This window comes from Stegodyphus dumicola, chromosome 10 (assembly GCF_044657685.1).
Source record: "Stegodyphus dumicola isolate Sdum_Otavi_A_Nest chromosome 10, ASM4465768v1".
In the NCBI taxonomy this organism is placed as follows: domain Eukaryota; kingdom Metazoa; phylum Arthropoda; class Arachnida; order Araneae; family Eresidae; genus Stegodyphus; species Stegodyphus dumicola.
In genome coordinates, this window is record NC_140777.1 from 113,801,126 (window position 1) to 114,078,347 (window position 277,222).

The 277,222-nt window shown below is 33.1% G+C and overlaps 1 protein-coding gene across 5 annotated transcripts; it reads right to left on the reverse strand.

The window, feature by feature from the left end:
- Positions 1 to 10,644: 10,644 nt before the first annotated feature.
- On the reverse strand, positions 10,645 to 220,596 carry LOC118185875 (membralin-like). 5 transcript variants are annotated; one of them, XM_085825395.1, is made up of 11 exons: positions 220,320 to 220,596; positions 121,108 to 121,371; positions 105,111 to 105,555; positions 90,900 to 91,010; positions 88,991 to 89,113; positions 81,373 to 81,473; positions 73,647 to 73,704; positions 72,443 to 72,526; positions 70,042 to 70,174; positions 15,172 to 15,271; positions 10,645 to 13,779 (listed from the first exon to the last, which is right to left on the reverse strand). In XM_085825395.1, the coding sequence occupies exons 2-11, from the start codon at positions 121,321 to 121,323 to the stop codon at positions 13,423 to 13,425; spliced, it is 1,728 nt and encodes a 575-aa protein (XP_085681521.1). In that variant the 5' UTR covers positions 121,324 to 121,371; positions 220,320 to 220,596; the 3' UTR covers positions 10,645 to 13,422. The 5 variants fall into 5 exon arrangements, with proteins under 5 accessions (XP_085681521.1, XP_035211687.1, XP_035211686.1 ...); XM_035355796.2 differs by lacking the exon at positions 220,320 to 220,596 and adding an exon at positions 148,882 to 149,019; XM_035355795.2 differs by lacking the exon at positions 220,320 to 220,596 and adding an exon at positions 148,566 to 148,826.
- Between the last annotated feature and the right edge of the window lie 56,626 nt (positions 220,597 to 277,222).

Consider the following 277,222-nt stretch of genomic DNA (forward strand, 5'->3'; position numbering starts at 1 on the left):
GCAAAAATCAGATTTGAAATTATCGCTATGGTAAAGGCTTTGTTCCGTAGGTTGTGGTGGCAAAAGTATATATATGTCACGTGTTATAATAAACAGGAATATAGTGGCAACTTACCCCAGGACAGGATCCAGGTCAATAGTCCGCCGTGACGAGAGAGTGACAAGCACGTGAAAACAGATTGAATTATTGCTTAATTGAATACTACCAATTTTGAAGAGATATTCTTTTTTTCGAGTCCGTTGTGTCACATGGCGATATGAGGCCTCCTCACTCAGAAAAGAAAAAGATCAATGCTTCCACAGAGCCCTTCGAAGGCGTGGTATACTGCAGCTCAATCACATCTTTAACGTTTTTATCAATCTGCCCATGCGAAAAATGTTATGTCAGAACATTTAATGCAATAAACGATCATTGAGGATTGATGGATGTAGAAATAAATAATGTTATTTATATACAGTTTAATTTTTCAAAAACATTGCCAGCAATATGTACAATGGCCTTTTCGAAAGTTATAAGTGGAAGTTCCATTGCATATAAGAACGATTACATTCGGTTAAAAACCACTTTAACAATTGTTATGTAACATCTGTCATTATTTATGAAAAATGAATTATTAGTAATTACTTATTTACAAGTTCACAATTTCATATTTAGTCACATATGATTAATAATGTTGTGATAGCTAAGCAATTTTTTTACTTTTTATTGCATTTAGCTAAAGCAGTATAATAAAAATAATTTTTTAATAAAGTTATTTTATTTTATAATTTTTAGTCCTTTATGAGACAGTAATAAAAAAAAAAAAAAAAAAAAAAAAAAAAACCACTCACTCTGAACGCAGAAAAATTATTTCCTTCAACTAACATAGTGTTACCGAATATCCAGCTGAGGTAACACAGCTTACCCGTAAAGCGGGGTTAGGGTTGAAAGAAAGTGTCACAGAAAGGCAGGGTTGCCATATTTGGTGCTAAATTGTCCATTTGGATAAAAAATTTGAGATACGGAGCAAGAACATTCTAGATGGCATTCTTGGCGGTTTTCCCGAGAATATTCTCGAAGGTAGCTTCAAGCTATATATACCCTCCTGTACGAGGAGTAGCAGTATTTTGATTTCAATAATGTAGTGTCTTGAGTTCAGAGAGTAGCTTGAGAGCGATTGACCAAGCCGGGAGCTGTACTTTAGTGCTTTGCGGTGAAGTTGTCTTAACTGTTGTAGCCTAAAAGCTGTGTTGCTGATGGTTTCAGCGTGTTTCGACAACTCTGTAAACGTATCTTTGGCACTCTTCTGTGTAATACTGACGAATAAAGTGTGTTTTGATTCTTCATCAAGTGTTGCCATCAGTTACTCTAAGTCCACGAACCCGTAGAACGCAACAATAGCAAGAAAGTAGGGTTTTATTTATGTTATAAAACGTAGCTTATTAATGCAAAGTATCCATGTTGAAACTAATAAACTCTATTTTCACTGCGTTCAGCATTAATAATTATTATTTGTAATATGTACTAATTTCCCAGCTTAACCTATTTTTTTTTCGCCATCCATTTAGGTGAAAAACGACAAATCAATGTACCATCGTATGCTATTTTTATATTATCAATTTTACTGTTCATCAAAATTTTCTTAAAATCCCAATATAATTCTTGCATTCGAATCCAACGATTTTATTTTTAATTAATAAAAAATTGCTTTTTTTAAACTTTCAAAACGAATAACCAAATATATTCCTATTTTTAATGCATTTAGCAAAAATTACGTAATTTGATAGTTTTTCTGACATTTTTCATTCTTTTTGTTGTTTTTTAGACCTTAACAGGAGAAATGCACTCTACAGCAGAAAAATCCATATACCTAGAAAAAGCCGTGGACCATGATGACATTGGTCAAGGACATCAATCAGAAAAACGTAAGAACAATTCGACGACCATTTATAGCAACAAGAACTATCCCAAAACACTACAAATTAATGTGACACAAATTTGCTTCAGTAGTCTATTCATGCGAAAATTTGGTCTGGCATGGATGCATGCAAACGTGTAATGCTGCCCTAACTGATATCTTGGCGCATTTGCTGTAACAGCGCAGCCCATTTGGCGAAACAGCGTCAGACACATTTCGCGATGGCTGGAGCCAGAGGCCTACCATGTCCTAAATGCATTTAATGAAGAAAACGTCGAGTTATCAGGACAGCCATGGGAAAAATGTTGCTGTGAAAGTCTGTAGCGAAGTATACTGCGTATATGTGAATATTTTTGTTTTGAAAAATGACTCCTGAAGACATGCTCCTTCCTTACTAGGAAGTGTTAATATAACAGGTGGACAGAGGTCGACATAATGTTGGCCAGTCAGAGTAGCGCGCAGGGATGACTAGAGATGACCGAGTATCATAACGCAGTAACATCCCACATGGCACGTCAGGCGAGATGGAAGTGTGCCTCTCCACAATGACATAAGGTGAGAAGCCTTGGGCTGCCCGTTTCCAGACATAGATGACTTACATATCAGAACGGAAGGAATATGGTACGGAAATTTTTACTGTATTGAAATATATTAATGTATGTATAAAAATATGTTACATTTACAAAGTTTTATTGAGCTATCTATCAGCTGCAAACATTTTATTTTGTTCCTCTGTTTACCGTAAGAAAAACTTCTACTCCTAATTAAGAGGTAATAGAGAAATATTTTAAATGACAGTTAAAATTTTTATACAATATTTCAGAATAATCTCATTATATTAAGAAAAGCCAGATTTCCTCGCATACTTTTCTCCTTTTTTTACGTTCATTGTTTTTAAGTTCATCGTCTGAATAAAAATGAATTATTATATTAACGTTACAATATGTAATAAGATAATTTTACTTTTAATTCCCTGTAACCTGAATTTCGTCCGTTCATAGTGAGCTCTGCCATCCTGAGGCCTCAAATTGTCCATAATTGATTAGAGAAGGTGACTGGGCAGCTGACCCAACGAAACAGCAGACTGAATATCAGTTCGCATTTGCTTCGATGTGATAAGTCGGTTCTTGTATTAGAATGGCATAAAGTCCAACAGTTAAAAAGAAAAAGTTCGACGTGAACTTCGCAGGCAGTTTGCGAGGAGTTGTCAATATGATGAAAACAATCACCGCGTAAATGAGTCCATTTTATACTTTAGAGGAGCTCGTTCTGTGAGCACAAGAGGAAGGGAAAAATGACTCGAATATTTTTTTAATTTTCAGAACCTGATGCTAAAACGCTGCTCGAGGAAATGTCTTATGTTTTATTCCTGCTTCAGTATTTATAATTTATTCTATGATGAAGAACATCTTAATAAGTATAATTTGGGGATATATATTTTATTTGGTTAAGAATATACTAAGATTGTGAAAGGTATTGTTTACAAACCAAAAATTTAGAAGGAACTGAATTTTCTATTCCACGCAATTAATAGATATATGCATTATCAGGTTCTTCTCAAAAAATGGTTTGCAGAGCTGCAGATAGCTCTTCAATGATGAAACTATTTTTACCAGTTATCGGTTATTCATAGCTATTACACGTAATGATGTATATTGATTTTCAGTATTTATTTTAAGACGCTATATCGTGTTTTTTAGTTTATTTTTGCTACTGCTATTCTTAAATTCGGGTATTTTTTCGTTGCGCAGATTGCGTTCGTGGAAAGAATTGCGGTAAAGCATCTTACATAAGTTTATAAATAAATATTCCTTTTTACCACATTGCAAGTTATATATATAGGTAAGGCAAATAATAAAATTTTTGGTCCAAAACTTCGATAGTGAGATTTGAATGAAGAAGCACGAATTAGCGCCCCCACAACACGTTTTGTTCATTTCTACAATGATGTCTATCTATCCGTGTGTGCGTGACGGTTTTCATCCACGATAACTCTTATATAAAATTTCATAAAACTTACAATTTCCGTTTTTAAGCTTTATACGTTCCTATAAAGAAATGATTAAAATTTGGATGAAATTGGACAACCGAAAGTGGTACTTCACTTGAAACTCATAACAGTCTTTAATGGACAAAATGAAGTGGTAGTTTATTTGAAGCACACAATAGTTTTTAATGAAAAACTGTATTAAAATATAATCAAAACCTTTTTAATTTTAGTACTTAAAACGTTTATATCAATGTAAACAATATATTAGATTTTGGATAAAACGTATACATCAGTAGTGATACTTTACTTGAAGCTCTGAATACACTTTCGTAAAAATTATATTATGAGAAAGTCATATTTTATATCTAAACTAGGTCTGTAGTATAGAGATTGGTAACAATACGCGTGTGACTGAAAATAACTATTATATTTATAAGCATTAAATGCATGATTGGGATTATGCTAAATGCAACGAGAATAAGCTCATTATGTAGACAAGATATCGTTATAAAGTAATTAAATATATTAGCTTCAATCCTCAATTTTGTGTTCGTTTCATTTTTGTGTCGAATCACATTTCAAATAAAAGGACATTATCACGAAATGTCATCGCTATGCATTATATTTTAAAGAAATTATGTAGCGAATATAAAAAGAAATGCGTGGCAGCACTTAACAGTTAATCGGGAAATCTAAAAATACGTTGCTTTTAAAATATCGGAAGCTTTTAATTAGAAAGAATATCGTTAAATTCCTTAGACCAAAAAGACTTGAAAAACTTATGACACAATATACAAGATGATAAAGCTAACTACTCTACAAAATTAGTTCTGCTTGTGAAGAATTATTCACCAAACACAAAATTCAATAAGTCCGTTAACGCAGAATTTGCTGATGGTGGGTCCATAAAAGCCGGAGCACCGCAAGGATCCTTCCTGGGCCCCTACCATTCAGTATCTCTTAATGACTAACCAAGTGTTTCAAACAGCATCTTTGCACTATACGATACTGATGACACAGCAAACATGGGTGATTCCACCCAAACGCAGGACACAGGGACCGTGCTCAAGCGCAACAAGCAATGAAATAGTGCAATCAGCAGCAATTGTTATCAATGAAAATTTCTTGGGTGCCTTGCTAAATACTTTCTGATGGTCTTCCGAAGAAATAGGATTCAGAATGGTTCAGGTGACATTTCAAGGATAGCTACTCTCATACTACATAATTACACAGGAAAATACCTAAAATAATATTAAATGAGAAATTTATTTTTAAATGTCACTTCGAGTTCTGGCGTGTTATAGCTTGCAAAGCTGTCATAAATGCTTATATGTTTAAATAGGAAGACACTGAAACCTCAAAACCATGAACAAAACAATTCTATATTTATCTGTGATAAAGCCATAATGATGTACACAGCCCAATCTGGGCAGCAGTTGAACAATAACAAAAAGTTTAAAGTTATGCAAACTGTGTATATAAGGATTTCAATGAATTCCAGGTACTGAAATTTCATTCGATCCTGCTCGTACAGTGGTTTTAAACCAGAAGGGAATTTCATAGTTTTAGGAAGGGATGCAATTAGCCTACTTTTAGCTCTTAAAAATTTAATTTTAGTTTATATAGATAAAAAAAATTTTTTTTTTTTTTTCAAATTTTGGTATTGATCAAAATTGTCTATACTTTTTGTTGCTTTATTATAAAACATGTTTAAAAACAATCTAAATTTAAATAAAAGCGTATATATATATAATCTTAAATAGCTAAGTAATTTAAAACCTATAAAAAGCTGTTAAAATACTTGAAGATAACATATTCTTTTTCCAGAAACACGTTGTTAAAAGAAAATACTTAAGCAAGATACAGTTTATGAACTAAAAAAAAAGTTTGCAACAGGATAACTGGAAAAAGTACTTTTGATTACTATATTATTTTCTTGAAATATGTTGTTTTTTTCTTCTGACACCAGTTGTTACGCTATTTTCTTCCTTCACGTTCGTGTGGATTTGGAGTGAATAACGATGACACTTGGTGAAGTGTCGAAACACACTTTATTTAGCCAATATTAATCAGGACAGCTCCAAAGTCACTTTTTACAATTGTCGAAGATCTACTATAAACAAGCTGAAACTCAGCGACACAGCCTTCACCTCCCGACTCTGCTCGGTTGTTCTCGGAACTCCACGTACTCTCGAGAATCTCCATGCTACAATTCTCGGTCACTCGACGACACACAGAGCACAGCTCCCGAGTCTTCGGTTCAGTCGTTCCCGGAGCTCAACACACTCTCTCGACGATACACTAACCGCCATGCACTACGAGACTCTTTCGGTGCACTCAACGACCCACTCGGCACTCGCTGTCAACTCGATCGTCTTCGCACGAACTAGATGAGACACACTATCTCGCACACCAGACGAGGCACACTCACACTGACTGCGGACCAGCAGGGTTTATATAGCTTTCGACTTGTGTTCGAAAACATTCTGGGCTAAACCGGTAAGAATTCGTTCCAGAAGGTTCTCCAACGTCCATGTATATCGCCAATTGTGTCGCCAAATGGGCGATTCCTCGCCAAATGTGGCAACCCTGCCTTCCCTTGCCGTTTTATGGCATCCCTAAAACTGCTTTGCAGGGAAGCCATCTTACCGCGCCTGTACATTCCGTAACAATATTATATATATATACATATATATATATATATATATCGAGTTTTGGACAGTGCAGAATGAGCAGTAATCTTCTGCCAATGGTGAAAGAAGTGCATTAACGTGTTTCAATTTTCAAATGATGTGATTTTCATATGATTTTACTTAGGCCCTGAATCTCAGCAATGTAAAAGATATATATGCCAAATTTCAAGAAGATTGGATAATATTTGGGGATTGTATACATAATCACTCTTACCTAAAACTAGTCACCCTTTCCCATACCATCTTGGGGTGCTCTAGACAAGGGGGACGCGGTGCTATACCAATTAACTAACTGCTTTTGTAGAGGGGTGGTGCTCGCGTCCTCAGTCACTTTCCATTTACCTAAAACTAGTGAAATTTCAGTATTTCAGTGCTTGGAACTAATGGGTTTCTCGTGTATTTCTTTTATCGTTTGCAGGTAATTGAACTTAAAATGCGAACTAAAAGAGGATTTTGGGTGCAACAAAAGGTTCCTAGTGGTGAGTTCTTAGGAGCTCGTCTCCCGTCAAAGGAACAAGCACTTTTAAATTTTATTTGCCATCACAAGGAAATGAAAGTAACACTTTCGAATGCTACTAAATGTACCATTACTGAACTACAGAAAGTATGGAGAAAAGCAAATTGGTAGCGCTGTAGACAGTGCGTCAGTCTCATAATGCCTGTTAAGACGGAGGAGAATATTCATGCTGGTATACAGAATCTGTACAAAGAATACCAAAATTGGAGTAAAGAGAAATCGAGAAAATACGAATAAAGCAAATGTGAACGGCTGATTGGAATGGTGATCTCGTCGAGTCATTTGTCATTTCCGGGAAAATGTGATGGACAGGACTAATGTATCACAAGGAGATAAGGAATTTCTTAGGTCTCAAAGAGAAGATCGTATGAGCTCGCAGTTAGTAGAGTAGACAAGGTTTTCGCCTCAAAAATAAAAACCAGGTGTACAAAAGATGACAAAAATGATTCATATATAAGGTATTCTCCCGCCTTCTTAGCATGCCTTCGTTGGTGTAGTGGTCAGCACATTCGGCGCGTATTCGAGAGGTCCGTGGTTGGAGTCCTGGCGATGGCATTGCTCATTTTTCATGTCTCCTGCTTTCAAAAAACACCCAATGTCTCTGCAAATATAACTATTACAAACTATGGCTGAAATCAATAAGACCGTTACACTGTAAGACTCATCTTCATCAACTAGTGACAACAAGTACGAATTTTCACCGCCAGCAAAGAAAAAAATTACATTCAAGTATTAGATTAAACCTCTTGATCAGACACTCACGTTTACTTTGGATCGAGAAGAACTCTCTATTCGACAAGCAAGTACTTCATTTATAGAAACTGCAAAGAGACTTGGCCACGTTGTTTAAAAAAATTCCGTATTTTCAGCTACCGTTACCGAGCTCAGGCGATCAATAGAAGTAAAATGGGAAAGTAAATCTTTCTGCAAGAATCACTTTTTGAAAATCCTCCTTATTTGACCTTGGATTCGGATAGAAAACTGTTGTCCTCAGAAGTGTGAAAACTTTGGAAGACAGACTTGCAGTTCTAGTTACCGGCAAAGATTTAATTTTTGCATTTGAAGTACCTGTTGCCCTTAAAAGCGCTGGTGAGCAGATGGCTAAAGTAGTTCTTCGGGAAATGGACCGATTTGGGTTACATGACAATATCATCAGTATAACTTTTGATTACTACAGCATATAATACACGACAGATCCATGGGGTATAGGGTCTCGGACGAACATTCTTGTGGTTGGCTTGCTGTCATCACACCCTTGAACTAATATTGAAAGGAGTGTTGTGGCATACAATCAAAATTGCTGGGAGGAGAGAGAAAATAACTTACGTATATGCTCCTTTTAAAGGGCAACTGGGAATTAGGGGACCCAGTCGCCAAACCATGATGGTGAAGAATTATTATCCACCACATCTTAGTACATTAGATTATGTTTTGAAGCTGGTGAGACTGAAAAATGTGCAAAATGTGCAGTGTCATTGCCGGGACTCGAACCTGGACCTCTCGAATACGCACCGAGTGTGCGAATCGTTACACCAACGAAGGGATGCTGGAAGGTGAGAAAAAATACTTTATACAACTAGAGAATATGGTAAATTATATCCAATGTCCTAAAAGCGAAATTTCATCCAAGAAAAGGCTGTAAAGGGTTATTACAACTCTCACATTTAATGAACTCTGCTGGCTAACTCCCTCCAGATGATAAGAATACAGCCAATTTTCTGGTGTTCGTTTTATCACGAAACCAGCAGATTGATCTTCTCATGTGAAGAAAAAGGAAAAGAACATTATCAATGATTGTCGCAGTACCGATCTTGGGTCCTCCCAATTCCTCTCAAGAATTACTCTCAGCTGTGGCCTTCTTGGATCTGATTAAGTCTCCTGGCTCTGATGAAGTACATGGCCAAATGTTTGAAAACTTGGGCTTAATTGGCAAGCAGACTTTAACCATTCTTGGACTTGTAAACTAATGGAAAAAATTATTTTTGCAAGACTTCATTACTTTTTTTATCTCAGTCATCTGTTACCACCTGAACAAAGAGTTTTAGAAAACAAACAGTTTTAAAAAGGGTATAGTATCCCAGATCAAATCCTGTGTTTTTGCCAAAAAATCAGACATGCCCAAAACCTAAACCAACTCGAGATACCGTGGCAGCCCAGCTGCACTTATCTAAGGCCTTTGATACTGTCTGGAACGACAAACTTATTGTTAAAATACACGACACTTTCAACATTAGGGGTTCTGCCTTAGTTTGGATAGTTGACTTTCTGCACCACAGATCCATTAGAGTTAAGTTTAACAAGACCTACTCGGATCCTTTTAGACTGGAACAGGGCATTCTTCAGGGATATGTCTTAAGCCCTACTCTATTATCCATGTTTTTGGCCGGTATAGAGAAAAGAAAACCAAAATTTGTTCATATTGCAATCTTTGCTGACGCTATTTCTTTGGAATTCAGGCACAGATGTGAGTAACAATGAAAGGATCTTTTACACCACTTTGGTTGCACTCCCTGAGTTTGCAACTGAACACAAATTGACTTTCAATCCAGCTAAATCAATACTCACCATTTTTACTACTAATAAACACCTATATAAGTACAAACCAAAGTTGTATTGCAAAGCTCAACCCTTCACATATGAAAAACATCCCAAATACCTAGGAGTCATCCTTGATCCTGAATTCAACATCAACAGACGTATAAACTATTTGGTTTCGAAGGCCCATAAGCGCCTAAACATCCTCAAATATATAGCTAGAAGAGATTGGGGAGCTGATGCAAACACTATTAGAACCACATATATTGCACTAATTAGACCTATTCTAGAATATGGCAACCCAATTTATGCCTGTGCGTCTGAAACCAATCTTCAGAAATTAGAACATATACAACTGAGTGCCGCTCAAATTATTCTCGGACTCGGAAATAGCTGCCCTTCTGGTGTAGCTTTGTTCGAGACCAACTTACGGCCACTGTATATTAGAATAAGAGCCAATTTAGTAAAGTATTTCAATAAAATATACAGCTACGGCCCCCAACATCGTACTTTGTTGTATTTTCACACTTGGCACAACAATCAAAGACTCAAGAAATATAGCCCTTTTCGGCAGATACTCAGAACCGACAGGTTGTACCTCTATCTGTAAGATCTTTTATTCCAGCTGAGAAGGGTTAAATTACTTTTTTATTTCAGCTCAAAATACATTTACGGATGGCCCCTCTCAGGCATACGAGAAGCCTCCAATTGGGCTTTAACGCAAAATAGAGAATATAAAATTAATCTAATGCTAAATAAAATTAGCCAGCCGAAGCTGCATAGAATCACACTCGCAGAGTTGGCCCTTAATTAAGGATAACCGGCGTAGCCTAAGCAGCATGTATCAAGAACAGCCGTAGAATGGCGAGCTTAAACTAACAGCAACTACGTTGCTGCTCTCAGCATACAAATGTCATTGTAGATTGGGTAACATTCATTGTGAGAAGCACCACTTTATGTAGTAACTTCAGCTTTTTGATTTTGTTTATTGAAAATAAAGGAGTCTTAATATCATATATTATTTCTTTTATTGAAAGCCATAATTTATATCAAATGAATAACAGCAATCACAACTATGTGGACCATTTTTCATTCCACAAAAAAACACATTTACAAACATACACATATCTCGAAAATCACATTCGATACTTTCCAGATAAAATATTTAATAAATAAGATATAAACTTTGCACATAACTTGTCAATCTAAAAAAAAAAAAAAAGGAACCTTACACTCAACACCCTGAGTAACATTATTCCTACAAACACAATTTAAAAGCCATGAAATATATTACAACTATTAGAAATTTTCACTACCTAAAACAATCAAAATTCTCCAAGTATGCCTAGAAATAACATATATATTGTTTTAATATAACATGAGATTATGAAATTTGCATTTACATCACAATTAACACTTGAACAGATGAAGATAACACAAAACCCAAGTCATCAGTGCACATATTTAACTAGCAAACCAGCACTGAATATAACAGAATACCACTGAACAGTGCAACAATCATATACTTCATACGATCATATAGTATTCATGGGCCCTTAAAAAACCGGTAATATTTTAATACACTTATCCAAATATTATAAGACGATCAAAAGCACTGGAATTATTTTCCGTAAGAGATGCAAAATCTTTTATCTTCCTTTTACAGGTTTTTTTGGTGAACTGCTATTTTTATCATATGATATTTAATACTAATTGATAAATTAATGCATGCTTTTGATTCCTGTAAACATGAAAGTGAATGGCATAGAAACTCGCATTACTTCTTTGAGCAAAATTTAACTACAATTATTCAGTTTTAATAATATCTTAACAATTTAGCAGTATCCACATGGATATGATCTACATTATCATATTAACAAAAATAGGTAAAATAATGGAAACACATTGAAAACAAGAGGTACACTGCGGAAAAAAAAGAAAAGGGGGCGCAGTTCTGTATCTCCCGTTCTACTGGGCCGATTGACGAAATTCAACTCGCGTTTTTCATGTTTCGAAAGCTCGTCTTAGAATACATATTAAATTTATATATAACGTTCTTATATAGTTATTTAGACACAAAAATCGGACTTTTTCTGAAATGACATGCCACATTTTTTCCATATTTCGATTCTATGACTCAAATTATACAAAGCTACCAAGTTTTGTAAAAATCACACAAATAGTTTTTAAAAAATAGCTCTCAAAATTTTAGTTCCTCAATGTTAATTGAATTTGATATATATTTAACAATCTCTCTCTCTCTGTCTTTTTTTTTTTTTTAATAAACTTACTTGATTCCTTCTTCCAGAATTCAAAATTTAGGCTTAATCCAAATATAATTAGCACATTTTTTTTATTCATTTTTAAAATTTGTATTATTAAATATTTTTATACGGTCTTCGAAAAAATGTTTGTATTATAACCTACAAAATTTTTAACATCTTAAAGTAGATGTATTTCTAGGCACACCTGCAAAAAATTAGTTTTTTATTCAAAATTTTCTAAGATATACATGAATTTACATATTGGAGCGTTTTTGATATTTGGCACCTTTTTTTTGATTGATAATAACGTGAAATGTGGCTTACACACTTTGTTAAAATTATTTGAAAGTATGAACAATGACTTTTTTTTGGGGGGGGGCTCATCTACAATGGGGAAAAAAAAAAAAAAAAAAAAAAAAAGGGGAAAAAAAAAAAAAAAAAGTTGCTATAAATTAAGAAGTTCGCCAAGTAAATTATTCTTCGCAAAAACTGGGGGGGGGGGGGAGAATACGCCAGGCTAAATTTTTGAATTTCTCTGTAAATTTCGCACCAAATTTTACAAAATTAAACTTTAGGCATAATATGAATTGTAGAATCGAAATATGGAAAAGAAATTAGCATGTCACTTCAGAAAAAATCCGATTTTGCGTCAAAATACCTATGCTAGAATGATGCTATATATAAATCTAATACATATCCTAAGTCGCGCTTTTGAGACATGACAAACGCAATTTGAATTTCGTCAATTAGCCCAGCAGAACGGGAGATATAGAACTGTCCCAACCCCCCTATTTTGCAGAGTACGTATAAATACGAATAAACTTGTATGGTGTAATCAGTGTTGTCTTAACCACTCCTCATAGAAAAACTGCTCTAATTCCTTGAGAGATGCTGAAGAATGAAAACTGTTTTTCTAAGTACAAAGAGGCTCAAAGAATTAATAAGGTTTTGAAGTACATTGTAGAAGAATGATAAAAATTTTTAAAAAATGATAATGTATAGCATTTAACACACATTTTTTACATTTTACTTTAAAATCATCAGAAACAAAACTGATTCTTTTATACATAGTGTTTCCAGTACTTTGTACAACATATTTTTGAATTTATTAATTATACTATGGATTATATTACATTACTTACTATATAATATAGCAAAAGCATTTCAGAAAACCATAAATAAAATAATAATAATCAATAAATTAATCAATGTTTCTTTTTTTTTTAATTAAAAATTGTTTATCCTTTAATGTGCCTAAAACAGCAATTTTTTCTAGCAGATTCCAACTTGCATTTCATTAATAATAGTTATAAATTGGTGATATTTCTCTAGACAAGAAAAGTAAACACTTTTGCTACATGCAAAAAGAGTATTGCACAAAAATCTCATAAACCTTGAGCATGAGACATAAAAGCATTTAAATGAAAAATCCTCTGCCAGAGATTACAATGCTTAATGTATTTACTTCAACAGAGATTTCGAAATAAATTAATTCAGCACAACAAGAGATTCCCACACTGATATTTTAGGAAACAATGTTGCACTCAGTGCTCTGCAAACTATTTTTAGTTTGCTTAGAAGTCACTTTTTCTGTTGTTACAGCTGAAACGGGTGACAAAGAAGGAGAGTTTTCATCATGAGTATTTCCATTTAGTGCTGCTTCAGATGAATCAGGACTATCCTGATTATTTTGGGATGTGGGACTACCCCTTCCTTGATTTGGAGCATTGGATATTCCATCTCCTTGTGGCACGACAGCTTCTGATATTGTTGGATTATTTTCAACATCAGGAAAAGATTCTGGTCCATGGTGCATTGAAGGCTCATTAGCTTCAAGAACTGCTGGCAGTTCATATCGGTGAAAGAAGTACAGCATGGAATGCTAAAATAATATTTTTTAATTCAAAAACACATTGAAATTACAGTATAAAAAATAACAATGAAACTTATATATGAAAAAACAAAATTTCAACAATTCTTGGTTACAGATAAAAATTTCATAGATTCTAATATCATCAAACAAAATTTAATAGTAACATTTTTATGTAAAATCTATCACTGATAGAATCAAGATAATTACTAGTTCTGCTGAAATTAAGTTTTAAATATGTGAATAAAAGTAAAATGCGTCTAAATTAAATTCTTACTACAATACAAGCATGTTACAGCAATAACAACAAAAATTATCAGAAAGAGTTGTTTTTACCACTTTGCAATAAATATTTTTTAATATGCATAGATGCTGATGTTATAAAATTCTTTAACTATCTTGAAAACTTAAAAAAAAAAAAAAAAAAAAAAAAAAAAAAAAAAAAATTATCCAGAATTTTGCTGCTTATTAAATTTTTAACCAAATTTTCAGTACAGAAGTTTGGAAAAACTCATTATTAACATAATTAGCTCAATCAGCTAATTAGCTATCAATGAATTTTTATTTATTATTAAATTCTATCTTTTATAAAAATAAATTACTTTTACACCATTAGCTTTCTTTTTTTAATAAGTAACTTAAAAAACTGAATTTATTATCCTTCTTTTCTATTCCCTAGTATCCAGGCACTGTCTTTTGTATTAACACCATCTATTACTCAGTCTCAAAGCTTTCGGTCAACACCTTATTAGCCTTGGGTATGTTTTAAAGTAATATGAAACTGTTTCAAATGAAAACCCAAATAGTTATGAAGAAAGTACAATAAATAATATTTTTTATACATCATATCTGTCATCTGGCATCTTGGTCACGTCTTACAACAATCAAGATAATTCGAGATTTATTTCTGTCTCATGTGTTTAGCATACCAAACAAAAGAACTCCTTACATTGAAAACAAAAACTAAAAAGTATAAATTTAGAAGAAAATGAATAAAAACAAAAAGGGTAACCATGGCACCACTAAAGCATTATTTTTAAATTTGAACATGTGATAAAATGGTGAGGAAATGAAATGGTTAGAAATACCAATTTTAGTCCCACCATCTGTAAAATAAAATGGCTAACTAAAAGAGGTTGATTGCATAATACTTGATCGCCCAGAAAAGGATAGCTGTACAAATACTTTTATCCATTCATGCAACAAGAAAACATTAACCTCACAGAAGTTTTTCCTTTAGATTTAATTACCTCATTACTAGCATTACCAACACACTCCCCGGTTTATAGGTATTTATTAATCTATGCACTATACATATATAAAATATGTATATATATAAAATATGTAAATATGCACTATACATATATAAAACTTATTGCACAAGCAATTAAATAATTGTCTTACTTGTATGAAAAGCCAAGATGTAGCAAGTGCAAGACTACTATACTGTCCATTGAAACGATAGTGGTAGGCATAAAAGGCAAAATGATACAAATAGAAGAATCTGAAAGAAACAAGTAATTCAAATTAATCTCTTCACAATGATAACAAATAAGATGCAAATAATATTCACTGATAGAACTGCTTAACACAGCTTGCTTGTTTAAGCATTTATTATTAATGTCTAATAAAACAAAAAAAAAAAAATTCAAGGCAAATTATCTTCAAATATTAATATTTACATATAAAACAATTTGAAAATAAAAATGATGATTGTAATATACAATGAAAATTAAAAATTATTTATACCATAATCTGATAATATAAATTTTTATGGATTACAAAGAATTTAATTAGCATGCTTCTGCATAAGTTTATTTTATACAATATACAACACTATTATCAACTGTATAAACTAATCAGGAAATTAAAAAATTTCACTCTTCTAAACTTTGCAGATTTGCATAACTAGTCGCCTAAAATAGCTATAATAAAAAGAGAAAAATAGATAATGATGTGATTTTTAAGAAAAAATATATAATGATGATTTTAACCAATCCAACTAGTGTATCCAGCTAGTAATTAATAATATGACAAAGATGAAGAATCGTGATTATTGATCTTAATTCACTTTGTTTTTAAATCAATTGCACAAAAATTAAATTTTAAAGAAAAATTTAATAGCTTACACTTTGCCGAATAGCAACATACGTGGATGAAAGATAAAAATATGTTATTTCTGGCAGTGGCAACAGATTTCTTTTAAACCGCTGAGTAAGGTGATAAAAATTGAAAAATGTCACTTGGTCAAGTAGCAAGTAGTAACATACTTCTTTTAAATCTCAGCATTGCTAACGAAAAGTTAGCACAAAACATAGATATATATGTGTGTATATATATATATATATATATTTTAAATTTTGAAATTCGAGATTTGAGAGGCACATGTTTGGGCGAAGGACAATTGAGCGTTCAGATTTTTGTCGTTTTAGGTGTTGCCGTTTTTTCCTCAACGCAACAGAACATACATACACACACACAAATTCATCATTATTTAATAAAATGAGTAATTCAAGGTGAATTCTGTATATTTTAAGACAAAAATCCTCAGTGCTTATTACAGGTAAAGGTTGAAGCAAGGTTGGCATGTGTGCATCCAACTAAGCGTATTAGATACTGCCAGGCCTTACTGGCTGCTAAGTTGCCACCTGGATGACGTTTTGAGGAAAAACATACCAGGGTGTGGTGAAAAAGTCTCCTACTCCTCTTCCTTATCACTAACCTCTCCAGACAATTTCAATTCCCCATGTACTCTGAGCACAGACATTATAAATTTCCAAACATCGATGCCTTTTCCGGAATTCAAACCTGGGCCCTTCGGTACGGTAGTGAGTGTCGCTAGCCACTATCCCATATGGAGGGTCAATGTTTTATTACAGAAATTTAACACAGATAATGAAAAAGATAAATGTCAGAAAAATAGAAAAGTCAGCAAAAACGTAAGTCAGATATCCCAGTTACAGGCCAGAAACTTCTGACTGGTTCCCACAGAAAAATGTGACCTACTGCTGTTGTAATGAATGGCAAGTCCTCTGCTTGGTTACTCTGTTCAATTTTCACTTTCAGATAAGCCAAACGTAAGATTTAGCCATTATAAATCTTACACTTTGAGCTGCTGCTTGATCATATTACTATCAAACAGCAGTTCAAAAGATATGATTCCTATTTAATTCCATCAAAGGCAGATGAAGCATATATTTCGTAGGAACTAGTTTTGTGGACTGTTAGTGACAGATTCTTTAGTCCGTTGTTTATTTATCTATTTTTGATGCTATCCTGCACCGTCCATTTCCAATCTCAAGTTTTGAACATAATTACTTTTACTGCAGATGGGTTAATAAATCACGGATCAATAAGTACTGAATTAGATTCATTTTATTCAATATGATACTTAAAATCTTCTTATCTCAATATCTTCAACCTATGCCTATTCATTAGTTATAAATTACTTCAGTTTGGTCCTTGCTTCGTTCTTTATTAATTATCATCTGTCATTTTGCATAATACATGCTCTAAATGAATATTTTTCAGAATGAAGTCCAGTATACTTATAATTGGTTTGATTATTACTTCATCTCTTTAAATAATACAATCCACCAATGGATGACTAGATTTAAAGTTGAAATGGATTATGTGCTCAGTTTCCAGAAGCAGGACAAACTGGATGCAAGTTTTTATGAATGATAGTTCATCCCAGGTTCCATTTTCATCCATAAGATTAGTTATCAGAGGTTTAAATACATTTTCTTCAATTTGTCCTAACCTCTCTTCCAGAAAAAAAAAAAAAAAAAAAAATTCTTTTAAAATGCAAAAGTTCCTGTCAAAATAAATAAACCACTCATATCAAGAACAAAGTTCAAAATTAAGAATCAGCGTAAATTTTTTAAAAAAATTTTTCAGCACTAGTTTGGATAATTTTTGAACTACCTTCTTCAACTAAGTGCAAATGAACCAAATAAAGGGTGAAGAAAGATAAGGATAAAGATAAGAAAAGTTGGACAGAAGTTAAGTTACCCGCGCCATCTATTTATAAAACATGAAAAACTAAAACAAAATTTCTTCATATTTCTTTATGTTCAGGCTGAACATAAAGATGGATTGCAATTGGTGTCATTAACTAACCCAGAAATGTTTTTTGGGATGTGAAACGCTTCTAAAAAAATGGAGAACGTTTCCTGAATACAATAAAATTCCTATTTCCATGCTTAAGGACATTCAGGATATGAATTCCTGGGGTAGTTACAGGATTCCTTGCCAATGTGGTTTAATTTATATTGGTCAAACAAAAAGAGCCTTAAAATTTCGTGTTAAAGAACATGAGGCATATGTTAGGAAAAAGGAAACACAGGAATCCTCTGTTGCTCAGCATTGCTGGAATGAAAATCACACTTTCCATATTTCTGCAGCCAAAATTATTCAGAAAACAGCCTCCATTGGTGAATTAAGTTTTTTAGAAGCGTTTCACATCCCCCCCCGAAAAAAAAAATTCTGTTCTAGTTAATGGACCCAATTGCAATCCATCTTTACCTTCAGCCTTTAAAGAAATTTTGTTTTAGTTTTTCTTGTTTCATCAATAGATGGCGCTGGTAGTTTAACTTCTGTCCAACTTTTCTGAGCTGAAGAAGGTAGTTCAAAAACTATCGAAACAAGTACTAGAACTTCTAATAAAAGTGAAAAAAGCCTTTAATAAAATACAAGCAAGTACATACCTGTATCGCTCCCTATTTTCCTACCACTTAAAAGTATTCTGAAAGAAGCTAAACACCATTACTTTATTAAACGGCGCAAAATTTTAAAATGGGCATTACCTGACTTGCGTATAGCAGTAATGGCGACGATTTATTTCTGCCCCATGGGATAAACAAAATTAATGAATGAAAGCAAAAAACTGTTCCCTGAATAGGATAAAACTGACAATAAAGTTTGATGTTAAGTAACAGAAACAATTCAATCAATTTTGTTGAATACTTCGTCTTTATTTTGAACCATAATAACAATAACGCTTATTATAATCATAATTAACAATATCATACACGTTGATTCGGGAGAAGAAGAATTATCGGAAGTCGAAAGTTTAGGAATTACTAATTGCGCGTCGGACAGGAGTGAACGTGATAAACAAATTATTAAGCAGTTTGAAGTTAATTTGCAGTAAGTAGATGGAAGGTATAAAGCGCATTTGCTGTGGAAAAGATGTCCTGAGATTTTGGAAAATAATTCTGGTCTAGCGAAAAGGCAGTTCAAAAGGGTGCACCAAGAGTTAAAAAAATTATATAACTTTATGATAGGAAAGTTATGGAGGTAATTAAATATCAAATCAAAATAAAGAGTTTTTATTCAAGAATTTTAAATAAAGAAAATAGTTATTTGATGCCATTTCGAGCAATGGTCCACAAAGTTAAAAAAAGTTCGAATGGTACTTAATTGCAGCGGTTGCGAAAGAAGAAAGCTATAGTTAAGCGATTGCTTAGAAAAAGATCCAAACCTACATCCGAATATTTTGGATATCATGCTTGCTTTTCGAAAATTTAAAATCGAACTATTCGGCGACTTTTAAACAGCGTTTTTGATGACTGGGATAGCAAAGAACGACAAGCAGTATTTAAAAAATTTTCTGGTATCCTGGGGAAGACAGGGAGGATTTTAAAATCACGTAAATGGAACAGAGTATTATTTGGATGCAAGTGTTCACCGTTTTTATAGAGCGCAATGATCAAATATCATTGAAAGAAATAGTCAGAAATGAGTAGAGATTGTGTGGAGATTTTAAACAGCTTATTGTATTGCAGACGATTTGTGTTATGCAGTGGAAAGTGTTGAGTCGGCTTATCAGAAGCGGTTTCTATTTTGGGAAACGCAATGTTTAATTTAAAAAAGCTAACACTAATTCTAAAGAGTTGCGTGATTTGTGCCTTCAGAATGAAATGTGTGAAGAAAGCAAGGTCGAAAAGGATAGTAAGTTGAGAAGAAAGAAAGATAAGTGTTGAGAAGCTAAGGTATTTGATACAGTCGGACTTATTTCTGTATTTGCGGTGCGAATTAAGAGACTTATGTAGGAAATATGGGAGAGAAGTTTGGACTGGGATTCAGAGTTGCCAGCAGAATTAAAGTACAAACTGATAAAATGGTGCACGAATTTAAGGAACTGAATGTGTTGAAAACAGAGAGGTACTGCTTTGCGGAAGTTCTAAGTAAAGATCATTCAGTTGATGTTCATATTTTCTGTGAGGTGTTAGTGGTGGCATATTTTAGATATGAGAATGAGAGAAGAGAAGTACATACGTCGTTTATAATGTCGAAAAATATGATTGCACCGTTAAAGAAGCAGTCACTTCCTAGGTTAGAATTAATGCGGGTGCAAGGTTGTGGACGTATTTGTCGAGGGTGCTGGAAGGCTTAGTTGATAAAATAGTTCTTCAGACAGATTCAGAAATATGTCTATGCTGGATTAAAGGGTCAGCGCATGAGTGGAAGCAGTTTGTGTCGAATAGAGTTGCAGAAATACAGAAGTGTACTTCGCCTGATATGTGGAAATATTGCTCAGTGTCTGAAAACCATGCAGATAAGTTAACTCGTGCTGAAACAGCTTATATATTGCTGAAGAATAATACTGGATGGTATGGTCCATCGTGGTTGAAAGGCTCTAAACATCTTTGGTCTAAGCAAAAGCTTAAAGCACAAATTGAAAATCAAAATTTAGAAGGTTTTGAGCACTTATGTTCATGTGACTGTTCCAAAAGTAGAAACTGCGTTTAATAGTGTTAAGTCCAGCAGTCTGGGGAAAATATTGAGAGTCACACCTTGGCTTATCTCTTCGACGTTTCCTATTTAGAAAAGAAAGCTGCAAAGTGATCTAATGAAATAGTGCAAAACCATTTCGCAGCTTTTGTGAAATACTCGTATTCAAGGGGTTCAAAAGGATTATCTGAGATCCAACACTGACAAATTTTATACTGTCTAAAGGTGACACTTGGATGTTCCTTCCTGAGAATTCTCTATTGTGTGGATGATTGGGGGAACGACTGATGAAAAGTATCAAACACCTCTGAAAAAAATATTAAGAAGAGCCTTAATGACATACGAGGAATTAACCACAATACTTAGTGAAACAGAAGGTGTTTTAAAGACCATGGAGTGTAATGAGCTGGGTGAACTTTGCCTTCTCACACCATCGCATTTCTTACTTCCAGGACGTAAGGATATCAGTTTTCCTTTACATTTTACAGAAGTGTTGAGCAAAGCTTCCGATTGAGAGACTTTAACAAGACGGAAACTAACAGTGGAGGCTTCTCGAGAAATTGCGGTCTTAAATGGAAAGAGGAATATTTACGGCAATTGACAAACGCTCATCACTTTTTAAATGCTACTTCTCAGCGTAACCTTGAAAGAGGAGACGTTGTTCTTGTAAAGGAATCAACAAAAAGCAAACTAGTTTGGGGAACGGATATCGCTGAATATGTGCTAACGGGCAGAGATGAATATATGACAGCCTGCATTGGTTAGTACACCAAAGCGCAATTTAGAAGATCTATTCAACTTTTATATTCTTTTGAAATCTGAACTGTAATGCATATTCAATTGAACTATATTCATTTATTGCATTTCTTTATTTAGTGATATCAAACTTTTATGTTTTTCATTGTTAATAATGAGAGTAAGTTTACTGCTTCATTTCATTACTAATTGTCATTTGTATCTGTTTATAAAATTTAATGAATTTCTGTTTTACTTATTAATTTTTCTTACAGCAAATTATTTACTTATTTAATTTTTGTTTTACTTACTTTTACTTTTTTATGCTTATTATATTACTACTATATTAAAAATTAGTGCTACTATTTGTTTAACCTAGTTAGATATAGTGATTTCTTACATTCTAATTGTTACTGTGATCGTTGTTATGTAAATGTAAATTTGTGCACTTTTTAATAACAGTACAGGTGAGGGCAGCTGTGGAAAAAATTCGTAAAGGGCGCTGTGCCCGCCCCTTATATAATTAATAAAAGGTTTCAGTTCTTTGAGAGAGAGAGTGAAGAGGTATGGCCACTGAGAGGTGCAGTAAGGGAGAGAGTTAAACGAGATATAATGTAATACTAAATTTTCTAAATATTTATACATAGACTTGATTCATTAAAGAATAGAGAGAAATCATATGTAGTGCTTATATTTTAATTCATATGTTTTAATACAATAAACAATACTTCAAACGCTGGATTTCTGTAGAGAGATTACGACGCAAAAATACATGAACTACTATATATATCTTTGGCGTTAAGCGTTAACATATAATTTAACATTTCGATTAACAAAATGTTAACACTTTAAAAATGGAATTTTTTTATACAAGTTTCAAAGTAACATAAATCTTTAACTTTTCTATACGATATAACAAAAACATACAATTAATGAAATCGACATTTCAACTGAGAAAAATTCTAGTGGTCTGATTCCCGAAACATATGAAGGAAGACGGACAGCGAAAAAGTCCTCGAAAAAAGTTCCTTAAAACTTTTAAGGAAGCCTAATCTTTTTCACTGTGGGTGGATGTCGGAGGATAGTTCTTCTATCATCGTTCATGATTTAAGAGGATTATTGACCACTCTCAGAGGTTCTAATCGATCTGAAGACTTAAAAAGAAATAAAGGACAGAGGATTAGGGAATGGAAGCACACATCACCTAAATACCTGAGAGGTACCGAGCCACGTGTGCAATTGCTGTTCAGAAAACAGTATACAAGGCATGGCCATTTAATTTTGTAGCAGCAATTTCACTTTATTCTCTGTGATAACTTACCGAATAAAACTTTTAACAATACATGCTTCAGAACAGAAATGCATTACAAAGCATAAGAAGGTTGCAACTAGTGTTACAGAGTCAGTACAGGCTCTTTAAGAATTAATAACTAGTTTAGTTAATCATTTTATACCAAAATTAGTGCAATATTTTGATGCACTACATTTTAATACCTTACGACATAACTGCTCATTTTGAACAAATATATGCAGTTTCATTTAAGGTATGATACTTATTAGCTGTGATGATTTAATTACCTAATATAACTTATTATTATTTTTAAAAAATGCGCTATCTGAAGGAGGATAAAAGTATGAAATATTCAGGACAGTAATTAAACTTTCGTTTTTTTTTTCACTTGATATCGTAATTACATTTAATGATGCAAATACTCGTATTATTACAATAATGGATTTGTAACTGGCCTGTGACAAAAACGTTTGCCTTAACAGCGAAACATTGCTATTTAAAAACACATTTTGCTATTATAAGGGGATAAAAATATACTGTTTTTAAATATCGCGAATAATACGGCATTTTTAACAGAGTAAACAAAGTTCTAAATTATGTAGAATGCACATTAGTTTCACAGGATGGATTTTGCTGTAGGCTAATGTTATACAAGGTAACGAAAAAAAATTCTTTTCGTTTCTGATATGGCATTGGACGAGTGAACCCCGATATAAAAATAGTCGCCAAAGAGTCAAGACACTGACCAAGAGTATAAAAGTGCGTTCCATCGGTACTGCAAACATAACTCACACAGCGACTGATTGAAATGGATGCGTCAAAGGCGCTCGTTCGGAGATGTTCGAAGTTTTCTTCCATTCCCTAATCCTTGTAAGATTTTAAAATGGGCCTATCAGCAGCAGAATCAAGTCGCCGATTTGCCAGGCTTTTGGGGATGATGCAGTTAACGAACGAACCGCTAGGCAATAGTTTCGGAAGTTCAGCTCAGGGGATATGTCTCTTAGTGATGCACCACACAGCGGTCGACCACAAGCGCTGGACGATGAAGACCTGAGAGCAGCCATAGAGAGTGACAGTAGCCAAACATGTGGTGAGCTTGCTGCACACTTCCAGGTATCTGATTACACGACCAGTCTCCATTTGCACCCCATAGGAAAGGCATATCAGCTGAGCAAGTGGATACAACACTCACTGACCGATGCAAACAAGCAACAGCGTGTCACTGCTTGTTCGTCATTGCTTACTCAGCACCGCAATGTATCCATATCTTATCAAGTATTCACCAGCGATGAAATGTGGGTCCAGTATGACACACCCAGGCGTTCCAGACATTGGTTGTCACCACGGGGCCCAGTGCCTCACACTGCGAGACCTTATCTCCACCCACATAAGATCATGCTCTGTATCTGGTGAGCTAATCGCAAAGTGGTGCACTACGAGCTCCTGCCAGTGGACCTAACTATCACGGCAGGCCTGTACTCGAAGCAGTTGGAACGTGTGCATCAGGCTCTGATGCATAAAGAGGCAGCATTGGTCAACCGTAAGGGTGTACTCTTCCTCCATGACAATGCGACCCCGCATGTGGCTCGGAAGGCCAGGGACACCATCCAACGACTGTGCTAGGAGACACTACCTCATCCACCATACTCCCCAGACCTCGCGTCAACATACTACCACATTTTCCATTCTCTGGGCAATCATCTTTGTGTGAAATCCTTCAACAACCGGCCAGACCTTGAAAAGGCCCTGTTTTACGTCCAAGACTCAAAACAGGTTTTACCGCGATGGCATCACACAGCTAGCCACTCGTTGGCAAAAGGCACTGAATGCCGATGGTGATTACTTTGAGGATTAGCGGTGATTATTATTTGTTTTATGACTTTTTCTTTCTGACTGCCCAAAATGGCGGTTACCTTGCATAAATGCTACATACTTTAATTGCGAAATTATCATTGGCACCAATTAAACAAACAAAAATAAAACTTGGGTTTATTAAACTATTATTTTTATTATATACTTAAATGCCACATCCTGACTATAATTATAGTGAAATTTTAAAGCTTGTAAGGTATTTATTTATTTTATATAACCAGCTATTTCATGTTGAGTATCTTTACTGTCATTCTCCCTTTACGTTTTCCTGCCAGAATGCCAATCTTAGTTCGCGCGTATTCAAATGAGGTAGAAAGAGATGGTATCTAAACTGAGGTTTTACACTGTTAAGATAGAGAGTGTTCTGCCAGTTGAAGGCCACGTTACTGGTTGAAATTTAACGATAGCAGTTTGTCTTCGGTGTTGCGTTATTCTTGCCGATAGTGCCTGTCTTGTCGGTTAGGTTTGAGAAACTTGCGCATTAATCCTTTCTATGTAGCCTTTGGCTAACTTACGGCTTAGTTTAATTTGAAGTTATATCTTTTGAGTTATGCCATAAATGCTAACTGGTTTTATAAGCGCAAGAAGTATCTTCTTTAACTATGAGTTCTTAAATAAAAGGATCGTTTACACCTTTCTTACGTTCTCTGTTAACAAGACATATCTGTAATTCGCTATAGTCTTCCAGAGTCTCGACTTAGGTATGCTTCCTAAGAAGGTGAGATGCTATAAGCTTACAAAGCATAATTCTAAAATCAACTCAACAAAGCATACTGCAAGTACTATAATCCATTGAATAATAAAGTCAAAAAATCTGATGTGTACACCACATGACTTCCTTGTACGGAATATTAAATTATACGCATTTTTTCTTGCATTTCATTTAAACTTATTGGATTGAATTAAATCTACTTCGCCGACAGCGCATAAATCACAATAGAATAAATGCATTCTTTAAAATTCACTCTAGTATTTGTTTACCATAGCGACACTCTGGCGCTAGATTCACTTAACAGTATTAATAATTATATGACAGTTAACTTATATAATAATTACATAACGGAAACTAAGTTAACTGTTATATAATCCAATAATTATATAACAGTTAACTTATATATTTCGTTCATATTATAACTCATAATGCACAATTTATATCATTTAAAGAATAGAATTATCTAATCGTTGTCACATGTTCTATTCAAATACTATAATAAAGCTAGAATGATGTATAAAAGAAATTAAGCAAACAAAACAAAAAAGGAAACAGTTTTTCACAGACGATTGAGTATTTCTCATGTAATTAATTCAGTTCTCACTTCGCGAGAAAGCAAAAATACATAAAAACTCAAAATATCTATATTAAAAATTACGAAGTAAATCTTAAACACTTATTTCCTCGAAAAAATTCCAGAAAGAATTAAGCATGATTTAAATGGCAATAATAAATGAATGCGTTATCTTTGTTTTTGCGAAGCTAAGTTTCTCTAGATTGGCAACAAATCCCCTAGTCTCCTGTTTCAAATGTAAACATCAATGGCCGCCATTAAAAAAAGGCTTAGCGGCACTTAGACAACTTTAAAATTGTTGATAATTCTAAAAATATTGCATACAGATTTACTAAAGGCATAAAATCCTTAACCGGAAGATAAAAACAACATAATACAATCATTTTTAAATCAAACAAATGTACAATTTACAAACATATAAGAGTAAAGAAACTGAGATCACTGAGCCGGGTAACAGAGTGGATATATATATATAAATATATTTATATACGTCTGTTGCCGCCGATTGCAACTAAAATACGAGGTGCACATCTACATGTTATAGCAGTCCTATATACAAAATTTCAACGTCTTGAGGCTATTTGAGTTATGCGAGATACGTACGTACGCACGAAAAATTCTGTTCAGAATTAATTTTAAAGCAGTTTTATAATTTTTTTTGAAGGAAAAGAGTATTTTATTCTGTCCTTACGTACAGATATCACGCAAAAACATCGTTAAATTGCATTCGATAGCGGTCAAAATGGATATTTTCATTGAAATATGCTGCCTGAAACTTTTCGCGATTACAATACTTCCTTTTTACTTCGTACAAGGAAGTAAAAATGGGAAAATCTATAATAATAAAGTACAAATACATAGGAAATCCCAATATTTATTCCTCTGTTCAAAATTTACTAGGTAAATCTTTATGCAGTGATGTTCGGATATACAGGAAACAATACATTTACGCACTGAATTCGTATTTGTCACACGAAATTTTCCTGTAACTTTAGAATGAGGATAGAAGATTATAACTGAACACATCATGCAATATGATTTAAAAACATATGAAATGAAATTTAAAAAGAGGTATATAAAAGCTTGCTAACAAATATTTAAGTCAATAAAAAGGGCCATTCTTCGAAGAGGATCCAAAAAACAGTTAAAAAGAAATATTTATCTGCAAATGTCCAGAACCATCAAAGTTTCAAGAGCTGCAACTCTAGCAGCATTCCATAAACGACGGATTCGGTAAATTATCGAATTTATAAAATTTAAAAATGAGTATTTGAAATAAATAAATAAAAAAAAGATAATATCAGTACTGAGAAAACGTGAGATCCTTCGGATTTTTTGCGCTCTAGCTAAGGAACACCGCCACAAACCCATAAACTGCATTTAAAAATGCCAAGCAGTGAATACTGGCCGCAATGGGCGGAGAATACCCGCGGCAACAAGCAGACGAAAACTAAAACAGAGGAGGTAATCAGGCTTTGTTCAGCAAGATACTAAGAAATTATTCCCCTCTCTTGAGAATTGTATTTTCGCAGCATTAGAAGCGCAACAATTAAAACCACGAGGAGAACTCTTACAAGAATTCGAAGTAGGACCACCGCGGACAGCGATGCACGAAGAAACACGTCTAGGCATAGAGTCAAAAAGAGTGCGGATGGTGTCTTGAGGGATGGCTCTCCATTCCCTTTCAACCATTTGCCACAGTTCGTCTTCTGAACGAGGCAGGGCCAGAGTCTGCAAGCGGCGTCCAATCACATCCCACACCTGTTCGATTGGTGACAGGTTAGGAGAGTACAGGTGGTGGCCAGGGAAGCATCTGTATACCTTGCAGAGCATGTTGGCAGATGCGAGCACTGTGTGGTCGGGCGTTATCCTGCTGAAAAATTGCAATAGGCAGGCCCTGCAGGTAGGGGATTGCCACCGGCCGCAGTACATTATCCAAGTACCGTTGGGACGTCATAGTGCCCTGAATACGAACTACAGGTGACCTGGAATCGTGGCAATAGAGCCCCAAACCATTATGCCACGTTGTTGCGCGGTGGGGCGTTCCACAGTTACTGCCGGATTGATTAAATCTGTCTCCACGTCGACGCTGGATAAACAGAAACGTGACTCATCTGAGAACACGACGTTTCACCATTCTGTCAACCACATCGCTCCAGTCCGGCACCATTCTAAACGTTGGCGTCTATGCTGTGGCGTCATTGGCAGTTTCCTTAACGGACGCTGTGAGTGCAGGCCACGTTCAACCAATCGACGGGAAATGGTTCTGGTCGGCACGGGAACATCCAGGGTATCCTGCACATGCTGCAGAATCGCGGTACAAGTGACTTGCGGGACCGCCACAGCTTGTCGTCGGATGCGTCAATCCACGCGTGCTGACGTCACTCTAGCTGCACCTGCACCCTTCCTTCTTCTCACATTTCCTTGTTTCAACCATGCTCGCCATAGCCGATGCACCGTGCTCGTATCCATGTGGATATCAGCTGCAATTTGACGTAAGGACCAACCTGCCCTTCTCAGTCTAATCACCATACACCTCGTAAAATCGTCTATCTGCTGGAAGTGCCTTCGTTGATGGCGGCATGGCACACGTATCCTCCGGGACAAAAATCAACTTTTTTCGATAGTTCATCTGGCAGAAATAAGGACACGAATACTGCCCATTCTGCACGTTCCTTCCCTTATATCTTACTTCACGTGCGTCGGAGAGCTGCGCATTTCACATCAGTTGCATAACTCAGTTACGTGCGTCTACTCTAAAATTTGCATAAATTTCTGACTACTCCTTCTTGGTCTTGCATTTTCAATGTCGAGCAGTGTATTAAACATTAACCATTCGTTAATACCGCACCTTACAAATTTTACTTAGACGTGATGGCATTAAACAAATTTAACAATGAAACCACACAGATAAAACATATCCCACAAGACCTCTTAGAAAGATGATAAAATCAATCGTCATTTAACCACAATAAGAATAAAACTGATCTATTTTTAGCGCGCATTTCATAAACTTTAATTGCCTCTAAAAATGTCCATTTTAAAAGATGGAATAAAAATAGCATGCAGTAATTATACAAAAGACAGTGACCAATGACTTGGGGGAAAAACAGAGAATACCCAACAGTTCTAGAGATATGAATGTTCAGGTACTGTTCAAAAAGTCTCATTTAATCCCCAACAGTAGACTATTTGCATTCAAGTCATTTTTAATTAAAATTTCAGATAAGCATTTGGGGTAAAAACAACCAACATTTTCTTTCCTACAGCTATTACGTTCGACGAATAGCAGTACAACATAAACACAACAACAAATTTGTTTTGTCATCAACCTAAAATCTCATTTTATTTCAAAACAAAGATTTTTTTACCAAACAAGTACTCAAAAATGTCTTTTGAACTGGAACAATACAATTTCTTCGTCTGTTACGAAACGGAAGTAAAAAAGGAGATCCGCAGAGGGCAAGAATTACTACGGAAATACTCTAGCTGCCTACGAAACGAGGGACAGGTTTTATCCGTAAACGATCAAAAGTAAAACTTCTTTCTAACCTCTATCTTTTCAGGGCTTTGGAGCAGACACGTATAACGAGAAAGTAAAACAAAACAACCGATAAAACCCACGGCACAGGATATCCGTAAAACAGACAAAGAAAATCCCCTTGAAACGAGGGAATTGGAGAGAGGAGGGCCACTAAAGCAACAGCCAGTATGTTTCTACGGTTAAGACGTGCGCTGCTGAACCAGACGTTGACGTCGCTCTTTCCATTTTCATTTCTTTTATTTTTACCCATTTCATATTCCTTCTGTCTATCTGTCTATTTATCTCTCTCTCTCTCTATATATATATATTGTATTCTTATATACATATAAGAATACAAAGTAAAACGCAATTCAAAATCTAATCCAGTTGCGAGCTAAAAATAGCAACAAGTGGCGGTAATACTGCAAAATAAATTAAAATTAATAATGCGTTTAAAATTCATCCCATATTCAAATCGGATTAAACATATGAGAAACCAGAAGCACACAGAACCAACTAACAAAAACACAAAGTTTAAAAACTTAAAATAATCTCAAAAACAAACTATTTGTGTCTACAAATCAGTCCAATCTTTACAGGCCGAAGCAAGCAGTGTAAAATTATAGCATCAAAAACAAAATTTGTCTCTGTTAAATTTGTTTTTGATACTATAATATTGTAATTCTTTAAAATTTTAATTTTTTTTTTTTTTTTTTTTTTTTTGTTTTTGAAGCTATATTTTTTAAATTTTTTACTATCATTTTCAATGAATCGGATGGCATCTCATTCACTCGAAGAGAACATGAAAATGTAACATTCATAAACAGGCAAAAAAGCAACCTTAATTTGTGGCAGATGTTTTTAGAGGAATTCTCTCGCTCTCTTTTTCAGAAACGGGGCGCGGAGGGATTCCCTGCAGAATTTTTTTTTTCCACTGATGAAGAGAACCTGAGTCTGATCATGCTCAAAATCGATATTCAAAATCTAAGCCAAACTAAGGGTGCTTTTTGCCTATTTTAAAATGGTTCAATAAAATTGAAAACAAGCTGTTTAGCTTGTCCATATATTCCCACATTTGAAGACCTTTTTTAATACTTCGCAATTTTATCATCTAGTTTGATCTTATTTGGCAACTTTACTTCAGTTTAAAAACATTATTCGATAATATACAGAGATCATATTAAGCGGCATGTACTGCACTAATTAAAAAACACGTTACAAATTTATTCTATGAAGTTATAAGTAATTTAAAATACTCTCAGATTTTAAATAAAATATATTGGAAATTGTTGAAACATAATATTTATTTACTGATTAATTTGGTTTAATAATCAGTAGTCTGTACGTAAAAAATACCGACAAGTTCTTGAAACATTATATTATTTAGATTTTGGTAAATCTATGGCGGAACATTCTCATTGCAGCGAATGGCAACATCCATATTTCCTGCGCAATTTTCATAAGCGCTCATCATAGCGCGAGGGTCAAAAACTTTTAAGGATTTTTGCATATACTACTGTTTACATATCATGTAAATATGTTTATTTTCATTACTTTTGTATTAATTACATCTTCTATCTGTAAATTTTATCAATCAATTTGTTTCTATTTGCATAACATATATCTTCCACAGCCCCTATGCTTTAACTTCCACATCAATAGTTCATTTTCTCTGAACAGCTCTACAGAAATTTGACGTCTCCCATTTTCTTTGCACATTCTAAGCTACTCATCAGTTCGAACAAGCCCCATGCCATCGCCGTTTAACGGCACAGAATTTTAGCGCTTATTCTCCATACACCGCCACGTGCCTAGGAGCAAATCGAAAGACATGCTATAGGGCACAGTAACTAAAGGCTTTTGCACCACTAGGATTCACGATCGCCAACAGATTCACTTCTCACCTACTTGTAGTTGATGTTAGACGTCGGCTACTGATTGTATTCATTTTAAATATTTAGCCTTTTGAAAGATGCATTTTTACCTTTTGTACGTTAAATAAAATTGGTTTTGAAATCTTTGTGAAATTGTATCCTTTTTGATCTTCTGACGGGTCTGAAGCATAATGACGTTAAACCATCACCATAAATCTAATAATCATTGATAGAATCAATCAATCAACAGAACAGTTGGTGGGATCAGTCAGTGAACAAAGTAGAATGCAAAGAGCCAATTAAATGGCTTAAAAGCATAATTACAATTAACGAAACGAATTTGTAAAAAAAAAATGATAAAATTACGGTTACTTTCTGGTGCAGTCCAATGACTGGTAACATTTAGAATTGCACAGCAGTTGACTTTGTGAAAAGCCCAACTATTTGCCACACATTTTAGTTTGCAGACAGATTTTCTTAACCCTGTTCAGCAGAGACTGGTTTATTATGCAGAGCAAGAGCCAATCGAAAAGAGAGGGAAAAACTTTTGACCTTTAACGGAATATGCTAACGTGCACATTACCTAAGTAAAATGAAGAAAATTCTTATTTTGTACGTGATTTCACATTTTAAAGGACCAAATTAGATAATTTGTAGATTAACTAGGCAATGTGAACATTAAGATGAAAAGTTAGATAGATCAATGTGAAAGTTAGATCGGATAATAATTTAATGAAGCGGGCATTTTCTGCGAAACTGATGGGGTAGGGGTACTCCACTTGCTTCACCAAGAGTTTCATTTCCTGGCATTTCCGTTCAAAGAATGTCGATGACACCGTAATGTCGCATTTCAGCTTTTCTCACTTCAGGTAGCACCCTTAAAACTGAATTGAGTGCCTACCAGATTAATTTTACTGACACCACATGTAATCTGTTCCGCTTCTTAATCATTGAATAATTGCTAACTAGCTAATTCTCTCACTATGAACAGAAATTCAAACATTAAAATCTCACATTTTAAAAATTTCGAAATAAACTGCGACTGAAACAAGGGAAAGGGAAAAAAAAAAAGATTTTTAAGGTAGACAGAGAGCACTTACTTCAACCAGAAAAGAGGGCCATATTCTCAATTTAAATACTATATAGTAAATTTGTTTGGCAAATGTCGTAAAAAATCCACATCTGTGTATATGGCTCAGTAATCTACCTCCACGATGAAACGCCAATTTTTAAAAAAAATCTATAAAATAATTAATCTATTTTTCATTAAAAATTTTTAGTAGTATCACTTACGATTTTCTTGAATTCGAATAATTATACTTTTAATTTAGATTTAACGATCAGTGTTCAAATGTTCATATTTTTCCCTTTGGCAGTGGTTTCAAACTTAAATTGCATACGGACCGAATGAACGATCTGAAAGTACAAGACGGGCCAAATTCCCACAGACACATACATAGAAAAGGGGATTTTTTTTTAAACAAAACCTTTTAACTGAGTTTTTAGGTTCGCGTCGGCAAAAAATTTTGATAGTTACGCTTCGTAATTCAAACGTATCGACAGCTAAATATTAAATTTTCGCACAGTCATTTACCTCAAATAATTCTAATGTGCTAAATAAACCGTTAAATAACTTATTTTAATGTTAAACTAAAAATAAACAAATTATAAAAGCTTTCTTAAGTAAAATAAATCTTGAGAATAATGACAATCTGTTCTCTTTCGTTCGACAGAAATTTTGCATACAGAAAAAATACATATATTTGTATGTAAATTATTATAAACTTTTTTATTTCTTACCAGCCGCTACGTGGATAGCCTTCGTCTGTCTTTTAAATGTACCAAAAAATTTACTAAAGGGAACACTAAACATTAAATTTTAAAATTGCACACAATTTTATTCTGCAGAACAACTTTATCCAAAAAAACTTTTCAATAAAAATGTATTACATATAAAAAATTAAATAAGCAATATCCCTTAATACAAATATTAATTATCCTAATAAATAAATTAACCAACTTCCCGTTGCCTTCTCTCAACAAACGTCCAGTATCCAAGAGAAATACTAAATTTAAAAACTGCACAGAATGATCGCCTTCATTTTTCCGAGTGGCAACAGTGCTGATATAATGAGAGAAAATTACCGATTTGATGCGATTTCATCAAAAAGCATAAATTAAAAAAAAAAAAAAAACCTCATTCGAATTTCTAAAAAAACGCTTTGAGGTGCTCTGGCTCTTGTCTAGATGCCAAATTTCGTAGCCTTGGGTCTACGCGCAAGCACGAACGAAAGACACACAAACACAGAGAGACAGATTCTTCCTTTTATACATGTAGATTACAACTTTCAGGCATCACCACACAGCGTTTTGATTTTGCTAAAGCTTGTAACGTTTAACAAATATCACTAGATACAATCTTCATTACGAATTGTGAATGCTCATCGGTTAATCTGATTTTTTTTTCATATATTAATTTTCAACCGCGGAAAAACAAGACTGTACACATATAAATAAATATACTTCCCAATAAAGCAATTATTCATATTGCAAAAATTTGTAACCGAGGTACTTTTTTTGATAAATATGAAAAAAAAAATCTTGAAATATTTTAATAAAATTTATATCACAGTGTAAATTAATTAGTTCCATTCATTGATATTCAGGGGTCATGGTTCCATTTGGGCTTGTGTATGACACTTTTACGATTTACATTTCGGCTTTTACAATCTGCTTCTAACCCCTCTCCGCCCCCTCCAAAATAAAATGCATATTTATTGGGTTACACTGCACTTTGGATTGCACAAATCTGCAGCAAAGGATCAAACAAGAAAACACAGAATTTTTAACACTTTCCATTCAGACACTGAGAGTAAACACTCAAATGTACAAAAAGTTTGCAACTGTAGAACACTGAGATCACGTGCGGATACTAGTATAGTATAACGAGCGATCTAGCGTTGAAAACAATTCGGTATACACAGCAATTGCAGAAATGGTCTAGCTTTTATCTTCGCAGAAGAGGAAAACAAAACAAATGACACGGAAGGAACTCGCCGATTAATTGCAAGGTGACGGGAGGAAGGGGTATCCAACTCAGTTGACCATAGGAAGCAGGACATCCACTCAACTTGATTGGGGTCAGCCATTGATTTTGCTACTAGCGGTAGAAGGTCGAAGTAGCGGTTAGAAGGCCCACTGGGTATTGGCAGTATTTGCCACTTTTGAATATCGCTGTGTTGTTTCCCGATTTCTTATGTTTAGGACTACGAGAAGAAAAGCTGTGAAACCATTAGGGTTTAACCAAATAAAGAAATCATAACGAATATTATAAGAAACTGCGTGATGAAAAATAAAATCACGTTCCCTGACAGTAGTATATATGCAATGATTATACTTAATACTTTCTTTCAACTTACATAAATAAAAAATGATAACCATACTGAAAGTAAAGTTTACATTTTAATGAAGTTGTGATTTATCACAATTCGTGAAACCTAGCAAAGATTTTAAATAAATTTAACTGAACAAACATACGTAGTTTCCTAACCCAAAATTTGCATTTTTGAATAATTATCTTCAAATTGTGACACAGTGCATCGGTATCCAGAAACCTAATTTTCACAAACTTAAATACATACACGTACACATACAGATCTAATAGACACAGAGTCATTATGCTGAATTACTCAATGATACAAAATGTAAAAAGAATTTCTGCAGCAGCGAAAGCAGCCTTTGTGATGGTATTTCAAATAGGATCAGGCTTTTCATTTATATTATAAGATCAAAACGTACTTCTGCTTAGATAAAACCAACGCAAAAATACAGAGTAGAGACATAAGGATATTTCAGTTATTAGGAAAGATGAAAAATGAGCAATGCCCTCGCCGGGACTCGAATCACGGACCTCTCGAATACGCGTCGAGTGTGCTGACCACTACACCACGAAGGCATGCTAAGAAGGCAGGAGAAATATCTTATATATTCCTCCTTTTAAAGGGCGACTGGGAATTAGAGGACCCAATCGCCAAATCCTGGTGGTAGAGAATCATCATCCATCGCCTTTTAGTTCGGGCGCCACTGTATAGTCATTGGATTATTTCGAAGCAGAAGACATGAAAAATGAGCAATGCCCTTCCCGGGAATCGAACCACGGACCTCTCGAACAAGTGTCGAGCGTGCTGACGATTACACCACGAAGCAATGCAAAGTAGGTGGGAGAAATACCTTATAACAGAATCAAGGGAATAGTTTTAAAAAAGTGAAACATTTTGAGAAAATTATGACAATATGGACAGAACAGCTACTTTAATATTTTTCTTGTTCATAAAACAAAAGCAAACCACTGTAACTGTGACCATAGGAAAATCAGTTAACAAGGGCAATTAATGTCTATTAACATTATTAATACATTACTACCATTAATAATACTTTACACTGGTAGTTAGAATCCGACATTAATTGCGGCAGCCATAAAGTTTTTACGATAATTCTGAAAGAAACGAATCCCGAGCTGATGCAGCCGTGGTTAGAGTGAGTTCTTGTCCACGGTATGTTCGATCCACAGCCCTGTATTTCTCTCTCCTTGTTGCATAAATTCTCTGGTTGACTGTTGAGTATCTATTTCATCGAGATAATAATCTCGTCATTCTCTCCTGGAAATAATAGCTGTGCAGAGGATTCTTCAGGGGCTAAAAGGAAGAAAAAAAGTCACTGGGCGTAAGGTAGAGTGAATAAAGCAGTATTGCATCCACGAGACTTCCCGTAATATTCATTACTTTCTGCATTGCATTAGGCGGAGCCCTGCATGCAGTAAATAAGTATGTTTGGAAACTCTGCAGCGCCTTGTCAATTAACAGAATTGTTCGACAAGCTCTCTGCACCCCCACGAAGACAACAGGTTTGCTAGTATGCTTCTGTGCATTGGCTTTCTCGGAAAGTCAAAAATGGGATTATTTTCGCTGCAGATTCTGAATGTGGTGTTTGGGTCGTATGGATAAAGCCTAGCATTTGTCCATCGTAACAACGTAAGCTAAAATGATTTCCTCAACACGACAAAAGTCATAAAGCTCAGAGCTACATCCCTACGAAACTGATTCTGAATGTCTGAAAAGTCATGACATAAGCCAAACGGCGACCTTTGATATAGGGAGAGCGTTATATAAAATGTTGCAAACATGATACTGGCTTCTGAACGATCTACTCGAAAATGATTCGAGATCATTCAGCGCCACTCTCAAGTAGATCGTACAAAACATCATCTTAAATTAGTGCAAAGTCTTAATGCGCGATGGCGTTCAGTTCATTCATTGTGCGTTTTTTGTCACTGATGAAGAAATACGCACTAGTTATTGTCTAGTAAGTTTTCTGGCCAAACTGTCTTTCCAAGCTATCTGTGGGAACGCTGCCGTCCTATGGTGATTTTCTCATATAATGGGGCGCTGATCCCATGCAAGGTCATCATTTCGGCATGGATTTTTTTAGCATTCTTTCGCTTCAGACTAAATATCGAATCTCCAGGCACCCATCAATGTTTTCTATGACATCGGCCATCTTGACTTGAAAACGTTAACTGGATACATTTCTACACATTTCAAGAATGTGCTCGCTGCTGTGCGGTTAATAAAAAGTACTAGTAATGTAATGTAATGTACGGGTGTGCTGCAACCCTCCTAGCCGATAATAATCGACCTCATGGTTGACACAGCATACCCAACAAAGATTTAAAAAAAAAACTATTAAAAATATCAAATCAAAATTCCCAATATTGTTGTATTGCCATTTATAAAGTTCATCAAATCCTTTGGAAATCTAAACTCATTCCTGCGGCAATAGAATTCCTTTATATTGCCACGATTTTCCCTAACATGACGCAATAATATGCAGTCTTGGACGAAATGTCGTGCACTGCCTTCAGCACTATAAAAACTGCAAAGACTATTATTTGTCAAATTAAATCTTTTCAGATAATCTGGGAAGCGCCTGTACCCAGTAATTATTTGATTGTAATAAAAATCGCATATCATTCTCATATTTTTAGAAATTTCAAAGTTCAACAAATAATCTTTCTTTTTTTTTTTCGAAATGTTCCATTTCTCTTTCTAGCAATTATAATAGAAATCCTTGATTTTACCAATAACAATTCTTTTTGATGCCTGAATATCGAATTGCCCATAGCAGCCTCTTTGGCCAGCATATCGTCCCTCTCGTTGGCTATAACACCAAAATGGGTTTCTTCCAGCTCATTTTCACTTCATGTATTTTCTCAACTTTTACAAGGAGATCTTTTTTAGACCAAAATATTAGTGTTTACAGCATCTGCTATTGCTTCCAAACCAATTAGTGAGTTTGTATATATATAAACACATGTTTTTACAGTCAGGTTTCATCAATCCATTTAACAGCAAATGTGATAGCAGCAAATTCGGCTTGAAAAACCGAACTGTAAGGTTCAAGTCTCATTTTGTTATAGTCTATTTCGATAAAAAAGTACTAGCATCTAGGCGCCTCATAAGTACTCACACCCCATTTTTTCCAAGAACAGACTGGAGGAAATGGAGTATAAGGTCCATGACATTATTAACCGAACTAAGCTTTTACTACGTTTCCTGAAAAATACACCGAGAGCTATTGCAATGTGACCACACTCCATTTATAACAATGGGCGCGCGCAGGAACAAAACCACTGCGCGTGCGCGGCTGATGTTGGAGTATATGAAGCGGCTATGCATTGTCTTTGCAAACATAGCACGATTAGCCACATAATGGAAAAGCAGCTGATTTATCAGACTCCGATAAAGGTCAAATCGTTATGGCCCTGCGACTGGGAACATGAATATCAGAAACGGCGCGTTTAGCAGGCTGTTCACGCGCAGTTGCTGTGAGCACATATCGAAAGGGGTGTATGGACGGTGAAGCGACAAGTCCCCAACCAGCAGTCTGTCGTTGACGACGCACTCATTCCAGAGGAGAGCGGAGATTGCTACGTATTGTTCGCCGTGACCAAAGAGCTACACCAGTTTTTTTAATCACCACCAGCTACAACAGTGGCGACCCAGACAGTGTTTCTCAACACACTGTGCAGCGTACATTGCTGCGTATGGGCCTGCGCGGCTGGAGGCCGAAGAATGTCCCTGCACTGACGGCACGTCATCGCCAGCTGCAGTTGAAATAGGCCAAGAAACATAGGAATTGGACATTTGAAGAATGGAAGACAGTTGCATGGTCCGACGAATTACATTTTCTGGTCCATCACATCGACAAGCGTGAGCTAACACGCCGATTTCCAATCGAAACATTGGCTTTCGAAAGCACAGTTGGACGGAGACAAGCCCGTGGCGAGGAAATTATGGTGTGAGCAATGTTTTCAAGGCGCACATCAGGATCTATAATCCCCACAGAACAATCCTTGATATCTGTGCGTTACGTGAACATCGTTGCAGACCAGTTTCACCCATTCATGATAACAGTATTTCCGCTGGGGGATGGTGTTTACAAACAGGATAATGCACCATGTCATAAGAGTCAAATCGTCCCGGAGTGGTTCAAGGAACTCTAGTCGCTTTGATGTTTTATCGCTTTCAACAAATATGCCAAATTTCAAACCGGGCCAGTTTATAAATTCACGTATATCTTCAGAAATTTGGAATAAAAAACTGTAATTTTTTCCAGGTATGCTTAGAAATACGTCTACTTTAAGATGACGGTAAAATTTTTATAGATTATAATTCAAAAATTTTTCGAAAAATTTATAAAAATTATTTAAAAATACAAATTTTAAAAATAAATCATAAAAAATGGGTGAATTTTATTTGGAATGAACCTAAATTTCGAAATGTTACAGGAAGAATAAAATAAGTTTAATAAAAAAACAGAGATTAATAAATATCTACCAAATTTAATTAACACTGAGGAGCTAAAATTTTGAGAGCTAATTTTTTTAAAAATTACTTGTGCGATTTTTACAAAACTTGATCGCTTGACGTAATTTGAGTCGTAGAATTGAAATATGGAAAACAATTAGATGTTATTTCTGAAAAAGTCCAATTTTGTGTCAAAATACTTATATTAGAACGATGCTACATATAAATCTAATACATATCCTAAGTCGCGCTTTCGAAACATGAAAAATGGTCAACCGGCCCAATAGAACGGAAGATATAGAACTGTCCCTTTTTTCTCCCCCCCCTCGCAGCGTACCTTACATTGTCTTAGGGGGACAGAGGAAGAGAGGACTCAACCACCAAATCCTGGTGGTGATGAAACTGTACAGTATTAGGATAGTTGAAGCTTTGACATGAAGCACTATTCAATTTATTATGGTGGCTAGCGGTCTTTCAAGCTCTATGAAATTCTAATTGTCCCTCTCTGACTTTTCATTGCTAATGTTCTTAAAAATCGAAGGAGCATCATTAAACGTGCTAATTCCATTCTTAAGCGTTCACAATCGAGAGACTGTCCTTAAACATCAGACCTTAGTGCAGTAAGATAATAAAATGAAAATTATCAAAAATGGAAGCTTACAATTTCGGATTTAACAATCGTATTACACACACATTATATAGAAGATTAATTGAAAAGCTAAAATATGGACATTACCTACGACAGAATGCAAGAAATTATTCTTTGTTCAAAGTCTATTTTCTTTACAAATAACATGAGCTTGCACATTTTCCAATGTTGCAATTCATATATATTTGCAGGTATTTTACCATTACACAAAGGAAAAGAAGTTGATGGGAAGAAATCCATCCATTTTATTTCAAATAAACCGTTATATGGGAGTGGTTATATGGGTTAATGGGAGGAGACATGGTGTTCTTCCAGATAACTGGCTAGACATGTGTCATGATAGCTGGGGTAAATAAACAGCCTTCACAGGACTACAGCCTCCGATTACTCCGGAGTAGGTTCGGGCTTGGTACTGTCGTGTCTGTTCCCTCAGCTGTTGTGGAGCTAATTGATGTATTTGATAAGCCTGAGTCCCTGTGGGTTGGACCGCCACAGCGCTAGTGACGGGGACTGACAAAGTGGATGAGCACCCATTCATAATTTAATCGACGTCGACGGAGTGGTGTCCAGAGGCTTAAGCGTTGATTACTCTAATCTTAGGCTTTGTATAAAGCCGGCTAGGGCTGTGGGAATCCCGCCCGCCCGCCCGCACGCCTATAAGCATTCTGTACCGCACCACGGGCATAGGGAAGAATCCATCCCCGTCATTGGATACGGATTTCGATGACATCATTTTCTCTACGCCTTTACTTTGGTTGGGGTCGAAAATACACCTTCATACCGTTTATTTACATTTTGATAGCAGTACCAAAAAGATTATTATCGTTGATGACGTGCGTTGAATTTCTATGCGGATTACTCTTATTACGGCACTGTATAGTATGATGAATTTAATATAAAAAATATAGTGCTTTTTCTTTTTCATAAAGAAGAAAATCAGTATCGCTAACTCCGTCAATGTGTATTAATATTATGTGCAGAGGCTTTTAATAAATGTATTCTTAATTTAAATGCCTTCATATTAAAGGTTTTGTGATTATTAATTATATGTTATTTCCATGTTAATGTCCATGTCTTTCACACTTCTAATATTCCGTTGCCTTAATGAAAGAAAACAACGCATTCAGTATATTCGCTGAATACACGTATATAAAAAACTTTCTTCTCTGATAAACACTATTTTTATTAATGATTCATGTTCATTCAACATAGATTCTTTGCAAATGCAATCTCCGAAAACAAGAGACAAGTCAGTTTTCACAAATAGCAAAAACGTTGGGAGCTAACATAATAAACAGTATATTCACGATATTTGTAGTCAGTCTGAAAAAATAAAATTTATTTTTGAAGTTAGACTACTATAGATTTGGAACACAGAAATAGAGATAACTATTCATAAATTGAATATTTCCCATAAATCTGTGCTTTATGAATACTGCCCGTTTTTTAATGTATAATATATTTGTACCTTTGCATAAAAATAGTGTTTATCAGAGAAGAAAGTTTTTTTTATATACGTGTATTCAGCGAATATACTGAATGCGCTTTTTTCTTTCATTAAGGCAACGGAATATTAGAAGTGTGAAAGACATGGACATTAACATGGAAATAACATATACAGTTGCAAAGGAAATATTTTATGCAATGTGAAAAGAACAGAATGCGACAAAATTTCAATCATAATATACTTACTAGCACATATACCTTTATATTTGAGTCGAGATCGTCGTGTAATCTAATGTGCTTTGCAATAAATTTATGAACTCAGTTATTTATATAATCTAAGCATTTGATATTGCTTCTGATATTAACAGCATCTTTGAAGGAATTTATAATTTTATTATTCCATAAACAAGATGTCATCCGCATGTCAATTTTTACGTCTGGCATTATTATTCAAAGAGTACAAATGATAATGTATAACTCATGCGCGTCATTTAACGAACTAAAACTGTAAGAATTCCGCCTAAACGTCATTACACCAAGAAAAAAATGATGTCATCAGAAAGTATGTTCAATCACAAGTACGGATTTTTCCCTATGCGCGTGGCGCGGTACAGAATGCTTATATGCCGCCCGGACGAGGTCTCTAGACCTCGGATACGAACAAACCCCGAGAGGCGCCTTAAATGAGGACCCAGCACAGGAATTGAAGGTTCTAGCGCCACGGCGATATGAAATGCAACTGACCTGCATTCACAGCACGAAATTCATAAGTTTATGCTTTTTGGGAGACCATCTGTGGTAGACACACATGGAAAATTGTGTGATGGAACTACCTTGTGAAAAATCAATATACAGGATATGTTCTGCTATTTCAAGCGTAGTGAATGGGATATCACCAAGCACTACGGAGCTGATCACAAAAGTACAGATGGAGCTGAACACAAAAGTACACACGGAGCTGGGGAAAAAAAAAAAAAAAGGAATGGAAGCCATAAAAGAAACTTTTTACAAATACTTAAGTGGCCAAGTCAAGGCCTATGGAGTCCTTGACAGCTGATATTACTTACAATCTCAAGAAGTCTATACTTGTCAGATATTGTAATTAAAATACTGCATATGCGGAAGAAAAATGCAAAATGGGTCTTACACTGACTTAGTCTAGAGCAACTAGAAGCATATGTGCATCACCGCATAGAAAATCTGTGAGTCTTAGAAGCAAGTAAGAAGCATTTTGGAACTACAGTGATCACTGACGAGACGCAGAACAGCTTTATAACGACTACCAGGAGGAAAAAAAAAAAAAATTAACTGAAATACTTATGTCTTGATATCAAATGAGTAACTACCGGTAGTGTCACGCCCTTATAGCTCTAAGCCAGGGGTTCTCAACTTTTTGACTAACCATCTAAACAAAAATTGACACCTTTAGTACCACTATTAAGTACTACTACCACCACTACTCTTGAACAAAGCTCAAATCGCATAAATTTACGAGTGTTAGAGAAAAAACTCAATCAGGATGTTGAGGTTTTAATTTTTGAATTTAATAGTTAAAAATACTTTGCTTCTTTGCGTACCACCTATTTTTCTCTTGCGTACCACCGGTTGAGAACCCCTGCTCTAAACCCAGGCTCATGCTTATACTCGCCGTATACTGCAGTGGCATCTGTTATTACGAAGTTCTGGAAACAAATCTTTTATCCAAAAAAGATATTTTCAATTTTTCAAGAAACTCAAGCATTCGTCTGTAACGCTATTAAGTAGCATCGCATCTTGAATAAAAATGCATTACGGTTGCTTGATGACAGCACCAGACCTTATCAACATACGGTTTAAGGAATTCGATGGACGACACCAAAACTAAACTGGATTCATTCTGTTTCGGTCGAATTTAAGCCCATGTGGTTATGAATATTTCCGTCAATTAAAATGGCATATCATACCCCGATGCAGATACGTTTGTTGTGGCAATGAATAAGGAAATTCATAATGAGAACAAAAATCAATGGTAGTTAGTTGTATGAAAAATTGCTGTACCGCTGGAAATCTTGCAGTGATACTCATACACAAATGTAATAGCAAATATATTCCCATCCCTAAAGAACTTCCTTTCCTCTTCTACTAAATACTTCACCAGTTTGATGAGAAAGTTGTGGCAGGTCTATCTACTTACCCTTTCTTCTGGCCGTAGTTTTTATATATGCAGCATATCTTCAGTGTTTAAGTGTCACTCAAATGCAAAGTGAAACAAAATTAGCTGTGCATTTTAATATACCAATATAGCAATGATCATCAGTTTTGCATACAGCCGTTTTACAGTTAACGCCCTAGTATGTTATATGCAATCCAATAAACAAAGATTACAACCGCCCAGGAGGGATCTGGTCAGTTATTGCAGACTCCCATACTGAAAGGCCTGGATTCGAATCCCGAAGAAGGCATGGATGTTACAAATGTCTGTACGGCATGGGGCACACAAATTACATGACGAGCCGAAAATGCTTTTGAGCGGTCTGGTGGTAAGGAAATAAGGGTAGAAGACCTTCAGACTCGCCTCCGAGGCGATTTCTCTCAAAACTGAGGCGGAGTTGGGTGAGGTTGTACTGTCACCAGGGGCGTTGCTAGAGGGGGGGCATCTGTCCCCGGGCGCAGAATCCAAGGGGCGCCAAACTGATGTTACAGCATTTTAGAATTAAATGTTTTCCATCCTTGGCACGCAGTAGGGTGCGCGAAATCTTCAGTTGTCCCTGAGCGCTGAAAACCCTAGCTACGACTCTGACTGTCACTTATAAGGTACTGAAGACACAAGCTAATGACAGATGCAATCATGAGCTCCTTGCAGTCAGGTAAGTGAAATGAACAAAACGATGATTATACAAGTCTGCTTAAATGACAAAGTCCAAGATTTAAAACATAAAATGATTGTATAATTACATTAATACACTGGAAGGAACAGGAGAATCCATAATATAGCCTGGCTTGTCAATTTCCTGCATTCCAATTTATAATAAACACTCGAATTTCTAATGGAATGTTTGAGAGCAGGAATAGAGAGAATTGACAATATATACATATATAATAACAACAGGCCAAATATCAATATATCTAAGAACTGTTTGTGAAATGATATTGACCATTTTATATTATAAGCGAGGAGGGGGGAGGAAATATTAATTCAAACAATCAGTTACAAATGAAATTTAAATTTACGTGTAAATAAATTAATTTAAATTTACAAATGAAATTTAAATTGAAACAAGAATTTAAATTTACGTGTCTGCCAACAGGCTACTAAGCTCAAGCAGTTATTTTTTAAGTATTATTAGGCATTTGCGCCCTCCTTTCGGCATGCCTTCGTGCTGTAACTGGATAGCATGCCGGACTGGTAATCGGGAGGTCTGGAGTTCGAACCTCGGAGAATGAATTGTAGATTTCTTCAATTTTTTGACCCCGAAAGAAATTATGACTGTGCAGTGACGCCCGAACCACTAAAAGGTGATGGACGCGTCCCCTCATCCTCAACCGCCCTTTAAAAGGGGAGTATATAAGGTGTTTTATCTCACCTTTCTCAGGCTTTCGTGATTTAAATGGATAGCACGTCTGTCGCGTAATCGATTCCGGACCTCCCGATTACGCGAGGTCCAGAATTGGAATCCAAACTATCGCAATGAACGTTTCCTGCTTCAAAACACCCTAAAGACTCTAAATCATTTTCGAAGAACTATTTTTGGAAAGGTAGAATCTTCACATAACTGCACGAAAATATTTGACACATTTATTACGAGATTCGCGTATTTCATATTTTCTTCTATCAGTTAGCAAGTTACCAATAATTAAATAACAGCCATCGATTTTTCAAAGATTTTAGGTTCTGAGAACTTAACTTTGTTTTCAATATTATAATATAAAACTACATGTATTTTATATTACAGACTAGAAAAATTGAGCTGTAATCCACTTTATTTGAATTTAGATTTATTATGGTTACAGTAACTGCTTATTAATTAAAAAATATAAATATTTTTTTTTAAACAAATATCAGAGCTGCCTGGAAAAATAACTCCTAACTGCAAACACTAAAGATGCAAAAGAATCAAATAAGTCCCATTTTTTTACTGACATTTTAGTATATAATATAAGATTAGATGACTAGTTAAGTTTAAAATTAGTCGCTAAATAATCGTCTAACTGTTAGATTTGTATTTATCCTACTATTTTAATAACATCAGGAGTTCCTTTTTATACAAAAACAATGTATTGCATTATTACTAAGAGTTAATGAGCGGAGAGAAATTCTTCCTTTTTTCTATGTAACATACGGTACTATCGAAACAGAAATACATTGCTATCAAAATCGAAATTTTATAGAAAATTTTTTTAAATGTTAATCTGAAAGCTAGATAGAATTAAAAATGAAAAAAACTGCTGAAAGCACTCAGAAAATTAGTTCTCGAGTTTAAAACTTAATATATGCTCTTTGGTCATGCCTATGACAACCATCAAAATGAGTGATTTTTTTTTAATGAAAATTTTAAGATCATATGAAATAAGCAATAAGCATTGAGTAAATCTCGTGTTTTCATTGGCGCAAATACACCTTTTCTTGGTGAGATTCATAAAAACATACTATCTCGTTTAAGAACAGAAATTAGCAGAAATAGAGTTAATAGGTTGGCAAGAAGAGACTAAATTAGCTCCCGAGTTTACACTTAAGATATGCCATTCTGCCATCATGGCCATCATCAGAACGAATGGCCGATTTGGAGATTTTAAGTTCATACGAATTTAGCACTGAGTAAATCTTATGTTTCATTAGCAAAAATGTACCTTTTTGAGGTGAGCTTTATAAAAACACTATCTGGCTATATCACCAGTATTCAACAGATGTAAAAACAACTAAGAATCTAACTTAGCCCCGGCCTCCTATTGCAAATGAGCCCTTCTAACCACTGCGCTAAAAAACTGTCATCTATCTTCCTTAATTTTGTTTAAAAAGTGTTTATGTGAAACAGACTAAAAGAAGGTAACAGCCATAAAGAGCAAGAATGTTTGGGAAGAAGGTAGATGTTTAATTTTTCCAGCACTTTAAATCTGACTTTATAAACTCTATCATAAAATCATATCGTTTACTGACAAATTTATCCTCTCAATGACTTCTTTGCCGTATACTTTTATTTCAAACTATTTTGGCCATTTTAACAGTCAGGTAAATTCTTTGTTGCAACAAAGAGCTTTAAAAATACCTACACGAAACAAATAGATTAAAGAAAATTCTCTTATCTTGTGTAGCCTAGAAACAACCTCAAAAGAAAGCTATTACTGTTAAATTAATTTTTGTTACCTGAACAACTCAATTACGTATAATTCGTGTTCCATATATATCTTTTTCTTCTTTGGTCATGAGACATTGCACTTTCCTTCTGTAGAGAGAAAGAGTCTTTTCATTTCCCCCCCCCCAACATACTGCCGTCATCCTTACAAGGCCTGCATTCTTAAAAAAGGCGCCTTTCACTAAAATTAACTGATCTACTTTACTCTCGTACTCTCGTACACTTACAGAGTATCTATATAATTTTTTCTATTCTAAACTTAATCATCTTCAGACATTTTATCATTGAGATAGCTAAAATCGCAATTAAATATCGTAAGTCAGAATATGAAGTTAACTATTAAGACACAAATTCATTTTCATTTACAATTTGATAGTATGCTTAACCAATGTCATACACCACTTACTAGTATCACATATCACTTCGATAGTATGCTTAACCACTACTAACTATATTACAAAATTGAAAACAAAGCATATGTTTAAAGCTTTAAAATGGAGTTAAATACAGAAAACTAAAGAAGTGGTACAAAAAACAAAAAGAAACTTTAAATAGTAGTATCCTAAATATATTCTAATTATTGGTAAACTCTGAATGAAAATAAAAGTTGATTGTTTAAAAATAATTTTAAAACACATAATTTTTTCTAAATAAGTTCATAATTTTTTTTTGCAAATATAAAAAATTAAATAGAAAATCTTCGAAATAGATAAGTTTTTCTTATGTGACGGAAAATGTGAGTTTATTCATTAAAATAACGCTTCCCAAATGCTATTCCATGCAATCCTTTGGTTCAATAGGGTAGCCAGATTAATTTATAATATATGTATTTAATGTCTGTAGGACTGCATGTAAGTAAGTAATAAGTCTTTAATACATGTCTGTTTGTTGTAGACACATCACAGACAATAGTACATGAAATTTTCTAGCAAGCATAACCTTTCAGGATCAGCAAGTAACACTTTCATACATTCAGTTAGAAACAATCATTAGCTTATGATTCTTCATGTAATATTTTTATATTGTTCATTCCTGCTCTGACATTTCCTTGGAATAATGCTCATGTATTTTTAGTTTTTCGGGAGACTTTTTACTGAGATTTTTGCAAAACAAATTTCATCCTTACACAAACACTTAAAGGGAAACTATGTACAGTCTACGCCCATTATTAACATTGACCATTTGGTGTTAATGTCAATTCTAAAGTAAGGACATAGAGATATATCAAAGGGTGAAATTGAAAAATATACAGGGAAAATGGTAATGAAAGATGAAGAAGTTATAAAAGATACAGAACATATTTGTGAGTCTGATATAACCAAAACAGAAGTTCAGATACCATATGAAAGTAAGCAAGCAAGAGTTAGAGATGCCCTGATACCAAAAATTTTTAATGATGTTATGAATGGACTGTTTGATAGAGGTAATAATTTTGATAGTATACAATTAAAAATTTATTTAATTACTTCCCCCCCCCCAATGGGGGAATTGCCTCAGCCAACTTTGGCTTCGCCACAACTAAGACCTTCTGGTCACTTTATTATGGAGGCACCTCTAAATAGGGGGCTACCTTTGCCTCCTATGAAGGGACAGACAGTTACACCCATGCCTTCTCTGAGATTTGAATCCGGATCCTTTGGTATCACAATCGGCTCCTCTAACCACTATACCATCTGGGCGGCTCCAAATTTATTTCAAGTGCTGATTTCTATTGCAGAATATTTATGTTGTGTAGTCATTAAAATTAATAAACTGCTAAAATGCTAACATAGTATTTTATACAAACCACTAAAACCTGACACTGACAAGAGCCCTAGACAGCAAGAACATTAAAGGGCTGTAAAAATACATCAATACAGTATCACTTCAGAAATGAACTAATGAACAGAAGAATAATAACATTCTTTTACTTTTATTCATTCTTATGACATTTAAAATACACCCTACACCCGAGTTAATGAGAGTAAATTTAGTTACAGTAGTAAAATTTGTTTATCTTAAAGTTTTATGTTTTTGCAACTGTTACAAGAGTTAAGAATTTTCAGCCTACCAGAATAGTAACTTACTGATTCACAATAATTTTTTTAAAGATTTCAAGTGCAAGATAATAAAGCTTTTGCTCGATAACTATATTACCATTAAAGCAATTTTTTAAATCCTAGACACAGGTTACTAATTAACACAATTTATAACTTCAGAGGTTTACTGTAACTTTATTAATTTACTTTATTATATTTTCTAAATTGTGGGAACCTAATTGCCTTTCCTAAGGAGATACACTCATAGGAACAATACGATAAAGAAAAACCAAGCTAAAAAATTTTTGGAAGTTACTTATTTTTTAAATTCTTTGAATCAATGCAAGTGAAAAATAACTTACCATTCAGTAAGGTAAAGGGTTTTGCTTCACATGGAAACTGGCCTAAATTGCTTTCTAAATGCTAAGTTGGTCAACAGAAATTCCAGTAAAGCATTTAACAGCTAGCCATTGGAGGTCAGCTTCTCCATGCACTTTTAGTTTTGGATCATCACTATCAGAGTTGGATAGTGATGGGAGGAAGCAAATTTGCGTGAAACAGCATAAGAATCCCATATGGTCAGTAACATGTATATTTGTTGATGGCATCCTAAGGAATGGTGCAGGAGGTCATTATCTAGTAACAGCATGCAATGCTAGCCTAAGTTTCAGTAAAGGCCAAGATCTCATTGTCACTGATGGCATGGCATTTCGACGGCAGAGGAAGGAGTGCAGTTAAGAGGCGCCAGGGATAGGAGACAAAATGCTGGGAATGCACCTCCTTGTAATACCTATGTCATACGTACTACATTCCTTCCGACTCAGTCACAAGGGTTGAGATTTTTCCACTTGCATACCAAAACAAACCCACATAAAAAATTCAGATTTTCCCCTGAAAAGAATCCATCCCCTTCTCTTATAACTTCAAATTAAGATCCTTTACCTGTGTAAATATTTTCCCTGCAGAAATGGCAGCTCCTGAACACAAGTACACTGTTTCTGCAACAAACCAACTTAAAAAAGTGATGACAAAAACTGGAAAATAAATTAAGAAACAATTTTAAATTATTCCAGCACTATGATGCAGTGTTAAGAGTACAGTTAAACAAAGGGATTATTGAAGAACGTCACTTCTAGGTACCGATTAATTCGAGTTACTACCTTCCTCATAAGAAGTTCTAAAAGAAGAAAATTCCACCACTAAGTTACACATTGTGCATGATGAATTCTCTAAGGGTGAAAATGAAGTATCTCTTAATGATTGCCTAGATGTAGGAATAATCTTTTACAAGATTTGCTTAAGATAATAGTAAATTTCTACAGATTTAAAGCTGGGTTTGTAGTAGATATCAAGAAAGTGTTTCAGCAAACTTAAAATTATTTAGATTTGCAAGAGTTCCATTTGGGGTCTCATATAGCCCATTTTTCCTCTCTGCAATGATTAGATTGCATTTAAAGAAATATACTGAAAGTAAAAGTGATGCTTGCCAAATGCTACAAAATCTTTATGTTGATGATTTAATTTACAGAGCAGACACTGCAAAGAAGGCTTTATCCTTGTCTTTGGACGCGCACGAAATAATCACAGAAGCCAGCATGAAGTTACGAAAATTTGCCACAAATTCTGAAGAGCTGAAGGACATACGGACAGAGAAAAAAATCAGCTGTCAGCCGGCCTCTAACTTCAACGATATGCCACTGAAGGTTTTAGGACTTGTATGGAGAAACGGACGATATCCTGAAGACTGCTTTATCCAATGTTTTAAAAGTGATCGAGCACTTTGATGAAAAACAAACTACAAAATGCACCGAGTTAAGTACACATGGCAAGATTTTCGACCCCCTTGGGGTGACTATACCTTTCACTATCAGAATGAAACTTTTATTACAGTCAGTCTGGGAGAGAGGAATTGGTTGCGATGAACCTTTACATAATGATCTGCAGTCACAGTAGAAGGAATGATGTATCGAAATCAGCCATCGGCCAATTTGGCCATTAAGAGAAGCTACTGCGAAGATTTTCTATAGTGCAAGTGCACATATTTTCCGATGTTAGTTTAAAAGCATATGGAGCAGTAGCATACTTAAAATCATGATCCAGAGCAGGCTGGAATACAAGTTTCCTGCTAGTTAAATCTCGACTGGCACGAATTAAGTAAATTACACTTCCACGACTCGAGCTTCTGCAAACTCTAATAGCAGCCAGATTAAACAAATATATATTGTCCATATTTACTTTCTTAAACCTAGTGACATATTTCTTTGGACTGATTTGCAAATATGTTTGTGCTGGATCAAGGGCCGTGCTCGAGACTCGAAACAATACGTCTCCAATCGTGTTGCAGAAATCCAACAGAAGTCGTGACCTCAAAATTAGAATTTTTGTCCATGGAAAGAAAACCCAGTTTATAAAATTATGGGAGGGGTAAAGCACATTCTCTTGTGTTGGATAAGCTTTGGTGAAATGGACCTAGTTGGCTTCAGGAGTCTCAAAACCCGAAGTTCCAAACAAACATTAAATGTCAGGACTATGCAGACATTAAAAATGAAAGGCGGTTTAATATTACATAGATGTCATTTGAAGTTCAAACAGAACATGAACCACTATTTAATTTGAATAATTATAGCATGCATAGGGTTATCCGAATAACAGCATGGATAACGAGGTTTGTTCATAATATCAAACCGAAATCTGAGAAGATAAAAGGATTCATGGCAGAACAGGAATTAACTGAGGCTGAAACATTCTGGGTAAAATATGTTCAAGAAACAAAGTTCAAAACAGAATTAATGTAATTATCTTGAGAAAAGGCAGTGAATAGATGTTCTTGATGATTGGCCTTGACTAAATTTGGATGAAAATGGACTTGTACGTTTAGGCGGATGGCTTCAGAATTCATGTTTTACTACTAGTCAAAAACTCCCATGGCTAATTCCTGGAAAGCACCGCTTTACAGAATTGTTAATTACACAAGAACATCAAAATGTGTTACATTCTAGTGTTTCTGACAGGCTCGTACAAATTAGAGATCGTTATTAGATACTGAGAGGCTGCCAAAGTTCAAAAAGGATTCGAACAATTGTTATAAATGCAAAAGGTTCAAGGCACCCACGAAACTCATATAACAGCTACACTACCTCTCGACAGAGTTAAAGAAGCGTGTGCTTTTGAGGTTATTGGAGTGGATTTTGCTGGGCCATTGTATGAGAAAGGTCTAAATGAAAAATGAATCCATTGCCATTTTCTCATGTGCAATAACTCGCACTTTTCATTTAGAAATGGTTTCAGGCTTAACAAGTGAAAAATATCTTCTTGCTTTTCGATGTTTCATAGCAAGACACGAATTATATAAGGTCACATACAGTGACAATGCAAAAACTTTTAAATAAGCAGAATAAGATCTCTGAAGATTATGGACGTCAGTTACTGATGATCAGGTGATAAATAATTATGGGAAAAGGGGGATCAAGTTTAAATATATGGTAAAAAAAAGGCTTCTAGGTGGAGAGGGTTTGGGGAGAGGATGGTACACATAATAAAAGTTTGTTTGAGGAAAATTCTAGGAAAGGCTTTATTATCTGAAACTGTAATAATGGAAATTGAAGCTATCATTAATTCTCGGTCAATTACTTATGTATATAATGATCCTTTTGAACAATCTCCTCTAACTCCTCCTCATTTCTTAGTAGGTAAAAGACTGACTAGCTAGATCTACTAACAATGTTACCTGCAGCAGAAATGCTATCCTGAAAAGGTATCTATATTCTCAAGGCTTGCTGAATAACTTCTGGCACAGATGGTGCAAGGAATGTTTCTCCAGTTGAAGATACATATTGACTTAAGTGCATGAGTTCCAGATGAGTGATGTCATTTTAATACAAGATGACCAGTTACCTCGCCATACTGGCAGCTTGGAAAGATTCTGGATATTCAGAAAGGAAGAGATAAAAAGGTGCGCAGTTGCACGTTGAAGACCTTTAAGTAGTATGTTAAGGAAGCTAGTGCAATTACTTTATTATTTAGAACTTTAGAGGTTTGTAAAGATATCTTAATTTAATTTGACATGATTTAATCTTTATTTCTGATGAACTTCTTCATCCTGGGAGAGTTTGTCGCAGAAATTATGCTAATACAATGCTGTCTTGCCACAGCGAGTGATGATACAGACTTTAAAATGGGTCATGATTTTGTACAAAGTGCTTCTTCTTCTGTGTTTGCTTCTGCGGAGAAACCTCTATGATGCCAGTAACTGGTAATCCTGTTGCATTTAATTTCTATCGCCAAGTGGACAATGCTTGTGTATAAAGAGAGCTGCTCATCCTGAATACAGAAAGCTTTTATCTCTTACCCAAGTGTCATTATTTGGAGTCAGACAAACAGATAATTTTCAATACATGGCACGCAAATGACTGGGTGCCTCACAGGCAGACCTCCTTCATGAAGGCTTCTACACACAGTTGATGCTGACACCAACCTTCCAGTGGCAGCAGTGAGGGAGGATCTAAATTAAGTCGGAGTTGAAGTATATTCCTTCTTGTGCATAACAACAAACATCAGTCATCAGGACTCATCATAGTGTTGCCTGTCCTTGGCTGAACATCCTGGATGCTGAATCTGTGGTTTAAAATTGTTGCTAAAGTCTATGCTTATCACTATTTTTGTGATTTTTCCTTAACTTTTGGATACCAGTATATTTTCCTCTTTCAAAATGGCCTGCACATTGCTTCAGCATTAAAACAGCATAAAAACGTGTCCAAAAATTGATTCTACAAAATTAGAGAGATTACCAAACAAAAATTTAATAATTTTTCAATTAACTGACACTTGAAATTTCAATTTCACAAAAAGGTTAAAATTTTTATAAATTATAAATGCAAATTATAGTATTCTATAATTATTCTAATATTCTAATGAAAAACCCTATATTTAAAATAGGAATATGTATGAATCTATAATTATTCTAATAAAATGGCCTTGTTGCTGACAGCTTATACCCGCACATTACATTTTAAAAATATTATTTATATTAAGTTTAAAGAAACAAATTTACTCATAAGATTTAAAATTTGAAATATACTAATTAATTACCTGAGCAAATTAGATCTTAAATAACTGAATTAACCCCACAGAAATTTTAAATAAGATTTAATTAGTATACAACAGTATGGAGGAAAGCTCAAGGTTTCACAATGGAACCAGATACCACTGGTTTGTAGTTGTCCCTATTGATTTTACCAACTTTATTTTGTATGACAGTAAAGATCTTGTTTTTTAATAACGAAAATGATGATATGCCTTGAAATATAATTTTTTTCATTCATGGAACATTCAAATGCAACTACACGCAGTTACTGGCAAATGGAGATAGTTACTGGCAAATGGAGATAGATAACTGACAAATATTTATCTAGCTTGGAAATTCCTGAAAATGCCAAACAACAGGCTCAGTAATTAAATACTTTCGTGGATTCATAATTATGGGTCCCACTTATTTCCAGCTGTATAGAAACAGAAATAACAACTTACCCATGAAATTCTATCGAGGAAGTTACTAGCGAAGAAAAGGCTTCATGATGCAGATTTGAAAAACTCAATGGGCAAATATAAAATGGTGGTTACGAGCATACACTTATACCCAATATAAAAGCTTTATAATAAAACATTTCAAGCACTAAAAGGAAAAGTTGGGTCAAATTCCAAATACTGCCACAAAATGCTTACTTTTCAGTATAACCATCAAAGCATGTAACTGCCATATTAAATAAGCTCTTTGGCAATGCATACAAGATGTTTGTATAATAAATGTGTTCGAGGAAAATCAAGAAATTAGTCTAATAAATGTCAGGATATGAAAAACATTAAAACATACCATGTTTACTCATGTAATAGTCGTGCTTTTTTTTTTTTTTTTTTTTTGTGCCAATTTTTCATTGTGAAAGTCTAGGTGCGACTGCTATGTGGGGAAATCTACTACACATATGATATTTGCGGCGGTAGGAATCTTTTATTAAAAACCAATTCATTAGTTTAGAACAAAAAAAAAAAATTTAAAAGGTTGTGTGCTCTTTCGTTTTAAGGAGAAATTTTGCTTATTTCAAATGTTTCAAAACTAGAGACAGAAAATACAATTATTCCATAACAACACTGTCTAAATATAAAACATACCAATTAATTTAATCCCTTCATTCTACTGTAAATGAATAGGATGAGAGGACTATTATCTAATAACATTAACATTTCAACAAGTCGTTGGAACCTACCTTCCTTTTTTAATAGCTTCTTAAGTTCCTTGAAAATTTCTCAGTAACTTTGGTACCTTTACTGTCATAATTTAACATATCATAACTTACCATACTTAACTGTCATAATTTAATGTTATTTATTAGAAAATACCCTGTCCACAGTTCTCCACTTATTGCAATTGCAACAAAATTATTCTTAAACATATAGATTGGCAATATTTGGAAGGTACTTTTAATGAATATATACGGTGTTTCATCTGAAATATCCATACTGTACTTTGTAAAAACAGTCTAAGTCATTTTTAATGCTTTTTCATTTGAATGTAAGATGACTGGGATGAAGACATTTTTGCACAGTAATATCCGATATCCAGTCAATGCTGTGTCTCAAAGTTTTATAATATTCAATATATGATGAGAAACTTTGTATATTTTGCTGGTACAACTTACCATTTCAATCACCATTTCAGATTTCAAAATTAAGAAAATAATTTAACATGAATTTTCTATTACAACTTTTTAAGTATAAAAAAAAAACATTCAAAATATTCATTCACATTTGTCAAAAAAGATGATTTAATGCATGTTTCATGTACGGTCTTCACAGCTGCTTACAAAGATGATTTATTTGTATATATTTTGTCTTCTTCATTATTAAGATGACTGAATTAGTTTTATATGCTCACAATAGCAGTCAAAGTGATAATTGCTATGGTTCTCAAGTACAGATGTCTCTAAATATAAAACTTTTCCCTTTAAATATTCATTTCTCTATAAAATTTCTCTTTTTCTAATTTTACTTGTTGCACACTTAAGATAGTGTTAAGAAAAGTAGCATCTTTTTGCAATAAAATTAAAATGCACTAGATTTAAAGATATAAGCTTTACCAGCAATCTATTTGACTGCTATTTTACCGTTTTACATTTCAAATCATATTATCGACAGCTGTAAAAAAATATTGGTAATTTGTTCTGATGATGCTAACTACTAGATTAATAGTAAAATTATACAGGATCCATCAGAAAAATCACACTTCAAGAGATGGTATCTGTGTTTTGCTTCTTTTTATTACAATATAGTATAAATTTCATTATAATAATATGGCCCTTATTCAACACGTCTGGCAACTAATGGCCACTGCTCTGAGACTTCAAGGACTTTGAGTAATTGTAAAAGTGTAGAAAGGTTGTATTAAACCCAAATTAACCTACAATATGTTTTTTTTTAAATTATTATTATGGAAAAGCACTCAAGAGGTATTTGCCTAAGGCAATTGGTGCCTTTGTGTAGGAATTTCTATGAGACGTTAGCTCATATACATGTCATGCAGGCAGAAAAACGAAAATGCCCATTTTACCAGGATTCAACCTTGGATGGAACTACCAGCATACAGCAACTTTAACCCTAAGCCAATGATGGGCCCTATGATATTAACTTATAATTATATGTTATATTATTCTATACTTAAATTCAGTACTAACACACAATAAAGAGTTTTCTTTTACTGAAGTATATATACATTTTTGATAGACCCTGTATTTTATATAATATGATTCAGAAACAAGACTAGGTAGCAGTATGCCACAGTATAATGCCAAATGCTCTGTGGAGGACTTTTTATGGTTCATATCCATGAAATGCTCATACAACCAATCATGAAAATGCTCATACAGCCAGCCCATTCACTGGAACTTGAACCCTGGACTGAATGACCAGTGTTCAGCGGCTGCTGGTGGGTAACACCCTCTGTATAAGCGAGATTTTTCTATATTTCTGAAGAGTTTTATACAAAAGAATTAAAGAATATTTCAGTAATGTTAAAAAATACATATTTTAAATAATGAAAATTTACTTCAAAAATTCACTTTGCAGAAAAATATGCACACATAATGCTAATGCTTTTATATAGTAAACCCATTTAAACACTAATACTTACATTTAAACAATTATTTTTGATACTGGTATATCAAGTAAATTTTTTCTCCCCTCCCCCCATTTTCTTTTGGTAATGGACTTATTTTCTATGTTGTTATTATTATTATTATTATTATTATTATTATTTTCCTGTGAAAAGAAGCGTTTTTAAATTTTTATAACTTTTTCAATAGACAATTGAATAAACCTAGAAAATGCTATTCCCATAATCATGTTATCCATTTCTTAACTGATGTTCCTTTAATCAGCAAACAATAAATAAAGCGAATAACTGCTGTAAATGAGACATGGCCATCTTCAAACCAATTTCCGATCAGCATTCTAACATTCTGCTTTAATTTTTTGCATTGTGTTTGCAAAAAATTCTGTTGTTTTAGAAGTTCAATTTCATAGAATGTGAATTTTTGCAATCACAGCTGTTGGGCAAAATGACATATTTCTTCTAAAATGCAATGCTTTCTTTCTTATCAACCAGTAAACTCTACAGTTCTGTTACAATTTGTTAACAGAAAAAAGTATATTCAATGCAAAAAGAATCACCAATTATAAAAATCACAGTTGAATTTCAAAAGTGCAAATTCATGTATATATAAAAAGATGTGAGCTAACCACATACCCAACTTCCCACATAAATATATTTTGGTGATAATTATTTTCCAATATACTGCATTGGCTCATGAATACTTTTTTGTGACTTTTCAGTGGAAGTGCCAATATAATCAGAAAACACCCTAAATACCATAATTTTACTTAGCAATTCATTCATATATTCCAATACTTTCGGTAAATGATTAATATAATTTATTTTATATTTACTTTAACACATTTAATTTTTAATTCATGTTTTTTCTCTTTACAACTTTTAAAAGAAGTTTTTTTTTTTTTTATTTTCTGTTCATTAATATCACATCCTTTTGCTTCCATCAGGAATAAATATCTTTGTAAGGTTTTGCAATACTTAATTCACAGTTATTGTTTGACAACCTGTTCATATACTCACATTAATTCATGCAAAATGTGACCTTCCATTTTCATTCTTCTGTTTTATTTATAATATTTAAATCATGTTTTATTTCAGATTTTAGACTATAGTGAGAGACTAATAGTGCGAGACATTTCCTTGACTTCAGTTTGTCAAGCAGAAACTTTTGCTACTTTTACACTGACATTAAATTAAATAAAGAAAATAAAATCACATAAAATTCAATCAAGAACATTTTTTTTTTAATTTGTTCTAGGTAAAAGTGATTAAAAAGTAAGTTAAAAAGTCCTGATAAAACAACTTTTGTAAAAAGAAATATGTTAGTAAATTTTACTTATGATTCAATTTAAAAAGTGAATATAAAGTAGTTTATCTGCTTTTAGAGTAAAATGTTAATAAATTAATACTAAATTATTAAATTAACTTCAACAACAAAAATAAAATCAACTTTTAACAATAAACTTTAACAACTTCAACAATCAATTTTTGAGAATTTCAACAATCAATATTAAAGAATCATGCATACAGCAGAATTCCAATACATCTCAAACCTAAATGTAATATCTCAACAGACCAAAAACAAAACAATATGGCGCTATTCTTTTAAGTGTGAAATCTGGTATAGACATAACTGATTCTTGGTGACTGTTGACTCTGGCTTCATTGGTAACTTGAAATAACAGTAACTCAGTTGAAACTAATTTTAACCAAAATAGGTGGGTATCATTTGACACAACACACTTCTAATGAAATGCAAATACTAGTTTAGTATTCATGCTAGTTTTGTAGAAGTCTGATTATTTAGGTTTAAGAAAACGTTGAAAGGCATTTTTGACAGCAGTGTCATTGTTAAACCATTTTTCCATCAAAAAATGACTTAAATATTTTTTAAAGTTACAGTCTGTTGGCAAGACGCCTAGTGAGTTGAGTAAATGAGGAAGAGCCTCATAGTGTAAAGTGCATAACTTTTAACTGTGGTTTTCACAGATGTTGTATGTTGTCAAAATCAGTCAACTATAATAAAAGCCAGACTATCCAGCATTCAACTAACTGAAAAGCTCAAGTAACCAGAATATTTCCATTTTTTTAAACATAAAATTAAGCAAATAAGAGATTTGTAACTTCATTATAAAGCACAAACATGACTACAATTTGAAACAAACAAAAATTGTAGCTAATCGGTGTTATTTAGCACCAACAATAGATATGCGTGATTTGTCTTTATGTAACCCCAATTAACTCTTAGTAAATCAATACAATTTTTGCTTTTAAAAAAAAAAAAAGCAGTATAAATTAACTGCTGTTTTTCTCAACTGCAGTTTTTGAAAAAGTTTCAAATTTGGGACCTGTCTTCAATAAAACAGCATGCAGTGGTTTCAAACTCTAAATGCATGTAGGCCACACACATAACATGAAATCAACCAACAGGACAGAACTTTTTTTCTGCGAAATAAAGATTGATTTTTACAAACATTACCAAAAAAACAAAATTAACTTAGTTTTAAACTTACTAAAAATATATCAGAACATACATAAACAATACGAAGATAATAATGCAAAAAATTATATTTAATTTCTATCTGAAATCTTTTTTGCTCTAGAATGAACTTTGGTACCTGCAGGATAGTTAATTTTTAGTTGTACTTTGCAATTCAAACTTATTGACTGCTGTATATATTAATATTTCTGATTCATATTTATCTCAGATAATTCTAAATCCTTTAATTAAACATTACATAATGTGGTATGCGTAAGTGCAACACAGCCACCAGAGGGCCTCATGAGCCAGCAGAGAGAGCGAAGTGAAAGATGAGTATGACGTATAGACAGACAGTCCTCTATCCCACATGAAGGTGGTAAAATGTCTCCACGGGAAGGTGGTAAGACGTAGGTCTACACATGAAGGTTTTAAATAATGAACTGTATGTTTCCACGAGGAGGTGGTAAATTGAACTGCATAATACGACAGCAAGTGCGAGTAGGCACTAAGCTCCTATGTTATAAAATTGGTAAAAGCTATCCAGAATCCTGTTTGTATTCAACAGCATTGTGACTCAATTTAATGTACCTTTTCTCTGTTATTTTCATTAAATGTTCTGTGGTGTGGAAAACGTTGGACTTGTTAATTCTTCTAGACTAACATCTTCAATTCCAATACCACAGAAAATCTGAGAGCCTGTCCGGGATACTTGGATACTTCAGAGAAGGTACTGTGAAAACTTTGCTTTATTTCTTTCTTGAAGATAGTGATACTTTTGTTTCATTTTTAAAATGAGCTTCTTAAATAATTTAAAGAAAAGTGATTTAACCCTTTCAGGGACGCAATGTTATAATTTTTTAAAAGTTTTGAAAAAGTAAGCATAATGACATGCAATGGTCCTATAGACAACATAAATGAGTGTAAAAAATTTTTTTTCGTCCCCCTTTATGGAAAGGAGACTGGTTTCGCCTTGAAACCAGCGCCCATCTAGAGCACTTAAGACTAAGCATTTGCTTATTTATCTTTACTTTAAAGTAACCCACATTGCAGATTATACTAGTAAATTACTGAACAACTAATGAAGTAAGTAATATTTCCATAAACACACATTTTTAATTATAAATAAAAAATTTAAAACAGGAAGAGACAAAAAGTAACTAATAATGCACTAAATTACTTACATAAAAATATGAAATATTTTTAAAAATTATGTTAAAAACTAAGACAATTATATGTGGAAATAAAATAAATTTAGATGTATACAAATATTTTACTATGAACTAGAAGAATGAGAAAAGCGACGGCTAAGAGAAGCAGAATAAAAACGCAACTGTGAGTGTTCTTCAGTGTGCTCTGTGTCTCTGTAAAAAATAAGAAATGTTTTCCCTCTCTCAAAATCTCCATAAATCCTCATCTTTGAAGCCACTCAAATGAAGATATGGTGCAACTGCTTACAGCAGTGATCTGAAAGCAATAAACACAGCTGTAAAAAATCTCGCGACTGCGTCATCTGATCATTTCTTCGATGTCTCAGAGGGGCGGTGGTTTCATACTGAAACCGCGCTGAAAACATTCAAAATTAAAAGGGTTCCATTACTTTTTTTTGTGAACTAAGGACATTTCATTAATCATTGATGCCTGCTTATAAAATATATTGTGAAAAAATTAAAAATTGTTGTGTTTTTTGTCCTTAAAATAGCCCAAAGAGAACAGTGACAAAAACACAGTATTTTTGAACGATTCGTATATATTAATGGATGCCCAAAAAGGTTTAGTGCTGCCATCTGTTATCAGCTTTAAGAAGTGATTTAATTTTAGCAGCGGTTTTGAGAAAATGAAACCAAATTTTCTAAATTAAAAAAAATGTTGAAAATGTGGTTTCAAGGCAAAACCATCGCCCCTGAAAGGGTTAAAAGTAATTGCGGAACAAATTAGACAGAATGTTCCAGAAAATGCTAAAAATGCTGACTTTAGAAAAATTATCAAAAATTCTGGTGTCTTCAAAACGAACATTGAATTTCATGACGTGGTCAAAAGAGGATCGGACGCCTACAAGTAATGAACACTATCTGTTAGAGATTGAATGCCTTAAATTAGCTCAAATTGAGAAGCAGACTGAGCTAGAAAATTTCAAATCACAATCATTATCAGGTGATAGAAGAAGCATGCAGACTAGTGTTGAAGATATCATTAAAAGCATCAAAACACTAACTATAGCTGTACCCCAGAAACCGGAAGCTCTGCATTTGTTTTTTCAGTCACTTGAGAAAGCTTTTACTACTAAAAGCATACCAGTGGAGTTAAAATCAGAAGTGTTGATTAATTTATTAGGTGATAAATGTAATAATGTTTTAACGTACGTTTCTGAACAAGAGATCGCAGATAATGATAAATTAAAATCATTAATATTGAAAGAATTTCAGCCGACACCCCGTGAATGTTTGAACAATTTTAAAAATGCACAGAGACATTCGTCTGAATCGCATGTTCAATTCGCGGCTCGACTCAGTGCAACTTTAAATTATTATTGTAAGTTAAGAGAGGTAGATGTCTTTAAGAAATTGTGTAATCTTATTGTATCTGATAAGTTGTATGAAACTCCGGATTCTAAAACAAAGGAAAATATTAGTGTTCGGGAAGGCCAGAGTTGGTTCCAACCAAAATGTTGGGGAGAGAATGTGATTTATTTTATTCATCCAGGGGTAAATCTTTAGCTGATACCAGTAACACGTGAATCGACGCCTAAAAAAAAAAATAAAAAATAAAAAGCTTAATTTTTCCAAAAACAATCTTAGCTCAGAGCAATTTCAAGGATTCAGAGAAGCTTGTAAATCAAAAAAGTAGTAAAACAGAACATATTTGCTATGTATGCGGGAGTAACGAAGAATTGTCATGACGTGATGACCATGCATGCGCAGTTTTAGCCCGACTGCCTGCAGCGTCTCTCTCTCATATGACTTACTAGAGAAGAGTAGCGAAGTAACGAAGGTAACCTGCTGTATGCCAGTGTGATGTTAAATGTGGTTCTATTTTTGTGTTAATCATTTGTTCTTGTTTTGTTCGTGTGTTAATAAAGTTTTTGTGCCGTTAAAATGGCTGGTTTATGCAATGCCCACATTTAGTTAGTGCATGTTCAGGAAACACATATAGAGAACTTGCCCAAGAAGCAGAATATGACAGTGGTGTCAGAAAAGGAGAATATGCCATTCTTCAAAGTTCACAAGTAAACGCGTGAGTCTTCAGAAAGGTAAGAAGTACTTTGTTCAATTTATTTTGTGGTACAGTGAAAGTCAAGGTTACAAAATGGCTGAAGAGCTAACGAAATCTAAGAAAGAACGGAAAGTCATTTGTTCACCCATTACTAAAGTAACAAGTTCCATTGAATCATTAATTGCAGTCGGTAACTTCGAAGACCTAGAAAAATTAATGGAAAATTTAAAAGTAAAAGCTATTTCTTTGAGAGCATTAGATGAAAAAATTAAAACTTTGACTGATGTTAATGACATTGAAACAGAAAGTGTCTTGGAATACGAAGAAAAGACTGCGAAATGGTGTTATAGAGGCACAAAATTATTGAAAGAAAAAGAAATAGCAATAATTCCCTAGTTTCTAATGCTTCTTCTAATTATAGTAACAATTTATCTATTTCTAGTGTCGATAGAAGTTCTGATTATAATGCTAAATTGCCAAAGATTATGATTGATAAATTTTATGGAAATGCTAAAGTGTGGCAAACATTTTCCAATTCTTTTGACACGACAATAAATCAAAATGAAGAACTATCTAAAGTAGATAAGTTTAATTACTTGCTTAGCCTGTTAGACAGTGCAGCTTTAAAAGCGATAGAAGATTTTTCTTTATCGCCAGAAAATTACAGCAAAGCTTTTAAAATTCTTAAAGACAGATATGGACGAAAAGATCTCCTTATTAATTCTTACATGCATAAACTCTTAAATTTATGACCTGTCCGAAGTTCTAATGATATTAATTCTTTGAGGGAATTATATGACACCTGCAACGTACAAGTAAGGTCACTAAATTCGATAGGGGTCAAAAGTGAATCGTATGGAAATTTACTATACCCTTTGTTAATGAAATGTATACCTCAGAATATAACGCTTGATTTTGCTTGTCAAAACACAGATGAGGAAACTTTTAATGTCGACGACCTCATGAAATTTCTAAAGTGAGAAATTGAAAGTCGCGAACGAACTTCATTAAATGTATTTTATTCTAAGAGTTACGCTAATTCTCTCGAAAAGCATTCACAACCCAATGAAAAGCGAAACAACTTCCACACTCAGAATTCATTCATTGTCAACAAGCTTGGCACCAGCTATTCCCCTAATGTAAACAAAATTGCAGCTGTTTGAACGTTTCATTTTGTGTTTTGTGAAAGCGGAAATTATGTTTCAGAAAAATGCGTTATGTCCCCGGAAGAAAGAAAAAAAAGAGTTTAAAAGCTTCTAATTGGTGCTTTCTTTGTTTCAAAAGGAATTGTAGAACAAAAAATTGTCCTTCTCAATTAAAATGTTCAAAATGTACTTCTAAGTATCATAATATATTGTTGCAGGAAGATAAGGAAAAGGTTGCTAAGGAAGAAATTAAGAATAATTCTAATGCCGTAACAGCAAAGATTTCTTCTAAATATTTTACTGCGAATCAAGAAGTTAAGGAATTAATGGGTGACTTGCCAACTGAACAATTAACCGTTGTCAAGGCTGACATTGTACCAGAAAAATACTGTACGCCACATGGAAGTGTTATCCTCTCGTCAGCTTTCGCACAATCTTTAAAAGTTCCTCTCATTAACCTACCTTTAGTAATGTATTCAGAAGATGATAAATTTGTGTCACCTATTTTTATAACATGTGCAATGGTGGATAAGTTATATAATGATTTACTCTTGTCGTTAAGTGCTTTTAATGAGTTAAGGGGAGATGCTAAACGAAAGTTTAATTTTGAATGCAAAAATGTAAACATTACTAATGATAGTTTTGTTGAAGTGCCTTTCCATGACACTCAAAATTTTGATGAAATACTTAACTATGATAGGGAAAACCTAAATAATGAAAAATGTAATGAAACTGTTAATAAAATAATAGATTGTTGTGCTCTTGTATATGAAGATACAGGTAAGGTTGATTCCAAAGGTAGCACGAGACACGGTCAATGTGTTTCGGATTCAAAACTGTTTCGAGTTAAACAAATGAATGATCCATCTTTAAAAACATGCTGGCAAAATGCTAAGAACGGAAGTAATAACTTTATTGTTATTGACAACTTTTTGTATCATAAAGATAAAATTTTAGGAGAGAGAGTTCACCAGTTAGTCGTTCCTAAAGAAAGAAGAAAATAAATTTTGGACTTAGCTCATTCTAGCTTATGGGGAAGTCACCTGCGAACCAAGAAGACAGTCGAACGTTTGAGATATTCCTTCTATTAGCCTGAAATCAAGAAAGATGTAAATGAATATTTCAATACTTGTACTTCTTGTCAACTTCAAGCGAAAAAGCGTCCTTTTGATGAAGTTCCGATTACGCCAGTAACATGTCCTAAAGAACCATTCCAGGTAATTAATGTGGATATCCTTGGACCTGTAGAGCCAAGCTGTAGAGATTATAAGTATGTTCTATGTGCTGTTGATCAATGTACAAGATGGCTCGAGGCGGTGCCATTGAAGAATTTGAATGGCAAAGCAATATGCGATGCGTTGTTGCAAATCTTTTCATGCACAGGAATCCCTCAGATTGTTGCTTCAGATCAAGGAACTAATTTTACTGCTTTGTTGACTCGAGTTTTTTAAAAGGATCGGATCATCTCCAAGGTTTTCGACTCCTTATCATCCAAGTTCAAATGGCCTTGTAGAAAGATTTAATGCTGTTTTAAAGAGAATAATACATCATACATACCATTAGGGAACATTCCAAAGAATGGGAGAAGCATCTACCATACTTACTTTGGGCTTATCGAGAAGTTCCTAATGCTATGTTGGACTTATCAAGAAGTTCCTAATGCTATAATAGTCCTTTCCAGATGCTTTATGGAAGATGTCATAATGGCCCTTAGTCTATCTTGAAAACGTCATGGACTGTTGAAACTCCTGTTCCTCATGGACAGTTAAGCTCAGTTACCAATTATCTGAATGATTTGAAGATGAAATTGGAAAAAGCTGCTGAGTACGCAACTTACATATGTTGGAAAGCAACAAGCTTATGCATTTTACCATAACCGAAAGACTTGTCGTAAAGAATTCAAGGAAGGTGACAGCGTTATAATTTTAATCCCTGATAGTCAAAACAAAGTTTATGCCAGATGAATGAGACCTGCTACAATCATCAAAAAGCATACTGATTATAGTTACATAGTACAAATGCCTGACAATTCCTCGAAGCACGTTCATGCAAACAAGATACGAGAGTTGAATACCAATGTAAATAATGTCGGTGTGATATATGATACATATATTGTCTTTGGCGAAGTTGAAAACATTCCAAGAATTGTGCCACGGAAAGCAAAAAAACACTATTCTAATGAGGAATGTGATTTTACGCACCTTGAACAGCATAAGAGGAAAGAACTTCTTAAAATTTATTTTTTAAATTTTAAGAAGACATAAGAACCTAAGATCTATTATTCCGAAAATCGCCAATGTTGCAGAACATAACATGAAACTTAAGCCTGGAAGTATGCCAAAAAAGCAGAAATCGTTTCGGATACCTAAGTTCTAAAAAATGAAGTTGATTGACAAATAGATAAGTTATTACAGCTAAAGCTAACAGCTGAATCAGAAAGTAAATATGTGCATCCAGTAGTTTATGTGTCAACAAAATGGAATGGTAACATTATGTGTAGACTAAAAGCCTATGCTGAGTTTACTGATGACGTGATTTTGATATGATTATATTTTCCAGTGAGTGAAGAATGACTGACGTTATGAACTATGAACTATAAGACATTTAGTGTGAAATTTTTTTTTATTTAAATGCTAAGCTTTGGGTTTTTCTTTTCCTAATGTTATGTAATATGTTTAAAGATTTAGCCAGGATTTGCTAAGTATTATGTTTAATTTTAAATGATTGATTTGTATTGTCTTGTTTTTATGATTATGTGAAAGATTTAAGTTCGAAAATTTCATGAATGTAATTTTGTTTTGTTTCAAAAAATGTTTATATGTGGATTCGACAGGTCATTGAAGGACACAATAAAATCTTTTAGAGGGGAGGTGTCATGACGTGATAACCACGCATGCGTAGTTTTAGCCTAACGGCCTGCACAGCCTCTCTCTCTCTCTCTCATATGACTCACTAGAGAAGAGTAGCGAAGTAACGAAGGTAACCCACTGTATGCCAGCGTGATGATAAACGTGGTTCTATTTTTATGTTAATCGTTTGTTCTTATTTTGTTCGTGTGTTAATAACGTTTTTGTGCCGTTAAAATGGCTGGTTTATGTAATGCCCACATTTAGTGCACGTTAAGGAAACACATATCCAGCCCAAGAAACATAATATGACGGAAATTATTTCATTTTGCGAGAAATTGCCCCAAACATCTAGAAAAGGAGGAACATTTGTCTCTAAAAAAGGTAGCTGGGTTAAAGATTAAAGATTGGATCGAATAATGCAGCTAGAAATCAGTTAGAATTTATTGAACTGTTGATTGATGGTAAGAAAATAAAATGTTTAATAGATTCTGGACGTGAATCGATAGTTGTAAAGTAATCTCTTTTTCCAAATAAAATATCATGTGGATGTATAGAACTCAAAAGTTTGTTGGTTAAAGCTGAAACGGCTAAGTTTATTTTTTCTTTATGTGAAAGCGAAAAACAAAAAGAGATAGAAGCAGCAATGGTCTCTGACCTAATAACAGAATGTGTTATGCTGCCTTCATGTCTAGCTAACATCTGGTCTGATGGAGTGATGATTACGCAATATGAAAATGATTCCATCTCTTCGGAAAGGAATTTTTTGTCTTTTATTTCTGCAGCCATTGAGGGAGACAGCGAAAGAGATTTATTGAAAGAGATTTATCGCACATTAAGGATAAAGAATTACACAATACTGTTTCAACTCTTATTAATGAGTATAAACCCTTAGAAAAGCTGCGCAGTACAGACTTAAAAATGAAAATAATATTAAAGGATGAAATTCCAGTTTCTCAGCGTTCGAGGAGAATTCCTTTTGCTGACCAAAAAATTGTTGATGATCAAATAGATGAATGGTTAAAGGATGGGATTATAAAGCCATCATGTTCAGAATATGCTTTGCCAATTGTTTTGTGTAGAAAAAAATAGGCAAGACACAAATTTGTGTTGACTTCAGGCAATTCAATAAAAAAATAGTTAAGGATTCTTTACCCATGGCACAAGTAGAAGAGGTTTTAGATCGTTTGGATGAAGCACTAAATATTTGGCATTTATTACACATGCAGGTTTGTACGAATTTCTAAAAGCACCTTTTGGTTTGTGCACGTCCCCTAGTGTGTTCCAAAGATTTAGTTATAATGTGTTTAGAGATTTAATTCGGGATGATACTGTTTTTACTTACATGGACGATTTTATTATTCCAGCACGAAACAAGAAAGAAGGTTTAGAAAAGTTAAAACGCATTTTAGAAGTAGCCAAAGAATACGGTTTGGAGATCAATTTTAAGAATGCCAGTTTTTAAAAAGAAAAATAGAATTTCTCGGGTATGTTATTAAGGATGGTACAATTCACCCCTCTACTGAAAAAAACCAGGGCTGTTCAAAATTTCCCGGAACCCAAAAACCTTAAGCATATTCAGTTTCTTGGGTCTTAACTGGGTATTTTAGGAAATTTATTGCCAACTATTCAAAAATAGTGAAACCACTAAGTGATCTTCTTCGTAACAGAGCAGAATTTAAATTTGGACCTGAGCAAAATGATGCATTTAATAAATTGAAAGAACTTTTATTGACAAGTCCGGTTCTTCATATTTTTAAACAAGGAGCATCATTAGAATTGCATACAGATGCAAGCAGTCATGATTTCGGCACTGTATTGCTACAAAAGTCAGATGATGGACAGTTACACTCCATTTACTTCATGAGTGAAAAAACTAGCCTCCAACAAGAGAAGCTATCCAGTTATGAGCTTGATCTTTATGCTATAGTAGAAGCTCTAAAGAAATTCAGGAATTACCTTTTAGGATTTTAGGTCAGAATAGAATAATTACGGATTGTGACGCTTTCCATATGTTTAAGAAGGATTTAACTCCTAAAGTGGCGAGATAGGTGTTACTTCTAGAAGAATTTGACTATGAAATTGTTCACAAATCTGGGCAGCAAATGAAGCATGTGGATTCATTAAGTGAAATGCCGTCATGATGGTTACTTGTTCTCAGGGAGAAGTTAACTTGTTTTCAGGGAGAAGTTACGGCAAAAATTGCAGCTGCGCAAAGAAGTGATGAGCGTCTCCAGTTGCTAAAATCCTTAGTCGAGCAAGGACTAAAGAAAGATTTTCTAGTGAAGAATGATATACTATACAAGTTTGACAATGGTCGTGAGCTACTTGTGGTACCCAAAGCATTAGAGCTAGAAATCATACGTAGTATCCATAACAAGGGACACTTGTGACACTTGTCAGCCACAAATTTGTGATATTCATTTGCACCACCTCTGTTCATTTGCACCCACTGCGAAATGTAACTGGAATGCCAGTGGAGCTGTTCTTTCAAACTTCTGCTGGAATGACAAGTGCAAGTTTGGCACTTGTCACAACAAGATCTACAACAAGTTTCATGATCAACAGACTTTTATCAACAAATATGATGTTTTACTTAAGTATTTATGTTTGGAATCCCCTTTCTTCCTTCAAAATCTCGCATAATTTATATGTAGGGTTTAATATTCAAATTGGTAACACATAAAATGACTCATTTTACAATTTTAGACTGAAATTTTTTTCTTCTATTCTTTCATGGCTTTTCTACCATGAACTGCAATTTTTATAGGCTCAATTATTCAGAATTTTTGCATATCCAGAATCTGGTATTTCCCGAGTTTTCCAGATAGCTGTGTTTCTACTGTATATCGTGTTGACCAATCCACGATGCTAAAAATGTAATTTTTGATGCAAACTATAATAACTGGGAACAATATTTGTTTACATTAATTAGTTATTAGTCTTACCAATTTTAAAAAGGATACTAGCAATGCATTATAGATCAGTCACCAATGTCTCAGCACTGGTAGAGGCTTCATCAAAAACTAGACCTTGAAGAGACTGATAACGATTAGAGTATAAAATTTATTTTTTGTTGCATGTTTCTTTCTGAACCAAAAAAAAATATATATATATATATTTCTGTTCTAGGAAGACACAGAAGTGCAAACTTGCAGAAGAGACAACTTTTTTAATGAATTCACTTATCGACTATCTCAATTTTTCAATTGCTTGCAACAGATGGAAAATTGGCAATACTGTAAACCTTATTTTTCTGCCATGTATCTTACAATATGATGAAAGATTAGCCTTAAGCCACTGATGGCAAAAAATTTAGTTTGAATGATTTAATTTTTTTCTTTAAAATTGTAATACACATTGTGGTACTCAAAATTTTCTACTGAAGACAAATGTACAAGGTTCCAACCACAAAAGCTCTTTATAAATACTGAAAGTGCAGTGATATTATAATGCAGTGAACTAAAGGTTAATTATTCATATAAATTTCAAATTAAACTTGGAAGAAAAAAACACCAATGCAAAATTTAAAATTAGATAAAAAAAGCAACCTTAGTTTGGCATAGATTTTAAATAAAACTCTTTTAATTTTGAAGATAATCTCACAAAGCCTCTTCCTTTTCTCTGTCAGTCCTCACATTTTTACATGAATCTAAGCTCCTGAAGAAAGAGGACTTTATGTCTGATTGCCTTCAAAATCTACAGAATTGTATTATAAATCTATATCAAACTAAGGCTGTTTTTTTAGGGGGGCCTATGTTTAAATTTCAAATGCTAATTCTGCATATAAAAAATATAGTTTCTACCTGAGCCAATGCCTTTTAGTAAGAGGAGTATGACAACATATAGTATCATATTGATCTGCAATCCATACTATGAGAATTATATAAAAAGCAGTTGTTGAATCATTGAAGAACTCGGACATTATAGCTTCCATTCCTAAAAAATAAATTCAAAAGCAATATCATTAGCCAATGAAATATTTATCAATAAAGTATGCTAGAATTTAAAACTGGAAAAAAAATGCAATTAGAACATATTATTAAATGCAAAACATCTGTAAGTTAATACTTTTGAAGATTGAATGCAACAGTTTTTTTCAGCTATACAGAGATCTAACATAAGGATTAACAGTGAAAACCACATTTTGAGAAAAATTTATTGCTATTATCATTAGTAAGAACAGTAATGCTAAAGACATATAAGCTAGATTGTTTGCAAAGCATATCACAGAACTTTACAGATTATGCATAATCATTTCTTTTACTATCCAATACAACATATTCAATTTCTTATGATCCACATCAAATATTGTAACAGCATGAGGTTTCACTTTCTTGTGACATAATTTTACTATTATGTCACAACATAGACAAAGAAAATTATGCATTGATCACAATTATAATTGTCACATTATCACTTTCCTTTTTTTCCCTGTGGGAATGGAAGAATGTAGAAATGTAAGGACTGTTATAAGAAATATGGCCATTCCATTAAAGCTAGGTAGCTAGATAGCAGAAAATTTCATACAAAACCAGTTCATGAAACTGTCACAGCCTCACCTCAGAGCAGAAACAATTCAGACACTAAAATCAATTTTTTAGAGTTGAAGAAAAGTACATTATTACTTGTTTTCCTATTTTGCATGGAATGAAACACATCAAAATTCCTCAGTAATTGACATGAGGTAATGAAATCATGAACATAAATGAGATATTTTACACATATTTCTATGTTTATTTCTTTCTTAAAAGGGTAACTACTGTTTATAGTGTAGAAGTTAAAATATGAAAAATAAACATTATGTCATTATCACTGCACAACACTTATTTTCTCCATCTCATTAGCTAACTATAGATCAAGTCTGCCATTACTTGTATGCCTCTCAAGAAGCAAAACACAACAACTGGAAATAAAGGAAAAAAAGCAATTAAAGGACTCTATCATCTGCTGCAAATGTCATTACCATCGTTATGACACAAGGCATGAGAGTTACAATTACTCTGAAGTACCTATTCTAAAGTAAAAAATTATACTTATATCAACATATTATTTAAAATGTCTGTGCATATTATTAGCATTACATTAAAAACATAATCATATATTCCTGACTGAATTGAAAATGATTAAAAAGTATATTGTAAAGAAATTGAGATATTAAAAAAGTAGCTGAAGACCCACAGGCTCTACATATATTATAACATAATTTGCTTGTTATATACATAGTTCACATATTCAGCATCAGTGGCTGACATTTCCATTTAGTGACTTAAAATGAATAAAAATAATAGCTTTTAGTCCCTTTCTCAAATCCTAATTTGTTTCTTAATTTGATGCAAACTGCAATAAATTTTAAAATATTACTCTAGAATCAGCAGATATTGCCCTAAACAGAGATGTTTCACTGACACTTGGTTCTTTTATGCACTCTTTTCATACAGCTAATGGACTCCAATATAGTCTACACAAGTTCTTTGCTCATCTAACTTTTCATCCAAAAGTGAAATTAAAAGAATAAAAAAATTATGATAGAAATATAAAACATGACCAACAAAAAAACTAATGTCCATACACATTCCTTATAAAAATTCTGAGGCCTTTTCCTTTTCAATTGCTAATTAACAACCAAAAAATATGCTAATATTGAACATCCAACATCTTAATGACAATCAGCAATTATCAACACTTTGGTCAGCATACATTAACACAACAGTCAGCACTGTACTATGTGCATTTTTAATGCACAGAAGTTATGGAGAGTACTGGTGCAACAATTTACAACTAGAGTTTTAATAATATAATCAGTAGTAGTGGCCCATACATTACTAAAATTTCTAATAAATTACCACAGCACAAAGAGCAATGGATTAAACCTGGAAGGCAAACAGTAATAATACATTCATCTAAATTGATTTTAATTAATGCAATACTGAGAAATAGTTATTGCAATATTGAGAAATAGTTATGTTGAAATAATACACTGAAATCATAACTAAATATGGAAATAAAGTGTTTTCTTTTTATTAGCAACATACAAGTAAAATCTACTACTGCTTTTTTAAATACTTTGCATCATTACATGAGCATCAGGTATCAAGATTAATATAAGATGACAAAATGCTTTATGTGTTGTTATCTACAGAAACATAAATATCATGGTATGTAATGCATATAAATCAATACTACCTCGTATCAACTTTTACTTACCAACTAATGCTAAAACAACAGTTAGCAAAGGAGCAGCTGGAAAACTAACACTTGTATTAAATTCAAATACATGCAGCAGTTCAACTATGTAAGACAAAATTCAAAAATTAAAATTTATGAGAAGGTGCCTTTAAACATAAATCTAAAACAAGAGACAAATACACAATAACAGATTACTTAAATTTTTATAATACCAAAAAATAAAAAAATAACTTTAGAAATAAATAAACATATTATGTTTTATTTTAATTTAAAAAATCAATTTCATGTTTGTTTAGCAAATGTAAATAAAAAGATGCACATATATGAGGAAAATATTAAAATTTCACTATGCTGCTACTTTTAAATTAATACCAGATCCATAAAATAAGAAAAAATATTTCCAATAATGTTATGTTACACAAAATGTTATTCAAACAGGTAATGGCATATAAAAAAAAACTCACACAAATAAATAAATAAATAAAATCTAAAGTTTTCAGATTTTAAATTAAGTCCAAAGAGGCTCTTTTTAACATTTTCAGTCTTACCTTTACTTAATAAATATCTCTTCTTTGCACTTAAACCATAAAATTCAGTTCAAGAGCAATATCACCAAATAATTTTAAAATGAGCGTATCTTTAGAATTTCCGATACACTGTCTCACGCGCTGGAGATTAAAATGTTTTTTTCTGTACAACGTTGCCATTGCTTGCTTTGAAATCCTTGCGTTTGTTAATGAAAAATTCATTAAAGTTTTAAAAAATATTAAATCAATAGTAAAACAAATTCTAAATTTCAAATTTGGGCTTCCAGATGCCCATATTCGGGTGGAAACATTCAATACTCAAAATTTGATGGCTCTAGGTACCGCTGTTTTATCACAATAACATACATACATTTATGTAGATTCTTCAATATTTCATTTCATTAAATATAATACAGGGTGATAATATTTGCTGGCAACAATTTGAAAAGTGAAACAATGCTTGTAGTGAATCAATGCAAAATGCCAAAACGAAATTAATAATCCTTCTGGGCAAATTTTGGACTAATAATAATAATTACTCAAATAAATTCTGGTAACTAATATTTTAAACAAATTTAAAAAACCTTAAACCAAGTTATTTGTCTGATAAAAAAGTTTTGCATTTAAAAATGAATCCAAAAGATATAAAAATAATATAAAGAACACACATAATGAAATTAAAAAGAGAAACTTACTTATGAACATGAAAATCTGGTGATGCGAGTACCTTAACAACATTGAAATGGATAAAGTCTAAAAAAATTAATAATTTTTAATTAAAATGTATTAAAAATATTAACAAAAATTTTATAAAAAATGTATTAAAAATATACAACAAATACATCTCACAGTATGTTTAAAAAATTACTTTTGTAATTTACTGTAATATTTTCACACACCAGATGAGAAATTTCTTAATTAAACACAGTTATAAACTTATAGAAAACATTTAAACTTTAAATGTCACATAAAACGTTCAAATAATTATTAATATTTTACTGCCCTCTTAATTTACAAATTCAGAATCAAAAGGTATTATTACCTTATTATAGTAGCACATTTTTCATGAAATTAATTTTATTTATTTATTTGGAGGTGATACAATACAAAATTACCTAAAATAGTCATTTTTTTAAACTTATTTTTGTCTTTCTTCAAATGTATCAACTAGGCAAAAATGTTTTAACACACTATTTACCTTATAAGACTATGGTAGTATAAATAATTTATAAGATGTTAATTTTATTCATATAAAATTGCATATTAGCTTATCAGATACTACATACTACTTTTACAAAATATAAAAGTTCTTATGTGTGTGGTAAATTTTAAAGCATGGTATGAAAATCGTAATGTTGCAATCCTCTTAATAATAAAGTTTTCCTAGAAAAGTCTTTTGTTTGCTTTTGGGGGAAAGAGATGCATATACTTTTTTATTTTCTTTTAGGATATTCTATATTCTCTGAAGGTGGGATAGTTTCCAAAAAGGGGTTAAATGACACTGCTTCATGAGAAAGAAGATCTCATTTTCCAAAAATGTCAAATGATATTTTCCTTTACTACTTCTGGCTACTAGGTAATTAGAAAGATACTAATAGACAGTATCTACACTACACATAGTTTAGTTGTGATTTTCAATCAATTTGGCTTTGTTTTCATTTGCTTTCTTCAGGTGCTAAATCCCCACTTGACTGATCAAATTAAATCTGTTCGAAAACTCAAATAAACATCACATAATTTTAGTAATTAATTGCTCAGCATAATAATTATGTCTTTCTTTTTTTATTATAACAGTATCATCAATGTCATTACAACTTGAGAGAGCATTAATAGTGTAACTAAAGTTCCCTCTCCAGTACATACACGATTATATATAACCAGGACTGGCTTTGCATAATATGTAAATTTTGAACTGCTGCTAGGATAAATATTCTTTACAGAATGCAAAATTTTCATCAACAATGAAATTTTTCTCGGGAATATACTTTGATGTAGTAGATCATTTTAATCTATATAAATAGGGAAAATTTCACAAAGTTTCAAATTTAGATGATACTAGCAGAAGTACCAAATGCTAGTTGGTATCCGACTACGTTCTAATCGTGAATTTTGAAGAAATTTTTCAAAAAAAAAATTTATTGCTTTAACTTAAAGCTTATATTTTTAGCTTCCAAAACTATTTTTGTTTTGTCTTTCCGGTAATTAGAAGTAGAGTTATGGCTGTTTAAATGGCCAGAAGTTGATATTTAAGGGACACAGACTGCTCTAAACAAGAATATTTCATTTGAATACTGTTGGCAATATTCAAAAGATGATTTTGAAATATATGTATTATTATTATGTGCTTGGAAGCAAGATTACTTTCGAAATTTCAGTATCAAATTTGGCAACATTTCTGTTTGTCTTTACTTCTGATTTGACTACACTCTGATTTAGCGTGCTTGCTGTTATTCAGTATTATTTTTTATCTCATTCTGCTTTGTTATTTTAACATTGTGATAAAAATATTTTCACTTTATTATTGTCAACGTTGTAATAGATCTGTGTGAAACTTTTCGTTCTAAAAAACAGCGATTTGCTGGAAACAGATATACTGTGAAAGCTTCTGCCGTGAATCGAAACTAGGAAACAATAAAACATTTTCTGAAAATTATAATGAAGCTAATAATGCTGCTGGTTATGAAGCTGGTATTAGAATATTCGATGTTGAAATTCTAAAATTTGTATTTTCTGCATTATCCTGTCCAATGTGTTTCGAAACTCAGAACAATAAGAGTTTTAATAACGTATCATACCAAAACAAGTGTTTGTTGAGTTGACAACATTGTGTCTTAGTTCGTATATAGGAGTAATACAGTTTAATACAGTCAAAAGTCGTTAATTCGGACACCCATAATACGGAATGATCTATAATCCAGACCTCAAAGCTACAAACTTTCTGCGCATGCGTCAGCGCGCAAGACATTTACGGCTGCGAATATGCATGTGCACATGCGCAAAATACGTTTACGAATGGCCGTTTAAAGCTAAAATTATCTAATTCAGTTAATGTTGCAGATTGCGTTGTTCCTTAATCTTCGAATTGGATTCGGCTTATTATTTTTTGCAGACTGTTAGAGCAATTTTATAAAAAAGTAAGCTTGAACTTTCGATTATGTCAAATAGAATTTCTGATATATATTTACTAATATGTAAAGGATCTACAAAGCGAAAGTATGTTTCGAAGTCCATTAAACAAAAAGTGGAATTGCTGCAAAAGATGGATAAAGGCATATCCTTTGTTTATCTAACCATTCCGAAATCTGTTTATCAATTTCACGCTGCTCTGAGGGGTGGGAACGATGCGGCACGCAATGAATTGGAAGTTGATCTGTCAGCACTACCCTTATCTTCAGGGCAGATGTTTTTATTTTATTTGGCTTATAATTCCTTACTAAATGTAGTATTTCATCTCGATGTACTTCATCTTTTGCATGATTTAAATCAAATTCCTAGTCATTATAATTCCCTTCCGATAGCGAAGAAAGTGACACAGAGGTTGAAAACGAAAAAATTTCGATTGACAAATTAGTCGGTATTCTCAACACAGCAATTATAGGACTTGAACAGCGGAACTTTGTAACTGAACAAGAAATTATGTCTATTTATAGAATTAAAGAGAAAGTATTATCACATAAAAAACAAAGCAACCTAAACAACTTACATTGAAAGAAATGTTTAATAAAGTAAACAAATAAATATTAAGCTTTTTTTTTTTGTAAATTTTGATAAACTTTAGATTATAATTGTTCTTTATTTCATAAATTACGGTTTCATATTTTTAATTTTATAATTTCTGCATGCCATCTTACCCGATTTAAACTGATGATCTATAATCCGGAAAAATCGATAATCCGGAATCGCCGAAGTCACGACGAGTCCGGATTAACGACTTTTGACTGTAATGGATTTTTGGGTATATTAAAAATATTGGCAAAACTTAATATGAAACATGGACAATATACTGTCAAGGGATATAACTGTATTGATAAAACTCGGATTGTCGATTCAAACTGGCACTCTTTACATTCCGTAAAATTCACAAGAAAAAAAAATTAAGAGCTTCTTTAAAGAAAAAATCTTCTAAAATATAGTAAACAGAAGGTATAATATACAAAACAGGGCAGTTTTAGCAATGTAATATATCAATTTCTAATGTATTTTCTAAAGATAAAACTTTAAATTTGTTTTTTTAAAAACTTCTTTTTGTCAACATTTCTAATACGAAAAACACCGTAACTTAAAATATTACTACAGCAATTTTATGATACTTCCCACAAATATTCTATAGAATATTGGGAATTAAATGGGCTAAAAGTTTAGGTTTATATACATATTTAAGATTTTTGCAGACAATTTTGTAAATGAAGAGAGAAAAATTTCTCGAAAAATAGCTAGTGTATGTACTCAAACAGGTACATTTAATAGACATTTTGCTTTATGACTTAGATTTTAGTCTATTTTATTCCTTATGCTTTAATAAATATAAGTGAAAAAAATAAAGGTAAAATATTGATAAATAATTTTGAGGGAACTAATCTCGTGATACTGAAATTTGAATACATTTTTTATCCAAAATGTGAGAAAAAAGTAAAAATTTGAATAATATGCTTATAAACTGTTTCTATCATTTTAAGTAGCATTCTGCTAATTAACACCAAAAATTAATTTATTTGTACACTTTTTCAAAATTAGGGTATCGAACGTAGTCGGATACCTTGTTAGATTGACAGTAATGCATCTAACAACAGAGAGAACGATACCGCTGTAATCCTTCTCTATTTAGATTTTATTAGAATTCTGAAATTATATGTTTAAAATATCTATCACATTTATTAGTATTTTATTAGAATTTTGAAAGCATTCAGAAAAATGTGGCTTGGAACTAATGTGATTAACTTAGGTTTCAAGGAAATACAATTCACTGATTAAAAAAAGCTGATGTGGACACCACATGACTTCAATATACAGCCTATTAAATTATAGACATTTTTTGTTGTACTTCATTTAAGTTTATTTCCCTGAATTTCCATGATATATTTCTTACTCAATCAATTCAGTTCTCCCTTCATGATAAGGCAAAAGTAAATAAAAACTAAAAATATATTCATTATAAACTGTAAAATGCAGAAAAACCTAAAAATACTACAGTTAAAAAGAGTAAAAAAAAAAAAAAAGTTCTTGCAAGTAAAATCAAACAATTCAGCCAACTGACAGGAAGACAAAATTCTCAGTGCAAAACACTGAAAGTTAACTTTTAATCCCACTGGGCAAAAAGACACTGAAGTTGAAGCATCGGTGACTCAATTCACTGCTCTACTAAAAGAGTTTCTAATGTAAAGAAATGGCCTCACTAGGAAATTATTAGCCAACATACCTGCCACATACATATCCTGCAAAACTTATCTGAAATATTTGAATGAGCTGCATATTGCCAGCCCCAACTAACAACACTGCAGCAGTTCTGATCAACCCTTTTTAAGGAAGTGGCATTTAATTGATAACAGAACAGAATGAAGAACTCATATTTTAAATGGAAATTGCAAGAATTATTTATCAGTTTGACTTTATTATACATACACTTAAAAAAAAAAAAAAATAAATAAAGACTATCTGTATTTTGCATATTTTTGTAATGTTTGGTTTTTTCAATTAGGATTTAAAATTCAGAATCTTTTGCCCATATATGATTCTGTTTTACTTTGAAATAGCTCTATCTAATTTGTAGTAAAATCCTGAAAGTCTTTTATTAATTTAGAGAAAAAAATTTTGAAGCACTTTCAGAACATGGAAACATTATTCGATTTTATAAATGTAACTGACTCATTAAAGTGTTCAGGTCTAGTCTTTCCACTAAAGATATACAGATTTGAGGCCTTTTCAGTTTTTAACTAGAATTTCTACCAATTTTAGATTAAAGCTTACTTTCAAAAATCTTTATAACACCTTGCCTTCATTTCTGCTTCAAAATTCCTTTTTTTAGGGGGGGGGAATGTTTATTAATTTATTTTAATTTTCATTATACTTTTTTATGTATTTTAATGATTGCAAAATTTTCCTTGGTGTTAGAGAGTAGTAGATTTATTTATGTACTTCCATTTATATATGCACATACAAACACAAACAACTCCATATATACTACAGCGAGTTGTGGGTTCTTTAAATATTCACTCTAGATAAGCAATAAATAAATGATAATTTACAAGGTTTGTACACACTTTTGCACATGGAAATTAAATACTTTTAAAGAATTTTAAGAACCATCAATGGAAACATTAAGGACCCATTAAGCAAATAAGAACTCAATAAACTAAAGCAATTATCTACACCTGAACTTGCATAGTTAGATACTTTCAGTCATAATAATCATAATAGCCTTTAGTTATAACATGATTACAGTTCTTTTCTTACTTCTAAAAAATGTCCATTAAAAAAGCTCTAAAAACATTTTATAGCAGTTATAATTTATGATAATACTTCTAAAATTATATTAGTATAACTATACATTAAAAGCTACAAAAAATGTATGTTTTGTAGCAAAAATAAACAACAAAATGGTTATGTGTATTTTTTAAACTTGAAAATTTTCCGGACCTTTTAGCTAATTTACATTGATTTCCTTCTCTTAAGCATCTTTTCTGTTTCAATAAACAAATCAATCTTTCCACTAGTCTCCATATCACCTCCTAATTTATTAATATTTCAACAATGTATCTTTGAAGAATAATTTTCTCTCTCTTTAGGAAACCAATTTCTTTTTCAATGAACTTCCTCTTCATTTGAGAATTTTCAGATTTAATTAAAGATTTTTCTTACTTTAAAGAACTGCTTGTACTTAAATTTTAAAGAAGAAACTGCTAACCTTATTTCTTTAATAATATGAGTATTGAAAATAAATATGAAATGATATAAGATCAGAATCGGTGCAGTAGCCAGAGCAGCAGAATTTTTAGAATTTAATGAAGCATCCAGCAACAAAATTTAGGGCAAAATTTTTAGAGTTTAGGGCAGGCACTGATATATGTATGATGCACTGAGACATATATAATGAACCTTTTAATAAATTGTTGGTTTCATTTTCTTTGCTTTCTTTAATTCTTTTGATGTTTGTGTTTAGGAAAAAGATAAGAAAATAAAGGGAAGATAAACATATTAAGATTTCTGGGATCAAAAGGGGAAAATTTTTCATCATTATTCCAAAAGATGAGTAATTCATCACAAATGTCCTATAAAACACATCTATTACATGTTAATAACCATGAACACACTTTTCACTTCATCACATTTTTCTGGAAATTGCAGATCTATAAATCTTGCCTGTAAAAAGCACAAAGACTAATAAGCAGTATATTCAGACTCTTCAAAAACTTTTGCTGACATGAGTAATATATCGTACACTATTAATGAGATTTTTGTATTGTGCTTTTAGCTGTTAGTCAACTTTCAGGAAACCAACTAAAGCCAATCAATTGAAGTATGATTCTGAAAGGAAGAAAGGATTATTTCATGTTTTATCTTCAATGAAACATTCTGAAGGAGCATAGCCCTTATGTGCTTAAGTGCCTATAAAGAATAAAATAATGCATATCTGAACTTTTCCAAAGACAATTCAAGAAATGGATTTAGTGACATCACAAATTTGAAATTCACTACTTGTAAAAAGGCCATGTTGAATAATACTTTTATACAAAGAACCACTCCAATAGCAAATACAGTTTGGATGATTTGTAGTAATTAATAATAAAAAATAAAAAATAAAAACTTGGACTGTCTTTCACATTATTTTTTACACAAACTTCACTGTACAGCTCTGCAACTTGTAAACCAGAAAATATATTTTTTAAAGTTTTGAGAAAGTTTCATTACATCTTTCTCTGTTCATCACAAGTAATGCTGGTTTTTGTAATTTAATATATAATTATGCACACCAGAGTGTAAGATACCTATTGTCAATCAATGAACAAGCTGATTGTATGGGATTTGCAGTTTCTACATTTTACAACAAATATGAATATGAATTAACACTAAAAAATTCTTTTATAAAAATTTTCCTCTTCAGGTCAACAACTTTGCTATGTTACCTACTGCACATGTATCCTCTAAATCTACCACATGTATCCTCTAAATTCATAGCTTCTTTAAATGGTTATTCATTTATATCATTTTGTAATTTTTTTATTTTGTGTTCCATTAGTAGAAAAGTCAATATTTAAAAATAACTTAATGTAAAGAATTTGATATTCAAAACAACAAGGAAAATATTCAAATACACAAATCATATAACATTTAGTTAATCTCATCTATTGCATAACAGTAAACTAATATTACACATGATTTAATAATTGCAACATATTACATGAATAAGTACTAAAAGGAACTTACGAAGACCATCATTATAAAAGCTGCTGAAAAATATGCTGTCCAAGTGGTACTCTTATCCACAAAACGATACTGATCCCCCGTGATAACATTCCTGACAAAACCTGTACAAATACATTGCTTTCAGTTCATACATACACACAGAAGACAAAAAATAAATAATTACTTTTACCTTCCAATACACAGAACTGAAAATTAACCATTTGTAATGAAATGTAATGAAATTTTATATGTAATGAAGGAATAATGTCATTGATTTCCTCATTATGTCATTGTCATAATCTTCTTTATAAAAATTTTCCTCTTCAGGTCAACAACTTTGCTATGTTACCTACTGCACATGTATCCTCTAAATTCATAGCTTCTTTAAATGGTTATTCATTTATATCATTTTGTAATTTTTTTATTTTGTGTTCCATTAGTTCCAAGTCCATAAATAAAGGATAATTCAGAATCACGTGAAAATCGAACTCTAAAGTAAAAATTTCACCAGTAAAATTTACACATCCTCAAGTATAATATGCAAATTACAGGAAGCCATCAGATGATGGCGTAGTACATCACACTGAGGAGAGTGCAAGAGATGTAAAGAATGGTAGCAAAGAAATAAAATTGTTCAAAGCATTCTGCAAGCCACTCTGTGTCACAATCAAATAGTTATGACACAGAGGACACATGCGGATGATTTTTTACGCTGTAGAATTAACAGCCACCTGGAATGTGGGCATCCAAGAAACTTGGAATAGCCCCCAAAGTGTTATCTCTAGACTTTGGCAACGATTCCAAAATAATTGAAATATCAGTAGACATTACAGTACAGATGACCCCTGAGTTAAAAGTGCGAATGATGATCAGTATTTGACAGTAACTGCCAAAAGACGCAGACGGGGCACAGCATCAGACTTGTCTCGTCAGTTATCTTCAGTCACAGGCACAACAGTTTCAAGACAAACTATGTACAGGCATTTGAGACAGATTGGTCTATATGCCAGCAGGCCTGTCAGATGTGTTCCACTCATGGCAACTCACTGTCACCAGTATTTAGTCTGGTGTAGAGAACATGCAATGTGGATATCATCACAGTGGGCTTGTGTGATGTTTTCTGACAAGTCCATGTTTAGCTTGCAGTCTCATTCACGTCAGACTTTCATATGGAGAACTCAAGGTACCCGCTACCACCAAGACAACATCATTGAATGACACCGTTACAGTGGTGCAGGATTGCTCGTTTGGGGTTGAATTATACTGGGCTTCAGAACAGATCTACATATTCAGATCGGAGCCATGACAGGCCAAATTTATTGGGACATCATTCTGGAAAAATATGTACATTTGTTTAGGGGTGCCATGAACTCAGAATATGTGTTAATGGATGACAATGCCACTGTGCAAACATTGTAAAAGAATGCCTTCAATCTAAGGATATCACCTGTATGGAATGGACAGTTGTGAAGCACTGGCAGCCTCTATGAAGAACAAGGATGCCATCGCCATTGAAATGCAAGAAAAAAAAAAGATTATGATTATTGTACTGTAATTCAAAATGGATCATGTGCTGAATAGTTGAAGTATTAAGCAAAAATCTTTAGAACAGCTTTGTAAGTTACATGAACGATATAGTTGTAATGGATGACTCTGAATAAAACTGTTTAAAAACAATAGTTTATCTGATGTTTGATGCCAAATAATAATAGAAAAGAACCTTCAGTCATCAGTCACAACACCAGCACTCTTACCTGACTTGATTCTGATAAAGCATGTGGTGAACAGCTTGGACAACGAATTGCAGTCAATTGTCAAGCACCTCCTACGTATGTGCCCGAACTTCGGAGAGCATTGCTTTTTGAGTGGTGTAATATTCCCCAAGATCAGATCGATAATTCGATACTCAGCATGACTAGGCATTATATGGACTGTATTTCATCATCTGGGAGACATGCAATATATTAACCGTCATACCAACCATGTAATATTCAGTTTTTGTAAGGGAGATATTTTTTGTAATTGCTCCGGGAGCAAAAATCGTAGTTTTTATGAATGGCAACATACATACACCATCTTTGTTGTTCTTTATCTTTTGTCAAATAAATGGGATTTATGAGTAAGTCACATTTGTTTCATTTCTGAACTTCATTTTCCAGAGCTGGCATTATCCTTAATTTATGCCCATAAGTGTATAGATAACTATTTTAAGATATATTCTCTATTAAAAGCCATTACTTCATAACAATCGTTTTCATGAAAAGCCTCTTAAAAACACATAAGAAAATATAAATAACAATGGCTGCTTATTTTTTCCACAAAAATAACCTTTGTTCAGAATCAAAAGTAGCAACACATATTTCCAAACATTATTTCCACTCCTAATAATAAACTTAACATAAAAGGCATTAAAACAACACTCCATACATATATAGAGGGAGGCTTCCATGAGGTTTTCACATTGCATGGTGATGCCATTTTAAAAGAACTACAGATTCACCTAAATTTGTTTTGTAATACATGATCCAGGTTACTGAACTATTTATAATGTTATTCAGTGTAAACATATTAATATTTAATCAGATTAAGACACAATAACACGCAGACCAAATACTACTTCAGAAGTCAAACAACAAAAATCAGTGTTTTCAAATTTTCACAGGACTAGTTTCGATAGTTTTACCGAACCATCATCCTCAGCAGCAAAAGCGCAAATGAACGAGATAAGATAAAATAATTAGATAAGATAAGAAAGTCTGGACAGGAGATATGCTAGCAGCGCCATCTGTTGATGAAACCAAAACTAAAACATAATTTCTTTAAATGCCGAAGGCAAAGCTCGATCAGAATTAGGATCGTTAACTAGAGCAGAAAGATTTTTTGAATGTTAAATGCCCCCAGAAAATCAAGTTCTGCATTGGAAGATGTTTTTTGAATAATTTTGGCAGCAGAAAAATTGAAAGTGTGAATTTTGGACCAATAATGTTGGGCAACACAAGACTTCTGTGTTTCCTTTTTTCTAACATATGAATCATGTTCCTTGACGCGAAAATTTAAGGCTCTCTTAGTTTGGCCAATGTAAAATAAACCACACTGGCAAGGAATCCTATAAATACACCAGGAATTCATATCCGGAATGGGGTCCTTGAGTATGAAACTCGGAATTTTATTGATGGGAGAATAAACGAACCGAAAGTTAAATTTTTGCAAAATACGTGCAACTTTATAGCTAATTGATGGAAACAAGGGAATGATAACAGAATTTTTATAATCTCCTAATGCAAGAGTGTGCCTTTTAGTGTATTGAGGTGAGAATTTTTTAACTGCTTGATTAATAATGTTGGGTGAAAAGCCCCTGTCAATAGCTATTGCTTTTAAATAATTTAGTTCTTCATCAAGGGATAGTTTGGAGGAGCAAACTTGAAGAGCACGAAAAACATAGGAATAAAATGAAGCTGATGAAATGAACTTTAGTCGGATGACATGATTTAAAGTGTGGTAGAAGGCAAACCGATCAAGGTTTACGGTAAACCATAGTACTGAAGTTGGATGTGCTACGTGTGACCAGAATGTCGAGAAACGGAAGAGAATCGCAAGTTTCAAGTTCAAAAGTGAACTGAATAGCAGGATCAATAGAATTCATTGTTGAAAGAACTTTATTTAGATTATCTTTATTACCTTCAAACAGGGTAAAAGTATCATCTACGTAGCGGAGCCATACCGGGAAGTTTAAGTTTCAAACAATTTTGATTCATAATAATGCATGTAGATATCAGCCAGGATGGGACTGAGGGGGCTTCCCATGGCTAAGCACTCAGTTTGCTTGTTATATTTATTTTGGAAAACAAAATGTGTTTGTTTCAAACAGAGTTGAGTGAGAGAAATTTGCTCATCAATTTCAATGCAAGAGAAATGAAATTCACGAAGTAACCATGAGTAAATTTTTAGGAGAAATGTTTTTAACCTTTTTCACAAACTCTACTGAATTTTTTATGGTGTAAATGTTATTGTCTACTAGAGTTCAAAATCTAGAAACTAAATATTTAGGATACGAGATAGTACCTAAATTTGATACACAATAGGGTGGAAGGGAATACCACTTTTATGAGTTTTGGGAAGAGCATCTAATCTGGCACAATTCGCAGCAGATGGAATAAGCGAATGTTTTAAGTTGCTTGAAATGATTTCTGAAGACCTTGATCGCAGTTTTTATTTTTGATAGGTCCGAAGGCGAAGGATTTTAGGGATCGGATTATATTGTCCTTCATTTAAGAGTTTAGTGACACCATCGATATAAGTGTTCTTATCCATGACGACTATCTGACCACCTTTCTCAGCCTTTGAAATGATAATATCTGGATTAGAATGAATCTTTGCCTTCGGCCTTTAAAGAAATTATGTTTTAGTTCTGGTTTCATCAACAGATGGCGCCACTAGCTTCTCTCCGGTCCAGACTTTCTTATCTTATCTAATCATTTTATCCTATCACGTTCATCTGCACTTTTGCAGCTGAGGATGATGGTTCAGTAAAACCATCGAAACTAGTCCTGTGAAAATGCTGACTTTTGTTGTTTGACTTCTGAATTAGTATTTGTTCGGCATGTTATTGTGTCTTAACTATAGATGCCCCAAACAAGCATTTTTTTTTTTTTTCTTTTTTTTCTTTTTTCCATGTGGTTTTTGTCATCTCGCGTTTGTATGTGTTGAGTCGAAAACGGCTTTTTTTTTTTTTTGCTTCCTTTTTTTGCATGTGGTGCGGCCGCCATTTTGTGATTGCATGAATTTCGTCAGGTACTTTTTTGCAATTTTTAAGTTCTGTTTGTGTTTTGCGTATTTGGATATTGTGCTTTGTCTGATTTCCCGCATTTTGGTTGCAAACGCTTTGTTTTCTGTTCATTTCAGAGTGGGATTTTTCTGCTGTTTTGTGCGTGCTTTATTATTGATATATTTATTATTATAATTTAGTTTGATTTTCTGCACTATTTATCATGCCATCATCTGTTAATCGTTTCACTAAATTACGCCTAAAACGGCAAAAATTCCTGAATCATCTTGACTTTTTACTTAAGTGTAAATGTAAAAAATTGATCCCCAATTTCATTCAAATCAAATCTAATCAAAAACCTTCCAGTAGTGTTTTAAGAATTCTGTTAAACTGCAAGCTAGCCTTACTTCTGTCCATGATAAGGGATATACGTCAACGATTGTCCAAAATTGAACATGAGTTCTATAAGCTTCATCTGGAACTCGCTAATTCATATCCAAAATTCACTGGCCTTGAACAAAAGTCTTGGTCTAGAACAGAGAATGTAGTTACCCCTTGTAGTTAAATTCAAAAAACTTCTTTTACAGTCTTTCAGTTCAAGTAGTTCAAAAAATTCTCCCATTGTAAACATTAAGCCAATAGTTAATATTTCGAATGTTAGTTTATCAGAAGAACAAAAGAGAATTCTAAAATATAATTTTAACTTCTCACAAACCTGTAAACCCTCGATTCCAAAGATTTTGGCTCCTATCGAAAAAGCTTTCAAGTTCAGTAAAGTTTCAGATTCACAGAAAGAAATGATTAGGCACCTTATCGCTCATAATGTGAAATTCAATAAAAAACCTTTGAAACCAAATCTAACTGCGAGAGAAAGAGTTAAAATGCGCAAAATTCATTCTAACCCAGATACTATCATTTCAAACGCAGAGAAAGGTGGTCACATAGTCGTCAGGGATAAGAACTCTTACATCAATGGTGTTACTAAAATCTTAAATGAAGGACCATATAATCCAATCCCTAAAGATCCTTCACCTTCGGACCTATCAAAAATAAAAACTACGATCAAATCATCACAAATCATTTCAAGCAACTTAAAACATTCGCTTATCCCATCTGTGCCAGATTATATGCTCTTCCCAAAACTCATAAAAGTGGTATTCCGATCCACCCTATTGTATCAAATTTAGGTATTGCCTCATATGCATTAGCTAAATATTTAGTTTCTAGATTTTCAACTTTATTAGACAATAACATTTACACCATAAAAAATTCAATACAGTTTGTAAAAAAGGTTAAAAACATTTCTCCTAGAAATTTGCTCATAGTTTCTTTTGATGTAAAATCATTATTCACCAATGTTTGGGTAGAGGGTGCATTAAGATGTCTAGAAACCAGACTTCGCGAATTTCATTTCTCTTGCATTGATGATCTAATTTCTCTCAACTCTGTTTCAAACAAACACATTTTGTTTTCCAAAATAAATTACAAGCAAACTGAGGGATTAGCCATGGGAAGCCCCCTTAGTCTCATCCTGATTGATATCTACATGCATTATTATGAATCAAAATTGTTTGAAACTTTAAACTTCCCGGTATGGTTGCACTTCGTAGACGATACTTTTACCCTGTTTGAAGGTAATAAAGATGATCTAAATAAAGTTCTTTCAACAATGAATTCTATCGATCCTGCTATTCAGTTCACTTTTGAACTTGAGATTTGCAATTCTCTTCCGTTTCTTGACATTCTGGTCACACGTAGCACATCCAACTTCAGTACTACGGTTTACCGTAAACCTTCATGGGTTTGCCTTCCACCACACTTTAAATCATGTCATCCGACTAAACAAATGTCAGCTTCATGTTATTCCTATGTTTCCCGAAAAACTCCAGAAATTGAATATTATGATCCTAGAGACAAATAATATATGAATTTAAAAAAATCTACTCTTGCCCATTGTTCTGTGGGTGGTGGTCGCACTGTGAAACCACCGCACGTCTAGGACTTTGAAACTGACTGATGTAGCAGGAAAAAAATACTTACATTTTTCCACACGCGTTTCCAATAAATGACGAAATTTACGGATTTTAAAAAAATGTATGTAAGAATTACATTATATATAATTTTTTTACATTATTTTACAAAGTAAATTGTCAGAAAAAATTAAAAAATAAACACTTATGTAATTTTTCTATAGCAGTGAAAATATAAGTACCTACATAATAAGGACGTTTGGATAAATGAATTAAAAAACTCAATAAAATAAGGATATAAAAGAACTCAGTGTTTTTTTGTTTTTTTTTTTAATTTCAAAGAACAATTTTTTTGTGACACTGTTCAAAGCATGTTTTGTCTCTTTGGTACATGCATAGACCCACATTGCACGTTTGGCACATACATTTTGTTCTATGAGGTTTCTTCCTTATGCTACAAAATGTACACTGCCTGGATTTAAATTTCACTGGTATATGTCCAGCATTATTTAGTTTCTTTTCATCTGGAACATGAAATTTGTGGTTTTTTATGTTAACCGGGGGGTGCTTGGTCTTATAATATATAAAATAAGATTAATTGCACAAAATATAGGCTAAATTGAGTTCAGCAGAATTTAAAAACCTGAAGTAATAAGAAAGATCGTAATGATTCTTATAAATTTTTCTAATTAATTTTAATGAACTGTATCAAATGCACAAAGCATTTGATAAGTATGGCTAAACATTTAACAATTTCAAAAGTATTTTTCCTGTCTAATTTATATGCTTAAATTCTATCCCACACGCTGATTTTTTTTACATTTTCGTCAAATATGTTTAAATGACAATACTTACAAAATGAAGTCTATACTTTATGGATAATCAAATTTACACCAATACATACCTTTGCAATCATCTTTATCAACTAAATATCGTAAACTGCTCATCAGGACATCACCATACCCAACAACATATTTCAATAAGAACTGACTAAACTGATTACCAAAACACTGATCTTTCAAAGGATCTGAAAGAGTATTTTAAAACATTAATCTATATAAAATAGAACATACACAATAAATATTAATTCCAATAATTATTTCATTTTATTTATAATGAAAAACTTGTTCAGTTTTATAAAATACAATTTCCTGTTTGACTACACATGTAAATACTTACTTTTATAACAACTAATAAATTTTAATTGCAAACTTAACCAACTCTCTCAATTTCTGAAAAATGTTTTTCTTTGCAATGCCTTTTAAAACTAATTCTCACAGTTTGATTAAAAAGTTGCAACAAGGATATATGGCTCAGTCATTTGGGGGAAAAAAATGTCAATTTAATGTCAACAGGCAAGTCACACGTAAAGTGAGTTAGAATGTTGCAAAGGACAAAAATATCATTTAACCTTTTGCAAATGCAGCAAATTGACAAAAGGAGACATTTACCATATGTCTCCATGCAGAGCATTTGTATTTAATAACAATTATTATTTTTCATTCATTGCATTTGATTTACAGTATTTTTTCCCTTCCAGATTTTTGGAATATTTCACCTTCTTTACTTTTTTTATTATTATTATTATCGGATCCTTTTTTGTTCTTTCATTCTTAAAGAGAAGTAATAGCATACCTTTAATAAGAAGTATAATAATATTAAAAAAAGCCGCTATATTTTAGCAAAAGCTTCCTCTTCTTTCTGAAGAGCTGTCATTTTATTATTAGTTCAAATGGGCAATTTACCCTGAAGGACTATTAATTTCGTTTTGGCATTTTGTGTTGAAAACTTTAAAAGGCTGTATCACTTTTCAAATCGTTGCCACCATATATTATCGCCTTGTCTTATATTTAAAGAAATTAAATAATGAAGAATCTGTATAAATGTATGTATGTTTTTCGCATTATGATAAAACAACGGTACCTAGAGCCATCCAAATTTGAATAATATATTCTTCCATAGAATATGGGCATGTGGAAGCCTTATTTGAATTTGAAATTTGTTTTATTATTGATTTCAGATTTTATAATACTTCAACAAATTTTTGATTAAAAAAACTAAATGATTTCAAAGCGAGCAAACAGCAAGCACTGTTAAAAAAAAAAAAAATCTTTGTTAAAAAACAAGTTTCATGGAAAGTGGAAATTTCATTAACAAGGGGGGGGGCTGGATTCATAAAATGTCCCAATTTGGGCAGTAAGGCAAGACTAAAAAGAGGAAGTATAACATATATGTATAATTACACTGTTTTATTAAAATCTAACATGACATGCTTCACAATTCTTATTTCACTTAAAATAACTATTAGAAGATCACTACATAGCTCAGAAAATCAATTTGATCATGTTGCAATAATAAAACTATTTTCATTCTAGAAATCATCAAAACTTGTTTTAAATGATTTAATACCTATAGTTCAAATGTATAAATTCATAATTAATATTTCCCTCTGTTAAAAAAAATGTGTACATAAATTTTTACTTGACACAAAATTCTAAAAGTCATTCTTACATAAAATTTGATTTTAAAAAAAAATTCAATACAAAGAAGGAAGAAAAGTAAAACAAAAGTGCTTTTTGAAAGAATTTACAGTGTTACATTTGAAGGCAATTATCAGATCATTCTTATTTATGGAATTACTGAATATCATAAATAAAATGAATGAATTTACTGAATATCATAAATGAAATACAATTTGAAAAAAAAAAAAAAAAAAAAAAAAAAAAAAGAGAGAGAGAGAAAGTAATGATTTTCAAAAATCAACTAATATAAACTTAATATAGTAAGTATAAAAAACTGAAATTTATACTTACCAAGGGTAACAGTATGTATTTTAACACTGGTATTTTGCCGTGCAGCTGGTGATAACCTCAAAAATCCATATTCTAAAGAATATTCAATGACATATTCTTCTTGAGTCCAGACTGCAAATGAATACGAAAAAAATATAACAAATTACTGAAACATATACATATAATATAAAAATGAATACAACAAATCTCTATGTATAGAATTTCAATTTCATTTTACTAACTGTTAATATAATTAGTATTATGGTATATTTAAATTCATGCAGCTGTAAAAGAATTCCAGAAGCAAATACGAAAAGGTCCAATGTCTCCATGTGCCCTATGTAAGATGATAAAGAAATTTGAAATAACTGGGAAACTTGGCTTTCTTCCAGGTAGAGGACAAAAGCAAATCCAGTCTTCTACTTTAAAAAATGTGGCTATCATAGTCACTGAAGCCAGGAATCAGTCGTCACATGGTAGTGTGATTGTGCCAGTTGTTTCCAGTGTATTGGATATACCGTATTCCACTGTACAAAAAAACTTACTGAGGATCTGAATTTTTATTTCTACAAAATCAAGCCTGTGCAACTATTGCAGAATGAGGACTCATAAATTCATAAAACTTTGCACCTCCATTCCTTGCTCTAATGGTGGTTGACTCATTTGGCCATGAAGCATTCCGTGGACTGATGGAGCTCACTTTTGCCTCAATGGGTAAGTTAACACCCATAACTGTTTAATTTCAATTTAGCAGAAAACCCTCACACTCTCTAGAAACAACCCTTCTAGCCTTTGTTGTTTTATGGCTACCTTTACCCACTGGACCACACTTTTGAAGAGATAACTGCAAATGAAATCCAAACCTATTCCATAACAGGACAACGGTATCATGATATGCTGAGGGATTTTGTAATCTCATAATTTCAACAATGTAGATGCATTCAGGACATCATTTTTATGCATGGTGATGCACCTCCTCACATTGATCATTGTGTAAAGCAATAGCTACGATAACATTTCACAAATGCATGATCAGCCAGCATTTTCCAACAGCATAGCCTTCTTGTTTGCCAGATACAGTCAAAAGTCGTTAATTCGGACACCCATAATCCGAACCTCAAAGCTAAAAACTTTCTGCGCATGCGCCGCGTTGACACATGCGCATAGGCGTTTACGCGTGCGCGTAAGACCTTTTACGTCTGCGCATATGCGTGTGCGCAAGTGCAGAATACGTTTTCGTGTGCGTGTTTTATGTATAACGGACGGAATAAGCTAAAATTATCTAATTATCTATTTCATTAATGTTGATGATTGTGTTGTTCTTAATTTTCGAATTGGATCTGGCTAATTATTTTTTGCAGACTGTAAGAGCAATACTATAAAAGTAAACTTGAACTTTCGATTATAACAAATAGAATTTTCGATGCTGGAGCTCCCAAACGATCTATAAAACGAAAGTATATTTCGATGTCCATCAAACAAAAAGTGGAATTGCTGCAAAAAATGGATAAAGACATGAAGAAGGTGACAGAGAGGTTAGTGAAAACGAAAAAATTTCGATTAACAAGTTAGTCGTTATTCTTGGCACAGCAATTACGGGACTTGAACAGCGGAACTTCGCAACTGAACAAGAAATTATGTCTGTTTATAGAATTAAAGAAAATGTATTATCACATAAAACGAAGCAAATTAAACAACTTACATTGAAAGAAATGTTTAATAAAGTAAACAAATAAATATTAAGCTTTTTTTTTTTTGTAAATTTTGATACCCTTTAGATCATAATTGTTCTTTATTTCATAAATTACGGTTTCATATTTTTAATTTTATAATTTCTGCATGCCATCTTACGAGATTTAAACTGATGATCTATAATCCGGAAAAATCGATAATCCGGAATCGCCGAAGTCCCGACGAGTCCGGATTAACGACTTTTGGTTGTGGGGTTTCCTAACAGAAGATATCTACATTCCAAGGCCAGCAGTGTGCCAGATCTGAAGGGCAGCATTCGACGGCATGTTCTTGATTTTCCAGCAGACTCACTCTGGTCAGCTGTGGAAAATATTGTTCTGTGATTACAGCACACTGTTGAACACAAACGGGAACATATTGAGCAGTTACAGTGCTACTTTTTTATACGAGGCACGTCCAGAAAGTAAGTTCCGTTTCAATTTATCTCCGCTGCAGCTCTGCGATCGCAGTTCCACACATGCGCAGTAGAAGCTCTGTATCAAGGAGAAGAAACGCGCACCATTTGGAGATCACCATCAGTCACATACGTTTTGTTGTGCTTGTTTACAATGTCGGTGTTGATTGAAAATCCCGCCGCTTGTGAAATCAGATCTGTGATTCGTTTTCTGAATGCGAGAAAAGTGAAACCTAGTGAAATTTATCAGGAAATTTGTAATGTTTACGGACCAAAAGCGATGAGTGATTCAATGGTGAGAAGATGTGTCCGAAAGTTCAATGACGGACATAGTGATGTGCACGACGAAGAACGAAGTGGGCGTCCATCTTTGGTTACAGAAGAACTGGTTCACGCGATTGATGACAAGATCCATGAAAACCGAAGGTTTACAATTAGTGCTCTCACTATGGAATTTCCCCAAATTTCACGATCACTAATGCATGAAATTGTTACCGAAAAACTTAAATTTCGTAAACTTTGCTCACGTTGGGTAACAAAGATTCTTACTGAGCAACACAAAACAAAACGGATGGGTAGTGCACTTCAGTTTTTGACCCGTTATGCTGAAAGCGGCGAAGAATTTCTGACACAGATAGTCACAGGAGATGAAACTTGGGTTTCTTACGACACCCCTGAAAGTAAGCGGCAATCAATGGAATGGAGGCACACTTTATCCCCAGCAAAGGTTAAGCCAAGCAAATCTTGACACCCCAAAAAATGATGTGCACAGTGCTCTGTCTGGGACTGGAAAGGCATCTTACTCATTGATTTCTTACCGCGTGGTCAAACAATCAGAGCAGATGCTTATTGCGAGACACTTCGGAAATTGCGCGCGCAATACAGAATAAGCGCCGAGGATTGCTGTCAAAAGGTGTTGTTTTTCTTCACGACAACGCACGACCACACACTGCAAATGTGACGAAAAACCTCCTACAGGGATTTGGCTGGGATGTGTTTGACCATCCTCCGTACAGCCCTGACCTCGCTCCTAGCGACTTTCATCTGTTCTTACATCTTAAGTCTTTCCTTGGCGGTCAACATTTGAACAATGACGACGAGCTGAAAGAAACTGTTTCCAACTGGTTGAAGACACAGGCGGCAAATTTCTATGAAGAAGGTATACAAAAACTTGTGCCACGCTATGACAAATGCCTGCAATATTTCGGCAGTTATGTGGAAAAGTAGTTTAAGAGTTGTTGAATTTTGTGCAATAAATAACTTTTCTGTAGCTGTACACAATTTACTTTTATTACCAAATGGAACTTACTTTCTGGACGTACATTGTATTATTTTTATTCATGAAGTATATCAAATGTTTTATGCATATTAAACCACCATCTTATTGGTGGATTTCTGTACTAAAAATTTTCTTATATCACTAATATCAAGCACATCATTTGAATTATCTGTAGTCCAAATTTTATCTCATTTGGGCTAACAGATTGCATTCTAGAGACCTTGAAGTAGGGAACTTATGTGTTGCTAACCCTGTATATGACAGACAAGCTTTTTAATTTTTATAATATCATGCACCAATTTTTGTTCTATATAGTGCATCTTATACTATTAATTTACCTTTATTTATTTAATTTTTAGATCAAATAAGTAAAATACAGAGCATTTTAATCTCAAAATGTAGTCACTAAAATAAGTAAACAAACAGAAAAACATAATGAGCATAAATCCTTTCTTTACATCAGAACTTAATATGATATAAGTGGATGCTATCCAAATATGCAAGCACAAGCTATTATTTAAACAAATTTAATAATACATTTCATATACTAAAACTTAATTCAGTTTTTCACAATTAAGCTTTTAAAGACTTTTTATTTTTATTTTTTTTATTTTATTTATTTATTTTTTTAAATAAAGTTGAACATGCTTCAAAATGTTAAAAAAAAAACTTTTATAATGGAATATAATTTTTACTCAAAGTATAACAAAGTAAACTCCTGATTAACCTAGGAAGAATTAATCAGATTTAACTGGGCATTGCCTTAAAAAATTATGTTTGCTTATTATGAAATGACAGTAATATTACTATTAAAAACCATCAAAATAAAGTAAGGAAAAATAAAAGCAAGGACAAAATGTGTGGAATAATGGATGATGCCACAGTTATCTGTATTCAGAAATCGCTTTTATTCAGAAAAGTTTATAATTTAACTTTATACGATCTACATTATAGAAACATTGTTAAACTACATGTCAAAAAATTGCTGAATTTTAAAAATTTATTGTGTTATTTATTGTATTTTTTTATTTATTACCTTTCCTTTAATCTAACATTTCCCACTGACTGCTCTGAAAATACAAAAGTAATAGAAACAAAAATGACCTTTTTTCTGTCTGAAATGCATTTTTGTTTTGAATGGTGATTTAATTTACATAATCAAATTAATTTATTCTCTAAATTAAATTGCTTAAAACATATAAAAATTGTTAATAATATTTTTAACATGGATTATGTAACTGATGTAAGATTAAATTTGATTTGGGGAAAGAATAACTGCGCACATTGTTACAGGCGTGTACAGTTAACCCAAAATCAAATTTAACATTTTTTGTTTACTGTGCATTAATCTTAAAGTCTACTGTATAATAATATTTCAATTCACAGCATAACTGTAAAAAGCCATTTCATGCCATAATTATTTCAAACTCAAACTGCCTGCAAGCAGTGGCATAACTAGAACTCTAGAGCCCCCATGCAAAAAAAAAAAATTCTCGGCCCCCTAATAAATTTACAGTACTAACCCCCCCCCAAAAAAACAAGGTTTTCAGGAGCCAACATTTTGATAATGATTTTTATAAGATTAGGATTAATAGTTAAAAATCTGATATGGACACACATCACTTCCTTGTATCACCTATTAAATTATACACACTTTTTGGTGCATTTCATTTAAAGTTATTTCCTCGAATAATTTAACTTAATTATTCGATCCCTTAAGACAAGTTGAAAATGACATCAAAAATTTCAAATTTTGAATTAAATATCCCAGTCAGTCAAACTTCTAATTTATTTTTTCATGACGAGTACAAAGCTTTCCCAAGATAACTATAGGAACCGGGAGACTGAATGAAAAGTTAAATTTCATTATCTGCCTAAAATTATGTTGTTGTTTTTTATAATTTGTCATAGCCAAAATATTTTTCGTCATTTAAAACACTTCTGTAATGGGCAGATATGACTAAAAAAATCCTTTTTGAATCCATTTTTGAAAAAAAGATTATTTTGTCTGTACATACAGACGTAATGCTCCCTCCCCCCACAAATGGATTCGGTTTGGTTTATGCGAATTACAGCAAAGCCTCGAGGGCCACCTTCCTAGGAAAAGGGATGCCTTCGTTGAGGTCTTTCTAAGGGAAACTGGTTCGTATACACGTTACACATGGGGAAACTACGAAGGCCCATGCAGCTAGGCCGTTCGCGGGATTCGAACCTTGGACTGAACTACCAGTGCTTAGCGACTTTACTGCTCGGCTGCTGGTGGGTCCCAGATGGATTCGAGAACCATTCCCCAGATGGATCAAAATTGATAATTCCAATGAAATATGATAAGTTTTTTGTGATTACAATTACTTTGTACACGATATTCATACAAAGAAATAAAAAAGAGAATTTTTGATTTCATCCAAAAGCTTTGTTTTCAAACAAATACTACTTAAACAATCAATTAACTGATTTTATGTAGCAGAATTCAAATATTTAACAGTGATTGAGAGTATTTTTATAATGTTGTAAGGTATTTCTCCCGCCTTCTTGGCATGCTTTTGTGATGCAGTGGTCAGCACATTCGGCGCGCATCGAGAGGCCCGTGTTTTGAGTACCGACGAGGGCATTGCTAATTTTTCATTTCTCCTGCTTTCAAACAAAAAAAAAAAAAAAAAAAAACTCTAATGTCTGTAAAGTGGCGCCCAAACTAAAATGGTGGTGAATGATGATTCTCCATCGCCAGGACATGGTGATTGGGTCCTCTAACCTCCAGTCGCCCCTTAAAAGGGGGGTATGTAAGGTATTTCTCCCGCCTTCTTGGCATGCCTACGTGGTGTAGTGATCAGCACGCTCGGAGCATATTCGAGGGGTCCGTGGTTTGAGTCCCTGCGAGGGGTTTTCTCATTTGTCATCTCTCGTGCTTTCAAAAAACACTTAGTGTCTTTACAATGTCATATTCTTCCAACAATTTCACACCAGGTAAAAAATTAGCTAAGTATGTAACCATAGTTACTTTTTACTAAAGTTATCTGGATTTAATCTCTCTTAAACTAACTGAAATTGATTTCATCTTTTACAGATTTTTTCCATATGTGAGCAATACAGTCATTTGCTTCCCAATTTTTCTTTTCAATACAGCTTGCGATATGATGAGAACTTCTCTCGCGCTTTTTTTTTTTTTTTTCTTATGGGTAACATTTGCCAGTACTATATTCCTGTCGACCACATCTGTCTTTATTTGAAATTAACCAGCATGCTTCGTAATAGTCTTTGTTAAGTTCAAGTGAATAACAAACCAAAATTTGTCTCTAAAACAGAGTTATTAATCACTCTATAATGGACAGAAGAAAATGATCTGCTGTCTTTATTTTGGGAAAAATCGATATCTTTTGGCCTACAAAAGCCAAATTTAAAATAAATGCTATATATATATATTTTGGCATGAAATCACTATATATATATATATATATATATATATATAGGGGACTCTTGAATGTCCTGCTGAACTACATATGTTAAAATCTAAAAGACGATGGATTCTTATATATATATACAACATTCTTTGGATACCCTTATTTACGCCACTGCCTGCAAGCCAAATTCACAATCTGAAAATGAGTGTCATGCAAGACCCCACTTTTTTTTAACAAAATAAAAAAATATTTAAAATAAATTTTAAATTTCCTTCCTAAATATCTCTGAAAACCTATATAAACACTAATACTATTGCAAATGAAAAAAAATTCAAATTTACAATTATTTTCTCTCTGAAATCTGACATTTGGTACTTGCAAGAAAGTTTTCTGTTAATTAGACTTTATAATTCAAATATACTGGACTGTTAAATATCAAACTTTCAGATAAACATTTATCTGAAATAATTTTAACATATTTACTAAATCATTAAATAACTTACTTTAATTTAAATTAAAAATAAACAAATTATAGAAACACACAGTATATTTTCCAAGTGGGACAATTAGAGAATAAATAATTACAACCTGGCCTTTATCAAGGCCATCTTGATGGGAGAAGGCGGAAGCTAACGTTTAATGATGTCACAGCCGAGGGCGGTCAGCCAAAATGATCTTGGGGCAGTGCATTTTCTTTTTCCCGGTAGTATATGAGAAACAAATATATTCTTCTCTTCCTATAAGCAATATTTAAAAATATACCTAAAGAATGGATTACTAATCTTTTATATTTAGACGAAGGGATTGCATCTTAGGGGAGTTTCTCATATAATACAGTCAAAACTTGTTAATTTGGACACCCATAATCCGGACCTCAAAGCTACAAACTTTCTGTGCATGCGTCGCGTTGACGCCGCGGCACGCTATGAACTGGAAGTTGATCTGTCAGCACTATCCTTATCTTCAGGGCAGATGTTTTTATTTTATTCAGCTTATAATTCCTTACTAAATGTAGTATTTCATCTCGATATATTTCGTCTTTGATATGATTTAAATCAAATTTCTCGTCATTATAATTCACTTCCGATAGTGAAGAAAATGACACTGAGGTTATTGAAAACGAAAAAATTTCGATTGACAAATTAGTCGGTATTCTCGACACAGCAATTATATTACTTGAACAGTGGAATTTTGTAACTGATTAAGAAATTATGTCTGTTTATAGAATTAAAGAGAAAGTATTATCACATAAAACGAAGCAACTTAAACAACTTACATTGAAAGAAATGTTTAATAAAATAAACAAATAAATATTAAGGTTTTTTTTTTTTTTTTTTTTTTTTTTTCAAATTTTGATACCCTTTAGATCATAATTGTTCTTTATTTCATAAATTACGGTCTCATATTTTTTATTTTATAATTTCTGCATGCCATCTTACCAGATTTAAACTGATGATCTATAATCCAAAAAAACCGATAATCCGGAATCACCGAAGTCCCGACGAGTCCGGATTAACGACTTTTGACTGTATATTTCAGTAAATAAACTAAATCAAATAGTAAATATATATATATATATTGTTTCCCAAATAAATTCATTTTCAATAGCAGACACCATATGACCATTTCATAGCATTTATGGTCAACATAGTTGTCGGATATTATGGAAACAACCTCAAAGCCACAGTCGTGACAAAATTTTAACACCTGTAAAGTCTAAATTTTTAAATCGTTTGGCTTTAGATTATGGACAGAAAACATTGCAGCAACTTCTTTATTTGAAGATAAGATTGAAGAAATCACAATGGTTTGAATTGTAGAAGCTTTTTTGAGGAACATCTGTACAAGACAAACCTTCAATTTTACCTTTTAGTAACAATAAGTTTAATACAAATCTTTTCAAATAAAAGATTCCCAACCTTTTCATGATTTTGTAATTGTGAAGATTTATGAGATAAATACTTTGCATTTAACCTTGCTGTAGGGGGTTAAATGCAAAGTATTTATCTCTTAAGTATCCAGTATTTAATGTTAACATTTTTAAGTAGGAAGGATGCCGTAAAATAAAGGACGAGCTTTTTCGTATTCGAGAATAACACATAGGACTGCTATAAAATAATGTGCAAATTCATGTCATCATTTCAGCTGTGTAGGTTGCGCGTTTAGCTTTCAATAATGAAACCTTTTCCCTAAAAAAATTAATCACTATATCATAATCTGTTCTGATGTATTTTCAGAATACTTCTGAAGAGTTTCAGTTACCAAATCAAGCATTGCTTTGACTATTTTTGAGGTTTTTTATAACTGTGCAATTGATTTGAAAAGTTTTCAAATTTTGACCATTTTTTACATAGTATATCTTTTTCCAAAAGCCAGGATAACATATTTGTTATATTTAAACCCTCACGAAGAACTGAAACAGTTAAATCATGCTCGACTTTAAATGAGACAGTAACTGCTGGGCAATATTCCATCTCAATACGCGAAAAAAAAGTAGGTAATCAGATGCTTTCATTATTAATCATGTATTTGATAATTTATTGCTGTAAAGTTTCAAAAATTCTGAAAAGGAGACAATGTTATCTGCAGCACACAGTTTTTTAAAATTAATTTCACAGCTTTCCTTTAATTCTCTTGTTCTGTCTTCTGGTGTCTTTCACTTTTATGTTAAAGGACAAGATAATATATATATATTTCGGTTGACCATAAAAAATAGTTGGATATGCATCTTTTGACAAAGCTGGCACTTTTCTTTGAAGTGTTAGTACTGTCGCATTAGGTCGTATTGCTTTATCGTCTCTTATGATGAAACGTTCATCAAAATGCAAAATGCACACACAAGCACATGATCCTGGTGCAAAGTCTTTCCTATTGATTTTACTAATCTATGTTTTACACAGTAGTTCATCTTTGGAGAACTTAAAAGTTGTAATATGCTGTTCATTTGGCTAAGTAATTTGACTTGCATCCCAGAACGCTACATTTTCACGGCATCTGTAAAAATTCAATTAACACTGTAATCTGTAAAAATTCAATTAACACTGTAATCTGTAAAAATTCAATATTATACACCTTAATTAAACAATAACTAAAGGAAAAATCAGTTACAGTGAATTATTTAATACTATATAACTAATACGCTGTAGACTATAATTATTACACCCCTATTTAAACTTGGTGAATGTACAAAATATATGTACAAGCTCAAGCTCAATATTTAACTTTCAAGAATTTTATTATTATTATTATTATTATTGTCTAATTTAGAAGAAATTATTCTAATAAAAAATTACAAGATTCGTGCTTGATACAAAGTTTGAAAATGAAAAAATACAAGAGAAATTTACTGGATTATTATAATATTTAATATGAGTGTTATGGCATATGTAATAAATATGAAGATAATGTAATAAATATGTAATAAATATGATTCATGTTCTAACATGAATAAAAATGGGGTAGGAATCTCTTCATCAATTTGTTTTGTATCACGAACTAACTTTTAAGAAGTACAAGTCAAACAGAATTAAGTCAAGAAAAACATTAAAGTGAGCTAGTAAATAAACTTAACTTTCAATACATCTTGCTAAAAATTAAATTTACTATAGTTAAGGAATAGTTATTGCTATATAACTTCTAGCTTAATCGTAAGCTCTGTTTACGCTCATACTGTTTGAAGATGGCTTTAGTATGATTGCCCTCGCTCGTGACGTCATATCCTGTAAGTCTTGCCAGAAATACTGCAGTTCTTGATTTTTTTCATTATAACTAGAAATTTCAACACAATGGATTTCATGTGCATTTCAGTATCAAAATGGCAAAGTGTCTGAAAAATATTTCCTACATTATGGCCAATGTAAAATCCTCCCGCAAGGCCAACCAATACGTCTAGACTGACTTTTTCCTCTAAGATTACCTCAAAATTTTGTCTACGAGACCTCCTTTGAATCTGATGCTATCTTTGTCATAAGAATTATTAAGACACCTGCATGTATCCAAGCTTAACCGTACATTATGGCCAATGTAAAATCATCCCGCAAGGCCAACCAATATGTCTCCACTGACGTTTTCCTCTAAGATTACCTCAAAATTTTATCTACAAGACCTCCTTTGAATATGATGCTATCTTTGTCATAAGAATTATTAAGACACCTGCATGTATCCAAGCTTAACCATACAATATATGAAAAAGTTTGCTGATCTATATGGCAAAATTTTTAGGTATTTATTAATGCTTGTAGAAGAAAATATCATCTATGAATTTGTTATGTGTACAACTTACAATACTATCAGATTACCCACAATCCCCACTGAAAAGTCATGAAAATGTATTCATGAGGCAAAACAGAATGTTGCCAAAATAATTATGTGGCAACTCATGATATTGGCACAAAGTATTTATGTGGCAATCCAGGCATGAGAAGAACATATGCTTGTTTTGGCCAGTGTGCAGTGCCAAAGTTGTTGAGATCAAAAAATTTGTGCAACTCTTTGATGTTCTTTTAAAGGGAAAACACATCACTGTGTACATAAGGAAAACAACAGTAAAAAAAAGAGGGATTTCTCAAAAAAAAAAAAAAAAAAAAGGTAAGAATTGTATTACCAATGTTTCATGCTTTTTTTGTTTTACTGATTTATTACTCTTTTATTAAATTCTTAGTGCACTGCTATTTTGAAAATGATACTGCCTTTTGTGTATGAGCTTGGAGAAAAATTAGTCACCAATGAAGTCACAAATGTTCTCCTAATTCAGCAACAAGTTCACAACTTTCTGGTAGTCATGCATTCAGAAAATACCCATATTACTGTGATACTGTAAATGTATTATTATTATTTTTTTTTCAGTCCTTCACTTACCTTTATTTATTTACTTCTAGCATCTCCGAGTGGAATTTATGGATATGCAAGTACATTCCTACTGAAATATGGTGTGCTGAAATGTATCAGTATTTGTGCAGGGAATTTTTAGTCATCCTGTATTATGAGTATGAATGCAATAGTCTATGGTAATTACTAGTTATACTTTATGAGAATAATGACATTTCACTACATTACATAGTAATTTCCCATGAAGCAACCATAATAGTAGTGTCTACCATTATAAATTATCATATTGTCACTACTTTGTCTTAAATGTGTGTATTTTTGTATCTATAAATGAAAATTAATTTGTTCACATTCCCCCCCCCCCAATTTCTGATTTTTTAGTTTTGATAATTCATACAAAATTTGAAACAATTTACAAACAAGAATATCTAAATAGCAATACTAATGTTGGCATTGATAGACAAATGATTCATCTTTTAAGCAAATGAGCAAAATCTGATGAAAATAATACATTATTACAGATATACTTTATCTGCCTCATATTTTGTTTTTTTAAATCATTCCGTTGTATGTATACAGCATATATCATATGTATAATATGCATTAATCAACTGCTTGTAATTAATAAGGCTTCTGATTAATAAGTAAGCTGTTAAAACTTAATTTGGAAACAGCAAAAAATAACATATATGAATCTGCATTTGCGTGGGATAATAAGGTCACAAACATGAAGACAATTCAAGCAGCAAATATAATTATTAGCATAAATTTAATAAGAGACACAAATCTTTATCAGATATTATGGGGTTCTTCAAAAGGATGTATGGTATTTTAAAAGACTGTAATAAATTCATTTTTAATCAGAGACTTACTAGAATGGGTTTAAAAGAAATGAAAACTCAAACATTTTCTTTTCCCGGCAGCCTGTATTGAGTATGGAAGGTGTCGTGGCACTGCAATTGCTAAAGTGAAAAATTGTGTCTCAGGAAAAGAAGCCATTTTGTGTATTGCAGTATGTGAAATCGGAATTTTTAATTTAGGTCCAATCTGAGTTTCGTAGATGATTTGGAAAAGACAGCCTGACAGGGCAAAAGCATTCAAAAGTGGTATCACCAATTTGAAGAAAGAAGCTGTCTTTGCAAATGCAAAAGCACAGGGAGGCTACGTCTTAGTAGTGAAAATGAAGAAAAAATAAGAGTGACATTTCTCAGCAGCTAAAAGAAATCAACTAATGAAGTGAGTTATGAACTGGAACTTCCGTAAACGACAACGTTGCACAGTTTGAGAAAATGACTGCAAATGACTTAAGCTTTATGGTGAGAACATATGCAAATTGCACAGCAAAGATGAACTTTGTCACTCACTTCAGTGAAGATTTTTGCCACAGTCCAGATCACCAAACATGGCAATGTTTTTTTGCCAGTAGACTCCATCAGAAAGACCTATAAATCACAAAACTTCAGCTAACGTCAAATCTAACTTTATTTAACATTTAAAAAAGGAAATGACATCTCATGAGAGACTAAACATTTAAACATTAACACACACAAGCTGATATCAGACTTTGACAATGAACAGGCAAAAATAATATGAGAAGTAAGTGGTAAAGTCTTGGTGAAAAGTTCAAGTTTTCGTTCTCGTGCTATGGTGAGTACATATGCATAATGTGCAGCAAAGATGAACATTGCCACTTACTTTAATGAGGATATCTGCTATAGTTCTTTAGAGACAAGAATCAACGAATGGAGTTCTGCATGAACATGCAGGACAAATGCGAGTTTGAGAATGTTTTTTTTTTTTTTTTTTTTTTTCCTACGCTCTTATTCAGTGACAAGGTGATGTTCCAAATCAATGAAAAAGTTAACTGCCACAATGTGTGAATCTTATGAACAAAAAACCCTCACTGTACCATGAAACATGAACAAGATTTAGTTAAAGTGTTTTATACAATTTTCAGAGGCCAAATTGTGTGGGTCATTCTGTTTCAAGGAAGAGACAGTGAATGGCAACACATATCTTGATATGTTACAGAAAGACTCAAATAATTTCTTCAGCAAGATAGTATACTCCTACACTAGAAGCTGGAATTGTATGACTTCCTCAACAATGTGATTTCTAATCACTGAATTGAACATGTTGGAACAAACTACAAAGTAATGTTTTCTAGGCCTCCCAAGCCACCAAACATTACCCTACGAGATTTTTCTTGTGGGGCTTTATAAAAAACAAAGTGTCACTGGACATGCAACTAGGAGGACCTACAAACACACATTGGTAATACTCTAAACTTAGTAAGACCAGTCAGGCTTAAACAATTATGGGAAGAAATGGACTACTGCCTAGACACTGTCTGTGTGACTCAAGGAAATCGCATCGAACACTTAGAATGCCATAAAATAAAAATATTTGAGTTGCCCTTTCCTTTAATTTTTTCAGAAGGGGGTTGTTAATAATAACAAAAGTAAGTGCTTGTTAATAACTGACTTAATTCTAGTATGTTAAAATACCATACATCATTTTGAATAATGTTGTATTATAATTCAACTTCTTAAATACAATGACTTAACTGGGAGGAAAAATACCTGCATTTGTAAACATTTCCATATCAGACAGAATGGTCCTTAATGGAGACAAACAATCTGGATCAGAAACACTATCTTTAAACTGCAAGGTTCTATTAATAAATTCTGGAGCTTTTTCGGCATCTAATATATGATCTTGAAATGCATCTTCAACAACAAATTCTGGAACTTTATCTTCAGGTTTATGAAGATCATTTTTTTCAATTAACTTCATAGGAGGTTTTTGTTCCTTTGGAAACTTTGGAATATTTTTCACAGGTGGTGGTGACATGTTATTACAGTACTTAGAAATATCAACAGGCTCTATCACTTGTTCCTCAAGAGATATTTCTACACGTAGAATTCCTTCCCGTGACCAATTTTCAGTTTCCTTTCCCAGGCAATTGACTGGAACTTGCACAAAAGTCATATGTATATAAGCAAGAGTAAAAAGAGATATCCCAGCCTGTTAAGAAAAAAAAAAATCATTGAATGATTAAAATGACCAAACATTTATTAATCAGCAAAGAACAAAAAGCAATAAGCAAAAGAAAATAATAAAGAGATCTTAAAAACATTATACTACACTCTCTATTGAACTTATCAGCAATTTTGAATAACTGATCAGGGTGTATATGCAGAATGCACAATTCTTCACAATAAAAAAATTAGTAAATCAATCAGTAACTAATAGAAATTTTAAAACTTTAGTATAGGTAAACCTCGTATAACACGGTAGATAGGTTCCTAGAAAATGCCATGTTGTATGAGATGCAAAACCAGTATAGAAAGGGGGGGTTGTGTTCCGAAAACTTGTTAAAAACAAACATAAACAACTGAATTTTTATTAAACATATATATGTATGTACACTGCTAAAAAAAAATGGGACAGTGCTATATCTCCCATTCTACTGGGCCGATTCACGAACTTCAAATTGTTCTTCATGTCTCGAAAGTGCGACTTAGGATATATATTAGATATATATATAGCACAATTCTAACATAGGTATTTTGACATAAAATCGGACTTTTTCTGAAATAACATACCCATTTTTTCCATATTTCGATTCTACGACTCAAATTATGACTAAATATTAAATTTTGTAAAATTTGGTGCGAAATTTACGGAGAAATTCAACAATTTATATTGGTGCTTTTTATTCAGTTTGTGCCAAAATTAGTTCACTTGGCGAACTTCTTAATATGTAGCAACCTATTTTCATTTCCATTTTTAAATAGTGCGCGAGAGAAAAAAAAAAGACTCAATTGTTCCTTCTTTCAAATAATGTTCTTTATCTTATATTTTTAATTATAATTGCTATTAATTTTAATCAATTTTTTCCTTTTTCGAATTTATTTTAATTGTTTACGTTACATAGTTTCTTTCGAATAACTTTTAAAAATTTCTATTCACTCATTCGAACTGCGTAGTTTAAATCAAAGGCGCATCGTTTATTTATTTATTTTTTTTTTCCAAATACTTTTCTTTATACTATATTTTTAGTCATAGTTACTATTCTAAGTCCTAGTTCCAACAACAATTCCGTCAAAAATTCCGAATTACTGAAGCTGAAGTAAAAGGTTTATTATATATTCACGGTATGTTAAGTAATCAGAGTGTAATAAAAATACATTATAGAATTTACACCGATCTAACTTTTTGTCTAAATGCACAACATGTAATGGAAGAGAAGGCTTGTAGAGATCTGTTTTTGACATGCCTCTAAAAGTAGATGTCATACCCCTTTTGTCTCTTCAATGTCAAAAAACTTTCCTTTGAGCGGAAACTTTAGTTTTTGGGAAAGAAAAAAAATCACAAGAAAACAAATTTGAAGAACATGCAGGACTATTGAGTACACATACTTATTTTCGGAATACAAGCGGTTCTCCAATTGGTTATTGAATAATGAAAAGATACATTGTCATGCAATACAAAACATTTGAAATACGTTTTCTGACTGAATAACGTAAGATTAAAAGTCACCTGCTTAATTCACAGCCATTTACAAGTCAACTACTCGGGCAACTGCAATTGTTTTGATTTTGAGCTTGTAAGACAAACCTAATATCACTGGATTTAAACACTTCTTTAATCTTCCGAGAACATTCCTTCTTTAGCTCATATTCCAAGAACATTAAGTGAATACAATTATTGCAAAAAAAAAATTGAATATTCATTTGGACTATGGCTTGGTAGTTTACTAACGAGTTAACAAAACTTAAATTCTGCTTTTTGTGTCTAAGAATACAACAGTATCTTAAATATTTACAAATAAAATATTATATTGGAAATTTAATTGGAGCCTCACCAGTTGCCTAGCATTTCAAGATTGTTAAATACCAATTGTTTGTTGCGAAGTCTAACCCAGGCTGCATGGTTGGTTTTCGTAGTTTTCTAGGTTCTCTTTACAAAGGTTCTCTATGAAAGCATCTTAACCAAATAGCTCCCATGTTCTTTCTATGTTCAAATAACCAACTGACCTAGTTTAAGCGCAATTTCCAAGTGAAGTTTCTAGCAAAATCCGAATACTCATTAAAAATCATGTAGCTTGCCAATCGGGAGTAACATGAAAGATATGGCGCCAATAATTGAATTGCTGTTACGGTAAGCTGTTTCTAAACTTAGATGGTCATTCCTTAATTAAATATAATTGATTTGTAACTTCTACTAGAGCTGACAGTAAGAATTGAACTGCAAATAAAGAATATCATGTGCAATCTTGATTAATATAAAATTAGAAATATTTGCATTCAGACAGAAAGTTTTTTGAAATATTTGCAATTACTTTATAAGACGGATTTATTAATAACTGTAATAATTGCTTATTATATTACTGATGTATAGAATTCAGTTCTTGACAATTACGTTCTAAAAAATATAATTTTAAGGATATAATGAAAATACGCTATGCATAAAAATACATTTCAGGATAAAAAAATGAGTTAATTTTTTTATGTTTAAAAATTTCTTAAATTCATTTAATAAAGATCGTACCCTCGTTGTTAATTGAATTCAGAATTTGGGTGTCATTTATATAATTATTCTTACTTGTACACAGAACTTGCTGAGTTATACAGACATTAAGTAGCTGCAGATCATTTCTACATAACCATTGAACTTGAGAGAGGGTTGTATGTTTATATCATAATTTGACTTTATAAATGAATAATAAATTTACAATGAATTTATAAAAATGATTATTCTAAATCTTATGTTTCTATAAAAATATACTGTACTTTAAAAATATGGATGATGGTATCAGCCGCTCTTTCAGCCACTTCATAAGCAACAGTTTGTTTAGAAATAAATTATGCAGTTAATGTCATAAAATATTTTCGTAAAATTCAAATACACATTAAACTAAAGTTCTCAGTTTTAGACAATTCGATTTAGCAGACGATAAAACGCCAAAGATCAAAAATTACTCTTACAAATATTTTTTTTTAAAAAAGGAATAAAGAGAGAAATTTAAAAAAATTAGTTAAAAATTTGAATAATATCATCTATAATTTAAAAAAATTAGTTAAAAATTTGAATTATATCATCTATAATTTAAAAAAATAGCTTTTCATATAGTATTAATAAATATTTATTATGTATCATTGAGGGGGAAAATTTCATATAATTAATTCTCTGTAAAATTTTACTTGAAATTTAAGGCTAAAAATAGCTGGTGCAATTCACTGTAACAAAAATCTAAAAACCACATTTGGCGTTATTATCGCTCAAAAAAAGATGCCAAATTTCAAAACGCGAAAATATGTAAATTCATGTATATCTTAGAAAATTTTCAATAAAAAAGTCTAATTTTTTGCAGGTATGCTTAGAACAAAACCTACTTTAAGATGCTGGTAAACATTTTATAGGTTATAATTCAAAATTTTTTTCGAAAAATTTATAAAAATTATTTAAAAATAGAAATTTAAAAAATAAAACACAAAAAATGGGTAAATTTTATTTGGAATAAACCTAAAATTCGAAATGTGAAAGGAAAAATAATAAAAGTTTAATTAAAAAAGAGATATTAATAAATATTTTCCAAATTCAATTAACATTGAGAAGCTAAAATTTTCAGAGCTAATACTTTAAAAACTACTCGTACGATTTTTACGAAACTTGGTATTCTGGCATAATTTGAGTCATAGAACCGAAATATGGAAAAACATTGGCATGTTATTTCAGAAAAAGTCCACTTTTGTGTCAAAATACCTATGTTAGAATAGTGCTATATATAAATTTAATATATATCCTAAGTCACGCTTTCGAGACATGAAAAACGCAGTTTGAATTTTGTCAATCGGCCCAGTAGAACGGGAGATATAACACTGTCCCTTTTTTTTTTTTTTTTTTTTTTTTTTTTTTTTTTTTTTTGAGCAGTGTACAACAAAAAATATTACAGTCAAAAGTCGTTAATACGGACTCGTCGGGACTTCAGCGATTCCGGATTATAGATCATCAGTTTAAATCTGGTAAGATGGCATGTAGAAATTATAAAATTCAAAATATGAAACCGTAATTTATGAAATAAAGAACAATTATGATCTAAGGGGTATAAAAATTTACAAAAAAAAGAGCTTATGCGCATGCGTCAAGTTTGTAGCTTTGAGGTCCGGATTATGGGTGTCCGAATTAACGACTTTTGACAGTATATATTTTAATTTAATGCAACTTTAGCTTAATAAATTCCTTCCTTGTCACTGCTCAGTAGAATCAATCGAGAACTTTTTTCAATACGGTGCTTGATTGAAAATGCCTTCCAGGCTTCTATTACATTAATTTATAAGGTATTTCTCCCGCCTTCTTAGCAAGTCTTCGTTGTGTAGTAGTTTATATATTCGGTGCATATTCGAGAGGTCCGTGGTTGAATTCTCGACGAGGGCATTGTTCAATTTTCAAGTCTTCTGCTTCCAAAAAACTCCTAATGCCTCTACAAATTGATTTTGAATCCGTTACATCTAAAATCCACTGTAATGCTCTTCTTATGTAATCTGTTTTAAATGTATAAATAATAATAAAGTAAGAACAGTATTTTGGCATTGGGATAATTCAAAGCTTGTGGATGACATGGAGCATTATCTAATAGTAATAGCACCTTGAAGTTCAAATTTTTTTGCCTTAAATAACATTCAGCGTTTGGCACAAAACACTTTAAAAGCCAATCTTTAGCTTCATAATCAACATCCTAGCAGCTTCATAATCAGCCAATGCAGATTCTCCTTGAATTCTTATGCTATGAATTGCAAGACGTTTTTTGAAATTTTCGAGACAACCTTTACTTGCCAGAAAATCTGGGTTGACAGAGGATTCTCCATGTTCTTGGAGCTATCATCAATCCAAATGCTGAGTGCCTTTTTCATCTTCTGAATTATTGACACTCGGGCAGAAGGGGGCGAACTGCACATTTTGCTGATGTCAAAGATCCTGCAGCAGTTGCAGTTCTTATTTCTTTTTCATTTTTCTTAATAGTCCGGAATGTTGTTTCATTCAAATTAAAACTTTTTCCAACGTGAGACGCCTTTTCTCCTTTTAAAAGACGGTCCAAAATTTGTACCTTTACTTCTAAAGAAATGAATTTCCTCTTAAACGTCGTTTTTTTATCTTTATGGAGAAAGTTTTGGGACTGAAACTTAATGTCTTAAAGATAAAAAAGTTATTCTTTAACACATTGCAGCTAGATGCAAACTGCCGACCAGCAGCATGAGACACTTTTAGTTTCAGGCCATGGGGATGAGGATTTGAATTTTAGAAGCCGAACGTGCAGGTTGTGTGACCTTGTTGTCTAAGCTATAATAAATGAGTTTCACAAGAAGTTACTGATGCTAATCAATGAAAATGCATAACATCAGCACTGCTTTTCATTCACATGAAAAAAAGTTTGATACTTATGAATTATACTGTTTATAATGAAACCGTTTCCAAACAGCATGATTTAGCACCAATTATGGATAAGCGTGAAGTAAAAATGCACTCGTAACACCTGCTTCTTCTTTGATATAACTCGAATAGATTCTTGATCAGCCATATTTTGTTTTTATTGGCTTCTTTTATAGATTAACTCTCATTGCCGTATATTTTTCTAGCATTTGGAAAAAAAAATTAACATTTGGGATCTGCCTTTGACAGAGAGCAAGCACACAATTATTTTTATACTTATGGATTCTACGAGGACCATTCCTAGCAGGGTTGCAGTGCATAAAAGTATGCAAGCAATGAAAATCAGGGGCGACCAAACTCTTGCAAAACCACACCTAAATACCGTATATACCCGCGTATAAGTCGAGATATTTTGTACAAAAAAAAAGACTTCAAAGTGGGGGGGTCGACTTATCTGCGGGGTCATAAAAAATTAAAAGAATCGGAAGTTAAAAAATTTCTTTATATAATGCAGTTGTTTTCTTCCCGCACTCAAATTGGACAACTTATCAAATAAGTCACTTACTTGAAGTAATTTCATGACTTAAATTATGTGACGAACTAATCACAGAGTTTCATACTTTAACTAGAGTAAGTTTCAATTAAACCAAAGAATTTTCGGAAAAGTAGTTTTTATGTACGTATAAGTCTTTATAATAGTTATTGTTCATTCATGTATTGACATAGGATTGACATCCGTCATTCAACCCCTAGATGTCTGCCTCAATAAGCCCTTCAAAGTAAATGTTAGAAAATATTGGGCAGAGTGGATTAGTTCCGGTCGACCAACATTTACAAAGGGAGGCAACATTAAAAAGCCCGACATTACATTAATTGCTCAGTGGGTTAAAGATGTTCGGAATGAAATACCCTCTGAAATGATTATAAAATCATTTGAAAAATGTTGTATTAGCAACGAACTAAATGGCACGGAAGATGATGCTGTTTTTGAAAGTGAAAATGACGACGAAGGCTCTATTAGTGATTGTATCAATACAGAGTTTGAGACTGAAAATATGTCTGATGACGAGCCAATGAAGACAGAAGAGTTCTATGAAATGTTTGGCGAATCTGAAAATGAATCGGACGTTGAAGGATTTTGATTTTGTTTATTTACCAAGGTATTTTTTATCGTATATTTACTTTTTTTTCTCAGATGATTTTGAATAAATGTAGTACTTAAAATTTTTTCGAAGTTTCTCGATCAATTTCGGAAGTGGGGGGTTGATTTATACACGGGTTTCTTATTTTCTACGAATTTTTTATGTCGAAGTGGGAAGTCAACTTATATGCGGTATCGACTTATACGCAGGTATATACGGTATTTTAAATTCATTGTAAGTACTTGTTATATGTACTTGGTACCTTTTATACAATTTGTTATGTGTAAGTACTTTTTATACAATTTGTCATATATAAATACTCAGTGAGAATGAAATAAAAGTTGTATTAATCACTGAGCATTTTCTTTTAAAATTTAGGGGCGGCAATCTTAGGAAAGTATGCGGACAGCCAATGGCCTAGGAATGGCCCTGGATTCTACCAAAAAAAAAGGGTCTATTAATGGGCATGATATGATCAGCAGCATATAGCTGACAAAACAGTAACAGAATGGAACAATAACCTGCAGAAAGTTTGTACTTATAGCATTCTAAACAGAGTTTTCAATAAAAGAGATATGAAACAAAATAATAGAAATCGATAAAAGAGTTTTTATGAAGTGCAAAACTTAAGTGGCTAGTTTATTAAATAAAAAGCTATCAATTACTTTAGAATTTCTCAAGAATGATTGGTGAGACTTTAGATCACCACAAAGTTAAAGACTCAAGATCTTCCCAAACTTCCATGATTCAATGGTAGCAAACTTTCACAGTCAATGGGATAGCACTTAATGCCAAAAATTCTCCGTTTTTAACTCTCTAGTGTTTGATGATTAACAGTAACTGGTAGTTCAAAACTAGTAAAAATTCACCGATGGAAAAGAATACAATTACCATGAGGCACTTGAAAGAGTCCTTCATACTTTTTCTCCAGTAAGTATATTACAGTGTATGTAAAAATGTATTACAGTGTTGGAAGGATGTTATTAAATGGAGAACATACTTTAAAATAAGTAATATCTTACTTGCTTTTTATTTCTTCAGAACTTACTTAAAAAAAATTACGCCTTTTGTGGATTTGCCTGATACATATAAATAACGGAACTTTTCTTCAGAAATATCCTGCATATTATAATTTTCATTTTAATGTCTCAATATTTTAAATGACACAGTGCAGACAAATCAGAGAAAAGTGATGAACTGTGTGCAGTGAATTTAGAGGAAATTTAATTACAACAAATTTTCACTTTTTCTGCATGGCAAAAGCTCTTGAAAAGAATAAGGTTAATCTTTGGATTATGGTAACTTGGCGATTTTTTGGCGAAAATTTGGCAATCAAACCTGCTACAGAAACCTGCTAGTTTTGTTTTGAACACCATTTTGTTTTCACGAAGTAAAGCCATGTTTTTTTTTTTTTTTTTTTAACTCAACATTTTTTCCAACAATCTGCTAGCCAAATTACGCTTATACTAGAACTTTTATGGAACAAAAATGCTTAATCATGACGAAGATTAGGTGCAAAATTGGGAGAAAGCGCAGAATCGCAAACTGCTTGCCGCGTTTTTAAGAATTGCACATACACGGTATCATCCATGCACACGTCGACCTATTTTCACTTAAAAAAACATTCCAGAAATGTGCAAAAATGGCATTGTGCACACTCTTGACTTTATCCATGTACACTACTAAAGTCCTAGCTAGTAACTTTTATCGCCTTACCAAAATGTCGCAAAACTCCCTGTTACCATATTCCAAAGATTAGCCAAGAATAATATTAATTTATTTACTACTATGATCTAAAACAAAATCGATATGATTTATGGAACCTGGGTGTTTTATTTTCATAGAACACAAAAAAATTATGTTACTGCAAATATACTGTACTCAGCATTTAAATAAGCAATGAATGGCATAGAAATGCCAGTTAATGAGATAATTGAATTCAATTTTTACATAGGTAAAAAGCGGGGGATAAATTCTTTAAGATAAATTTTTATATTAAAAATGCAACTGTGCATCTAAATAACATTTTTTTAAACACAAGTTATGAAAATTTTTTCTCCCTGTTTGGTTGTTGCATGTATAACAATATGAGCAAATTTTTTTTAAACACAGATATGAAATTTTTGCCCTTTACTTGGTTGTTGCAACAATAACAATAACAACAACTTTGTGAAAGACAGTTTTTCAGTACAACAACAATTGTTTAACAATTTAACTTTACATAAGAAACTTTGTTACTTAATAATTCACACCAATCAAGCAGCATGTTGTGGTATAAGTGATAAGGACTCTGTATATATGATATTGGACTTAAATTAAGAAATCAGAATGTATAATGCTGTTAATGACTTTGAAGATTAGGTAATTTACATCATATTACAAGATTTATGTATACAAGGTTGTCCTGAAAAAAAACTTTCCCGATATATCAACCCTTAGCAGCCTACCCACCCAACCAATCGAAATAAAATTTCAGGTTTATCATTTGAAAATATGTCCTTCAGATTATAATTATTTAAAACAATAAAGCTCTCATTGTTATAATTAAAATGAAAAAATTTAATCATTTTTGAATGGTAACATCCATTTTTTTTTCTGCATGACTTGATGAGCACATCAAAAAACCACAAATGGTGAAAACTGCCAATGTAAAATACTTGCAGAGAAGAACACTAAAAAGGACCAATCAAAAAAAAAAAAAAAAAAAAAGACAGAAAAAAAGGGGGGAACTTTTATTGCAGTTATAAGTTCTCAACGTGCCTGTTTTTGCAATAACAATAACCCACTGATGTGAGAAATTGTTGACAACAATGACAATCATAACATTGCAGAAGAAATCTATGTAACTTCTCATTTTGTAGCAATTTTGACTAATTTCATGGGTTTGATATGTACACCTTTGATTTCAGATAAAAACCAAAAAATCTATCACAGACAGATCAGACAATCATGGAAGCCAAGAACTGCAGAGTTATAGAAGATGCCTCTATCTCCAAAGTGCTGTGGCAGTACTTGCTGAACACATGTACAGAAGCACTACCTTGTGTCCATACAATGTCATTAACGACATTTTGCTGCTCCAATTCTGGAATTATGTAATTCTGCAACATTGTTGTATATCGAGCACTTTTTCATTTCAGCACATTTTCATACCTGTGAAAATGACCTCTTTAATGAAGTATGGAAAGTGCATTAATGCACATCCTTTCTGCATTGTCATTGGTCCTTTGCAATGCTCTTTTTTCCAAATTAGTTTTGTTTTATGCCAGCAATTTTCATAATATGTGCATTGTTTCAATGCGCTGATCAATTTGTGCAGGAAAAACGTACATGTTGCCATTCAAATATATTGAAATTTTTTCACTGCAACCATAACGGTGAGAGAGCTATTGTTTTAAATCATCACAATCTCAAATGCATATCTCTCCATAACAATATCTGAAATTTCATTTAGAACTGCAGATAGGCCACTAGTGGTTCATATATTGGGCAAGTTTTTTTATGACACCCTATATTATACATATCATATAATATGTAAGGATATTATTAAAAATCAAAAAACTTTTCATTTAAAAAAATTACAAGTATAACAAATAAAAAAGTAAAAAATGATTTCGATTTGCTTTTGGCCATCACTAAGTGCTATCAAAATAAATCAATCTCCTGATTCCACTTCCAAATAAAATGATAATGCCTGGTTATTCCCTTATGTTTCATAAGACATTCATTCTTTATATTCCTTATGTCCAGGCTGGTAATTCTGTCATTGAATAAAGCTGCTTTGTAAAGATTAAAGTACAGTTTTTCATTGATAACCTTTCCACTGCAGGTTGATTCCATCTGAAAAAAGTTATGTTTACATACTGAGATATAGAAATGGAAAAATTATCATCACAAGCCAACAGTATAAAACAAAACTCTCTTCAGATAAAAACAAGAAAAGGAAATGTGTGGGCTAACAGCAGTGAAAGCAAATGATTTCATAATATTTGTTTATTCATAATAATATGCAATTTAATAATACGTAATCTTGAAGATACATAAATATTGTTAGGTCATGCTCAATCTACACACACTGGGCAATGAATTAGAAACCTTTGAGATTTTTATTTGAATGCATGCTAGGGATGAAGTATGCAATTTTATTTTTTTTTTTTTTATGATGTGGGTTACACATGGTTAGAATGCTAGTATAAGTAAGGTGTATGAGTTCTTTTCATGATGAATGAAGTAAAATGGGAAAATTGTTCGTGCAGGTTTAGCAGGGGCCCCGATTTCGAAGACAGCAAATCTCACGGAGTTCTCAAAAGCAGCCATATCAAAGGTTTTTCAAAAGTTGGAATCAGAACCCACAGTCCTTTTCTAGAAGATTTAACTGAGGTTTGAGCACAGATTTCCAAGAGAATGATCGGCAGCATCTCGAACAAATTGTATGGCAAAATAAGGATTTTACTATGCTTCAACTGACATAGATCAACCAAAGCTCTTCCCAACAGTCAGCTCAAACCATGCGCAGAGAATTATAGAGGATAGGAATGCATAGTCAGGTGTCTCTGAGAAAACCACTCATTTCTGCCCGACATGCAAGAATTTGTTTGCAGGGGTGGCGGAAAAGAAGACACTGGACATCTGAGGATTGGAAACGGGTAATGTGGTCAGATGAATTACGCTACACCTTATTTTGCACTGATGAAAGACGTCGAATTTGGCGAGAACCCCATGAAGCCATGAAGCCATCTAGCTTTACTAGCACTGTGAAAGGGTCTGGTGGGAGTATCATGAATTAGGGCTGCTGGCATGGAAGAGATACCCTGGTGTTCCTCAAGGGTGAACAAACAGCCATGAGATACCTAGATATACTGGCCGATCAGATGCACCCACCAATGTTGCATTTATATCCTGATAGCTACGGATACTTCATGGATGATAATGCAATTATATATCATACCAGAAGTGTTCAAAATTTATTCGCTGAACATCAGTCTGACTTCCAACACATTCCCTGGCCACCACATAGCCGGATATTAACCCCACAGAAAATGTGTGGGATACGGTGGAAAGATGCATCCGACAGCACCCTCCTCTTCCATCTAAGTTATAAGATCTAAAAAGCTGTATCGCCAATGCATGGTATTCTTTGGAGGTAAATGCACTTCAGAAGCATATAGACTCAATGCCCAAACAAATCAGAGCAGTAATCCATGCAAAAGGTGGTGGGTTTCTAATTCATTTGCCAGTGTGCGTAATAAATCATGTGTACAGCCATAAATCTTTTGTTTCACAGGAGCTCCTATTTTATTGGAATATAAGAATGAAACAGTATTCAAATGAGAAAGAAACAAAGGATAGGAAGAGACAGAAAAGAACTTCAAACATTAATCTAATTTATAGAACCAAATAAATGTACTTTCCAAATTAAACTGCTGGAAAACACAGGTAAATGGTTCATAGTATTTTTCATTTTATTTTTTTATTTATTATTAGCCCAAAGGGGCAATTTGCGCAGAAGGGCTTTTAATTTCGCTTTGGCATTTTGCCTGGTTCACTACAAATATTGGATCACTTTTAAATTGTCGTCATCAAATATTAGAGCCTCTGCATTATATTTAAGAAAATTAAATAGTGAAGAATCTGCATGAATGTATGAATGTTTTTTGCACTGATCTAGAAGCCTAAATTTGGAATTTGTTTTATCATCTATTTCATATTTTGTCAAACATTACAGAATTTTTGATTAACAATTTCAAAACGAGCAATGGCAACACTGCACAAGGAAAAAAAACATTTTTATCTCCAACATGCAAGACTGTGTATTGGGTATTCTAAAGATATGCTCTTTTAAATATTTTGTGATATTGCTGTTGAATTGAATTTTATGGTTTAAATGTGAAGAACATGATATTTAATAAGCAAAGGTAACACCCAAAACGTTAAAAAGCACCCCTTTGAGTGTAATATAAAATCTGAAAGCTTTCAGATTTTTCTTCCCCCCCCCCCTCCTTCTTTTTTTATTAATTCTATTCATTTAGTTATTTATTATTATTTATTTTATTTTATACGTTAATTGTAATATAAGATTGTATTTTTTCAGCTAACGATTTAATTAAAATTATAAAAGGAATAAAGGATGATTTAAAAGGTAATTTATGTCTACAATGTTAAAAAAAAAAAAAACATATTCCAATAGTTACCTCTTAAATGGAATGGATTTACACCAAGACAAGAAACAAAAAAAATTAACTCTGAAATCTATTATATTTTTTCCTATGATAAGCTTTATTAATAGTTGTTACATATTTGACAACATAACACGACAAGTACAGTCAACTTTGGATTAAAAGGAGACAATTAACCAAGTTGTAGATTGGATTGACCCAATCTTACAGAACAAAAAAATATAATTTGCTTATTATGGAACAACACAAAAATTATTACAACAAACACTAGCATAAAATAAAAATTGTCTACGAGGAAAAACTAAAACAGGAAAAAAATATATGGCTAACACCAGCAATAGATGTTGATATCACAGTGTTTGGGAATTATTTTATCCAAAACAGCAGCTCATTTAATTGTACATAATCCAGAGAAAACAAACACTGTACAATAAATAACAAAATGACTTGACAAATGTTTTACGCAAATTTAATCTCAATGGCATTGTCCACACAGGACCAAACTAGAGATTTTTGGGTCTGACACAACAAATGACAATGAAATCTTTATTGTTTCTCCCAAACCTAACCACTTTTTTCACTAGTTATTGTTTATCCTATAGAGTTTGGTGTATTTTGGTAGCATAAACTAAGTCCAAACTACTAACAGATTTAAAGTGAATTATCGTTGTGTCTGAACTGCAAAATCTTAAGAAGTTTTATAAACGAAACTTTTTCTATTAAATAAGAGCTTAAACAAAAACGCATGACTCATACTTACGAATCAACAACCACCTGTGACATGAAACTTAAAGTAGTCAGTTTCAAGATTTAAAACTAAGACGGTACTATTCCATTTTGAGGACTGTAAAAAAAACGCCAAATTATTGTTGATACCAGTGCTGCCAAAACTAATTCCGGCTACCCTAACCCAAGAAGGAAGTATATAGTAAATAACTATCTAAGATTATTGTTTTAATTTAGATGAAAGGTTAATTTCATATAATACTTTTTTATTATTATAATTTATATAAAAAAGCTAAACATAACTGAATGGAATAATAAGAGTAAATATCTATTTCAGATCATTATTATAATTTATATAAAAAAAAGGCTAAACATAACTGAATGGATTCCTGCATCACTATTTCGCTACCAAGTTATCGCTAAAGCATAATTTCATCTCGTTGGTTGTTCAAACATAATTTTCTATGATGAATGATGCCTTTTCTCTTTTGCAGACTTTCTGTCATGGACAATTCGCAAATTTTTAAATCCACAGGATATCAAAAAAGGATTTAAAAATTAAACTAATATTTCAATGGCATCTTAAGAAATATAGAACTATCTAAACTTACGCAATTTGAAATCAGCGCGTGCGCTAGATCTGACGTGCTGTTAAATGGCTGTGTTTGCTAGATTCGCCGCTTTTGAGCATACATTCTCGTTACAATTTTTTTACAGTCCTCAAAACAGAATAGGACAACTAAGACTAATAGCCAATTAATTTCACATGTATTTAGCTCAAACTTCTCACCGGGCCAAAAACTTCAATGACAGCAGCAGTATCGCAAAGCCAAAGAACACAATCTTATCTGAACTAGTGGAAACTTAATAACAAGGCATTGAGAGCCAGAAACACACTCTGTCTTACAATTTATGTACCTTGCCTTAAATAATCTAAAACCTGATTTGCATTCTGGTTGAGTAATGGAAAGTAACAGTAAACATCTAAATCATAATAACTCAGTAGATTAACAAAATGGAGCTGGACTATCATTTTCTTATTAATTAAAAGTAACTGTACAGACCTTTAATCAAATGAAAATTTTTTTTCAATAAATGTCTCATTTATATGACCTTTATTCCCATTTAATCCTGTTAAGTCAAAGAGAATATGATATTTGAAACTATTTGACATCCTACATGTCAAAATATAAAATATCTACAATATAATTAAGATAAAATGCTTAATAGTAAATTATTCAATGCAATTTTTTTCTACATTTGGATTTAAAAAATCTCTGTTTTCTAACTGTTATGGAAGCAAATTCATTAATCATTTTTATGCCTAACGTTCTTCTAAAATAACCTGTTACAAGATTCTACCAGACCACTCTTGTAAATATCATACTTTCTGACAACCCCTTTTTTCATCCAGAAGCTTTTCATCTAAGCTGACCTGTACAGAGGTGACATAGCAGGGTTAACATAATCTGATTAGTCATCACCGCAATTGGCAGTATTGTTTTTCATTTATTCAGAAATAAACTTTATTAAACAAATAACTTTTCGGGTTGTAAAGGAAAAATATAAATATCATTAGCGAAATTTTAATTTTTCAATTTTTTTTAATAAAATCTCCAACATAATTTTTTTTTTTTTTTTAAATATTTCCCGACCTCACTTGGGGCCCTCCTAAGCTCTGGACACCAGGACATTGATTGTCCCAGAAAAAAGGACATTGATTGTCCCAGTGGTAGTTGTGGTTCTTTGTTCAAGTTCTATTGTAAATATTGTTCTTTAGCGGCATTTATAACTTAGTTTTTCATATCTAATTATGTTTACTTTTCCATTATTTAAAATGTGTTTTTCAAGTGTATGCAACTTTCCTTTTGTTACATATGAACATAATTTTTGCTAGATATGATCTACATTGACCACGATATTCTCTAATATCATAAACAAAAAGCAATCACTCTCATTTTTACGAGCATAATTTTTCAATTTCTATATATATCTTGAATATTTTTTTTTAATTTTCATATTTACAACAATAAATAAATACATATTAAAAATACTTTGATCAATACTAATTGCCTAACAAAATATTAAAAAGTACTTACAAAAACTAAAAACACAATTTCCACAAACTTTCGAAAACTTTCAGTAAATGTCGCAGCATATGCTATTGTTGCTCTTTCAAAAAGAACATGAAATAATCTGTCTCGCAGGTACCACAAAGTGTTCTGATTATTATTATTCCTAATATGTTCGCCTTCAAGTGGAAGCACATCCATTGTGATGAATAAATGCTGAATATTATAATTCTGATTTGACATAATAGAGACAGGGCCACAGTAGTTCACATGGTAGCTGATGAATCAAACCTGTATGGAAAAAAAAAAAAAAAAAAGGTTACTCATGTGACAAAGAATCATCAAGAAAGTATGATGAATTAATGATGACAAAGAATCATCATCATTAATTCATAATACTGATCTAAGCTGTTACTCAAACCACATCTGGAACTATAACTTACTATTGAAAATGGAATTTAAAAGATCTGCAGATTTACTAATAATGTTCAATAGAATTTAGTGTTTTCTCTGATTATAAGTTGCACAGTTTGGTATAAATTTTGAATACAACTCTATCAATTTGATGGGCTATCAAATACAGATTTCTCTAATTTTAAATTTTGCACTGTTGTTTTTCTCCTTCATTTTGTTAGAAGCTGCACATTTTTCGAGGTATAAATATTTTTAAAATGGATGTGCGTTTTAAAATCAATGACATCTTACAATCCAGAATTTTTTTAGAAGCATATCATTTGCCCATGGCACCTAAATAATATTTCTACGTGGAAACTTCAAGCCTGATCTTTCCATTTCCATTGAAAACTAAAATTATGACTATATTAGTTAATGTGTTATCACAAAAGTCTTATTTTTTACATATTTTTTGAAGTGAACTTATTTATGCAAATAACAAAGAGCATTCCAATGATTATAAAAACAAATTCCATCCAATAACCTGTTCCATCTTTCAGTGAGCTGCTACTTGTTCATAGAACTTATTTTAATAGCAAAATCTGATGAAGGTGCTGATTTACTGCCTTATCAAATTAACATTATACTCATTATCAAATTAACATTATACTACACAAGGAGTTTTGAAAATAGCAAAACAAGTGAGAGACTAGTAGTGCAAGATCAGACCATCCTATCTGAGCTCCAGTAATTTTTGAGAGGTAATTAAAATTGATTAAAATGTTTTCGTGATATAATAGAACCTAACCCTTTGCAATCAACAAGCTCTGGATATTTCTAGATGGCTGATCCACTGTTCAACTGCGAATACACATGAGAACTGATTGTTGGTTTTTTGGTAGTAGCCTGAAAAACAAGGATCCTTTAAAATCACCATATTTACAGCATAACCTTCCTTTACAAATATCTACTTTTGATGTTGATTGAAACAAATTATATATCAGGACAAGACTGTTTGCACATTACTCAACAATCCACTTCTCATCACCAGTTATTAGTCACTTCAAGAAAGAATCTTTTCCTTCTTGTTTAATGATATTGGCGCATATGTTTGTACATGCTCTCGAATGAACTTTGAGTTCATGAGGAACACAGGTAATGAGCTTACTTAAGCATTGGAGCTTTCTTTAATTAGGTAAAAAAGCTACCTCTGTAGGTTTTGAATAAAACTCTACCAATTTTTAGAGCAATTAGATACAGGTTCATTTTCTTTAACAGTTAAAAAAAATCATCTTTTATTTGATGCATTTCACCTTGTTTATGAGGTTTTGAATGCTTAAATGATGGATTTTTATATTTCTGTAATCTCTCATGTCATGTAATACATATTTCACTTTATCATCATCAACACTGTTTGGCCTCTTTGACTAAAGAGCAGCATTGAGACCAAAGTCACCAGAGCAGAAAAAGAAATACCTAGAAAGAAGAAAATAAAGGGGAAGGAGTCTCAGAAACACGTGGTCCTTATCAGCACTGCACGTGGTTATAACTAGATTTTTAATCAGAGTTGCACTGGGCGCCTACTTTTACTGAGCCAGGCTATCTGATCAAGCATAAAAGACAAGAAAAATTAGCAAAATTAAAAATAGGGAGCGAGGGGCAAATGCACCTTCACGCTCAAAATCTGAACTTCAAATAATGGAAAGCAACCACTGAACGGGTTTTTATACCCTCTGGTAGTACCAAACGCAAGGAGGTAACACCATCTATTGGCAAAAATAACTGAATAAAGATAGTAGAATTTTAAAGGCATTAGGAAGGACTGGATTGGACTTCAAATCATTAACTAAACCTGCTAAATCTTTGTGAATATGAAAAGCCTCAAGAAAATCCAATTCACCTATGGAAGAAGCCTTTTGGATAACTTTTGCAGACTCAAAGTCAAAATTATGGTTAAATGTATAACTATGATACGCTATTGAAGACTTGTTAATTTCGCCTTTTCTGACATATGATTCATGTTCCTTGATACGAAACTTCAACGTTCTTTTTGTTTGGCCAATATATCTTAAACCACACTGACACAATATACTATAAATTCCCCAAGAATTCAAGACAGAAACGCAATCTTTTAGAATCGAAGGGTGAATTTTATTAATAGGGGTGAAACCGACTTGAAAATTGAATTTCTGGAGAATCTGTGTAATTTTATAGCTAACAGAAGGATAAAATGGAAGCACAACAAGGTCATTAGTATTATTTCTAACAGTGGAATGTCTTCTTTGATGGGAATCTGAAAATTTTTTAACGGCTTTATCAATAATCACGGGAGAAAATCCACGGTCAATCGCAACTGCTCTCAAATAATTAAGTTCATTGGTAAGCAAAGATTCAGAGGAACAAACTTTAAACGTGCTGAATACATAATAGTAAAAAGAAGCCATTTTTTGCTTAACAGGGTGGCATGACTTGGCATGGGGTGGTAAACAAACTGCAAAGGGTTTAGGGTACACAGTGTTGCTAAAATCAGTTTCATTGCGGATTATAAGAATATCAAGGAAGGGGAGGGAGTTGTTGGATTCAGTTTCAAGAGTGAACTGGATGGCTGGATCAATTGAATTCATAATAGATAGAATCTCGGATAAATCCTCTTTATAACCGTCAAAAAGTGCGAAAGTGTCGTCAACATACCGAATCCAAAAACGAAAAGATAGTTTATCAAATAATTTCATCTCAAAATAGTGCATATAAATGTCAGCAAGTACCGGACTGAGAGGATTAACCATATCCAATCCTTCAACTTGACGAAAATATGCATTTTGGAAAACAAAGTGGGTTTGACTCGGAGAAACTTTAGTAAGCGAAACCAACTCATTAATTTCAGTATGTGCGAAGTGAAATTCCCGAAGCCTAGTTTCAAGACAATTTAGTGCTCCTTCGACCGGAACATTAGTAAACAGTGATTTGACATCAAATGAAACCATAATGGAACGAAGTGGAGAAATATTTTTAAGTTTAACAATGACATCAACAGATTTTTTTACAGTGTGAATATTGTTAGCAAGTAGAGGAGAAGGTTGGCTATGGGTAATCCTCTCAGTCCGGTACTTCATGACATTTATATGCACTATTTTGAGATGAAATTATTTGATAAACTATCTTTTCGTCTTCGGATTCGGTATGTTGACGACACTTTCGCACTTTTTGACGGTTATAAAGAGGATTTATCAGAGATTCTATCTATTATGAATTCAATTGATCCAGCCATCCAATTCACTCTTGAAATTGAATCCAACAATTCCCTCCCCTTCCTTGATATTATATTCCGCAATGAAACTGATTTTAGCACCACTGTGTACCGTAAACCCTTTGCAGTTTGTTTACCACCCCATGCCAAGTCATGCCACCCTGTTAAGCAAAAAATGGCTTCTTTTTACTTTTATGTATTCCGCACGTTTAAAGTTTGTTCCTCTGAATCTTTGCTTACCAATGAACTTAATTATTTGAGAGCAGTTGCGATTGACCGTGGATTTTCTCCCGTGATTATTGATAAAGCCGTTAAAAAATTTTCAGATTCCCATCAAAGAAGACATTCCACTGTTAGAAATAATACTAATGACCTTGTCGTGCTTCCATTTTATCCTTCTGTTAGCTATAAAATTGCACGGATTCTCCAGAAATTCAATTTTCAAGTCGGTTTCTCCCCTATTAATAAAATTCACCCTTCGATTCTAAAAGATTGGGTTTCTGTCTTGAATTCTTGGGGAATTTATAGTATATCGTGTCAGTGTGGTTTAAGATATATTGGCCAAACAAAAAGAGCGTTGAAGTTTCGTATCAAGGAACATGAATCATATGTCAGAAAAGGCAAAATTAACAAGTCTTCAATAGCGTATCATAGTTGTACATTTAACCATAATTTTGACTTTGGGTCTGCAAAAATTATCCAAAAGGCTTCTTCCATAGGTGAATTGGATTTTCTTGAGGCTTTTCATATTCACAAAGATTTAGCAGGTTTAGTTAATGATTTGAAGTCCAATCCAGTCCTTCCTAATGCCTTTAAAATTCTACTATCTTAATTCAGTTATTTTTGCCAATAGATGACGATATCTCCTCGCGTTTGGTACTACCAGAGGGCATAAAAATCCGTTCAGTGGTTGCTTTCCATTATTTGAAGTTCAGATTTTGAGCGTGAAGGTGCATTTGCTCCTCGCTCCCTATTTTTAACTTCGCTAAATTTTCTTGTCTTTTATGCTTGATCAGATAGCCTGGCTAAGGCCAGCGCAACTCTGATTAAAAATCCAGTTATAACCACGTGCAGTGCTGATAAGGACCACGTGTTTCTGGGACTCCTTCCCCTTTCTTTTCTTCTTTCTAGGTATTTCTTTCTCCTGATGAGGAGGGACCTTTAGCTGCCCTCGAACTCGATTGAGTGTTTCAATATACTTACGCTAAATACAAGGTTGTTTTTACTATTTTGATTGTCACATTAGCGTGTTTCTCTTCTAGTCTAGAACTATGATTGGTTTCAATATTTTTGTAGAGAATTGTTATCATAAACTTTCTGCAATTTTTCTATAGTCTGATTGATATGCATACTTCCTTTTTTTTGGAAATAAAACTGGGTGCTTATCTTATTGATCATGAATGTTCGTTACCACAGAACCATGACAGCCAGCAGACATCATATCAAAATCTTTCCTGTGGAGTCCTGAAGCAAATGACATCTTTTTATTTAGTAAACAGTCCATATTTGACCTGCTTAGTTTTCGCTCTTAAATGGTTCCCAGACAAGAGGACGAAAGAGCATGCGACACTGGACGAAAGAGCATGCGACAAAAGCCCACTATGATAATTGCCCATGCGACAAATACCCACAGTGATAAAAGCACACATTGATGAAAGCCCACATATATATAAGCCCACGCTGATAAAAGCCCACACTGATAAAAGTGCACATAATCAAAAGGGACTTATGCTTTTTTATTACTAAACCGTGTATTTATAATTTTAATTATAATAAATGGAGTATTCAGATCTGAATTTTAATGTCTCAAATATGTCTGTTGTATTATAAATATGCTGTCTGAAATATGTATTTTATCACTATTTTATTTGTTTACTTTATTAGGTTGAGAGCAAACTTTCTACTCACTGATTAAGTGATTAGCTATATATAACGTTTTGATGATAAATCTGAAATTGCATTGTATTATTTATTTACACATTTAACTTTGGTATGTGTACACGAAAATGAAAAATATCATTGTGGAGTTTCTCACATGCTATTTTTAAGGTAATGTGGCTGAGATTAAATATAATTATGTTCCATTATTAAAATTATTAACTTTTTAATTAAAAAACACTTGAATTTTATTTCTTTTTAGTTTTTTAGTTCCTTTCAGTTCCTTTTTAGTTTAGGAATATTAAAACAGTTAAGCACAATGAAAACTTGGTTAAGAGATATTTTATTCTTTACTTTAAATTTTGATGATAAGCTCAGTCTAAACATATTTCTCATTGAAAGCTGTTTTGAATGTAACAATTATAATTTGGCGATTTTCTAGAGATATTTTCTTTTAGATTTCTGAATAAATTAAAACTGTCAGCTGACACCCTGTTAGAAAATGAATTCCAAATGTAACCTTTTAATCTTTCAACTACAGCAATTTGGAATTTCATTTTATTTATTCATTTATTTACTTGGGGGGATGAAACAACGCTTAGGTGTCAACATATCTACAAATTCAAGTACAATCACCTCCAAATTATAGTAATAAACATGTAGCATTTTATTAGAGGTGAAGATTATAAAGAACTATGACCATAATAACATCTAATAAAATTTTGTAACTACATAAATATATATTTATAGAGTCATCAGATTCAAAGTTCATCGTTTTTAGATTCTAAGTATACATAGTATACATATTATATAAATTCATCATTCATTAATAGTATTATGTATAATAATAGAAAATTAGTATTAATGTTTCAAATTGTAATTATTTAATAATCTGTCTTGCATATGCTATATGTTTATTCAAGACGTATGGATATCAGTTATACAATATGAAAAATACACAGAAAACAGCAAATCTTATATAACAGCTGATTGTGAAAGAAAAATTACAGTGCTCTTAATTACAGTTATAGTGCTTTTAAATCTCCCTATTGTAAATAGCTGTTTTTTAACTGAAATTAGATTAAATTAATTCCATTATCCATTAGAAAATAATTATAGTGAATTATATCTATTGATGACATTTCTAAGAGGTCATCTTTTGAAAGAGAACTGTATTTTTTGTGAACATAAACAAACATTGCCAGCGAATATCACATTTCTAAGACCACCATATTTCTAAGACAATAGCTGTACCGTGCCTCAAGCATTCTTCTACATTTTAAAACTTTTAAACACTTAAAACCTTTCCAAAATGTTTACTTGTTTGAGTTTTATTTTGTTTGTTCTAATACCTCCTAGAGGGTAGCACTAATCAGGCATTCTATTTCTAATTGAATTTGCCCCAGGTTTTATGAATATTCATGCCATTTAACATAAGATACAAGACAGTGAGAGATGGCTTCAAAATCTACTCAGCAGAAAAAGAGAAAAAATGAGGTTATGAATTGCAAAGACAAGAAGGATATACGTTTGATGAGTACATTCTATAATAATTCAATGATTGATATTGGAACACAGAATAGAACTTTAAAAAAAAACCAATAATTGTAAAAGATTACAACAACAAAATGGGAGGAGTGGACCGCCCAGATCAGATGTTATCAAATTATCCTGCTGTTAGAAATAAGCAGAGATATTATTTTTCCATTATGTTTTATTTCCTTATAATTTTACTTAATATTAATTGACATTCATCCACTACGAAAGTCATGTATGGAAAATTATGATGTACAGAGAAAACAGCATTACACACTACGAAAAACAGACGGCCGCTGGGGGGAAATTTTCGCAGACAGGAGAGGGCGGCAAAAGGGTTAAATCTTAGATGAGATATGTTCTACCAATCAAAACAAATTTTTCACGTTTAGAATGTAATATATGTTGTATAATATAAGCTGTTATACATACTGCTTATCTCAACTATGCTTATCTCAACAAATGCTCAAATTTTTTTTCTCTTTTGAAATCAATAGAAATTTTTTTATGAAACTAACCCCAGTATAACAAGTAGAATTTCATTCAATTTTATGTTTAAATATTAGCTTCAAGAATGGAGCTGATAAACAAGTTATAAGGTCTAATCGTTCAAAGGAGCATGCAAATTGTCAATGACCTTCTGTAAGATTGCTAGTGACTTCTCACTAGTCAACTGAGCCTGCCAAGTGGTAAAGTCGCGGAACACTGGTAGTTCCCTCCTACCAGCATGCTTTCGTGGTGTAACGGTTAGCACACTCGGCGCGTATTCGAGAGGTTTAAGTTAGAGTCCCGGGGAGTGCATTGCTAATTTTTCACGTCTCCAGCATGACGCCTGAACTAAAAAAAAAGGTTGTGGATGATGATTCTTCTCCACCAAGATTTAACGACTGGGTCCCCTAATACACAGTCGTCTTTAAAAAGGGGAGTATATAAGGTAGTTTCTCCCTCCTTCTAGAATGCCTTTGTGGTGTAACGGTTAGTACAATCAGCTCGTATTCGAGAGATCCAGGCTCGAGTCTCGAAGAGGGCACTGCTTATTTTTCCTGTCTCCCAAATTAAAAAAAACCTAATGACTCTACAGTAAGAACTAAACATCTGTAAAGTATGAAATTCTACATTTAATTCAACTTGGCTTAGTCTAGTCCAGTGATTCTCAATAGTTTTTCCATCAAGTGCCTGTTTTACCATTGCTAAACGATCATTCAACCTCTCCTTCCCAAAACTTGAAAAGTACATATGTGTTTGTTTAAATATGGATTATTTTTTATGTAAATTAAACAAGTATAAAACATGTTGGTAAATACCAAAATTTGAATAAAAGTGCTTTTTTATATTCATACACTAAACCTCAATACTCAATAGTAAAGAAAAGGTTAACTAAATTACTTTCTGAAACTGTGAAATTCCCCTTAGGGCTATTCCTCCTGAGACAGAATTAATTTTTAATGGTGATTGAATGTACAGATAATTTAATTTGTCACACTTCTCTAACACTAACTTTTGTTATATAAAACTTCAGATTACGTGCATGTTTTTTGAAAATAAAAGTTAAGACACAAATTAAAATAAAAAAATAAAAAAAAAAAAAAAATATGTTTAAAACTTGATGTTGAATTCAAAAATGTTTATTTGGTAGCCAGACCTAATAAACCTAAGAAATTTGAAATATACCTTACTTGTTCTTACTAATTTCTGCTTAATGAATTATTCACAGGAAAGAACCTTAAAAACTGGTGAAACTTTTATGCTAGAAAACAAGATATTAGAAACTATTGAACTCATTCAATAAGGAAAAAAATTATTCAAAACGTAGCTCCATAACTAAGCATTTTTCTACTTGATTGCCAATACATGAGGTTTATAAGAAATATCTGCTTCAAGTTATGTGGCCACTATTTCTGTGTTATCAGAATATGAAATTTGTATTGGGGAAAACAATGCATTTCGAGGTAAAGAAAATGACCTTAATTTGATAGTTTTTTCTAAATAATAAATTTTTACGTGTTATGTGTTTCTTTTTCTTAATCTATGCAAGATAATATTCAACATGTAATAAAAGCATAAAATCCACAAAAGAAGTGTTCCAGTGAAATTCAGTTTCTAAATGCTGTTTAAATTTGCTTTATTGAAAGTTTTTGTATATAAAAAAAAAATTATGGTAAATTAAAATGAACTCTTTTTCAAGCTTTTACAGTTAATTGAGTAATATAATATTTTTATTGAAATAAAAATTATTTTTAATGTGCAAGATTACTTTTCTTACAACGCTGGGCTCATGGCTCTTAAATCCTCTTGTTCTTGAGTTCAGAAACCTTTGTTATTAAAATTATTCGAATAGTTTAACTTTTATATGGTTTCATACATTTCATTTTAACTTTCATATGGTTGCATTTTCAACCATATGAAAGTTAAAATTTCAACCATATGAAAGTTAAAATGAAAAATATTACTTTTAAATAAACTTTAATATATGTAATAATTTAATTTTTTTAGAAATAGTTCAGTAGTTTTACTTTTAAACAATGGCATTGCTTCGATATAACAGACATGTTTAATGAGTTCATCAAAAAGTTGTTAGAAACACTATTGAATCAGGAACTAGCATATTTTTTCACTCTGCAGTTTTACTGCAAAAACAGTGAATTAACCCTTTAAAAATGGTTAAGAAATAGTTAATTCCCTTCGCTTCCCAGTTATTGAAAATTTTTAAATAATTGAAATTCTAACTAAATCCTTAGATAAAAAGTTATTCAAGAGGTAGACTAAAGAAATACAAGGGGGTTAACTTTAGTCACAAGTGGAATTTCAGCTATTGTTATTTTCTAATAACTAACAAAAAAAAAAAAAAACATTTAAAATCCTCTTTAACTTATTCCTGATTGCTCTCCTGCCACCCCCTCCCTTCTGAGGCCATTCTTTGGCACCTCAGGTTTGATAGGGAAGAAAGCAATTCAGCAAGGCTGTCCTCTTTTTAACTGTTTTTTCACACAGCTGGGGGCAAAAGAAAAAGATTGCAATGGTTTCCCGCCCGAATAGCCAGTGGCCAGTTAGAAAACTGCATGACAAAAGCCCACTAGACGAATGCCCACTTAAAAACAGCACACATTTTCAGGAAATCCAAAATAGCTATGACTACCTGAAAAATTTTATGATTAATAACTATTATGATTAAAAATGAAATTTCAAGTGGAAATGAAATTAATTTATGTAAAATCCAACTTGTCAAAATTTAACTAGATTATTTGAAACCATCCTTTTAATTCACCATTAAAACAGTGTCTGTGATAGCGCACACAAAATGTTTTCCTAATCATAATAGAATACGGTACTTTTATTTTTTTCCTTGAAATGAAAGTTTGGCTTTGATTCTCCACATTAAATTCATTATATGCAAAATTTTCTGCAGTGTTATTTTATTCATAAACTATTCTCTCTAAATGATGAAAATTTACATACATTTTATACTCCTTATAATTTTGTAGAATTAAAAGAAGCAGTGTGGCCAGTATTCCCTTTCACCTCCCTTTGTCGGACTTATATAAGCGCACTTCTATTTGTCCCGTAAATATAAAAACAAAGTTACACATTACATGCATATGTTTTTAATTATATTATTTTGATTGACTCTCTGTTCTATATACATATACAATTTTAATTCAGCCGGAGCCCAAAATGAAATGTGTTCCACTACTTAAATTTATTGTTCAATTATTTGTTATTAATTTATTTTTTATTTTATCTTTATTCATGAATCTGCTTTGCGAAGCTGAAGGAAAAAGAGAAAAAATATTAATTTTAACGTAGCATATATATCGGTGTGGGTTTTTGTCCGTGTGGGCTTTTATCAGCGTGCGCTTATATCTATGTGAAATTTTATCAATGTGCACTTTTATCTGTGTGAGCTTTTATCAATGTGCACTTTTATCTGTGTGAGCTTTTATCAATGTGCACTTTTATCGGTGTGGGTATTAGTCACGTGGGCAATTATCCCAATGGGACCTTTTTTGTGGGCTTTTGTCACTTGTGCTTTCGTCCAGTGGGCTTTTGTCTGGTCACCTCTTAAATTTTTAATGTTTTGTTAGGTCCTTGAATTATACCAGAAGCTGTATTTAAAATGCTGTAAATACAAACTTCCCACAAATAACTATTATAAACTATCACTCTTTTGCCGACCACACTCAGCTAAGCATATCATGTCCATTAATACACAGTTTTTTTTAATAACCCAATGTCATAACTTTGAAAATAATCAACTGGCTGCTGTTCTGTAAAAGACAGGTTCAAATTTTAATCACTATTTCCAAAAGTGGATTATATACTTGTTCATAAAAATGAAAAGTTTATTTGTACATTAATGCATAAAATAAAGAAGCAATCGGAATAGCATCAAACAAAAGTGCAGATATTATAAGAGTTTGTTTTTACATCATGTGTATTCATAACTGGCTCTAAATCATGCTTTTAGTGAAAGTTTCACAATCAGCAAGAGTAAAGCACCTGAAAATGCACAGCTTGGTCTTTCATGTGCGATTTGTAAAATATTCAAAACTCAACCAAATTTCTTAATACTAAAGGTAGAACTGTTATTTATTAAGTGACATAGTTGTAATACAGATGCAAATGAATCTAGTGCAATCAGACCTTGCTTAACAAGGACTGCTTTAAAGAGTGATTTGCATAACAAGCAAAATAAAATGTTAAAAAATGACTTCCTTAATGAGTGATATTTAGCAGAATGAGTTATACAGACATGTGATGCCACATGCAGAATCCTTTCTGCATCTTGGCTAGCAGTCTGAACTATTTGGCTGCTGTCGTCTGTGAATGTTATATTCAGATATATTATTGTGTATGTTTCAATGCAGGATTAAACATGCTTACACATTTGTTCCTAAACAAAATGCTGCATGAAATCAAGAGTAACAGAAGCAAAATCACATGTCAAAAGCTAAATAATTAAGAAATGAGAAAGAGGTGTGAGCATAGCTGACCTAGTGAGCAGATATAATCCACCTATATCAGTGATATGCTGATTCTCAAAAACAAGGATATCATTAAGGAGAGTGACATTTCAAAATATGTCACAAGAATTTCTATGCAGCAGCCATGTATTCTCAACAATGCTAAAAGACTGCTTAGGGATCAATGATATGCAAATGCAACAACACACTATTAACAAAAACATTATTTGTGAGAAGGCAAAACTAATTTTTGCCAACCTCATTTAGAAGGGGCCAAGATCATCAACAAATGAAAAAAAAATAAAAGCATTCCAAGAAACCCATGGGTGGTTCAGAAAGTTTAAGAGAAGAATTGGCATCTACAGTATTGTAAGACACAGAAAAGCAGCAAGCTCACACATAGGAACCCATGGGTGGTTCAGAAAGTTTAAGGCTGTGTTCAGACGAGGGCATAAAGGGCCGAGTGGTTAAAGCCGAGCTGCATTGCCAAGGCAATCAGTCTGTGCTAAGTCACATCATCTGGGTACCTTAAGACTCGTGGCACAAGGTTCCAAGTTTTCAACTTTACGCCGAGTTTAGGATAAGAGTCGACCAATCAGAGCGAAGCTAAACCAAAGCGACTTTCTTTAGAGGATTTCGCTAATTCATCGAAGGCGACATTTTTTTAAAATATGGAGCACATAGTAGCCAAACGAAATAATGAGTTGATCTCGTAAGAAATCTACGATGATGACATGCATTTTTTAATGAGTTTTCACAATAAATTGAAAAATATGGATGAAACTGGTAAAGCAAAAGTTAAGCTCAGGATCATTCACGCTGTGTATGATCCTGTAGATGATTGATCCCATTCATTATTTTTCATTTCATTATGAAAATTCTTTAAAAAATGCATGCTAGCAAGAATTTTATTTTTTCTGTGTAAATTATTATTATTATTATTATTCAGTTTATTATTTTTGTATAAATTATTACTATCATTTTCTTCCAGTTTAACTATTTTTGTATTTAAGAATAAATTTATTGAAAAAGCTGGAAATATTGTATTGCTATTTGCTTCAAATGCTGATTTTCTTTCGAAACAAACTTCATGAATTAATTTTACTAAAACATAAAATCAATATTAAGGATCTGCTTTTTTTTACAGTAAAAATATTACTTTAAAAAAAAAAGAAAAAATTATTTTCACTTATTTAAGAAGAGTCACAATAGTCAATTCAATGGTGTAAGCTTTGTATAAGTAATAAAAGATTAATCTTTTGAGAAAATGCTCTTATGAAATCCAAGAAGGAAAAAATGTACTGAAGTGTCCTTAAAACAACAGTCAACAGTCTAGACAGTTTTGTCTCGCGTTGATGTTTTGTTCTGTTTTTTAATTACGTTCTCCATGAAAGGAATTTACTTTTAATGAAACTGAATAGCACACATAATTCATAACATGGACTATAATTTAATTAATAGTATTTGTTATTATTATCCACTCTTTATTATTATCATTTGAATGGAATTTTGATCATTAAATTCATACTATTTCTCTGGTATAAATGTTTATAATTTTGTTGTATTTGAAGACTTGGGTACCTAAAACTTGTCAATGTGAAATTACTTTTGAGATACTGGTTGTATATAGAAATGACAGCATATGTTGAAAATAAACTCTTTTTGGTGCTTTAATATGCATGTCTGCCAGTGAGTGAAGAATTGTCATAATCCGTCAGCAAATGAAAAATCGTTAAAAGTAATTACTTCTGACTACAGACGTGGATGAAACTTACATCTATGACATCTCACAGCAGAGCAGAGTTTATTTTAATTACTCATATGATGCAAACATACTAGTTTGCAGAATTATCCACAAAAATTCCTGAAAGTTAGTGTTTACTATATACTGTAGTCTCTCGAATGTAACCCCCCCTTTTTTTTTTCAGAAAAAGCATACAAAATTCAAGAGTGCGGCTTATACATGTTAATTATTAGAAATAGATGTATACAAACAGCTGGCAACTCAGCAAAATGTATTTAATGATTGAGCATAAAATACATTATTCAGTGAACATTTGATAGTATTGTACTAGTTGTGGTTGCTGATCATGATGACCAGTTGTGGGATACTAGTACTAGTGATAATTGATACTAATAGTGCAACCAACTACTGTAGTGATCGACAGTGACAGTGAATAAGGAGTGCTATGCACAGGAACATGTTTGTTTTGATTGAAAAATTTAAAATATATATATATATATATATATATATATATATATATATAATAATGTATGGTAAGTATTGTTTTCTGCTTAACTGCTTTCACACCTGCAAAATGGAAAAATATTATATACAGGCTATCTGTCACTTATCCTCAAGATTTTCTTTAAATTAGGCATATTTAGAATATTGTATTTCTCCTAAGAGAAATTACATATAAAAATTGAAGAAGGTTTTATATATATATAAATATGCATGTGCATGTTTATAGTACAGATAGTACTACAGTACAATGCAGAAATATTCCATACTGCTTTGCACAGAAATATGTGCCAACCAAGTACTGGTCTTTTCAAAAAAAATATCTCTAGAAAATTTCATTTTTTTTTTTGTTACCTTCTTCCGTTGCCTCTTGGCTTATAAGAAGGGCAGATAAAAGAGCATTCTGTTGAACCAGTAAAACTTTGTGGTGAGCTGAAAAACGCCATGACACAAAATAACGAAAACAAGCAGAGCGAACGCGGGAAATCAACCGAGCTGGAAAACAGCACGCGGAAGGTGTAGACATATCCACGCATGCGAATATCTAGCTTCTCTCATTGGCCACAGCTTAGACCCCCATCTCACAGGTGTGAATGGAAGCTCCTGTATTTTATGCCCTTATGGCTATGCCTCTATGCTCTTTATGCCGCCATCTGAATGTAGCTTAAGAGAAGAATTGGCATCCACAGTATTGTAAGGCACAGAGAAGCAGCAAGCTCACACATAAAGGCAACCGAGAACTTAATTGGTTTATTCAGGATGCTTGAGAATCCTAATGTTTATCTGCCACAACAGGTCTTTAAATGTGATGACCTGGGTCTCTCTTGAGAAACAAAGATGCCAAAGTGAACTTATACTTCAGCAGAGCAGAAGGCATTCCTGGTGTGATGATGGGTGACACCAACCAACAAGATGTATAGAGAGCACTTACTCTCAGTCAGAGAGGGCACCAAAAGTTTAATTTCCAAGAGGGAGACCTACCGAGAGGTTATAGATAAGGAGAAGGCTCATGGGGAGCCATAAATCAAAACAAAATTAACTTCTAGTTTAAAATACAAGAAGGTAGATTAATTTCTCTATGAGACGGTGCATGAAAAAAGGGGTGATATCAAACCTGGGTTACACACCAATGAAAGACAGTTTCACACTGTTCTGTGCAAATGCAAGTCATGATTTGAAAATTAAACTACTGCTCATTTATCATTCGGAAAATCCACTTCAAGAAGTATAAAGTCCAGACAAGCAGGCTAAATATCATACGGAAGTCTAACAACAAGGCTTGGGCAACACATAACCTTTTTACACACTGGATCAATGAAGAGTTTAATCCATCTGAAAGAAAAAAAAAAAAATCTGTTTCAGATGAATTTGCCATTTTGTGCCTTGTTTGCTATAGAGATTGCTTCTGAACATCATCCATGCCTAGAAGATGACCATTTTGAAAAATTTAAATTCATCAAGACCAGCTCCTGCATCTCACTTCACAGTCTGTGGGCCAGCAGGTCATTTCGAATTTTAAAAAGCTCTAAAGAGCTCTTTGAGTGTTATCTCAAAACAGCAAGCTGCACGTTGTTTTGAGGTAACTGACTATTACTCTCAAAGAGTTTTGGAAAGATCACTTTCACATTGTTGCCTGCCTCAAGATGATCAACAAGGCATGAAAGAGGTTTGGCCTGAAGTTTGACAGCATTGTCGAACTCAACTCCAAGGGGTTTGAGCAAGCATCAGTGGAGTCTAATTAACAAGATTGTGTCTCAGGCTAAAATTATGAGGCTAAAGGTAGGAGCTAGACATTAATGAGCTAGTGAAAGAGCACAGCCAGCAAAGAGCTTATGGATCTGCATTTTGTGCAACAATTGTAAGTTGAGAACAACATTTTGTTCAGGGGAGAAAGTGATAACAACCTCATCAAAACAACAGCCTTCCAGTGAAAAAAAGATGATGTTAAAAGCATGAGAAACTACTGCACAGTATATTGAGAAGCATTACCCTAGTAAGGCAATAACTATGCATAATAAAAATTTATTTGATGATAATGCTGTCTTATTTTCACCAAAAAGGCAAAAACAAATATCTTTAAACAACTTTCTTTTACATTTACACTGATTCTTATGGGAAAAAAGTGTTTTGTTTAACAAGTGCTTCATATTACAAGTTAAGATTCATAGAAAAATTGTGCTTGTTAAGTGAAATCAGTACTTATCTCATCAACCTACTGTTCTTGCAGAAATTAACTAACAATGTATGTTGCAAAAATGCATCACAACTCCTCTGACAACACTATATTTTATTAGCCATTCACTGTCAACTAAAATGTTTCTCTTGTATCTTCAAGAGTGTACTAGTTGAATTTTAAACACCCCCCTTTACACGCATTAAAATATTATAATAAAGACACTACACTGGGTTACTGATAAATGGATTTCATTCAGACTTCAAACAAATCAGACAATGAATACTTTTGCATTTGTAAAACCAAATATGTAATAATCTTTAATTTCAGGGATAGAAATAAGCTGACTCAGAAGAAAATTATATTTTATGAAAAACAGTATGTTCAGGGATTTTATACCTAAATCGGCCTTTCAATATACATATTATCACTAAAAAATAAGGTACAGCCACACCCTCTTTCCTGAACAGCTGCAAAAAGTATTGATGAGGTAACAGATCATGTCGCCAAAAAGTATTAACGCGGCAATCCAGGATCACGCAACACACGTGTTTGAATACAAATGAATTTGCCTTTTTGAAATTCAATAGTCATTCAATTTTCTGATTAATATATTTTCTCTGGTACTTACGGATTATTTCGTCGACCATAAGAAAGTTGGCGAAGGTAACGTAAAAGTTGCAGACTGATCCTCTAGAATTCTGGAGAAAGTAAAGTCTTATTATTTAATAAACAAATACTATTTGATACATTTAAATTTTGAGTTTCGTGAAAAGTCTTTTGCCAATTTCTACTACTTTTGTTAGGCCCTCTGATTTTACTGAAACCCCGCTATTGAACGCTATGAGTAGAAATTTCTTGCAAACAATTGTCCCAATCAACTGCTGTTTTCACAAATATATTTAACTGATACTGCATCCATCAATACACACTTTTTTGATGGTAGGATGCCATATCACTTTGAAAATAACCCACTGTTTGCTGTTTTGCCAAAGGCAGATTTTAAATTTTAAATCTTTGTCTTAAAAATGCAGGGAAAAAAATATGGCAGTAGCAATGAATTTTTATCCTTATTTTCCACTTGCTCATAAAAACAAAATGTGGCTTATTGAAAATGGATCAAGGTTTCATCAAATGAAAGCACAGATGTTATGAATTTTTGCTTGGAAACAGTTTCATGATCCACAGGATTATTTGTAAGCACTTTTTTCATCAATATATTATATTTGTGTCTTAACAAATCATAATGAGGCTTTGATGTTTGTCCTCTTTTATTTTTATTATGTTTCATGGTACTTTTCCGTTATGCGTCTGCCACATATTTTGGCATGTGTGTGCACTCACACAGTACTTTTTTTGTTATGCATGCCCACACACACATGCATGCATGCACCTCCCTTCACCCCCCCCCAAAAAAAGGCATGGCAGGAGCATAACACAAAAGTACCATTTCATAGGCGTGTACATTGAATGTTCAACTGTTGAGTGAATAAGATTGTTGCCAATGTGTTATGCGGCAGCCGAGCACGATGCCTTAGTTAATGCAATTCCCTCATACTTTTTAGTGAAACAGATCACCCGTGCAAGGAAAGAACAACAGGGTTGGGCGGGGAGAAGAAATGCATATGACTACATGGAAAAAGAAAAATGTAGAAAAGCAGCCAATAAAAGATAAACATTTCTCTCCAAAGTCACCACCAAGTTCATAAATGCTCTTCACAGCTGGTAATAAGTTAACAACTTTTTGACAGACATGCAGAAAATTAGAAAATACCAAAATAAATTTAAAAAAAAAAAAAATTGGTGCCCTTCTGTTATCGGGATCGGATTCAGAAATGTATGTATGGATGGATGTGTTCATGCATATATGTCCGTATGTATGTATGTGTGTGTGTATACACCCACAGATATATACATAGAGAGACAGAGGCACATACATACATATATATACAGTCAAAAGTCGTAAGTTCAGACACCCATAATCCGGACCTCAAAGCTACAAACTTTCTGTGCATGCGTCGCGTTGACGCATGCGCGTAAAACCTTTACGGCTACGAATATGCATGTGTGCATGCGCAAAATATATTTACGAATGTGCGTTTAATGTATAATGGATGGTATAAGCTAAGCTAAAATTATCTAATTCAGTTAATGTTGCAGATTGCGTTGTTCCTTATTCTTCGAATTGGATCCGGCTTATTTTTTGCAGACTGTTAGAGCAATTTTATAAAAGTAAGCTTGAACTTTCGATTATGTCAAATAGAATTTCTGATATATATTTATTAATATGTAAAGGATCTACAAAGCAAAAGTATGTTTCGAAGTCCATTAAACAAAAAATGGATAAAGGCATATCCTTTGTTTATCTAACCATTCCGAAATCTGTTTATCAATTTCACGCTGCTCTACGGCTGGGGGGGGGGGAACGGCACGGCACTGCACGCAATGAATTGGAAGTTGATCTGTCAGCGCTATCCTTATCTTCAGGGCAGATGTTTTTATTTTATTTGGCTTATAATTCCTTACAAAATGTAGTATTTCATCTCGATGTACTCCGTCTTTGATATGATTTAAATCAAATTCCTCGTCATTATAGTTCGCTTCCGATAGCGAAGAAAGTGACACAGAGGTTATTGAAAACGAAAAAATTTCGATTGACAAATTAGTCGGTATTCTAGACACAGCAATTATAAGACTTGAACAGCGGAACTTTGTAACTGAACAAGAAATTATGTTTGTTTATAGAATTAAAGAGAAAGTATTATCACATAAAAGAAGAAGCAACTTAAATAACTTACACTGAAAGAAATGTTTAATAAATTAAACAAATAAATATTAAGCTTTTTTTTGGTGCAAATTTTGATACCCTTAAGATCATAATTGTTCTTTATTTCATAAATTATGGTTTCATATTTTTAATTTTATAATTTCTGCATGCCATCTTACCAGATTTAAACTGATGATCCATAATCCGGAATCGCCAAAGTCCCGACGAGTCCGGATTAACGACTTTTGACTGTATATATGTAGTATTTTTGATGCGCAGTTAGAATGATGCATAAACCAGTACCTTCTAGATGTGGGCTTTTCCAAACACAACTTTATTCCATAATAATTCACATCAACTCACTTTTGGTAGATAAAGCCTTTTATCCGATCTTAGTTAAATACAATAATTTTTTTGTACACTGACATTAAGTATGAACATAGCATTTTTAGCAAGGCAAAGCAGCGATGTGTTGGTAGAGCAGAAGTTAGGGAAAGGAAGATGACGTAGTTACTTGCGAGCAGTATTTATAACGAATATATGCAGAAAATAGTCTAAGCTATGATTGGTTAACTTGAGGTTGTTATGTAACATGGAAAGATCTCGAATTTGGGAGAACAGATGACTTTAGCAGAGAAGAACATAAAATCAATAATAGTTAATTTTGAGGTCGCCAATTATTTCTTAAAGCACCCATCATATTTTGTTATATCTAACATATCACCCCTTTCAAAAGAAATGTTGGGAAAACATGGTGGAAGAAAAAGCATTAGTATATCACCAAAGCAAGAGGAAGTTTATCATATGAGGAAAGACATGAAGAAGCATCAAGGACATAGACTGCAGGTTATCCTATGACTGTCATTGTTCATCACTTATCTCATATATAGATTATGAAATATTTAAACATATAATTTACAACTATTTCAACAACAATATAATTTCTAAATAAAACTGAATAATAAATTAACACAAATATAATTTTTTAAAGTTCTCAAGTGTTTTGAATGTCAAAAGAAAAATTTTTGTAAAGTTCTTGACGAACAGCGGAACGTTAGGACGAGTGTGAAGCACTGACAAATTTTTCTTGTAGATTTCAGCGCTATTGGCAAGCAAGAAGTTTAATGGCCTAACGGCCAATGTAACTGGCATTTGACAAATAAAACAAATAAAGTTCTTGACGAAAACAGCTCCACAAAATAAATGTTAAAATTTCTACACAAATTAAATGTTCAATAAAAGTCTTCCAATTTTTTTTTCATTAAAATATTAAATAAATCTGCTGATTTTCATATGGAAATATAATACTCAATTTTTGATTAATTGAATAAGTTCTTACTGTGGATACACATATTTAATACAACAGAAAAGTCAAGATAAAAACATAACAATGTAATGCAATACTAAATAACTCAATGATACTTTGACAATTAATTGGTATGTCCTCTCCAACAAAATCAGCGTACCGGCTTGCTGATGGTTGGGGCATGCGTAAGTACAATATATCAAAAATACTCTGTTCCTTAGAAAAAGATAACTGGTTTTTGGCATTGTACAATTGTCAAAGTTTTTCTTTTTCTTTTTTTTTTTTGTTGTTGTTTTTTTTTCAAAACTCTTTCATATTAATTCATAAAATACAACATTATACAAAATTAAAACTGAGATTTAAGACAAATAACTCATATAATCAAGTTTCTTTTAAATTTTTTCAAAATATAATTAAATATTACCCTATGATAAGAAGAAAGAAAGGGAAAATTGTTTTAAAATTATGTAAAATATATGTGATTGTGTGTGTATGTGTGTGGTAGCACTTCTGTGCTAAACTATGGTCAGAAGATCATGACAAGTAAAGAAAATAGAAATAACCCAAGTCAGTTTCAAAACCATAGCTGAATCTCCTAGCAAATAAGGAATAAAATTTTAGGAGAGTTACGAGTGTTCTTAGGGGAACAGCGGATGTGTGCTATCACCCCTTGTATCCTCCCTAAAGAAAGGATTTTATGTGAAATTGTTGAATAAACAATTTCTGATTTCCTTTTAGTTAGAGGATTTGGCTTATATATTTCAAAAGTAGCTTCAAAATATTGTTTTAAAATTTTGTAAGGGCCTAAAAAAGGAGAAGAAAGTTTACAGGTATTAGGATATTGAAATTCTTTAAGCATTACCAAATCACCTATTTTAAAATTACTGGGTTTATAATGAGCATTATATCTTTCTTTATTTACATTATGATAATCATCAGACCTTTTTGGAGCAATTTTTCTAACTTCTTTAATTGGTGGATATACTTCTTGATTTTCAAGTAAGGGATCATAAGACAATTTTTCATACATTAAATATGATGGTAGGAATTTTGTTATTGAATGAGGTGTATTATTATACTCTTCAGTAACCTGAGGTAATAATTTTGTCCATGCAATATTACCTTGATGAGAATTTAATTTATACTTCAGCCTAATTATAATTGTTTGATTAACTCATTCAACTTTACCATTAGTTTGAGGTCTATTGGCAGTGGTTAATAATTGTTTTACATTATTATTTCTTAAAAAGTGCTTAAATTTTGAAGAAGTCAAAGCAGCATTTCTGTGATTTATAATTTTCTTTGGTACTTGAATTTGAAAAATCTGTCTTAAACAATCAGTAGTATGATCAATAATAATGTAAACATATTTCTTAGTAGAATTAAAATAATTTAAACCACCAACAGTATTAATAAATAATAATTCAAAAGGTTCACTAACAGATGGTAAAACTCGCATTAAAAACCAAAATCTTCATTTACCTCTTTTGTTTACTTTTCTTACTGAACTGACATACTTCACAATGCTTACAATAGTTTCTAACATCTTGGATAATTCCTGACCAGTAGTATTGAGGAGATAATAAATTTAGTATAGAGGACATACCAATATGACCGAATTCTACATGAGCTTTTTGAAGTAATTTAGTATGAAGAGATATGGGTATTAAAATTTTATTTAATCCTCATGTTTTAATAGTTTTAATTTTCTTATACTCATGATTACATACATTATCCAAATTTTGATGCTCTTTTCTTCTAATTATAAGAGGTTAACTTGCAAATTCAAATGTTGACAAACAGGATTTTTAGTTAGCATATCAGCTCCAACATTATTAAAACCTTTTTTTATATTTTATATCAAAGTCATATATAGATCATTTCAAAGACCATCTAAATAACCTACCAACAGGATGTTTAATATTCTTCAGCCAAACTAAAGCAGTGTGATCTGTGTGTACAGTAAAATGATTACCATGTAAATAATAATAAAATTTATCTCTCGCATCAATAATGGCTAAACATTCTAATTCAGTAATTGCATAATTTTGCTTGTAAGACCTTAATTTTCTAGAATGAAAAGCAATTGAATGTAGTATATTGCTGTCTGTGTGTTCTTGCTTTGAAACTGCACCACCAGCTTCTTTAGATGCTTCCATAAATACACGACAAGGATATTTTGGATTAAACAAAGTTAAAAAGGGTCTTGAAAATAATGCATGTTTTAAATTTTGAAAAGCTATTTGACATTCGGTAGTCCATTTATATGGAGTATCTTTTTTAAGTAAATTTGTTAAAGGGGCTCTTCTCTTTGCATAATTTTAAATAAATTTATGGTACATGTTTATACTTGCTAAAAATATCTGTAGTTCTTTACATTTTTAGGGGATTGTAATGTTTCTTGAATAACTTCAATACTATTTGCATTACTAGGCTAATATCTTCTTGCTTGAACATCATATCCTAGAGAAAATTTATTTCTTTAGCAAAGTTACACTTAGATTGTTTTAACTTTATATTCTCTTTTTTACATATGTCAAATATGATTTTAGGATTTTCAGCAAAATTTGGAGAAAATACTATAGTCATCAAAATAATTTACAGCAAACTGAACTGATATTTGTTTAAAATTTGTCCAAGAGCTCTTAGAAAAACAGCTGGGAAATTTTTCCAACCAAAAGGTATTCAATTGAACTCATAAATGCCAAAATTTGTTGTAAATGACATTTTTTCAGTATCTTTTTTATATGCCAATAACTTGATTCTAAGTCCAATGTGGAAAAAATTTTTGTATTCATTAATGGATCTAACACAGCATCAATTGTAGGGATAGGTTCAGAATCTGTTTTAGTAATTTGATTAAGTTTCCGATAGTCAATGCACCATCTGGTTTTTAAGCTAAAGTTACAGGTAAAGACTGAAGTAAGGTTTTATTATACCAGCATTTAATAATTCATCCATTTGCTTCTTAATTTCACTATTATGTTTAGGAGAGGATCAATAGGATCAAGAGGCTATAGGTAACTCTGAATATAAAACTACTTGTGGAGGTTCAATATTGATACAACCCACACAATATTTGTTTTTAACAATTATATGATTATAGTTACTTAAAAATTTGATCATCACAAATTTCACAATTGTCAGCATAATTGTCAAATTTCTTACTACTTGCACTGTTTTTACTTACAAAATTATTTTGAAAAAGTTTATCTAATTGAATACTTTTACTTATGACACGTTTAAACTGATATACTTCATAATTATTAAAATTCAATTGCAATTTAAATAAAGAAACATAAGATAATGATAATAATAAATATGTCAGATTAGAATTCACAACATAAAATACTATATCATTAGTAAGTCTAGTATTTTGCATGGTAATTTAATTACTTTGATCCCAGAAAGACCTCCAGATAGATGTATACTGCTAAAGTCCTCGCTAGTAACCTTTATCGCCTTACCAAAATGTTGCCAAACTACCTGTTACCATATTCCAAAGATTAGCTCAGTTTTCTAGCCCAAGATATTCATTCCTGTAATGTACCCACGTTTGTACAGTTAGTAACATTTTCTGTTGCTCTGTAAGACCTTAATTCAATGCATCAATTGTAACTTGATCACTGAATTTTAAATTTGCTGCAAATTTAAACTTTTGTTGGGAATATTTATCGATGTCATTGAATTTAGAGTAAGTAATATCTACCAAACCTCTAAAAGTAACAGTTTCTGCTGTTAAAAAGTAGGTAAGAAATTTATCTTTTACACCTTTCCAATCTAAATCAACACATTCCCTAAGATAAAACTCTAACCCTTCGCCTCTTAAAGCATTCAAAAAACACCAATGACCTTATCAGTGTCAATAATATTTTTACTTACACATTTTTTTCTCAAACACTAAATATATTTATCTATAGGAATGTCACTATTTGAATCATCAAATATGGCTGACTGAAATTTATCCATACTGATAACAGCAATGTCAGCTTTGTCTTAATTTGATATTGATTGCGACCTAGTCGTTGGCATTCCTAATTTCTGTTTTTACTTTTTTGCCTAAACTAACATAACATTAAATCACTTTTTACTGAATCACCAATTTTTAGAAGCACTAAATCATGATACACTTTTCACTAATCACATGCTTGAACACTCGATGGCACACTTTTCACTAAATGCACATAACACACAAAAACATATAAAATCGCTGACGTGCATAAACACATCACTATTTTTCCCTGATCACTAAGCTGAGATCAGCATTAAACACAGAAAAACAGCAGTAGATTTGCAGCAGAGTATCCTTTGGAGTTTTCATTGCAAAAACCTCATGTTGTCTAACTGGCGAGGAAAGAAAACACAGCACTCACTCCTTCGATCGATGACCTTCAACACATCACGATAAATCTTTTTTTAATTTTTGTTTTTGCAGTCATTTGATAGCAAACTTTGAAAAACCATTGGGGAACTTTCACCAGAGTCCTTCTATCAGACTTCATTAAAGCTGTAGTATTTTCGATGCACAGTTAGTTAGAATGATGCATAAACCAGTAACTTCCAGCTGTGGCCTTTTCCATACACAACTTTATTCCATGATAATTCACATCAACTCACTTTTGGTACACAAAGCCTTTTATCAGATCATAGTTAAATACAATAATATTTTTGTACACTGACATAAGCATTTTTAGCAAGGCAAAGCAGTGCGGTATTGGCAAAGCAGAGATTAGGGAAAGCAAGATGACGTAGTTACTTTCAAGTGGTATTTATAATGAGTATATGCAGAAAGTACTCTAAGCTATGATTGATTAATTTTAGGTTGTTATGTAACATGGAAAGATCCCAAATTTGGGAAAACATATGACTTTAGAGGGAAAGAACATAAAATCTGGAATAGTTAATTTTGACGTCGCCAATCATTTCTTAAAGTACCCATCATATTTTGCTATATCTTACATATAAATATATGCACTTAAATACATACATAAATACTTGCATACATACATACCTACATAATTTTTGAATCCGTCACTGATAATAGAACAGTACCAAAAAATTATACTGTTAATATTTACTTTTTTAAGACCAGTGCAATGATGGTTAAAATATAAAGAGAGTAAATCCAAATGCATTCAAACACATGACATGCATACATAAGGCTAACTGTGTGTCACATATATGCTTGAAAATATACCAAAAACTCAGCAGTTCTATTAAATGTTTAAATCGAGGGTGTCGATAATTGAAAAGTATAATATATTTCAAACTCAGATGTTTTTCTGTTATACAACACAGATTCAGAAATGTATGTATATGCAAACATACACATGCATTACATATGTACATACTTATTTGCACACATACATATATGCATATATTTCTAAATTCATTTCCAATAACAGAAAAGTGCCCAAATTTGTAATAATAACAAAATTAAATATAATCCAACAAAAGTAACAAAGTAGCCAAGAGGTGGTTGAGTGACATTCAATGTATATGTCAAAATGATTAAAATGATAACTTCTTTCAAATGGCTCTTTTTCAAAGTAAATTCACAGCAAATTATTTCTTAGTTTAAAAAATATATTATTAAATTTTCTCCCTCCCCCAAATCCTTTTTTTTTCTGGTTACACATTCATTCGTTTTAAATATATTATATGTCATTATAAATCATTCATGAACTAGATCTCATTTTACTATACAATATAATAAAATGTATAATACGCTGGACAGAAAACATCTGTTGTTCTGGACAGAAAATATCTTGGGTAAAGTGCAGAATCGCACACTTATTTGTTTGGCGCTTTTTACAAGAGTAAGAAGAATTTTTCAGATTTCTTTGACTTTTTAAATGAAAATAGGTTGATGTGTACATGGATAAAGCCAAGGGAGTGCACAATGGCATTTTTGTGCAATTCTGGAATGTTTTTTTTTAAGCGAAAATAGGTTGATGTGTACATGGGATACCACGTATGTGCAGTTCTTAAAAATGCACTAAGCAGTGGGTGATTCTGCACTTTCCCCAACATCTTTCCAATAAAAATTAGGATTCAAGAGAAAATAACAGGTTGTGTGCATCTTATTTAAAAATGTTTAATAATCCTATAATATCACAATCTAATACTTATAGTGCAAATTTGCATATGCTACATTAGAACTGTTTATATATATATATATTCTGCATGATAATTTATTTTCTATTTTGTGATTTCCATTTTGACCACAGAATATTCATTAGTGAAAAATGAAACACAAACAAGATCGCATTTTTGGAGGGAAAGCTTTTAACTGGAACAGGTTATATTTGCAGCACAAGAAGTGCAATTTATAATATCTTCGTTTTAAAATAACTGCATAATTTTCCAATCAAATAAATGATAAATTCTCAAGACAAAAATGAAATAAGAATCGTATGCATGTAAATTTGAAAAATGGGAAACATTTATCTCAAATAAAAGGTGATTTAACAGTGCGAAATCCAAATAGGAAACTACATCAAATGATGATAAATCAACTAAAAAAGGATTTCTATACTACTCGCACAACATTTGACACATTATTAGGTTTTCCATGTCGGTAGCAGAATTCATCCACATTACTCAATTTCGCTTTTTCGAATATTCAACATTAAAGAAGTTTCACTTTTCATTCAGAGATACATTAAAAAAATAACTAGATGACTATAATACAATGGGAAATATGATGCTATTAACTGCAAAAGAATCTATAGCACAGTAAGTTATACTGCATCTGAACAAAATCATCAAAATCAAGCAAACACAACATTTCACTTCACGTTCGCTAATGTATCAAACAGATATCTGCTTCTTATTTAAACTCTCACATCTAAATTATTGATGACGTATTCATGATAATTTGATTTCTCCCATATAGTACTAAAATAAATATGCTGATTTTCGCAAAGAAGTAAAAATCAGCTGTGAAATGTCACATACTGAATTTTTGCGAACTTACCCTTCGTGTACACAAGCAATACACTTTTCTGAAGAATAAAATAACTTGGTGAACGTCTAAACTCTACGACTATCTAAAATCCAGATTACTTACACTTGACTGTAGCTTTTCAATAATACAAGGTTACGCACACAGGTCAACAAATTCTGTAAATCGCCTAAAGCTGTTAAACATAAAATAAATAAACACCACACTTCACTTCCCGTATTCCACAGTTCTACAGGCCGCCAGCCTTCTGAAGTTAACGGAACAGCCGAGAGGTGGTTGAGTCACTTTTTCATTTGTGTTATTGAATAAGTGTTACGTCTGTTCTTACCTGGCTTTGCTTTGTTTAATTCTTTAATGACCTTTTATATGATTTCTCCCATATCAACCTTCATCTAAGGGCAGCAGAAGTTGTTACTAAAGAAGGAAAATTACACAATCTTCACTTACCTCTGCACACAGATTTACGGATTCAATGTTTGGAAAAGTAAAAAAACATGGATCTCTTATGATTTAACAAATATCTATAATAATGACTTAAAAAGCGTTGCTTTTGGAAATTAGAATCAAAAGATTATGACTATGAACTAATGATGGTTGATTTAAATTCCTGAGGATTAGACTGTTGAAACTTGAAATCGAATACAGTGCTTCTTTTTCTAATCAATATTCATTTCGAAGTTACTTGAAATATTTCTACCGATTAAATTTATTTATTTCTCAGATAATAACAGTCATGTATAAATTTTTTTCGACATCGACATTAAATTGTGTTTCAAATGAATGGAATAATTGAAATTTTAATACAAGCAGGCATACCGTAAGAAACAAACTCACAAAGTACTACGCTCATATCATACATATGAAATTTCAGAATTATTATATATTAAGATAAAAAATTGAAAAATTGAAAAAATTTTCCATATTATAAAGTAAATTTAACATCTTTTTCAATGTAGTAATGTATCAAGCACGGAAATTAAAAATAATTGGATGTTAGATCTCTCAACCCATCAAATTTCGTTTACCAATATAACTTAATTTTGTATTTTTTATAGGATCACCTGAATGAATGATTTATTGGAAGAATGTCGATTAAGCCAAAATATCCTAAAGTTTTATATAACCATAAGAAGAAATGGGCACAATTGTTTACGATTGACCTCTCAAGAAAAACGGACTTCGTGGAAAAATTTCCCATCACTTTTGTACAATTAAAGCCAATTATATGTGTCATTAGGCAAAAGAATTTTACATTTACAATTGTACATAGGTATACTTGTACGTCCAGCTTGATATGCATCCTGTTTCGTTGGTATATGCTACTATTCAGCAAATGAATTGCGTTATAACTCTGAATTTTCAAGCGATTTGGTGTTTTTTAGCGTAATATGTTTATAAATTTATTAACAAGGCGTTTTATGTTAATTAGAAGAAGCAACTTCCAAAGAAAATTACACTCCTGACCAAAAAATAAGCAAGAAAGGTAAAACACAAATAAAACAAAAATATTCAATGGATACGCCTAAAATAGATCCAAGAGATTGTTTTGGCAAAAACATGTCACAAAAATTAAGCAAAGACGTACTAAAACACATGTATTTACGATCGTGAAAAACCAAATGGACACATCGCGAAAGACCAAATGGATCAGAAGAATGTGCAATGGAAACATGATGCTAATAACGGCTATGATACCCTCTAGCTGAAATGCATGCTTGACGACTGTGAGGCAAGCTGGCAATAGTGTCGCTGATCTTTTGTTGGGGCAGTAGCCTAGTAATGCATGTCATTCCCTAGTAATGCATGTCAGAGCTCGTGGATGGTGTCTGGTGGCACACTGCGACCTGCAATCCATCATTCCAACATGTCCCATATATGCTCTATAGTACTCATGTCCGGTGATCTAGCATGTCATGGCAGATGTGAAATGGTGTCACTCTTAAGATTACTCCGCACTACTCGAGGTCTATGCGCACATTATCATCTATAAATACCGCATCAATACCCATTGCAGAGATAAAAGGACGCACAAGAGGGTATAGAATTTCGTCTCGAAATCAGATGGTTGTAATGGAACAGCAGGAATTAGTTAGAGGTCGATTTGACCGCTCGTTGTTATCCCTGCTCATACAAGTAAGCCTCCACCTCTGTAATTGTCTCTTTCGACGATGTCTGGCGCCGGATAGCACGTCCCTGGCTCTCGCCATTTCATTTCTCTTTAAAAAATCATTTTGGATGCTAAATTGAGACACATTCGTAACGAGTACATGACCCCACTTCTCTGGTGTCAAACTGCGATGTTCACGGGCCCAATTCAGCCTCACACTAACCTGCTTCGGGGACAAAGAAGCACAAACCACAGGTCGTCGAGTGTATAGTTCACCTTCATACAATGAGGCGACACAGTTTGACGGTTATGGGCCGTCTTGCAGCAGCAGAGACATGCGATGTCAGGTATTGTGCTCCTAGTGATCTACGGCATCTTTCACAGAGCAATAGTAAGCGATCGTCTGCCGTTGTTGTAATCTAGAAATTCAGGTTTTTTTTTTTTTTTTTTTTTATCCCTTTGGTAAAGATTCCATGGCCTATTCATGACACTACGATGCATATTCAGCTCTCTCGCAGCACGGATTGTCTTGCACCAGCTTGCAAATTCCCGGCAGCCCTTCAACGCAATGCATCGTGTAAATGCTGTCATTGACTCCTGCTTTGCGGTTTATGCTGATATTGGTTGTCTATTTGCATTCGGCGATGCAACCTCACGGGTAAATCGTATGTTTTAATTCCTCTTTTTACATTCGTACATTTTCTTCTAGTGTTTGCTGTTTAGTTTTTTAGCTGAGTGTATCAGAATCAACATTGACGATTGTGCAAGACCGATAGTTGACGCTTTAAATTCGTCTGCATTGTCAACTAGATCTAAGATGAGAGTTGTTGATACTTTGCTAACTCCTGTCGTAAGGGGTGATATCATAATGGAAATTCATTGCAGATTTCCCCAAACTGAAAAAATACTCTTTAAAACTTTATATCAGTGTACTTCTTTTATGTTTCAGGTATTGATTTCTCTATACGAACTTCGAGTATTATATTTCCCCGAATAAAGCTTTATTTGACAATACTAAAAATCTGTGTAATATGTTTTAATGACGCATCTAATATACCAGTGAATTATTTTAATTTAGATTACGGCAGTATTTTCAGTCAGCCTTAAATGTGTTCTGACTGATAATATCAACAGAGTTAGGCTTTTTATTCCGTTTTTGAATAAAAAGGTATATAAAGAATATGTCATAGACATGTATGACATTTTCTCTATATAACTTTTTTGAACTTGCATAAATTTATTAGCAAGCTTCCATCTGACTCTTAAAATTGAGATTAATGCTTACTTTCCATAAACATAATTATAACTGACTTTATAATGAGAGATTTTATAAATTAATAAGTCGGAAATTGGAATATTAAAATAAGAGAAAAATATAAAATATGCTAAAGTAGCAAATTATTATCGCTAGGAAAGAAGTGCTTGAAAAACACAAACATTTTTAATGGAACCGGTTTTCTAATCCGTAGTTTCCGAATCCATTTCTAATCCGTAGTTTTAGATAACAAGAAAATTCAATCCCAAGGAAAAATTTAAAAACTTGTTTTTTAGATTCAGAAATAAACGGCAACTTTCATCCGAATTTATGTATTATTTAGTATAATGCAAAATTATATGTAATAAAAGCAGGCAGGGAACATATTTCTCGAAACGATCGTCTCGTTATGAAGACCAGATCTGAAAGGGACCAACATTTCTCCTAAAATATCTAAAAAGATTGGATTGGATTATTCAATTATGGCAAAGCACACGAGTTCTATCTGCCTAAAGGGAGGGATGCCTTCGTGGAGGGCTTTCTAAGGAAAACTGGCTCGTATACACGTTGCACATGGGGAAAACCACGAAAACGCCCATGCAGCCAGCCCGTACAGAAATACTTTTTATTTATTTATTTAAAAAAAATACAGTGAATCCTCGGAACTTAATTCGTTCCTGAAGTCCATTCATCAGAAAAATTTTAGTAAAACGAAACAATTTTCCCATATGATTTATATGTAAAATGGATTAATTCGTTTCTAGACCAAGACTTATTTAAACTTCACGAAAATACTTTGTACACAAGTTCATAACTCAAAACCGATAGAAATCATTAAGTGTGTGAAATAATTTAATATTAGTCGACAAAATTTTAAAGGTGTCAATGATGACCAAGGGGTTCTCTGGGGATCGATAGCAGAATATGCGCTGGACATTTATCGACATACTCAAGGTCCCATTGATTATAAAAATTTTTTAATGAAACTGATAATGGATTGTTTATTGATATAAAGAGCTGTATCATATAATGAGGAAGAAATTATAAATAAATTATGAGGGAGAAAACACTAAACTATTTTGATGTATTTAAAAAAACAAGAACATATATTTTTCTAACTGTATAAATTTTTTATGCAATAAGTGCAATACAAAAAGTAACACGTAAAAGCAAAAACACAATAAAAAGCAATATTTTTAAATGAGGTGATTTAAAAATCAAATTAAGCAAATTTACGCCAAATATAAAAAAAAATTTACATCAGTACATCATGCCCATCACATGAATTAAAATCGAACTTTTATGTAGTTAGAGTCTGTGTTTTTGGTTCTGAAAATTTGTTTATGTTTGCAAAAGTAAAATAATAATAATAATAAAATTTTTAAAAAAATCTGAAAGCTTTCAGATTTTACTTTAAGCTCAAGGCAGCGCTTTTCTAACGTTTTGTATGTTACCTTTATTTATTAAATATCATGTTCTTCGAATTAAACCATAAAATTCAATTTAATAGCAATATCGCAAAATAATTTTGAAATGAGCATATCCTTAGAATTTCCGATGCACAGTGTCGCGCGCACTGGAGATTTATTTTTTTATTCTTATTTTTTTTTCTCCCGTAGAGTGTTGCCATTCCTAGCTTTGAAATCGTTGAGTTTGTTAATCAAAAATTCTTTAATGACTGATAATATATGAAACAGGTAATAAAACAAATTCCGAATTAGGGCTTCGAGATGCCCATATTCGGTGGAGGATTACGATATTCAAAATTGGATGGCTCTAGGTACCCTTGTTTGGTCCCAATGCGAGAAACATACATACATTTATGCAGATTCTTCATTATTTAATTTCTCCAAGCTTAATACAGGGCTGTAATATATTTTGGCAACAGTTTGAAAAATGCCAAAACGAATTAATAGCCCTTCTGAGCTAACGTCCTTTTGGGCTAAAAATACATAAAAATAAATTTAATAAACCATTTTAAGACTATTATTCCTATTCTTAATTCAATTTTTATCTAAGTTATTTTAAATGCAATTATTTGTTTACGATTATTTTGTGTATATATACATCAAAGTGAAAAATGTAAAAAGATCGATGAAAAAAAAGATGTTGGGAATCTCAGCTTTAGATAAATAGCTTGAAAAAGAATTCACCATTAAAAAGGTTTCAAATTTAAAAAAATTAATTATGCGAAGTCACAGAAGTGCTTTTTATTTATTTATTTATTTATTTTAAGTACAGTGAAACCTCGGTTCAGGAATTTAATTCGTTGGCCGTTCATCAAAAGACATGTTCGTAAACCGAAACAATTTCCCTTTATATGTAAAATGGATTAATTCGTTTCTGGACCATAGACACTACTTGTTTAAACTTCACAATAATACTCTGTGCACAAGTTCATAACTCAAACCGATAAAAATAATTAAATAGGAAAAAAAAAAAAAAAAAAAAGATAAATACATTATTGAATAGATAAAATTGACTAAAATTTAATTTATTGTACCTGTACGAAAAAGTTTACAAAGGAAACTGCATAAGTGTAAAAAAAAAAAAAAAAAAAAAAAAAAAAAAAAAAAAAGTTAACGCTTAGATTTCTTTCCTTTGGATAATTACTTTAATGAGCTATCTTCTTTTATCTTTTCTTTGTCTGTAGGTTCTACTCTGCTTGAAACTCATTGGGCCTCTGTTTTATTCAAAATTTGTCCAATGTGTTTTATTGTTGCTTGCGTTTCAAAATGTAACTAAAGTGAGATATGACATTTTCATTAAAACTACTTTTGTTGTTTATCAAAATGATATCCTTACATAAAAATTCTGCATTTCATACTCTTTTGCACAAATTTTGCGAATCAGAGGAAATTAATGTTATTTTATCTGACTTCCTTTCATTATTTTTATTACTTTATTCACTGCTAATTTTGAAATACCTTAGTTGATACGTTAGCATGTAAACACTCTACGATTTATTGAGCAGGTTTTTTTTTAAATTTTTAAATTTTGTTTAATTTTTGAAGTGCTTAATTTTTGAAGTGTTTTCATAATTACTGTTATCCGGACATAAGAGAGCAAGGGGAAGTTGCTTTGAAGCAGATTATGAGTGAAATGACGTCACATACTCAGTTGTATTGAGGGAGGATTTCTGATTGGAAAGAGTAAACATTGCAGTATGATAACCTTGGAATGATAAATTAAAAAACAGTATTTTTGTTTTTGTTTAATATTAATATATAATAATAAAATATCTTAATATTTGTATTGGGCTGAATTTTCTAGCAATGTTTCGAAGCCTTTGCTTGACACAAATTTAAATAATGCTGCCATCCTCCGTTTCACCATTAACATTATTATCATTTGCTTCATATACAATATCCTCTTCAATTCCGCCCGTAACATTATTCAGGAAAATTGATAAAATTTAAAACTAGCATTATACGCAATCATTTTTTTGGTCGTGGCATCTTTCATTATATAGAGAAGTGAGCAATCGTATTTTAATGGTTTTAGTGAACTTAATGAACAAAAAGATTTATTACTACTTCGGAAAAGTTACCACAACTGACAACAAGTTAAATTTTTGACGCTCTTGACAGACTGGCAAATGATGCGCAAGTCCAGAAGCTAGGAGAACTGAGTAAGACAAACTATTAGTGCCGAAAGCTCCTTTGTAAAACATTCTGACTCTTGTTTTTCGAATGGATGAAGTTTTGGCAATCACTTTCTGCTGGCCTGATAAGTACAGCCAAATTGTTCTCACTGTTAGTGACATAGTTCTAGATTGATAGAGCTATTCTAAATTCAACTTAAAATATTTTGATTTTGAATTTTGGCTTTTACAGCAAAATTTTACCTTTCAGTTTGCACACCGAATGACTTGCCTTTGAAAATATATGATCATTTTAAGACTTTTCAATCCCTAGTGAATAAGTTTTTATGAAAAAATAATGGAAGTGGTTATAAAGGTTCTTATGGTCAAATTAGTTAAAAATAAATAGTTAGCTATCTTAACTTCAGATGTGAATTAGCTATCTTAACTTCAGATGTGAAAAGGCTACAGGAAACAAACTCAAATTCTGTAGTAGCATTAATTATTATACTGATTTGCTTTTGAATGGAATTAATAACTGAAATAAAATATTTGATTCTCCATTCGGTATTCGAAAATTTGGCTAGCTTAATTTTTTCCCCCGCGTAGAAGAACGTTCAGTCCAGATAGCTAGAATTGCAAATATATGGAGTCCAAAATACCTATAATTCTTCTATAATATAAAAATTAGCAAATTTCGAAAACTCATACAGTTTTCGAATCATATAAATCATACAGTTTCGAACATAAGAGCGTTGAGGAAATGCTTACGTTCGAAACGCTTGACTTGCATTGTTATTTATTTATAAATTTGCATTCTAGAATAATCACATTTTACTCTGTTTTCATATTCTGTGCAAGTAAATAAATTCTTTGCTCCTTTATGTAGTCCATACGCATATTAAGTAGTACTAGTTTGTAAATCTTTGTAACCTAGTTTTTTTTTTTTTTTTAATTTATTTATATCTATTTGGTTGAGGTGTAATTAGTGCCTACTTCCATACTCTAAATGAAAGTTTGGACTCATTCTCTCAGTATTCATATTTTTATTATTATATTTATCAGTATTCATATTTTTCATATTTTTATTATTCTCTCAGTATTCATATTATTATTATTATTTTTTCGAAATCTGCATTAAACTGTATATTTGTTAGCTCAAAGGGGTAATTTCCCCAGAAGGTCTATTAATTTCATTTTGGCATTTTGCGTCGTCCACTATAAAACGGCTTTTCACTTTTCAAATTGTTGCCTCCAAATATTAGAACCCTGTGTTATATTTAAAGAAATTAAATAATGAGAAATTTCCATGAATGTATGAATAAAACTCAATGATTTCAGAGCGAACAATGGCAATACTGAATGGAGGAAAAATCATATCTCATGCGCGTGAGGCTGTGTATCCGAAATTCTAAAGATATGCCCTTTCTAAATATTTTTGTGATATTGCTGTTGAATTGAGTTTTATGGCTTAAAAGCGAAGAACATGATATTTAATAAATAAAGGTAACACGCAAAACGTTAAAAAAAGCCTCTTTGGGTGTAATATAAAATCAGAATGCTTTCAGTTTTTTTATTTATTATTATTTAATTTTTTTTTTAATCTAGTGTTTTAAAAATAAAAGCAAAATGCTAACAGAAATTTTTTTTTTCGTAGAAAAGTTAATTCTGATCAAGGGAAATCTTTGAGGAATTTGAGATTTTGAGAGAAATATTATTTTGATTTTCGAATGCCATACTTGACAATTTTTGTAATACACTCATGTCCATAAATTAAGGATAATTCGGAGTCACGCGGAAATCGAACTCTAAAATAAATAGATCACCTGTAAAATCACTATACTCATCTTCAAGAATCATATGCAAATTTCAGGAAGTAACCAGATGACACCAATGGTACGTCACAATGACGAGAATGTAAGAGAGTGATATATAAGGAATACTGACAAAGAAGTAAAATTGTTCGCAAGCGCTTTATAAGCATTTCAGTGAAATAACAGAATAGTTATGACACAAAGGACGTATTTGGATGATTTTTACGTGGTAGAATTATCGGCCGTCTGGAATGGGGGCGTACCCAACTGGAAGTATCAGACGAACTTGGAATTGCCCAGAGTGTCATCTCTAGGCTTTGGCAACTATTCCAAGATGATGGTAATGTGAGTAGACGTTACAGCACAGGTCGCCTCAGATTTACAACGCCGAATGAGGACTGTTATTTGGCAGTTACTTCCAAAAGAAACAGGCGGAGCACAGCCTCAGACCTGTCTCGTCAGCTCTCTTCATCCACTGGTACGACAATTTCAAGGCAGACCGTGTACAGACGCTCAGGGCAGATTGGTCTATATGCTTGTAGACCTGTCAGATGCGTTCCACTTATTGCAACTCACTGTCGCCTGCGGTTAGCCTGGAGTAGAGAGCATGCATTGAGGACACCTCAACAGTGTGCGTGTGTGATGTTTTCCGACAAGTCCAGGTTTAGCTTGCAGTCTGATTCTTGCCGGACGTTCATATGGAGAGCTCCAGGTACCCGTTACCACCAAGAAAACATCATTGAAAGACACCGTTACGGTGGTGCAGGAGTGCTCGTTTGGAGTGGAATTATTCTGGGTTCCAGAACTGACCTGCATGTTCAAATTGGAACCATGACAAGCCAAATCTGTTGGGACGTCATTCTGGAACAACATGTACGTTTGTTTCGGGGCGCCATGGGCGCACAATTTGTGTTTATGGATAACAACGCCCGTCCTCACCGTGCAAACATCGTAAGCGAATGCCTTCAATCGGAGGATATCACCCGTATGGACTGGCCAGCATTCTCACCGGACTTAAATCCAGTAGAGCACGAGTGGGATATGCTTGGCCGACGAGTTGCAGCCCGTCAACCTCCTCCTACATGTCTATCGGAGCTTCGGAGAAGCATTGCTTTTTGAGTAGTGTAATATCCCCAAGATCAGATCGATAATTTGATACTCAGCATGCCTAGGCGTTGTACGGACTGTATTGCATCGTCTGGGAGACATACAATGTATTAACAATCATACCAACCATGTAATCTTGGTTTTTTTGTAAATAGTTTTTTTTTTTTTTTTTTTTTTTTAATTTGCTCCAGGGAGAAAAATCGCTAATTTTTTTAATAATATCAAACATATAGCATCTTTTTTTGCTCTTTACCTTTTGTTTAATAAATAAGCTTTACAAATAAGTCAAATTTGTTTTGCTTCTAACTCTTCCTTTGCCTCATTTTGCATTATCCTTAATTTATGGACATGAGTGTAGTTTGAGGAAGGGAGGCAGGTGAATTATTCCTCTAGTAGGCACCGCTTAAGATGACCGCGGTTAATGTTATCATTCGGATATTGTTATCGAAAGATAACAATTCTGAAGGTTACTTTTAGACGGTTAATGTTATCAAACTAGTATAGAATGAATTTTTCATTTTCATCAAAATATTATAAACGCTGCATTAATGCAAAAAGGAGTAAATATAGTGACCTGATACAGATGTATTATCCGTGTTCATGTCGGAGAAGCTGGTCACGGATAACTGAAAAACACGCATCATCCAAACTATCATTTTTAATGCATATTGTATGCGTTTATTTCTCATCGAAGTTGACTGCGTTTTTGAAGTGCTGTTTTATCAGTGTGTTCGAATCCCTTTGATCGACGAAGTCTAATAGAGAAGTTATTGCTCTCTCGGGACGCGTAATGGCAAACCGCACATTGAGTTGATCAATGTTAAACGAATTTCGCTAACTGCGCATGCCCAGAATAGAATTTGGTGCAATTACAACTTTGGCGCAATTTTAAAAGACGATAAACACGGTATATGGTTGATATTGTGTCATCTACGCGTAAACCGTTAGGGGTTTTAAAATTTGTTAGGTTGTAAGTTGCTTCATTACTTTGATTATAATTATAGATTGTAAATTACGCACATTTTCGTTTAAGAAGGATTACAAAACAAGAAACATTACAAGATATATTAGCTGAATGCTTATTGATTATACTTCTGAGGAATAAAAGCAATTGAGCAATTTCAAATTTGGGCTTCCACATGCCCATACTTCCAGTAGGATTACGTCATTCAAAATTAGATGGCTCTATGTACCGTTGTTTTATCACAATGTGAGAAATATACACACATTTATGCAGATTTTAATTATTTAATTTCTTCAAATATAATGCAGTACTCTAACATTTGGAGGCAACAGTTTGAAAAGTGAAACGGACATTTATAGCGAACCAACGCAAAATCGCAAAACGAAAATAATAGTCCTTCAGGGACAGGTGACAGGTGACGGAGGACGGGGACGCCTGGCGTATAACATAGGTAAGCAGGCATATGTCCCACGTCCTCCACTATCTCGAAGAAGCAACTCATTGGAGCCCCGTGAGGCTGCACCGGGAGTTTACAGGGCCATACAGGGGCTAGATGTCGAGTAGTTTTCACATAGGTCGTTGTTAATAACACAAAGTAACTTAAAAAGAATATAAAGGATAGCATTAAAACACTAAAACACTCATATAAGCTGAAACGCATAGATATACAAAATTAAACGTAAAAGCATAAAAACACACTCGTAATTACGTAACATAAAGACATAAAAACACACACGAGAATACATATCATGACACATAGAACACATATGGAAACACGTAGAGCACATAAATGCAAATATTACACACAGAAGAAACATATGAGACATAGTAAGGCGTGCGTAAAGCAGTGGCGCTGTGCGGAAATACACTCAGTTCCCAAAGCCCCTTTGAACTAATAAATAATAATAATAATAATAACTATACAATGATCAAACAGAAACGATGCTTTCGACAATGCGAATGGCAGAACGATTTGTACGAGGAAATCATTAAACTAAACGTAAAGAACCATTTCATCGGTTTTCAGAATTACTCGGTCTTGCTCGTGTTTGCTTTTTACACACTTTTGCGCACAGCGTTGGGTGTGCGTGGACACGTCGACGCAGGGTAAATTGAAAACCAGAAAATCCACACCCGGAATCGAGAGTACACTGCCCTCTCAAAGAGAAAATTTTTGCTTTCAAAAGAAAGGTACTTTTCAAGAGCACATTGTACTTTCAAAAGAAAATCCACACCTCGAGTTGACAACACACTGTACTTTCCTGTGAATCGGGCGCGCTTGGCTCTGAGCTTTTGTAGACCTCCTGATGGGTGTCGTCTAACATTACCTAGGCTCAGCGATATCTCAGTCATAAACGGTATTACGGAGGTGCTGGTCTAGCTTCCTGTTATGTTGTGTACATTCAAAAGTAACCATTCACGTTTTCAGGGATGACTTTGATTCTCAGTTGAATTTTATCTTTTATGAACGGAATTATGATTTTAAATGGACAAAAGTATTATTATTCGTATTCATCACGGACGAAATTATTATTCGTTCGAAATAATCATTACGGATGAACTTCATGTTAGGCTAATCTGGTGGATGATTTTCCGGGATCCAACCGGTTAATATCTTCAACCGGCTGCATTGGCCAGCTATATCTCCAAACCTAAACGTTTTAGCACAGGTCTCATGGAAGAGAAATTACTACTCACCTTCCACTTCTCAGAACCCTAAAACCACGTTGTTGTAGGAGTGGTACCATTTGCCAGGAGGATTCATGATCTGCCCCATTTCCAATATGAAGTCATGTTGTGAGAGGCTGTGTGTCTATTAGAGCGTTCCATACCTTCCTATTAGTCCCCTTTTTTGAGCGATTTTACATTCTCTGATCTAGACCTTCTTGGATCGATGAGACTTAGGTAAAATCATGGGGATATAATGTGACTGTCATTTTTATATTATATCAACATGTGTTCTAATCAGATTTCATTAAAAATCTCTCCATGATCTGCAGATAATCAACCAAATGTGAAAATTCTCTTAACTTAGAGCACCAGTGCATTTAATTCTGGGAATTCTCGAGTTAGTGTAAAGAGAAAAAAATCATATCATGGAAGATGAATATTACTCTCTTATTAACCCATTAAATTATTTTGTTCTCATTATGCCCAAATATTATGCCATTAAAAGTAATCAGACTTATCATTTTTTGTTGACCGCGGTAAAAGATTTCAAAAGAAGAAACTACAAGCTAAAAGTTTGAGATTTGAATCGTAATTGTTTAAGATTACATAAAAATTAAACAAAGAAATTTCTTTCTAATTCTTTTTAATTTTAGGGAAGAGCATAAAATAATAATTTGACGTAAAAATTAATGATTTCATAACAACATAATAAACTAATTATAATTGCGTCTTCCCAACCAAGGGAGTAAAAATCTACTTCCTAATCAGAGTTTTTGTGTCCTCTAAAGGCAAAAGCTCATTTTGAAAGAAAATTTCTCCTTCCTCATCACGTGCCTTCATGGTGTAATTAGAAGCACCTATGAATAGCAGTTGGGAGGTTTGGACTTGAAATCCTTGAGTTTTATGATCTTTCTAAATAACTTTAATTATTCTACTGATAATTACATTAATAATAAATGAATAAAATAAAAAGAGAAGTGAACGAATATTTGTTCCCAGAGAGATATAGAGAGTGAGTTTTTCTTCTCTCCAGCCACATATAAGTGGAGGAGAATGTAAGGAATTTCCTTCTCCTACTCACCTTATGTCTTTGAAGTTTAATTGAAGCCCATCCGGTTAACAATTGGAATGTTCGGAATTCGAATTCCAAAGAAGGTATAGCTGTTTACCTGACTCTAAAAAAGTGTAATAAACAACGTAACAAACCGATCAGCTAAACTAATTTAACAGCTGGTCTGTAATTTTTCTATATGTAGCATCAATTATCTTTTTTTCATAAAAGTCTTCAAAATCAATTTCGTTCAAGCGACCAATTTCTGGCCAGTGTAAGATTTATAAAATAAGGGACCTCACGTGAGAGTCTAAGATCCTCATCTTAAGATAAAAGGCTTACTATTTCTTGAAAATTAATTAGCTTAAATATGGAGGCCCTTTGGAACGTGAGTCCCATTGCGATTGCTACTTAGGCTATCTCATAAATCTCCTTCTACCTTTATCATACGTATATGCCTTAGCAAATTACCTAGCTTATTTACGGAGAAAAAGTTTGAGAAGACACTTCATCTGAAATGCAAAGCATATCTACTATCATCATATGCTAATATGTGCCCCTGAACTTGAACATCCTTGAAAGTTAAATGCCCTTGAAAGTGGATTTATTTTGTCACTTTCCTTCTAATTTAATTTTATGGTGTCTGGGAGATTGAACTGAATACTTTTTCCCTTTGCATTGGTTGAAGAAAAGCATTTTTCGTCTGAAGAATGTTGAAGGCTTGACAGTTACTTCAATAGTTAATAAAATAGTTCAATAATAGAAGTAAAACATTTTTTTCTCTTTCCTTTAATTGTCAGATACATTCTTATCAATAAACACAATGATAAAAATAAAACCGTGCTTGAGATTTACGCTTTTCAACATGTAACTTTCATTATTATCTTTTATCCTATTATTTATTTTTCTCAGTCTGAGAGCGACGTATGTGTTTTCAAAGCAATACATACGTTTAATTTTGATCAGCCAATGGAGTAGCTCATCTGGATTAATAAACTCAGTTATTATTTACTGGTACTATATTTACATAAGCCTGTGGTCTCAAATTAAAATTGCTATCGGCTGAATCCACTGTATAAAAACAACTGACAAGCCAGATTTACCTTTTTTTAAACGAAATGAAAAATTTTATTAATAAAATAAATAAAACTTCAAACATTTCTGCTTATTAAATATTTATCAAAACATACAAAAGCAATGATAATAATATCACAAATGAAAGAAACAATGCAAATTTATATTTATTTCCTACCTGAAAGCTAAAGTTTGGTACATTGTAAGGTTTACCCTAAGTTTTTAACAGTTATCTTTAGTTAAAGCTACTTTCCTGTCCCTCCTAATTTCAGCTTACAGTTTCCTACCAGAATGTGTTTTTAGAATCGCGGTTTATGCAGATGAGTAAGAACGATATTTAAATCGAAGTTCCACTGACTTCTTTAGAGAGCTAGAGTTTCTGACCAGCGCGCTTTTGCCTTTTGGCTATACTTTCTCTGAGCTATTTCTACGGTCGGCCGTATCTCAGGCCCTTGATAGCTTTGCCAGCTTAGTTGATAATTTAGGGGCCAACTAGTTAGAAATCTTGATAGGTTCTATATTTTTTAGTTAAGTTTCATTTCTTCTTACTTTGAGTTCAAGCCCAAGCTTTGCTGTACGTCCTGAGAAAGGGAACAACTGTTAAATTCTTATTTTGAGAAATAAACGGTAATTAACCTTTCTTAAGTTTTCCTTATCTGTTTCTAACATAAAGCGATTATTCGCTTAAGTGTTCACGAGGTTCCTACACATTTAGCTGTTAGATAAAAGGTTGGTGTTGTAAAACATTTTTCTAGCCTCGAAATTTCACAATAAATTTATAAAAGTAGAGAGTAAAATGATTCCTGCTATGATTTTTAAACGAGCTCCCCTCCTATACTCTATCATTAACTTAAAGTTCTTTACAGAATATGTTTCCTGGACTAATTCTTACAAGTACCTTGGTGTTATACTTGATTCCAAATTAATCTGGTACCTTCAAATTGATAATATTATCAAAAAAGCAAAGGGAATCAGATCCCCACTTTTAGCTTGTAACAGCCAACTGTCAATCAAAAAACTGTTCTCTCTACACATCTAATATCGAGTATCGATATCTTACAGGTCTCAACTACAAAAGAGTACCAGTATATTGAAATTCATACAAATAACATTTGTATACCAGTATATTTGTATACCAGTATAGTGTACTACCAGTATATTGAAATTCATACAAATAACATTTGCTTGGTTTTTCAAAAACACCTAAATACGGTGTGTTAACAAAAACAGCACCGCACAGCGGCGAGAATACATATGTAAAAATATGAAATTTCAATCGTAACTAAACTAGCCGGTGAAAGTCCAGGAGGCTGAGCTTAGGAAAGGGTAGAGCATCGCAAGGCACATGATCTGAGGAGAGTTGCTGGTTGGCTGAGGCATTTTAAGAAATATACGCATGCACTATTTGGGGCACTGCGGCTGACTCATGTGAAAAAACTTCAATGTTTTCAAAGTAATACCCTACTTATGATTCTAAATGCACCCTGGTACGTCCGTTCAGATGTGATTCACTCAAATCTCAATATTAAATCCATTGACGTTAAAATTAAAAAACTTAGTCAAAATTTATTTCTCAAAATTGAACAGATTGATAATCGTGTACTTCAACGTGCCTACAATCCTGCAATTCGCAGCTCAGAGAAGCGTCCTCACTCTATTATTGGCCGGGAATACAACATCTTTCCATCAGCTAAAAGGCGAAACCACGCCCCTTAGGGGATTAGATCAATATAGCTTATTAAAACCCAACTGGGCTAATATAAGCATAAGCAATTAGCATTGAAGCAAGCACTCCAACTTCAATTCCAGCCCAACCTCCATGAAGGAAGGACATCTCTTGTTACGCTGCCATATTATGCCAATAGCTTATCCATCTTCGCTATAATTTGCTCGCACCAACCTGAAAAGATGCCTTTTACATAATTATCAATCTGTTATTTTAAAAATCACATCTTCCCGCAGAACCTACTTCTGCCTTGAATATTTTCTCGTGATTACCTTAATATATTTGCACTATTACATCGAGCCACATGCCAATGAGCCTATTGATCGTAAAATCTTTTCTATCCGCTTTTTGCTTTAGTGTTTGTATTGTGCATAAAAACTATGGAACAACTCTTATATGCGCCTCAGGTCGCCAAATTTTTCTCCAAACATTTTTGGCGAGAAACTCCACGGTGCCATATTACTATCTAAATTTTTTGTCTACATTTCGAACTTTAAGCCTAAAATGTCTTCAAAGACGCTGTTTTCGCACATGCAAAAACCACGTTTTGAACACACAATTTAAGCAAAAAATCTGAAACAAAAACAAACAATTTAGATAGCAAACACTTTAAGTTTCTAACCAAAAATATTTGAGAAGAATCCATATACACAGCGATATGTTCTAACTACGAATACACACACAGCGATATGTACTAACTATGAAAAATCTACGAATTGCACAATCTAGGCAGCGAAAGAATCTACGAACTACGCACACCTTGCTTTAATAAATTAACATAATAACAATAAATTTCAAAGAATACCATGTACACAGCATTCTGTTTAAACTTAAAAAAAAATCCTACGAATTGCACAATCTAGGCATAGCGCACAAATTAACAAAATAAAACAACAGAAATTCCCAGTAAACAAGCAATGAACATAACATTCTACAAAATAAAAACAATAAATTAAAATGCACTTACCATAATACATACGTCTATAAAATTTCGCAGGTCACACAACGTCTGTCAACAAAACTGCCACGATTCGGTTAATCTTTGAATTATGGTAACTTTGCGATTTTTTGACGAAAATTTGGCGACCAAATCTGCTACAGCAACCTGCTAGTTTTCTTTTTGGACGCCATTTTGTTTTCACGATAAAAGGGCATATTTTTTTTTTTAAACTCAACATTTTTTTTCCAACAATCTGCTAGCCGAATTACGCTTGTGCTAGAACTTTTATGGAACAAAAGTGCTTAATCATGACGAAGATTAGGTGCGAAATTGGGAGAAAGTGCAGAATCCCCTACTGCTTGCCGCCTTTTTAAGAATTGCACATACAACACCGTATCCATGTACACGTCGACCTATTTTCACTTAAAAAGATCCCGGAATTGCACAAAAATGGCATTGCGCACACTCCATATACACTGCTAAAATTCTAGCTAGTAACCTTTATCGCCTTACCAAAATGTCGCCAAACTACCTGTTACCATGTTCCAAGGATTAGCCCACGATTCTGCTATATCACATGTCTTTCTGTGATTCAAAATTTCGAAAGTAACGATAAAAACTTCCTCCAAAGTTAACTTACTACACTAAAACTAAAATCAAAATCGTAAACTCCGCTGAAAGCCACGTACTTTAGCAGCAACCATTTTACTTCCAACCCACACAAGTCTATCAGAAACACAGTTCTTCGTCCGATTTCTCATATCAGCTCCGCATTTAAAACTCCGTTTTAAAACTCCTGACTCCCAGAAAAATTTCAAAAAAGCACTTCTTTCCCGTGAACAAAAGACTCGTTAACAACTCCAACATCGTACCTTTTAATTCTAAATTTACTTTCCACACAATCTAAAATACACGACTGAAATCTTGCCACCACGTCTCTAAGTTTCAACGTCAAAAGGGTTGCCATACAAACAGCATCGCCCACCAAACCATCCCACAGCACGGAATCGCGCCAAAAACCAGCGCAGAACACATATCGCCACATTTGGTAATCTTAGGGAGCATAGCATATAAGAATAGAGCCAGAACCATGAAAAATACAAAAAAAAATTTAAAAAAAAAAAAATCCTTAAAATATAAAACTACAAAAAAGCTTAAAATTTTGAAAAATGATTATAAAAACTAAAATTTCATTTTATTAATTGTTTTTATCTATCTCCATCCCTAACCTTTCTCGAACATATGTGGCTCCCTCTAGCTTGCATCAAGTAAACTAACTTATGCAATTTTCTTATTTCTGCTCCATTTATTTAATTCTGATGAGGAGGTAAATTTTTTTAAACCATAGGCACTCCGTAATTTGAAATCATTAGCATTGGCAAAATGATTCCTCTTACCTTGTATACAGCGCAGCATTAAGCGAGATTATACCTAATTAACTTGTAATGAAGGAGTGAGAAGAAGTAAGAATAAAGAATAAGCGAATTACACAATTAATTCCTTTGCAGGGTTTCCAGTTCATAATGTTTATCGCGCTATTGGCGACAGACCATCATGATTTGCATACCAACACCCCTTCTTCATGGGCCGTATCTCCATTTGCAGCTATTCTCGAAGTTTCTCGAACATAGGCTTTCATAGTGGTTTGGTGAGTAGATCTGCAATCATGTCAGAACTTCTGCAGTAGTCTAGACTCAAGACCCCATTTTGTTGAAGTCCACGCAAGTAATGGTATTTGACGGTTATATGTTTTGTTGTGGAACGATTTTTCTCCGTCTGTGAAAGTTTGATGCATGATTTGTTATCTTCATAGAGAGTAATCGGCAAATTTTGTTTTAGTCCTAGATCGTTAAGCAAATTTAACAGCTATTGGGCTTCTTATGCTGTATTAGCTGCTGTAATATATTCTGCTTCAGTTGAAGATAGTGCCATGCAGTTTTGCCGTTTGCTGCTCCATGAAATGCAGTTATTTCCTAGTTTGGATATGTATTCGCTAATGGATTTTCTTGTTGTTCTGTAATTTGCCCAATCTGCATCTGAACATGCAGTTAGTATAGGTTCTTGAATTTTGTTAAAGACCAACTTAAAGTCTTTAGTTGTATATAAGTATCGAATGACTTTATCGATAGCATTCCAATCTATGTGCTTAGGTTTTTCGTTTCTTCTACTGAGTAGATTTGACGGCTCATATATCTGGTCTGCTGATTGTTGCAATATATAATAATGCCCCTACTGCTTGTCTATATTCTGTATTATCCTCTAGAAGATCATCTTCAGTTTCTAGTTTGCAGTAGTTTGTTTCCATTGGTGTGTATGTTGGCTTTTTGTTTTTAAGTCCAAATTTTTGAGCTATTTGTTCGATTTTATTGTTTCGGTTTATGGCAAAGGTTCCATCTTTAAATCTTTCGATGTTTATGTCGAGGTAGCAGGTGACTTCTCCTAGGTTTTTGATTTCCAATTTAGCGTTTAGTTGTTGGATTGTTTCTATTACATTTTCTTCTCTTTCACTTCCTATAAGCATATAATCTACATATAATATTATATATGGGAATTTTCCATTGATAGGTTTGAAAAACAAGCATGGGTCTGCTTTACTTTGTTTAAATGACATGTTAAGAAGTATTTTTCCAATTTTCAGATTCCAAGCTCTAGCGGCTTGTTTTAAATCATATATAGATTTCTGAAGCTTGCAAACCATCATGGTCAGAACCAAACTTCTGGCTACATCATTTTGCGACTAATCTGGCTTTGTATCTTTCAATTTTTCCTTCTGCATTGAGCTTGGTTTTGAAAGACGATTTACATATTATTGGTTTTCTTCCTTTTGGTAATCAACTATTTCCCAAGTTTTGTTTTCTTCTAGTGAATTAATTTCTTCTCGAACAGCTGTCAGCCATTTTCTTTTTTCATTTTCTTTCAAAGTTTGAATTTCCTTCGAGGTTTCGCGTTCGGAGGAGATTGGATATTTTGCATGGAATCCGTAGCGATCAGGAGGTTTACCTTTTGTGACTGTTCGATCCTCTGACTTCCATAGGTTCTTCTTCGGGCTCTTTAATTTTAATTTCTTTCTGTTCTGAGCTTACTTCTTTAGGATTTTCTTCATCCTGGTTTAAGGAGACGTTTACAGGTTCCTCAGTTCCAGTGTCTTCAATAAATAGTACAGATCGATTATTATGATTTTGTCTCCAGGGATTAAAATTCTGTAGCCTTTACGTCTGCTGTCGTAGTCGAAGAGTATTCCTTCTATAGCGGTATCATCCAGTTTACCCCTTTTAGATTTATGGATGTAAGCAAAATCCTTGCAACCAAAAGCCCTCAGATGAGAGAGGTTGGGTTTCTTGTTATTCCACAATGCATGCGAATTTGTAAATAATTTGCAGTCAGTACTGCTTTTGCCCAGTATCTGTGAGGTTGACCCGAGTCAGCTAAAAGACATCTTGTCGTCTCCATCCATTTTTTCGTTCACGGACTCCATTTTTGTGCTGGACAATACGGTACGGTAAGCTGGTGATTTATACCATGTTTTATAAGATATTCTTCAAGTTCCTTACTTGTGTACTCAGCGCTGTTATCACTTCTTAACGTTTCTGCCTTTTTCCCGAATTTATTGTTTGTAAGAGCAATAAATTGTTTTAGTTTACTTCATTTTTCTTTTTCATTAGGAAAATGACTGTGAACCTGCTGTAATCATCAATAAAATTTAAGAAGTACAGGTATCCACTGACAGACGGTGTTTGTACTGGTCCTAAAACATTTTTTGGGATACGGGAAATCAGTTAGTTTACATTTTATGCACTGAATGCATTTGGTATCATGTTTACAATTATCTAGTTTAATCCCGTTATCGAGTTCTTTGTTTACAAGTTGTTTATTTGATTGCATCATCGTTTCTGTGACCAAGGTGTCTCATTTTTGCACTGAAATGCTACATGAGCTGATGGTTCACTATTCCTGTCCATTGGTTTAATTTGGTAAATACTGTTAGTTGCATGACCTTCTAGAATAATCTGATCTCCTTTCGTGATCATACATTTATTTCCTTCAAACAGAAAACCCTTTTTCCGGATTAAATTCGCGACTAATTCAGGGGCGTATAAAACTTCCGATAAGAGAACATCTTTTAATTTTTGTTTCTTGTTGATTCATCTCGAGGTTACACGCATTCTTTGCTTGGCGTGCTTTATAATCCGCGTATGTTTTCTTCGGGTTTTGGGGCGGTTCATTTTTTTTTCGATTTTAGATGATAACATTCTGATCTAAAATGATTATTTTTATGACAATATGAACAAAACTTTTCTCTCTTTGTCTTGTTTTGAAATGACGCTTTAAATGCCTTTGAATCTGATGGATTATTTTCAACTCTCCTCTTAAATTCCTCACTTAATTTTCCTTTTAAGAATTCTGGTTTCAGCTCCGATTCTGCTCTCGCTTCAAGAGCCTTCAATATCGTAATAACTAGGCATTGAACAAAGCAAAAGTGCCGAAACGTGTTCGTCTTTTGTGTCCTCACCTATTGATTTGAGTTTATCGACTAATTCCAGTAATGTATTTATATGTGTTTGCATATTTCCATCTTCCTCAAGCTTCAAACTGTAAAGCTTTCACAAAAGAAATAGTTTACTTGAAAGATTAGACCTTTCATGTACCTGTCTGAGTTTTTTCCAGGTGGCTTTAGCAGTAGTTTCATGTTTAATGTGAATTATTTGGCTGTCTTCGATAAATAAATTTATCATCGCGCGATGTTGAAGATCCCTTTTACTCCATTGTTCTGTAATAGGGTTTGGAGGAACATCTTCGATTACATCGTAAAGATCCTCCTTTATTAGTAGCATCTGCATTTTGAATTTCCATGTTGAGTAATTGCTTGAGTAATTCAGTTTTGCAATTTGCATTTGACTTGAATTCAACATTTTTGTATCGTCGGGAAAAAATATTTTCGGTTTCAATTTGAAACTACATTTATTTTTTCCTTTATTTTTATTAAATTGTAGAGTTTATATTTATTTTAACTAACATTTATTTTAAGTTTAAACTATCTTTCCTGTCAAGCCTTACTTTCCCCTGGAACTGCCAATGCCAGAGTATGTAAATTTTAGTAGAACGCGCAAGGATTCAAATTATCAGCGGAAGTATTCTGAGTTAAATAGAAAGGAAACGAGTTCGAGGTGTGCTGTTCTTACTTCACGAGCGCGGAGGTAGTTAGCCTGAAATTGAAGAACCCCGCGTTTCGGCCTGTGTGCTTGCCTTGGAGAATTGTTAATTGTTCAACGTGATATTCAGAGTTTGCTGAATTAGCAGCGGTACTGTAAAACGCGGTGAGGTTAGTTACTTTTAGAGAGCCTCGTAGTTAGAATCTTGTTATTATTTTCTTTTCAGGTTCTTATTTTTATTTTACCGCCGAGTCGGCGTAGTTTGTGAGCGTCAAGAGCACGCACTTGTAATTTATTACGTTGAATAAAAAGGGACTTAAACCCTTAGCAAGACTCTGTCATTTTTCCAGTCACCTCTTGGTTGCGTGCAAGTTGGAGGCGCGCAACTCTACATTCGCGCCCGAACACTTATCGAACTGAAATGGCCGAAAATCGGATGGAAGCCGCTGGACAACACCAAGAAATGGCAAGCCAATTGGAAGGATTTGGATACCTGGTCCAGACTTTGAGATCGTCAATCAAGCCAAACGTCAATTTCGACGGAAAAAATTCGGTGGAGATATTCTAGAAGGCCTAGAAAATCACTTTCAGCTCTACCCTGTGCCTGAAAGACAAAAGGTTGCCATCGCCACATCTGCACTAAGAGGACAGGCCGCGCTATGGTGGAAGAATATAGGCAAATTTTTATTAGGGAAATTTGGAAGCCAGACATATACCTTTGAAAACTTCAAAAAATCGTTAGTAAAGGCCTTCCCCATAGTGAAAGATCGAGCAAGGCTGGAAGCCGAACTATATAGTTTCTATCAACGGGATATAGAAGAGTTGACGGACTTTATTCTACGAAAAATTAAGCTGACGGATATGCTGTATGGGAAGAAATCCGACGCGGAGATTATTGAAATAATCTTACGAAGATTGTTACCCGCTGTTCAAGACTACTTCGAAATTAGAAACCCAAGCACATTGCAGGAGCTCTTTGAATTGGCGGTGAAGTTTCAAAATCGCAGAATAGCGGAAAAAGCTAGAGGGGCAACGTATTCTCAAAGTACCCGAAGGAAATCTTCAAATGAGGAAACCAGAAATGGAAATCGCTCTTATGGGGAAAAGAGCTATCAAGCTAACTCATCGAGCCTCGAAGGTCAAGGCCCAAAAAGAAAATTCGAAAATAAACATCCGCGTACCCAGAAGGCACAAACTGAAAGGAAAGCTTTAAACGAGTAGAGGGGCCTGTGAAAGGGAGGGTCCAGACCCCGGAAGTTTTAAAAAAACTCTCAGAAAGACATTTAAATACGGTCATCGTAAAAAACTCACATCTACCAATTATACAAGTCCTGGTTGGCGATGTACCAGTAGAAGCCCTCATCGATACAGGAGCAGAAGGAAATTTTATGAGCGAAACATTCTTCAAAAAGAATTTTTATAGGGTACGATTATTTAAAACCAAAAATACGGAAATTATAGCGGCGCAAGGAAAAACATGTCACTGCATCGAGAAATTATCATTAAATATACAGGTAAAAGAGGAAAGCCTCAAAGTATTAATTTTTGTAGTGAAGAATCTGCAAAATCCTTTTATTTTAGGTATGGAGTTTTTAAGGGCCGCGAGTGCCAAGCTCAAATTTCAAGATAGTTCCGTGGTGCTGGAGATGGACCAGAGGGTGGTGGAACCTGTGGAGAAACCGCAAGTGGACCTTAGCCATCTGAATGACCATGAAAGTCAAGCCATCCAGCAAGTGGTGAGTACTTTTTCAAACTTGTTTTCAGACCGGCCTGGTAGCTGTCAAATAGTTACGCTCCAGATACAGTTAACTGTCGACAAACCTTGTAGGACTAAACCTTATCGCTATGATAAAGACCTAATTATAGAAGAACATATTCAGGAAATGTTAAAGAACAAAATAATAACGCCCATAAATAGTGAGTAGGCGAGTTCAGTCGTACTATGTAGGAAAAAGAACGAGTTTCCTCCTTCGGATAAAAGGGCTTGGAGGTTTGCTATCGATTACAGAAAACTGAATAGTATTACTAAATTCCCAGTTTACCCTTTGCCGGTTATAGAGGAAATTATTAGAAAGATTAAATCTACTAGATACATGACTACTTTGGACTTAACGTCTGGCTACTATCAAATAGCTATGAGACCCGAAGACATACATAAAACTGCGTTTATAACAAAATCGGGCACTTATGCATTTTTATCCATGCCCTTTGGGATGTGTGGGGCCCCATCAACATTCCAGAGAGCTATGGACATTCTTCTAAAGCCTGTCCTAGGAAAATCGACTTTAATCTATCTAGATGATATATTTATAACGAGTAGTACGTTGGAACAACATATTAAAGTTCTAGAAGAAGTTTTTAAATTATTAAAAGAGGCCGGTCTTACAATTAACGCCTCAAAATGCAAGTTCGCAACTAAAGAACTTAAATATCTGGGTTATAAAATATCGCAAAAGGGTATAGAAACTCAAGATTCAAAAATAAAAGCAATCAAGAATTTCCCACCTCCCAACACCGCCAAGAAACTTTCTTCTTTCCTTGGGTTATGTTCTTATTATCGGTCATTCATAAAAGATTTCGCTAATATTATTGAACCCCTGTTAGTAATTAAAAGAAAGAAAAGTAAATTCACGTGGACAGCTTAAGCAAATACCGCATTTGAAAGATTAAAAGAAGCGCTCATCAATGCCCCTGTTTTGAAATTCCCGGAGGGGGACGAAAATCTGGAAATTGCAGCAGATATGTCGGACTATGCGGTGGGTGCGGTTCTTATGCAAAATAGCCATCCTTTGGCATTTTTTAGAAAAACGTTGAATCATACACAAAGGAATTATACAGCTACAGAGAGAGAAACATTAGCCGTATTAATGGCTGTACACAAATTTCGAGTTTATTTCGGCAAAGCGCCAGTAACAGTCTTTTCGGATCATGCGGCTATTGGTAGACTTTACTCTAAAAACCTAACGCCCAGGTTAATAAGATGGGCTTTAAAACTCCAAGAATATAATCTAATAATAAAATATTGTTGCGTGCGTACGGGTTCGTTATGAAATGAATGCACAAGTCCGATGAAAAATGAACAAAAATTTATTATTATCGCAACAAAAATGCTTAAAATTTCTCAAATTATCATGCAGTATTACAATATCTCACAGTAGTTTTCTTTTAACTACTCAAATGTCCAATAGAACGTAATTCAAAACAGCTAAAGAACGCGAATCCGCGAATTCGCTACAATCAACGACAGTAGTTTTCTAAACAACAACAAACTAAGCAACTACTACAAACTGAGATGTTTTCCTCCTTTTATAAGATTTTAAAATCACGCGCTAGAATTTTTCAGTACTTTCTCGAAATCAAAAAGAGATATTTATTTATTTAATGCACGCGCTCTTGTATTTTCAATTTTCCGGCTTAGCTTTCTTTTAATATTCGTCACGCGCTGCACTGCGCGAGAAATAAAACCATTTAATTTATAATTGAACTAACATTAGCTTTTTAAATACCAAATTCGTAACACTGCCCCCTTCCCAAGGACTGCACGTCCCGGGCAGTACAATCCCTGGACAGGAAGCTAAGCTTACAACTGTGGCATAAATGCATTAATAAGCATTACATTACAATAATAAACAACATGAACAATAAATGCAATACATAAAATAAATCAAATGCTATCAAATACAAATCAAATACACATTTAAAAACAAAATGGACCATGGTCTTATACTATTTACAATTATTTACATTATGTACTATGGCCATAGTAATGAGCTAACCTGTCGTAATGAATGACTTTAGGTTTAGAGTTCGAAGACTTACGAATCCGAACCATGACGTCATTCAGCCTGTTTAGGACTGTGTACGGCCCATCCCAAGGTGACTGTAATTTCGGACAAAGTCCTTTCCGTCGAGTCGGATTCCACAACCACACCTTGTCTCCTTCGTGGAATTGATGTTCAGTAGCTCTTGTGTCGCATCGGGTCTTCATCTTCTCCGTCGCCAAGTTGACTTGCTCTCGTGCAAAATTGTGCATCACTTCAAACCGGGCCTGGAGATCTTAAATATATTCCTCAGACGATGAAGGAGCATCCGGAGGGCGGCCAAACAATAGATCACAAGGCAGACGAAGATCACGACCGAAGAGCATCTGTGATGGAGAATAGCCGGTAGTCTCGTGGACAGCACTGCGGTAAGCCAGTAAAAAGAGTGGTAATTTCTTGTCCCAGTCCTGTTGGTTTCTGGAAACCACTAATGAGAGGTTATTAAGGATGGTTCGATTGAACCTCTCTACCATGCCGTCTGACTGGGGATGCAATGGCGTCGTTTGAGTTTTGTCAATGCCAAGTAGTTTGCATAGTTCTTTGATTACTGCCGAGGCAAAATTCCTTCCCTGATCGGAATGTAACTGAAGAGACACTCCGAACCTGGAAATCCAGTGCTGTATCATTACCTCAGCTACTGTGACTGCCTCTTGATCAGGAATAGGATAAGCTTCAGGCCACTTGGTGAAGTAATCAATGACAACGAGTATGTATTTGTTGCCATCAGCAGTTCGTGGCAGAGGTTTTAAGATGTCAAAGGCGATACGTTTAAAAGGCGCACCTACGTTGTAACTTTGCAGCTTACTTCGGCTGCGTTTCCTCGGTCCTTTCCGACCTGCACAGGCATCGCAAGATCGGCACCACTTTTGCACGTCATTCTTTGCATTATTCCAGTAAAAGCGCTTACGAACTCTCTGTAACGTCTTCATAATTCCAAAGTGACCTCCTGTAGGGCTGTTATGTAGTTCTTTGAGGACATCAGGAATCCGGGATCTCTGAAGTATCAGATGCCATCGGAACGTCTTCCCATCATCCGACTCGAATTTCCGGTATAAGACGCCGTTTCGAATGTGAAGTGAATCCCAGAGTGCCCAGTATTGTTTTGTTGTAGGACTACAGATAGAAATGTCCTGCCATGTAGGTTTTCTGTTTGATGACTCTATTAAATCAAGTATGGGTTTAATGTCGCGGTCTTCCAGCTGGTCTTTCCTGACTTCATCATCACTCCGCGGGTCTCGATCAGCCGATGTTGATGTTGTAATTTGTCTTGTGACCGGAGTCAGCAGCTCGTATTTCGCTTCCACCCTGGAACAATATCGGCAGCTTTCTTGGCAAGGTCTTCTAGACAGGGCATCGGCGTTTCCGTGTGATGATCCATTACGATGACGGATAGTTATGTCATATTCTTGGAGCCTCTGTATCCACCTGGCTATTTGACCCTCAGGATTTTTGAAATTTAAAAGCCAGGCCAATGAGGCATGGTCCGCGCGGAGGAGGAATTTTCTGCCGTATAGATAATGATGGAAATGTTCTACAGCTTTGACTATGGCGAGCAACTCTTTCCTTGTGACACAGTAATTCCTCTCCGGTTTAGACAGGCACTTGCTCCAGTAAGCTACTACACGTTCTTGGCCGTCTATTTCTTGGGACAAAACAGCACCGACACTTTCATTGCTCGCGTCGGTGTCGAGAATAAATGGTCTGTCGAGCTGAGGATACGTCAGGATTGGAGCAGATGTTAAAGCTTTCTTTAAGTTGTTAAATGCATCCTCGCATTCCTTTGTCCACAAGAATCTTTGCTTGCTCTCTGTGAGCTTGTGAAGTGGTCTTGCGATGGAAGAAAAGTTCTTCACGAATCTCCTATAGTAGGTGCAAAGCCCTAGGAAGCTTCTCAGCTGATGGACATTTTCGGGACGTTTCCAGGATTTAACCGCTGATACCTTTTCAGGATCCGTGCGCACACCTTCTGCAGAGATGACATGTCCCAGGTAAGTCACTTCCTTTCGAAACAATTTGCATTTAGCGGGAGTCAGCTTCAGATTGGCCTCTTTCAGTTTCTGAAGCACCTTTCTAAGATTTTCTAAATGCTCTTCAAAACTCATTCCGACGATGATGATATCGTCCAGGTATATCAGACAGGCTTCGTAAGAAAGGCCTTTCAAAACAGTCTCCATAAGACGTTCGAATGTTGCCGGCGTATTACACAATCCAAACGGCATCATTTTGAACTGCCAAAGTCCTTGTTCCGTAGTAAATGCCGTCTTTTCTCGGTCATCAGGATGGATTTCTACTTGCCAATACCCACTCTTTAAATCAAGTGTTGAGAACCACTTGCTTCCAGAAAGAGTGTCTAGAATGTCATCAATTCTAGGAAGAGGGTAACTGTCTTTCTTCGTAACCTCATTCAAACGGCGATAGTCAACGCAAAATCTTGTTGAGCCGTCTTTCTTTCTGATTAGGACGATGGGAGATGTCCATGGACTTACTGAAGGCTCGATGACATCGCCTTCTTCCATATCTTTTAACAGTGTTCGCACCTCTTCCTAATTAGCAAACGGTAGACGTCTTGTATGTTGCTTGATCGGGGGATGATTGCCTGTATCGATTCTATGTTGTGTCAAACTGGTTCGACCCCCGTCAGAAGACGAGCGGGAGAAAACAACTTGACGATCTTTAATGACGCGATGGGCAGCATTCTTCTCTTCATCGTTTAATTGCGCATTCTGAAGTAACTCTGATGTAATGTTTTCTGAAGACACGGATTCTTGGATGTTACTCTTTCGTTCAACGGTGGTTACTGAAGTACATGCTGCAACCTCTTCACCTTTCTTAATAACTCTCGACTTTTCAGTTACATTGGCGACTCTCACCGGGATAACCGTTCTGGATAGGTCGACGAGTGTTGAGGCTACCAATACTCCTTTTGGGATATTACAGTTATTAGGATATTCTATGATGCCGTAGCGGAAATTTCTATTTTCGGCTATGGATCCAGGAAGTAAAATTTATGTTCTTGCCGGTATTGTAATATAGTCTTGTGCTATGATTTTATGGACAGATTTAACTTCTTCATCATTAACGAGAAATAACGCTATGTCCTCAGATGTAGAATGCAATTCGTTATTTTTAAAATCCAAGGAAAAATTGTATTTCCTTAGAAAGTCCAATCCGAGTATGCAAGAATCAGTGATCTCTGCTACATATGCCGTGTGATGGTAAGCGGCACTTCCAAACGTGATGTTAACATTTACTTTTCCGTCGATGTCGATCTTCTCACCGGACACAGTCTGGAGGGTAACGCAGGGCGGCGTCCAGATAAGTTTGTTTCCTAGTTGTTGAGCCAAATCTTTTCGGATGATGGTGACGTTGGCTCCTGTATCTATAGTCATATTGCACGGAACTCCATTAATATGTCCTATTATGAAAAGTCCATTACTGCCGCCTCTCACTGCAGAAATCTGAAGGGCTTTAAACGGGGGCTTTTCATTATCTGGCAACCTCAGCCCCGCGAGATGGCCACTAATTAGTTTCCCTGCTGCTTGTTAGAAGCGGTCTTAACATCAGTACCCTGGGGTGTTTTGCAGTTTCGTCGTATGTGTCCTTCAGCACCGCAGTTCCAGCACTTAACGGTCGGTTTCTTCTCACCAATATTCCGTCTCAAGGCGTTCAGTTGTCTAGTTAAATCGTCAAGTCGAGCGGTGACTTGATCCCCTGGCTCCTGGACTTGAGCAGCTCTGACTGGGTGGCGGTTTCGACGAGTGGCTTGCTGGGCTGCCTCAAATTTCATGGCGTACACTAGAGCACTTTTTAAATCTTTTACATCCGCCATTCGTAGAGCTTTCTGTATTTCAGTGTCTCGGATGCCGTCGATAAAGTATTGCAAGGACAGGATTTCCCTTGTTTCTGTCGGGCATTCCGAAAAGGCGAGATGGGACAGCCTTTCAACATCCGCGGCGAGCTCCTGAAGTGTTTCGGTAGGCTTCTGTTGACGAGATGTTTCTAAATTCTAGCGCGTGATTTTAAAATCTTATAAAAGGAGGAAAACATCTCAGTTTGTAGTAGTTGCTTAGTTTGTTGTTGTTTAGAAAACTACTGTTGTTGATTGTAGCGAATTCGCGGATTAGCGTTCTTTAGCTGTTTTGAATTACGTTCTATTGGACATTTGAGTAGTTAAAAGAAAACTACTGTGAGATATTGTAATACTGCATGATAATTTGAGAAAATTTAAGCATTTTTGTTGAGATAATAATAATAAATTTTTGTTAATTTTTCATCGGACTTGTGCATTCATTTCATAACGAACCCGTACGCACGCAACAATTTTTGGTGTCAGAAGTGGGATTTGAATGCCAATAACAAGAGCGATGGAAGAACAATTGAGACATCTCATTAGTGCTTTTGCTGCATTCCAAGAAAAGATGGAAGCTGGCCAAGCATCATTTAAAGAAGAGATGAAACACTCTGTTAAAGCAGAGATTAGATCCGTTAAAGCAGAAATGAAATTAGGCCAGGAATCCGTTAAGGAAGAAATGAAATTGGGCCAGGAATCCGTTAAGGACGAAATGAAAACCGTTCAAGCTGGTCAAGAAGAAATGAAAAGAGAAATTACTTGCATAATAGAAAATAAATTTGAAGCTATGGAAGGCAGAATTGACGCAGTTGAAAATAAAGTTGGACATATTGAAGAAAGAGTTTCTTCGGTGAAAGAAGAAATAGAAGAAAGAGTTTCTTCTGTAAAAGAACATATAGAAGGGAGAGTTTCTGCTGTGGAGGAACGAACTGAAGGAAGAGTTTGTGCCGTCCAACACCAAATCGAACAACAAATTGATGAGAGAGTTTCTGCAGTTGCCAAAGAAATGGATACTTTAAAGAAATTCGTAGCGTCGGCAGGGAGCAGGAGTGATGATTTTAAATTCTTACCAATGCCTGCTCGTCCACCTCTGAAGCTATCCACATATGATGGGAAGACCTCCTGGCAGGTGTATAAGACACAATTTTCTATCGTGGCGGATGCGAATGGATGGGATTCCCAAGCTAAGGCCTGTCATCTCGCCGCTTCTCTAATAGCCGACGCAGCGGATATCCTTCAGACTCTTCCCGAAAACAAAAGGTTAGATTTCGAAGCTCTGTCCGGCGCCTTGGAGTTGCGTTTTGGGGAGAAGTGTTTAAAAGAATACAGCAGGCTCCAATTAAAATTATGCGCTAGAATTTTCCAGTACTTTCTCGAAATCAAAAAGAGATATTTATTTATTTAATGCACGCGCTCTTGTATTTTCAATTTTCCGGCTTAGCTTTCTTTTAATATTCGTCACGCGCTGCACTGCGCGAGAAATAAAACCATTTAATTTATAATTGAACTAACATTAGCTTTTTAAATACCAAATTCGTAACACTATAAACCGGGTAAGGAAAACAATGTAGCTGACGCACTTTCTCGTATAAAACTGGACGATGAAGGTAATGAACTTAAATGTGCTGTGTTGACTTAAAAAAATTTAGATTCTAGAGATACAATTATCGCTGAACTGAAAGCTGATCCTGAAATTGGAAGTATCTATGCATATTTGAAAGACCCCGAAAGCTTTGAGCACACAGATATCGATGCGATAAGAAATAGAGCAGAAAACTATGAAATAATAGATAATTTATTATTTTATACAAAAACAACAAACGAAAATCTCGAGTACAAACCAGTCATCCCAGCCTCGCTTCGATTAAGCATTTTGAAGGAATTACACGACGCGAAAACAGCGGGTCATTTAGGGGTCAGAAAAAGGGTACGCGAGGCGGTATATTTCCCGCAATTATACAAAATAGTAACTGCGTATGTCAGGTCCTGCAATCAATGTCAGTTAATAAATGATATTAATTACAGCCCGGCCGGGTACTTAAATAGCATTCGCGCTACATTTCCGAATGAAATTTTAGGCATAGATCTTCTTGGCCCTTTCCCCCAGAGTGAGTTAAATAAAAATCGTTTTCTTTTAGTAGTTGTAGATCATTTTTCAAAATGGACAGAAATTGTTCCACTTAAACGCGCGTCAGCCAAAACAGTCGCAGATGCATTCTTACACAGATACATTTTAAAATACGGTGCACCGATAAAAGTCATTAGCGATAACGGTAAACAATTCATTAGTCAAATATTTGAAAACATATGCACTGGACTTGGCATACGCCATATCAAAATGGTTCCGTACAGACCACAGGCAAACATAGCAGAAAGAGTTAATAAAAACACAGTAAAAATAATTCGCAGTTACGTTAGCACACATCACAAGCGCTGGGATGGCTACATAAATGAATTAGCTTATGCTTTAAGAACGGCAAATCACGATACTATGGGAAAAACCACAGCAGAATTATTTTTAGGCCGAAAGTTAATTACGCCTTTAGATAAATTATTCTTTGTGCAACAAAGAGAGCAAGAGTTTACACAAAAAGATGTGCAAAAACTTATTGATCAGGCGCTTAAAAGCTCGGATACGGCAAGAAATAAGAAAAAAGTGTATTAAGATAGAAAACGCCGTGAAGCAGCTTTTAAAGTTGGGGATAAAGTATTGAAGCGGAAATTTTCTTTATCAAGTGCCCCAGACAATTTTACGGCAAATTTAGCTCCAAAATTTGAAGGCCCCTATGTAATTCAGGAAATCAAAGGAGTCGTATTATACCTTAAGAACGAGAGAGGGGAGATCTGTAAAGCAAGTCCCGACCAGGTGAAAAAATACTATAATCCAAATGATTTTGAAATCCTTAAAAGTTTCTTGCAGGACTCAAGTCTAAACGAAGTAGAAGGTCCAGAAATAACAACAACTGTTCCACCAGCCAAGAAGCAGAGAACTGAAGAGAGACCTAGCCCTTCTACAACCCGGACGACGGTACCAAAAAGAAAAAATGAAAACTTTCAAACTCCAGCATTTAAGAAAAACAAGAATGCAGATGCACCGCGTAAAGAAACCGTGGTAAAGAGGAAAACACCACCTACAACGTATCGCAGGAGAAAATATACATCAAGGAGAACGCTCCCAGGGCCAGAGAGTCAGGTGCAAGCAAGGCCGCCGTTCCGGAAACTGAAACGGCAGCAGGAGGAACGAAAATACCAGGAACAACAGAAGAAATTCAAGAAGGACTCCAGACCGTCAAGACCAGCCGTCCAATGGAAAAACGAAAACGACAACAACCCGACGATTACTCCGCCAAGAGGCCAGCATGCAGAGGACGCAAAAGAAAAACTAGTGTGGACGACACTCGGAGGTCAGTAAGGAGAAGATTGACGTCCACGAAACCTATAACATGGGAACAATTTTGCCACAAAAGAATGACGGAGTTTCAATCATCGAAAACTCAAAGATAAGTTAAAATCTTCTATAATTTTTTTTTCTGTTTTTTTTCCGAAATGTTATGCGTAAGTACGAAGTTCTATGTTTTGACGAAAGTCAATATGTCTCGGTTGAGACTTAGTTTTGTTTTACTTTATTTAGCTAAGACAAAAGTATTATATTCTTTAAGTATAAAAGCTAAGAACAAGCATTTTCTGTTGGTCGAAAGACTAATTCTGTTATGTTAAAGCCAAAATTTGGCCGAAGATAAAAATAACTTCGTATTCTTGTATTAATAAGAATTTTAGTTTCAGTGCCGCCAACTTGGCGAAGAATGAGTAAAGTAAAAATTTATTTTCTCTTATTCATTTTATGGTAAATTGTAAAAATCATATGTATTAAAATTTTGTAAATGTACGTAAATACTTGAATGTTATGTAAAAGTAGAATTTAGTCTAGAAGCATAAAATTTTAGATGCTAAAGTCATGCTTTAGAGCGAAAGCCTGCATGTTTAAAGATGAATGAGGGGGAAGTTAGAATGAATGTGTTTTGTAGGGTTCTCCACCTACACTTGAATTTTTAAGAATGTTAAAGTAGCTCATCGAGTTGTAGAATGTCGAGTAAAGTGTGTCTATTTGGTCGTTGAACTCTAACAAATCATGGTGGTTAGGGGAAGTGTTGTAAGACTGAAACACGAATATTCCCGTTTGACACCACACATGGTGGAGAGCCAGGGTAAAGTGAAATTAATGCTTGAAAACTTGAATGAATGTGAATTAAGCAATAACTAAGGAAAACGAATCGTTTAAAAACAAAAATTTATTCAGTGTCAAGAAAGTGTAAATTATAATGTATTTAGAAAGATACTGATACTTATTCCTTCCAGATGCTGGAAGGAAAAGAACAAGATTGATTGATGAAGTCCAGGAAAAGTTGCTGTAAGAAGAGAGATTTATAAGTATCGACAGAAATTTAGTATACAATTTGTTACATAAGATTTTTTTTGTGTAAACGAGGTTCTCGAGAGTTAGTTCAGAATTATAGAAACTTACAACAGGTCGTTTGTAGGACCTGCTTCCAAGTTTTCCAAATTCTGGCAGCGGCAAATGTAGGGTTTATATTTATTTTAACTAACATTTATTTTAAGTTTAAACTATCTTTCCTGTCAAGCCTTACTTTCCCCTGGAACTGCCAATGCCAGAGTATGTAAATTTTAGTAGAACGCGCAAGGATTCAAATTATCAGCGGAAGTATTCTGAGTTAAATAGAAAGGAAACGAGTTCGAGGTGTGCTGTTTGTACTTCACGAGCGCGGAGGTAGTTAGCCTGAAATTGAAGAACCCCGCGTTTCGGCCTGTGTGCTTGCCTTGGAGAATTGTTAATTGTTCAACGTGATATTCAGAGTTTGCTGAATTAGCAGCGGTACTGTAAAACGCGGTGAGGTTAGTTACTTTTAGAGAGCCTCGTAGTTAGAATCTTGTTATTATTTTCTTTTCAGGTTCTTATTTTTATTTTACCGCCGAGTCGGCGTAGTTTGTGAGCGTCAAGAGCACGCACTTGTAATTTATTACGTTGAATAAAAAGGGACTTAAACCCTTAGCAAGACTCTGTCATTTTTCCAGTCACCTCTTGGTTGCGTGCAAGTTGGAGGCGCGCAACTCTACAAAATTAACTATGATTTTTCTTTCGGTCTCATAATCTTTTGTAGTAAAACATTTTTCTAGCCTCGAAATTTCACAACAAATTAATAAAAGTAGAGAGTAAAATGATTCCTCTTACCTTGTATGCACCGCAGCATCAAGCGAGATCATACCTAATTAACTTGTAATCCAAAAAAGGTTATAGACGGAAATTGTAAGTGAAACACATTTTTTATTTACATGCAAATAGATTACGATTTGTTAGTATCACAAATACATATCGAAAAGGGAGTTATATAATAGAGAGTGTCATATCACTGTCTTTTCCTGAAAGAGTGAGAAAAAGTTAAGAGTAAAGAATAAGAGATTACACAATTAAACTTCTTTGCAGGGTTTCCAGTTCATACTGTTTATATTGGCGACATCTCATAATTATTTGCATACCAACAGTTGGAACCTTACAAGCTGTAACACATTTTTGTTGGTTACTGTTAGAATAAATTACTGCCACTTTTGCATAATGAAACTCGGTAGTATCAAAAGCAAACAAGTGCTAAACGACATATTGGGCGAAAGAGGATTCTACCTGTAGTTTTTTTTTTTTTTTTTTTTTTTTTTGTTTCTAATGTAGAAGTCTTAAGGATTTTCTACTTGTATTGTACTTGAGCTTCATTCATTTTCAGCCATGTAACCTTCTTTTTTTGGAATATACTATTGATATGATTGCCTAATATGTGAGCCTGAAGATATTTAGAGACTTATAAATGAGACTCTTGTGATTTCTTTTTTCATCACTTAAATGTTAGTGAAGATTGTTGCGATTTGAGTTCTATTTGAGGTAAGCAAACTAACTTGTTAAATGAAGATTTCATAATTAATCTAACTTATGATTCTTTTATAAAACTGTGCTAAATAGAGGAAAGTTTACTTAAACGCCTTAATTGTGTTAAATGCACGGCCTATTAGTTACATATTGTAATTCATATATACTCACAGATAAATATTAAATGCTTAGACTGACATTTCTTTCAAATAATTCTAATATATTTATTAATCCTTAAATTAATTATTTTATATTAAAATTAAAATAAACAAATTACAAAAACTTTCTAAGGTTTTAGAGAAAATGTATCAAATAGAACAAAACTTGAGAATAAATAATAACAACTTAGTCTCTCTTTTTTTAATAAATTTTTCCTCAACCCACAAATAAGAATACATATGTTTGCATGTAAATAATTACTAACTTCTTTCCTTCTTACTATAGCTTAACATTTAATGTTTCGATTCTGAAAAGTTTGGAGCTTTTGAGAGATGTTACTAGAAAATATCTTGATCGTGGGTGCAGATACTCATCGGTCAATTGGGTTCTTTTCTTAGCAGTTTTCAATTGTGAAAAAAGCTTTTCACATATAAATGTATTCCCAACCAAAGCGATTATTCTTAGCCCGAAAGTTCGTAACTGAGGTTATTTATTTTTTGAAACGTACGAATAAAAGTTAATAAAATCTCTAACTTCAAATCTTTGAATAAAATTTAAATCCCATTTTAAAATATAAATATCACTTTTTTAATGTGCTATTCATGTTGCTTTTATTGGAAAAGTAAATAATATAAACTCGGACTTTAAATAATTAAAAGCTTACAATGTTTGCAATAAATATGTGTGTAATTGGAAACGTCTTGGTGGGGCGCATAAAATTATTTCAGAAGAACCATGCTGCCTGTGGGCTGTTAGTTTGAAACCACTGCCATCATTTACATAAGCTTATAATACCAGTAATATTCTGTCTATCTAGCTGATTTTTAAGTGAAAATTTTTTTGTAGTGTGATTTTTGAGACACATTTAAGTACATTTTGCTCAACAATTTAGATAGCATTACCTAATGTCAAGATTAACGTGGCCTTGATTCTTACGGATACGGTGACCGCAAATTTTAACCCAGGATTTAAACCGGTCCTATCTTTGAGGTAACCGGCTTCCAGTTACCGCATCGACAGAAAGATATCAGATACTTATTGAAATCGTATTTGTTAACAGTGTGTATGCTTTTTTAAAAGATTTTTCTCGTCATTACAAGGTCTTTATTCCTTTCATTTATGTTTATTCATAATATGCTTTAGAAACTGACAAGAAAGATTTAAAGAGCATTCACATGTTGAACTCATTAATATTAGTCTTCTGTAAAAATTGCGTTAGTCCTCTGTGAAAATTACTCGTTTTCACTTGTGATTTGATTTTCTGAACAAACTAAATTCAACTTACAAACTGCAAGGAGAAAAAAAATATCTCTATGGGTGGACGCACTCGGCTGGGATCAATGTTTGTTTACTGAGTTGTTGTTGCCATACTTTTTTGTATTCACTATGTTATTTATATTTGGGTTCCCTTGTAAAAAATGTTACTGCTTGGAAGAAAATGATAAAAAAAACTGGTTGGAAAAAAAAAAAAGGATAACAAAATTTTCAAAATATTTTTAAAATTTTTTTGTTTTTCCGGCATGTTTATTCAAAATGTTTAGGCGAACTTTTAGCAGACCAAAAAAAAAAAAAAAAAAAAAAAAAAAACATTAATTTATTACATGAAAACACTATTAAGTGTCTAAATTGTTTAATTTGATTATTCTTTATTTTGAAGCTGAGTTTGTTAATGATTTATAAAACAATTTAAAATGGAATCCAAAATTTTATAATTTTCATTTTGGATTGGATTGGATTATTTAATTATGGCAAAGCCCACAAGGGCTATCTGCCTAAAGAGAGGGATGCCTTCGTAGAGGACTTTCTAAGGGAAACTGGCTCGTATACACGTTACACATGGGGAAAACCACGAAAACGCCCATGTAGCCAGCCCGTTCGCGGGATTCGAACCTCGGACCGAACTACCAGTGTTCAGCGTCTTTACCGCTTGGAATTTTTATTTTGGAAAATAGGCAAGATCTAATTTTTTATATTTTTAAAATCAAGAATTCTAAGATTCCAGTAGCACAGTCAATAGGGTATTATAAACCTTATTATATGATCTATTTTTTTTATTTCGATTCTGCGAAATATTTTGATATTAGTTTTAAGATGTTATGATACGTTAGAGAATCGGGGTTCACTACTTCTTGAGAAATCATAAAGCTGAAAAAGAATAGAACTTGCTGCAGTGTCTCCAGAGATAAGAACAAAGAGTAAAACTTTTAGTATGTAACAGATCTTAAAAAATGTGATTCTAATTTTTGAATAAAGAAAATGATGACGATAATTACTCTTTGCTATAATTGTAATTTCTCAAATTCACAAACGCAAAGATATGTATCATTTTTTTAAATAAAATTATTTTTGATTCTTATACTGAAAATATACTGTTCATGAATTAAATGATGCGATAAATGCGAACAATCTGTAATTTAGAATTTATTGAACTTAATAAAAGACGCCTAGCTTCTTTAAATGGGAAATCTGTAAAAATATAGGCAATGAATATTATAGGAGAATACTGATGAGATATACAGCAGTCACTGCTCAATGTGATCCCGTTTGACCACGGCTCATTAACTGAATGATAGCGTTAGACGATGAGAAAAATATGCCTTTCAAAATGGCAATGGAATTAAACTAACTTAATATAACTCTAAACAGAAGCGTGTAAAAAGGCATTTTACTTTCAAGTTAATTCTCGAAAAAATTTGTTTATGAGCTCTTTCTTTACAATGTCTTTAATACGAAAGTTCATTTATGAACGTTTGTAATGTTTTTGGAAATTATTTGACCAATGCTGAACGCCTAATCTGAATATTTGGGGAGATTTCTTTGTTAAAAGAGAATTTGCCAATACAAAATAAAAAATTAGGCAAAAAAGCAAACTTAGTAGATGTTTTCACATTATTTTGTTTTCTATGAGCGAAGAAAAGGGGATTAAAATGAATCTGCAGAATTTTTTTCCTGCTGAAGCAGAGGGACTTATTGACTGGACGCCCTATGCGCTTTATTAATCCAAGGGGCTTTGTTCCTGAAGGACTATTGTTTTCGTTTTGCGACTTTGCGTCGATTCACTACACACGGCGAATCACTTTTCAAACTGTTGCCACAAAGTATTATCGCCCTGTGTTATATTTAAAGAAATGAAATAATGAAAAATATGCATAAATGTATGTGTATTTCTCACCTTGTGATAAAACAACGGTACATAGAGCCATCGAATTTTGAATGACTTAATCCTCCTACGAATATGGGCATGTAGAAGAACAAATTTGAAATTCAGAATTTCTTTTATTATAGATTTCCTATTTTGTAAAACTTTAACGAATTTTTGATTAACAAACTCAAGGATTTCAAAGCGAGCAATGGCAACACTCTACGGAGGGGGCAGGGAAAGCTTTTTTATATCCAGCTTCGCGGAACTGTGTATCGGAAATTCTAAAAATATGCTCATTTTAAAATTATTTTGCGACACTGTTATTGAACTGAATTTTATATCTTAAGTGCGAAGAACGTGATATTTAATAAATAAATGTAACACACAAAATGTTAAAAAAACGCCCCTTTGGACGTAATTTAAAATCTGAAACATTTCAGATTTTTTATTTTTATTTTTTTATTTTTTTAGTAATTTATTTATTTGCAACGTAAATCAATTTCAAAAATCATTGTCTTTAAGTATTACTTAAAGAAATTAATATTCTATCTGAAAAACGAAACAAAATAGAACAAAATTTCTAGTTAAAAAGCTTAATAATTTTCTTTGTTTAACACCGAAAGCTACGCGTGACATGTGCATAGGAATTAAAAAATAAGGGAAGAAAATTATCACTAAATTTCTGTTTGTCGTTACTGCTCATAACACGATTTTAAGTAAATTATAATTAGCCATTTAAAAGGATTATTACTTTTTTTTCATGCGTACATTCTACCGTTGTCTTTTATCTGTCTGCTTTTATACTTATAGTATGAAATGTGCACTTATAGTATGAAATGCGCAATTCAAAGGGAGATAAAAGTCTACTTTTGAAAGCGCAGAGATTATGCGTATGTTGCACATCTTCCACAGGATGGATTGATATATAGGATGTGATTGTGGCATTATTTAAAATAAGGTATTATTATTACTATCATTATTATTTCAGAACTGTAGGTGAGGTGATATTGTATGCTTTTTATGTTGGTAATGATATAAGCTGCCGCTGAATGCATGCGAAATAGACTGTTGTGCAGCTATAAATTTTTTAACTGCGGATGGGTTCAAACAGGTGAGCGTTTATCTGTGCTTAGTCTTTTGGCCCCATAAGCAACCTCGGTTTGTATTCTTCCACAGCCAAAAAAAGAATAACTGCTACATCTGGGGAACCTGTGTCAAATATTCTCTAGTTGGGGCATGCAGTCGCCCAGCTGGTATAGTCGTTAGCGCCACTGATTGCCGTAGCGATAGGCCGGGTGCGTATTACAGATAAGGCACGGGTATTTGTAAGCGTATAGTGCCTCTGCGACAAAGGACACTCAAAATATACGGTGAACCGAAAGTCATCTCGAGAGTTTTGTGAGGGGTGGTAAACTCTCGGACCGTATCCCGAGATGTTCTTCTTCGGAATTCTATCCGAGACGGAAGCTTAACAGTTAGCATGGCTATACCTAATATGCATAGCTGAATGCACATTTTTTTAACTTGAACTTTCGAGACACAGAATCTCCACATAATGAAATGTACTTCAACCAAACAGTATCATATCAAATTTTCTGCAGCTAATGCTATTTTATTCAAAAGTATCCTTATTAAGGGGGAAAAATATTTTTAAAATCTGTAAAATTATGAAACTACTTTCTGCATTGGAAAAAGACATTTACCATTGCGCTTAATATGAATAAAATAGTAGCTTACTTACTTCGTTTTTTAAAATTGAACTATTTTATTTATAAGCTTTCGCATGATAACTTTTTAAGTATGAGTATAAGGTGTAAATGCTTAATTAAAACATTATTATTGTTTGCAACATAGATTTTATGAGCGTTTGATAGAAGTTCATGGACTCAATTTATACATTTAAATTAAGTCTTGCAAAATGAAACTTTAAGTAGTTTGGTTATTATTTAAAATGAATCTACTTAATGGTAGATGTGGGGCCAGATGTTAAAGACCAGGTGCCCCATTATTCGTCAGGTGAACTGAGCTACAGCAAAACAGTGGGCTCTGGGATATGAGCATGGTTATGAAACAGAAAATGGACGATTTAGTGACATTTATTTATAAATTTACTAACAACTAAGTAATGGTTGAAGACGGTCTTGTCTGTCCTTTGATTCACGCTGCAAATACTTGCTCGTAACAGAAGGTTATGAAAGCATAACCCATGCGCAAGTACTTTAAATAGAAGGTACAGGTCAAATGTGATTCATACTGTTTTGGATTAAGTACTCCCTCGGCACTGGTAATTAATTGTTTACGCCGATCCTAGCTAGTCGACTTTCGATAAGAAGTCTGGGTGGGTCGGGAGTATCACTCCATCCGAAAGGTAAATGAACTCTTCGGCAGTACGTCATATTTTGAGATAAATGGAAATTCTACCGAAGTACACCAGAGCCCTAAATAAAAGCAGCTTTGGCACTTATTTTATGAAACTCAACGACAGTTCAATAAAAAATTATTTTGATTTCGTGCAATTTTATTTTAATAATAAGTCGATTCTAACTTCTGAAAAAGTGGCCATCGTTCCCTGGATACAAATCTTGATTGTAGATTGAGACTTTAAGAAAAGAAGAAATCCCATCCACTTCTTTAAACTTTATTCTACAAGGCATACTATAAATTTAAAAGACTTATTTGAGAATGTGTAAATTTTTCGTTCCAAGAAAGTGTTAAAAGACACTGTGGTCATAATGTCGTATCCGGTAATTCGGTGCCTGTTGGTTTCACTTACTCGAAATTCATAACAGAACGGGGAAGGCAAACCTTTATTTATGTTCCTAAATGCGATCCAAAAAAGCAGTCAGCGTAATATACTGAAATTCGGTTCAAGCATATCCAACGCTGATGTCTTCCAAATGAAAAACAGAACTTGCAAACTTTTCTGAAAAGCGTAACCAATTACGGGGCACGAAAATGGTCATTTTTACACAACCTTATATTTATTCTCAGCTTACAGATCAAATGTCGGATTCAAAATTATCTTTCAAAATTTTGCCTTCTATCGTGCTCTTCTTCGCACTTACAATTATATTGTCAGAGGCTTGTAGTTAGAAAAGCGTTGGATTCTTATATCTTTGCCTTCATACCTGTAATTCTGAGTTAAAACTTCCTTCGATACTCTCATCCTATTTCTAGCGTTCTTTTTATTCTTCTTATCGGCGCTTTGATTATTTTACCTTTTCCCAATGTTGTGAAGAAAAATGAGTGCTCCTTTTTTCGGTCATTCTTTAAAACAGTGCATTATAAATTATTTTTAGGGCTTAAATTCAGCCAGAAATTCAGATTGTTGTCCCCAAATACAACAAGGTCCAATGTTTCGTTTTTTTTATTACTTAACTATTTATCATTAATTTCATTTAATTGATTCATTTTTTCTCTTTACATCTTATTGAACTATAATTTTAATTATTTTGTTACTTTTTAGCATTTTGTTCATGTATTTTGGTTCGTCTTTTTTGGCAGCCTTCTATACGGCTTCGTCTTTTCTAATTTTAGAAATTAAGTCCGCGTTGTAAGCACAACAACATTTTCAACAACAGTAGTTCAACAACATTTTCATGTAAATCTGTGACGCGTTAAGTCGTATTTTTATGAAGATGACAATTCGCAGTTAGTTTAAAGTAGCTCTCAAGCTATAAGTGAATGGATTTTTTGAAGAAGAATAAGTAGAAGTAAACCCTTAGGTGGAAAGATCCTTGAAGTGTAGTCCAGGGCTTTCATAGTCAGTTTTTCTCCTTACACTGGTCAAAGCTGTCCATGAAAGATATCAGTTCCATTTCAAAGGTGATCTGCAGAGGTATGTATCAAGCATTTTAATGCTTGTCCAGTTATTCCGAGTTAACTCAGTAATTGAAAATAATTATCAGTCAGATTCCTGGTTCATAACAGACATTTTTATTTATTCCGAATAAGCTCACGATTTGTTTTGCTGCTCTACTGATGATTCTTACGATGTTTTGTTAGGAGAATGCGCGAGTTTATATGCCATGCTTCTTTCAACTCAGCATTGACTATCCACCAGCGTAAGAGCCTATTACTATATCTGTCAAGCAGCCCGTTTTGCAATTTGACGAGAAATACGCGAATTAGAGCTTGCAACTCTTGCAGAAACACGCTATTTTTGATTGCAATGTGCCTTTATGTGTAATTATCATTTTAGCTCAAGGTCTACCACACTGTTTCTTATTTAAACTAAAATGTGTGTTTTTCGTATTTTATTTCTTTTCAATCATATCTTTCACTTTTTCTCCTTACAGTAAATATTCACTTTATGCTTATTAAAATTCAAAATTATCTCGAAACTATTTTTTTGTGTTCACTCTTAACACACTAACGAGTTAACTTGGAATAGTTATTTACCATTTATTTTCTGTTATAAAAATACTAAAATATGCAAATATTTTGAAAGCTATTTGAAGAATCTTTTGTGTCTTGTTGCAATAATTAAAAGTGCATAAACAAAAAATGGGTAATTTTTGCACAGAAGCTGAAAAATAAAGAGTTAGTTAACGGTTTAAACAACCGTCAGCAGAATTTATTTGCTGACGGTTGTTTAAACCACCAGAAATGATGCATCGAAATAACTGTTACAATTATTTTAACGATAGAGATAATTCCTTCTGAATAAATTAGAGAACCAAAAATACTGGAATTCAATTCTTGTTAAACTTCCTTATGGGAACTCCCTCCCCTTAACTTCCTTTTCCCCTTAAACTTCCTTATGGGAACTGAAGTCTTTTACTTTTATACTTTACTATGTACTATATTTACTCGAGTATCTCCCCTTTTTTTAACTAATTTCAGTATCCAAAAATCGAGAGGAGAATTATCCTTGTAATTCAATTTCTGAAGAACAAGGTTAGTAAGATAAGCATCATGGTTAAAATACTGGTAATTATCTGAATATTATTTCTTCTTTTAAGCTACATTCATAGAATACATAGTAAAATCAGCGTTACATTATCTGACGGATATTGAGCCGATATCGGACGGTAATTGAGCAGGACATAAAGCGATTGGCTCGGTGCTGTTATCTTCTAAAGTCCTAATGGCACCTCACATGAATGAGCCTTGACCGCAATTCACAAGAGGGACATCGGTGGATGGGGGAAAGACACTGAGTGCGAGGAAGAAGTGGGCAAACAAAAACACGGATTTCCGAAGATCGAACACATAAGCAGTAAATAAGGCTACAGTGAGCAAGAACTTGAATATAAGAGTAAGATGAAATCACATGTTTCGAAAGTTTTTTAATTGTGAAAACAATTACAATAAATGCAAGGAAAAATAAAATGAATGAAATGCTAATACAAAAAGTTAATGCAAAAAGAATGAAAAAAAATAATTAATTGAATATATTTTATCAAAAAACTTGACCTCAGAGAGAAAACTGTATACAACAGAGGAAGGGCAGAATTATGCGAATAATTTTTTAAACTTTCAGAACCTAGTATTAAAAATCTAGAGGGAAAATTACGTGAGGAAATACAGTATTATAGTAATCTGATTATCTTTCATATCATAAGCATGATATGAAAGATATGATATGATAGGCATGATATGATCTCTCTATCTATTCAATTCGATTAGGATGTAGATATCACACATAAGATGTATATTCTGCGCTTTATTTATGTTTTTCGATATACGTGTACTTGGCTGAAGTTTATGCGTTTTCCTTTGGAAAATTAAATAATGCTTTAATTTTTGCTAAAGTATTTGCTATTCAAAAATGAATCATATCCTGTATGAGTCATTGCTATTCTACGATTATATAAGTTATATTCCTTTTTGTCCATGTTTCTCTGAAGTACAAACAAATGCAATGCCCAATGGAAATGTAGCACCGTAAGGTTTATGTTAAAAAATCAATTATTATGATTTGAAACTTTAATATAATTTCTTCTTTCTGCAGCTTTCACTAGAATGCAAGTTAATTGTTACAGCATGTAATCCGAAGGTTTGAATGTTTTAGAATTAGAGCTTTCGCAGCCCAGGTTTCAGTTCAAGTCTTATTGCCAGGTTTGTCAAAGTTTAATCCGGCATTAAGCATTTTGCAAGCCGACGCTATGAGCGCGAACTTAATTACTTGAGCTAGCTTAGGTAAATCACTTTATGTAGTCTTCGACTACTGAATTTAGACTTTTCTTATGTCTAAATACCTGCATGTGGTAGGGGTTTTGTTTTATAAGTACAAGTGGTGGGTTCTGGGAAATTTTAAGAGTTAATAAAAAAGTTATTTTAACCTTCGCAAGACTTCGTCATCTTAATTAAGACTAGAATGATGGTCTGCTGAATACTGATTTAGGCGTCTACTCGATTAGAACCCTACAACATCTCTTTACATGTCAGGTTCTTTTTAAAAATTAAAGGCAGGATAAGTACTTAGTAATCGCCAGTTACGTTGTAAAATGAACAAACTGAAATTCATCAGAGATAGCAGACCTGTTTGGATGATAGCTATTAAAAAAAGCTCGTAATGAAAAACTACAGTATTTAAAATAACAAGATAGATATTATTATTTTCGTTCCTTAAATGCGAGTAACAAAGTTCCACATATCATTTCAAAAGCTGTTCAAAGCTGTACAAAAGCTGTGTATTATTATTAAAGTACAATGAATGAATTCTTCTCACATTTTTACTGCATTTTAGTTAAGTTCAGGTGATAAAGTTTATAATATTTCAATCAAAAAAGCTGCATAAGTTTCTATAATACAGTGAATATCACTCCTGCGTAAACCAGCATTATAAGATACTTCGTCCTTAAATGCAAGTTACGAAGATTAATATATTATTCCAAAATCCACTTTATTACAGCGAATGAATTCTTTTCATGCACCCGTGTATTACATTTTTGTAAAGTTTAGGTAATAAAGTTTAATATTTCATTCAAAAAGTATTCAAAAGCAGTATACTTTACTAAAATATAATGAATACAACTCCTTCGTAAACCGCCTCTGTAAATGATCAGCATTTTCGAGAACTTAAATAAGTATACTATTCAACATCACCAATCTAAGACAACCATCTCTACAAAAAATAAAATTCACTTGGAGAGTAGATGGTCTGTTAGTCTGGATTCAATAATATATGCTGTTATATGTAAAGAAGAAATATATTAAAATGAAATTAATATTAAAAAAGGCTATTACTTCTGCTACGTTGTAGTCTCTTGATAACAGAGCATTTCAGCTGCATTTAAAACGAAGAATAAATAAGTTATTTTCTCCCTCTGTTGGACACTTCTTTGTAGTGTAACTGACAGCCCGCTCGATGCGTATTCGGGAGGTCCGGAGTTCGAGTCCCAGAGAGGACAACGCGGATTTCTTTAATTTCCTGACCTCGAAATCAAGTTCTAAATCACTCTACAAGCTACCGAAAAATAATTTGCGTTTTAGATGCAACATTGTTTGATATGATTAGCAAACAGTTTTTAGTCAAAATAATGTTTCAATACCTTACGCAATCATATCATACTTTCACTCAACTGCTGAAGCAGCCTTTTTCATTAACAGGAAGATAAGAATTTGAAAAAAAAATGATAAAAGATTATCGTCGTGCTTTACCATTCTGAAGAGTGTTTAACGATTCAATTTTATCTATTTTCATGTTATTTTTGTTTGAAAAACAAACAAGGTTCTTGACATATAAAAGTATCTTTAATGCATGCTTTTCTGGGCTTTGATAAGTTACTACGAATGAACAAATTTTGTCACATTTTTTTAAACGTCCTTTGGGATTAAAGGAAGCAAAGAAAAAATGGTTTATGTCAACAAGATTATTTTCCAGTTAATGATTAATTCAGACATCTGTATAATAACTAGAACTATGATAATTTTCTTATTTTTAATTCCACAGATTGGTAAATTTTAATGTGAAGGAAACTGGAAAGCCCGGCGGGTATACAAAATGACAACTGTTTTAGATATTATAAATTGTAATTAAAATGACTTGTACTAAGGTGTCTGCTAATTCAAACTGAATTATCCAGGGCAGGCGGCGAGGACGCCTCTTTGCTTACTGCCCCAAGGGGTTTCCCCCTTCTACTTGCTTAATTTCTTAGAGTGCAATGAAGGAAACCACTGGCGGTACATTTCTTAAGAGCCACCGCTACCTCAATAAATAAAGGTGGTTTAAATAATAAAATGTTAATTCACATGTCAAAGATCTCTTTCATTTCTTTTGTGGACCTTTCCATCATTAAGCTCGCCTTGCAGATGACCATCAGTTATTTTTAATTTTACGTCCGTTCTTTCACGAACTCTTGAACACGCAACATAAAACTGACCGTGTCCAAATGCGGGCTGAGCTAAAAAAATGCCAACACGCTTAAGCGTTTGGCCCTGAGATTTATTAATGGTCACAGCAAAGGCAAGTTTTACAGAAAATTGTCTACGTCTCAATTGAAACGGCAACCCTGTTTGAGATGGAGCCAAATCAATTCTTGGAATGACATGTATTTCACCTTTAGAGGAGCCAGTCAAAGACTTAGCTATTATGACATTATTTTTCATTTGGAGAACCTCTAGTCTTGTACCATTGCAAAGACCCCTTCTGGGGTTAAGATTTCTTAACAGCATAATAATTGCTCCAATCTGTAACCTCAATTTGTGAGGTGGCATGCCAGAAGGCGACAGACTATTTAAAAATTCCGTTGGAAAGTTATTGGCACTCGCTTTATTATCAGCTACAACGGAATCAACACTTATACACTTATATACGTTCCCTTCTATGATATTTAAGACATCATCATTTAGTTTATCTACAGCAGAATTTTTAACAAACAATTGCCCTTTCACTAATTTCACTGATGTTTCCAGGCTGGATTTTATTACCAAAAACCCAATCCACTAAACTATCTTTGCATATCATTCACAAAGGAATCTCGACAACGTGTTCACTCAATCCATTATCATCAGAAAAAGTTCCCTTTCCAAGTTTTAAAAGCCACTCACTGTATTCGATGTCATTTGACCTCCTGTTCATTGTCAGTGGGAGTTTCTTAAATAAATCCCATGATTTTGGAAAATTTATGCTATTTTTTATTATTGCGGCTTGTGGAGCACGAGACAATACTGATAGTCATTGGCTAAAGTCACCTCCAAGAAGTAAAACTTTTCCTCCAAATGGATAATCATTTTTCATGATTTCTTTTAACAACCTGTCAGTTGTATCCAAAACATGGTTTGAAGCCATGGTACATTCCTCAATTATTATGAGCTTTGCTTCTTTTAAAAGCTTTGCTTTGTCAGTATTTAATTTAATATTAGATATTGAAGTTTCATTTAATGGAATTGGTAATCCAAAAAGACTGTGTATTGTCTTTCCATCAAGTAATAAATTTTCTCTCCTGCCTTTGTTGAAGGGACTCATTATGTCGAGACAGGCTTTTTAGTCTTGCATTTGAGGCAAACCATGTTTCTTTATGCTCATCAGTCTCATTTTGCCGAGAAAGACGCATTTACTCTGCAACCGAAGCAAGCCTTGTCTTTCTCTGCTCAGAGGTTTCTTTTGTCGAGAAAGCCGTTTTTGTGCAGCGTTAGCTCTTTTTCTCTCCTCTTCAGTGCTGTACTCGTATTTTCTAGGAGGCATTCTTAAAAGAAATTACGTTAAGACGTAGTTTTTATGTAAAACTGATGATTGTCAATGCAAACAAAGGTTCACCTTCTCCCTGACACGCTCAGTTTGCGTTCAGCTGAAAATTCAATTTAAAATACAATGCCGGAATAAAACCGGGTAAAATTTTAAACTCTTTACGCGAAAGGATATTTAGCATAGGAGTCTGGGTAAACCTACCTTATGAGATGTACTACGCACAACTCGTTAGTTGGTTTCGTCTCCTTTAATTTCTCAACGTTTGCAAGTTTCTAGATAATTCACATGTAAATATAGTTAAATGCATAATAAGAAACAACTCTATGAATTAAAAATATTTAAATATTCTTAAATACCATGATAATTTAATTAAAACAATGATAACTGCATGTATGGTATCAGTGTATATGGACTATTTGAATGCCGGGGCAACTTCACCCCATTGGCTAATACACTTACGCAAGCAACCAATAAATTATTGGCGACAAATACACACTTAAGCCGCATATATTAAAGTACGCAAGCAACCAATAAACTATCGGCGGCAAACAGATACTTAAGCCGCACATAATAAAGATTTCCTTTATAATAACCAATAATATCCCTTTCTGTATAAAGTTTTATTAATACATCCAACGCAGCCATCATATTCAAGTGCGGCGGCCATTCATATAGACAAAAGTCTATTTACTTCAAGTCATGAAATTACGATTTCTTTTCTTCAATTTACAATATGCTGCTTGCCAGTCAAAGCTGCATCAATAGCTGGAGTGAGCGCATACGAGACAAAAGTAGGCATAAAGGAAAAGTTTAAATAAATTTTTAACTATTAGTAAAATTCAAATGAAATGTCACAAGTTTCATGAAGAAAGACGAATGTTTGCTATTGATGAAGATCGATTGAATTCTGCCCCTGATATGATGAAATGAAACTGATAGCCCTTACTGACAAGGCTAATGAGATTAGTCTTTTTCTATAATGTAACGAAGTTGCCATTTAAATTTGCAGTGATCTTCATACAAGAGAAAATATATCTGATGTGTATATCACATGACTTCCTTGTACGGAATATTAAATTATACGCAATTTTCCTGCATATCCTTTAAACATCTTGGATTAACAGTTAACGAATTTTGAATTAAATCTGCTTCGTGGATAGCGCATAAACCACAAAAGAAATGCATTCTTTAAAGTTCACTATATTTATTTACCATAGTGATACTTCGCGCCAGGTTCTCTTACCAGCATTATATCTCATTCATTTTATAACTCAGAGTGCACCTTGCAAAAAATTCGAAGCACCAAGAAGGACTTTTGCTATCGTGACCAAATTTGGTATGCAAAAATATCTTGATCGAACATGCAAATGATCAAAGTTTCAAAGCAAATAAACAGGAATTGTGATCACAGCGCGAATTTTAATGCGCAATTCGCAAAGTATAAAACCAGTAACGGAGGCGCAATTTTTTTTTTTTTTTTGTTTTTGTTTTTTTTGTTCCTGCCATTGTAAATCCGTAAAGAAGCAACTAAAGACGCCATTGCGACGATATCGAAGACCTTACAGACAATTAAATGACTTCAAATGCTGTCGCATTGTAGGGTTGCGTGAAGCTGGGTGGTCATACCGAGCAATAGGCCTCCACCTGCAGCGTACAGACACTGCTGTGCAAAGATGTTGGCAGCAATGGTTGCTATTAGGAAATTACCGACGAAATGAAGGCTATGAAAGGCCAAGGAGAGCAAATGCGAGGCAAGATAGGATGATTGTTTGTCAGGCCCGAATCTCCTCAACGGTATCATTGTCGACTATTCAACGCACTGCAGCCACGTCTATAACTCCCGTGGTACCGTCCACCATCTTACGGCCCTTATCCGAGGCAGGGTTACGCTCACAGAGGCCTTTAAGACGTTTGCCTTTGACCACACAACATCAGCGGAGCCGTCTGGAGTGGTGTCCCAGCCGATCATCATGGCTGCCATCAGAACGGCATCATATAGTGTTCAGTGAGGAAGTCTGCTACACTCTTGAAGTAGATGACTACCGTCTTCGTGTCTGGTGAGGAAGAGGACAGCGGTTCCAATCAGCCTTTGTTTTACAAAGACGTACAGCCATACCCCCTGGTGTGATGGTGTGGGGCGCTATTTCTTATGACAGCAAGTCATCTTTAGTCATCCTCCGCACGTCTTTAACAGCTCAACGATATGTTGATGCCATCCTGCGGCCGGTTGCATTACGCTTCATGGGACGTCATTCGGGGGCCATTTTCCAAATAGATACTGCCAGGCCACATATCACTCGCATATCTCTGGACTGTCTCCGTGCGATTGATACTCTTTCTTGGCCAGCAAGGTCACCAGACCTTTCACCAATCGAGCATGTCTGGGACATGGTAGGCCGCCAGATTCGGGCACCACAAAATATCGCAGATCTGGAGCGACAACTGAGGAGAGCATGGCAGAATGTGTCGCAGGATGACATTAGGACCCTCTACCTTTCCTTGTCTCGACGAATTCAAGCATGCATTGCCGCCAGGGGCGGTTCGACCAACTACCAGTTTGAATACTCAATGGGTGATTGTGAGCCATGAATAGGTACTATGATCTTGATTTTGTAATCATTTTATTAATGTATGAGCTATACACATATTCAATTTCATCAAAAGCAACCACTTCCTTCATGATGCTTCGATTTTTTTGCAAAATAGTGTATATCATCTGAAGAATTACTACAAATTCTATTCAAATACTGTAATAAATCTAAGACGATATATAAAAGAAATTAAACAAATAAAAAAGAAACAATTTTTCGCAGACGATTCAGCGCCGCTTATCTAATGCGCATGCCCTACTAATTAATTCAGTTCTCACTTCGCGGCAAGGCAAAAAATACATAAAAATTCAAAATATTTTCATTAAAAATTGAAAGATACTTTAAAACATAAAACACCAAGCACAGTTAAAACAATTAGAAAAACAATTTTTACAATTAAAATTACAGTTTCTACGCAAAAGCAAGCTAATACCTTAAATGATAATTCCAGAATTAATTAAGCATAATTTAATTCGCAATAATAAAAGAAGACGCTACTTTGTTGTTTCGAAGCTTAGTTTCTCCAGATTAGCAACAAATCCACTACACTAAAGGCATAAAAACCTTAACCGGAAGATAAGAACAATACAATTCAATCATTTTTAAGCAAAAATGCACAGTTTACAAATATACAAGAATAAAGAAACTGAGCTCTAAAAGTCGAGTAACAGAGAGGATATCTATATACATATATTTATAATTACAAAACAATACATAAATATGCTTAGTATTTTCGCCCTTTATATTTATATGCTTTTGGTGCAGCCGATTGCAACCAAAATGGGAGATGCACATCTGCATGTTATAGCAGTCCTATATACGAAATTTCAATGTTCTGAGGCTACTCGTTTTTGAGTTATGCAAGATACACACGTTTGTACGTACAGACGCCACGAAAAAAATCTCTTCAGAATTCATTTTAAATCAGTTTTATAATTCTTTTTTTGGGGAAAAGCGTCCTTTATTCTGCCCTTACGTACCGATGTCACGCAAAAACATCGTTAAATTGCATTCGATAGCGGTCAAAATGTATATTTTCGTTGAAATAAGATACCCGAAATTTTCCACGATTACAATGCTTCCTTTTTACTTCGTACAAGGAAGTAAAAAATAGTGAATAATGGGAGCTAAATATGAATATGACCCTGATGATTAATCAGAGGCTAATGAATAGTAATATCTGGTAGTATGTTTTTATTTGCTGCAGCGTCCTGAAAGGAAGTACTAACTCTGTAGTATTGTCAAAAGTGTTAATCTTTCTTACGAATGTTTAATAGCAAGAGGAACGGAATAATGCATTACTGTAGAATTAACAGATGTTGTTTATTTAAAGGAAAGACGCTTTCCTAGAGGACTCTCTGAAAGAGAAACTGGATTATATTTGTGTAAATATATGAGAAAATACACGGAAACGTCGTGCATCCAGCCCATTTCGAAGCGGGCAACTGAACCTGGCATGAATTGCCAAAGATCTAGAGATTTAGTCATTCAGTTACTAACGGCTTAATAAATCTAACCTGCAAGAGATCCAAGAGGAAGGCCTGCATATTAAAAAATTTTGCTTTGATTTACCTAGAGCTTGTATAAAGTTTTAAGCCTAACGTTTCAAGTAATATTCAGAGAAAGTTTCATGAAAAGTTATATAAATCAGATCTCTGTATTTCATTTGTTATATTCGACATAATTTATAACTTTTTTGATTTTAAGCAGATTAATGGCATGTACGCTTCAGCGCTACGGTTTCTGACAACAGAATTTAAAAAAAAAAAAAAAAAAAAAAAAAGAGTTTTTGGAAATAAGTTTAAAAAAACACAACTAGAAGATATTTTTGCGAACAGTGCACTTAAATTTGTACAATAGTATCGAATACAAGAATGTGTTAAACAGTGCAAAATAAATACATGTTAGAAAAGCAAAGGAACCTTAAGGTTAGAAACGAAAAACTTCCTACTTCTATATTAAATTTCCTCAAAGGATCTGTTCGTCATTTATTTATGGTTGGTTGGTTGGTTGGTTGGCTTTTAATGGCACAAAACCTTGAAGGTTATTATGCGCCAGACGAATGGTGAATAAAATCCAATATGCACAAACATATGTATCAAATGAATTGTTGAAATGAAATAATGCTCATGAAGGCATGGAGAAATGACCGAGAAATGCTCTAGCAGCAGGTAGAGCAGGATAAAATGCAGCTCAAATCATATGGTAAAAAGAGATGTCTTTTAAAAATCTTATGAGGTTGATGTGAGAGTTTTTTCCAATGAGATCTGTTAAGTTAACGTTCGTAGAGTTAAAATAAAATTCACGTTTCTGACTAAAAGAAGGACAGCAGGTTAAAATGTGAACGTTGCAAGTGCCACAAATAGTTCATTATCTCCTTTCAAGAGATACTGATGTGTCAGTCTGCAATGACCAATTCGTAGGCGAGTCAGTAGTATCTCCTCCTTTCGATTTCCTCTCGACTCCCAATACTCCAGATTGGGTTTTACTTGCCTTAATTTGTTCAGAGTTTGGCATTCCCAGAGTTCTTGCCACCTGGACAAAATCTTTGTACTGATGTAATTCCGTATATCTGTAAAAGGGACATAATTTTCAGAGGTAATATCAGCAGATTTTGCTGCGACGTCAGCCAGTTCATTGCCTTTAATGCCAGCATGTCCAGGCACCCAGCAATGGAATAACCTGCGTTTCTCAAACGGAGGTGTGCCTTTAAAATTTCTAAGACCAAAGGGTGGCCAGTATTTGTATTCATTTATTTATGAAGATATTCAGTTACTATAGTTGTAGAAAGCAATAGTATTTATAATTAAGCAAAACTGAGCAGATAATTATGTAGTAAATTTATTTCTCAGACGCATCTTCCTTAATGATGAAACTACTGTTGAAACCATGTAGTTAATATACATCACTTGCAAAAGTAAATTAAATTAACAAACCAAAGCATTATTACAAACCAAAGCAAAAATAAATTAACAAACAAACAAACAAACAAAAAAAAAAAAAAAAAAAAGCATACAAATGTGTTACCTCTTTTCTAACTAGTGAAATGCTTTGTGAAGATGCCAATTTTATGTCAAAGCCAATGCGCATTCATATTTCGATGTGTAGCAAGAATTTCTACAATCATATACATTAGGTAAAGCATTTCCTTTAAGGATTTCAGTTCGAAAAAAAAGATTTAGTTACAAGGTTAAAATTATTTCTTTATTAATACTTTTTAAATTTTTTTTTAATCTCATTTATCTATTCATAAGTTTTGTTTAAGTTTATATTTAAAGTAACATCGTTATTGACGTTTACATTTAATCCTGAATTACTCAGATTTAACAAAAAAGTAGATTTAGTTTTGAAGGCATTTTAAAATTATCATTAATCTAAAATATTGTCGCATATTGTAGATGAATTTTATCGAGTAACTATCCTGACATTTGCCTGTAACACAAAATGGTGAAATGCAATTCTTTCTCTCTGTCATTCCATATCATTTAAATATAAAACTAACTTGGATAAATATATTTATTGTAATAATTTATAATGTAATGGTAAAATGGTTAAAACAGTAATTACTGTATGAGATTAATTATCTTTAAATTGTTTAGATTGGTTTACTTTAATAAAAGCAAAGAGCGTAAAGAATCATTCTGACTAAATCTTATCTCAATTTTGACCAAGCACCCCAGGGAGTCCGAGTTTCTGCTCTATATCTAACCTATCGAGATCTATCAATCAAATCTAAGCAAATAAACTCACAAAATGCTGTAAGTAATCTGTAGAATTTTCATTAATGAAGCTAAATGATTAACGGAGAATAATAGCGTTCAAGTAAAGTTTGAAGAAATGTCAAATACGTTGTTTTATTTAATGCAATATGATCTGAACAGAGAAATAGCGCAAGTATTACTGACAGAAATATTAAAATATTATTTTCAGAAACAGTGTTTTCCTGAAATTTACATATGCTTCTAAAGTATATATGAAAAGACAATTTTTACTTGAATGAATAAAATTCACAATATCATAAGTTTTAAAGCTTTATTTAACATTGGCGCCATTTGTATTACAAACTCAATTGTTCTTGCCTTATTTTTCGCAACAATTCTTGAGAGTAGTTTAGCGACTTTGTCAAATTCTTTTCTAAATTACGAGTTAATGTTTCCTTTGTGGATATCTTTTACGTACGCAATGGCATAAAATCCATCCGTGTAAAGGGTCTGTATGAAATGCTTTGCAATAAATGGTCAAGACAGTTTAAAGACTTTACAATAAATTGTCTGTACGAAAACCGTAGTTTAGGTAACGCGTAAATAAACGTAAGGTCTATTAATTCGGAGAGAAAAAGTATAAGAAACGTATTTATAGGTTATAAATCTAATTTTAAAAGTGTGTACCTACATTGGTCTTTAGACATAAGAGACTTTCATATTTGGTTGATTATCTCCAGAATTAGCAGGCAGATTTTAATGAATTTTCATATTACATTAAATAAAATTCCATACAACAGTCATCATCCACATTGCCTTCCAGAAAGCATTTCGAAAATATTATATAGGGTTCAAGTGTGCCGATCTTGTTGGCTAATGAATCCGGTTAGAAAAATCATTTATCGGATTAGCTCTATGCGGACGAGCTTTATTGTCTATAAAGGCAAACGTCACACCTGAAAAGGCTAGCACAGGGCTGTGAGATTGTAAGATCACTGCTCTATATCTCGCAGCAATCAAAGAGGTTTTGTTAAAGACATGAAGCTCTGTGTACTTATCCAACGTGATGTTTGTCTAAACTTAAATTTCAGCTATCATACAGATTCCTTTCTCATTGAAGGACAGAACTGGAGTCTCCGGTTCTCTCCATATGAATGCTAGTCGATAACTAATAGCTAGGCTGAATGAGGACTCATCTGGCAAGAAAATGGGAGCCTACTGTGGTTCAAAGTATGTCCATGCAAAATGTAATCTGGCTTTCTTGTGCCCAGAAGTAAGCCGGCTAGAAACAGGACTTCTTGAAAACAGACTAATTGTTCAGACTAAATTCAATGCTTGCCTTTTCAAGGGTGCACTTATCCCTCAGTTCATTTTTATGGACTGAGGGATAAATCCATAGAGTTTACTTTTTTAGCGTTGCTGTCCATAATGAGGCAGCAACGCTAAAATGATCTTGCTAAATGCTCTGCGATCCTCATGAAATTTGCCGTACCACTTTCAGCGCGTGCAAACATTACAGGATGTTGATGCTGTAGCACGTTAAATCTTTGCCTAAGAATTCTTGAAACGGTATATAAAAATTGACGGTTTTTCACAAATTCTCTAAACCAACGAGATTTATCTTAATTAGCAATTAAACATAAACTGTGCTCACGATTTCTCCATTTAAAATAAACCGCTTACTTCAAAACTTTATTTCGTGATCTCTCAAAAACCACTTCTTCACCTATACGCTATACCTCACGAGGTGTCAAAGCTTTAAGCTATACATTAAAGCTGGTACGCACATTATTCCAATGCTGTAGACACGCAATATTTTGCAGGATATCATTTAGATGCGCCTTAATCAGAATATGATGACCCGCTCATGAACTGATTCGAAGAACCGATTTACTTTACTGAGCGAATTTACTCCGATTCCAGAAACGGATTCGCAGCCTTTTACAGTTCACGGATAGCTCGTGTTGGAAGCGTACCAGAAAAGTTCTGTTCCCATTTTAGGAGAGAAAAGAATATTTATCCCATGTTAAATGTTAGTTCAATTTTTATTATACTGTTAGTTTCTGTGTAGAAAGGGGGTTTAGGGAGTACAGTTGAAAGAAATCAAGTAGTTGAACCTACAGTTGAAAGAAATCAGTCCGGGAAGTTAGCGTTTGATTGAGTCAATTCCTTCGATCTCACAGCTCATTGGATTCTTTCCGCTCTTCGCTCAAATTTCGATAACCGCTCTTGATTCACCCGTCGTTCCGAATGTTTTTCATTATCGTTACTGTCAGTGAGCGGTGAATCGTGAAAACAAAACAATTCATTTGAGTAAGAAGATGGTTTGATCGGATCCCATAAGACTGCGATTCTGCTAATATCTGCCCTCAACACATGTGTGAAATACCTGTGATCCTTTCTTTTCTCCCCCGGCGGGACAGTCGGGTCCACTTAGGAAAGAGCATACCTGTGATCACATAACTTTACGCTACTTTTTCAAAAGCCCTCTTTTCTCCTTTGATTTAGTACCAATGGCTCACTGATTCTAGGTTATCCAAAGCACAAGATCTACGGAATTATTTCTGGCAGTGCATGTCTTAAAGGAAAGTATCATGAAAGGAAGTACTGAATATCCAAAATGATGGGTGTCGTACGGCTGCTTTTTCCATTGTTGTCTATGTGCAATGAAACTTTGATTACAATGGTGGACCTACCGAACATTTATAACTTTTGCCTTTATTGAACAGTTTTCTTCACTTTCACGGCTATCTTTCTGTTTTATTTCTTTTATTTTCAATGTTCAGTCTCCTCACAATTCGCAAATCGTTATGTCTTGTTATTTGCTACACTACCTTCGTTCTAAAACTTTAATATTTTCCCTCAAGCAAAATCACGTGCCATGGTGAAATTCTGGTGTTTGTGTTAGAATGTTTCACGATACAGTTACGATAACCATAGTCACCATACTTGTACTACCCGTATTTTCGTGTATCGAAGTAGTATGTTACCTTGCACTTTTCACCAAAATTAGCAGTGGTTTCTTCAGTTTCTGAATTTCTTTAATTACCCCTAATTGTATGTGCTATTTTATGACTACAGTCTACATATTATAACTGTACACCTTACGAACTTCGAAATGTCAAAAACTGTCATTTTGTATAATTATCTATCCCATTTCTTAGATTTTAGCCACGCAGACAATACCTAGAAATCACTGTTGGCTGCAAATATCAGAAACAGTTTTTTTTTTCGATTTCATTTCGCAAAGTTTTGCAAAAAAATAAATCTAAACGCATTCTGTGACAAAAGAATGTATTCAAAATCTCTTATTCTAAAACTAAGCTTAACTATTTGATTTTCGGATGAGAGGGACTGAATTTGAAGCTATGCATGAGTAATAGAATAGTTATGGAGAAACCAGGTTTTTGAATAATCTTTAACTTATACAGGTCGTTTGAATGCCCGGTTAAATATTTTATCAATGGCAGATCATGTTTCCAGGTTGAGAAATGAGTGAATGCGGAAGGCTAATGCTTTATTCGTGACATTCTTAAGTAAGTCAACATAAATTATGAAGACTTTAATCACGTGATGCGTTTAGTAAAAGGTTATGAAATTTTAAAATTTTCGCGAATCCATCTGAGGAAAATAGCATTAAGTAGAAAAACCTTCTCCATAACAGAAGCAGTCAAACAAAATAACATACATTCCATGCAATAAAAAGTGCTCAAGATTATCCTAATCAGTATTTTGAAAACCATATAATAATATTTTAATTTCTTTATGCGCATTAAGTTTTTTTCATACAGAAGAATACCTTTTAATTTATAAAAATACATTCTTGTTAAAAATAATCAACAAAGGCAAAACACAGAATAAAATAAAGACTATTTAATGGACATGTGTGAAATTGATCCAAGAGGTTGGTGTGGCGTTACTAGACCACATAGCAAAAAATAAAGACATGCAAAAGCACATATATTACGACCATGACATCGCGAAAGAACAAATGGGTAGGAAGAATGTGCACGGAAACACCGCGCTAAAAACGGGTATGTCAAGCAGGCGTCTCACTAGAGAGCGCTAAAACGCAGCTCTCTCTAGCTTAGACGCTTGCTTGACAACGCCGTGGCAAGCTGGCAATGGTGTCGGTGATCGCTTGTTGTGGCAATAGTGCCCATTTCTGTAGCAATGTATGTCGGAATCCGCCCAGAATGCCTAGCGGCACACAGCGACCCGCTATCCGACGTCCCAACATGTTCCACACATAAATATCGCGTCTCTACCCATTGAAGCGACAAAAAGACGCACAAGAGGGTGTAGAATTTCGTTGAGATATCGGACGGCTATGATGAGGAATACAATCAGGAATCCCGTAGATGTCGGTGTGGTCATTCGTTGCTAGCCCGTACAAACAAACAAGACTGCTGCTCTGTAATGTCTCTTTTGACAATGTTTGACTCCCGATTGCCTATCGCTGTCTCTTGGCATATGATTGCCCTTAGGGAATCTTTTTGGATGTTAAATCGAGACTCATCCGTACGGAGTACGTGACCCCACTGCTCTGGTGTCCAACTGCAATGTCCACGGGCCCAATTCAACTGCGTTCTGACATACGATGAGGACAAAGGAATACAAACCACAGGTCTTTGGGCGTAGTGGTCGCCTTCACGCAGTCACGCGACACACTTTGATGGGATAAGGAACGTCTTGCAGCAGCAGAGAGATGCGAAGCCAGGTGTCCTGCTGTTAATGATCTAAGGCACCTTGCACTTAGCAACAGGAAGCGATTGTCTGCGGTTGTTGTAATACTCGTATTCCCGAACACGTATTCGAGTTTTGATCCCTTTGCTAACGACTCCATAGCCTATTCATAACATTAAGATGCACATTCAAATCTCTCGCAGCACGAATTATCTTGCACAGCTTGCAACACCCCGACAGCTGTCCAACGTACGTCATCTTGAAAATAGTGTCTTCGGCTCATTCTTTCTAGTTCGGCTCTCTCGGATTGCACTGAAATATCGCTGCTTGCGAATTGATGCATATGTCCTTTCTGCCCCTTTTTAAGGCATTGTGTATGACTGCGGGATTGCGTTTTATGCTCATTTTGGTTGCCTATTTGCATTCGGTGATGAAATTTCTACCTGCAACTGTAAACTGCATGTTTAATGTTCCCCTTTTTATTTTTAAACCTTTTTCTTAGCGTTTATTGTTTATTTTTTGAGCGCGATAAATTAGGAATTAGGAATTTTTGTTTCAAAATACTATTTTTTAGAGAGATAAAATTCTAAATTTTGTTTGACCTCTAAATTGATATCGACAGAGTGGTAAAATAGTTGAACACTTCTTGTTCAGTCCGGGGGTTCAGATCCCGCCAAACAGGCTAGCTACGCGGGCGTTTACTTTGTTTATCCTCTGTGTAACGTGTATACGAGGAAGTTTTCACTAGAGTGGTCCTCGACAAAGGAATTCCCTCCTTAGACAGATAGGCCTTGTGTGCTTCACCGTAATCAACTAATCAAGCGATTTCCAACCATTAATATGTGTACCACTGGTGGTACACAAGAGAAAAATAGGTGGTAAGCAAGAAACAAAATATTTTTAACTATTTAACTCAAAAATTAAATGCCCCATCATACTGTTTAAGTTTATTCTGTAACACACATGCCATCTGAGCTTTGTTCAAGGTCAAGAGCCGCTCATATACTTTAAAAAAATACACAATATTCTCTTAGTCATAGACATAACAAACTTTGTCATAAATTATGTTTTTAAAAGGCGTAATAGAAATGGATATATTTGAAATTGAATAATAGGAATGGAGATGGAGAAATGGAGTATTTAATAGGAAAGATAGTAATGGAGTAATAATAGGAATAGAAATGGAGTATTTAATAGGAAATAAAAATAAGTACCTATAAAAAGATAATATTATCTCATTAATTCTTTTAGAGTTGATTGATTTATTAGCATGTTTACACTTTTTGTCGCCATCATTTTCGGGCTCATATTGCTTTATTAGCCCAAAGGAGCGTTAGCCTAGAAAAAATATTAGCATCAAAACGAGAGTTTGCGTTGAATCACTATAAAAGTCTAATTGTTGCCACAAAATATAATCTCCCTGTATTATATTTAAATGAATTAAATAATAAAAATTAGCATGCATGTATGCATGTTTTTCGCATTGTGAAGAAACAACGATACTTAGAGCCATCAAATTTCGAATAATGTATTCCTCCACCCGAATACGGACACCTACCTAATCCTAATCCTAATAGTCTCTGATATACTGGTACACAATCACATTAGTATTGTAACCAGTTCGTTTGCATATGCCTTAGGCCACTTGCGTATGTAAGTAAACCAAGGTGCGAAAGCAATCACTCGGAAGGCGAAGATACTGCGGGCGTGAAAAGGGGAGTCAAGTTTTCGTGAAAACAATTAAGTTGCATGATGGACACCTGCCGAGTTTATTCTGTATTTCATATTTTGAAAAACTTTAACGAATTTTTGATTAACAAACTGAATGATTTCAAAGTGAGTAATGGCAACACTGTATAGAAAAAAAAAAAAAAAAAAAAATATCTCTAGAGCACGAGACTGTCTATCGGGAATTCTAAAGATAAGCTGTTTCTAAATAATTTATTGTGTATTTCAAATTTTGTTAAATTTTAATAAATTTTTGATTAACAAACTGAAGGATTTCAAAGTGAGTAATGAAAACACTGTATAGGAAAAAAAAATTATCTCTAGAGCACGAGACTGTCTATCGGGAATTCTAAAGATAAGCTGTTTCTAAATAATTTATTGTGTATTTCAAATTTTGTTAAATTTTAATAAATTTTTGATTAACAAACTGAAGGATTTCAAAGTGAGTGATGAAAACACTGTATAGGAAAAAAAAATTATCTCTAGAGCACGAGACTGTCTATCGGGAATTCTAAAGATAAGCTGTTTCTAAATAATTTATTGTGTATTTCAAATTTTGTTAAATTTTAATAAATTTTTGATTAACAAACTGAAGGATTTCAAAGTGAGTAATGAAAACACTGCATAGGAAAAAAAAATTATCTCTAGAGCACGAGACTGTCTATCGGGAATTCTAAAGATAAGCTGTTTCTAAATAATTTATTGTGTATTTCAAATTTTGTTAAATTTTAATAAATTTTTGATTAACAAACTGAAGAATTTCAAAGTGAGTAATGAAAACACTGTATAGGAAAAAAAAAATTTATCTCTAGAGCACGAGACTGTCTATCGGGAATTCTAAAGATAAGCTGTTTCTAAATAATTTATTGTGTATTTCAAATTTTGTTAAATTTTAATAAATTTTTGATTAACAAACTGAAGGATTTCAAAGTGAGTAATGACAACACTGTACAGGAAGAAAAGCATTTTTATCTCCAATGGGTGAGACTAGCTATCGGAAACTCTAAAGATGGTCTCTTTTTAAATATTTTTAGCCCAAAGGAACATTAGCCCCCAAAGCTCTCGAAACGTGTATGTGTATGTAAATAAATAAAAAAAAAAGCTTTGGGGGTAATAAAAAAATCTAAAAAACTTTTTTTCCTTTTTTTTTTTTTTTTTTTTTTTTTTTTTTTTTTTTTTTTACTGAGTATAAAATTTTTCTAAATAAAAGTATAGGGATCGGGGAGGGGACCTATAAAAAAGATTTCGCGTTTTTTATATAATTTTTTTTTTAATTTAAAATTGCCAGATGAATAAATAAAATAATAACGAAAAAGAAATCTGAAAGGATTCAGATTTTAACGCCGCTGACGCAACAATTATAACAATTTTTTTCAAGTCGATTTGTTGTCTCTTACAGCAAGTGCTTTGTCTTCTTGGTGCTTTGTATTCCTTACTTTTCCTTACGCGATTTGAGAATATTGTCGTTTGTTTTGAAGAACTCGTAATATATTATGCATTTAAGTACTTGTGAAGAAACAATAAAACAAACATAGATTTTCGAAATGGAAAAATAGCTAGGATTGAGTAAACGAGAAAGTGATGATTCACAGGTGATGGATCCAGGACAATCTACTAGCACTAAGAATATTGAAAAGAAAAAAAAAATTGTTTAAAGAAAATGTAATGTAAGTTATTTATCATATGGGCTTACTTGGAATAGAGATGAAATGAACCATGAACCCCAATGTGTTATTTGCGGTGAACAATTATTATCCTATCAATATATGAAACCATCGTTTCTTAAAAGACATCTTGAATCTAAGCAAGCCAGTTTAAAGGATAAATCTGAAGAATATTCCAATGGGTGAGACTAGCTATCGGAAACTCTAAAGATGGTCTCTTTTTAAATATTTTTAGCCCAAAGGAACATTAGCCCCAAAGTTCTCGAAACGTGTATGCGTATGTAAATAAATTAAAAAAAAAGCTTTTGGGGTAATAAAAAAATCTAAAAAACTTTTTTTCCTTTTTTTTTTTTTTTTTTTTTTTTTACTGAGTATAAAATTTTTCTAAATAAAAGTATAGGGATCGGGGAGGGGACCTATAAAAAAGATTTCTCGTTTTTTATATATTTTTTTTTAATTTAAAATTGCCAGATGAATAAATAAAATAATAACGAAAAAGAAATCTGAAAGGATTCAGATTTTAACGCCGCTGACGCAACAATTATAACAATTTTTTTCAAGTCCATTTGTTGTCTCTTACAGCAAGTGCTTTGTCTTCTTGGTGCTTTGTATTCCTTACTTTTCCTTACGCGATTTGAGAATATCGTCGTTTGTTTTGAAGAACTCGTAATATATTATGCATTTAAGTACTTGTGAAGAAACAATAAAACAAACATAGATTTTCGAAATGGAAAAATAGCTAGGATTGAGTAAACGAGAAAGTGATGATTCACAGGTGATGGATCCAGGACAATCTACTAGCACTAAGAATATTGAAAAGAAAAAAAAATTGTTTAAAGAAAATGTAATGTAAGTTATTTATCATATGGGCTTACTTGGAATAGAGATGAAATGAACCATGAACCCCAATGTGTTATTTGCGGTGAACAATTATTATCCTATCAATATATGAAACCATCGTTTCTTAAAAGACATCTTGAATCTAAGCAAGCCAGTTTAAAGGATAAATCTGAAGAATATTTTAAGAGAAAATTATCGGAGTTCAAAAATAATAAACACGTAATGAAAGGTTTTGTTACTTGAACTTAATAATATTTATTCCCTAATGATATTCCTTGGAATAAGTGTATTGCCTTACGCAGTGACGGAGCTCGGGCTTTAACAGGAAAAAATTCGGGGGTTATTTCTCGAATAAAGAAAGTCGCACCTGGAATTTAATTTACTCACTGCTCCATTCATCATGAAGCTTAAAGCAATCTCCGAAAACCTGAAAATCGTTTTAAATCAAGCTCTGAAATTGTTCATTTTATTACTTACTTTTAAATTCAAGAATATTTACAATTTGATGCTAAGAAATGGGCAGTGAACATGAAACGCTTTTGTTATATTCCGAAGTAAGGTGGTTATTCAGAGGGCAAAGTTTTAAATCGTCTTTTTAATCTTCGATCAGAAATTCAAATTTTCCTTTGTGATTCAGAATTTGAATTGCAAAAATGCTTATAGTGAATTATGTTTATCCTGTTTAGCATATTTAGGTGATATTTTATCAAAACTAATTAAATTAGGATTATAAGGACAAAGTGTTAATTGGTTTACCATTAGGAGATAAAACGAATGCAATGGTAAAATAACTGCAGCTAATAATCAACGAATTGGGTAATAATATTTTTAACTTTTTACCACTTTTAGAAAGTTTCTTAACCGAAAACAATTTAAAGAAGAATCAGCATCCGACATTAAAATTCACTTTTTTACATTGATAAATAATTTCAACATTTATTTTCCCGGGGATTATGAGAGAGAAAATTGAATTAGAAATCCACTTTGTTCAAATGTACCTGAAAGTTTATCTCGTGAAGAAAAAGAACAATTGAAAAAAAATTTCTTTTGATCGAACTGTAACTGAAGGTTTCAAAAATAACACACTTGTTTAACTTTCGGACGAATCGAAAATAAAAAAAAAAAAATTAAAGGCATTTCAAATAAAATTATTAAATTTTTATTGTTTTTTTGCACAATCTATTTGGGTGAACAAGAAATTTCTTCCATGCTATATTTGAAAAATAAGTACAGAACAAAATTAGAAGTGGATCCTAATTTACGGTTAAAACTAAGTGAAATGAAACCAGACATACAGAAACTGATCTCTCTTAAACGGGCCCAAATTTCAAACCAATACTAATATACCAATATTGAATTATTACTGGTTTATTGCAAGAAGAGCAAAGTTACAAGTTCTGCTGAAGTATAGCCGTAAATTGGCGAGTGGTTATTTAGTATATCTTGACAGCTGGTTATTAAAGACGGAAGCGTTATTGAGGATTTCACACTAAATTTTAGAATAGAAGTATTGTAATTTTAATAATTAAAATGGTAACCAATTTTTAATCTAATATTTTTATAGGTGCATATTTAATACAAATACTAATAGGTTGCGCAAATGGCAATATATATATATATATGTATAATTGAAGTATGCAAAATTGTAAACCAAACTAAATGCCACTATAAATACTTGAAATCTTCCTATCATCTTCGTGAAACAAGTTGCAAAAGCTAAATACAAAAAAACAAAAAAAAAAAAAAAAAGAAAAAAGAAAAAAAAAAAAAAAGAAAAAAAAGAAAAAGAAAAAAGAAGAGTTATAAACTAAATTACATTACAACTGGGAAATATTGGAAAAATTACAGATAAAAACCAATATACTAAAAAAATATTTTTTTAATGTTTTTGAGAAACTGAAAGATAGTCATTGCAAAATGTAGTGGTGGTACTAAAGTTTTTCAATTTTTTGTTCAGATGGTAAGCGTTAGTCAAAAGGTTGAGAACCGCTGAACTAATCTAAAGTGATATCTCCCACCCCGAAGTGAAAGCGATTTTAATCACATAATGTCAATTCATTTTAGGATCAATTTGCACTTACAAACAAGATTTTATTTTCTAAATAACTTTCAGTAGGTACGGAACACTTATCTAACTGGAAGCATCATCATTGTGCGCATGTACGAAAATTTGAATTTCATATATCTTATATTAGGAAAGGCGACGAGCAAAAAATGTATGTGGCGTGGACGCAATCAGCTGATGAATGTTTATGATTGCAAAGGGCTAAGTGTTGCCATACTTCTTTCCATATTTTTCATACTAGTTACGTTTAGGCTGTAAATTGACGAAGATATCCCGTACATCTGTAAAAATTGTTGCTGCTTGGAGTTACAAAAAAAGTTCAAAATTTTTGGTTAATTTGTTTTTTGGTCTTTTGGCATCTTTCTCACAAAGTACATACGAACTCTTTACACGCAAAAATACTAACTCAATATTTGAAAAGACTGGGAATATGAAAATGTTTAATTTAGTTATTCTTTGCTTTGAAGATGAGGTTGGCAGCGATTTGTAAAGCAGTTTAAAATGGAATCCTAAGTTTTAAGGCTTTTATTTTGGAAAACAGACAAAATGTTACTTCTGTATATTTAAAACTGCGAATTATTAGATTCTAGAATACAATCAATAGGATGTGTTAAAAGTCTTATTATTATGATCGAATTTTATGATTTGCATTTTGCGAACTCATTTGATGTTAGTTTTAATGTATTATGAGATGGCTGAGCTTTAAGCCATGAGTTGCCTATTTTAGTTTATGCTCTCTGTAGTTATTATTCATTAATAACCAGCATTAAATTAGTTTATCTATAGTTATTTACTATTATTTATTAATATAATAAATTATTATTTATTAATAACGATTCTATTTTTTGGATAATCGGGGGATTATTAGTTCATACTAAAAGCTGACTCAAAACAAATGTAGTAATTATCAAACTCTTACCTTATTTAATTCTTTTCTTAGATAAGAACAATATTATATATATATATATATATATATATATAAGTTCCTCTAGCACCCTTGCAGGAAATAAAGGAAACCTGGAATTTGACTGCTTGAAAACAACTTATAACAAAACGTCATTTACGAAACAGAATAGCATCATCTGATTGCTAGAAATGTGTGTTCAAAAATAACATCAACATCTAATAATTAATAGTCATTGGGCATAAATAATTGCTGAATATATTGCTTTTTCAAATATAGCTGCACCCGAAATTCGTGTATAGTTGACAATATTTTTATAAAGTAGTCTGTATATCATGTTAGCTGAAAATTTACCGCTTCCACTGAATTGATCTTTGTTTTTTATATAAAGCGTGTCCCAAAAAAGAGTGCAGAATTTAATATATCCAAAGAGATAGAAAAGCTATTCAGAAAAATTAAAGCTATTTTTATATATTTACAGCAGGTAAACGTTGCGCACTCTTTCCATAAAATTCATAATCACTTTCCATAAAACTCATAATAACTTTTTTTTTGCCCACCAGCGGCCGAGCGGTAAAGACGCTGAACAATGGTAGTTCGGTCCGAGGTTCGAATCCCGCGAACGGGCTGGCTGCATGGGCGTTTTTGTGGTTTTACCCATGTGTAACGTGTATACGAGTCAGTTTCCCTTAGAAAGTCCTCCACGAAGGCATCCCTCCCTTTTAGCAGATATCCCTCGTGTGCTTTGCCTTAATTAAATAATCCAAATCCATAATCCCTTTTTCGCATATCTGCTTATCGAGTGTGATTTTCAATTTCTTTTACGTTCTTTTACTATTTCTCTTTAAGTTGGGATTTTTTGGGACTTGCAATAACACTGTGACCCACAATAGCGATGTTTCAAGCAGACCGACTGGATCGAGAGGTAGTGATTCAATGTCTGCTGTCCAATTTATGTCCTCCAATTTGTTTATTTATCTGAGAACTGTTGTTTCAATAGATTCAAGGGTTCAGACTCTGAAATGATCAATTTCTTCTGCTTGACTTCATGATTAGTTAGATAAAATAATTATTTTTAAAAAAGCTTTCAGCTAAGAGACTTGCCATTAATTTTATGAACTCATAAATGTCAACTGTATAAGAGAGGTTCGAAATTGGGCTAGTTCCTGTATTGCTTTTGAAGTCTAAATTTGCGTGCATGGCTGTTTATGAGCTCGTGTAAGGATGCTTACTTGTCAAACATACAAACACATCACGGATAAATGAAAACCGAAGTTTTTTATAGTGATTAGATTAATGCAAAAGGAAAATTTGAACGAGGATTTATTATTTTAAAGCCTCACATTCACATATATAAAAGAAAAAACATACAAATATCGCTTTAATTTATTTTATTTAAAAATTACCTACATTTAAATATATTTTCAGAGAACATGATAATTTTAGCATTTTTAGATTTATTAGGTTTTATCTGCTAGCTACCTTGTTATTTACAAAAAATTAATTGAATTATTAAATGAAATGGTAGTCGAGTAAATACATTGAAAGTCTAGGAAAAGAATCAATGAACTGTCTTTAATTGCATTTATTTTTCAAACTTATTTTTAAAAGCAATCAAAAAAGGGGGGACAAATAATTGCATAGGAGCGATGCAAAACTATCTCACTACATGCGGATCATCTCATTTTGAAGTTCATGCAGATCAAGTTTGCTTATAAATTGTCGACTTGTGCATGTAGTTTTGTAAGATTATTCAATGTAGCAAAGATGAATTAACACACTTTTTTATTTGATTTATGATGAAAATTGGTAAAATGGTGTTACAATACAAGCATATTAACATTATTCTTCCCCTGTAGCAATGCATTTCTTCGTTATTTACCACGTTTCGTTCTTTGCTTTCTTTAAACCCTTAATTAAGCTGTTTATCAGAGCATTACTGAAATCCTTTTTCCTCTACGAATGAGAACAGGCACATTTCTATGAAGTGTTTGTAACAGAAGAGCTCATGAAAGCCAAAAAATTATAATGCAAGATTGAGCAGATGAAGAGATGAAAATTGCTATAGTATAAAACAGGGGTTCTAAACCAGGGGGGAAATTCTCTCTGGAAGAAATTTCATAGTTTCATGAGGTGAATAAGGTCAGCGTTTTACCAGTTAATATTTAGATTTATTTTATGAATATAAAAACTACTTTTATTCAAGTTTTGATATTTATCAGTATGTTTCTTTGTTTACTTTATAAAACACATTAAAAATAATATAAATTTAAGTAAATGTATATGTATATCATAAAATTAGGCAAAGCAACGACCTTGTGTTTGGCATATATTTTTAGTCAAGACTGTGACGATTTCGAAGGCAAACGAATACAAGTCCCGAATAGCCACTTTACTATATAATATAGATCTATCTCACAATGGCTATTGTTTAATATGAGCAAAATCGGATAAGGGATCGTCTTTCATATACGCTTTATCTGTGCCTCGCTTCTCAAGGAATGACAATTGCATTTTAGTAACAACTGTGGAATACAGAATTACTGTATACTGAAGAGCACCCCCCCCCAAAAAAAAAGCTTTTGTTGTGTTTGCGAATATAAGAAATCCACTAAAATTTGCACTGATTAAAAAGGACAAACTGAAAGTTAAGAACTGAATTTGTTGGGAAGAAATTAGTTTCGATTTGCTTGAGCAAGCACATATTAAAAAATGGAAGAAATTGTTTATTTTTATTCAAAATAATATAAGGTTTTGAAATGCAAATATTATTAATAAGCGATCATTCAAATAAATCTTTTACGTAAATAAAAAAGCGTATACATTGAAAAATACAGGTCTGTTTACTAGCGAACAGAATAAATAGTAGCCTGGATTATCGATTTTCCGATCAGAAGAAACAAGAAGTAAAAGGGCTTTCTCTCTTCCCAAACCTACTCTGTCCTTCGTCGAAAAGCGAGACTGATTGTGCATATGGCGAACGTGCATGTGACGAACCGGAAGTCCTCAAAACATCTCAACCAAGAGAAATGAAGGTCTCAAACAGAGAGGAACAGTCCTCTAAACGCATTGTATAAACATATGACTAATGCATATTCACAATGAATTGTTTTCAAGTGACATAAGACAAAGCATTATAGTTCACTTCTGTTTATTTATTTTGATATTGAAGAGAGCTTATTTTTACATCTACATAAAGGCTGAGAAACTGTAACAGAAGTGAAAAATAAAAAGAATTGTTTTAAAAAAAGTGAAAAATAATTTTTAAAAAAATTAAAGAAAGAGAGAAATGAAAAATAAAAATCGCAAAGAACATTTCTGTGGACAATTTAAACTGAGAATGTTTCCGAAGTGTCACTACTTTTCCTTAAAATGATAAATTACTCCTTTTATGTTCATTACTTAAATTAATTTAAGGTATTCGTATATCTTTGAAAAAATATAAAAAATTATGGCCCTCTGTACGTTGTAGATCATAATTCAATTAATAAAAAGCCTGGGAAAACATAAATAAACTTCCTTGAGAAAATCCTGCATGAAGCTATCGTTCCCTTTAAGCTGATTAACTAAAAGGGAATTATTCGTCATATTCAAATAGTTTAATTTAACCTAACCTAGTGTGCTTAACAATGTTTAAGTAACCTAATCTAGCCATTTTATCTAACGCTTTAATTTCTGATAGCTTTATATTTTGTTCGTAGTTAAGAAGAAGACAATTTTCATATCACTATGATAACTTTGTGAATCTTTGAAACTCGCTTTTAGAAGTACACGAACGAGAACTTATTTTATATATAACAATTTGGATAGAAATGTCCACCAGGTTTTCACATCAGAAATAATTAAACGGATGGCAAAATAAAATTGAAGAGGAGTTAACATCAGTTTTCCTATTATGAAATACAATGTTCTGTATTAGTCTTTTCGATGCAATTGATCTATGCCTTATTTAGGCCGACAGAAAATTTTTTGATAGAAAACTTTGATTTGAAAGTCTTTCGAAACATTTATTTGATCAAGTTGAAACGGATCCTAATTTGCCAAAAAGACTTTGAAGAACGTTTCTAGACTCTGCAAAGCTACAGAGGTGTTTATACATTATTAGACCGATTTCGATAAAAAAAATTTTTTCAAAAAAAGCAAATATTTTAGAATATTAATATCTGGCAATAGCTTATAAATTGAAATAAGAAATATCGTCAGCTACTTTTATATTTATTCTTCTTTCAAAATAACGCATGTAAACAAGTTATCGATTGAAGGACATGTTATTGCCCTCTCTAAAGATAAATATTCCTATCCTATAAATAAAAAATGTTGCGAACTGCACTGTATTAAAACTTCTAAGGAGCAACGGAAACAACATTATTAATCGGAAAGAGAAAAAATCTTCAGTCATTACTTCTACATCGAAAGAAGTCTCCTAAAGCATACTTGAAAAGGTAAATATTGTTTCTAATGTTTTTAAATTTAAATCGTTGTTAATAATAGAAAATCTACTGACGCAGAAATCAGTTGCAAAATCTTTAAATCGATCTGTATCACCAACAATAATAATAAGCCATAATTTACAAATTAAAAATGATGAAAAACATAATGCTCACCAGGTTTTGCCGAAGTAGTAAACGATGCTTCTCATTTCAAATAATAAGCAGTTCTCAGAAAATTTTATGGGAATTAATGCTTCGTCTGAAATAATGCAACAAAGCCTTAAAAATGCTTTAAATAAATTTTTATTTAATCTTGAACTAAATAGATGTCACAACTTGTCTGTACAGGCTGCAAGTTTTTATAATGAAGACATTAAAACGTTGATATGGGATGCTTTTCTTCACTTATACACTGATAACGAAAACTGCTCAGTAAGACGTGTTTTCTTTCTAGAATATGTTTCTGTTTGTGGCTTCTTCTTCAGCTGTTGCGAGCCATATTCTGTTTACATCACATTTTCTCCTTAACAACATTTGCTCTGATAATTGCACTCTTACTTATCTTGTAAAATAACACTGTTTAGATAGCTCTAAACATCCTTTTATCATTCAGTAAATAAAAGCCATTTGATTCAGCTTAATATCGGTATGATTCGTCGATAATGAATTATAAAATATCGATATTTACGTTTTATTGTCAATACTACTTAGAAAGTGCAACAACACTGATTCAAGCGTACTCTTTCTCGGTAAAATACTTCAAAGTTTTCAGTTTTAAGCTTTAAAAGCGCGTTTTATTATAAAATAGAAGCATGGAAGCATTAATACTGTTAAGATATACTTTCTCCTCTTTTATAATCAGTATTTTACATTTGAATTTTTCTTATTGTTCAAAAGTTTTTTTTTTGGGGGGGGGGGGAATTATATTTTCTAATAGTGGAGATTTAAGTATCTATTTTTCCTTTCATGATTTGACAGCTGAAGAAATTTCAGTTAGATACTGTATTCTGCCTATTTAATTGCAAAAAAAACGACTTCAGTACGTATATTTCAGAATTAAAATTTATTTTTGAAAAGTACCTTGTAATTGTACCTTAAACAAGTACCTTGTTCAATACTGTAAGAATTTCAGCTTTTTTTCACAGTTATATTTTCGATTCAATGTCTAATATGCCATCTTCACTTGGACTTTACACTTTGCTTACGATTTACAGTTCTATCATTTCTTTAATATTTTTTCAAGTAATTCAAAGACGTCTTTTCGCTTTCATTAGATTTGATTTTCAAGCGATTTAAACCTTAGATAAATACTCCATAATTATTAAAACCTTTTCTTTGAATTCTTGTAAAATTACGGTCTTCGTTTTTCCATGTACCTTTCATGTTTACTTCGATACATCAAACAATCAAGAGCCGGTAATTGAAACACCATTGTAATCGTGAAAACGATTTAAAAATTCTTTCAGTTTCATTCTCTTTTAACTTCCCGGCTTTGTTTTTCCCATGCATCTTTCATGTTCATTTCGATACAACAAACAGTAAAGAGACCTAATAATAATATAAATTATTGAAATTTGAATAATTGAAATAAATAGTTGAATTTGTATAATTGAAATAGCGTCATAACTGTAAAACCGGATTAAAATTCTTCCAGTAAAGTACTGTTTTACCTTCTGTAACTCTCATTGTTCCTCTAAAAATCTTGAAAATGTGATATTTCATTTGAATATTTACCCTAAAGTCTTGCCAAAACTTTAATTTCCTCCATCCAGTAATAAAAAATCTGAAAGTTTGCAGCTTGGAAATCAATGAATTAATTATTGCCTCAACACTTTTGCATGTTACCTTAAAGGTATGTTAAGCGGAGTAGTGGTTTCAGACTCAGACTGCATGGGGCCAAATGCCCGCAATCTTTCTTTTCTGAAAAAAAATTTTTCTTTAAACTACATGAAAATTTTTAAAACGAATGAAACGAGCGAAATGAAAAACAAAATGAAACATTTTGTTAACAAAATTTTTAAAAAAATTGATAAATATTAAATTTTGCTTACTAAATATTTATCAAAACATATCTAAATAAAGAATAATGTATCTCAGAGGGGAAAAAATCGACTTTATTTTTGACTTGAAATTAAGGTTTGTTATTTGTAAGATATTATTTTTTTGTTACACTTTGGAGTTCATATTTACTGACAGCTAAATATTAAATTCTTGGAATAGCATTTCTTTCAAATAACCGTAATATGTTTGATTAATCATTAAATATTTTACATTAATTTAAACTAATAATGAACTTAAAACATTTCAAGTTCTCAGAGAAGAAAAACTTGCTTTCTTTCTTTTACTTATTAAATTCTCCTTATAAATAAATCTACCTATGTTCGTATGTCAATAATTACAAACTTCTATACTTCTTATTACAGCTTGACACCTGACAAAGCTTCGATTGTGATAAAGTCAGTAGCTTTGGAGAGAAATTAATAGGAATTATCTTCATCATGGATTGCAGTTACTCATCGGTCTGTCGGATTCTTTTCTTTTTAGTTTTCAGCTATATATATATATTAAAAGAAACCTGTTCAAATATAAACATATGCCCCAAAGTAATTATTCTTAGTGAAAAATTTAGTAAGTAAACTTGTGCAGTCATTAGGTTATACTAATGCTAGAGACATGAAATATATGCGGTGTCTTCGCCGGGATTCGAACTCCAATCCTCCCTTATACGCGTCCAGCGTTCTTCCAGTTACACTACGAACATATGCGGAAAGGGAGCAAAAAATACCTTATAAACGTTATATATTATATATATGTTTGTTATATATGTTTGTTATATATGAGTTATATATGTTTGTTTTTAAAGAAAATTAAAATAATATAAATTAGGGCTTCAACACTTTTTTGGTACTTTTCCGTTTCGCCGCCGCAAATCTCGCCAAGCAGACTTTATTGACGACAACACACAGTATACACAAAAAAATGTTGACAAATGTTAGTTCTAAGAAATTTTATTTTGAAGGTATGAACATTTTACTGTCGTTTAAAATTTTGTAAAAAAGCCAATAAATAAAGGCAATAAATTTGTAAAAAGACATTAATTTAAGAATTTACTATGCTTTCATGGTACAACATCCTGATTCGCCGGTTCATATCACGTGACCTTAAGTGATCTCATCTCACGCAAACTACGTTACAGAAATCTAATTCTCTCAGTAATTATCTACGTGAATTTGAAGTTAAATCTTAATTTGGAATACAAGTGTAAATGCAAGAATTATTTTAATTCGCACGAATAGCTTACTCAGAAATTATGTAAAACCGCAGTGCTTTACTTCGCTAGTGCATTCTCATTAGAATTGATAAATTTAACCCTTGACTTTGTCCTTTCTATAATTTCGCCATCGGGTGAGCGGTGTGATAGCATCCTAATTGACTTAATTACCGCCCACGAATGGCCTTAGGGCATAAAATTGAATTATCTGGTAAAAATTCTGTGTAATTGTATGCCAGTATTGAAAGAAAGAATCAGTCTGATAAGAAATGGTTCGGCTTGTTTTGAAAATGAGGAGTAAAAGGTTACCAGCGAGGATATTCCGTTTGGCATCGGTTGTACCCTTATTGGCGACTTTATCGCCTGTGCTGGCAAAACGGAAAAGTACCTTTTAAAAAAAAACTTGAAAGCTTTCAGATTTTATATTACGCCTAAAGATGTGTTTTCGTTTTATATGTTACTTTTATTTATTAAGTAAAAATTCGAAGTTAAAATGAGAAAACGATTACCTTCAATTCGTTATTCATCATTCGATAAAAGGCCTCATATTAAAATCAGCTTTAAATGTACTAATCCTTATCACATATTAAAGCGAATATACATTTTATGAGCCACGCAAAAAGGCAATTCTCTAGTAAAGTGACTATTTTTATTTAATTATTCATATGGAAAATGATTGGCTTCGAGATTGGTTACTTTCTAAGCACGCAAAGCCTGTGCGTAGCACCCCAGATACTACGATGCTTCTTAATCATGCAGTTTGGCATAATCGTTTTCCTCTGTTCTCTCAGAAAAACAAAGAAAATTGGCATGGAGGCCTTCCAAACTTAAGTTGTACCTAAGAGTTTGGGTTGGCTTATTCGACTTTTGTTTGTTTGGTAAAATCGCTGAACACTAGTAGTTCGACCCGGGTTTCGATTCTGGAGAACAGGCTTGCTGAATGAGTGCTTTCTTTCTTTCTTTTTTTTTTTTCAAGGTGTAAAGTAAATATTTGCTTAATCCATTCCATTCCAGTCATCCTCTGCTATTTTATTCGTCTTTTGCAATCTTACAACAGCAGTGTTTATTTGATTTCGGTGAGCGGTAGATTATCTCTAACGTTCTTTTACTTAGTGTCTTGTTCATCCCAAATCTTATCATTTCGTTAAATAAAAATAAAAATAAAAAAAAAAAAAAAAAGTTTTTGTGATTGCGCGGCTGAGGTCACTCTCCTTTTGTTACGATAAAGCTGTCGAAAGATATACCACATATCATATTAAAGATTTTTTTGTTAAAATCAATCAGCGTAATCTCGTTGTCATTGCTTTTTTTATTTTTTTATTTTCGTTTGTTAAATCAAAACCTCTTCAAAATATGTTATAATACGTATTGGTGAAATATAGAATTTTTATAATGCTGCATTTACCATTTTATCTACTATGTTTATAATTAAGATCATTTATAAAGAATTATTCTTTAATAATTTGGATTTGAGATCTTAAATTGGTTTTGGAGATATTTATGTTAATTAACCAGTTATTTTATGCTACGAATCTGTATTCTCATTTCTCTGTTTCCGTTTTCCTTCCAGAATACAAGTTAGCTGGCATGCATTTGTGTGAAAGTCTGGGATTATTTTAGTCAGAGCTTGTTCTGCCTGCTGAAGGCCACGTTACTAGCTATTATTTTAAGATAAGCATTCCTGTCTGCAGAGTTCTTTTATTCTCACCATAGTGCAGTCATGCCGGTGTAGGTTAAGAGGCAACATGCGAGTTTATTTATCTCTGCGTAGCCTTTGGTTAATAAATACTTAAAATTTAATTTTAATTTAAAATTATGCTTATTTGAATTTGCGCCAAAAGTGTTGGCTGATGTTTCAGCAGCAGGCATGCTTTCTGTTCAGTTTCCTTAGTTTTAAATAGTCTTTTACTCCTTTCCTACGTTTCTGTTTGCTTACACAGACATAGCGATAAGTAGATTATGTAGAGTCTTAGTGTATGTTATCAAAACGCGTGAAACTCCAAAAGTCCATTTATTTCAATTTCTACTTTGAATGTACTGACTTCAACTATTTTGTTTGAGTGAAAAAGCACCCGCTGTAATTTGCGCAAATGGATATTCTTTGTCAATTCTGATTTCTCCTGAATTTCTGGACGTGCAGAACTGTAGATACTGAAATGATTAAAATTTAGATAAATTTTTCAGCAATTACTAAATGAGATTAAGTGTTCATCATAAAGAAATTATTGAACACCATATGTGAAGTAGACGAATGGTGTACCAAACATGCCTAAAAGAATTGCATGGAATATTTCTTTTTTTGTAATTATATTTTCTGATATATTAGATAATGCTAGGGAAACCAGAACTAAACTCGTGGGTAAACGGTTTTAAGAAGCGAATCTTGCGACAGAAAAAAAGAGATTTATAAAGTATTCATCATTAACTATTTTTAGTCTTTCAGTTATTCTTCAAATTTCTGTTAAGCTGAAATTTTCCCAAATATTTCTTTCATCTATGAGTCAGTTTTTAGCCCAAAGGGCGTTAGCCCAGAAGGGATATTCCTTTCGCTTTCGCATTTTGCGCCAATTCACTCTAAATGTGGGTTCACGTTCCAAATTCTTGCCACCAAATATTAGAGCCTTGTATTATATTTACAGAAATTAAGTAACAAAAAATCTGCGTGAAGGTATGTATGTTTTTCTTGCTGCGAAAAAAAACAACGGTATCTAGAGACATCAAATTTTTAATAAGTTGTCCTCCACTAGAATATTGTCATCTGGAAGCCCGAATTTGGAATTTGTTTTATTATCTCTTTCATATTTTGTAAAACTTTAAAGAATTTTGATTAAGAAACTCAACAATTTCAAAGCGAGCAATGGAAACACTGTTCGGAATAAAACAGTAAGGTTAGAAATCTATAATAACCTCTTTGGAAAAAAACACACATTTATCTACAGCGCGCGAGATTGTGTGTCGGAAATTCTAAAGATGACCATTTCAAAATTATTTTGCGATGTTGCTGTTGAACTGAATTTTATAGTTTAAGTGTGAAGAACATGTTATTTAATAAATAAATGTAACCTACAAAACGTTAAAAGAAACTTCCTCTTGAGCGTAATGAAAGCCCCTTGAGCTCCTTGAAAAATATTTCCATATTCATTTATATCTCTTAATTTCGATAAATGGTTTTATTTCCTAACCTTACTAAACAAGAGAAATACATATTTGGAAACTAGGTTTTTATTCTAGTTCTTCTTCCTTCTGTTTTGCTCAACAGATGGCATTAAGTGTTCTTGTATTATGCAGTTAATGTGTTTAACCAATACGCAAAAAATATACATGAAGTAGGAAGACCGCACCTTGTGTGTTCTGAAATTACTTTGAGAATAACAAGGTTCAATTTTGCCTCATATTTTTTCCCACTTGGTGTTTCGAGGCCTACAAGGGAACCAAGAAAACCGCTGATTTCGTGACGAATATCCATTTCATGCAGTTCAGCTGTAACAGATTGTACAGTGGTCGAGGAAGAAACAGGAAATGTTGCAATACTCGATTTTCTGTTTTAGGTTTGCGTACATAGAATTCTTGCCCTGCGTTACGCCTCGATATTTAGAGGAATTCTGTCGCCCGGAGCTGTCGGTCAATACTCGTGAAGGTGGTATGGTGTGGATAACTAACACCTCCTCGAATATTACTCTTGGTACATCCTCTGTGCTAAGCGTCATATACCACCTGCTCGGCAGTAAATCAGATGCATATCCGCATACTCCTCATTCACGTAATCTGACGTGTTGTTCCTGAATGAATTTTAATATTCGCTAATTCTACAATGCTCAAGAATACTTGTTCGCTGCTTTTATTTTCATCTTACGCATAGGAAATTTTCACAAGAGAAAGTTTCTTCTTCTCGACTGCTGCTTTTATTTTCCCTCATATGCATTGTAAAACTTGCATACAAGGTTTCTTCTTCCCGACCGCAGTGCTCATGATCCTCACATTTGTCTCGCTTCGTCAGGTTTACTGTCCTCTTGACGCCTATTTTTACGATTTTCACTGACTAAATGTGGTTTGAGACACAAAGTCCTACTGGTCATTTTTCATCCTCTTGATGCTTATGATAACCTCTTTTAATTTCTTGATCGCGTTTGGCAACACCCATTAATCTGCGTTCAGACTACAGTATAAAGGGCATAAGTGGTTTAAGCTGAGCTGCGTTGCCAGGCAACTAGTCAGTGCTACGTCACAAAATCTGGTTTAGGGTTCTTGGCGTGAAGTTCGAAGTTTTATGCCGACTCGGGATAAGCGTCGACCAATCAGAGAGAACGCCAGAAACCTGAAAGGGAAAATAGAGCGGGAAAAATGTAGACACATCCAACTCATGTGCAAATTTAGCTTCTCTAAATGGATGCGGCTTAGACCTGTGTCGCAGGTGTGAACGGAAATCCCGAATTTTATATCTTGTGACATTTCCTGATTCTCCGTGACATTTACGTCTCCGTCTGAACCTGACCTTACATTATTTCTGAAAACAAAAATCGGAGTTTAAATTTTCTGGGTATAATTTTAAATGCAAGTTTTTCCAATGACTATATAAAAATGAAACAGCTTAATATTTACCAGCTGAAATACCACAGTGGTCAAGTGGTAACGTCGTTAACATTAATAGTTTGATCCGTCGAACGAGTTGACCGCATAAAATTTTGCTGGTTTTCCTATACGAAGTCATCTATCTGTCCCTTAGGCAGATAGCTCTAGTGTGTTTTGCCATAATCAAATAAATCCAAATTCCCTACTGAAATTTCATGTAGCTAACTCCTGATATCTTTCATCATAACTAACGTATCACTATCCAAACGATTAACTGCACGCTGCGCATGAAAAGGTTAATAACACTTTAAGAAGACGAGCAAACTGAAACAAAATAAAACTTAATTTTTACTAAACAAAATATCAGATTAAAAAAGTTGAAAAATATAGTTTGAAATTTAATAATTAATTAAGTAATTTTATTATAGAAATCTCATGTAGTTACTCATCTTTCTATCGTGTTTCACCAAAAATAAGATCTCATCAAAAATTAAGCCGTAGCATGGTTTTTCAGGGTACTCTTAGCCTTACCCCTAAAATAAACCCTAGTTAAGATAATCAACGAGACGGGAGCCATATTGTCCAATGACCAAGTGTACACGCAACACATATGCATATTTTAAATAAACGGACGCGATTGTGACAAATTAGAATCTTCAGTATTCAAAACGTCGCGTTAGCAACGAGCGTTTAGCACTTGATTTAATAATTAATTTAACGAATAATAAATTTTGATGCTCAGATAAAATAAGTGCAAAAAGAAAGAGCTATTCCATCAAGTACCAGAAAGTAATCTTGGAAGACTCTAGGGATAAAATCTTAAGCTTTCTACAAAGAGAAGAAGTTTATTTACAAATGATCAAAAAATGACGATCAGAGTGCAATAGCCTTAGTCAACAGGTGAACCAGGGAAACACAGCTAGATATATCGCCAGACGAATTTAAAGCATCACAACACTGGATGCATGTCTCCTTTCAGCAAAATGAACTGTTTATAAGAAGATCGACAACACTGTCTAAATTGAAGTGATTATTTGCACTCAAGTTTTTCGTTTATGGCATCGACTTCTCTAAATACCAACTTTCGAACATGATTCCTATGGATGAAACATATGTATAAGATAAGTGTCTATGTCTCAACGGTCTTAAACTACCATTGGTCAGAGGAATACTTCTGCGATATCCATTCTCTCCACTTATTATGAAAGAACACGCATTATATGTATTTTGGTAATTGATTTCGAGGGAAAGATCCTCCCCTCCACTAATTGTCTCCAAGAGCAAGAAAGAGGAAATCGAAAGTGTTTCACCTATTTATTTATGTTCTTGAGACTTAAAAATATAACTGCCCACAAGCAGCAGTAAGAAAGTAGATTGATTAATTTCTACCGCTTGCTTTGAGGGAAGGACAAAGGAATATGCTGGTGTGGGATTCTGCCGGCACTCTGGACGCTAAAACCATGAGCACCTGCCGTGCAGAAAGAAGAATGGATCAAATAATGATTCTCGCAGGAATGACTGCATATTTCCAAACTCTTGATATTGTAATAAGGAAGCCATTTACATATCATTTACGCATGGAAGTCAATGACTTCATTAAAAATAGAATAGAGAGAAATCAACGAGAAAATTTTGTGATGCCTAAGCTACAAGAAGTCATTACTTGGGTGAAGAATGCATAAAATAAAATAACGGACAGCTGTGTTGCCAATGTCCTACTAACAGGTTTCATGGTCAAGAAGAGCTCATTTGAGAAGAGTTCTGTTGCTCAACATGACAGGCTAGAGAATGAAAGCTTTTAGAGGAAATGAAGCCGCAAAAGATACATCCCGGAATTCGTGATTTGCATCTCTATGGCGATGTTTCAGAAAAAGACGACATAGCTGTATTAGAATAAACGACTTTGTTCATTTTTAAATGCTTCTTGAAATGTATTTCATGAACTTGAAGAAATATGTTCGTTGAAGATGAAAAAATGCTAATTACTGTGCATGAGAAAATAACACATCTCCTGAAAATAAGCCCTAGCGTGTCTTTTGAAAGGAAAATTAATATAAGACGGGGGTCTGATTTTCTGGAAAACACGGTATTTTTAATCTTTGATGAACTCTATTTTTCATGAAAAATTACCACTTTATGGAAATATTTAAATGATAATCTTTATTAGTTATGTAAATGAATTTAAAAAATTCCGTTTGCTGTTTTACGTATTATTAATTTTCTACTCATTTTCAGTCTTTGAATGCTTCTTGCTTTTTGAACAAAATTGTATTAGTAATAAAAAATATGAAGCAAAATTATTCCTCATTCCTTCTTGCGCTCACAAATCACTATGCGAGAATAGAATTATAACTTTTAATGCCTGAGAAACGTATGTGTGCGATGCTATCGTCATCCGATGATTTGTAGGTGCCTTATACCTTCTTTCTTTTCTCGAACGATTTTTTCTACGACCACGTTTTTGACTTGCGCTCAGTTCTTCGCGACGTTTACGACTGCGATATTTTTGCCGTAATGTTTCCGTTTGTAACCCCCTGAACACTAGTAGTACCAACAGTTTCGAATTCCGAAGTAATATTATTTTCATGGCTTTTGATCAGGTAAATTGAATACAAGCCTATTTCTCTTTTAACCCTTTCTCAGTGAAGTCTGCATTCAGACTTTGGCAGGTCGCCCTAGCTTCTGCGTCCATTTTCTGCTGGTGCTTTTTCTTTCGAGAGTTGTTAAATGAGATGTCTAAATCATTTTGAAGCGACTTCCTTCTCCTTTACTTATCATCCAGCGATAAATAGAATCTCTTCTATATCCTGGTAGGCATTCCGTGGATGACCTGTCCCTCATGTTGAGGATCACTACCGCTGACAAAACTTGGTTGTATGGATATGCCGGGTAAACAGTCCCGAAACTTTCCGACGCCACCTCGTACTGAAACAGTGTCAACCGGAGTCTTACTGTACATAAAATTAATTTTATTTGTTTATTAATTTCCTTTTCATTGCTAGAAAGAATTTCTTGCGAAAGAAATTAAGCTTACTATAGAAGTTTTCTGCCATTTTATGAATTCTATTTCCCTCCCTGTCCCTGCATTCTGATGGATAGATTTTGCATTTACTGTTTATTTCCTTTCTTTATTCTAAAAAATAAAGGAGCTTGGAAACCGATTTGAGTTTAAAATTATTCACAAAATTATTTGAATGAGCTGTTTCTAAGCGCAAAACTACCGCAATTGATGTACTCTATAGAAGTAATAGAAATCCATACCCCTGAAAATTTAACGAAGAGTCCATCTGTCATTCAAACAGTGTAAACTTATAACTCAATAAAGGATCTTGAGCTCGAACATTTAAAAAAATATTCTTTATATTATAAACACTAATTCAAAGTTTCGGAATTTGTTCTAAAAAAATGTGTAAACACATCTATCTATATAAGCCATAATCTTTATAAATTTATCAAGGACTCCTCACACTTTTATTATTTGGGATATCAAAACGTAGTGTAATTTTACAAAGAGAATTATCTAATTTCTTTTTCCCAGTAAACTATGAGATATTTTTATTGTTGATCTAGTTAGATTGCATATATGAATACATTCGTCACACACGAGCGAATTCGAGATTTCTTTGTTACGGTTTGAGACATACATACGCAACTAACCTTGTCAAGGATCAAAGCTATTAGTTTTAGTTTATTTAAACCATTTTTCTTAATTATTTGAAAAAAATGGTAACTAAAGTCCTTGACCCGTTACATTTTAAAAACTTTTCTTTTTTCTTCTGTTATGATTTTCCATTGCGTTGTATGGAGGCAACCTTTTAGTGATCTGTTTAACCAGCTTTTTAATTTTAAATAGTTTTCTCTCATTAATAATCTCTGCTTAGATGTTATTCATATTAATAACCTCTGCTTAACTCACTGAGTGTCAGGAAGTCTTTTATAGTTATTAGTATTTTATATTTATTTTATATTTATTTTGTAGTTATCTTTTTTCTCTAACACTTTTTAATGATCATTCTGTTGTTAGCTGTCATGTGTTTTTTGAGCACCGAGGTAAAAAATACATTGATACTCTACACAATATTCTCTGTACTTTTTAAAATTTAGAGCTATAAAGTCGCTTTGCTATTGATGTTCAGAAACAAATTGATGCATCAAAAATATGGTAAGTAGTTTTTATACGTAAAGTAATCTCTAGTTTCCTTTCTATTCGCATTGTTTTTACTTTCCTTTGTGTTACAATTTCGTCGGCATGTCGTTTTTGTGTTGAAAATAGTGTTTACAGTTTACGTTCGAAATAAGATATTGCTGAATGTAACCAAAGTGATGTTATTTAAATGTTGTTCTTTAACTCCTTAATGGATACTATATTTGAAATATCTTATAGCATGGTGGAATTATGATTATTGGTTATGATTATTTGAAGTTAAAAACCTTAATGACTGTATGAATGTATTTAACGCAATTCATAAAAATCTTTAAAATAATTTCATTTCAAATAAATTAAAATTAATATTTTTATAGGCAAGTATAATCAAATAATGTTTATGTTACATAATCAATAGTTGAAAATCCTCATAAAAATTTTTTTAAAATATGTTTAGTTGTTGAAGTTTGTTCTTATATGTTTAGTTTCTAAAGTTGTTAGTATTTCCTGTCATAGAATTAATTCTGAAAATTTTCTTTCTTAATAATTTATTTCAATAATTTTTAAGATAATACATAATTGTCATTTCATTTGTATATTTTTCTCTCCAAAAAAAGCTGTTATATTGTTTGGGAAAAATAATGTTTCTGTGTGGAAATCAATATTATGTGATTCGTATTTATCAGAGGGCTTAAATGCGGAAAGTTATCTAACGATCACAGGAATTTTTCTGTGCAAAGAGTTGTTCTAAAAATTACATTTCAATAAATTTGTTCTGTTTAAAGTAGAATAATTTCCACGTTTTTGAAGAAGGAATGTTAATAGTAAAAATAGTAACGGAAATAATCTTGACCTATCCATTTACAAAAAATTAATAGATTAAATAAATTTAAATTAAATACATTAAAATTGATAAAAAGGTTAAATTTTTATCTTAATTAATTAATTAATTTGGAATATTAAATTTATTTATGATCAAACGCAATTTGTAAAGATTTCAATTAACATACTTTTAAGAAAAATGTGCATAAATAGTGTAAGTAACACATATAAAATTTAAGAATAAAATTAGTACTATCATTAATTTAAAATTTAAGAAAAAAATTATTATTATCATTAATTTGGTAAATTATAACAAGACATAAGTTTTCTATTTCATAATATTTCTTCAAAATTATAGTATGAATTTCAATGTATATCACTTACATCAGTGGTCTTAAACTCGCTGGCCGCACATAGCTGACACATTCTGACAGTGTGGGACACTGTCAGAAAATTTCAAAATTTCAGTTATTTGAAATCTGAGTTTATATTTTTTTCAATTTGTTCTAAAAACAGAACATGAATAATGCACCAGAAAATAAATAAATGAAGTAATCTGCAAAGTGATGTAAATCATATTTGGAGAAAATACAGCTTTGATTAATTTTTACTCGTACTTCTCAAAAAAAAAAAATAAATTCAATTACTATTTTAGCTTAAAGTACAACTGCTTTGTTTAGAAATTGACTTAAACGTAAACACTTTTTTTAAATAGTGCAAAACTAACAACAAAAATATCCGATTGTCCGATGAACAATTACAGTCCGTGAAGAAGGTAATTTCCCTTCAAGGCTACATAATTTATCAGAATCGAAACGTCATCAAATGTCAAGTTATAGTAAGAAGTAAAGAAGTTTATAATCATTTACATACCATTACTAGCCAACGGAGCGTTAGCTCAAAAGGGCTAACGGCATTTCCGTTAGTTTTGGCATTTTCCGTTGGTTCACTATAACAGGCGTTTCACTTTCAAATTGTTGCCACCAAATATTAGAACTTTGAATTATATTCAAAAGAAATTAAATAATGAAGAATCTGCACGAATGTATGTATGTTTCTTGCATTGTGACTCAACAACAGTCCCTTTAAGCGTAATATAAAATCTGAAAGTTTTAATTTTTTTTATTTATTTACGTTTTTATTTTTATTTATGCGTCAAAGAAATATTTAATAAATAAGAGACTAAGTTGTTATTATTTATTCTCAAGTATTCCTCCTGATGCATTTTCTCTGAAAATTTAGAAAGTTTTTGTAATTTATTCATTTTTAGTTTATATTCAAATAAGGTATTTAACGATTAATTAAATATATCAGTATTTTTTGAGAGAAATGTCAGTCTAGGAATTTAATATTTAGCTCTCAGTATATCTGAATTAAAAAATGTAACCAACAAAAACATCTTACTGTAACGAAACTTTAGATTTCAGGTAGAAAAGAAATAAAAATTCGATTTTTTCCTTTGTAATATTCGTTTTACTGTTTATGTACGTTTTGATAAACATTTAGTTAGCAAACTTTTTAATTTATTTAAAGTATTTAAAATTATTTAGCCGAAATGCTTTCAGAATGTGTATGTGTTTGTAAAAGAAAAAGAAAAAACACCTGTTTGGGCGTGATATAAAAAACTGAAAGCTTTCAGATTTTTTTAAAAAATTTCTAATGAAATTCATATTTCACTTATAAATCCGTGCCGTTAATCATGCTTCACGAAATGAGTTATTGTTCTTTTTTCATAAAAAAACATAACATTAAAAGTTTCATTATTTTACTCAGAAGTCATCTATTATTTTGTTTCCGTTTATTTACCAGACAGAGACTTTCTGACAAAAATTATATTATGTTTACCACCATTTATTATTCTTAAAGTATTAGTTATTAATGTTACATATAGACAGAGTTTTGGTTTTATTACTATCACTTAAATTATTCATGCATATTTAGGTACCACAGAACTTTTCTTTTCCATCAATAAATGGATGCCATCCGCTTAGGTTAGTTAGCTTTTTGGCCAAAAGCCCTATTATCGGAACTAACTTAAAAACTTTACACTTGCACCATATCCGCCAGGTCTGCTTATTGGGTGCAAACCAAATATGTTTATCTAAAGATGGAAATTTGTATGTCAGTTAACGGTAAAAGGTCTAGCAGGGAAGGAGGTCTTGTAATATGTGCAGACAACTCAAATCTCTATACTATTACATTATTTGCAAGCGCGGCAAGATACAAAACAGTTAATACAACATGCACAAATACACTGTCACAAAGCTGCTAAAGCTATCATAAAGATACAAATTTTAGCATGAGAGAACATGAAAATATTTGCATTAACATTTCCATTTTATTCCATTACATTTATTTCCAAATATTTACATAAGCATTTTCATTTGAATATAGTTAAAAGCAAAGCATAAAACAACCTCTAAAATAGTACATCTATGTAACAGAAAAAAGTACTGGTACAACATTAACAGGAGAAGTTTATTTATGGAGACACATCATGCAACAAAGCTATACATTATTGTGTAACTGCAAAAATTCTTAAAATTATGTGCAATAAGTAATAGGGGGATATAAATCACAAGGAAATACTCCATACGAAGCGAAAAAAAAACGAAAATAACAAATGTGCATAGCCTCAGGTCCCTTTTTTCGGGAGGTAGGGAAGAAAGAGAAGTAGCTGGAAATTATTCCAGGCTGTCAGTAGTTATACTCTTGTCAATGGCAGTAAAATGCCTTATGGGAATGACCGTATATTTATTTTTGTTAGTGTTCGTGATCCATGTTTGTTGGTAATTCATGGAGGGTCTTTTCAAGTAATAGTTTTTGGCATATGGGCATTCGAACAGATAATACAATGCTGTTTGCAATACATCTCCATGCCTGTCACTGCTTTTTAAAAGCATGCATTATATCCTATTTTATGGTCATTTCAAACCACTAATGTTTCTAAAATGTAGCACACTGATAGCTTTAAAAGGCACTTAAATGGTATGACAAACTGTTTTTAATTTAATTTCAAAACGGTTTTATTTTAGCATGTTTAAACAGCGAAAAACACATGTTACATGTAATTAGCAGTCTGGCGTTTCTTTAATGGTTGGGAGCTTTATTTAACAGCCATTAGCCTTGATCCACTACAAGGGCCGGAAATGGTAGCCATTTCATTATGGAAGCACCTAATAGGTGGCCATTGTTACCTTTTGTAAAGGGACGGAGTTACAACTATGCTTTTTCCGGAATTCGAACCCGGGCTTGTCCTCAAGGCTCATGTCTGGGGCCTACTCTATGAAACCTAATAGCAAATACAGCCTTCGAAGATTTACACAGACAGCGTCAAGTCAAGCCCAGACGTTTGCAGACGACTTTCTGCTAGTGGTGACAGGAAGAACGGACATAGAGAGCAAAGCTCAAAATGCAGTTGATTACTTCATGGAATGGGCCAAAGAGCACAAACTGGAAATCTCTCAGATGAAGACAAAACTACTTTTCATAGGGCATAAGGGTATCCCACAAAGAAACCGCACAGTCAAGCTCAATGGGGCCCCATTAAACTATTTCATCTTTAAAGTATTTAAGTTTCACATTCACTAACAGTCTTTCATGGATGCTTCACCTCCAGGAGTTAAAGCAACGTTGTGCACGATTAACTACTTCCATGCCCCTCACAACGGGAGTACACTGGGGATCCCCACCCTGGATTCTGAGAGCATGGTACAAAACTATTGCCGACAGGATTATTCAGTATGGAGTCGTAGTATGGGCGGAATAGGTCACTACAAATATGAGAAAGGCACTCCTAAATATGCAGAGAATGCAGCTGCTATTGATCTACAAGGGATATAGAACTACGCGAACTACGGAACTCCGGATTCTTGCAGGACTCCCGCCGCTAGACCTAATTGCAGAAAGAGATTCATTAATTTCGAGAGCGCACCGCCTTGAAGAAAAAGACAAAAAAAGTACTTTTCTAGAGATTATAGGCAGGAGTCAATAGGTAACTCTGCGAACATTGATCTGAAAGCTGACATCTTTCTTAATTACTTGGCTCCACGTAGGGCTGCACTCTCACTGTATACAGATGGATCAAAGACCTCAAAAGGTACAGGAAGTACCTTCTATGTTATCAAGGATGGAGTGATCTTGCATGAGAAGACGACCGAACGAATCCAACTCAGTGTATAAGGCTGAATGAGCTACACTAAACGCAGCCTTAGTATATGTGAGAAATAATTCAGACAGGAAAATAGCTATTTTTAGTGACTCTGCCTCCAGCCTGGAGGCCATAAGAGGACTTAAAAGTCGGAGTCCATAAGTACAGGAAATTCGTCGTCTGCTCGTTCAGCAGCCACAAGCAATCCGTCCCAGTCTTCATTGGGTTCAACTTGTGCAGGTACTTCAATTGTACCTGCACATGTTGGAATTCAAGGCAGTGAAGAAGCAGGCAGGGCAGCGAAGTCGGCAGCAAATGATGTGGTTCTACTTGAACATCCAGTGAAACTTCCCAACTTAGAAGATTCACACACTAACAGGTCATTGTACAGTGGCAATAGAGGCGGGAAACAGCAACAACGAAACATATGGACGAACATATGGATTTTTTCCAAACGTGGGGGAACCACTCCGAATCAATATTGGTGAATTAACTCACTTCTTCACAGACCATGGCTTTTTTAAATCTTATCTACATCGCTTCCACCTAAGTGAAACAGACACCTGTGGCTGTGCAGAAGTAGGTGACCCGGATCACTATCTCTTTTCTTGTCTCGACACTGCTCATCTTCATCAAAAGAAATTAAGTCAACAAGTTCGGCCTCAATGGGCGGAAAATTTGGTTAAGACCAAGATTGCCAGAGTAAAGCTGAGAAAAATTTTTATGCACTGTGCAACAAAAACTCAGCTGTAAGTGGGCACAGCAGGGCAACCTAGGGATTGGCGTCAGAAATGTTGTATTAGAAATAACAAAGTAGGTAAGCACACCTTTTTCTCAGAACATCATAAGTCAACGATTTGTAAAACTATGTCACGATACTCTGCAAAGCAGATGCACAATAATAAGCCTCCATTACACAAAGTATCATTAGTAGTATAACAATCTACTTCAATTGTACCTGCATAGATGTTCTATCTCTCTTTTTTCTGTTCAATTGTAATTGCATTTGTAAACGCTCTGCATCTATGTATAACCCTTGTTTCGTTTTGCTGCTCAGTGTTACAACGGAATTCAGTTTTCGCTTCAATTGTATTATAATTATCAACTTGCTCAAGTCTATTATCATAATTGCTTCACTCAATAGAATAAGTAATATTAATCGCACCTTTAATGCATTGTTCAATAGTGTTTTGTGGAGTTAGCCTGAAAGTGGCATAATATATCGTATGTTTTTTAAACGTTGAAGTCATATGTCGGTAATGCAGTTTCATGTATCTTAGATCTGTAATACTATAACTGTGTTTAAGTCCTAAACTTATGTATCTTAGATCTGTAATACTGTAACTGTGTTTAAGTCCTAAACTTACAACCAATAATCTCAATCTGAATACAGGACCATCAGTGATCTCACTTAGTCGATGATTAGAACAAGACTGTGTAGCCTGTGAGGACTTGTGTATTGCTGTTAATAGCATTATGAATTGCTTATTCATTATATTTTTGTAGAAGTCTGTTCTGCCGGCCCTTTTGCAGAGGGTTGCGCCGCAATTTTAGATAACTTCCACAAGGAGGACAATAATGTCTTGAGGAAAATTTTATAGCCGTAAAGTCAACAGTCCTCTTCTGCAGCGTAAAAGTAAAAGTCTGACTAGGCCGATAAAAACGACAGAGGTATGAAACCATATCAGCAAAATGGCTTCAAATGGTCCAAAGTCAGTGTTGGTGATATCCGTTACAATGTGTGCCATTTTCAGGTATCCACATAATAATAATATCAATAAAACTGGATTTTTATCTCAAAATTGCCCCTCTACGGACAGTCATTTGCTCTTCAAGCTTTCGTGAGAACTGGGAAACCTCAAAGGTCATTTAGCTTCTTGATTCGACCTCGGATCCAAAGCTATTGCAACCCAGCTTCCTTGCCACCGTGCCAAGAGTATGATACAAAATTAACTTACAAAAGGTTTAGAAGCGTGTAAGCATTATGTATGATAAACAGCATACATTACTTATAACTTTTTCTCGAATTAAGTGGTGAATAATGTTCGTATTCGTTTCTAAATGCCCTTAACAAAATTATTGATACTGGCAACAATAACGCTACGGATTATAAAACCAACGACACCGACGAGCCAAAACGTTGAGGGAGTAGTCGACGTTAATAAGTTACTATTAAAGAGATTGAAAAAGTATATTACACTAGTTTATGTCAGATTTAAATTTAAACTCATTGAAAAACTCAGTGCAGTGCATTATTGACCATTGCTGCTTTTAAACATCTTACATAACATTGCTTTTAACCATAATCATACGTAATCTTTATAGACATTTGTCGAACCATTTAACTGATTGCTCTGAATGCTGGATTTCTCGTTGACAGACATCTGCTTCGCGGTCATAGCATTATTAGCCCAAAGGTGCAATTTGCCAAGAAGGCAAATTGCACCTTTGGGCTAATAATGCTATGACCGTTTAATTTATGCTATGACCTTTGGGCTAATAATGCTATGACCGTTTAATTTCGTTTTGGCATTTTGCGTCGTCCACTATAAAACGACATCTCACTTTTCAACATTGTTGCCACCCAATATTATAGCCCTGCATTATATTTAAAGAAATTAAATAATGAATAATCTGCATGTATGTATGTATGTTTTTCGCAATGTGAAAAAACAAAGGTACAGTGCGAAAAAAAAGGGGGGACAGTTTTATATCTCCCATTCTACTAGGCCGATTGATAAAATTCAAATTGCGTTTTTCATGTCTCGAAAGCGCAACTTAAAATATATATTAGATTTATATATAGCACTATTCTAACTTAGGTATTTTGATACAAAATCGGACTTTTTCTGAAATAACATACCAAATTTTTTCCATATTTCGATTCTACGACTTAAATTATGCCAGAATGCAAAGTTTTGTAAAAATCGTACGAGTAGTTTTTAAAAAATTAACTCTCAAAATTTTAGCTCCTCAATGTTAATTGAATTTCGCATATGTTTATTAACATCTCTTTTTTGATTAAATGTTTTTGGTTTTTCTTTTCACGTTTCGAAATTTAGGTTCATTCCAAATAAAATTCATCCATTTTTTGTGATTTATTTTTAAATAATTTTTATAAATTTTTCGAAAACATTTTTGAATTATCTCTACATATAATAAAAGAAAGAGTCTGTCTTATGGTGTGTGTCTTTTGTTCATGCTGCGCGAAAGCTAATAGACCCACGGCTACGAAATTTGGTACATAGGTGCATCTAGACAAGAGCCAGTGCACCTCGAAGCGATTTTTTCGAAATTCGAATTCGAATTTTTTTTATTTTATGTTTTGTGACGAAATCGCGTCATTTTGAGACATAATGGGCTATAGGAAAGCAAGATTTTACTCTACACACTCCATTTTCACATCGTCATGAAACGTAGTCACTTAGCTATTTTACGAACTTAAAATAAATTTCGTGTTTCAATAAATCGATTAAATACGAATTTATTTAACAAAGGGAGCTTAACACCTTTTCAACGGGATTTTTTCTAAAAATGTTTATTTTTAAAAATATGCAGTTTATTTTTCTTTGATTTTTGGACACGTTAAACTTTCATCTTTGCGACTGCTTTTACAAAAAGAATTTTGGAAAAATGATAATATTTGTATTTTTAAAAAATTTTTTAATTGAAGCTTCCGAGTAGACTTCTCACATCTCATATCTTTAAAAATGTGATTATGTCAACAATTTTCCTGCTGATAGATTTTTGATGAAATCGCATCATCATGAATAGTTTCATTCTTTAGAAATATGGGTTTGGCAACAATTTTCCATCGTATTTCTTATGTCACTGTTTTTAAGAGATTGGCGTATAATACGTTCTTTTTTTTTTTTTTTTTTTTTTGATAAAGTTGTTCTGCAGATGAAAATTCTGCGCGGAATTTTATGTTTTTTGTTTTTTGAGTTGCTTTCATGTTATTTTTTGCTTATTTCACTGTTTGTAAGATATTGAAAAGTTTTGCATAATTTTTTTCTTCAACGGAAAATTGGTTAATATTTTTATTAGGATAATTAATATTTATATTAAGGATAATAATATTTATATTAAGCTTATTTCATTGCAATTTTTTTTCTCTTGAAAATATAAGATAAAATATCATTAATTATACTTTGCTTTTTAGAATTTTTTGTTTTTTGTATTCTTTTATATTATTTATTGCTCATTTCACTGTTTTTAAGATATTGAAAAGTTTTGAGTGATTTTTTTAGGAAACAAAGTTCTTAACCTCCTTTATACCATTTGAGTTCTTAAGATTTTGCAAAGGGAAGTTGGTTAATTTATTTATTAGGATAATTAATATTTGTATTAAGGGATATTGCTTATTTCATTGTAATTTTGTTATACGTAATAACTTTTTTATGAAGTTGTTCTGAAGAGTAAAATTCTACGCAGTTTTTAAATTTAACGTTTGGTATTTCCCTTCAGCCATTTTTCCGGTACATTTAAAAGCCAGACGAAGGCTGGCTGCGAAGCTGCTAGTATGGTAATAAAATAAGACAATTCAATATTAGTAACCTATAAAACTTTTACCACCATCTTAAAGTAGGTGTAGTTCTAAGCATACCTACAAAAAATTAGAGTTTTTATTCAACATTTTCTAAGATATACATGAATTTACATATTTTCGCGTTTTGAAATTTGGAATCTTTTATTTGAGCGATAATAACGCCAAATGTGGTTTATGGATTTTTGTAAAATCTATATTCGCGTAACTAATACTTTCTTGACCTTCTGGAATGAACTAATCTTGCGTGACAGAAAAGGAAAAAAAAACTTTTAGAAAAATAAAAAGCACGTCCCGCATAATAGATAATAATCATTTAAACGTTTCTTTCTAAAACTGATTATTTTAAATGTAAAAGATTTTATTTAATTAAACAACAAAATGAAATGTAAATTTATTCGATCTGCATCCTTACTATATTTAGACATCAGTAAAAATAATGCTCCTTAGTTTTTGAATGGTAGCTGAATAATGACTACTGCGCGTTTCGGGATCAGTAAGAGGCTACCGGTGTTTTCGAATTTCACATTTGCTTTTGTGCCTCATCATCATCAACAATTCAAGAGAATTAACATGCGCAGTTTTTTTGGTAGCATACCTGCACTGCAAGTGATTCTAGCTATAACAGAAGCAGTCTAATACGGGATACATTAGCTTAGACTGCATTATCGTGGCTCGTATTATAGGAATCCTAAATTTTGCCTCGAAAACTTGTTAAGAATTCCAAGAAACGTACCCCTTCCGGTGAAGTTTAGAATTATAGTAGAATGTATTTTTTCTCGAAAATCTGCTTAGAGCTCCGAGTAAAGTATTGTAGGGCTTCCCTAGTTCACTAACCAGTTACTTTAATTTTGGTATTTTTTTCTGAATTCTCCATTTCCCCTTGCATTTCTTCCTTGCAAATTAAGTAGGTGAGAGAGAGAGTATTTAAACGATTGAAACGAAAAGATTAGACAGAGCGTGGTTTCGCTAGTGTGAGCACGTTTGCTATTTTGTTCTCCAACTGTTAATCTTAGTAGCGGCTACGCATTTTGGTCGTTTAGTTAGTCTGTCGTGGACGTAGGTATCTGAGTCAGGTTGTTAGGCTAAATTAAATTGTGAAGTCTGAGACTGCTTCTTACCTTTTAAATTTATTGTTAAATTTATCTTTAAGTTCTCACAGCAAGTAGTCGGTGTTTCTTGAGCACGAAGTCCGTGCCTTTCTGTTAAAATGTTAGATAAATAAAAAGGGCTTTTCCCACTCTTACCCTATTGTGTTACTCTTCACGCCTGTGCGAGAAGTTGCCAGGTTAAACTTTGAGATGGCCAAAAACTTTGCACTTTGCATGATAGCCAGAAAGACCAGATCTTATAGCACCACTTGCATAATGTATCAAATAAAATATCACTTGCGGGTTATCAATTTTAGCACAAATCTAATAATTATAAGTTCCTATAGATATAAAAGTGTTAAATATTAAAACCAAAATATTTTGGATTATATTTCAATACAGATCATCAATAAAAACTGTTATGGGCTTCAAGTAAAGTACCACTTGCGATAGTCCATTTTACCCAAGATCTAATCAACTTTTTATATGAATGTTTTTTATATGAAAGCTAAGAGATGGAAAATTGAAATTCTTTAAAAATTTCATAAAAGAGTTATCGTGGAAGAAAAAATTGTCACGGACAGGCACATCATTGTAAAAATAGTGAAAGCGTGTTGTGAGGATCCTAATTCGTGTTTATTCGCTGAAAACTCACTACTGAAATTTTGGTCTGAAAACATTACTTTCTTTGCTCATGCATATAGATTGGTGAGAGGTAAAAATGAAGTGGTTTGAATTATATTGTGTATTTAACCCCGCGTACATGCATTCCGCATACAATTAAATATTTTTTGCTTATGAAATGAAAATTGGAGCAATATTCATTAACTGGTTAATAATTAATGTCGTTACTGTAAACTAAAAAAGAGACTGAATTTACTGTAAACCGAAGAAGAAACTAAAAGTTAAGCAAGGTGATTCTTGCTTATACCTTATATAAAGGAATACCTTATATACTCCCCCTTTTAAAGGGGGACTGGGGTTTTTAGGGGACCCAATCGCCAAATCCCGGGTGAGTAGAATCATCATCCAACATCCTTTTAGTTCGGGCGCCACTTTTGCATAGAGACATAAGGATTTTTTTTTTGGAAGCAGGCAAGGTGAAAAATTAGCAATCGCATTCGCCGGAAATCGAACCACGGACCTCTGGAATACCGGCCCAGCGTGCAGAACCACTACACCACTAAGGCACGCTAGGAAGGCGGAAGAAATAAATTATACAGTAACTATGACTAGAAAAGAAGTTAATTATTAAACAGGAACAGAACCATTTCACTATCAGGAAAGGCCGACTAGGTAGTCCAGTAAGTATGGCTAGGATAAACTAATAATTCCTTCTGATTACGACCTGCAACCTCGGGTGTGGAAACGGTCAGGTTAAATGAGATTTCTGCGATTCATTTAAAGTATGAAGCTAATGTAAATATAAAAAAATGTGTACATATGTTTAGCGAGTTTAGGAAAGGAAAGGGAGGAATGATATTCTAGCGTTGCTGAAAGGTGCGTGAATTAGGCAAAATAAGTTGAGAACCACTGCTTTACGTGGTTATATATCTTTTACGTGCTTCATCAGAGTAAAATAATTTTAATTCGTGTCTCAACAGGCAAACAACGTACGCCCACGTTTTTGCATAACAAACTGGTATATACTTACTTGTACCTGCAATAACGGATCTTATAGTTATTTCGTTATTTTCACAAATTTGCTTAAATTGTACATACTAATTGAAGGACTAGTTAATAATTTATGTCCTTACAAGAAAACAGAATACACGCAATAATTAAGAAATGTAATTGAAATTCGTAAATAACAGCAATATTTCTGTACATTCGATTGATCGTTTTGATAATTCCAATCAGCTATTATTCAAACAGGCTACTCAATTTTCTATTCCGATAAGAGAAGTTCTACTGAAAAGTTTCAGTTATGATTTCTATCACAGTCACGTAGTTATATTTGTTATTAGAAATTATTTTTCCATTTGTGTAATTATAATTATCACTTTTTTATATTATTTATTCTCGGTTACATAATTAAAATTATCTAATTATGTGTGATCAGTTGAGTTGTTATAGTAAAACTATTGCGATCGGAATTACATTTTAGTTATAACTGCAGTAAAACTGAAGTTGCAAAAAGGCAACTGCATTGCATTTGAATGCTCTATAACCGTATATGATTTAGTTTAATTACATTTAATTACAATTACATGCTCCCTGTAATTACATTATTATTATAATTACAGAAATGTACCTTATATTGTGGTTGTAATTATGCTATTTAATTAAAATTACAGTGTAATTGTGAGTATATCATTTAATTATGATTACAATCTAATTGTATTTTAATTTTGCCTAATTTTGACTGAAGCATGGTCATTTTATCAATTACATAGGAGATCACACTGTTTTGAGGACGAATTCTTCTTACAACAAAATGAAATAATCTGAATTAAAAGGATTTAATCAATTCGAATACACGAAAGGTTGTGCAAGAAATCGCTCAAACGGTAATAAATGAAAAGGATTTAGTCAAATCAAATCCATGACAAGCTTAGCAAGACATCTTCCAGATGGTAATAAATTAATTAAATGGATTTTTTAATCCACGGTAAGCTGTGCAAGAGAACGCCCAGATGCTAATAAATGTACACTGATTCGCGGCACTTTTTGGATACTGGAGGTAAAGAAGCTCGACTCATTGATGAAAGCATAGCATGGCGTTTCAAAATGTGCTATTCTCTGCGAAGAAAAAGTAAAGAAAACTTTTTCTGGAGACAGCTGTGACTTTGCGACAGTTGCACATATTCGTAGCTACAGTGAAGAGGGAAAGATGCTCAAAAAAGGGGTCCAAAGGTATCTCTGTATCCAAAGAAGATGCTGTTCACTCTATGGTCGTCTTCTGCTGGTATTATTTATCATGCATTCTTTTCACGAAGTAAAACGATATGTGCAGATCGATATTATATAGATATTCGACAAATGCACAATACACTGTGTCCAGTACTTCTAATTAATACGACAGTGATAACCATAGAGAAAATCAACAATTTGGAATATGACGTTGAGCCTCATCCTCCATATTCTTCTTATATTTGCTCAATTAATTACCATTTTTCTGATATTTGAATCATCCCCCCCTCAAAAAATACTTTACTATCTACACATCACTTTACCGGGCAGTAGAGGACTTCATCACTTTCAGAGACATTGATTTTTATAAATGTAGTATAAATTATCTTACTACACGTTGGCAACAGAGATTACTTTAATTAGAACGGCATTCGTCTTCGTTTTATACTCTTCTTTCGCAATCGCCCTTGAAACTGACATTTTATTTGCAATAACGCAATAGAAGACGTCCAAAAGAAGATGGATTTATGGCCTTTGAAATATTGATTTCGGACATAAAAAAAAAGCTTAGATAAAAAAGTTGTTTTGGAAGAAATTTTATGTAAAATGAAATCTAGCTTTTGTATCGCACCGAATTCTAATTAGTTAAATACGTTTAAATTGAAAATAAAACGATTTTATTTTATCTGCGAAGACTGAATGGTTGTGCTTAGTAAACATTTTCACCTAAAATAAATAAGTGATCTACTTACACAAGGCGACAATAAAATTACTGATCGCCCCCAAAACGTTTTAATGTTACAATTGCATACAATTTGAATCTGTAACAAACAAAGAAGAATAATTTGAGTGTTGAAATTCGTTCTCAAATATCTCTGTAAATTTTACTACGAAGGTACCGAATTTCTTACATTAAATTTACTAAAATACTATGAATATATATTACGGATACATGTTGAATCCCTAGGTGGAAATTTCTATATAGACTTCGTAAAAAACTGGTTTCCTTTTAAGGAACAATCCCTAAGCATTTTAAGCAAACTGTTTCCATAAATTCAATTTATATTCAGAAATTTTTGCATCGGAAATATTTGCTGAGAATCAATATTTAAAGAAGCTCGTAGTTACCTTTCTTGAACTCCTAATGTGTACACACACACACACACACACACGCACATATATATATATATATATATATATATATATATACATATATTTGTAATAAAAAGACTTTGCAATTCTGATGGTGTAGAACGTAGAACTTTGAATCCGTAATGAAGAGCAATAATTTTGACTGTGTAGAATGCTAATTTATAATGAAGAGGAAACCAGCAGCCGAGGTAGATTAAATCTTCATTTTATCTTGACTAAACGTGTTGCCACCGCAAACAACTTGGCACATTAAGATAAAATAATACGCCAAACAAGTTTTAATTTAGAAGTAAAATAACTAAAATCAGCGTCATAGTTGCAATTTTTCAGAGAACTAGTTTCGATGGTTTTACCGAACCACTTTGGCAGCTGAGGATGATGGTTCGGTAAAAACATCGAAACTAGTCCTGCGAAAATTTTCAAATATGACGCTGATTTTAGTTGTTTTTACTTCTAAATTAAAATTTGGCGCATTATTTATGCCTCTTTAAAAAATGTTTACATTTTTGATAGATTTGCAACAAGAACGGAAAACGGTAGTCCAGCTAGGCTGATGAGTAAAAAGCGAGTGTGTTATGCTTAGGATGAAATCTTAATTCTGACTGAGTTAGTTTTGGATCTCAATGCATTTTGACTGGATAATTAATACTGCTGTAAAATAATAATTCTGGATAATTAATACTACTGTGTTGGCTGTTTGAGTTTTAGTTCGATTTACATCATCAGAATTATGTAAGAGTCATATGACATGGATTAGCTCGAAATGAAGCAGTGCAAAGAGGGATTACTATTTTTAGAATAAAAGAAGGGAAATTAATTTACGCTGCTAATTTAAAATATAATTTATCTTTTATACTTTCTTTATTTTTCTTACATATGTATATATATGAGATTATTGTTGAGAGCCAACTGAAATTGGTGATAATGATAAATCAGCCTTGCATACCCAAATTTATTAATTTTAAAAAGTTCATAAATGACGTAAAATATTTAAATGGTCATAATTTTTCAAAACGCGTTTGATATCAGATTTAATTTATTTCTTATCTGATTACTCGTTGATAGATTCTCTTTGTTCACCGCAGAAAAGGTGATATTGCTTTCTGTTATTTTGCAACAACAAAGTGATATTTTGTAAAGATATAAGATGGAATTAATTTAAATAATACCCGAAAGTGTATTTAAAAATACTTTTGAACGTATAAAATATTGAATTTATGGAAGGTGTAATGAAAACGTTTATAGACTATAAAGTAATTAGCATTTTAAAGTGTTAATGCTAACAAAATCGATTGAAACATTTGTATAAAGGTATTGAAACATTTAAATTCCTTTATTTGTTATTTTGTACAAGGAAGAAAAGAAACTTTAACATCTTGTACACAATAGCTACATGTAAACTATAAATACATTTAAATTACACTAAAAACGCTCAATATTTAGAACACAAAATATTTTTACGGGATTATTTTTGTTACTGAGGTTCTACTAATAATTAGCTATAATTTTCAGCTCATTTGCAGAACTTGTTTTTACTACTCTAACAGTTTGCCTTTCCAATTATATCTGTTTTGTTTCTTTTAATTTCATACTTTCGAATTCCCCCAAAAGAATGAATTGTGGTAAAAAAATACGTTTAAAAATTATACAAAATAAGCTTATAATATTTAAAATATATGAATTAATTAAAGAACTAACAGAAGAGATATAATTTATTTTTTACTTTAATAGGAATAAAAGATTACAAAATTAATTTGCAATTTTATATGGGGAATAATAAAAGCTTGGGGCACCCTTGATAAATTTATAAAAATAATGGCTTATAATTAAGACACAATAACACGCTGAATAAATACTAATTCAGAAGTCAAACAACAAAAATCAGCGTTATACCTACAAAATTTTCACAGGACTAGTTTCGATGGTTTTACCGAACCATCATCTTCAGCTGCAAAACCGCAAATGAACAAGATAGGAAATAATGATAGGTAAGATAAGAAAGCCTGGACAAGAATAAGCAAGTGGCGCCATCTGTTGGCGAAACCAGAACTAAAACATAATTTCTCTAAAAGCCAAAGGCAAATTTGGATTGGAATTAGGATCGTTAACTAGAACAGAAAGATTTTTATGAATGTGAAATGCCTCTAGAAAATCCAGTTCTCCAATGGAAGATGTTTTTTGAATAATTTTGGCAGCAGAAAAATTGAAAGTGTGATTTTCGGACCAACAATGTTGAGCAACAGAAGACTTCTGTGTTTCCTTTTTTCTAACATATGCCTCATGTTCCTTGACGCGAAATTCCAAGGCTCTCTTAGTTTGGCCAATGTAAATTAAACCACACTGGCAAGGAATCCTATAAATACCCCAGGAATTCATATCCGGAATGGGGTCCTTGAGTATAGAAGTTGGAATTTTATTGATGGGAGAATAAACAACCCGAAAGTTAAATTTCTGCAAAATATGTGCAACTTTATAGCTAATTGATGGAAAGAAGGGAATGACAACAGAACTTTTATAATCTCCTAAAATAAGAGTGTGGCTTTTAGTGTGTTCAGATGAGAATTTTTTAACTGCTTGATTAATAATGTTGGGTGAAAAGCCCCTGTCAATAGCTATTGCTTTTAAATAATTTAGTTCTTCATCAAGGGCTAGTTTGGAGGAGCAAACTTGAAGAGCACGGAAAACATAGGAATAAAATGAAGCTAACTTTTGTTTAGTCGGATGACATGATTTAAAGTGTGGTGGAAGGCAAACCGATGAAGGTTTACGGTAAACTGTAGTACTGAAGTTGGATGTGTTACGTGTGACCAGAATGTCGAGAAACGGAAGAGAATTGCAAGTCTCAAGTTCAAAAGTGAACTGAATAGCAGGATCAATAGAATTCATTGTTGAAAGAACTTTATTTAAATCATCTTTATTACCTTCAAACAGGGTAAAAGTATCGTCTACGTAGCGGAACCATGCCGGGAAGTTTAAAGTTTCAAACAATTTTGATTCATAATAATGCATGTAGATATCAGCCAGGATGGGACTGAGGGGGCTTCCCATGGCTAATCCCTCAGTTTGCTTGTAGTATTTATTTTGGAAAACAAAATATGTTTGTTTCAAACAGAGTTGAGTGAGAGAAATGAGCTCATCAATTTCGATGCAAGAGAAATGAAATTCGCGAAGTCTGGTTTCTAGACATCTTAATGCACCCTCCACTGGGACATTGGTGAATAATGATTTTACATCAAAAGAAACCATGAGTAAATTACTAGGAGAAATGTTTTTAACCCTAAGATGTCTAGAAACCAGACTTCGCGAATTTCATTTCTCTTGCATCGAAATTGATGAGCTCATTTCTCTCACTCAACTCTGTTTGAAACAAACATATTTTGTTTTCCAAAATAAATATTACAAGCAAACTGAGGGATTAGCCATGGGAAGCCCCCTCAGTCCCATCCTGGCTGATATCTACATGCATTATTATGAATCAAAATTGTTTGAAACTTTAAACTTCCCGGCATGGTTCCGCTACGTAGACGATACTTTTACCCTGTTTGAAGGTAATAAAGATGATTTAAATAAAGTTCTTTCAACAATGAATTCTATTGATCCTGCTATTCAGTTCACTTTTGAACTTGAGACTTGCAATTCTCTTCCGTTTCTCGACATTCTGGTCACACGTAACACATCCAACTTCAGTACTACAGTTTACCGTAAACCTTCATCGGTTTGCCTTCCACCACACTTTAAATCATGTCATCCGACTAAACAAAAGTTAGCTTCATTTTATTCCTATGTTTTCCGTGCTCTTCAAGTTTGCTCCTCCAAACTAGCCCTTGATGAAGAACTAAATTATTTAAAAGCAATAGCTATTGACAGGGGCTTTTCACCCAACATTATTAATCAAGCAGTTAAAAAATTCTCATCTGAACACACTAAAAGCCACACTCTTATTTTAGGAGATTATAAAAGTTCTGTTGTCATTCCCTTCTTTCCATCAATTAGCTATAAAGTTGCACATATTTTGCAGAAATTTAACTTTCGGGTTGTTTATTCTCCCATCAATAAAATTCCAACTTCTATACTCAAGGACCCCATTCCGGATATGAATTCCTGGGGTATTTATAGGATTCCTTGCCAGTGTGGTTTAATTTACATTGGCCAAACTAAGAGAGCCTTGGAATTTCGCGTCAAGGAACATGAGGCATATGTTAGAAAAAAGGAAACACAGAAGTCTTCTGTTGCTCAACATTGTTGGTCCGAAAATCACACTTTCAATTTTTCTGCTGCCAAAATTATTCAAAAAACATCTTCCATTGGAGAACTGGATTTTCTAGAGGCATTTCACATTCATAAAAATCTTTCTGTTCTAGTTAACGATCCTAATTCCAATCCAAATTTGCCTTTGGCTTTTAGAGAAATTATGTTTTAGTTCTGGTTTCGCCAACAGATGGCGCCACTTGCTTATTCTTGTCCAGGCTTTCTTATCTTACCTATCATTATTTCCTATCTTGTTCATTTGCGGTTTTGCAGCTGAAGATGATGGTTCGGTAAAACCATCGAAACTAGTCCTGTGAAAATTTTGTAGGTATAACGCTGATTTTTGTTGTTTGACTTCTGAATGGCTTATACTTTTGATAATAAAATTCGATTAATAGATTTCGATATATCAGCTTCCATGCTTTTATTATTCGGGATAAAAATTGTAGATTAGTACTGTCAAGAGAATTATTGAATAAAAATTCTAGATGAATGTTGCAAAGAGAATTATTTAATCTCTTTTTTTCTGTGAAGTTATATGATGATTATTTTTTATTTGTTACTTCATTAACTGTTTTATGAATTTTAAATATTAAAAGTTTATTTTATAAAATCCTTTTTTCCTATTTTATTTTCTTTTTTTAAAGTCTCAATGGAACGTCGTAAATTAAATTATTCAGTTGAAAAATCGTTTTTCAGCAATCAAAAATCATTCTTTTGCTTTCATAAATTCTGTCCTGGGAATGTTTGAAAACGTAGAGTGATTTCCAAAAATTTGACAAAAACTCAGAAATTCCGCTAAAAATTTCATATAAACCACATTTGTTACTTCATTAACTGTTTTATGAATTTTAAATATTAAAAGTTTATTTTATAAAATCCTTTTTTCCTATTTTATTTTCTTTTTTTAAAGTCTCAATGGAACGTCGTAAATTAAATTATTCAGTTGAAAAATCGTTTTTCAGCAATCAAAAATCATTCTTTTGCTTTCATAAATTCTGTCCTGGGAATGTTTGAAAACGTAGAGTGATTTCCAAAAATTTGACAAAAACTCAGAAATTCCGCTAAAAATTTCATATAAACCACATTTAGACACGGCTTTACTTGTCTATCCCATGTTGTAAATAGTAAAATTCTAAAAGCATTAGTTTATTCAGATAGATGCGAAAAATCGTTTATGTGTATATAGTATATTAGATAGAAAAATCTAAATAAATCTTTGAAAACCTACCACATTATATTGTCATCCACAATGAGTTTGACAACTTATCGAGAAACAGTTTAAAAATCGATGATAAAATTTCGACTGTAGCAAGAAGCATCATGAGCGACTTTAAAAAAAAAAAAAAAAAAAAAAAAAAAAAAAAAAAACTTATAAAAGCACAGTTAGTTTTAAAACGCTCTAAGAAGACATTTAATCAATATTCTTTTTAAATTTTTGTTTTAAAATATGGTGAAGAGCTTGTTTTGTAATGTTTGAAACTTTCAAATTTTTAGAACGAATGCAGTTTTGGATGTTTAAAATTTTTAAGTCCAACAAAAAGATTGCTTTAAAAAAAATTAAGAAAATCAATTTTTGAAATTAAATGCTGAGAAGAATGCACATTAAATTATAAAATGGAAAAAAATGTAAACAACACGGTTGATTTAATAATAACTTTAAGAGCTATTGAAACCTTTAACTATCTTTTTTTTTTTTTTTTTTTTTTTTTTTTGAGATTAATAGAATGAAATGAATATTAAATGCAAAGAAGTCTATATAAGGAGCAATAAGAAACGCGTAATATAACGTCATCATAAATTTGAAAGTATGTTTTTAAGTGATGACCCGAAGAAAAAATTTGTTTAAACTTTATGATTCAGGCTGAAACATATTATTTTAAAAAATGAGAAAATTGCCTAGTTCATATTGTTACGGATTTGATATTTAAATAGCTTATGTTAGTTGAATTGTAAATTAAATGGTTTTATTTCCTGCGCAGTGCAGCGCGTGACGAATATTTAAGGAAAGCTAAGTTGGAAAATTGAAAATACAAGAGCACGTGCATTTAACATTTAATAAATAAATATCTCTTTTTGATTTCGAGAAAGTACTAGAAAATTCTCGCACGCGATTTTAAAATTTTATAAAAGGAGGAAAACCTCTCAATTCGTTGTAGTTACTTAGTTTGTTGTTGTTTTCAGAGTTTGTTTAGAAAAATACTCTTGTAGAGAATTCGCGGATTAGCTTTCTCTACCTGTTTTGAATCAAGTTCTTTTGAACGTTTGAGTAGTTAGAAGATAACGGCTAAATCGCAGAATAGGCTGCATCAGTCGATGCTGTGTTTACTTCTCTTACGTGTGGACACGCCCTTTTATGACGTAATATTGGTTACGCCTCTTCTTAAAAACAAGTTATAAGTATGCTATAGCTTCGTATTTGAAGAAAACTTAAATTATATTTTAACTGAGTTGAAATGGTAGGTTTATAATGTTCTGCGAGAGATTTTTTAAAATTATAAATCTACTTTTGTGTGGTAGTGTTAGCATTTAATGCAACGAATTATCTCTCATAAATTAAGATACCAAACGATTGAAAACGATCATTACCAAACGATTGAAAATATTGAATGCATGCGTTAAAAATTATAACGGTAACTTCTGAAAATACAGAAGAGAATTCTTTTGCTTAAAGAATTTTTTTTTTAAATTGATGAGTGTGTTAAAATCGGTGCTTACTGCAGAATGGATGAGTATCTGAATCTGGATTTTTTTTTATCAGTTGGAATGAAGTGGTAAAAAGAGCGTTATTGAGTGGTGTATGGAGAAACGTTTGATTGAAATATCGTATAAGTGCCCAATTTGTGGAACAAATATGAAACTAGTAGAGCGAAAAAACAGTATAGACGGTTTTGAGTGGTGCGCAATGCCGAGTTTGTGCAATTCTGGGACTTTATTTTAAGTGAAAATAGATCGATGTGCACATGGGCAAAGCCAATGTGGTGCGCAATGCCAAGTTTGTGCAGGTCTGGGATGTTTTTTTAAGTGAAAACAGATCGATGTGCACATGGGCAAAGCCAATGTGGTGCGCAATACCAAGTTTGTGCAATTCTGGAATGTTTTTAAGTGAAAATAGATCGATGTGCACATGGGGAAAGCCAATGTGGTGCGCAATGCCGAGGTTGTGCGCGATGCCGAGTTTGTGCAATTCTGGGATTTTTTTAAGTGAAAATAGATCGATGTGCACATGGGCAAAGGCAATGTGGTGCGCAATGCCGAGGTTGTGCGCGATGCCGAGTTTGTGCAATTCTGAGATGTTTTTTTAAGTGAAAACAGATCGATGTGCACATGGGCAAAGCCAATGTGGTGCGCAATGCCGAGTTTGTGCAACTCTGGGATGTTTTTAAGTGAAAATAGATCGATGTGCGCATGGGCAAAGTCAATGTGGTGCACAATGCCGAGTTTGAGCAATTATCTGATTTTTCTTTAAGTGAAAATAGATGGATGAGCACATGGACACCGAGTTTGTGGAATTCTTTGATGTTTTTCGAGCGAATACTGATCGTTGTGTAAAAGGGAAAACGAGGTTGTGTGTGATGCCGAGCAGTAATGTAACTTTATTTATGTGCAATGTTTAACATATCCTTTGTGTATTTTAAATTTGTATTGTTGTTTTTATTGTGAATTATATTTAACACATCATTTTTCATTTAAATTGTATTTTAATTTTTTGGTTTCGATATGTTTATAACGCTTTCCGACTTACGATATATATCAATAGCCCGACGATCTACTCAACAGTATTAAAACTGTCTTGAAGTCATATTTTAATACGTAGTGTTTGGTATCGTAATTGCACTTGATAATATGAGTTCATTGATAATATGTGTGTATGTGCGTATGAAAAGCATTGCTTAGTTTAGCCAAGTTTGTAGTATTTATTTTATTATATTATTTTCTTTCATTCTGAGAAATTAAATTTTTTTACTTATTAATGCGTAGAATTCTAGTATGCCTGCAGAGAATATGGCGTGATTCAGGAATTTTAGAAACTGATATGAAAGTTGTGTAATGATGTTCACATGCAATAAAAAAATATTCTTCTTTTTTATTAATGTAATGTTTAAAATTTTTAGAAAATAATGAAAATTATCTAATTATTGGAATGTAAGGAATTATGTCGTTACGTAGCAAGAAGGTAATTTGTAAAAATGATAAAATTGAAATGTTCCACAATATGAATTTAAATTAATTTTTTAAAATTTGTATAAATGCTTTAAAAAATCTTTGAAAATATTGAAGCTCTAAAAGTATTAGAGACCGCGATGTTGTTTATCGTTTTAATAATTGGTAGAATTCAAGGAGGTTATTCTAACCTCCTTGGTAGAATTCGCTCACTGTATCACGGTAATTTTAAATATAAACAATTTATTATACTTATTATCAGTAACGTCTAAGCTTAAATGTTATAAATGTAAATTAAAAATAAAGAATTTGATACTAATTTACAATAATAAACAATTTATTATTGTTATTTTTAAGAGAAAATAGAAAGTACTCTTAGTGTAAATGCGAGACTGGAGACTACATTGTGACGTCACAAGCTTATTCCCACCCATTTATGGACGTCACACAGCTCCTCCTATTGAACTTTGTTGATGCAGCCTATTCTGCGCTTTTACCGAAGATAACTACTGTGAGATATTGTAAAACTGAAAGAATATCTGAGGGAATTTAAGCATTTTGTGATAATAATAAATTTTTTGGTTCATTTTTCATCGGACTTGTTCATTCAATTCAAACGAACCCGTACGCACGCAGCAATTTTAGGTGTCAGGAGTAGGGTTTGAATGCCAATAACAAGAGCGATGGAAGACCAGTTAAGGCAGTTGATATCAGCCTTTGCCTCGTTTAAGGAAGAAATGAAATCGGGACAAGAAGAAATGATAGAAGAGATGAAATCCAGCCAGGAAAAGATGGAAGCTGGTCAAGCATCATTTAAATCATTTAAAGAAGACATGAAAGAAGCTGTTAAAGCAGAAATGAAATTAGGCCAAGAATCAGTTAAAAACGAGATGAAAGCTGTTAAGGAAGAGATTACGTGCATATTAGAAAACAAATTTGATTTTATGGAAGGCAGAATAGACGTCGTTGAAAATAAAGTTGGAGAAATTCAAGAGAGTTTCTGCTGTGGAGCAACAAATCGAAGGAAGAGTTTCAGCCGTCCAACACCGAATCGAACAACAAATTGAAGAAAAAGTATATGTCGTCCAAGAACATATCGAACAACAAATTGATGACAGGGTTTCTGCAGTTGCCAGAGAAGTTGATAATTTAAAGAAATTTGTAGCGACGGCAGGGAGCAATTCGAATGGTTTAAAATTTCTACCGATGCCTGCTCATCCATCTGTGAAGCTATCCACATATGATGGGAAGACATCCTGGCAAGTGTATAAGACCCAATTTTCTATAGTTGCGGATGCGAATGGATGGGATTCCCAAGCTAAGGCCTGTCATCTTGCCGCTTCCCTGAGAGCAGACGTAGCGGATATCCTGCAGACGCTTCCCGAAAACCAGAGATTAGACCTTGAAGCTCTATCTGGCGCATTGGAGCTGCGTTTCGGAGAAAAGTGTTTAAAAGACTACAGTAGGCTTCAATTAAAATCCCGCCAAAAGAAGCCCACCAAAACACTTCAGGAACTCGCCACGGATGTCGAAAGGCTGTTCCGTCACGCCTTTTCGGAGTGCTCGACAGAAACAAGAGAAATTCTGTCGCTGCAATATTTCATCGATGTCATCCGGGACCCTGAAATACAGAAAGCACTGCGAATGGCGGATGTGAAGGACATATAAAGCGCTCTGTTGTACGCCATGAAGTTCGATGCAGCCCAGCAAGCAACTCGTAGAGATCGCTACCCAGTGAGAGCTGTGCGAGTCCATGAGCCAGTGGATCAGTTGATGGCTCGTTTAGATGACTTAGCCAGAGAAGTCAATGCCTTGCTACGGATTAGGAGTGAGAACAAAATGGCTCTAAGGTTTTGGAAATGTGGTATTGAAGGGCACATGCGGCGGCATTGCAGAACACCCCAGGGCACGGATAATAAAGCGGATGATTTGATAAGACCAGTGAATGCCTTGAGATGGAATACTGGTGAGAAGAAACCAACCCTGAAGTGCTGGAACTGCGGTGTTGAAGGCCACATACGAAGGAACTGCAGAACACACCAGAGCACGGAAAATAAGAGAGGTGGGTTAAACAGACAATTAAATGACATGGGACGGAAAAGGACTGATTACAAACTAAAGTGCTGGAACTGTGGATCTGAAGGACACGTACGAAAGAATTGCAGAACACCCCAGAGTACGAAAATTGAGACCATTTCCCAGCGATGACGGAGGAAACAAATGAATGACCATATCGAGGAACGGAGGTTGCCAGAGAAGGAAAAACCTTGTTTTAAAGCGCTCAAGATTTCTATAGTGAGTGGCAACAGTAACGGACTGTCCATCAAGGGACATATCGATGCAGTTCCTTGCAATATGATCATTGACACAGGAGCTAATGTTACCACCATTCGACAGTTTAGAGATAAACTTATTTGGACGCCATCCTCTGTGACCCTTCAGACTGCATATTGCCGCCTACCATCACACAGCATATGTGGCGGATATTATAGATCCATGCATACTCGGAATGGACTTTTTAAGGAAATACAATTTTTCCTTAGATTTCAAAAACAACAAACTGCTTTCAGAATCTGATGACATGACTATCCATCCTCAAAAGGGATCCTCGCCTGGAAATGTCGACGTCTTGCCCGAAAGACCCAGGTCGGGAAGCTGCTGAAATCATACTAAGGGCGTAAAGAAAAGGAAGGCTACCAACTATTCTCCATCTCAGATGCTCTTCGGTCGAGACCTTCGTCTGCCTTGTGACCGCCTGTTTGATCGCCATACGGATGTACCTTCATCGCCTGAGGAACACATCCAAGATGTCAAGGCCCATTTTGAAGTGATGAACCGTTCCGCACGAAAGCGAGTGAACTTGGCGACGGAGAAAGTGAAGACCAGATACAACATGAGAGCTACTGGACATAGATTCAACAAAGGAGACAAGGTATGGTTGTGGAACCCGATTCGACAAAAAGGAGTCAGGCCTGAATTACAATCCCCTTGGGATGGTCCTAAACAGGCTGAATGACGTCGTGGTTCGGATCCGTGAGTCTTCGAAATCTTACGACAGGTTAGCTCATTACTATGGCCATAGTACGTAATGTAAATAATTGTAAATAGTGTAAGACCATGGTCCTTTTTGTTTCTAAATGTATATTTAGTATTTGATTTGTATTTTGCATTTGATTTGTATTTTGTATTTGATTTATATTTGATAGCATTTGATTTGCTTTATTTATTGCATTTATAGTTCATGTTGTTTATTATTGTAATGTAATACTTATTATTGTATTTATGCCACAGTTGTAAGTTTGGCTTCCTGTCCAGGGATTGTACTGCCCGGGACGTGCAGTCCTTGGGAAGGGGGCAGTGTTACGAATTTGTTATTTAAATAGCTTATGTTAGTTGAATTGTAAATTAAATGGTTTTATTTTCCGCGCAGTGCAGCGCGTGACGAATATTAAAAGAAAGCTAAGCCGGAAAATTGAAAATACAAGAGCGCGTGCATGTAACATTTAATAAATATCTCTTTTTGATTTCGAGAAAGTACTAGAAAATTCTCGCGCGCGATTTTAAAATCTTATAAAAGAAGGAAAACCTCTCAGTTCGTTGTAGTTACTTAGTTTGTTGTTGTTTTCAGAGTTTGTTTAGAAAACTGCTCTTGTAGCGAATTCGCGGATTAGCTTTCTCTAGCTGTTTTGAATTAAGTTCTTTTGAACGTTTGAGTAGTTAGAAGAGAACTACTGTGAGATATTGTAAAACTGAAGGAATATCTGAGGGAGTTTAAGCATTTTGTGATAATAATAACTTTTTTTGTTCATTTTTCATCGGAATTGTGCATTCCATTCAAACGAACCCGTACGCACGCAACAATATTTTGTGTAAAATTTTTGTTTTAAAAGACGGCAAAATAAAGTTTTTTTTTTTTTTTTTTTTTCGGTAATCAATGAAAATTTTAAAACTTTTGGTATATCTTTTTTATTTTAGGACCCTAAAATTTTAAAATAATCGAAAAAATCGAGAAGTTTTCGAAATTTCGCCCAAAATTCAGAAATTAAGTTAAAATTGCATACAAGCTTTATTTAAAAGTTTCTTTTTCTGCTCTATCTGAGGATGCTAACAATAAAATTCTTGTATTTTTAATTTGCTCGTTGTACGAAGGTTTCTGAGAAAAATAGTTTAACCAGTAAACCAAAAAAAAAATGTATGTAATGAATTGCTTCACTACATTATAATGTCACCCACAAATAGTATGGGTAGAAATTTTTGAATTGGATAGCTTATCATTAAGCAATTAGAAACCGATGACAAACTTTCACCTTAGCGACAAGCCAACATGAGAGAGTTAAATAAAAACTTATCAAAATACAATATTTAATATAAGAAACTCTAAAATTTAACGATAATATAAAGAATTTAACGTAGGCCCATTAATTTTTGTTTCTGGCTCCTAGCTCTGAAATTAGAATGAAAACAACAGTCGGCATGAGAAATTTTACTTATTATTTAATCGTAGATGTATTTACAAATTTCGGCAAGAAATCTCTCATACTTTTATATTCTTTAGTACTGCAGAACCTATAACCTTCTGCAAAGCACCAGATAACTAATATTTTCTTTTATTAATACAAACAAATGTTAGTAAGTTTCTTATAAAAGATTCCCGATGCACATTTTGATTGCAAGTAATTTAAATTGATTTTTCCATTTGTTATGAGAACACGAACCAACATATCCCTTAGAAAAATCTCTAAGAAGATACCCATTCTCTTTGGCAGACTGCTGTCTTGTTCTGTTGACTGAACCAGTTAACTAACCAACATATAGTAAGCTAAAAGATTAAACACAATTGCAACTACATTTTGTTTCGAGCTGCAGTTACTTATTGCGTTTTATTTTATTTTTATTTGTGCAACCGAACACGCTGATTTTTAAGGCGAAATTCACAAAGATGCCTAAATTTTCCAATGAAACAGAATTTTATCTAACAAGGCAGTTGATAGTAATTTCGAGTAGACCAGCTTTCTAACAAAGAGCAAATAACCGCAATGAAAGGCTTTTAATGTTAACTCATGCAAGAAATGGACGAAAGCAGGAAGTTCAGTAATTCTTAATGCAGCTTTAATTTTGGATTCTATGTCATTAGAAAAGAGGATCAGCCCTTTCTGAGGATAACATTTTCTTGGTAACTGCGTCGATGTCGATGTAAGTAAGTAATTCACCTGAGTAGTTCTCCATTTTTTGCCTGCAGTGAATATGTGTTGAAATTTCACTCTGAAAATATAAATTATACCCAAAATAAAAAATGATGCCGAATTTGTTAGTGATTGACATTATCTCGAGGCATACTGCAATTTTACTCTATCTGAAAGGAATCAAGAAAATTCTTCAAAGTGTTCATTAACATTCGGAAAATCTTATTAATTTAATATTAATGATTCTAATTTTTCTCTTTATTGCTATATAAATGTGGTCTCAAACTGCGGCCCTCGGAACAGTTTTGCTAGCCCGCGAGTACCTTTCATGTAAACTAATTAGTATAATTAAGAAATATTTGGGAAAAAAGTTTACGGTTTTAATCATTTTGAGTCCAATTTCATTTCATTACCATTAAAAACAAACGTGAATAACGCCCCAGAAAATCTACAAATGTTGCTAATTAAATTACACTATGGTATATATCTCACTGAAAAATTTAAAGCTACGTATTTGTTGAACCACTTTTTCCCAAAATAAAAGTAACCTCAGTTAAAAATTTTTGCAATAAGAGCAATCACTTAGTTTGAGAATACAATTATATATGAATGGGCTGAGAATAATGTTATACAAGAACGGGCTGACGGATGAGCATCTGAAATTCGTGATTATTTCTAGTAATTTTTCTCAAAAATTTGCAACTTTGTCAAAAACGCAGTGCTTGCAAACATACGTTATTTTTGCTACTTTGTGAAAGAAAAATGCTGTCTGAAACTTGTGTGAAAGAAAAATGTAATGCATAAGAAGGATAATAAGTTGTCATTATTTATTCTCAAATTTTGTCCAACTTAAAAATTTTCCCCAATTTGCTAAGTTTTAGCATAAATTAAAAGTAATAAATTAAAAGTAATTAATTTAAAGATTAATTCAACGTGTTAGTATTATTTGAAATAAATGTTAATCTGGAAATTTAATTTTTAGCTATCAGAATATTTGAATTACAGAGTGCAACCAACTGATATTTCTTGCAGACGCCAGCCTTTAGATTTCAGATAGAAAAAAAAAAATGTAAATTTAATTTTTTTCTTTACGTCATTATTATGAATGCTTATATATCTTCTGATAAAAACTTAGTAAATAAATTTTTTAATTTACTTTAAAAATTTGTTTCGTTGAAAAGAAATTTCATTTGGGAAAAAGTAAACAAAAATAAAAATAAAAACAAAAATTAGAAAAATAAAATAATTAAAATTCCTCCAGTCAGCTGCTTTCAGATCATGTATTTCGCCTGCACGCAGTTTGTATTTGAGATCCCTGCCATATAGCATTTACCGATTTCATTTCAGCCATGGTGGTAGGAAGTAAGATGGAGTGGCCCTAAACAAGTTTCTCCCATACCCTGCTCTGAAGCACTGGCGATCCCTACGTGGTGACAAAAACATTGGGTCATTTACCATTAAGATCAATGGGTTTTGACGCGATCGGATGTAAATTCGATTTTATTCGGTTAAGGATTACAAAAATTAAGATCAAAGTTTATTGCATTATTAATATTAAAATTATGCATTATTTCTTTTATATTTATAGAGCTTCTTCCTAAAATACTTTCTTAAATAGGACATGATTTTTTGGCTTCTGAGGCATCTTTTAAATCGAAAAATATAAGTCAATTTATAATTAATGCTCTATTTGGTTCATTTTAAATTAGAGAATTATTAGAAATTAGCGAAATACTTTTAAATAGTATTTAATTTTCTCTGAACATTTCTGAAAGGGAATAAAATAATGATTTCATTTTTAATTAACCCAAATATGTACAACGTGTAAGCCCAAAGTGATTATTTTTCAGATATATAAAATTAAAACGATGAGTTTAAAATGAGCAGCAGTAAAGCCTCTCCTCTAAAAAATTTTAAAAGGTACATGTTACAATAATATATGGATGTGAACAAAATTTATTTTATTTAAAACATTTTGGCATTTGGAACATAAAATAAAAGTAGCGAATACTCTATCAAGGATTTCGAAAGACGTATACAATTTTAAAGGTACCGTAAGGTATTTTTCATTCTTTAAGAATAACATTTTTGTTAAAATCTATATTTTTGTAGTTCAACAGCTTAGAATTTTATAAAACAAATTCATAGTTAAAATCGCTGTTGTTACTTATCGAAAAATAACCAAGATGTGATTTTTGCGTAAATGTCACTAAACTATACAAATCCATCACACTATGAATGTTTCTTTCATGCGAAAGTGTCACTTTTTCGATTTGTATGGAACTGTCGTGTGCTGAAATACTATCAGAACACTGTCAAGCGAGCTTCTGAATGTAAACAAAGAACACTCCATCTGGTGACCGAAGCTTCGAAGCAGTGCTTCACTTCTAGTGCCGGTTGGCCACTCCTTCCTTTCTTACCTCCATGATTTCAGCACTTTTTTTCTTTTCTCGTATTCCTAATAGGTGGCGCTGTTTGCCTATTGTATTAATAGTTCTAGCCACTTCAGAACAGATCCATTTCTTCTGAAAAAGATATATCTGATGTCCTTTTGGAAGCTACCGAACCAGAAATGTACGGACCATTACTTTTAGTTAACGAGATGGAATTAATTAATTTATGTAAAGTATGCAACATTGTTAAAAGATTTTTCATTTATTTTTAGTAACCCTAAATTTAATTACTGCAGACTTTATCTTTCTTTCAAAATAGCTTTACAGAAAACGAAAAACACAGATTTATTAAATATTTTAAGAGACAGGATATAGAAAGGATATTTGAGCTATTTTTTATACAATGATTGTAGACATCTGTTTTTGAAAAGAAACACACGTGCTTATTTTTTTTTTTTTTAAATGCCAATCAAATACTTATTTTTTTAAAACAGATGCTTTCACAAATTTTTGTTCCTTGCTTTATAAAACGTGCACCATGTTTCTAGCTTACATAGGATTAAGTTGGATATTTTATAAACTAAATATATTGTATAAATGTATCACAGTATTAATTAAATCTATTTTTTTAATTCTAGAAAGGGATTAATAAAATACAGCACTATAAATTACAATACTTTTTTACTGTAATAACGTTTCCGTTCATATGATTTTCACCAACGTAGTATACCTGTTCAATAAGGACAAATATATAAGTAAACAAAAACTTCAAATAAGTAAACTATTTTGAGTTGAGTAAAAAAGTACAAACTAAGATTTCTAGTCGTGTAAGGATTCAAAATGCTCACGAAGAAGATAGAAGAATTATTTTAATTCATAAAGTTAAGATATTTTATGCTCACTTAAAATTTTAAATTACATAAAATATTTTAATGTGTCTTAAGTAAAGAAACCAATTACCTTTTGCAATACGTTAAATTATTTAGTAATTTTACCAACAGATGGCGAAACTACTGCTTTAAATTATGCGGATTTCAGAAATTATTAGTTAGTACGACTAATAACTTTAACTAATAACTTTACTAATACTTTTTAGTATTTCTAATAAAGCTAATACTTTTTTAAATGGAAACGTGTTTGTTTAATTTAATGGAATTTATGTGATTAAATAGAAACTGATATCTGTGTATTTAAGAAAATTTTAAATATATTTTTTCGAAATATGTAAATCAGTTATGAATATTATTAACAGATGGCAGCACCATTGGATCAGATTGCTGGCCTTCACGACTTACTATGGAATAGAAGTAAGTAAAACATATTTGTAAATACAAAGATGATCAAGACAATGCGGAATAATGGTTCGGTTTTTTGTAATTCTGTATTTGTGTCAATAATTTTAATTCTCTTGACTTCTGTATTTGACATCTTAATCTTCCTAACTTTTCATTGTGGTTGAAAATACTATTAATCCTGAGAAAATACATCAACTGTTCCAGAGACTGATACTGAAACTTTAAGGTTAAAACATTTTATGACGGCTAGGCTTCTGCACCGTTGCGTTATTTCTGAAACGTGGATTTTAAGGGATTTCAGGATTATTAATGTAACGAGCATAATGATGTACATAGCATTAAATTTGTTGAACATTAAATTAATGAATATGCACAAATTAATAAAAGAGGTAATTTATTAGGCACGTATTGTAGCTATCAAATTTATATACCAATCGAGAAACGATGGATATGCGTAGTAACTTTATATGGGTGTGAAACAACAGCATACGCATAGGTATTAAATGCAATGTAACTACGAATTATACAAACATCAATGAACTGTGAATATAATGTTGTCTAAATATCCTCCTCCTGCTTGGATATTTTGCTTGGGCTATGCGGTCAGGTTTCCATAAAGTTAAGTTATTTTGTACTCACTTAAGATCTTAAATTAGTTAAAATATTTTGATATGTTTTAAGGGTAAAAGTTTACAATTGGGTGCCCCTTGTTTTTTGGCGATTCTTTTTTGACGCCAATATCGGCGCCAGGAACGCACAATTTCAAGATGACCGCTACACAAAACCAAAATAAGAAGTCGAAGAATTGCACAAACTCTGTGTCCGTGTACACATCGATCTATTTTCACTTGAAAAAACATCCTAAAATTGCACAAAGTAGGCATTGCGCACTGCCTTAAATTTTTCCATGTACACAGCAATCTATTTTAATTTAAATAAAATCAGGAAGCTAAAAATATCATCGTAAAAAGAAGTGAGGTTTCATCGCCAAATTTAAAAAAAAATTGTCGCCAATCGAAGGGTTACCCAATTCTACACGAGAGCCGTTTTAAGTAAAGAAACCAGTTTCCTTTTGAAATCCGTTAAACTATTTACAAATATTATCAACAGATGGCAGCACTACTGCTTTGAACAATTGGTTGATTAGAAATTATTAGCATGACTTGCTAACTAATAATTTTACTAATACTTTTTAGTACTCTAATAATAATAATGTTTTTTAAATGGGAATTATTTTCTTTTATTTAATCGAATTTAATTAATTGTAAATTGATATCTATATATTTTAAGACAATCTTAAATATATAATTTAGTAGATACCAGTTTTCCTTCGAAATATGTTAAATCAGTTATAAATATTATTAACAGATGGCAGCACTATTCGATCAGCTTACTGACTGAATAGCAATTATTAGTTAGTACGACTTACTATGGATTAGAAATATAGATTTTGCACTATATTAAGATGTTTAATAGAATGGGATGTATTTCACAGCTGACGGCATTTTTCAATTAATCAGTAGTTCACGAATGACGCGCCATGGCTCTCTTCTTTAAGCAAAAGGCGCAGATTTAATATGCCCTTAAAAGTACTTTAATTTTGGAAAATGGATAATATGTTTGCATACCTAAAATAGGCAAATGATCTGTTTAAGTATTTGGAGTTTGAATTGTCTGGCAACACTGGTATTTTAGTATTCTTAGTTCAATAAGCAGACATTTTGTAGACATGGAGCTTTCCGCAAAGGAACAGCCCAGTGTCATGGTAAAAGCTCATTAGAAGTCTGAAATGTGTTATGCACAGACTGTTAGTTTTTTCAAGTTTCATGCAGTTTTGGTATACGAAAGTGCATCTAATCAACAATCCCAGATTGCTAAAGAAATTTGAGGATCCAGGTTCGGCAGCAGACATTAAATCACCATACCCTCGGTCCAGCCGATTTGTTGAAAACACCGCTATTATCAGTGACAGTGTTATTGGAAGTCCCAAAAAAATCCGAACTTAAAATCCTAGAAAGACTAATAATGGAAGACTTAAAGAGGAAATTTAATGTGTTATTAGTTGTCTTCAATAGTCAGATATGTGAAAAATGATTAAAAATTTTATGGAGGGATTGTGGTGTTGGAGAGTAAGTTGTGGAGCTGGTATTTTTCATTCTTAAATCAGAAAATTTACCTTTGGTATGTATGTAAAATTATTTTCTATTTTATTGAACACATGAAATCCGACGTTGGAGGCATCCTTTATTTTTATTCCTTGAAAGTAACACAGAATCCTTTCTATCTCACCATTTGGGCAATTTTTACTGCATCTCAAAGCTCGGATATTTTTACCCTAAATATAGCAAGCAGTAAATTTTAGTTTTAAGTATCTTAAGTTATATTTTTGCATTATTTATGGTAAAATAAAGGTTGGATTACATACTGTTTGTCTACAATCAACCACTAATAAGTGACCGCACTTGTAGTTTGATTTACAAGTTAAGTTCCCACATATGAAATAGTAGTTCCCTGTTTGCTACGTGATTAGAATCACTGAAGAAGTATTCGCCCCTGAAATGGTAGCGTAATTATTTTTGATCTCACTGTTTTAATTACTTTTATTGTATTTCAAAACAAGGATTTATTTGCCTTAAATAATATAAGAAAATAATTCTAATTTAACTCCTTAATTCTCTTTATGGCTTATAATTTTGCATAATTTTTGCATGAATTTATATGTTTTGTGTAAAGGTGGGATCATAACTGTTTCCCTGAAATCAGTCGCCTATAGGTGGTAGTACTTGTATTTTATTAGAAACTTTAAACCCCGACACACGAAAAATCGTTCACTGACCGAAAAATCGTTGGCGATACCTAAAAATTAATTTTTTAAAAATATATTTTTTATGTAGACAGTTTTTGGTAATTCTTTGTTAAAAGTATCACATACACTTTGGCAAAAATTGGCGACATGTAAAATTAATTTGGCGAAAGTTTGGAAACGAACCATAATTCAGCAATAGCTGCTGTTATAAGAATCAAATATTTTCTCTTTTTTACATATTGCAGCTATGTAAACTTTCATAAATATGAATCCTATATTGGTGAAATGTTCTTCTTTGCCATTTGTTTCGTCATTTGGTGGCAGCTCAGAGTCGTTCGATTTTTCTAACCATTTCCTCCGAATGTTGAATCTACGGAATTGTATATGTGATTCAATATAAAATTTTGTAAACGCCCATTTTTAATTTCTCGCTGTGATAAATACACCATTTGTATTAACAAAGTCTTTAAGACAATAATTAGGACGTTATTAAAACTATATTGTTTAAATAATATATTACAATTCGAATATACTGTAGAGATATAGTTCCTATAACACAAAGGAAATGAGAAGGCGGATGAGTTTGCAAAGCAAGCAGCTCAAATGCAAATAGGTTTATTTGTTAGCATTCTTTGGCCGCGCTCTCATCTAAAATGCAAATTGAAGAAAGCAGCAGTGTAGAATTGGCAACAAGAATGGAACTGCACACGAGAAAGCAGAAAGAGCGGGAGTGAACACACGATTTCTTCCAAAATGTTTCAAAAAATTAATAAATTCCATCCCGTTTCTTGTCTAATAGGCAACAGATTATGGTTCCTTCACATATTTTTTCCATAGAAATATTTAGGCCCACCAGCGGCCGAGCGGTTAAGTCGCTGAACACTGGTAGTTCGGTCCGAGGTTCGAATCCCGCGAACGGGCTGGCTGCATGGGCGTTTTCGTGGTTTTCCCCATGTGTAACGTGTATACGAGCCAGTTTCCCTTAGAAAGTCCTCCACGAAGGCATCCCTCCCCTTAGGCAGATAGCCCTCGAGGCTTTGCCATAATCGCACACACACACACACACCATAGAAATATTTCTCCTTGTAGCTTTTGCATATGCGGGAACGTGTGGACACTGACCACTACGTCTTCCAATGCCTAATGCCCAAGCCATTTCCTCTGAAACATCTTCGAAACACTGACTGGATATTAAAAAGACTTATCAAAATTCAAGCCAAAAACCAATAATATCATAAACAAATTAGAAAGTGTAGGCATGGACCTTTGTCAAGTAACGTAAAAGAACACTAAATTGTTATTACTAATAACATCACTGAAATGCTACAATAGTTTTTAAATGAAATATGGTTTTATGACTGTATTTATCATCGCATTTTATTATATTTATTATTAATTACATTAAGGTCGTGTTATTTATTCAAAAATATTTGTAATAGGACAGTGTTTAAGATTATGATTGGGACGGCATTTAAGATTGCATTGATTTGGTACTAAATTTTATGTATTATTGTACAAAGAAGGACGGATAAGCTTGATCAATGTACCATGTAGTATTGTAGCAAAAGAACCAAGGGGCTTGTTCGAATGCTCACGCAACTTTTGGGTGGTGCTCAAGATGGTTACTAGATAGAAGTGTTAAATTGGTGGGCAGTTCGAGTTGTCGCTAATGTTTTTTACCTCCGCTAGACCCGTTTGTGAATCATTAAGGAACTGGTAAGAGCAGTAAAGGAAATCTCCTGCTGTGGACCAGTGTGTTACAAAAGTATCAAAGTATCAAATGTTGGAGTTGGAATGATGTCTCTTTTACTTCTTAGTTCTACCTCTACACTATTCTATCTTTTACCTATTCTAGAAAATACTGTGTTATATGGAACCGTGTTAAATGAGACTAACAGCCAATACAAAATATACGGATGCATTCCAAAATCATTTACGAACAAACTATTTTTTTAATGTTGCTTATTAATGCACTGTTGTCTCATTTCAATTCAGATTTTTCCTAATCTGCAGGTCTGATTTTCCCATGTTCTGAAAGTTTAATGAAAGCTGTATGCATGTGTCCCCGGATAGTCGAAAGTGTATTCGATAATTACAATGTATGTATAATTTTTGTTTGTTCTTCATAACTATGTTTTGATTTATGTACCATTATTTATGAAATGTAACGTACAGAACGGGCTGTTAAAACCCATTCATATTAATTTTTAATGATTTTGTTGGTGTGAATATCGCCAGGTCTAACACAAGTTTTAACCATTTCATTGTTACTATTATATTTAATGTAACTGAATGGAACTCTAAAATGAGATTTCGGGTATTCCAAGGTAAAAAAATTTTATTTATGACATAAATGCAATTTCTATAAAAATAAATAGTATATTTCTTGCATTAGGAAACACTTTTGGAGTGCTTTCCTACATGGTATAATGCCCCTAGGATATCACAAAGATCCATTTTGTGGGTGGTGTTCAGCATATCTGTAAAAATTTCTGTTTTCACGCATAACAAACATAGAAGGATTTAGCTAACCTGGGGGAAAACAGTGATTGAAGAGAAATCATACCCAGTATTGTGACCCTGAGGAAATAATATCTTGATACATTATATAAATAATATTTGAAAAAAATCAGAAAAATCTTATGTGTGCGAGTTTGTGTGTATTATATATACAAATATATTGTATATATATATATATATATATATATATATATATATATACTCATCACTTGTAGAATTATTAGAAGTAGACCAAAAAAATGAGAAAATTTACAAGTTTCATAATATTTTATCTTGAATATTACTTGTTATAATGTGTATTGTAAAGTAATAATTAAACTTTATTTTTATTAATTTATGTTTTAAAAAGTGTTCGAAAAGAATGCAAAAGAAAAAGATAACAAGTGAATAATCCATCTATATAGAAGTTATTGTTTGATTAAGTCTTTTTGAGAAATTGCCTAAGCTTTTAACTTTTTACGTGAAGGAATTTTGATGAGGATGCATTAAATTTTCGTTATTTAGCCATGCTGTCAAGCATTCTGTTTGAATGCATGGTTATTCGGCCAAACTTAGTGTTTAAATGTTTTCCGCTTTTCTTTTCTTCATATATTAATATATATTGAATTTGAATAGTTACGTTTATTATACCCACTGTGAATATTACTACACCAAGCTGCTACAAAAAAGTATCAACAATTTTTAAATCTTGTTCCAAATACTGATTCAGCCTCAAAAACTGAAAAAGTTGAATTTTAAGAAATTATGTTTATTCTGTCCAAAACTTTTCATTTATGGTTCAACATATTACAATTAATTCATGATTCAACATATTACCAAATAATGTTTCAACCAAAACATCAAATAATGGATCAATCATTCACCATCTATTGGTTGCAACATCTTCAGTACTATATCTTATTGAAACTTGGAAAGAAGTTTTTGACAGTGTAGCTTCCTTCAGAATGGTTCCGTCTGAATATGACTTTTTATGTGATGCAAGACTAACTTATTTTAAAAGATAGTACGATGTGATTCGTTGCTTCAGTTTTGAGGGTAAAGAGACTGCTTTGTTGAGCTTTCAGAGATGATTTCATTTATTAACTTTATGTCTATCTAACACGAGAGTAAATGAACACAAATGCGACTCCTCTTGTTCGTGACGAATTGAATCTTTTTATGGTTGTTTTCTACATCAGGTTTACAGTAAAAATTTTATCTTATAGCGATATTGGGATTGCTGGCTATCAGGCACACCACGATTATAAGTGGTTGGACACCACTGACTTACATCATGCTAAAGTAGATGACATTATTTCTCAGACCTACCGTAAGCTAAGTGCGTAATTTTGCTTAAAATTACGATATAATTAAAATATGGTACTGAAACGTTTGAAACTTAAAATACTTTCCGTGTGATTCAAAATGATTGCATTTAAATATCTGATTATATTTTTCACAATAACGGTATATTTACGAAAATCTGAAAATTAAAAAAAAATTGTAAGAGCGAGTATGATTAAAAATATATTTGAAATTTTTGCAATTTTCCATGCATTTTATCTCTTCTATGCATTCACAAACTCACATGTGTATAACTAAAAAACTTGCTTATATATTAAGGCATTAGGCTTAAAGAAAATTCATGTTTTGAATTGAAAATATGCAAGGTACTTTAAAGTAAACTGAATTTTACAAGGGCAATTATCCGCCAAAATTCTAAAGACAGGAGAGAGAAATTGAGGTTAGTTAGGGTATATTTAAGGGTGCCATTGGATTATGGCTAGGTTGTTGTTTCATTTATCACCAAGTTGTTTCATTTATGGTAACCTGAGTAGTGAATATTACGGAAACCCTATTATGACGTAATTGGTTGCGTGATTGCGGTGAATTTGACTGACGGGAAAATATTTGTAAGGGCTTGTTTGTGTGTTGGATGTTGGTTAGGAAGTACGTTGCTTATTTTCTGGTTTACACGGTAAAATGGCTGAATGTGGTAGTATTAAATTGAAATTTCTGTACGATATGGAACGAAAAGGAAAAAAAGCATTAATCGACCTGCGTGTAAATGAAGGTTTACTTAGTAGCCATTATAAGTGTCCTGTTTGTACGAAGGAAATGCGTATGGTCGAACGTCGGAGGATACCGGCACTACGTAGGATATTTTTGACTATTATTTTTGTGAATTTATGTTGCCGACTCTAGTACGCCGATAGTTCAGATAATTTTAGGAAGTTTTGGATGTTGTAAGGCAATCCTGAAGACACGGAAATTTCTAAATAAGGTAAGTGGATATTTCCTTTGCATAGTGCTTAGATGCTATATAATGCCAAAAATCGCCAAGGGGCACCCGTAAATTATATTTTTCCCGAGATTGAAATAAATAAATTTTGTAACGGATTGCGTGTGCCCAAATGGCGTGCAGATGTGGCTACTGAGTAAAAGATGAAATCGTTCTGAGGAGTGAACTGTCAATCCCCATTAAAATTTCCAGTGACACATATCGTAACCGAAACAAAGCTCGCGGACTTGCATTTTAATTATAAGCTGCGAGTGGAAACGAAGCTAGGTATAGGTATAGGCATAGATAAAGTAGGAAGGACACCAGATATTTACCAACAGGGATCCAGGTGTTGTCCCTTGCTACTAACTTTCCCGAACAGCCTAGCTTGGAACAGAAGATGACCGCTTCACGCTACACCGCGGGCTTTACCACAGCCAGCAGTGCATTAAGGGCTCGTCCACATGTCCACGAGTACTTCGTGTATAGATTTATATCTATGAAAAGTTACATTATATATGGTGGTACATGAATATTACTTCAACATAGTGATACAACTAATTTTACACGGTAGTTACAAATTTGTTGCATATTGTTAAATCATATGGGATATGGTTGTTCACATGTTTGTTTGATTTAGTATTTTGTAGGTTGTAATTCTACAGTTGTTTCAGTCAGTTCCGTGATGCTTACAATTCTTGCAAGGAATTCCTTTTACATGTAGCATATTATTACACAAAGTTCGTATTTGCATTCAGTTTGTTGCAACCTCATAATTTGCGAATGTCCATATCATAAAAATTCTACCAAATTAATTCTTTTTAACATATCACTGTTATGAATATGCATATTGTACTGCAGTTACATTAATTTGAATTTTTAACTTATTTTATGATAGAACAAGTACTTAAGTATTACATACAAAGTTCTGTGGACCATTTCTTCTATCGTACGTTTCGCTAGTTATGGTATAACTAGTTCTGAGAGGAGCTGGGAGGGATTGTGTTACATGGGAGCACATAACAGAAGCTAACGAAGCTGCTGCTCAAAGCAGGTTCATAGGGATACAGTCAAATCCCTATTTATCGAGGGCGGATTAATCGGGTTGCAGCTTATCGAGGGGATTAATCGGAGCCCTGCTAAAAATAAAAGCGGTCTAGTTGAAAAAATATTATCGTAAGAATTATCAGCAGACATGCTAGTGAGCGAGAGAAGACGTTGATATGAGACTTTAGTTGACGACTTTTCCAGGCTTCTTACCTTTCCCCTTTCCAACAGGCTTTTAGTAACCTGACTGCAATTACAAATCCCTTTCCTGCGTCCTGTCCCTTTCATTACTTACCCTCCTTACAGCTGATAATAGATGCGCTCTTAATTTGGTGATACAATAATTGAAGAAGTTCTGGTTAGCAAATTATTTCTGTATGGTGAAACAGAACTTCTCATTTTTTGAACTCTCTCGAACGCTTCAATGGAAAGCTTAGATTTTATTTCTCATTGACAAGCGGTTGTGAATTACTGTAATAGGTACTGCTTGCAGAATGTCAGAAAAAGAAACACGGAAGTATGTTTTCTTTTCATTCATTTGAAGCTTCAAATGATAAATAATTTAGAGAACGGATCAAGTGTGAAATCAGTGTCTCTGCAGTAAAGAGTTTGGGAGCAGGCTGTGCGTGATTTATTAAAGAAAATGGATTATCTTAGGCGTTTATGTGCTTCTGATTCTGCCCTGGGAAATTAAGGAAAGAAAACAATGAAAACGTCAACCTTCCAGGACTTAGATAAAACCATGCTGGAGCGGTTTAATCAGCAGAGAGCACAGGGAAACCCAATAAGTAGGTTGATTTGTGCAGAAAATGCTAAATATTTTTTTTCTATTCAGCAGTTCGGACTTGAGGGCGAAATTTGTGCATAATCAGGTTCACTTACGTGTTTCAAATAGTGCTATGGTATTCGAAAGCTCGAAGTGTAAGGTGAACTTTTGAGTGGTGATCAGAATACAGCAAAAAGACTTTTACAGTGATTTTTAAAAACTTGATTGAGATTGAAAAATAGACTCGAGAACAATATACAATGTTGATGAATCAGGACTGTTTTGGAAACGCTTGCCAACAAAAACTCTTGTGTCTGAAAATGAAAAGAATGCTTTTGGTCACAAGATCAGTAACTCTCGTGTGATAATAATGACCTGCTCTAACGCGGCAGGAAACCATAAACTGAAACTGGTTGTCACTGGAACGGTAAAAAAAAAAAAACCAAAATCTTTTAAAAGCACGGAAGCAACAACTTACCAGTGCACTATTTCAATAAGAAAAAGGGATGAACGAATATAATAATATTTCAACAGTGATTTGATACAAAATACGTACCTCAGATGAAAGACTTTTTAAAATCACTGGGCCTTCCTGAAAGAGCAGTGTTAGTTTTAGACAACACGCCATCCCTCCCCAAATGAATTGACGTTAAAATTAAGAGACAAAAAACTTTTTGTTAGTACGTGCCGCCAAAGTGACAGCCCCAATACAGCCAACGAACTAAGGTGTTACTGAATAAATCAAACGAAACTTCTGTACGCCGTGTTAAGTAAACTGATCGCTGAAGATCTTACAACTTTTCTGAAATTTTTTTTAAATTCTGGATGCCAGCTACGAAAGTGCTGCTACAAGGCAGAAAGTGAAATCCTCAACGCTAATTAAAATTTAGAGGAAAATTATTTCGGACTTGAGGAACATGACAGTTTTTTTATGTTTTGATATAAAAATAGAGGCGTCACTATTTTATCTTGCTCAAATTGCAAACAATGTGTCTGGTGGTAAACATTTTTGAATGAACAAAAAATATTTCTGAAAGGCTGGAGTGTGACTGCAAGTTGCCCTCATTTGAAACCCACACAGATGAGCAAATTTTTAATCGCACAAGGGGGAAGAAGAAGTGTCAAGTGACAGGATCGAGGTAGGAAATAAGCCTCCATAAGTGAGAGCGAAAGGGAGGAGGGGGGAGGCGGGAGCAATCTGCTAATGATAGCGTCACGTATGGAGTTTATCACGTGGAGTGCCTTCTGGATAACTTGGAAGGACAAGAAGATACTTTGATGTCTGAGAAAATGACGCTACGCAAGATAAGATCATCAATCTTAAAAAAAAAAAAAATTAACACAGCTAAGAAATTTAAATTTTTATGCAAATTTAAAATGTTAGAATAATAAAGTTTTTTTCCCCCCTCCCGTATTTTACTGTACTGTAATTTTTGTTTGTTGGCAAAGTTGATTTCAGACTTTATTAAACCACAGTTCCTGAAAACACTGTTCAGGTAAATTACATAGCATTTTTAAAAACATATTGTAGCTATTTACTTTGTCTTTTTCTAACTAGCTTTGGATTAACCTTGATTTTGAGTTAACCGTGCATATCCTCTCTTATATTAGTCCGGTAAATCGGGAGTTTACTGCAGTTCATTGTACATCTTTTTAATGATTCAGCCGTTGTAGTTACAACTCCATAGATAAAATGCATGTCTGCGAGCTTCGTGTTTGTGTAGTATAATGACCAAAATCTTCACGAGGAATGGCAATTTACGTCAGCTAAACACTTTTACCTTACGCTCAACAGCGTTCTGTACAACCTCAGCACGTCATTGTCGCTCACAGATCCCATTACAAAACCTGCGTTTCTACTTATTTTTCCACTTTTGCCGCATGTTTTCCAAGCATTCTGGATATTAAAGTGTGGAATACTACAAAAACATTAATAATATCTTTGTATCTAATGATAATTTTGTTTTCTAATATTAAAAAAATATGACATTGTCTGAGTTTGTGTCTCATATTCATCTTGCAGTTCATTTAACATCGATCATGATCGTAGCTAAAACCCAAGCATTAAATGAAATGCTGTGTTAGACTAGATACTTAAATTCCAAGTGACATAATTTTACCATGCACGTGTTTTCAAGTAAATAATATTATTTACCAATAAAGCAAATCTGATTCTTCAAAATATTTGCATCAAAAATTGTCATTTAAATAGTATGAGAGTATATAAATAAAAACTTGATAATGTTTAGAAAGAGAAACTAATATTAGCTTGTATAATGCAATAATATTCCAAAGTTGCATACAGAAAAAATTATACTTAATGTTTATTATCATTTTTGTTTTTGTTGTTGTAAACATGATTTATAACTACGTTATCTACGTAATCACATGAGCTTTGCATTTTCTGATTGTAAAATACACCTTTAGTTCTTGGTAGTTGCATAAGTATTTTAACATTTAACTAAGTTGTACAGATTTGTCTCTCTAAACTGGATAATAATTTTTGCAGGTATTATATGTATATTTTTACTTGTCTCTTTTTGCTTTTTTTTTTTTTTTTTTTGGTCAATTGCACACTTTTAATCCAGTGGTATCTGCCTTCCTTATATTATAGTTGCCCACTACACATATTCTAAGATATAGCTGCCAGTTTTGAAATCTGTGAAATGAAGTTTACACGCTCTGCGATGATGCGATTTCTAGAGAATGGCAAAATGACTTAAATTCACTTTACAATGCATAATTCAGGTCACGAAATTATTTATAATATAATTCTGTTGTAAAGTATGCTAACATTTAATTAATTAGAACTAATTTTTTGTGGGAGGGAGAAAAAATGCATTTTATTTTGTAATTTAACTTTTGTATTGTCAAATACCTAAGTAGGAAAGAAAAGTTTTTATTTATCATAAAACTTTAAACACGATAGAAATAAAGTTAATAATTAATAATTACTGCCAAATAATAAAATTAATTAATTAATAACTTACTGCAAATTTTAAACAATATAGCATAAACAAGAGAATGCATAGGAAAAACAAAACGAAACAATCATTTCACCTGATATTGGTTAGGTTTACAGCTTCTTTATTTCATTTCAACTTCAGCATTTATACGGATTCGATATTTTTGACGAGAAACCTGTTTTTGTGTTCTTATTTGGCTGATGCCTTGCACAATCATGTCGGCCATTCAAGTTCATTCTGTAGTTTGGCGGGCGAAAGGATAACGCTCGTCGGTGAAGGCTAAACAAGAGGTTAAAAATTAGAAACCGAGAGATTCGGCCATCAGCCGAGAGACCTCGAGGTAATGAAAGTCTGGGAATCTGTCGGGAAAACCAAGAGAATTGGAAGTTATGCTAATGTAAACTGGTTCGTATTTACGTTACACACGAGGATATACCACGAAAACTCTCGTGTAGCTAGCTCATTCACCGCGATTTGAACTCAAGTCAAACTCTTGGATCCAATTTATTTTATCCTCTCGACAGCTGATAATTAGCACCAACAGAGTAAAGTTCAGTAAAAAGATACCTTTAATCTAAACTGGGATGGAGCTCGGACAGTTAGCCTTTGTGTGCTTTACTTTAAGCAAATAATAACGATCCAGTCCTTGCCTTCTGACTGAATAAAATCCTACCCATCCTCTAGAAAGTTAAAGATTTTGAATCATGTATTTTTATTTGTATTTGATTTCCCTTATTTCGAGTTATCTTTATGTGGCTTTGCATGACGTATGTGTCATAAAATATTAATATCTGTAACATTGCTTGGGAAGTCTGTCATGAAATAGTCCTC

Bases quoted from the DNA above. Each gene is read 5' to 3' on its own strand.
- LOC118185875 (XM_085825395.1), bottom strand. From the start codon at position 121,323: ATGTCAAATCAGAATTATAATATTCAGCATTTATTCATCACAATGGAT. The intron at 105,556-121,107 runs GTAAGTACTTTT...TTTTCTTAACAG, and splicing joins AAATTGTGTTTTTAGTTTTT to GCTGGGATATCTCTTTTTAC. The intron at 70,175-72,442 runs GTAAGTAAAAGT...TTTATTTTTTAG, and splicing joins TGTTGTTTTAGCATTAGTTG to GAATGGAAGCTATAATGTCC.